This window comes from Misgurnus anguillicaudatus, chromosome 2 (assembly GCF_027580225.2).
Source record: "Misgurnus anguillicaudatus chromosome 2, ASM2758022v2, whole genome shotgun sequence".
In the NCBI taxonomy this organism is placed as follows: Eukaryota; Metazoa; Chordata; class Actinopteri; order Cypriniformes; family Cobitidae; genus Misgurnus; species Misgurnus anguillicaudatus.
Genome location: NC_073338.2, coordinates 22,017,646 through 22,305,743, shown reverse-complemented (window position 1 = coordinate 22,305,743; position 288,098 = coordinate 22,017,646). Strand labels below are relative to the sequence as shown.

General features: G+C 36.8%; 20 protein-coding genes and 3 long non-coding RNA genes across 47 annotated transcripts; 11 read left to right on the top strand and 12 right to left on the bottom strand.

Annotated features, from left to right (window-relative positions):
* Positions 1-2,452: 2,452 nt before the first annotated feature.
* LOC129443482 (macrophage mannose receptor 1-like) lies at positions 2,453-5,315 on the bottom strand. Its single transcript, XM_073871234.1, has 5 exons — positions 4,935-5,315; positions 3,987-4,163; positions 3,678-3,830; positions 3,443-3,523; positions 2,453-3,017 (listed from the first exon to the last, which is right to left on the bottom strand). The coding sequence occupies exons 1-5, from the start codon at positions 5,122-5,124 to the stop codon at positions 2,788-2,790; spliced, it is 831 nt and encodes a 276-aa protein (XP_073727335.1). The 5' UTR covers positions 5,125-5,315; the 3' UTR covers positions 2,453-2,787.
* Positions 5,316-13,437: 8,122 nt separating this feature from the next.
* Positions 13,438-30,329, bottom strand: mrc1b (mannose receptor, C type 1b). Of its 2 annotated transcripts, none has more exons than XM_073874748.1 (31): positions 29,992-30,329; positions 29,204-29,584; positions 26,895-27,065; positions 26,591-26,743; positions 26,147-26,260; positions 25,237-25,374; positions 24,964-25,143; positions 24,719-24,876; positions 24,458-24,574; positions 24,172-24,287; positions 23,892-24,040; positions 23,582-23,781; positions 22,362-22,483; positions 22,193-22,265; positions 21,819-21,972; positions 21,679-21,714; positions 21,400-21,566; positions 21,249-21,310; positions 20,546-20,646; positions 20,183-20,325; positions 19,108-19,210; positions 18,556-18,698; positions 18,398-18,442; positions 18,217-18,316; positions 17,879-18,108; positions 16,464-16,629; positions 16,180-16,335; positions 15,944-16,057; positions 15,647-15,844; positions 15,223-15,255; positions 13,438-14,252 (listed from the first exon to the last, which is right to left on the bottom strand). In XM_073874748.1, the coding sequence occupies exons 1-31, from the start codon at positions 30,053-30,055 to the stop codon at positions 14,035-14,037; spliced, it is 4,305 nt and encodes a 1,434-aa protein (XP_073730849.1). In that variant the 5' UTR covers positions 30,056-30,329; the 3' UTR covers positions 13,438-14,034. The 2 variants fall into 2 exon arrangements, with proteins under 2 accessions (XP_073730849.1, XP_055057928.2); XM_055201953.2 differs by having other exon boundaries at positions 29,204-29,587; positions 29,992-30,322.
* Positions 30,330-37,141: 6,812 nt separating this feature from the next.
* Positions 37,142-40,713, top strand: LOC141369189 (MAM and LDL-receptor class A domain-containing protein 1-like). Of its 2 annotated transcripts, none has more exons than XM_073874741.1 (6): positions 37,142-37,346; positions 38,544-38,636; positions 38,768-38,896; positions 39,017-39,145; positions 39,228-39,327; positions 40,512-40,713. In XM_073874741.1, the coding sequence occupies exons 1-6, from the start codon at positions 37,343-37,345 to the stop codon at positions 40,696-40,698; spliced, it is 642 nt and encodes a 213-aa protein (XP_073730842.1). In that variant the 5' UTR covers positions 37,142-37,342; the 3' UTR covers positions 40,699-40,713. The 2 variants fall into 2 exon arrangements, with proteins under 2 accessions (XP_073730842.1, XP_073730840.1); XM_073874739.1 differs by having other exon boundaries at positions 38,765-38,896.
* Positions 40,714-40,810: 97 nt separating this feature from the next.
* On the top strand, positions 40,811-52,368 carry LOC141369185 (apical endosomal glycoprotein-like). Its single transcript, XM_073874734.1, has 7 exons — positions 40,811-41,072; positions 43,085-43,207; positions 50,301-50,428; positions 50,503-50,737; positions 51,279-51,547; positions 52,001-52,091; positions 52,190-52,368. The coding sequence occupies exons 1-7, from the start codon at positions 40,877-40,879 to the stop codon at positions 52,351-52,353; spliced, it is 1,206 nt and encodes a 401-aa protein (XP_073730835.1). The 5' UTR covers positions 40,811-40,876; the 3' UTR covers positions 52,354-52,368.
* Positions 44,683-46,750, bottom strand: LOC141366099 (uncharacterized). The gene is made up of 3 exons (XR_012371103.1): positions 46,486-46,750; positions 46,341-46,417; positions 44,683-46,266 (listed from the first exon to the last, which is right to left on the bottom strand). It is a non-coding gene; the product is annotated as an uncharacterized lncRNA (long non-coding RNA).
* A 1,100-nt stretch (positions 52,369-53,468) lies between the features above and the next one.
* On the top strand, positions 53,469-82,224 carry LOC129442096 (apical endosomal glycoprotein). The gene is made up of 39 exons (XM_073858200.1): positions 53,469-53,532; positions 53,640-53,767; positions 58,146-58,314; positions 58,438-58,557; positions 58,632-58,786; positions 59,454-59,549; positions 59,622-59,712; positions 59,793-59,906; positions 59,999-60,101; positions 61,375-61,525; positions 62,365-62,590; positions 63,039-63,165; positions 63,468-63,597; positions 64,188-64,266; positions 64,442-64,606; positions 64,757-64,882; positions 66,220-66,435; positions 67,156-67,279; positions 67,504-67,652; positions 68,927-69,020; positions 69,129-69,294; positions 69,801-70,010; positions 70,124-70,232; positions 70,315-70,437; positions 70,513-70,609; positions 72,810-72,966; positions 73,092-73,191; positions 73,355-73,498; positions 73,588-73,775; positions 73,877-74,039; positions 74,608-74,842; positions 74,980-75,154; positions 79,297-79,525; positions 79,883-80,042; positions 80,132-80,246; positions 80,359-80,470; positions 81,552-81,648; positions 81,727-81,784; positions 81,875-82,224. Exons 1-39 carry the CDS (start codon positions 53,469-53,471, stop codon positions 81,935-81,937), a joined length of 5,328 nt encoding a protein of 1,775 aa, XP_073714301.1. The 3' UTR covers positions 81,938-82,224.
* A 4,530-nt stretch (positions 82,225-86,754) lies between these two features.
* plxdc2a (plexin domain containing 2a) lies at positions 86,755-92,944 on the top strand. Of its 2 annotated transcripts, XM_073874731.1 has the most exons (12): positions 86,755-86,887; positions 86,976-87,116; positions 87,226-87,295; positions 87,670-87,792; positions 88,183-88,301; positions 88,385-88,484; positions 88,589-88,684; positions 89,781-89,862; positions 90,035-90,095; positions 90,171-90,393; positions 90,901-91,061; positions 91,837-92,944. In XM_073874731.1, the coding sequence occupies exons 2-12, from the start codon at positions 86,982-86,984 to the stop codon at positions 92,032-92,034; spliced, it is 1,368 nt and encodes a 455-aa protein (XP_073730832.1). In that variant the 5' UTR covers positions 86,755-86,887; positions 86,976-86,981; the 3' UTR covers positions 92,035-92,944. The 2 variants fall into 2 exon arrangements, with proteins under 2 accessions (XP_073730832.1, XP_073730830.1); XM_073874729.1 differs by having other exon boundaries at positions 90,035-90,393.
* A 1,225-nt stretch (positions 92,945-94,169) lies between these two features.
* On the bottom strand, positions 94,170-127,083 carry myripa (myosin VIIA and Rab interacting protein a). Of its 5 annotated transcripts, none has more exons than XM_073874715.1 (17): positions 126,835-127,081; positions 125,962-126,118; positions 115,236-115,457; positions 111,381-111,517; positions 106,211-106,294; positions 105,051-105,148; positions 104,194-104,274; positions 102,534-102,626; positions 101,712-101,877; positions 100,837-101,375; positions 99,030-100,589; positions 98,874-98,933; positions 98,015-98,191; positions 96,357-96,518; positions 95,229-95,327; positions 94,883-94,943; positions 94,170-94,704 (listed from the first exon to the last, which is right to left on the bottom strand). In XM_073874715.1, the coding sequence occupies exons 2-17, from the start codon at positions 126,069-126,071 to the stop codon at positions 94,691-94,693; spliced, it is 3,663 nt and encodes a 1,220-aa protein (XP_073730816.1). In that variant the 5' UTR covers positions 126,072-126,118; positions 126,835-127,081; the 3' UTR covers positions 94,170-94,690. The 5 variants fall into 5 exon arrangements, 4 of the variants coding, with proteins under 4 accessions (XP_073730816.1, XP_055057924.2, XP_073730819.1 ...); XM_055201949.2 differs by having other exon boundaries at positions 95,250-95,327; XM_073874718.1 differs by having other exon boundaries at positions 125,962-126,114.
* Positions 116,502-119,374, bottom strand: LOC141369138 (uncharacterized). Of its 8 annotated transcripts, XR_012372711.1 has the most exons (8): positions 119,161-119,374; positions 119,033-119,079; positions 118,868-118,951; positions 118,122-118,361; positions 117,846-117,894; positions 117,691-117,758; positions 116,941-117,045; positions 116,502-116,841 (listed from the first exon to the last, which is right to left on the bottom strand). It is a non-coding gene; the product is annotated as an uncharacterized lncRNA (long non-coding RNA). The 8 variants fall into 8 exon arrangements; XR_012372721.1 differs by having other exon boundaries at positions 117,846-118,001; positions 118,122-118,172; positions 118,271-118,361; positions 118,868-119,374; XR_012372709.1 differs by having other exon boundaries at positions 118,122-118,172; positions 118,271-118,361; positions 118,868-119,374.
* A 1,072-nt stretch (positions 127,084-128,155) lies between the features above and the next one.
* On the top strand, positions 128,156-134,377 carry LOC129442092 (uncharacterized). Of its 4 annotated transcripts, none has more exons than XM_073874701.1 (5): positions 128,156-128,337; positions 128,542-128,601; positions 133,643-133,684; positions 133,855-133,968; positions 134,062-134,377. In XM_073874701.1, exons 1-5 carry the CDS (start codon positions 128,203-128,205, stop codon positions 134,086-134,088), a joined length of 378 nt encoding a protein of 125 aa, XP_073730802.1. In that variant the 5' UTR covers positions 128,156-128,202; the 3' UTR covers positions 134,089-134,377. The 4 variants fall into 4 exon arrangements, with proteins under 4 accessions (XP_073730802.1, XP_073730797.1, XP_055057921.2 ...); XM_073874696.1 differs by having other exon boundaries at positions 128,177-128,337; positions 133,643-133,732; XM_055201946.2 differs by lacking the exons at positions 128,156-128,337; positions 128,542-128,601 and adding exons at positions 132,565-132,737; positions 132,943-133,002.
* A 1,240-nt stretch (positions 134,378-135,617) lies between these two features.
* Positions 135,618-137,914, top strand: ackr4a (atypical chemokine receptor 4a). Its single transcript, XM_055201944.2, has 2 exons — positions 135,618-135,736; positions 136,468-137,914. The coding sequence occupies exon 2, from the start codon at positions 136,490-136,492 to the stop codon at positions 137,576-137,578; it is 1,089 nt and encodes a 362-aa protein (XP_055057919.2). The 5' UTR covers positions 135,618-135,736; positions 136,468-136,489; the 3' UTR covers positions 137,579-137,914.
* Positions 137,915-141,631: 3,717 nt separating this feature from the next.
* e2f5 (E2F transcription factor 5) lies at positions 141,632-146,581 on the bottom strand. Its single transcript, XM_055201943.2, has 8 exons — positions 146,263-146,581; positions 145,412-145,521; positions 145,037-145,198; positions 144,488-144,596; positions 144,062-144,347; positions 143,446-143,589; positions 143,299-143,337; positions 141,632-142,835 (listed from the first exon to the last, which is right to left on the bottom strand). Exons 1-8 carry the CDS (start codon positions 146,401-146,403, stop codon positions 142,726-142,728), a joined length of 1,101 nt encoding a protein of 366 aa, XP_055057918.1. The 5' UTR covers positions 146,404-146,581; the 3' UTR covers positions 141,632-142,725.
* A 397-nt stretch (positions 146,582-146,978) lies between these two features.
* lrrcc1 (leucine rich repeat and coiled-coil centrosomal protein 1) lies at positions 146,979-158,533 on the bottom strand. 2 transcript variants are annotated; one of them, XM_055201935.2, is made up of 20 exons: positions 158,249-158,533; positions 157,550-157,657; positions 157,232-157,437; positions 156,712-156,777; positions 156,385-156,552; positions 156,059-156,228; positions 155,787-155,936; positions 155,513-155,709; positions 154,379-154,553; positions 154,122-154,270; positions 151,808-152,012; positions 151,464-151,603; positions 151,116-151,317; positions 149,433-149,618; positions 149,099-149,273; positions 148,642-148,805; positions 148,308-148,516; positions 148,065-148,202; positions 147,676-147,811; positions 146,980-147,485 (listed from the first exon to the last, which is right to left on the bottom strand). In XM_055201935.2, exons 2-20 carry the CDS (start codon positions 157,591-157,593, stop codon positions 147,375-147,377), a joined length of 2,991 nt encoding a protein of 996 aa, XP_055057910.2. In that variant the 5' UTR covers positions 157,594-157,657; positions 158,249-158,533; the 3' UTR covers positions 146,980-147,374. The 2 variants fall into 2 exon arrangements, with proteins under 2 accessions (XP_055057912.2, XP_055057910.2); XM_055201937.2 differs by lacking the exons at positions 155,513-155,709; positions 155,787-155,936; positions 156,059-156,228; ... (3 more) ...; positions 157,550-157,657; positions 158,249-158,533 and adding an exon at positions 154,652-154,905 and having other exon boundaries at positions 146,979-147,485.
* A 146-nt stretch (positions 158,534-158,679) lies between these two features.
* Positions 158,680-177,457, bottom strand: ralyl (RALY RNA binding protein like). 4 transcript variants are annotated; one of them, XM_073874676.1, is made up of 9 exons: positions 177,063-177,314; positions 168,959-169,231; positions 162,624-162,696; positions 162,467-162,514; positions 161,594-161,751; positions 159,771-159,884; positions 159,311-159,468; positions 159,176-159,212; positions 158,680-158,807 (listed from the first exon to the last, which is right to left on the bottom strand). In XM_073874676.1, exons 2-8 carry the CDS (start codon positions 169,212-169,214, stop codon positions 159,180-159,182), a joined length of 840 nt encoding a protein of 279 aa, XP_073730777.1. In that variant the 5' UTR covers positions 169,215-169,231; positions 177,063-177,314; the 3' UTR covers positions 158,680-158,807; positions 159,176-159,179. The 4 variants fall into 4 exon arrangements, with proteins under 4 accessions (XP_073730777.1, XP_073730784.1, XP_073730780.1 ...); XM_073874683.1 differs by lacking the exon at positions 159,771-159,884 and having other exon boundaries at positions 177,063-177,457; XM_073874679.1 differs by lacking the exons at positions 168,959-169,231; positions 177,063-177,314 and adding an exon at positions 166,185-166,359.
* A 1,806-nt stretch (positions 177,458-179,263) lies between these two features.
* Positions 179,264-186,439, top strand: LOC129416203 (uncharacterized). The gene is made up of 2 exons (XR_012372664.1): positions 179,264-181,091; positions 185,558-186,439. It is a non-coding gene; the product is annotated as an uncharacterized lncRNA (long non-coding RNA).
* A 13,770-nt stretch (positions 186,440-200,209) lies between these two features.
* Positions 200,210-205,810, bottom strand: and2 (actinodin2). 2 transcript variants are annotated; one of them, XM_055201920.2, is made up of 5 exons: positions 205,439-205,810; positions 204,693-204,776; positions 203,390-203,434; positions 202,053-202,201; positions 200,210-201,728 (listed from the first exon to the last, which is right to left on the bottom strand). In XM_055201920.2, the coding sequence occupies exons 2-5, from the start codon at positions 204,754-204,756 to the stop codon at positions 200,610-200,612; spliced, it is 1,377 nt and encodes a 458-aa protein (XP_055057895.1). In that variant the 5' UTR covers positions 204,757-204,776; positions 205,439-205,810; the 3' UTR covers positions 200,210-200,609. The 2 variants fall into 2 exon arrangements, with proteins under 2 accessions (XP_055057895.1, XP_055057896.1); XM_055201921.2 differs by lacking the exon at positions 205,439-205,810 and having other exon boundaries at positions 204,693-204,802.
* Positions 205,811-211,444: 5,634 nt separating this feature from the next.
* On the bottom strand, positions 211,445-226,181 carry retreg1 (reticulophagy regulator 1). Its single transcript, XM_073874643.1, has 9 exons — positions 225,868-226,181; positions 224,895-225,001; positions 224,612-224,642; positions 215,730-215,856; positions 215,546-215,630; positions 215,069-215,191; positions 213,071-213,141; positions 212,859-212,982; positions 211,445-212,640 (listed from the first exon to the last, which is right to left on the bottom strand). Exons 1-9 carry the CDS (start codon positions 226,098-226,100, stop codon positions 212,192-212,194), a joined length of 1,350 nt encoding a protein of 449 aa, XP_073730744.1. The 5' UTR covers positions 226,101-226,181; the 3' UTR covers positions 211,445-212,191.
* A 3,440-nt stretch (positions 226,182-229,621) lies between these two features.
* rnf182 (ring finger protein 182) lies at positions 229,622-230,919 on the top strand. The gene has a single exon (XM_055201927.2). The coding sequence runs from the start codon at positions 229,804-229,806 to the stop codon at positions 230,548-230,550; it is 747 nt and encodes a 248-aa protein (XP_055057902.1). The 5' UTR covers positions 229,622-229,803; the 3' UTR covers positions 230,551-230,919.
* Positions 230,920-231,654: 735 nt separating this feature from the next.
* Positions 231,655-246,041, top strand: ranbp9 (RAN binding protein 9). Its single transcript, XM_073874636.1, has 14 exons — positions 231,655-232,287; positions 233,403-233,514; positions 234,146-234,198; positions 235,390-235,557; positions 237,348-237,370; positions 238,233-238,417; positions 238,578-238,690; positions 240,991-241,099; positions 241,191-241,345; positions 241,457-241,598; positions 243,212-243,333; positions 243,533-243,684; positions 244,703-244,814; positions 244,901-246,041. Exons 1-14 carry the CDS (start codon positions 232,071-232,073, stop codon positions 245,029-245,031), a joined length of 1,794 nt encoding a protein of 597 aa, XP_073730737.1. The 5' UTR covers positions 231,655-232,070; the 3' UTR covers positions 245,032-246,041.
* A 622-nt stretch (positions 246,042-246,663) lies between these two features.
* On the bottom strand, positions 246,664-248,567 carry nol7 (nucleolar protein 7). Of its 2 annotated transcripts, none has more exons than XM_073874641.1 (8): positions 248,339-248,567; positions 248,015-248,075; positions 247,791-247,846; positions 247,682-247,710; positions 247,506-247,557; positions 247,300-247,421; positions 247,140-247,217; positions 246,664-247,064 (listed from the first exon to the last, which is right to left on the bottom strand). In XM_073874641.1, exons 1-8 carry the CDS (start codon positions 248,461-248,463, stop codon positions 246,991-246,993), a joined length of 597 nt encoding a protein of 198 aa, XP_073730742.1. In that variant the 5' UTR covers positions 248,464-248,567; the 3' UTR covers positions 246,664-246,990. The 2 variants fall into 2 exon arrangements, with proteins under 2 accessions (XP_073730742.1, XP_055057908.2); XM_055201933.2 differs by having other exon boundaries at positions 247,506-247,552; positions 247,683-247,710; positions 248,339-248,566.
* A 669-nt stretch (positions 248,568-249,236) lies between these two features.
* epdr1 (ependymin related 1) lies at positions 249,237-250,818 on the top strand. The gene is made up of 3 exons (XM_055201929.2): positions 249,237-249,607; positions 249,867-250,075; positions 250,165-250,818. The coding sequence occupies exons 1-3, from the start codon at positions 249,378-249,380 to the stop codon at positions 250,353-250,355; spliced, it is 630 nt and encodes a 209-aa protein (XP_055057904.1). The 5' UTR covers positions 249,237-249,377; the 3' UTR covers positions 250,356-250,818.
* Positions 250,819-252,543: 1,725 nt separating this feature from the next.
* On the top strand, positions 252,544-262,383 carry stard3nl (STARD3 N-terminal like). Of its 2 annotated transcripts, XM_073874635.1 has the most exons (10): positions 252,594-252,703; positions 253,633-253,662; positions 253,808-254,087; positions 254,219-254,296; positions 257,439-257,520; positions 257,706-257,755; positions 257,840-257,957; positions 258,096-258,188; positions 261,821-261,876; positions 261,970-262,383. In XM_073874635.1, exons 3-9 carry the CDS (start codon positions 253,884-253,886, stop codon positions 261,871-261,873), a joined length of 678 nt encoding a protein of 225 aa, XP_073730736.1. In that variant the 5' UTR covers positions 252,594-252,703; positions 253,633-253,662; positions 253,808-253,883; the 3' UTR covers positions 261,874-261,876; positions 261,970-262,383. The 2 variants fall into 2 exon arrangements, with proteins under 2 accessions (XP_073730729.1, XP_073730736.1); XM_073874628.1 differs by lacking the exon at positions 253,633-253,662 and having other exon boundaries at positions 252,544-252,703.
* Positions 262,384-264,953: 2,570 nt separating this feature from the next.
* Positions 264,954-278,234, bottom strand: LOC129442079 (uncharacterized). Its single transcript, XM_073858184.1, has 8 exons — positions 278,082-278,234; positions 277,652-277,975; positions 273,713-273,874; positions 272,682-272,790; positions 271,257-271,294; positions 265,878-266,216; positions 265,483-265,569; positions 264,954-265,319 (listed from the first exon to the last, which is right to left on the bottom strand). Exons 1-8 carry the CDS (start codon positions 278,122-278,124, stop codon positions 265,180-265,182), a joined length of 1,242 nt encoding a protein of 413 aa, XP_073714285.1. The 5' UTR covers positions 278,125-278,234; the 3' UTR covers positions 264,954-265,179.
* Positions 278,235-288,098: the final 9,864 nt, after the last annotated feature.

The window sequence follows — 288,098 nt, the reverse complement described above, 5'->3', positions numbered from 1 at the left end:
TCATTTCCTGACAGTTTCACTTGTTAGTGAGGATAGTAATGGCTAACAAGATGACGCCGAATTACATACAACATAATTACCTAACTAAATCTGAGAGAATGCAAACACATTACAATATTTTTTTCTCCGCCCGACGGCCAAGGCGCATCATTTTTTTTTAGCCCGACAGGAATTCGCCACAGCCCGTAATGGACGTCGGGCAAGCGATTTTGCGAGGTTTGTTTTGTAGAAAGACTTTCTTTAAAGTGAATTTCGTTTTGTATAAATTGTATCTTAATATTAATCAGTGTTTGATCAAACAATTGCCTCGATTTAATAAATAAGAAGCAAACCAAGAACGTCTGTGGTGTGGATTGAAGTGAACCCACTATATTTCCGCAGCCTACACGTCTTTCTGCTTTTAATGCATTTCTTAAATTAATGTCTCAATTACACAGTAGGCTTATAGGTTGTTATGATAGGCTATTTGTTGCTTAAAAGCAATAGGCTATATTGTATAAAGTGTAGCAATAAACGTGGCGTGACTTATAGTGCTGCTATATCGCTATATCAAACAACATCACTGTGATCAGATGTTTTCTTTCTATTTTTTACCCCGCTGTCATATTTGTTGTGTGTTTATGTTATTGAGAGGAAAGCGCGCAGCACATATTTATAACGTGTTGTTATTCAAAATACGTTTTCTACTTGCTTGCAAAAAAAGTTCTCAAAGTGATCATGGCTGAAAGCTGCTTTGGAATATTTCATTATAACGCAACATTCAACTGCTTTAATAGTTTTTAAATAGTTATCAGGCTTACTTATAATTTTACTGTTTTTAACATAACATGCAATAGATAAATTACACCACATAAAGTAGTATACATGTCTAACTATACAGAGTAGTATTTTTACATTTCTGATTGGGCGGGCCAGCTGTCAATCTGGGCGGGCCCAGGCCCGCCCATAGCTCCGCGCCTGAGCTGAATGCATTAAATTTGGATAACAAAATGCAGTGCTTTAAGTAGCCCAAAAGAGGTGCCGGTACTCTTTTTTTTTTTTGCTGACTCGACTCCTATTGAAGGGGTTTTATATTCAGCAGTCAACAGACGACCTTGTAAAAAATATTAAAAATTTAAGTTTGTGGATTTGCTCGATATAGAAATAGATAATGAACATAAATAAAATGTGCAAAAGGATTTGGAAAAAATACCATTAGAAAGAGCTACTGTAGAAAGAGCTTTTGAACATAAATAAAATGTGCAAAAGGTAGATACGTGAGTAAAATTTTCAGCATGGTTAAATGCTAAAACTAGTTGTTCAGATAGAAAGAGCTTGAAAAAAAACTTTAAAATGAAACCAAGACCATGTCTATGGGTTCAAGAATAACAAAATACTGGCCATTTGAAACTCGAAAGTCATTTATTTTGTCCCATTGTTTTCCATTTTGCGGGTGGTAAAACTACTGTGCACGTCGTTCAAATTCATTGAAATTTCGTTCACTTGTAGTTTAGCAATTAAACTAAAAGTATATTACAATTTCAAGAATGTTTTCTACACATCGCCTGAGGAAATCCGAAGTTGCGTCGAGGGGAACCAAACTGACAGCCGCGACAGCTGAGATTATCACGTACCTACAAAAGGGTATTGAATAAGGCTTGCGTCTGACCTGCAGCTATCATTCTGGCTTGGTGGGATGTCAGCCAACATGTCCTCTGATTCTAACCACTCAGAGTCTAAAACAAGGAGGGCAAATTAAATGTTCATTGTATTTTCATTTTAACCGAGCAGCTATGGTTGCGCGTTTCACACACAAACACACACCTCTCCAGAGCACGTTGACACTGACTGACCGACGCATGTGCTTTTAACTTGTAAATGCAAGGGTGTATGGGTAATGTAGTCTCTGCTCTCTGTGGGACGAATTAGGAAGCATACATTAAGGACGCTCAGAAAAGCAGCAGCGCAGCCAAAAGATTAAATTAAACCTCTGATTTTTAAACAGATGTGCAAATGAGCGTTCCGGTACGCTAAAAGCACGTTCTGGGAGCATGGAGAGGTGGTGGTACGCTCAAGAGCTATTTTTGGAAGTGGCGGTACTGAGTACCGAGGGGCATTCCGGCCTACTTAAAGCACTGACAAAATGTAACAAATGAAGTAATATTTAAGTAATTAGTAGATATTTATCAAGACCTCGTGTATGTAGTGTTGGTTTTTGTTCTTAAGCTTACACTCCAGACTTACATTATATTATATTAAATAGCCTACCCTTCACTTGCAGAAGTGGTCTTTCTTCACGGGCTGGCACAAAACAAAAGATATAGACCCGCTGTGATATAGCTCACATTCTTTTTTCTTTTCCACACTTAAAATGTATGTAGCGGCTTAAGCGGCAAACCACGCCCCCATTGCCAATCGATCTGTCGGAAACACAACCAGGGCTGCATTTCCCAAAAGCATTGTTAGCTAACGATATGGTCATTGTTACCGTTGTGAAGTTTCTCTGTGAGTGCCTGGTCTATAGTTTACATGCATTAAAGTCCGTCATAGCACAACATGCTGGGATGCATTCCCATAGCATCAGCTACTGACACAATGCGAAGTGTGGGTGTTTCCGATCAACTTGGGTATTACAATGTAACTTGCAATGTATTACAATTAACTTGCAACGTTTATTTCCATTATCTCAAAAAACTTGTTTTCTGTCCCTTATGTTAATGAAAAAAAAAGGTCTTCATTGAAGAACTATTGTAGTTTTAATAAGAATAAGTGTATATATCATTTATAAAGTGGCATTACTGTACATTATTACATTTCTTTGAATTTGGATTCATTTATCAACAAGGAGATACAAACAACACATGTAGCAACCAAAACCAACCCCCCAAAAATGTAAAGTTTACCAGGTGGATCAGTGGGGACAGAGCGGCCTCTTTGGCAGATGTATCCATGCTTTTCTGAACAAGGTTCATTTATTATTTCTAAAGCTGAAGATGATATGGCACTACAAATGTCATCTGGTTTTGTTCCTGGGTTTCCTTTGACAAATAGAGAAACATTTTAGCTATTCAATAGGACAAGACACAAATGTCTATGATTTGATCAATCAAAGCATGCACTGTCAAAAGTTCTGTCCCTTTGAGTTGCTACATTTTCATTAAATCTAGATTACATAACAATGCGTTCAAGGTGTAAAACACACAAACGTTTACCTTTGTGTTGTTTTGTGCTTTTGGGGTAAAAGGTAAATTTTTTAAATCTAGCAATATAATATAAGACACAATAATGTGATCATTACTTTTGCTTTTTCAGATAGACAAGTCTGAAATCTACAGTTTTGTAGCTTGATTGAACTGATGTACTGTTTCATTTCTATTGTCTCTGATGAATCCCTTGATTTCAGCGCTGCTAAGTCTCAGACCAGTTAAGCTACAATTCAGTTAGTCTGAAAGGTAAATCTTACCATTTCTCCTCTGCGATTTACTGAACCCATCTGATTTTATCAGTCCTGCCCACAGAATACCTTGTCTCTCCCACATCATTCCTGGTTAACATTTTACAGTCAGAAATGTGCTGTCTTTTGAATACCTTTAATGTTCTGTTTCTTTGTGAGTATTGATAGCTTCGTATATCATCTGCTTATATCTTACTGTATAAAAACTTGCATGTAACATCTGAATAACAATAAAGCTCTGTACCTAATACAAAGATGTATTCATAAAGCTCAGAAACACTCAGAAGCTCTGCACCCTGCTGCTGGCAGCTCTTGTTTGCTTGATGCCATGTCAGAGCCGACTTATCATTCACTGTGTAATAGACATTTGTTAGAGGATTTTTCATCCACATGTCACCTGTGAAAATATAATCCATAAATATGTAGAAGCAAATGTTCTCAAATTAAAATTGATAGTCATAATGTTTGTCGTGATAAAATTGACTACCGATAAGTGAAAATGTCCTGTTTATCATGTAGATAACAATTAGGCTGGAGTGAAAGGAAAACTTACTGTTACTGTCATGTGTTGGGCAGTAGCCCCACAACGGTTTAACATCGTAGTCAGACTCAACTGCACACCATAGACTATTGGAATCAATATTGGTACAATCATCATACCATATATTGTTATATCGGAAAGGAAAGTGGCATGGACGCCCAGCTGCATTGCCATCAATTGTGTATAATTCTATAAAACAAAAATCAACATTTAATAAGAATTTTAAAGAATATTTTATCATTTAGCTATTGAAGCAATGATTGCAATACACACTTAAAATCGGAAATTACTTTAAAAAACGTAAAAATATTGAATGAACTTGAAACAATAAATGTCATATTATATAATATATAATGTATTGATAGTTTAGACAGATTAATTAGCATGAGTAGGCTACAGTAAAAAAGATCATGTTAAAACATGTTTAATGGTAAAAATGGGTTGCTTTTTAAATTAAGTTATGTCAGACTTACTATTGCACTTTCTAAAAAACTTAAATCATGTTTTTCTTTTCACATGCAATGAACGTTATGATCTGCAGTGCAGGACAAACTCCCTAACTGAAGAACACAAATGTATACATTTTGCAGGAACCTTATTTCAAACGGACATACAGTGCATTCAAGTTTTATCCATTTGTGACAAATTCAAGCATTGTAACTCCATGCTAATGCTGCGTTCCAGGCAACCTGTAACCCGTAAATCACGACTTCAAAACCACGGCTCACGACTCTGAACTGGGAGTACATCGATCTAGTACCAGTTCACGGGTGGGAAGTCACGGGTTTGACTGCCATTCCAGTGCACTTTCATAGGTAGAAGGTTGTAAAAACACGGGTTACAGGCTCCCTGGAACGCATAGAGTCGTAAGTCGTGGTTTTGAAGTCGTAATTCACGGGTTCAAAAACCTGACTGGAACGCAGCATTAGTTCAGCTGATAGTGTACTTTAATGCACCTACCTTCATAAGGCCGAGAGCAAATGTTGTTCTGTGTACCCTGAATTGTCCATTGACTCTTTGTTTCAGTGTCTTTAGAGATGAGTGGCACACCATTATCATTTACAGAAATATACAGAGATTCATTCTTTAGTTGAAGCAATAAATCGCTTTGGCATTCCCACATCTGCAAAACCTTGTCGTCTTCACACATCAACCACTGCAGCTTTTCACCCACAGATTTACTACCAACTCCAAGGCATTTCTTTGTGTAAATATTCAAAATGCGATCCTTTGAAATCCAGCGAAACTGTTGTGAGTCAGCGTGTGGGTCACAGACAGAAAGTTGCTCCAGGTTGTTTGTTATGCATTGGTTATAATGCACACTATATATCAGAAACTTTCCTTCTGCACAAAAAAATAACATGGATGAGATACAGTACATTAAAAAAGCAAATAATTGGATGGTCATGAATTGTTCATTTTAGGTCAATTAAACTATTATACATTCAGAAACAAATGTTTTTTTTTGGTAACACTTTCTATGAAGACCATGCTTATAATTAATCACAACCCCCTTTAATAATAAATAATAAAAAATATATTTATAAAGACACAACAACACTACCCCATTATAAAAACCGTATAGTTACATTTATAATATTTTTACTTATAAGTGATGCATTTGCATTTCAATGCACATGCTCATAATCCATTATACACTGATTTATAAGTAATAACTACTCAGTCATATACTTCCAAGAGGGTTTTAAAGGTGCGGCCTGCATTGCTATAATGTCATTATATTATAGTTACGACTGTACTAATCATGCAGATTTAGATCTATTTCAAATAACTGATTTGATTTATATTGTTATAACTATGTTATAAGTTAGATTTTTTGAGAGCAGTTATTAACCTCTATAAATGCCTTTTTGATGGCTTTTTAACATCTTATGATTTTCTAACATTTAGATTAACTAATTCCTGTCAGGGAAACCACCCCTTCATGTCAGAAAGAAATGCATATTAAAATGTCTTGGTTAAAACCTTTTAATTGTACTTATTCTCAAATAAATTTTGAAAAATATTTTTTGCTTAAGTAACTGCTGTGAAAGTTTTGGATTGAATCAGTGTACTGTATTTGGTGTATTAAGTTTGACTTAGGCAAAAACACTTGGGTTTAATACTATAAAGATACATTTGATATTAATGAAATTGTAATAAAGGTATTTTTGTTTTTAAAGAAATTTACATTACTTCAATGTAATAAGCCAAGTTTCTTTGAAAACAGTCACATTAGTTTAATGTCATTGTTGATAATTCCAGCATAAAGAGTTTAATTGCATCCAACAAACATAAAATACAACTATACTAATGTAATTTTTTATGTGGAAATTTGCCACATAATTAATTTACATTAATGTAATATGAAATTTGATTTTAATAAAAATACATTAGATTAATGTAATAAAGTCATATTTAGAAAATCACATTGCTTTAAAGCAACACTATGTAGTTTTTTTACCTTTAAATAATGTCTCTAAAATTATTTCAGTGATAGAACAACTTTTAACTGGACAAATTGTACTGTTACTGCAACCTAAGCATCCTTCTAGCTGCTACAAGCACACTCTGAAAGTGGCGGTGGAGGGTAGGAAACACAGCCCCGCCCCTCCCCCTGCCTGCAGAAGAGTGTCGGATACCAGGCACTGTTGCACTTTTCAACCACATGGGGGAGCTGTAAGTCATTTTTACATGGAAACTACATAGTGTTGCTTTAATCTAATAATGTTACGTTGAAATGTGCCATGTAATTGAATTACATTAATCTGATGCTGTTATATAAAAAATACATTAAGTCAATGTATTAGTCATATTTAAAAAATCACAATGGTTCAGTGTAATAATTTTGTGGAAATGTACCACGCAATTAAAATACGTTCAACTGATGAGGTTTTTTTTAGTGTAGTTTTCAGCTATTTACTCTCCATTAACCATTCATTCCTGTTCCAGTTTGAATAAAGGGAAAAATAGAGAAGCTACCTGACTTTGCAAAGCAGTTTGATAGATCTAATAAAAGTAGAAAAACAACAGAAATGATTTTCATCTTGATGATCCAGTGACAGTCTGAGCTTCTTAACTCGCATTCTTCATGCTGGCCCGCTCTTAAAACAGATTCAGTTGTGCCAATCAGAATGATATCCTGTCACATGCCTCCTTTTTTTAAAGATAAATGCCAGGTGCTAGCCAATAGTGAGGCTGAAATAAAATCAACACAGAAACTTTTGATCTTTAATTCTTGCAAGAAGATCATCCAAAACAGAAAAGCTTCTGCAGGAGGAAGACCTAACTCAAACACCATTTATGGACATTATCACAGGTGTGAGAGGTTTCGGTCAGATATAGAAAAACAGGAAATCTCTAGAGAGAATGATAAGGTTACTCGTGTAACCCTCGTTTCCTGCGATAACGGGAACAAGAATTGGGTCAGAAGCTGCCACTATAAGAAAACTCATGTTTCTACGATACTGAAGCCTAGTGGTTAATGTCTGTGAAAATTACAGTGGCGTTTGAGCAATTTGTGCAAGCGGTCTCGGCGTGGGCCCGTCCCAGGCTGATGATGCGCTCAGAGTGGATATCTTAGAAGGGCAGAGGGGCTTGGTATGAGCTGCAGTGCCCCGCCCGAATTGACGGGCTCCATTTGGTCTGTGATTTTTACAGACATTAACCAATAGGGTTCAGTATCAGAGAAATAGGAGTTTCCCCATAGCGTCAACTACTGACGCAATGCAGAGTGAACCGTATAGATACGAAACAGACAGTTTTGTATTAATTCTTAGAAGTCATTTTAGAATAGAAATGGCAACAGATTACAAGCAGTTAACCTAGAACTGACTTTATCTTTAATCTCTTCTTATAAGATAAGCATGTAAGAAGAGACTGATCTTAGTACTGGCATTAGCATTGTAAGTAGGGGTTATTTGGGATTTTTTATTTGGGGGGGTCTGTGTTTGTGTGTGTGGGGGGAGTTGAGGGGTTTAAAAAGCCCATATGTTCTGATTCACGATTTTACACATCCTTCGGTGTGTGTGTGTGTGTGTGTGTAAGTACATGTTAACGATATGCAAAAGTACAAATCCTAAAAAACCAATGACGCGAGTTATCGTCTCTTTCCTTAGACTACAACAAACACACGGATTGTAGGCAACAATTTACGTCATTGACATGTTGACTTAGACCCAATGGTTATTATCATAATTCCACCCGCTTCTGACTTGGAGCCTGTAAGTAGACTGTGTTTTATATTTAAAAAATGTACAACTGACTGTTTAAAGGGATAGTTCATTTTAAAATGAAAATTCTGTCATCATTTACTCATCCTCATGTTGTTCGAAATCTGTATGAATTTCTTTTTTCTGATGAACACAAAATAAGATATTTTGAAAAATGATGGTAAACACACAGTAGATAGTGTCCATTCACTTCCATAGTAGGAATAAAAACATATAATGGAATTTAATCGGTACTGTTAACTGTGTGCTTACCATCATTTATCAAAATATTTTCTTCATCATTTATCACAATACTTCCAAAACATTTTTTACCTACTATGGAAGTCAATGGTCACTATCTGCTGTGTGTTTGTAGTTTAACTTTTGACAAGAAAACCACTCTGTTTTAAATACATTTTAAAAACTTATACCTGTCGAAAAACATCTATTTTTTAATGTTTAGTTTGATGAACTCCTAAATATGAGACGCAGAGCACCTAGCCCGTTCGTCTAAATTGCATGCGCAAGCATGGCCAGCACGCAATAGCGCAACATCAATACAACGAAAAGCAATCCAAAATGTACAGACTTAAATTAGATCAGAATTTACGTTTATAATAAATATATATTTTTTTAATAAAATAAGGTCAGAAGTAACAAGGTGCAGAACAAATATGTGCAGTATGCCTGAAGTGCACGGAAACAAAACACAAACCAAATAGATAAATCAGATTACCCAGAGTGATTTATAAATAAAATAAAATAAAGAAATTATTAAAAGAACGAAAGTATATCCAGAATTGCCAGCGTTGTCTTTTAAATGTAGAAACAAAGAGGCAATGGTTTATAGGAACCTCTTATGGACGTGTAGCCCGGTCACAGGGGTTGTTGGATTTATTAACGCATTTTAAAAATATTTATTCAAAGCTGCTACTTCACATATTATTTGCAGCATTATCATAATATGTATATTAATATATTGGGAGAAAACTGTTATATGTGAAATCAGATAATGTGTTCACCCATATATGGCCAAAATTGAAGGATCCTCATTTCATAACACATCTGCGACGATTTGACTATGAGATTGGTCGTCGAATCAGGCTTGTCCTATCGATGCATCGAATCTTCGACTATTCGGGGTCACCCCTAGTGTTTACCATCATTTCTCAAAATATCTTCTTTTGTGTTTAGCAGAAAAAAGAAATTCATACAAGCTGTCACAACTCCACACAAAACATAAACACATGAACTTAACATGGATCCAGTCTGATTAGATCAAGATCCTGACAGCTTACATGATCTCTCAAGTTATTTTGGCAACAATGACATGTAACCAAATTCAAGTGTATTTTGGTTAGATGTGTGTTACGAATAACCGGAACTCTGTTCTAATGTATAGATTAAATACCAATTGCCTACGAGCTTGATCGGGCAACTATATGTTCCTATCTTGACACAATTTATTTCAAGTTTTGATATATAGTTCACCAAGAAAGCAAGCAAGCAGTTCCTCATTGCGGTTAGCTGGGTTATTATGCAGTTCTGTGTCTGTGTCTGTAAAACATATGTTATGTCCTTTCTATGCTCCCATAGTGCGGTTAGCAGCCACATCCTCTTCCCCTATCCGACTTTCAACTTAGTCTGGTTTTGGTGCAGTCTCTCTCCCCATGCAAGGTTTGAGGCAGTCATCCTTTCATTGACACTTTATTCCACAGCTAAAACACACATCTGGATCAATTCCATTATGTTAAACCATATTCATGGCCTCTTTCTTTCTTAATTATACACGCCATTCCAGCATCTAAGGCTATATACATGGCAAGAACCGGTTAATCCATACTCAAATTGATCCACACAAGTTCCATACACATGTTTGGCAAGGGAAAATTTGGTATCTCCAATTCACTTAACTTGCATGTTTTTGGCATGTTTGTGTCCATTGATGTGGACACAGGGAGAACATGCAAATCTGACCTAGCCAGGGCTTTCACAACATATCTCACTATATGCTTTGAAATGCTTGGAATGAAAGTCCATAGCTATTGGAAAGCTTGAAAGAATGAATTGAAATGAATAGTCCAATTAACATCTTAAGATCTGCTTGTTTACAACAACAAAAGATTATAATATATTTTAATTTAAGTATGCCTCATGAAGCAGTGTTTAGCTACACCAAGCATTCAGAGTGCTTATATAAAATGGTATATCACACCTACAAAAATGTAATGATATTGATAGAAAAATACTACTATTTTGCAACCCATTCTCACTCCCCAAGGTGTCAAAATCTGAAGCATGTTCAAACGCCTTCAGCGTCAGTATGAAGACGCGAAGGGTGCCCCTATGCTTCACTATATCAACGAAATGGGAACTCCGTTGCTTTCATGCTAATCCCTCAGCGTCAGACACAGACGAAAGGGAATCCCGGAAGGCGACGCCGTCACGCCACGCGACGATCGGCAGGATCATGCCGCCCCTGGACGGCAACCACTCAATTCCCTTTCCAAATTTTTTACCATTGTCGCTTGGGGTTAGAACGACTTTCTGTTACATAAAATTACATCCTAACCCAAACCCAACTCTAACCCTAACCCCAAGCGACAATGCGGACTTTATTTTCCGTGGCATTCTCACGGATTGGTTACTCAACTGTTTTGTCCTATTTTCTTACCATTGTCGCTTCGGTTTAGGGTTAGATTTACATAAAATGACATCCTTACCCAAACCCAACTCTAACCCCAATGCCAGGTGACAATTGATTAAAGTTTAGAAAATATAAAAGAATACATCAGAAAAAATTGTATAAACCAATACTTACAGTGACAAAGTAACGCAAGCACCAAATCTAACCCTAAACCGAAGCGACAATGGTTTGAAAATAGGAAAAAGCAGTTGAGTAACCAATCCGTGAGAATGCCACGGAAAAATGAGCAAAAAATTCCGTGACTATCCCACGGAACTTTGTGAGATCATGTTGATCAGAAGACAAAAAGTATAAACCAATACAGACATCCTAACCCAAACCCGAACTCTAACCCCAAGCAACAGTGGCTTAAAAATCAGAAGACAAAAAGTATAAACAAACTGACATCCAAACCCCAAGTCTAACCCCAACCCCAAGCGACAATGTTTTAAAAATTGGAAAAAAATTGAGTAGTTACCGCCCAGAAGTGGCATGATCCTGCCGATCGTTGCATAACGTGACGGCATCACCTTCCGGGATTCCCTTTCGTCTATATCCGACGCTGAGGGATTAGCATGAAAGCAACGGAGTTCCCATTTCGTCGATATAGTGACGCATAGGGGCACCCTTCGCGTCTTCATACTGACGCTGAAGGCGTTTGAACATGCTTCAGATTTTGACGCCTTGCGAAGTGAGAATGTGTTGCATTTTTTGCTAAGCAATGTTCTTCAGAATTGTAGTGGGTCATAAGCAACACAGATATTACAAGCTGCATTTTGATTTAAAGGCTGGATCATTCACGTATTTCAAGGACAGTCTGTGTCCTTGAAATACGTGAATGATCCAGCCTTTAAATCAAAATGCAGCTTGTGATAGGTGAGGACTTGATCTTTAAAGTATGCAGCTTCCAAAGTCCATAAAGTGATCAGATTGTAGTTTTCCAGACAATGTCTCCCCCTGTTAAATATTAATAGATTTAATATATGAGGTCTGTCTTACTTTTAAGTCTGGAAACAAAAGCTTTAGAGAGCTCATATTTTCCCTTTTCATGATTTTACATTTCTTTTGGTGTGTAAGTGTGTGTTAGTACATGTTAATAAACTGCAAAGTTACAAATTCCAAATATATGATTGCGCAATTATCGTCTCCAACTTAGATCTCTTTTCTTGGACTACAATGAACGCAAGGATTGTAGGTACTGTAACAGTTTACTTCCGCAGCCCATTGATGTGGACATGATGCGCATTATCATAATTCCACCTGTTTCTGACTCACAGCCTGTGATTTGTCTAGCTGTGTCCCAATTCAAGGGCTGTGACCTTCTAAGGACGCGACCTCAGAAGGCGAGCACTCAGTCTTTAAAGGTGGCAGACTTTGAAGTCCGAGAAGAGAACTGAAATGAGACATCACAACACAAAAGCTGCGTTCTAATATAAAGGCTGGATTATTCATATTCTTCAAGACACAGACTTGGAAGGTGATGAATTGATCTTTAAAGAATGCAGCCTCCAAAGTCCATAAAGTGATCTGAAGTGAGATATCGTCCTATACACCATTCACCACAACAGAGGAATTTCTGACTCAGGTGGCTCTGACTTTGTTTTATTATAGAGAATATGATGCGTTGTTTGTAAAAACAATGTATTTAGCACTAAATTTGCTCTTTTTGTGAAGAGTTAAAAATGTTGATTTTGCTATCACAGCAAGATTAAGTGTGGGAGGTCCCACGACTGGTAACATTTGCATTATATCCAGCACCCTAATGTATAGAGGGGACTGGAGAACACAGTATTTTTGGAGGTGGTCCGGCTTTTCCTCCTCAAACTACACGCTTCAGGTGTCTTTCAGAGTAGCAGGGGTCAAGCATCAATCTGGGACGGGGACCTTGGCGCCGTGCCATGCATAGCGCACAACCCGCATCTTTAATGTCTGTGAGGTTGAGCCAAAGGTGTCGCACTAAACACAAGACTGGCCCACTGCTTGTGTGGTGCTCTTGGTTACGTCTAAGCTTGAATTCTGCGGCAGGGCTTTTTGACAGCATGGAAACAGGTTTCATCTTTGGAGCAGCGAGATGATCGCACTGAAGGAAAGAAGGTACTAAATGGCATTCGGCCTGGACTTACATATGCAAAGGCTTTACCCAAACTGGCAGGCTCGAACGCCATTAAGCTGTGATTTTCACAGACGTTAACAAATAGGTCTCAGTATCGGAGAAAACAGGAGTTTTCCATAGCGTCAGCTACTGACCGTGTAAAGTGAACCTTATCGAAAGGGAACAACACTCTTTTGACTTGAGAAATGAGTTTCCAGTTTGGTTAAAACAGGAAAGGTTAGACACTATGATCTGTTATCCATACATCTGCATGACATTTATTTACATCTTCTGATACTATAAGGTTTTCTGATACTTTATGCATTAGTTTGTGAAAACACTATAGTTTAAAAATGGTTTCTATGCATTTGTATACACCTCATAAATGCCTTTGTAGACATGGACTGATAAAACTGAGAAGAGTTCCTGCTGCACTGAAATATTTCTATATTCAATCAATCTGACTGTAAATGGTCTTTTTACAATTTTCTGTACCGCTGCAGACTTCACATTTATTCATTTCTGTTGTGTTTATTGATTCACAGATGTAGTTCTCATTTTTTATTCACTCAGAAGCAGTCAAGAAATAATGCTCTGAAGCATTTAACACTACATTTTCTTATAAATACATTACATTCAGTATATGACATCTGCATAAAATAAGAATTTAAAAAAGAAAACGCTTTATGATGAAAAGTTTTAATTGAATTGGCATAATATCTAAAACTTCAGATGCTGGATGGCATCTTATCCTTTGAATGTGGATCCATATGACACTCAGTCCACTCACGAATCAAAATTTGGCCTATAAAGTTTACGTGTACCTGTTTATTTTATGAAGAGTGACGGCCACAGTCTTTTAAGTTTTTTACATATAATAATTATCATCTCAATCTGTATTTTCATGTATGTAGTTATGTTGTACTGTAAGTAGCTATGTAATAAGCAGAATAATCTATTAGATAGTCATCATTGTGAATATTCACCAAATGCTTTGGCAATGAGCAGCACTCAGACCGTATAAACATATAAACGTATATAAACAGGTTTCATGCGGCATGAAAGGCAGATCTATTCTGTGATCTCAATGTTGTCAATCAACGCTCTGGAGTCTTTACTTCTAGAATAAGCTCCCTCTGTGTTATTATACAAGGGATTTTCAAATGTAGGCAAAGAAAGTCTTTTTGGACCTTTGTAGATGTAAATGTAAGCAAGGAGTCCTAATACACTCAACCCTGCAATAGACAAGAACACTGCCAATCCAGTATAAACCCTATGAGGTTCAGGACCTGTGAAAATCAGTAAACAGCATTAGTGTTTTTTTGTTGTGTAGCTGGCATACAATACCAGCCCAGTCTCACGAAATTTTGTTGTATAGTCCCGCAATTGTTTTATTCTGTTTTTGTGATATTATCACGAATTTCCGTGTTTTTTCGTAATCCTATAACGAATTCCTGTTTTTGTGTGATTATCACGTGTTGGTTAGCCTACTCAACTATTTTGTTCTATTTTCTTACCATTGTCGCTTCGGTTTAGGGTTAGATTTACATAAAATTACATCCCTACCCAAAACCAACTCTAACGCAGGCAACACATATAAAAAAATGTATCCGAAATAATAGTATAAACCAATACATAAAGTGACATTCTAATGCAAGCACCAAATCTAACCCTAAACCGAAGTGACAATGGTTTGAAAATAGGGAAAAGCAGTTGAGTAACCAATACGTTATAATCACACGAAAACAGGAATTCGTTATACGATCATGAAAAAACGCGGAAATTCGTGATAATATCACGAAAAAATAATAAAAATTATGTGATTATATTACGAAACCTTGTGAGACTGGGTAGACACATCAAACTACAGTGCAATTTATCTTCTAAATGGAGACAAATATATGCAACTGTGAAATCCAGGCTTAAGTCTCATGATCTAATAATAAGAATTTATTTTACTCTTTGATATCACATTGACTTTTATCTTTATCTTAGTCATTAATAATGATATCAAGGTTATATTGCTACAGAATGTCTTTACATTTTGTAGGATGATTTTATTTAGAAAAAAGATCACAAAAATGTCGATAACACTTTACAATAAGATTGTATTAGTAAACATAAGTAAATGCATTAACTTACACAAAGCAACAATAAACAATATGTTTTTTAACATGTATTAATTCTTGTCATCGTAAGTGACAATTTTCTTAAAAAACTGTAAGTAATAGAAAAGCATTAGGAATTAAGTGACTATACCTTTATCTGGAGCCTTAAGGGTTGGAGGTATTACTGCAGGAAAAAGACAGATATTATTACTGTCAGATATTTAAAGATAATATACAGTATGAATGAATAAACTTGCTTTAGAATGAGGGTAGATGAAATGATCATTTTAAACTTGATCACTTTTGCCATAAACGTTCAGATGATCCTCATCATTAAAAAATCTTTTATAATGTAGTTTAATGATAGACGGGAGATCAGGGCAGCATTTCCCTACTTCTCAATGTATGCTACAGTAAATTATTTTGTCTACCCAAAAGTTTATTCTGTGTAGGCTATCAAACATTTTCACCTATTTTTTTGCAAAAAGCAAGATATATTGCTTTTGATAGCTGACTCTGCCCTGTAATGTTAAAAATAAAGAAGTGTTTGTGAATTCTGCTTAAACAATCCTTACCTTTGGCTGTTTTGCATATATATGGTAGGTAGGCGTAATCGCAATGCTTTTTTCGCCATCTTTTAGTGGCGCCAAAGATAAATGTACAAGAGGGATTGCCAAAAAATTGTTCAAAATGTTCTTCTTCATCAACATAATTTTCTTTAGGTTCCCAATTAGTGTAATCTACCACATTGCCATCTGTCCATAACCAGTGTCCTGCACAGATTGAACGACCCAAAGTTAGTTCATAAATAACCGACATTGCTGAGTCTGTTTTTGAAGACGATAAATTGATAAAACAGAATGAAGTTTTACCTTTAAAGGTCTGGAAAAGACCTATCCAAAAATCTGTGTGACTCTCCAGCAATGCGATGTTGTTTTGTAAAAACGTATCCTCTGCTTCATCCATAACACTGACTAGTGATGCTCCTGATAGAAAAAAAATGATCATGCAAACATTTTTATTCACATTCAGCAAATTCATAATACTAATAGTGATACAACAATAAAAAACATTCTTACAACATGATAAAACATTTACATTTACTCACCCCATGTCAGACAGATTCGAGAGGCTCTGCCCCATGGCTCGGGGTCTCTAATAAAAGAATAGCAGCTGTCTCTGAACGGGATCCACCTCAGTGGGCTATCTTCTGTTGATTCGGGACACTGTCCGGGATACTGTGCCGGAGGAGTGGGGGCAATCTCTATGGGAAATATTTGTTGTAGGTCTTCAATGTAGGTGTAGTTGTGTTTATAGTACAGTTTAGAGTTACATGAACAGTTTCAAGAAGCCAAGAAGGTGAGTAATGTAGAGTACAGTAGTCGGTCTCACCTGTTGACTCCTCACAGATACTGTGAAAGGTTTTATTGCAGAAGGCTGTTCTCCATTGTCCATTTAAATCCATGTAAACACAAGGGCGGTTTGGCTTTGGCTCACCAAAAGCCCATCTCTCCATATTCATGGGCCAGTTATTTATCCATAAGAAGTAACCATTTGTCTGAAAGTGAATGAAAGTGTGGTTATGTGTGGAAAAAATGTACACTACAGGCTATTATTTCAATGTTCAATGTTATTGTACGTAATGCTTAAGTGATTAATATGACTACATGTTACTGTACATTTTTGTATCTTTTGTATATCCACTTTCATTGTACACTGTCAAAAGAAATGGTCCCAAGCTGTCACAGGGGTGGTACAATACCCTTTCAAAAAGTACACATTTGCACCTAAAGAATTAAAGGCGGAGTCCATGATGTTTGAAAGCCAATGTTGATATTTGAAATCACCTAAACAAACACGCCCCTACCCCAATAGAATCTGAACCTTCTGTTGATAGACCCGCCCCACACATACGCAACCCGGCATTTGATTTGATTTGATTGGCTATAAGTGTGTTTTGGTAGTCGGCCCGTCTCCTTTTCCAAACCGTTTTTCAAACATCGTGGACTCCGCCTTTAATATTAGTACCAAAAAGATACATATTGGTTCCATAGAGGGCATATTAGTATCTTTAAAGGTGCAATGTGTAAATTTTAGCAAAGTCTAGTGGTATGGTTGCGTATTGCAACCAACGGCTCAGTCCATTGCTCACTCCTTGCTTTTAAAACCCATAGAGAAGCTACGGTAGCGGCACCAGAAAAACATTTCATCGTCGGAGACAACTTAGTAAAAAAGTTTGTCCGTTAAGGGCTTCTGTAGAAACGTGGCGGCACAAAATGGCGACATCCACGTAAGGGGACCCTCTGTGTTTGTAGATAAAACGCCTCATTCTAAGGTAATAAAAACATAACCGTTCATTATAAAAAGGTCTTTATACACCACTGATAATATAGTTTTGTATATTATTTTGCATTTCTGTCAAGAGATCATTCTAAAAATTACACACTGCACCTTTAAGGTACATACGGTTAACAAATGTGTATATAAATATGTGTGTGTGTGTGTGCCTGGTAATTATCACATTGTGGGGACCAATTGTCCCCACAAAGAGGAATACCAGTATTTTGTGGGGACATTTTGGGGTCGCCATGAGAAAACAAGCTTATAAATCAAACAGAATGATGTTTCTTGAAAATTTAAGGTAGCAGAACGTTTTCTGTGATGGTTAGGGTTTAGGGAATAAAAGATACAGTTTGTACATATATAAAAGCCTAAACTTTCATCAGGGTGAATTATGATAACAGAATTTTCATTTCAGGGCAAATACTTTATTTAAAGAGCAACACTAATATTAACTAATAATCTACCTTTACACTGTTTAGACCGATCCAAATGGGCTGCTTGGTTCTGAAGACCTGTAACTGGGCATAAGCTTGTGTAATTGAGCTCCGAATGTTGACCAGATGAGTGCCATGCGACTCACACCGGCGTTTTGCCTCATCCCATGTTTGGTTCTCTTTAATCACTTTAAGCGATGAATTTCCCATCTTGACAAAAGTGTCAGGAAGTTCAAACGGCACTGAGGTCAATGCAGGATCTGAAAGTATAAAGAATGTAAACATTTTATGTATTTATTTATTTTATTGCCTTAAGAGCATGAAATGTCAAAGTCTACAAGATGTCTAGAAGATTTAGCTAGGCTCACCAATATCACGGGCGCAGATGAAACCATGTGTTGCATTACAGTCGGTTGCCACCCATTTTCCAAAATCAAAACTCGAACCGTGTCCAATAACGGCACATTCCTGTTAAACGAGAAATGTGTCATTGTAGCCCTTTATTTTATTTTCATTAATGTCCTGTATAACAACACATTTTCACATTACCTCATCGTCTGAATGCTGATATTTAGTCCAATGATACCCATACCACTGTAAGTGCAACAACAACTATTTAAATGAAAATAATTTGCACGGGTCATGCAGATAACATTAATTAGACACCGGGTTTTAACAATTTAAATGTATTAAGATATGCCGTTTACAGGATATGCGTGTGGTTCTCCTCTGGCCCAATGTGTGAATTCCACAGTACTTCCATCTGTCCACTTGAACCTTCCATTTGCCAGATTGCTAAGTCCAATCCAAAGGTCTGTAGTTTTATCAGGTAGCATTGTTGTAAAATAGGCTGCAAAAGTCCAACATGATGTATTAAGGATAAAAACAATGTCCTAATCAGCAACGAATCAAATCTAGCAGCATAGCATTTGTAGTTTTTTAAAAAATATTATCAAAATTATTTTTTATAATAACAATTTAACATGCATATTAAATATAAACATTTGGAAAAAGAAGACAAAAGCAAAAAAAATTCTATTGTCACCAGATGTGCTAATGTTTTGCTGTACTTCCCAGTCCTTGATTCTGATTGGTCAATAGCTGTTTTTTTATTTACAGTATGATAAAAACAGCTATGACTCCGTGACTTATTTCATAATACAGCATACCCTCTCTCATACCTTATTGCCTGCACACTGGCAATGTGACGGATAAATATTACAATTAATCTAGAGTTGTGAGCAATGATAAAATTGTACCTTGTTGTACTTCATTCATAACAGATACCAGATCTCCACCTAGATCTCGGCAGTATTCTCGCGCTTCTTTCCATGTTTTTGTGTCTTCTCTCATCATGTAGCACTAGGTTTATGGAAATGGACAAAAGTATATGGCAAATGATGTATTATTTATAATAAATGTATTCTAAAATATTAAACAATTAAATTGTCATTACCAATTTTCATTGCAAATAGCTACACAATTTAGCTAAAGCAGTGCTTCTCAATTATTTTCTGTCATGCCCCACCCTAGGAAGAAGTAAACATTTCGCGCCCCCCCCCCCAACTCTTCGCCGCGACTGTAAATAGTATAATTTATCTATAAAATGACACATCTGCAAAACATTGTATCCTTATTAACATTAAAGAAAACACAAAAAAAGAAATATTGATCAACTTACAGCAAAGAATAACTTTATTAACATTCTTTTTTAGTCTGTAACAGAAAAGATTTAAAATGCATCAATTTGCCTGAAAAAAATCAATCCTTATCAGCATGATTGGGGTGTAATGTCTTTAAGTGACAGTGCAAAAAAATCTCTTCCTGAAATAGTATTTTTCCCCAGGGTCTCGCGCGCCCCCCCCTGGTGTCGCTTCGAGCCCCCCCTGGGGGTCCCGCCCCACTATTTGAGAAGCACTGAGCTAAAGCATCAATGTATCTTGTGAAAACAATTTATGCAGTATAACACTGTTACAGTATGCTGCGTTTACACCAACCGCGCTTCAGGTGTCAAAATCGCGTCTACCGTGCCTAGTTTGCCCCTTGAACAGTTTGAATGCATTCACGCGTCTATAATGAAGTAGGGAAGAGCAAGCTTTTGACAAAATGCACCTTCCGCGTCAGGCGCTCAATTCTAGACGCGCGAATGAGGCGGAATCGCGTGTTCCCCTCCGCGCCAAACGCCTCATCCGCGTTGCGAGACCTCCAGATGCGCATCATCGCGTCTTCACATTGACTTAACATTGAAATCACTCGCGCTTCACCCCTCTATCGCGGCTGGTGTAAACGCAGCATTAGTATTATGTGACGAAGTTTGAAGGTTTCATTATTCACCTTTGTCTGAAATTGTTTCCACTCTCGAGTACATCCTCCTTTTGGTTCTTTTGTAGGGGCCACTGTGGCATTGACCGGAGGAGCTTCACTTCGCTTACAAACATATGCCGACTCATCACCACAGTTGACAGCTTCCCAGAGTCCTGGAAAAGTTCAAATGCAATAGATTTATTTTGAATGGGTTTTAATGTATCACATACAGTAGGTCAACTATTAACACAAAAGAAGTTCATGGGGAAATCTGCAGTCATTTCCTGTGTTGATATTTGTACAAAAGTTTGCAGAATGCTTCGAATCTATCAATGGTCAATAACACATTTCATATCTGAAGTTACGTATGTTAAGGACGATCGGCAGATGTACCTTGAGATGTGGTCATCTTTACACATCTTTCCTCACTGTTCACGAGCGCCGGCTGATTTGTTTCCCAAGCTTCAAACACTACAGGGGAGCCATCTATCCACCTGGATGAAAAGCAGCCATTGGTTTCTTACATTTTTTTTAGCAATAAACGTACGAGAAGCTGAAATGCAAAAGCCGCTAGACGCCACCTCCTTTAAAAATGAAATAATCATAATAGCTGAATGCTTTTGTACATTACTCAAATACTTAAAACCGCTTAATCCTTGCCTTGAGCCATTCAGAAATACCGGTTTGTTAGCAAAAACTGTTAAATGCCACTTCAATTTTTCATCAAAGTCCTCTCAGTGCAAATTGGACAAACCATGGAGAACAACCCGAATGTAGCAGTCATATATGGATTACAGTGCCCCCTAATGTGTGGTTCAATTTTTACATTCTGACTTTCATGCTTTGCATTGTTTCTGGTTAGTGATTTTGCAACTCTTTACTACAGTAGGTCTTGTCAAAAAGCTCACATGCACAGATGGTTCACAGCAAAAGACAGAAAAATTTGTTATATACCAATGTAAAGTGACATTTGTGAAAATAAGGCAGTTTAATTACTGACTTATAACCTTTTCTTTACCATTAAAGTGACATTACTAAACGCAAACATAAAAGCCTGATAAAAATTATATCCTCGTGTTCTTCACATTCAACTTACTGGTAAGACCCATCCAAATCAACAGCCAAACCAATAATAACATCACTGAGCATCTCTTTAGCCTGTGACAGACAGAATAACATATCATGTATTGGGAATCAGTGAATGCAATATACAGGAATATTTGATAAATCTGTACGGCGTGTCATACCTGATGCCAGATGAACAAACGCTCTTCCTCATCATTGATAACCGCAAGATCACCATGTCCTTGCTTGCAAATTTTCCTTGCCTCATTCGCAGAGACAGATGAGTATGAAGACACATAATATTGATTCCCTTTAAATTCAATCCAGCCGTCCTCGGTCGTATTATACACTGAAATTAAAAGTAAGACATTACACATTTTTTGGCTCTTCTTTGGTCGTCAATCAGTATGAAAGAGAGATGTCACATGTTGTGACCAGTGTTTAATAAGTAGACGACTGACCTATTTCTGTAATATTTAGTTGCTTTGGGGTCTTTCCTATAAAGAGAGGATAAAATGTCATACATTATTAAAATAGTATTTATAATCTAATAATATTAGAATTCAATGAAACTCTTATTAGATTGGAAAAAGTGTTGTACCTTTTTGGATTTGACAATACCAGTCTTTCTTGTCTTGACAAGTCACATCATTCCACACATTATTACGTTCCCACCATGCTTGTTTAACTTCTACGCAATTTTCAATGTTGTTTAAATTGTTTGGTTCATCACTGGCCCAGTTTTGATAAGATGACTAAAGGAGAATACATTTTGAAAAAACATCAAATGAAATTCTCACATTAACACTTAACCCAAGTAAAACTTTTTTCAGACTTTTCCATATTTTTGAAAAATCAAAGTTTTAAATATTGGATTATGTACCTGCTTGCCTGTTTTACTAAAAATAATTATTTATACCAGTTGACTGTAAGTGATCAATAAATCAACAAAGTATGGTGTATTGATGTACTCACCGCAGAACCATCACTCCACACATAACCCACAGCAGGATCCTGAATACTATAACCAACCCATGCAGAGTACATACTACAAGCAAATCCATATGATTTGTCAAACATTGATGTCATTATTAGTTGGACATTTAACAACCATTGTTAATAAAAACGGCAAGATAAATATTACCTTCCTTGTGACCAAGGAATATCAGACTCCTGATGGATGCTCAGAAGATCTCCACCTAACTCTCTGCAGAAATCAAGAGCTTCATTCCAAGTCTTCCTTTGGGTGGAGTCTACATCAAATAACTTCAAAAAGAGAAATTTGTAAATAAAATACCAATTTCCTTATTCTGTAATAGAGAGTCTAAATGTTCTTTAAAGGATTAGTACATTTTCTTAAAAAAAATCCAGATAATTTACTCACTACCATGTCATCCAAAATGTTGATGTCTTTCTTTGTTCAGAAGAGAAGAAATTATGTTTTTTGGGGAAAGCATTCCAGGATTTTTCTCATTTTGATGGACCCCAATGCTTAACAGTTTTGATGCAGTTTAAAATTGCAGTTTCGAGGGACTCTAAATGATCCCAGAGAGGCGTGGGGGTCTTGTCTAGCGAAACGATTGTCATTTTTGACAAGAAAAATAAAAAATATGCACTTTTAAACCACAACTTCTCGTCCATCTCCTGTCCTTTGATGCGCCAGCGTGACCTCACATAATGGCATAATGCCTTGGAAAGGTCACGTGTTACATATATGAAATGCCATTTGCGGACCATTTTAAACAATAAACTGACACAAAGACATTAATTACTATCATTCGACATACAACAACGTGGGAATGGTCCTCTTTCTACACACTTGTAAATACTGGGGCATAGTTTCGCAAACGTCATCCGTGACCTCTTGACGTGACACAGGACCGGAGAAGTTGTGGTTTAAAAGTGCATATTTTTTCATTTTCTTGTCAAAAAGGACAATTGTTTTGCTAGGTAAGACCCTTATGCCTCGTTTGGGATCATTTAGAGTCTTTTGAAACTGCATTTTTAAACTGCATTAAAACTGTTAAGTGTTGGGGTCCATTAAAGTCCATTAAAATGAGAAAAATCCTGGAATGTTTTCCTCAAAAATATAAATATAAAATATAAAGACATAATGTCTTCTCGACTGAACAAAGAAAGACATCAACATTTTGGATGACATGGTGGTGAGTATATTATCTGGATTTTTTAAAGAAAATTGACTAATCCTTTAATCTGGCTTTCACTTATTTAAATATCAAAAATTCAACATATGGTAATAGCTACTAAACACCATTTGATGCTGACACAATTCATATACATACATAATTAATCTCAGATATTGGCAGAATTACACCAAAATGATTGTCATTACTGTCATTTTACCTTGACACAAAGGTTTCTAGATCCAACTGGTACCCATTCTTCACTACATTTCAGAGGAGCGGAGGTCGGTGGCGCTTGAGTTGTAACCACTCCCTCAGCTGCTTGCTTGCAAATGTATTTCTCTTTATTCGAGCAACTCAGCACATCCCAAAGTCCGGCAAGCATTCCAGTTGTCATGGCAACACAGCCTTGCCTTCTTCCTGTTTATTTAAATACAAAAGAAGGCCACAACATGAGTCAACCATGATGGTGCAAGCATAAGTAAACACTATAATTTCTCTATAACTTTCTGTTTAGCGTAATACCGTACCTGGCATTCCAGTGTTGAAATGAGTATATGGAACTTTCTTAGTGTTTGTCCATTCAAAAGTGTGTCGATCTCTTTGATTGGACAGCCCTGTCCAGAAATACTTCTCGGGTCGTGCTCCAACAAAACTAATCAAGAAGGCATTTTCTATCCTAATGGGAACAAAAACATGATTATTTATCAGATGACTGAAGAAGAACTTCAAATATTGACATTGAAACATCCTCAAAATTTGAAATGTACTATAAACAAAAATATAAGTAATTGACAACAGTTTAATGACCTGGATGTGATATCAACCAGTTGAGCACCATCTTTAACACACATCTGTTTTGCCTCTTCAAAGGTCTTTGTCTCGGATGCTGCCATGTAACAGTAGTACCCATACCTGGTCCAACCCTTTTCAAAGATATTAAACGGTTGTCGTTAATTTGGATAGATATTGTAACTTGGTCACTGATGTTAAGTAGATTTCAGAATCAACACTTAAATCATCTGTTAATGAAATGGGTAGAATACATCTTAAAATCACATTTTTGGCAATATTTTCCCCAACTATAAACACTTACAGGTTTACAGCCTGGACTTGTAATAATCGTGTCGTTTTTTGAGGCTGTGGAGCTGGTCTTCTTCTTACAGATGAAACCATGCTTGTGCTCACAGATTTCATCTGCCCACTTTCCCTCCTAAAGAAGAAACAGTTATTGTGCAAAAGGTCTGTCCATAAAACTATTATATTGAAGAAAAAACAACACAGCTAAAGATCATATTAGGTATAGAATACGTTTGATTTCTGAAAAAAAAAATTAATCATATTGCTGTCATTTTACCTCCCCTCTCATTAAAACACAGTCTTCCTTATGGAAAGCGTTGTGACTTGGCTCTCCCACTTCCCATGGGACAAACGACATGCTGGACTGATCACTCCACTCAAACAGCATTTGAGTTTTACGATCATTAAAACCGATCCACAGCTCATCCGTCTTTCCTGAAAACATCAATAGTGATCACAGCAGAACCTCTTTAGCTTATAGTTCAGTGCGTTCCATTTAAAAGTGAATCTATTGAAACTCACGGTATCCGAGTTGCGTGATGACAAAGCTTTGCTCTTCTGTGTTCAGGATGCTCAGCAGGTCTCCTCTTTCCTGTTGACAGGCATCTCGAGCCTCCAGCCAAGTTTTCTTGTTGCGATAGAGGAGATAACAGTGGCCTGAATATGGAATCCATGGGCTTTGGCAGTAGCCGGTGTGCACCACTAAATCCAGATACAAACAACACTTTTCTAACAACCATAAACATATATGTTTTAAATATTTTATGAATCAAAAAATGGAAATGGAAAACCTACCAGGTGGAACGGTGGAAACAGAGTGGCCTCTTTGGCAGACGTATCCATACTTTCCTGAACAAAGTTCATTTGTCCATTCAGAACCATGAGGTGCATTCAGGGCACCACAGCTCTGGCCCGGTTGTGTTGTTGGGTATCCTTTGACAAATAAACAAAGTACTTACTTACTGAATAGTGTGGACATAAAAAATCTAGGATGTGATAAATCAAGTGGCATCCAGTGACTTCTTTTTCGAGGGCACACGATGCGACACTCGTCACACCATGTATTTAGCCCATCATGTGTGTGGCTCATCACGCCAAAATATGTGTCCGCAGCGCCATGTGAACCATGTGCAACCCTCGTCTTGTCAAAATAAGTGCCTACTGCACACACGTCTAAAGGGTTTATGATAAAACAGACGCTCAGGTTTGCCAGATACTCGCATAAACTCATGCGTAATCAGAGTTTACTTTTAAGTTAGTGTTTCGCGAGTATTTTGTGAACGTGAGCATCTTGAGTTCTGAATACGTTTGTGTTCATACGCAGTTTTGGTTATTTATGAGAGAGATTTATCAATCTGTACATTTTTGGGGCTTACAACTGTGTTTTCAGCAAGGCACTGCCCTGCCATGTTAAGGGGACTGCAGTGGACAACTTGTTAGCTGTCGTGTGTCATTCACTTGTGCATAAAGTTGACAGCAAAGCGCGTCACGTAATGCTTTTTAATGTCTCCTGTGATTATTCAGACTCTAATGGAGAGCTATCGTAATTTTAAATAGCTATCTTCTGCTCTTTAAATATGGAACCTGCATAGTTTTGATTCGTTTTTATCAATCATTTGCATATTAAACTGCATATTACCTACACAGCTAAGTCTCAGATCCGTTGAGCTACAGGGATTCGGTCAGACTAAAAGATGAGTCTTACCACTGAGCCACTTAAGATAACGTAAAGGCTGCCCATTGGTCCACTGCCATCCACTGGACCCATCTAATTTGTTCAGTCCTGTCCATAGTGAAATTTGTGCATTTCGAATCATTCCTGATCAAAAAAAGAGAGATTTCTTTTACTGTAAATCAGTGGTCTCCACCAGGCTGCCTGCATGAAGTCTGTGAGGTGCCCGCCAAAGCGCATTCTATTAATAGCCTCATTTTTTATATTTATTTATTACATTTTTTATATTAGCTTGGCTTCTTTTAAGCATGTTAACATTTTAAACAATAATAAAACAGATCAACAAATAAAAAAAAAGTTTTGAGTACAATACATATAGTGGTAACCCTTGCTAACAAAAAGGTATACAGTATATACATCGGACGTTCTGTTTTTATGAGTTTTGGAGGGCCCAATGTCTTTCTGATGGCTCTGTACCTGTAACAAAGGTGTGTTCATGAGGCTCAGAAACACTCAGGAGCTCTCCACCCTGCTGCTGGCAGCTCTTTCTTGCTTGATGCCATGTCAGAGCCGACTTATCGTTTAGTTGGTAATAGACATTTGTCAGTGGATTTTTGGACCAGAGCGTATCTGCAAAACATAACCAATATCCGTAAATATGCGGAAGCAAACGTTTTACTGCTTAAACTGACATATTATTATTGTCATTTATGATAATGGACCACTGATAATTAAAAATGTAATGTTTATCATGCAGGTAATACATGAACAGGTGACTTACTGTCAGGTGATGGGCAGTAGCCCCACAGCTGGTTAACACTGTAATCAGACTCAATTGCACACCAAGGACTTTTGGCATGCTCTGTGGTACAATCGGCATACCATTTATTCTCATATCGAAAAGGAAAATGGCATGGACGGCCAAATGCATTTCCATCAATTGTGTATAATTCTGGAAAACAAAAATAAGAATTGACTTTAAAAAATAGACCCTGCCAGTGAAAATCCAGATAAATATTTATTTCGTGTGATTTACTGTTTTCTACATAAAAAGTACATTCTGTGAATATATAACCTTGATATATTTAATATTAACTGAGTAAGGCAATGTGAGTAAGGTATGTCAAAGATTAAAATAAATGTGAAATCAATAAGTGAAATCAAACTTTGATGCCCCATTCTCATAATTAGATTATGAGACTTTAACCTGGATTTCACAAACAGGGCCACATTTACTGTAGCTGATGAAACACAAATAATGATATGATTATATGATTGATTATATATAATTATATAGAGTACTGTGCAAAAGTCTTAGGCCACTTTTGGATTAGATTTGTTGTTTTTGCAATGTTATAGTGATCATGTAAAATCGTTTCTCCATCTCTTTAACAGAAAACATCCAGAAAATACAGGAAATGTGTATGTAGCGTTAAAAACTGTGTAAAAATGTAAACTGATGTGTCAAGTTTTTTCCACTTGAACAATAGCAGGAAACTGCAGGATCTCTTAAACCTAAATAAAATTAAATCCTATTTTAAAGAAATTAGTCTTTTTAATTCATTCTGCTCAAAAACGCTCAAGATGTGTTTAGTGCCAAGAGAGGTCAGATGATGCCTAAAGAAGACATTTAGTCCTGAAAATTTTATTTTGTATGTTTTGTACACATTTCCTGTATTTTCTGTTAATAAAATAGATTGAAAAATAAATATGGATGGACATTAAAACTTCTAAAACAACAAATCTGGTAGTGATGATGGCCTAAGACTTTTGCACAGTATGTATATTTAGTTTCTGTGATTTTATTTTTCCCGTAAAGCTGATTTGATACCTTGTAAAACCAAGCGTGCCGCACAAGCCCTGAAAAGTGAAGCCAAAACGTCTCGATCGCCCCCCAGTGACTGGTCCCAGTATAGGTCATAAACCCCGCCTCCCCATGTTATGGGACTTGAGACCAACAAAAAAAATAATTACATTTCAATTATCTTTTTTCCGAAGCTGGTTTCTGTCATTCACTGTAGTTTTTATCACGCTGATGTACATTCAAATGTTTGTTTTTAAAATAGGTTTGTGTTTAGTTAGTTATTTAATGATTTAAAAACAGTGGTGTCACGTCATGATTGACAGCTGTGATATTGTGTGATATGCGCATTCTACGAGAGCGAGGGCGGGGTTTTAATTTCGCGGCTACACTTCCTGCTCACTACTGCGCATGACTGGTCCCGAAATCGCTACTGCGCAGACTCAAGACCCAAGATGTCAGCGCCATATCAGGACACTGGCGGCTTCACTTTTCATCAATGGAAGAGAGCGATCAGGCGTCGTCCATCTTTTTTTACAGTCTATGTGTAAAACAGTGCTACATAAATAAATTTAATTTAACGAATAGGCCCAATAAACTTAACATAAAACAATAAAATACTAAATAAACCTAAAATTATAATATATTATATTGTAATATATTTTATAATCATTTATCGTCAATGCACAGGTTAAAAAGCATCAGTAGAATATAAGGATCTTGGTAAAACATACAGTATTAACAGTAAAATTTTATTTTTTTGTTTATAATTAAAAAAGTAATGTCATGTCAGATTTACTATTGCACTTTTTAATTATTAATAGCAATTCTGAAATATTCCCATGTATGTAATGTATGTTACTGCTTTGCAAAACAGACTCCCTACACTGAAAAAAATGTATTCACTCAATTTTTTCAAGGTAAGTGGTCGCAATCAATTTATTAAGTTACATTTAAACAAAAGTTTTTTGTTTTATTTTTCACATTTTTTTTGTTTAAATGTAAATTTAAATAAATTGATTGCGACCACTTACCTTAAAAAAATGGAGTAAATTGAATGAATTATTTTTTTCAGTGGAACTGAACACACATCAAATCCAAATTCACTTGCAGTGCATTCAGTCTTATTCGTTTTTGTGCTCTGTGGGAATCTGACGAACTGGTAGCACCATACTCTATCAACTAAGTTACCAGAACGCAAGAGCAATATACGAAAACAAACACAAGCATTTTAACTTCATGCCAGTACTACGCCAAGTTCAGCTGATAATGTACTTTAGGGCACGTACCTTCATAAGGCCGAGAGCAAATGTTGTTCTCTGTTCCATGAATTGTCCATTGACTCTTTGCCCCAGTGTCTTTAGAGATGACTGGCACACCATTATCATTTACAGCAAGATAAAGAGATTCATTCTTTAGTCGAAGCAACGAATCACTATGGCATTCCCACTTCTGCAAAACATTGTCATCTTCACACATCAACCACTGCAGCTTTTTACCCACAGATTTACTACCAACACCAAGGCATTTCTTTGTGTAAATGTTCAAAATGCGATCCTTTGAAATCCAGCGAAACTGTTGAAAGCCAGTGAGTGGGTCGCAGTTATAAAGCCTGTCCACGTAGTTTGCCATGCATTTGTTAGAATCCACATTATATATCAAAAAGTTTCCTTCTGCACAAAAATAAGATAGATGAGACACAGTAGTCACAACAAAAATCAAAACAGCAACTAATAGTATTTTTACAATAAATGGTACCACAACGACATATCAATGCTAATTCGTTTATTATTACTATTCCATTCCAGTTTTAGTTTAACCTCCTAAGACCTGGTGTGTTCACATACGTGGACATCACTTTTTTTTTTGCACCATAATACTTAATTCTGTGTAACTGGAACCTGTTGTAAACAAATGTGGACAATTACACTGCTTCCTGTTCAATTAAAATATATGGTTATTATATTTATTGGTTCTTCCTAACCCCAAAATAGCTGGAAGAAATCTGAAAAGAAAAACAAACCAAAACTTGGGTCTTAGAAGGTTAAATAAAGAGAAAAAGAGAGAAGCTACAAACCTGACTGTGCAACGCAGTTTGATAGATTTAATAAAAGCAGAAAAACAACACAAATGATTTTCATCTTGATGATCCAGTGACAGTCTGAGCATCTCAACTATCGCATTCTTCATGCTGGCCCGCTCTTAAAACAGGTTTAGTTGTGCAAATCACAATGATATCCTGTCACATGCCTCCTTTTTCTTTTCTTTTTTTTAGAAATGTTGTAACACTAATGTGACCACAAGATCTTTCTGGAAATGAAAAAGGTTTCTTCACGGTAATCGAAAAATCTTAGTCACCTAATTCTTAGTCTCTCTGTCTGTCTGGAACATACAAAACAGAAACATTATTGTCTGTAGTATACTGACAGACTCAAAACTGTACATTGAAATTCTTACTAATTAAACAGTAATCATTTTTGTATTATACAGTTGATTCACTTGAGAATATACAGAAATAAAACTATAATAATTTTACCTTTGAAACAATTGATCATACTGCACATGTCACAGTAATTCTGCCATGTCAGCATGCAGAACAATAACAGTACAAAAAAATAAAATTCCTCTCAAAATTTATGATCGGGAAGCTTCTTTCCTGTTATGCTTTACACTAATATCCCTGCACATCCTGTCTTTAAACTAGTGGTGATGCAGCATTTTACTGTATTAAAAAAATTTTTTTTGCTTGTAAGCACAGTTTAAAAGAAGGCAAGAGTGCCATGCCAGAACTAATATTAAAGAACATTTTTAAGATTTGTTTGCAAGTTGTTTCGATAAAATGCTGCCGAATACCATAGACAGTGCTGGGTTATTTAGGAAACAATCTGATGTAGCTGTTCAATAAGTGGTGGCTTTGGTCCTGTAAATCACTAATTGTGATTTATACCAAGGTGAGTGAGCATTTTCAATTCAATTCTGTGAAAGTCAATACCACGCTCTCAAGGCAAATTGTGCAATAGACAGAACACTGGAGAAAGCATTAACAGCGAGGGAAACACCAGGTGCCTGCCAACTGCAATGAGTTTAGAGAAAGCCTACTGTATGTCTTATCCATTCCTGCAGGATTTACTGTGTTTAAATATTTAGTGTACCGACTTCTCAGAGTGACAACGCTCCTCCTTATCCTAGTCCCAGACTAAAATGCACGTTTGAGCTGCCTTAAGTTAAAAACACCTTGTACTGACATATCAGTGCCATTGTTTTGTCTCAAGATGCAGACCAGTATTGTTTTTTGTAAGACATGTATGTAAAAACGACTCAAATGTCCTAATATAACTAAGGTCTAGTCCTGGATTAATCTAAACTCTGTCCTGGAAACCGCACCATGAACAAATGTCTGAAGTTGTCAGTGGAGTACTGGCCTTCTCGACTAAGCCTGGTTTCTCACAAGGTTTCTTCTCCATTTATAAATCAATAAAGTTTTGTTTTTTTGCTACTGTCGCCCTGTTTTTTAAATCCACTTTTATTAGTATGTAATGCTTAGGTCCATTCTTCTTATATAATCTTCTTATATAATCTCATCTATCACCTATCACATTATTTGACTAGATGTCCTATAGTAAAATATATATTCTATTGCGCAAGTGTGTGATATTGACTGAATTACTGTATTGTACATTAATCAAATTCTTCACTTCAAATTTCCATTAAATGGCACAACACTTGTTCAGCAGTCTTCTAAGTGGAAAAAAGAATGAATAAAGGCACACATCTTTTTTAATCTGGTAAAGGAGGTTTATCGAATATATTAGGATATTGACTAAATGATTGATCTTTTTACCTGTACTCAGAAAGGACAAAGAGTGACTGAAAACTTTTTTGAAGTGGAGATGTACTTAAAGGAATTTTGCAGTAAAAGTTTGTTAAAGGGGACATTCCACAAGACGTATTTAAATCTTTGATGTCCCCAGAGTAAATATGTGAAGTTTTAGCTCAAAATACCCTATAGGTAATTTATTGTGGCATGTTAAAGGAATAGTCTACTCATTTTCAATATTAAAATATTAAAAGAGGAACTATATTTTATGGCGTAATAGCACTTTTGGGAGTACTTCGACTCGCCTGAAAAGTCCGGTCCCCTTCTCCCTCTCATAATGGGAGAGGGAGGGTGTTCCTGCGCCGAGTCGAAGTACTCCCAAAAGTGCTATTACGCCATAAAATATAGTTCCTCTTTTAAATCCGCTTAGAAAAGCGCTACGTTTTATTTTGTACCACCAAACTTGCTTGTATAAGTACTCGTCTTAAATAGGAAAAACGTTAATGTGTTTGGTCACTTTTAACTTTATCTCTAAATGGTACCATTGAATGAATGGGGCTAAGCTAAATGCTATCGAAGCGTCGCAGCGCGCTCCATCGCCTAAGTGCACGCACACAGATGATAGAGGGATGTATCAACAATTCTTAGTTAAGGTAATAACATATTTTAATATTGAAAATGAGTAGACTATTCCTTTAAAATAGGCACTTTATGGGTCTGAGCAAAAATGCACAGTTTTTGTGTGTATCCCTTTAAATCCAAATGAGCTGCTCAGGTGGGCGGAGTCTCAAGCGCTTGCGCTGTAGAGAAGACATCGAGGAAGATTCTCTCACGAAAGAAGTTAGTAAGCGATGTTAAGCATTATATATTTGAACAAGTTTAAAAAGTCAATCATCTGTTTTATGCATACTAAATACATGTTTATCAGCAGATGGGGAACATTGTGGAATAAAAATAAAGACTTTTAGGTCTCATCATGCTGCCAGTGTTTTAAACAGGCACAATGATTTTCAGCATGTTACAATAAATTACACGTCCACAAACACTCAGAAGTTTACTTTTTGACCAAACCACACAAGCACATTTAAACGATCTGTAATAAAACAACACGTTTAATGCTTAAACTTTAGAGAAAAAGATCAAATGACATGTTTAAATGTATTGTGATTGAACACATTCGCGTTTCAGTCAGTCTCTCACTCTCTGTCTTGTAACTCCTCGTCAGGGCCGCCTTAACCTAATGTGAGGCCCCGGGGCTAAGAGGTTTTGTAGGCCCCCCTTCCCCTCGATTTATAGTCTCTTTTTTAAGTGTAATATCTAGGTAATCTACATCACAAAATGCATTAGTTTCTTTCGAGACATACAACAGTGAGTTTTCCCTCTTTGAGCCAGAAAACACCATAATATTGTTATTAACATATCACTGAGCCCACTTGAGCATAAACACAAGACACTTTATTTAACAACCACACACAGCAACTTGTGGTGATAATAAAACCAAAATGTGTGAAAGTTTATATGTTTATAAGCTTTATGTTTATATAGTTTTTGGAATATAATTTGCAGAAAATTGCCACTCACTACCTAAATGCTCACCACAGTTTTAAAAATATAATAAGTTAAAGTTAGTTTTAAAGTGAAAATGCATTAATGATAACAAAAGATAAGTCTTTATAGACAGAATCTTGTTTTTTTAATCAATTTATTTTGTAGGCTACTGAATTTATTTATGCATACATAAGCATGTAAAACGTCCAAGTATGAATATGCACAAGACAGACAGGGAACATACCTGTATATAACATCTTTAGATAGTGAGATTATAATGGTGCTATCAGGGGATGATCATTTGAGATGGTTTTGTCGCTCTTTACTTTAGACTTGCACCTTTACCGCTGCGTCTCTTTCTCGTCTTTCTACCAACAGATGTGTGTACTGTGAGCTAACGTCGCGTCAAACTACATCGCCCCAGCTGCGCACGCGTCACTGATATAAACGCGAGAAACTTAAACTTTATAACAACTAACAGCATTATGTGCCGGAACTCCTTTCTTAATTTAGCGGCACAGTTTCTTGTGCACGTTTGGAGAGACTTCTGCATGCCAGAGACTCAGCTGAATGAGCACAGAGAGCGAACAAGCGAGCGTGCGCACGAAAGAGAGAGAGACCTGCACCTCACTAGTGCTTATTATGAAATTTCAGAAATTACTCTTTCATTTGTTGGTGGATTATTTCCCGTTTCTCTGTCACACTCAGTCTAACGTGCAGGAATGTCAAGTTGACAACGCGCACTTAATAACATTACGCGGAATAAAAAATATGTTACGTCTGACATTTTAATTCACGTTAAGTTACAACGGACCAATCAGCAGTCATGTAACGTGCAATTAGAGTGATTGACAGAAAACCCAACAAGTTACAAAACAATATGACATTTTCAGCTCGTCATGAACGCAAACTTGGGAGGCCCTTGAACTTGGGAGGCCCCTGGGCTTCAGCCCAGGTAAGCCCGTGCATTAAGGGGCCTTGCTCCTCGTATTCATTTGAAACTTGAGAGAAACATTAAACAACATATTTATGATATGATAGTGAATAGGCGTTGTTCTCTCACTCTGTCTCGTGCAGTGCATTAATCCTTGTGTTCATTCATATAAACTTCAGAGAAACATACTAAACAACATACTTGAAAGCGAACCGTCGTGTTGCTCTCTCTCTCTCTCTCTCGTTCGTTTGTTCGCTCACTCTCTCTCTCTCTCTTGCACTAAGATAACGTTAATCCTTTAAAACGTTAATTCAATCTTTAGAAAGATTATTAAAACTACAAGTTATAAGATTGTAGGCTCCTGTTTGTGTTTGAGGGAATACAAATGCGTCATGCTGTCAGTCATACTTTCTCTCTGTCGCTCGCACTCGAGGCAGCGTCATGGTTGGATAGCGTAGATGAAGGGGCGGTATCTTTATAATAAGATCCCTTACCTACGTCATGAGGGGAGCGAAATCTGAATGACCTATATATTCACATGCTTGCAGAGAGAGCCTTACCAAAACAAAGTTACAGGGTTGCTATTTTTCATGTTTTCTGGGTTGGTAGAAGCACTGGGGACCCGATTATAGCACTTAAACATGGAAAAAGTCGGATTTTCATGGAATGTCCCCTTTAAAAAAATTTTAAATACCAATGAAAGTGACTAAGATGACATTTATGAAAACAAACATATCATGTCTGACTAATGACCGTTTCATTGCCATTAAAGTGAAATTACCAAACCTAAGCCCATACCTGTCAAGTATCCCGTTTTGGCCGGGAAAGTCCCGTATTTTACCCTTCTTTCCCGCCGTCCTCCCGTATTAGTATTTTCCCGTAAATCTCCCGTATTTAACCTGCGTTATTACAAAAATAATAATGCCCGGGCGGAGTAATAAAAAAACATTCCCAATCCCAGATCGCTAAAGGTCCACTGATTCCGCTAATCCACTTCGTGTTTTCCCACCCGCTCCGCAGCATCTCTGTGTGCACTCTCTGCCTGAGAGCGAAGACGACAGTTTCTGTCTGAAGTTTGTTGCAGTACAGGTAGATTTATTACATTATATCAGTTGTTAAACCGCAGAATTACTAATTTGGAAGTTTGTTTATGTATTTCTTCGGTTAATGATTTGCTTTCGGTGTTCTAAAAGTGCTTACAAGTTAGCAAGCAAACAGCAACAAAATATCCACATTATCGTTACAATGCTTGTCTAATGAATTAAATGTTCCCGGTCAGATCTAAGTTAACATAAACACTAAATTTGCTGTTGTTGGCACACTTTGTAGACAAAAAAACCAAAACACCAATGCCTTCACAAAATAAAGACAGAGAACGGAAAGGGAGGCTGGTAAAGGCAGTTCAACATTGCAAACATTGATTCAAAGCTCCATCAAGCCAGCAGGTAAATCATATTGAATATCTATGTCACACTTAAATTCTTGTTATTATATTTTCCCATTATAATCACTTGTCTAAGTTGATGCTAGTAATATAGTAACACATCATTTATTGTAGTGCCCTTTTTGGTTTGGGCCACTGCCCCATCTATCATTTTCATTTTCTAAATGACTGTTCTCATTACAAAGAAAAGTGAATTGTTTATAAATAATTTTGGCATTAAGGTATAATGCAAAAGAAGTTAAAATAAGGCTTTTCAAACTAAGGCCATTGGGTTTTGTACAGATGCAAATTTGTGTGTATAGTATGTAGGCTACAGTATGAGTGTGACTTATGAAATGTAGTTTTCACAGAGCTGTGTGTTTCACTAGTTTCTTGCTAATGAATTAGTTTATTTAGTTAATTTTAACACAATTATCAGCTAAAGGTTTAAAAAATATTATCCGGCCCTCACCAGTCTTAAAATGTAAGGAATACTGGAGCTTGTTTGGGTTGGTGGTGGGACTGTTCGCGGTGGGCGCCGGAAAATTTCCCTTATTTTCAAATCCAAAACTTGACAGGTATGCCTAAGCCATATATGTCATAGTTTGGGGGAGAGTCCTCGAGGGAGCTTCGCCGCAAACGTGGAGTGGCTGCTTGTGTCGTGTGGATCTCCACTGACTGTGGTTGACGACGCAAGTCCCACTCCCACACCCGAGACCAGCCAGTCATCCCCCATTGTCATAGTTTGGTTTTTAGTTTCACCCTCATCATCACATGTTCATTTTATTAATTATTGTCTTCACCTGTCCCTTGTTAGTCATCCTCGTGTATTTAAACTGTGTTCTTTCTATAGCCGTTTCTCAATATGCGTTCTTGTCTGTACTTGCGTTCTTGTGGACTTGTGAAACGTCATCAGTCGCGGCCCAAGTACTGTTCCAATTCAAAGTTCGCATCAAGCCCAAGTTCACATAAAATCCCCGGATGTGTTCTTGATCCGCCCATTTTATCGAGGATGCATCAGAGGAGACTTGTGTGGACTTATGACAGCGAAGTTTCCCAGAATGCATTTCGCGTCAGGAGTTTGTTTTTCCGAGTCTGAACTTGCAAGTTCGAACTACGAAGGACACAAGTCCGAGTTTGGCGTACTTGGTATTGAGAAACGGCTTTTGTCTCTGTCTGATCTCGTCTTGTGAATGTCATCGATGTTACTCTGCTCATCAGTTAAGTTTATTGTGTTATTCTAATAAAAAATACATATTGCTCTTCTCCTGTTTGTGTGTAACCATGACAGCATAAGAGTTTGATAAAAAATGCTCATAAAAACATGTCTGTGTACAGAGTGTGTTAGTTTAGATATTTCTAATTTGCACAAATGTTTTTAATCATTCAAACATGTAATCCTTTTATTTTAATCTTTTATGCAAAAACCACAACCACAGTCATTTGTTGTTCACTTTTATTTGAACTTGTGCTGCTGATGTAAGTGTAAGAAATTTCATAAGGTTGATGGAAGAAAGCAAGTTTCACTTCCCTTCTGGCTGACCTCACAAAATGATTCATTTCCCTTTTTTTTGCGTCCTGTAGTGATTCCAAGCAAATCTGTTGTGTACGTCTTTTATGCTGAGTTTGCAGGATAAGGATGGTCAGAGGTCTGGGAATAGCAGTCACTGGAAGACATGCATTGACTGGCATTAAAGCTCAGCGTTATGAGTAAGATGAATCCCACACATTTGCGCAATGTCATTTGACAAAATCTCATGATCACAGTCATGTCCCAATTTTGTAAACTGCATCCCCCATTCAATTATATTATAGGAGGTATAAAGACGTTGTGCATAAAGTTTAAGATTTGCATTATCTCTTGTAAATCTTTAGTACTGTATATGTTGCTCAATAACCTCAATCAGTCAAAGAATCATAAAGCAAAGCTCAACAAAGGTTAATGTAAATACAGTAGGTTCCTTTTTCTTCACATGTTTTGCCATTTACCTCTTTAAATGGAAATGTAAAAGATGTAGAAGATGAAGATAATACATTAATACATAAATCCATTTCTACACTGTAAAAAAAATCCGTAGAAATTGCAGCTGAGTTGCCGGTAATTTACCGTAGATTTAAATTTATGTTATTTACTGGCTACATTTTCTTCAAAGTTAAATGAACATTTAACATTTACAAGTCTTTGTCTTTACAGAGTAAAACTAAAAAACAGCATCAAGCAAAACATTCTGGGAAACAAAATCTGAAGCAAAAAACAGAAAAAGGTTGATGATGATTTCTGGTTCCCAGAATGCTTTGCATGAGGCTGTTATTGTATAGTTTTATTCTGTAAAGATAAAGACTTGTTAATATTTAAAATTTATTTAACTTTGAACAAACTCTTGCCAGTAAATAAAATAAATGTAAATCTACGGTAAATTACCGGCAACCCAGCTGCAATAACATTGAAATATTTACGGACTTTTTTTACAGTGTAGGAACCAGCGCCTGTTACTGAATACTCCTCCATATAAACACTATTGCCTAATGTAGGTGATACAGTACTTCCAGTAACCAGTACACTGGACTATATACTCATTGTAGTCTGCACTATACTGTTCTGATGGACTTTGCAAATAAAACTAACAAATCTAACATTTGCACACATTTAGAGGTATTTAGAGCTTGCTGTCAAACTATTGTTTGTCTTGTAACCAACAACTGCTGGAATACCACTGAGACTAAAGATAATTTTGTAATCTTGCTTCAGGAAGCAATTAAAACCATAAAATCAGGTGTCTGAAAAGTAACAGTGGAGGTTGTTGAGTACACAGTGAACTTTGACCCAGATCACTGATAAACATCCCTCATTCATTACAAATGATTGAGATAAAGACTGATCTCTTGTCACTGTGACATGTCCCATAGGTTTCATTCACAGAGAAGTTCGAGGAACAAAGCAGTTCAATGAAGAAACTCTGATCCTCTTCAGAATGAGAGGACTACTGTTACTGCTACTCTGTAAGGCCAAATGTCTTCTTGTTACATTTGCATTATAAAATATATGCTCTCTCAAAAATGTTGGTATTGGCTCTTTATACAGTTGCTAGCTTTGTTTTCTCACTGCTATGTATTTTGCATTTTGTAAGCAGTTTCAATGGGCTTGGCCACCTGTCCTGATGGACAGTTCAAGTGCATTCAGTCAGAGGAATGTGTTTCTATGGAGCAAGTCTGTGACTTTCTCATCAACTGTGAAGATGGATCAGATGAAGAGTTTTGTGGTAGTTACTTCATTACTGTCACAGTGCATGTTTAATTCAAATTCTCATCAGACTGATATTATGTTTTCCTTTATGTACTTTGTAATAACATCTAGTGGAAAATGTATTTTCTTCATATAGGCTCTTGTGACTTTGATGAACATACATGTGGATGGATTGACATCAGTACTGATAACTTTAAATGGAGACTAGAAATGGCAAACATCTCTGCTATTCCTGGAGTGGACCATACTACAGGATCACCTTGGGGTAGGCCTTTACAGCCAGAGTGAGCATTTGCTATCATGTATGTGGGAATTGTAAGATTATATTGTATATTTTATATATAAAGGTGGAGTTATGCATGTAGAAGGTGACAATCCAGGATTATCCTCAAAAGCAGTTTTGGAGCACACACTTCTCCGGTCCCCCCAACTCGGATGCAAGATAAGGTACAGAAGCATCTAATTTAATACCATTCTTTTGACACTTAAAGGAATAGTTTACCCAAAAATAAAAATCCTGTCATCATTAAGTCACCTTAATGTTGTTTAAACCTGTAATGCGTTTTTTATTCTGTCGAATACAAAATAGGATAATTTAATAAATAATGGTAACCACATAGTTGATGGTATTCATTGACTTCCACAGTAGAAAAAACAATTACTATGGAAGTCAATAGGTATAGTCAATTGTGTGCTTAACATAATTTATCAGAATATCTTCTTTTGTGTTCAACAGAATAAAGAAACTCACTGTAAAAAGATTCTGTAAATTACAGTATCCAGCTGCCAGTAACTTACTGTAAATTTAAATTTATGTTATTCACTGACAACAGTTTGTTCAAAGTTAAATGAACCTTAAACATTATCAAGTCTTTGTCTTTACAGAATAAAACTATAAAATAGCAACCTTATGCGAAGCATTCTGGGAACTAAAAATCCTCATCAACCTTTTTCTGTTTTTTCCTTCAGATTTTGTTTCCCAGAATGCTTTGCTTGAGGCTGTTATTTTAGTTTTATTCTATAAAGATAAAGACTTACTAATGTTTAATTTTCATTTAACTTTGAACAAACTGTTGCAGGTAATTAACTAAAATTTAAATCTGCAGTAAGTTACTGGCAACCAGCTGCCAGTAATACTGTAATTTCTATGGAATCTTTTTACAGGTTCAGAACAGCATGAGGGTGAGGAAATAATTTTTAGGTGAACTACCCCTTTAATTAAAGGATAATGTATAAGCAGCTGGTTATTATCGCAGAAATAAGCCCCGACAGTATGATCTGCTCCCGGGCAGGGGCTAATTTTGCAATAACAACCTGTACATTATGCCGTCTATTACACGGCTAAAAAAGGGTAAGGAACATTAAATACTGATTTATAAAATATTTTATTTGCTCATTGTTAACGAATACCTTCTGCAAAAAAAAAAAAAAAAAATTTACTTTCGTTTTAAGATAAGACAAGACATTCAAATGTCCCAAACACGCTATTTTCTTTAATCATTTGTAAATATAATGTCATATATGTTAATAAAATAGATATTTATATTTAATTTTTGTGTAATATTAAACTGTACCTCTCAAAATGATCTGCAGCATCTGCAGTGTTCTAGTTTTATGATTTTATTTTTTAGCTTCTGGTACCATCTCTACAACTCAAGTATTTCTTCCACTTTTGGACTGAGTTTGATCGCAAACACATCCACTGTAAAGCTGTGGTCGATTAAGAGGCACACTAACGGTTGGGAAAATGCTACTGTGTTAATTGGTAATCGTCTACAAGGAGTGAAGGTAATCCAATGGTCTACTAAATTACTTTAATTTGGATGTGAATTAGTTTGGGATTTTTGAACACTAACATTGGCAAAGTTTCACTGACTTTTGCATCTACTGCCCTTCGTAGCCCCATTATTCTTTGTATATTAACAAATTCTCATTCCACCTCAAAAAACAGATTGCATTTTATGTAGACCCTGCCTATATTGGAAATCAGGATATCATGCTGGATGACATCACACTGACAGACTGTGCAGAGGCAGATGTTCCTGCAGGTTCAGATGAGCTCAGCTGTGATTTTGAGAAAGACACCTGTGCATGGTACGATGACCTTTCAGCCAAACTCACATGGCAGAGGGCAGATGGTAAAAAGCCTTCAGCTGATCAGGGACCTGGACATGATCACACCACGGGATCTGGTAGACTGACGCAGCGCTTAGTCAAATAATGTTGAAACATTACAGAATGATTGAATATCTTTAAATCCATAGATTATGAATATAGCATTGCATGCTTTATCCTTCTCTGTTATATTATTAAACATTATATATGCACAGGTGTTGGTCATATATAATCAAGAAGTTGATTTATTTCACTAATTCCATTCAAAAAGTGAAACTTGTATATTATATTCATTCATTACACACAGACTGATATATTTCAAATGTTTCTTTCTTTTAATTTTGATAACTATAACTGACAACTAAGTAAAATCCCAAATTCAGTATCTCAGAAAATTCGAATATTACTTAAGACCAATACAAAGAAAGAATTTTTAGAAATCTTGGCCAACTGAAAAGTATGAACATGAAAAGTATGAGCATGTACAGCACTCAATACATAGTTGGGGCTCCTTTTGCCTGAATTACTGCAGCAATGTGCCGTGGCATAGATTCAATCGGTCTGTGGCACTGCTCAGGTGTTATGAGAGCCCAGGATGCTCTGATAGTGGCCTTCAACTCTTCTGCATTGTTGGGTCTGGCATATCGCATCTTCCTCTTTACAATACCCCATAGATTTTTTTATGGGGTTAAGGTCAGGCGAGTTTGCTGGCCAATTAAGAACAGAGATACCATGATCCTTAAACCAGGTACTGGTAGCTTTTGCACTGTGTTCAGGTTCTAAGTCCTGTTGGAAAATGAAATCTGCATCTTCATAAAGTTGGTCAGCAGCAGGAAGCATGAAGTGCTTCAAAAGTTCCTGGTTCATGAGTGCGTTGACCTTGGACCTCAGAAAACACAGTGGACCAACACCAGCAGATGACATGGCACCCCAAACCATGATTGACTGTGAAAACTTTACACTGGACCTCAAGCAATGTGGATTGTGTGCCTCTCTTCCTCCAGACTCTGAGACCCTGATTTCCAAAGGAAATGCAAAATGTACTTTCATCAGAGAACATAACTTTGGACCACTCAGCAGCAACCCAGAAGTGAGACGCTTCTGATGCTGTCTGTTGTTTAAGAGTGGCTTGACACAAGGAATGCGACAGCTGAAATCCATGTCTTGCATATGTCTGTGTCTAGTGGTTCTTGGAGCACTGACTCCAGCTGCAGTCCACTCTTTCTGAATCTCCCCCCATTTTTTTAAATGTTTTTTTTCACAATCCTCTCCAGTGTGTGGTTATCCCTATTGATTGTACACCTTTTCTACCACATCTTTTCCTTCCCTTCGCCTCTCTATTAATGTGCTTGGAGACAGAGCTCTGTAAACAGCCAGCCTCTTTTGCAATGACCTTTTGTATCTTGCCCTCCTTGTGGAAGGTGTCAATGGTCGTCTTTTGGACAACTGTCAAGTCAGCAATGTTCCCCATGATTGTGTAGTACACAGAACTAGACTGAGAGGCCATTTGAATGCCTTTGCAGGTGTTTTGAGTTAATTAGCTGATTACAGTGTGTCCCCAGGTGTCTTCAATATTGAACCTTTCCACAATATTGAAATTTTCTGATATACTGGATTTGGGATTTTCCTTAGTTGTCAGTTATAGTTATCAAAATGAAAAGAAATAAACACTTTTTGATTGGAATTAGTGAAATAAATAAACTTTTTGATGATATTCAAATTATGTGACCATTACCTGTGTGTGTGTGTGTGTGTGTGTGTGTGTGTGTGTGTGTGTGTGTGTATGAAAATTGTGTGTGTGTGTGTGTGTGTGTGTGTGTGTGTGTGTGTGTGTGTGTGTGTGTGTGTGTGTGTGTGTGTGTGTGTGTGTGTGTGTGTGTGTGTGTATATATATGTATATATATATGTATATATATATGTATATTAAATATGGGTCTCATTCTATAAGCATATGTACATACATATAATAATGTGCAAATGTAAATTTTCACAAACAAATTATGATTCAAAATATTTCACACTAAAATATCTTCTAAATGTACACAAAATAACAACTTAATACTTTTAATAATAATTTTGTCTCTGACAGGCTATTATATGTTTATAACACCAACATGGAACTCTAAACCACCTGAGACGGCCAGACTGGTCAGCTTTCCACAGAAGTCCAAGTGTGTCAGCTTCTGGTATCTAATGTATGGTGCAAACATTGGTAAGCATGGAACATAAGAGACTTAAAGCAGTTTGTAGCATGTAATAGTAATAGTTTTGTATGATGCAATTAGTAGAGAGTAAACTAGATCTTCTGCTATGTTCTGCTCTCCATGAAATGTGGCCTTGGCACATAAGACTAGCCAGAGTGTCATAAAATTATTTTATTGAAATAAATAAATAAATAAATATAAATGCAATAAAAAGTTAAATAAAGAAACTTTCCATTGATGTATGCTTTGTTAGGACAATATTTGGCCAAATACAACTATTTGAAAATCTGGGATCTATGAGTGCAAAAAATCTAAATACTGAAAAAAATTACCTTTAGAATTGAGTTCTTTGCAACACATATTAACAATGATAAATAAATCTTTGACACATTTATGGTAGGAGATGTACAATAATCTTCATGGAACATGATCTTTACTTAATATCCTAAAAATGTATAATTTTAACACAATTTTTGGCTAATGCTATAAATATACCCATGCTACTTACTGGTTTTGTGGTCCAGGGCCACAATGGTTGGCATTTGTTAGTTTGGATGGATTTTGATCAGTTTTCGGTATTTTCTTCATTCTTGTCTGCACAACCTATAGGCAGGCGATTCATTATTTTGAACAAGCTACCATTTTGTTGCTCTTCTGTGTTGTGGTAACATTAATTAAAGATTTAAATGCTCAAAATAGTTTGAAATAGGCTGGACACAGGGCCGCATTAATGCACAGGCTTCCCGGGCTGGGGGCAGTGATGCCAGAAAAAAAATACCAGCTGCATTTTTTAATAAGTTGATAGTCCCTTTAAAATAACGCGTTATTGCTTTGCTTTGAATGTCTGTGCATGAATGCAATTCCTGCGCAAGAAAATCTCTAAATTACTGAACACTGCAATCATTAGTGAGCTTTATTTTAAATATCTGTCTGAAATCCAATAAAAACTATTCATTATTGCTTAACATTTCTGAAGGCAGCACACAAAAAACAACTTTCTGATAAAGTGACCACAAGTGCCTTTCAAGTGACGAATGAAGACAAAACTGACGATGCATTTTTATCTTTTATTTTAGGTTAAAATGAAAGGCAATGCATATAAACATTTGTTAAATGATTTGTAACATTTTAAAGCCACGACGTACAGAACATCACACGAAAAACATTTTGATAGCTACACTCTAAAAACAAACGGTGCTATATAGCACCAAAAGTGGTTCTTTGCTCGTAATCATAGAAGAACCATTTTTAGTGCCATATAGCACCGGTGAAGCACCAGTGTAGAACCATATAGTGCTATGTAGAACCAAATGTGGTGCTATAGTGATGCTATATGGCCCACATATGGTTCTACACAGGTGCTTCACCGGTGCTTCACCGGTGCTATATGGCACCAAAAACGGTTCTTCTATGGTTACAATTCAAATCAACAGTTTTTGTGCTATATAGCACCGTTGTGTTTTTTTAGAAACCTAAATGTAGCGGAGCGGTGCGCTTCTCAACACAATGTAAACACTCCACTGCGGCCGGCCTAAACCCAAAAAGGGTAATAGAGCGGTCGAGTGGGCAGCGAACACGTCTATCAAAAAGGTTAAGGATGTAAATAACCAGACCCGGAAGGGCCAAATTACGACTACGCCACCCCTGACTGTCAGGGGAACAATCCAAAGGACACAGGTTCGTTACCGGGAGGGGAGCAAGGAACGAAGGCATCAGAATAATAGGAAAATATATACTTTTATTTATATTTAAAATAAACCTTAAGCACAACACATAATAAAAGGTCACTCTTAAAGTAACACACAACATTAAACACACTCACTGGAGATGGATCACTGCTTAAATAGAACGGGAGATAACCCCTCGCTGCACACACATATACTTTGTAATCCCAAATTTATGCACACGGCACACAGGTGAAAATCATCAGGTAAGCACAGCACACAGTGTCAGAAACCCACACAAAGAAAAGAATAAGAAGATACCTCCCTCCAAAAGGATGATGACCCACCCCACACAAATAACCCAAAACAAAAATACAATAACACAGAAAACACTCAACCTCTAACGAAAATTACAATCTGAATTGACAAACATCAAATAAATGAAAACGAAAACAACAAAATAACACTTTAAGCAAAAGAACTCAAAAGAAGTCCCGTTACCACAGGGATGAACCCAAATGCTCAAATCGGAAGTACATGTATTTGTGTTCTCGTAAAGAGACAAAACACTCACTACTGCTCATGGACACAATACCCCATTAATAAAGGTCTTACGAGGCCAACACCCTGCCTCCGTACACTCGCAGCAGTGTTAATTGGTAGCAAAAATAACTACGCAGAAATGTGTTTACATAGTTGGTCAGCCCACCATCATATACAGATGTACACTGGTGGTTCACAATAGACGAGAACTATACGAGATACGGTTCAGATCGTAAGTACACTCAGAATGAGGCACACATTTGGAGTAAAGGTGGCTATACAAAAGTACGGTTCAAACAGTAGGTAGGATGACCTAATAGGCTACTGATCGCATAACACTCACCAGTAGTAAGGGAATAAAATCAAAAGGTAAAAAACAAATCAAAAACAGACATAAAACAAACACAAAATTACATAACACACCTAAAACACAACATCACAAGACTCAGTGTAAAACAAAATCAGGAAGACTTCAAGTAAACAGCATTACCCTGGCCGATATAAACACCGGCAAATAACATGACGCCCAATACCTCTAGCCGAAGTCACAGTGGTCCAAAGGGCTTTCTCCTAAGGCGGGTAACAGTAACTTTGTCCGTGAAGGAACAACGCGTAAAGTCTTCATTAATAAAAGCAAACACTGACAGGAGTTGTACACAGCAGCTAACCTGCCGTAGGCAAAGCGGCAATTAAATTGCCCTTGGCAATACGGTAAACAGCTTGCCGTCGACGACCGAACTAGCAAGTGGTGGTGAGCAAAACTCGTAAAATTTCCCCACAGGCAAAACAGCAGCGCCGTCACACACTCGGGCCAAATACCCTCTCTGTTCCTGGACGGTAATCAGAAAGGCCAGATCAACCTGTCGAGCACATAGCAGCGTATTAATAAAATAAATAAGAAACTGGCGCTTGACGCAACCAAAACAATACGTACCGAAAACTTGCGGGAATGACCCCTAACAAGGATGTCCTCGCAGTGGCTCGTTCAGTTCAAACGAACGCCAAACCACACTGAAATGGTGCAGCACGTGAATTTTAGTACACCAGCTCATATAAAATAACAAATGAAACTCACATACCTGAGGTAGCCAACAGCCCACGCCAACAACCAGTTAGCCAAATGGTCCTATTGTCGAACAGAGTAACATGAGCAAGCGCATCCATAAAGTTACCAAAAAGATCAACACACCATGCGAACGCACATACCTTGGCAGAAACAATGGATCGGGTCCCACGAGAGGGCGGAGTCAAAGGTGACGCATCACCAGGTAGCCCCAAAGCTTGCCTTTTATATAATTCCCATCACATCACGTGACCTAAACCAATGCCCTTCCTGGCTCTGCTACATATAAAAAACAAATGTGATCCTGCCATGGAAGCCCCGGCTAAGTTAAGTAATATTTAATTTTGAGTGAATCAAAGTTGTTGACAAATGACATATAACTTGTACTTGTTACTATTGACAAAAAACTAAGCTTTATATACAATTCCTTAAATGTTAATTAATAACAAGAAAAATACTGAAATGAAAGGGATAGTTCACCCAAAAATGAAATTTTTTTCATAATTTACTTACTCTCATGTTGTTACAAACCTACATTTCTTTGTTCTGATGAATACAAAGGAAGATATTTTGAGAAATGTTTGTAACAAACCCCATTTACTTCCATAGTAGAGAGAAGGATACTATGAAAGTAAATGGGGTCCATGAACGGTTTGGTTATAAACATTTCTTAAAATATCTTCCTTTTTGTTTATCAGAACAAAGAAATTTATGCGGGTTTGTAAAAACATGAGAGTGAGTAAATGATGACAGAATTTTCATTTTTGGGTGAACTGTCCCTTTCAGGATTTTACAGACTACGTTTTAATATTTTGAACAGAAATACCTGCTTGATTACTTTGTCTTTTATCATCTCTGTATTCACATGTACAGAAACACATGATTCTTATATCATTTGTTTCAGGGATCTCTTTTCTATAATTTAAAAGTAAACACCGAGCATAATATTAAATCATAAAAGAGAAAAATCGTGTCAGGCTTAATTAAATGCAGATATTTTTTGTGTCATAACCTAAATTTCAGGAACAGCTTACCTGTTTTGTAACTCAACCTTTGACAAGATAACAACCCTATATTAAATACATTTCAAAACTTAAACTTGTTGAAAAAAACTTTTTTTTTTGTTTAGTTTGATGAACACCTAAATATGATCTTAAGTATGACATGCAAAGCACCTAGCGCATTTGGTTAAATTGCATGTGCCAGCGCACGCAACAGCGCAACATTGATACAATGAAAAGCAATCAAAAATTTACTGACTTAAATTAGATCATAATTTACCATTAAAATAAAAAAAAATTAAGTCAGAATCAAGTAAGATTAGTAAACTATAAATTAAATAAAAACAAAGAAATTATTAAAATATAGCCAGAATTGCCAACTTTGTCTTTTTATCTGCAAAAACAACAAGACCATTGCTTCACAATGGTTTATTAAACTGGAAACAGCATCCCATATGGACGTGTGGCCCTGTCACGGGGATGTAAGAAGTTACTTTTCACATATTATTTGCATAGCATTATCATAATAGGCTGTATATTATGTATTGGGAGAAAGCTGTTATATGTGGAATCAAATAATGTCACCCTTATACAGCCATCATTGAATAATCCTTATAAGATTTTGACCACTTATGGTTTCAATATTTTGTTATTGCATTTAGTCCAGCAAAATAAAAGCCTGACAACTTGCACTTTGTAATTATTATGATTGTGTGAATGTAGGCTGTAAATCTTGTGAATGAAGAGCCCCATAAGAGGTAAAGCCCATGGGCCCCTTGCAGTGTTAATGCGGTCCTGTCTGGACAGATGCATTTTTGAAATTCAGAATAGATATGTGTAAGGTCCCTTTTCCGGGTCCGCCCACAGGTCCAACGACGGTAGCCAATGGCGCGGCAGAAGTATATTTGCGCGTTGCTGTCTTTCCTTTTCGCAACATAACAGAATTGGTTTAAAGATATTTGTTTACAAACAAATATAAATTAATATACATTACCTCGTTAATTCATCTGAATCCATAATGAAACATTTACGAATTTGGTGGTAATTGTTAAACTTAGATAAAATGATGGAATTTGGATAAACGTTTGATCATTCTATTCACTCATGTTTACATTGAACTCATTCATTCGATTATCAATGTCATATCAGTCCACACCGGCCGTTGTGTGGGTACTGAACGCAAACTCGACCATACAACTAATCAAGAGTTAAGAAGTTCGTCAGACCTTATAATTAATGGCAGTCAATACGTCGATGCTTAACCCTGTAGTTAAAATTAAGTGGTTCGTCAAACCAAAATAATATAACGAAAAGGCAGACGATACGCCAGACTTATCCTATTAAGAGTAAGTGGTTCGTCAGACCAAAATAGTAAAAGGCAGACGATACGCCAAACTTACCCTATTAAGAGTAAGTGGTTCGTCAGACCAAAATAATAAAAGGCAGACGATACGCCAAACTTACCCTATTAAAAGTAAGTGGTTCGTCAGACCAAAATAATAAAAGGCAGACGATACGCCGAACTTACCCTATTAAGAGTAAGTGGTTCGTCAGACCAAAATAGTAAAAGGCAGACGATACGCCAAACTTACCCTATTAAGAGTAAGTGGTTCGTCAGACCAAAATAGTAAAAGGCAGACGATACGCCAAACTTAACCCTATTAAGAGTAAGTGGTTCGTCAGACCAAAATAGTAAAAGGCAGACGATACGCCAAACTTAACCTTATTAAAAGTAAGTGGTTCGTCAGACCAAAATAGTAAAAGGCAGACGATACGCCAAACTTAACCCTATTAAGAGTAAGTGGTTCGTCAGACCAAAGTAGTAAAAGGCAGACGATACGCCAAACTTAACCTTATTAAAAGTAAGTGGTTCGTCAGACCAAATAACCAAAACACAAAATGGCAGACAATACGCCTACTTAATCTTGGCCGTAGATTTGCGGTAACAAAGGATACATCAATTTACTTGTAGTCAATAATTCAGAGTAAGGCAGAATGAATGCAAAACGTAACAATTTATTAACCAGGTAACAGTACAATAATTCAAAAGCCAATTCAACCAATATAGTATATTAATCAATCATAAGAAATATCAATAGTATGAAATAGTTCAAAACGATGTAATACATTGACCAATCATATAAAACCCCTAATGGTACGAAAATGAGAATGTGTGAAATGTAACCTGGAGATGAAAACTACACACAGCGTTTGTGTGGGAAATCTGTCTACAGACTCCCTGAAATGTTTGTCAGCTCTCCTTAAATACCCAGACGGAATAAACATTATGTATACATTATTTACAAATGGGAGTTTGCAGTGATTGGTTCTTACAGACCTGTGGGAGGCACCTCATCCTGGATACATTTGTAGTGGGTGTAAGCTATTAAACCTTTGTTTTATTGACATGGGAATGAAACCTGTGTACCAGTCGCGATGAAACCTTTTTAATGCAATCAAACATGAATAACAATGAAAGGAGGGGTAGAGGGATCAGACATCTGTCTGCAGATCTACCATTTGTATGGAGATGTGATGTTTGACAATACAAAGTTCTGATTCTCGGGAGAGGTGTTTTGGGGGTCTTGGTCTCCTGCCGTGAGTCCTGTAGGAAACTTGTTGTGTTGCAAAAGGTTCTCTTTTGATGTTCTGCTGTCTCGGGCACCTACAGGGCACACACACTGCACTCTCGGGCATCCATGCTGTTTTCTCAGGGAGGGCTGACCTTTTGGTCAGGATCAATCAAAATTCTTACATATGTGATCTTATTCCAAAAGTTAAAGGTCTGTGCTGAGACATTGAACAAACACAACTGCGATTGTCATTGTAGGCTCTCTCAGATTCATTACTAAGCAATCTGATGGAACGCAGTCTCTTATATGGATGAGAACTGGGACTCAAGGCAACAAATGGCGTTTTGTGGACCTTAGCTTTGCAGATATTAAAGAACCAATTCAGGTAGTGAATGGCATTTTAATAGCTAGATGAATTTGTGTACGCAAATGTATGTTCTTACGCATTGCATCTTATAGTTTATGTTTGAGGGGACCCTGGAAGGCACCGATGGCTACATTGCAATAGATGACGTGCAAGTGTCAAGCAGTGTAAATGGGTCCTGTCCAGCTGAACGGGAGTGCACTTTTCAGGGATCTCTCTGCGGCTTTCAGCCTGATCCCACAACAGATTTTACCTGGAGCAGAACCAAAGGAGAATTGGTCACTGACACCCCCAGCCCTTCAGTGGACCACACTCTGGGAACTGACAAAGGTCAGAATACTGCAACAGTGACCATCCTCTTTCTTTATTAATCTTCAAGGTAAATCACAGCATTGCAAACTTTAAAATTATGCAAAGAGTGTTAAAAGAGATAAATACAAAAGTGCAAGGTATGTAATATCTTTTATGAGCCTATTCATCCTTATCACATAATTACACAGAAACACTAGTACTATAGGACAATAGGGCGCTTTCTCGCACAGGGACCACAGGACTGGGCCTTATACAGGTATTAGGAAATTTAAGTCGCTTTTACAAACAAACTTTACAAAAAACAATACTGGTGTGCATCTTGTGCAACAAAAATATATGTTAAGATATGTGAGTATAAAGTAAGGCAGCTCATACGTTCTAGTCTGTGACTATGAAAAGCCCTGTCTGGGAAACCGCCCCAATATATTTTAATTTTAATGTGAACTTGGATTAGTGTGATTTCCAATATTTAATAAGAGTGGTTCGCTAACGTAAAAATACATGCCAAACACGATGGTGCAAGTAACAATCTGAAGGTTTATACTGAGTTTACCCATAGGCTTCTACATGAGTGCACAGCTGTGGCAGCACCCCAGTGACAGCAGAGGCAGCATGGTGACCAACATCCATCAGCCGACCCTTGGGCATGGGGAATGCTGGATGTTCTGGTACCACATGGATGGAAGAAACGTAGGTTCTCTAAACATCTACGTCCAGGATCTGAACAGTACCAGACCTCAGGTGCCTTTGTGGAGTATGAGTGGAGATCAGGGAGAACAGTGGAGACATGGCAGAGTATCTGTCATTAGCCCTCACAGCCCATACAAGGTGATAATTGCACAAAAAATGAATTTTATGTATCTGACAGTTACCATGCTCAAGCATATGCTTACATAGTCTTTGAGTTGTCTCTCAACATTTCTGTGTGAAAAGGGCTTTAGTAGGATTGCAAAGACAATCAAGCTTAAGCTGCAGGGTTCCCTGCCTCTCTATGCATGTGATTTTTAACATAACATTTATTATTTTAGTAATATTAGAAATCATACTAATAATACAAATTTAAGTTTACATTTATGCATTTGGCAGATGCATGCATTTATGCAAAGTGACTTATTAGTATGTATGTTCACTGGGAATTACATAATAACATTATGACCTTTGCATTGCTAATGCAGTGCTGTTCCAGTTGAGTTACAGGTACAACAGGGAACAGAGCCTATGGGTAATCCTCCAATAAAATGTGCTGTAACATAACAGTTTCTGATACTTCTTTTGAAACAGGTTATTTTTGAAGCAGTGGCTGGCAGTGAGGAGCGAAAAGATATTGCTATTGATGACCTAACGGTTCTCAATGACCCTTGTCCACCAGATGGTTAGTCCTTGGCCTTTATGCTGCTTACAGTAGATGTTTATACTGTACATGCAACTCTTATACCATCTGAATGAAACAGTACACATTATGCTTTGCAGGGTTTTGTGATTTTGAAATAGACATGTGTGGATGGGTGAATGCTTATGTCAATACCTCCAGTATTGAATGGAGCTGGACTTCTGGAATTAGTGCTGTTTCATTTGATCCTGAGGTGGACCACACCACAAACACTGCTATGGGTGAGTATATGTGCAGTACATAATGCTATGTTAAGGCAAGCAGGAAATATACATGTTGACTATAAAACTTTACAAACTGTACTCCAGACATAAACAGTAAGGGGTGTGCACACCAAAACATTTAAACGCGGCTGAAAACCCCCGGAGGAGCTGAATGACAGCTGTTTTTTCAGCCGAGCGCTTTGTTAGCTTTGATAATTGAACTGTGAGCCGGTTGGTTGTTGTGATATTTGTCCTTCCGCAAAACCCATACTAGACATGTTTTCACAAGACTTTTCTAAACAGAATCTAGTAGTCTAGAGTTTTTTCTTTAAAATTATGTGAAAATCATTCTGCCTACTCATTTGGACCCCTGGGGGTTAAATGCGGAGTTACTTGTTGGTTGGGTTAGTCTGCCGGCCAACTTCAAGTTGACTTGAGTTGATTTGAGAGCAGGTTGAGCGGTAAAAGAAGTTATTAGGCTGAGTCATTAACTCCACCCACTAACCACTGACCGATGAAGCCTTAAGGTTTGTTGGACTTCATGTGGCGCCGAAAGAATCCACAGTCGGATGACGTCAAAGTACTGCGAGAGCGATTCGCGAAATCATAGGGAGGAGTTTGCTTTTAAATCGTTCTCGCGGAACCTTTCACGCAGTGCATTCTGGTTAATTGAGTCCATCAAAGACCGTTACGAAAATTCCGCTTCAACACCCTAATAATCTAATAATCTAAATCGTGCAAATTTCTTTTTTTCTCATGTAAAATGCAAAATGGACATAAATTACCCGTGATAACAGGCTAAAATGTCTAGGGTTCAATTCCGCTTTAAAGAAAATATCACCTGGCAGTGAACTTTATGCCTTATAATTTTGCAGGTATTATTTATGCTCTAACAGCAACATTACACAGTAACTAAAGTTTGAAAAATGGGATCAGGAGATATAGTAGCCCATTTAGTAGCCCATTGCCTAAATATAATTTGAAAAGATCTCTGTTTTTAAATAATTAGAATTATGTTACTTTCTTACATCAAGACCTCATATCGTACCTCAACCTTTTTAAGTGGCAGGGATCTTTTTTCTCTTTGCCAGGACACTACGTGGCCTTTTCTCCAATAAGCTGGCTAAAACAGTTTGCTCATATTCAAAGTGAGTTAATGCAGCCTAGCTCTCAAGGATGTTTAGAGTTCTGGTACTACATGAACATGTGGGCACATGTTGGTGAGTATCATTGAACATACAGTAATAATAACAAGCCCTAAACACACTTTTTAACTCTGTTTCCTACTAATAAAGGCAAATCACCATATTTTTATTACATTTTGCAGACAAGCTCAAACTTACAGTTTATGTGAATGAATCCGGCTCACTGCGCTCTCTGTGGACTCAAACCGGAGATCAAGGGAAGGTGTGGCATCAAGCCACTGTAGACTACACATCATCTGAACAACACCAGGTGAGACTGGAAATATGTCACCATTCTGTTATCTTTTCAATGTTCATGTCTTTTATGTAGTTCTGTTTCATGTTCCTGTCTTTTATTTTGAAAGTCTTTATTGTGATGGTTGTCTCTAGTTTCCCCATTCCCTGATGTATCATGTTCTGATTGGTTCCCTGTCCCTATAGACTGTTTCAGCAGTAACAACATAACTAAGTGGCTTTCGTGGTCCTTTTAAAGTAGTTTATTTATATAGCAAGCAAAATAAACAACACGTGGATTGCATAGGAACCCAAAACATTTGTTATTTTTTGACAAGGTATTTGTTTAAGAGTTCAGTTTCAGCAACTAGTCAGACCATTGAACAAACAGAAACCAGAAGTAAAGTTCAAACCAGACGCTTATCGCGTCACCGCACGTGCGCCCGATGAAATGGTCTATATATAGCCTCATGTTCCCTGCATTGTCCTTTGTTAAGCTTTGTTCTAATGTGATGTTTTTACTAGAGGTTTATGTCATGCATTATCTTCATCTCATAGCTTTTCTCTCGGTTGCACTGCTTCTAGTAGTGATATTTATGATAGAGCATTTATCCAATCATATTTCAGTCAGCGGCTGACCATCATGTGTTATCATGGGCAAAGAAATCTGCCTAGGCCTCAGTGGCGGAGCCAGAGGGGTGTCCAGGGTGGCACTGGACACCCTTGACATGTCACTGGCCACCCCGTGTGCCACCCCAAATTTAATGCGCTACTTTCACTTAATCGCTATGTTTATTTTCGACGTGCAGCAGCGCAGCACATTGTTAAAAACAAACACTATGAATATTAATTCCCTGCGGTCGCGGCGCAAACTCTTTATTTTTCGATCACTGCGCAAAGAGACTTGGATTACTTTGCTGATTTTGGACATGCAGATATGATTTATACATCATTTAAATTTTGTATGATTGTTAATTTGACTGGATTGCCACATTGAACTTGAAAGCGCGACGCATCCGATAATGCGCGTGCACAGCCAGAGCTTAAACGACTTCATGTTCGCGTCTTTTTTCCTTAAACGGACAAATGCTCATATGTCAAAATAGCTGTTTTGGTGATTTTCATACTAAACATTTGGTTACTGTACGTCTTAAACGAATAAACATTTTATTGCATTCGGTCTTATCCTAACGTGTTGAAATCTGCATTAAAGTTAATTAAATATCAAAAGAAAAAAGAAAACTTTTGCATCTTCTGTATCTTCGTAAATAAAGATTAATCCAAGCATCCTTTGTGTTGAGCACTGCTATTTGAAGTAAGTTTAAGGTTTATCATGGAGTTTAGATTTCCTGATCTTTTCTTTCATTAAAGGAATAGTTCACAAAATGAAAATTCTGTCATCATTTTTACATCCTTATGTTGTTCTAAACCTGTATAAATTTCTTTTTTCTGATGAACACAAAAGAAGATATTTTGATGGTATGCACACAGCTGTTAACCATTGACTTCCATAGTAGGAATAAAAACAACATGATGGGATTCAGTGGATTGTGTGCTTACCATCATTTATCAGAGTGTCTTCTTTTGTGTTTATTAAAATAAAATACAGGTTACGACCAACGTGGGGGTGGGTGAATGATGACAGAATTTTAATTTTTGGGTGAATCCCTTTAACAGACAGTAAATCAGATGTAAGAAATACAGTAGAAAAATTTAAAATTTACCCTTATTATGTTTACATATAATGCGATAAAAAGATTCATTTATGCTTTCTTGATACATGATTACACGTCATTTTCTTTTATGGACTATGAACCCCCTAAAGTACCTTTGGCCACCCCCTGGCCACCCCATTAAAACAATTCTAGTTCCGCCACTGCTAGGCCTTCAGGATTTTTAGTCCTGGCATCTTCAACTTAAGATCAATGGCAATTAATGCATTGCATTAACCAATCACATTTCAATTTGGCATCGCTGGAGCCAGCTCACTGGCCTACAATGATATCAGCGTTTTTGCATCATTTGATTGGATTGACACCCAGCAGTTTCAAACATACCGGAAAAGGTTCCCGCAAGCGTTCTCCAGCTTAACGCAGAGTCACTGAAGATATATAAAATTATACAACAGTTCTTTCTGGTTCTCGAATCTGATTGGCTAAGAGGCGTGCAATATTCTACTGATAACGGCACAGTAACCGCTTCACCTTTCGTATCATTCCGCCACCTAGTGAATGGAGGTCCTCTAAACAGGCTCATCTCTGAATGGAAAACTGCAGGCACACACGGACACACACAACTGCGCTGTTTTGAATCACTTTCCGTGTGTCTATGGGAGTTAATGGGAGTAATGTCTTGGTAAATCGTGTGGACGATTAACACTTGGAAAGAGGAATGTAAACACTCATTTTTTTCTGGAGATATATCTCTTATCAGAACGCGAAAACACAGTGGAACTGCAGGTAAGCACAGCAGCTTTTAAATGTGGACATTGATCATTTATTTAAACGCGACGTGACTATTAAAACATGTTATGAGATATCGCCACTGATATATTTATAAGCAGCATGCAAAACCATATCTCTGACACTTATAAAAAACAGTTTTATATAATAACCGAGTACTCGTATCGCGTTAAGATGAAATGGTAAACCAATAGTAACATTATAGAAGTATAGTTTTATTAACTTTTACCTCGCGCCAAAACAATAACAACACAAAAGACACTAAATATGAATAAGAAAACAAGTAATAGTTTCATCATGACACCAAATACTGCTGATTTGATCTAATTTTTAACCATCAGGCCAACATGAGAGCCAGGGTATCCCTGTCAGAGATGTAGCCCAGAGAGGGCGGTGGTCAGCGGGGCGAGTGAACACTGACGTCCGCTGACGTCTTTGGTTAAAGTCTCCATCCAAAATAATAAGCAAATTAGAATATTTAGATTTAAAATAGTCTATGTATGTTTCTATCGAATTAAACAGTTTCAAGTTATTTTTTTGCAGTATTAAATCCATAAATATAACGAAGGAAGAAGATATAATCATTTAAAGTAATTAATAGAAAAAGAAAGTGACCTTCAGGATCAGAGATTGTCTATATTATTTTTCACTTAAACTTGTGCTTTAAAGTTAAGACTCCTGCTGAAAGATTAGAACCATATGAAGAAAACAACTCATCACCCCATTGTGATTTCCAAAACTTAAAAATCACTTGAGTTTGCATAAGACTCTTTTATGAAACAAAAATCAGAGCTAAGAGATTTAGCATACAAAAAAATAGCCTTACGTGTGACATCATTACATAACCCTTGTGCGTTAATTGAGCAAACAAAAAGTTTAGGAAACATTACAACAATATAACACCATAACTGTAACAAGTCAGTCAGACCACAACATCCTGTAAATAAAAAATTACTTGAAAATAAACAAGTTTGGGATCAAATCGAGAGAGAGAAAACAATATTTTTTTAAATTATTCTTCCCTTTCATTTTTCTTTCTTTCCTTTTTTCCTTTCTAATAGACTATAAATCTTTCAATAAGCATTTTGAAAAATGAGAGCCGTAACTTTAGTCCGAAACCGTGATAAAAGCTGTAACCTATGTCAGAAACCTTGACAAAAAAAGGCAGAACAATACCACTAGCAACACGATCTAGGTCAAATTAATCAGCGACCTCCATGTCTTGCAAAAGAAGTTCTTTGCCATCAACATAAGCCTTTGGACCAACAAAGTAAGCATGGATCCCTTGCTGCCGGGCTCTCTCGACAAGTGGCCAAAGTTTGTTACGCAGCATGAGATCCTCGTGGGACAAGTCTTCTTACTCTTCCCAAACAGTGTACCACATCAAGTAGCTTGTGAGATTTACTAGCAAAAGCCGGAACAACAGCCTCGCATATATCCAGAACTTTCTGCCTGATGTTTTCTCCTGATTGTTCAGATAAACCGTGAAGGCGTAGATTCCATCTTCTTTTATATCTGGAGAGATCCTGTACTGTATTGTCCAATTCACAGATTCGTCTTTCAGCATTTGTCACCCGCTTATCAACTCGCTCCACATTCCTCTTTACATCTTTAATTTCTTCTGTCAGAAATTCGACTGAAACCTTTACCTCTTCGATACTGAGGATGTTGGCTCTTTCATTGATGGCAGACTTGAGTGATGTTATTATCATCATGGCTAATGGGGAATGCAGATCATAATCATAGTTTTTGCCTTTTTTGTGCACTGGTTCCTTTATCGGAGTTTCAGGCAGAGGAACAACTGAACCCGAGCACAAGTTTATTATTTGAAAATAATGCACATTTGCTTTGCAGGGTGCTGCATTACCACCCTGGGTGTGCATTATTTTCTAATAATACAACAGTCCGTCATCAATTATTCCTTACATAATTGACTTTCTTTACTGTTTGCAGATTGTGTTTGAAGTTTACCATCGAGCATCAGACACAGGATCTGTTGCTTTGGATGATATTTACATCAGGAAGGATACAAGCTGCTCTGCGCTCATCCCAACTACACCTGCACCCACAACCGAACCTACATCTCCTCCAGCCTCCTCCATGGACTGCAACTTTCAAGAGGGTAAGCACATCACATGAGTCTTTTTATGCTGCTGCAAATGACTTTATGTGAAATACTGTATTAACTTCTGCCATAATCTGATATTATAATGTGACTAAAATAATACAAGATGTCTGCTTGTAGGACTGTGTAACTGGGTTCAAGAGACAGAGGATGGTTTTGATTGGATCCGTCAGACGGGTGGACAGCTGAGTGATCCGTGGCTTGGACCTTTGTATGATCACACCTTAAAAAATGACAATGGTAAGACTCATTATTTTCTAGATAAGATCAATCACGATTTGGCATTTAGCACTTTTGTTTATTTCCTTTTGTAGGGTTTTATCTTATTGCAAATATGTCTGATAATAAAAGCGGTAAGGCTGCAGTTATTTCTGCTCCGCTGACGGTTTACAACGCTGATGACTGTGTGGGATTCTGGTACTACATGTTAGGACCAGCTGTTGGGGACTTAAATCTAATCTTTGAGAAGGTATATTCACAATGACACGTACCACATGAATAAAACATACAGTTTTTCTAAGAATACTTTCCAAGACTGTGGTATTTTAGATCAATTTGTTTGTATGTCTCCTGTAAAGAGCAAAGAGATTTCAAAGAGAATACATTTTTGTGTTTGCACTCTTTGAATGGGTGCATCTATGTGCGCTTTTGAGTGTGTGCGTCTGTGCTTATAGAAAACGGTCATTTTAGGACCTACTTGCACTTTGTTTAACATCATCAAAATGTTAACATGTGCAAGATTTACAAATGATAACCTTTTACAAATATACATTTTTTATACATTTGTGAATTAATTAATCCACAAATCATAAGCATCCCGAGCCGTGGAGTCTGGTCTGTACGAATCATGGATCAACTGCAATTCATTTAACCACTATATAACATACTGCATGTGACCCTGTCTGTGAAATTCAGTCTTATAATGTACATATGACATTAGGAGAATCAAAGTTGACATTGATTTCAATCTTTGATAAAACTTTACTCAGTCAATATTAAAGATATCAATGTTATATTTTCACAGAATAGACTTTACATTATGTAGGATGTAGAAACCAGTAAATCAAAAAAGGTTTTTACAGACCGGGTCAAATATGATTTCCCAGAAATAACAGCATTAGTTTTATCCATTTCAGGAAACAAGTGAAACTATTGCATGGACAAGACGAGGCACCCAGAACTCAGAGTGGTTGAATGCTCAAGTCTCCATAAGTGCTTCAGATATTCAGAGAGTAAGAGATGCCCCTTAAACATGTTTGAATAAATATTTATAGATCTACTGTACAAGTACTCATGTTTTACAGGTGAAGTTTTCAGTGAACAGTACCCTAGAAGGCAAAGGATTCATAGCTATTGATGACCTCAGAGTAACAACAGGGGCTTGTGAAGATCACAGTATGAAACACTCCTAGATGATGTCTTTTTTATGTTCAGATATTTTCAAAAGTTTTATAACTCTGATCTCTCTCTCAAAGACGCATGTGGGTTTGAATCTCCATCTCTATGTGGCTTTGAGTCTGATGGTTTTGGGTGGATTCATGTAGACGGCAGCAGTGGCCATACTGACCACACATACAGAACTGAACTTGGTGAGTCCTGAAAAGTTTTGCACCAAAAGCTTTTAGTGTTTACTATTTTGAATGTACCACAATATTTTACTGTTATTTATGCTATACTTCAGGCCATTCAATGGCTGTGCTTGGAGCTGAGCTTCAAAAACAAGAGGTCACAAAACTTTTGACACCAGAGTACAACCCATCTACAGAGTCTTGCTTGCAGTTCTGGTACGCTTTAATCTTTTGTATTTAATAAAATTCCAACTTTGCAGTAATTTTCTATTCCTGTATCATTAGGCAGAAATACACTCTAAAAAACGTAGGTTAAAATTAACTCAACTTGGGTTGTTTTGTAACCCAACATTGGGTTGTTTTGTAACCCAACATTGGGTTACTGTAAATATGTACCAACCCAACGCTGGGTTGATTTTTTTAACCCATCTGTTGGGTAGAAATAACTTTATGTTGGGTTGAAACAACCCAATGTTTAGTTAATGTGTTTAAAGCTGTACAAAATGTTTAAAAGTGCCCTGAAATTCAGCTGCAGTCAGCTCCTCTTTCTTTCTTTCTTTCTTTATGTCTGCATAGTAGCGGTTGAAAATTTTTTTTGCGTGTTGTGCCTTTATAGAGTACTGTAGGTAAATCCACACTGTTTGTGGAGTAAATGAAGACACTATATATTATAATAAGAGGTGCTCAAACTTTTCAATTTGGCACCCACCAAGACAGGTATAGCGTATAATCTATAAAAACTTTTTTTCTTGTCATGAATGTAGATTAATTGCAATACTTGTTATAATATGGATACGTAATACTTATGATCAAAATCATAATTGTTGATTATTTATGTTAACTCAATTTACTTCCAATTTTTTTAATGTTTTATAACTTTGAGGCAACTGCATGCCATATTCTTTATAAATATTCAAAAGAAACTGTTCCACTTGATTACTGCTTGTATAGTCTCCAAAGGTCAACACATTTTCCACATTAAAACTAATCAAAGCTAAAAAAAATCTAAAGTAATCATAACTGCTATATTTAAGGTAGACAATCAAGTACGGCTCCAGAAATGCGGCCATTAAGCAGTTTATGATTTATACGCACTGTAAATGTGCTGCTTGTACATCCAGTGTCCAAGCACAATAAACGCGTGGACTAATGAACAGCATTTTGTTTGTATATAATTTAAAGGCAAGTGAAGAAATACTGCGGATGAATTGGACCAGACTACAAGATAGTCCTAGTAAATTCCATTTTAACTATTTCTGAAGTGCTTCTTTAAAAAAAAAAACACACACACAGCTATTTCATATAACGCAGCAAAGTACCTCCTGCATAGAGTAAACAATTGATCGAGCAATCGATATAAAGCAACATTATCAAGGAACACGCCCTTTACATTATGTCGGAAAACAATAAATCTAAAAAATTACTTTAGCTGGATTTTCGAAGAATTGGTCACATATTTTCAGTATGACATTTTGAAGTTTGTTTTTAGGTACTGGCTGTCTGCAGGCTCAAGTGATTCACTTTCAGTACACATTCTTTTGAATGGGGAACTGGGACCAGAACTGTGGTATCTCTCTGGAGCACCATCTGATAGTTGGGAAATAGCTGAGGTCACCGTTTCATCTCCCTCTAAATTCAGGGTGGGTTTCCCTATTCTGCAATATTTTCTTTTAAGAGTCATAGAGGGATTTCATATTGATCATCTCCTTGTCTTTACAGTCACTATGTCACAATATTACAAAGAAAAGTTCTTCACCCAAAGTTCTGCTTTTTTATGTTCTCAATTGTGCAAGTTTATGATACAGTAACCACAATACACATTTTACTAAAAACTACTGTACAACTGCGGTCTCATAGACTGAAACGAAACTCGCTGGATACAGTACATCAGACAAAAAGATTCATGCCACATAAATTACATTTTAATCAAGAAATCTTTCCAGTTGTCCTTCTCAGACAGCCAAGCAGCTGTTGTATTTTGTCTTTGTAGGTCAATGGTAGCCGGTGAAAAAAGGCAGTCATTACCCACCAACAAAAAAATGGTCTACTACGTGTGACAACCAAAACAACCCCCCGCCGCACTTATGTCTTTCATTTTAAATGCAAGCAATAGTTTTATCATAGATCATGCAAAGAGGCGACAACTCAGCTTAAGTTCAGAAATCGAGAAATAGAGAGGTCATGCCACGCACACACACCTAATTCATATTTATACAGAGAGGGGATGCCATGCAAAAAAAAACTGATTAGAAAAGATATAATGCGCTTGTACATCAAACCCAACAGTAGAGGAGGCACGCTCACACCGACTTCAGGAAAGAGAGAGGACGCAGAAGCACTGATTACTCACTAGTTAATCCATGTGACAGCAAATACACTTGGGCCCATTAATATGGGCGATCTGCCCAAATGAAGTCAATGTGAGGGAAGAACTAAGCATGTTTTCATTTATTAACATATTTTTGCTTCACACATATAGGTGGCATTCAAAGCCGAGCTCAGTCCCAGGCTTGAGTCATTTGTTTTGTTGGATGATATCTCAGTTAAGTCTGGGGCTTGCTCTCCCACTGGATCCTGTGACTTTGAATCAGGGCAGTGTACATGGATGAATGTCGCTCGTGGAGTCTCAGATCAACATGACTGGATGCATGTAGATGGTCACTATGAAGGTCCTTTGGTCGATTACACAACTCATACTGCAGATGGTGAGAAGCACTAGACACAATAAATTAGACATATTTTTGCTACTTAACTATTTAAAACAAGTCCAATTAAAGGTATAGCGGAAGATTTTCTTTTACCAGGTGGATCCTCAAGACTGATTGGTCATCCCAGTTGTCAATCATTCTGATGATATGTTGACGTAAGGCCGTCGTACTCGTACGTGCTCGTCCCTAGGTTCGCTTTCTGCACATCCGCACTTTGAGGTGTATATGTGTGGTGGGCTACGGCTTCAGCCATTCATTGAAGCTCGCAGTCTCACCGTGTTTTTTTTAAATGTTACAAAAAGTGGAGGGGCGGTTCTTTTCAAAGATTCTGGAAAATCTTCCACTATACCTTTAAGTTGCAGCTAACAAGACACATGACAGTCAGACTCTACTTCAATAGGACAACATGTTATTGGTTGTGATGGTCTAATTGTTGTTCTCTCAGGAAAGTTTCTGTTGAGCTCATCTCAGAGGAACATGCATGGCCAAAACAGCCGATCCGTGATGATCTCAGAAAGGATCCTACAGAACACTGCCTCCTGTCTTGACTTCTGGTACCATATAAATGGAAGGTCAGAATCCCTAATTTTGTTTCTCCTAGCCTAGACCCTCTGTGTCATTACCCCCTTTCACACAGCTTAGTTTGGGTACTAATTTACCAAAAATGAGTACTCCAGAATAGTAGCTAGTTCAGCCACAGAAAATGATGGCCCCAATACTAAAATTGCAGTTCCTAAGGTGCGAACACGCTAAAAAGTGGAAGTCCCACAAATAGTTTGGGTACTATAAATAGGTTCCCATGGTGCGAAAGGCCAAATTGTTTGACTGTCAGATGAAAATAATGTAGTTTAATGGTAAACTTTTCTTTCGGCAGTGACCCTGGGACCTTAAGAGTGTTGTTAGATTCAGGTGCAACAGATCAGCAACAGCTATATGAAACACGGGTCACTGGGAACATTTGGAGAAATGCCTCTGTCAATGTGCCTGAGACCAAACATTTTCAGGTATGTCCACCAGTAGGGGTAACAATACATCGAAATGGATCAATAGAATACATTGATTTTATTTCTAACAATCCTTTATTTTCTCCTAAATTAACTTTATTTTGACACTCTCCACATCCTCATTCCTTGACGTAATGTCCATCTATGCATTTCCGCCAAAGCGGGCATTTTTTTCATCTGCTAGCGTCAGCAAGTGAATGCGATGAAGAAACAAAGACTTTGACTGTTGCCATCATAAGCTTGATTTTATGTGACATTTTGCCCCTTAAAAAAAGTGTATTTTAACTATTTTTGTTATAGTTTGTTCTTGTAAATGTTCCAATTGGGACAGAGATTGTAAAAATGTAACTGCTTAACTAGGCACGTAATATAAAAATATTGATGAATTAATCGGATCGAATCGTAATCGCAGTGAAGAAGTGTTTGCTGTATCGGCAAATATCGCATCACTTGCAGCGAAAATCGAGTTTGTATCGAATCGTAATGTACTGTCCGATTTACACCTCTATCTACCAGTATATTATAAAGTCATCATACCATTTTTGTATAGTGTTTACCAGATAATGTACATATTGTAAACCTTCATATAGATTCATATAGAGGCTCAAGCAGGCAAAGATGGATTTATTGCTGTTGATGACATAAGATTGACACAGGGGCCATGTAAAGGTAAAACATACCAACCATAGTGTGTATTTGTGTTACTCAAAATGCAGTGCTACAGTATTTCTACACATTTTCTGCATGAATGTTTTTGCTTAACTTAAAATTCTTTAGTTATTGATAATACAGTAAATGATGTTTGAAGGATGTGTACTATTACTGTACTCTGACATACATTCAGATATCACTGTGGAAAGTGGAGTGTTTGCTGGGTGCAATTTTGAGGCAGACACCTGTAATTGGACAGATATTAGTATTGGGCAGTTTGTTTGGACGCGGGACCAGAACGGTACAATTACGGCCAACACTGGCCCCTCGGTGGACCACACTACAGGCACAGAGCTGGGTAAAAACATATGGAGAACGTCTACAGTAATCCTTTTCATAGTTCTAGCATATCATGTAAAAACAGAATTTTACATTATGAGTCCTTAATGAGAGGATTTTGTGCTCTTCATCAATGCCATCCTAAAACTGGTTCTTCTACTACTGTTAGGATGGTACATGGCAGTAGAAGCCAGCCACGGTGACCACAACAGCTATGCTGCTCTACAAAGTCCTGTCATGAAAGAGGCCAGCAATGAGTGTTTGCTTGAGTTTTACTATCATATGTTTGGGGAGGGTAAGTCTTGGGCTATAGTATTTCTAGGCAAACTACCTTAAATCATTTCTACTACCAGTGTTTCCCATACATTTATTTGTAGTGGCTCGGCTTTAAATCAAAATTGACCACCATAAACAGGTTTTTGCACTGCACGTTTTTTACTACCTCTCTCTTACATGACACGTTCTTTATACATACCCATGGCATAAGTCATCACACTCCACTGTGACTCTGAAAAGCCTGTTTTCATGCGTCCGCCATGGGTGCTCGGCAAACATGACATCATGGCAGAGTGGGTGGTCGTACACCAAGGCATTTTTGCAGCTGGTGTATGTTTTTAGTTGTTTCCAGTGGAAGCGCTAGTCTGCCTCCGCCCTCCTACGTGCTTCCGCTTAATTTTAATTTCGCTTCAGTACTACGTCTAGGACTGCTGTGTAGAGTTTCGTTTTCTCCTGGAAAAATCTGCAGGTCCAATCAGCGAACAGAGGGGGGTGGTGTTGAGGTCGTGCGTCAGTTTGAGTTGTAGTTCAGTAATGGCAGCGGAGAAAGACGTGAGAAAAGCTATTCGGTCCATTGTTGCAAAACTGCCAAATATACAGCAGTTAAAGCCGGAGCAAGAACCAGGTTTGCCAAGTTTTGTTGGTCTGAGTATTCGGACTTGTTGTTTCCGGCCGGTTTCGGCACATGATATACGTCACGACCACACGTTAGCGATCGCATTTGGCAAATCCTGAGTGACTCTGGGCAGATCCAATAGTTTTAAACTTCAAAAGAGGACCCTCCTTAACAGAAGTAATGCTTTGCAATGGAGCGTGGCCAGACTCTCTGTACAAATTAAATTAATGTACGAGAGTCTGGTTGGACCAGGCTATGGAAGCGGTAAATTAAAAAAAAAAACGGCAGCACCTGGAAGGTTTTTCTGCATTCAGTGCTAATCGCCCAGAGTTAAATTTTTTTGGGTGAAACGCTCAACTCGTCAATGTCACTTTTTACGCAGCCATCCAATCACAGTGGAGGAGGGGCGGGACCAATACCATAACCAACTGGCGTATCGTACAACGACGATGATAAACAAAACAGAAGTGTCACAGCAACCACAAGGCCACAAAGTTTGCATGTGGCTTTGCATCTGAAAATTACAAACTTGACCGCATATTAGTTTCTATTATTCACACATCCTCCCTGATGTGTCAGTGGGAAACACTGCTACTGGAGTTTCTAACACACACACACACACACACACACACACACACACACACACACACACACACACACACACACACACACGTGTTACATTAATAATATATTTGAATATATAATAATAAATGTAAAATATAGATTTAATGTTTTGTCAGGCATTGGGGAACTGAAAGTGTTTCTCCAAGAGGGCTCGAGGAGAACGCCCTTGTGGTTTATGTCTGGTAACCAGAGAGATGAGTGGCATCGGGCAGAATTAGGTGTGGGTCGCACCCATCAAGTTTTTACTCTGCTTTTTGAGGCTACCAGGACCTACAGTGAGCTTGGGGATATTGCCATAGATGACATTGCTTTCTTGAACTGCAATCTGCCAGGTACAACTGTTACAAGCATACAGTATGTTACAAAATATACTAATTTATTTATTTCTCACGAAAAGGTATGAGAATTTTTCAGTTTCAGTGTCATTCAAAGTCATTCAGCAACTTATTCCTTAATTTTATAAAACCCCACACAAAACTCACTATAACAAACTACATATAAAAAGTGCCTGTCAGGTAAACAACATGGTCAATAACTATACAGTAACAGTTTATTTTATTTTAGGCTAAGTGAAAAGTCTAATGATTTACTGAAATGTCATGCTATCCAATAAAAAGTCTCTGCTTCTGGAACATTACTACACTGGTTACACGGTATGTTTTGCAGTGTAGATTCAATAGCAAAATACTTCACCAAAAAACACCAAAACATTACATTTATATTTTCTATGATGACACAATAAAAAGATGTCAGGGCAGCTTTCTCTAAAGTGGATGTGGTTTTAGCGCGACACGGCGCAGCATTTGAGAGTAGGGAATCCTGCCTAATTTTCCAAGATCTTGATAACTTATTTTACTTACTTGCCTATTTTGAATCATTCAAATTTGTCTGAGTGGTTAACACATTTTTCTTTGTTGTGAAAAACTGAGAATACATTAAATATCGTCTTTACTTTGGATATGGTATGTAGTGGGCCAAGGGATCTGCCTACCATTAATCTATTTCCCAAATATCTCCAAATATCTTATTAGTTGTTTTCTCTCATCTGCCAGGGCCGCAGGAATCTTGTAAAGATGACATGTTCTCGTGTTCTAACCGTGTGTGTGTGGAGTCAAACAAAGTGTGTGACTACAGTGATGACTGTGGTGATGGCACAGATGAAAAGCTTTGTGATGTGACTAGGTTTATATCATCAGCCAAGATAAAACATGATGCTTTAAACTATTCAATGGATGCTGCTGACCAGAGAACTTAAAGTATATTATGTGAACTATTAAAAACAGTGATCAGTTAGGGTTTGTAAATTTAAGGTTGATGCAATAGCATATGGCAAGAATGCACTGTGAACTCTAAAATCTATAGTTGTAGAAATATGTCTTGTGTTTTATGTGGCCAGATGTAAAGGGTTATAAGCAACGCTGCAGTTTTGAGCAGGGCATGTGCTCATGGGAAAACAGTGATTTGGGAGCTGGCTGGATTTTGCTAAATGGAGAACAGGCCTGGCCTAAGAATGGACCTCCAAGAGACCACACCCGCAACACTGCAGCAGGTACAGTAAGGCCAGTTACATACCACACACAAAAGCAGTAAGCTTTTAAGGCCTTAAATCAATAAGTAGTTTTAAGAAATTGAGAATTGTCACAAATTTAATGATCATTAAAAAAAAGAGCTCTTTGTTCTTTTATGTAGTTCAGTGTCTGTATGTACAGCACCATGGTCCTGGAGGAAACTTTGTCCCAATATTATGAGTACTGCGCTGCTATATATGATTAAAATGACAATAAAGTTTCTTAACTCTTGAGACAACATATACACCCAAATGGTATTAAATATAAAATGTCATTATTTAACTACTTTTTATCTGGACCTAGATGTAAGACCTATTAAACTACATTTTTATTTAAAGAGCCAATATTATGGCCATTTTTTACAAAATGTAATACAAGTTTTAGGTGGGTCTAGAATGTGTCTGTAAAGTTTCAGCATAAAATACCCCACAGATTTGTTATAGCATGTCAAAAATTCTCCTATTTGGGCGGGACCAAAAAGGTGCTGTTTTCATGTGTGTACCTTTTAAATGCAAATGAGCTACTGCTTTCGGTTAAAAAACAGATCTGATTCCTGTGAATACAGTCTGGGACAATGGTATCTTTAGCTGCATTTATGTTAAAACGTTCTAACAAACACATTTATAAAAGCTTTTGGGTAAAATTAACCAGTCAGTTAGTGGAAGTGGGCATGGCTTTGTTAGTGTGACATCACAAAAACAAGATAAACAAAACAGCTTGTCTAATGACCACTCTTGTTTAATAGGGATTAAAAAGGAAGAGTGGGTGGATTGTTTTTATTGTAGGGTGGTTGTGTTCACACACTGCCAACATACATTTATGCACCTTTTGCATTATATTTTGCAATATATCTGAAGGTCTTTTGAGGGTATTTTTTTACAAGTCCAATATATTTCTTTCTTCAAACTGCATTTTAACAGTTGGCTTCATTATTTTTTGATGCCTTATGCTTCATACTTGTCTATGCACAGCCTGATTTTGCAGAATAAATCATGTTCAACATTTATTGTTGGTCAGAACAATCCTGTCCAAACAAATCTAACCCAATCCGTAAAGCAACTTTTAAACAAAGAGAAATTATAAGCTGATAAGAAAGTGAATATTTACTAACCCTGCCTAGTCCTTACATCAACACTAAACCTAACTCTAAAATCTGATTGGCAGTCAGAAATGTTGCTCTATAACCACAAAACGTGTTGTGTAAAAACATAGATTTGTAAAATCAGGTTCACCATGTGATGAAAATTTGTTATAGGTCATTTTATTACACCTGCACATAAGCTGAGTGATGTTCAAACAGCAGAAATCATCTCCAGCACCCTGCTACCCAGCTCGGATTGCACCATGAGGTTTTACACATGAGATGCTCAGCCTCTATTATATGTACTGATGAACACTAAAAGAATGAAAACTACACTTTTATCATTTAAAAGTTGTGCTGTGTTTATGCAGATGAGGTTTTACCACTATTGTCAAGATAACAGCACCTCGGCCAAGCTAAATGTTAGACTAAGGACACTTCGCAATGGAGATGATGACATCATACTTTGGGAAAATGCAGTGACACAAAGCATCCGCTGGCACAGAGTCGAGGTCACCTTTACCTCCAGGGTTAAGAGTAAGGTTAGATTGACACATATCATATTTTACACCTATACATCTCTTATTGTAAAATGTAATGAGTGCAAAGTACACTGTGAAGCATAATAAATAAATCAATATTTACAATCTAAAGATGGCTAGGTTATTTTTGACCCATAATGGGTAAATATTGGACGGAACACACTGCTGGGTTGGAGTTGACCCAATTCTGGGTTGTTTTAAACCAAATGTTGGGTTATTATTACTCCATGGTTGCATAACATCATCCCAACATTGGGTCATTTTTTACCCAGCATGTGTTCTGTTCAATCATCATTGTACAGCAAGTAATTGAATATCGATATCTGCACATAAATGTTGTGCCGGTGTATCCCTAATATTTACAGTATCCTAAGTGCAAGAAAAAAATAATTCTCTGAAAAGTCTTAATATGTTTTGAATTTTTGCTTCTTTTTATGAGGATTTTTGTTGTCTTTACTAAAAAGCAATACACAATTACAGACCCAAATCACGTTTTTTTTTTTCAGATTGTATTCCAGTATGTAGGCAACGGTGAGACTCATTTAGGACAAACAGCAGTGGATGACATTTCCTTTTCTATGACATGTGCTCACGATCCTGACAACACTGAGCTCCCAGACACATCCGAACCAACCACAACACCTAAAACAACTACACCAACAACGTCAATAACCTCTGCAGCTCCTTCAACTTCCCCAACAGTCAACCCTTGTAAGGTAAGAACATTGAAATCTGTATAACACAACGGTAAAGTGTGCCTTATCAGTTTTTGACAGAAACATTGCAAAAGGCTTTTTGTTAAGCTATTGTTATTGTTTATCAAATTCAGGAGGATGAGTTTCACTGCTGGCGGTCAGATGGTATAAAATGCATCGCAGCCACTGCCCAATGTAACTATGTGTTAGACTGCCCTCTAGGGGAAGATGAAGACACCTGCGGTGAGTCATTTATCTTCTTGAAATCTACTTTGCGATGAATACACTTAGACGTATGTTTTAATTTTTTTTTTTTATTCTCTAGGTCCATGTAATTTTGAGAATGGACAGTGCCAATGGATTGATGTAAGTGTTGGTCCGAACAGATGGAACAGAGTAAAGGTCACTAACAACACAGACCCGAAAACTGACCACACCACTGGAAAAGGTAATGCTGTGCTACACCAAGACATAAACAACATAACATAAATTATGCACATTGTAACTCATTATGTCTTTTCAGGCCACTACACGCAGCCAAATTTCTTGGAGCAGTCTAACAATGAGGCTTTGTACCAAAGCCCATCCCTGCCCATTAGCTCTGCATACTGCCAGCTTCTGTGAGTTCATTCATAATTGTGTTATTACAGATTGGTAAGACAAGACAAACTGAAATGTCAACGGTTTCGTACTCCATTACCAATACCAGTGGCGGCCTGTGACTTCGTTTTTCGAGGGCGCTCGATGCGAAGTTCGTCAAAACATGTATGTAGCCCGTCATGTGTTTGGTTCCTTTTTTCAAAATAGTGTTCTGCGCATCAAGAGATCCTGTGTCTTTTCAAAATAAGTGCCTGCTGCAGATGTGTCTAAGGGGTTTATGATAAAAAAGACGCTCGCGTTTGCCAGATACTCGCATAATCTAATGTGTAATCAGAATTTAGTGTTAAGTTAATGTCTTGTGAGTATTTTGTAAACAAGAGCGACTCTTTTATCATAAACCTTTTCAATACGTGTGCAGCAGGCATGCATTTTGACATGATGCACATGGTTCACATGACGCAACGAACACATATTTGGAATTCACACCCCTCAGAAGAGAAGTCACTGGCCGGCACTGCACAGCCCACTACAGTATATCCACAAGACATTCAGTGGTACCTAAATATTTTACAAAATAAAAAATTGAGGAGTTCAGATGCAAAACCATCTAAGTGCGTCCGTTTTTATCAGGCTCTTATGTTTAAATTCACTAATTTCACTTTTATGGCAATGAAAGGTTATTATTCATTCACAAATGTCTCTTAAAGGAATATTCCATTTTCTTAAAAGAAAAATCCAGATAATTTACTCACCACCATGTCATCCAAAATGTTGATTTTTTTCTTTGTTCAGTCGAGAAGAAATTATGTTTTTTGAGGAAAACATTGCATTTTTCTCATTTTAATGGACTTTAATAGAGCCCAACATTTAATACTTAACTCAACACTTAACAGTTTTTTTCAACGGAGTTTCAACTGACTATAAACGATCCCAAACGAGGCATAAGGGTCTTATCTAGCCAAACGATTGTCATTTTTGACAAGAAAAATAAAAAATATCCACTTTAAAAAGCACAACTTCTCGTCTAAATCCGGTCGTGATGCGCCAGCGTGACCTTACGCAATACATCATGACGTCAAGAGGTCACAGAGGACGTACGCGAAGAGGACCGTTCCTATGTTGTTGTATGTCAACTGATTCTAATTAATGTCTTTGTGTCAGTTTATTGTTTACAATGGTCCGCAAATTTGCGTTTTATATATGTAACACGTGACCTCCCTACGTCACTACGCATTTACGTTAGGTCCCGCTGGACCGGACCTAGACGAAAAGTTGTGGTTTAAAAGAGCATATTTTTTATTTTTCTTGTCAAAAATGACAATCGTTTTGCTAGATAAGACCCTTATGCCTCTTTGGGATCGTTTATAGACCTTTGAAACTCCATTGAAAAAAATTGTTAAGTGTTGAGTTAAGTATTAAATGTTGGGCTCTATTAAAGTCCATTAAAATGAGAAAAATCCTGCAATGTTTTCCTCAAAAAGCATAATTTCTTCTCGACTGAACAAAGAAAGACATCAACATTTTGGATGACATGGTGGTGAGTAAATTATCTGGATTTTTCTTTTAAGAAAATGGAATATTCCTTTAAGTGAATTAATTGATAATTACCTAATTTGATCGTCTTTTGATGCAAAACCCTCTAAGTACATGCAAGCTTTTTTTGGCAAAAAACAGCACTTCTAAAAAAAATCAATTTCTTTAGACAAGACATAGTAAACAGTTGCAAAATCACTGAAGATGCAACTAGAAACATTGCAAATAATTAAGGTCAGAATGTAAAAATGAAGAATCAACGCAGTGTTTAGCGGATTCTGCCAACAAAGCAGCAGTATTTCTGAATGACCTGATGTCGGGTTTAAGCGGATTTGAAACAGAGGTATTTAATGAACACATGCTAGAGAGAGCATCTGGTTAATAAAATAATATTTTTTTTATCTGAGGTGTTATTTATTGGCTTTTGCATCTGAGCTTATATCTCAAATTATTATTTTGTATCCCAACTTAGAAGCAAGTAGCCACGGTATATAATCTCCTAACTGCATCTAATCATTTGCTCTTATTTTGCCTTATTTATTCAGGAAGTTGGAAAAACAATGGTGGCATGATTTCTGATTTCGCAAGCAAAATATAGCTCTTGTGAAACACAGACTTACTATTACTCAACCGTTTCATGTGCCTTACACCTAATTATCCTCCCTTGTTTGCTCTCTTGTGCAATAGCTTTCACTTCTACATGGGTGGACAAGGTTCAGGCAATCTCAGCGTGCTTTTTCAGACTGAAGATGACAAGAAGCTGCTCTGGACAAAATCGAGGAGCAGTTTAACTAAGTGGGTCCCAGAGCTCTTACCATTGGGTAAACACAATCAGCCTTACAGGGTATGTCAGCACAGATGCATATAAGAAACAAAGCATTTACTGTGTGTGCGCACAAACTGCATTTAATTTGAATAGGATGCTGCAGATTTATTCAAACAATACATTTTCCCTGTGTTTCATATCAGATCATCTTTAGTAGCCAGACCTCATCTCTACCTTATACCCAGACGTTTGCATTAGATGACATCTCCTTCCAAAACTGTGAAAAGGACTACCAAGCACCAGGTAGAAAAGATGCTGGAAAAGTCGGCCACAAAAATCTGTTTCCCTAACTATGAGTTATGATAGTGAAGTGGAATATAGTGACTTTCTTCATATATTTTTGGAAAACTTTGTTAAAAGCCTGGAATAAATTAAGAGATATTTTCTCATGTCTTCTGTTCTCTAGACTTTATCTTGGCCACGTGTTCCTTTGAAAAGGACTTATGTGGTTGGATTCAGGGAGCCGCAGATGAGATAGACTGGGAGAGATGGAGCGGATCTACAGAGTCCTCAAAAACAGGTCCCTTGGGAGACCACACCAGTGGAAATGGTGAATGAATAATAATTTTCAGTACCAATGTCAGCTCAATCATAACATGCGTCTTTATTTTATGTCTGTCATGGTGTATGTTGTTACAGGGTATTATCTGTACATCACAAGCTCAATTCACAACAGAACAGGGGACACAGCTCAGTTGAAGTCTCCTCTTTCTCCCCCAAGTGGACCTGATGGGTACTGCTTCACATTCTGGTATCACATGTTTGGAGTGCATGCGGGCTCACTTAAAGTGTCAACATATGACATTTCATCCAACCACAAAACGCTGGTAAGACAAATCATTTAATCTTTGGTTTCATACCATATATACGGTACATCATCATGTTTTTACTGCCTTTAAACATGTTTTAACCGTGTCTAAACTTGTAGATTTGGCAGAGGCAGGGGTCTCAGGGGAATGAATGGCATATGGCCCAGAGTCACGTGAAACTACAGGAAGTTTATCAGCTATTCATTGAAGCTTCAGTTGGATTTTCTGGGCACATTGCTATAGATGATTTATTAGTTACTAAAGGTGCCTGTGCTTCCACAGGTAATCAATTACACAGCTTAATATATATAGTCTATTGTTCGTAACTAACTAATAATGGGAATATTAATTTTAAACTTTATAATATAAAACTCTGCATTTTGTGACATTAAATAAATGTATGATAAATGTTGGTTTCAAAATGTATTTAAAAAATGATAGCTTTGTAAATTAGTGTATATAAATGAAATGCATGTTGCATGACATATAATATGTGATGCTAGTCACTTCCTGTACTGTAGCTCAGAGAGTAACCCAACAAAACCAGTGTTATGTTTTTGGCATTACATTTAATTTAAGCATTTATGCAATGTCAACATATTTACAGTGAGGAAAATAAGTATTTGACACATCAGCATTTTTATCAGTAAGAGGATTTCTAAGTGTTATTCCCTGTGTCATTTCACTTTATTTATTATGACTCAACTTGTATACTTAAATGTTCTGATATCTTTGTATGAATTCAATATTTGGCTCGATGGCTACATCTGGTGGAAATTTTGTGTCAGTAGCCCACTTAGAAATCCCCTTACTGATAAAAATGCTGATGTGTCATGATCATATTTTTCAGAGGGTTTTTGTGACTTTGAAGAGGGGGATTGTGGCTGGATACAACAGACTGATGAAGACCTAGACTGGATTAGAGTGTCAGATCAAAGTCGAAAATCCAACTTCTTAAAGTCTAGACCTGTCTTTGACCATACGACCAACACGGCTACTGGACATTACTTTTATATGGATTCCAAACCTCCCCATGTGCAAGGACAAAAAGCAATGATGACATCACCTCAGTTTAATGCAGATGAGAAAGAATCTTTCTTTATTAAAAATAAAATATATGTAAACTATTACGTTTTGATTCAGATATTACATTAAGGAAATGTTTTGGCAAAAAATACTTCTCATACATATAGTGTTGGTTTTTTATACCACTTGCAGATGACACCAAGTGTCTCCAACTGTGGTATTACATGGAGGGAAGTGGCACTGGGACCCTAAATGTGTATCAACAGTCCTCAAACAAAGACCGGTTCCTGTTACTGACCCAGTCTGGAGAACAGGGAGGATTGTGGAGGTTTGCTCAGACTCCACTAACCCTCTCAGGGTCAAACTACAGGGTAAGTCCAAGATCGTATCAGCGTATGACATCAGGGTATCCTGAGAACAGATCATAATTTGATCGGTCTGTGCAGGGCCGTGGGAGTCAAACTCTTACCTGAGCAGGTATTGGTTTTCTTTAAAAAAAAACTTTCCTTAAACTTTTTTTATTAACTCTCTATTCTTATTAGGGGTGTAACAATACATTGATATGGATCGATACATCGATTTTATTTCTAGCGATCCGATGCATCGATGCCACGCTTAAAAAAATTATTTGAGGAACCTTTATTTTGACACACTCCACGTCCTCATTCCTTGAAGTAACATCCATCTACACATTTCCGCCAAAGCACACATTTCTGTTTATTTTCATCTGCTAGCGTCAACAAGTGAATGTAATGCAGCGACAAAGTGGTTGTAGCAGGAAAACACAGTGAAAGAGACACAAGATGACTGTGTGTTTAGCACTGCAGGTGATTTTTGTCCATGCAAAACGCAGTGTCCTCTTGTCTGACAGGTTGATCGGTTTATTTATTTTTTTAAAGAAAATCTCTCTAGAGACCACTGCAGTACTTGTTTGACTGTTAGATCTGAAGTTGTGACAGATCAAATGCTTAAGTTTAACAGCTTTATTTTATTATATTAATTTATTTTTCAATTTACAACTACCAGTTTGGCACACAATACTGAAAGACTTTGACTGTTGCCATCATAAGCTTGATTTTGTGTGACATTTTGCCCCTCATTGTTCATTTATCTTTATTAAAAAAAGTGTATTTTTGTTCGTTTGTTGTTGTAAATGTTCCAATTGGGTCAGAGATTGTGCCATTTTCAAAGAGTTTAATATCATGTTATATATTTTGGTTGCATTTGTAAGTAAAAATGTAGCTGCTTACCTAGGCACATAATTTAAAATATCAATAATTAATGGAATCGGATCGAATCTTACTGCACCAAAGTGCTTGATGTATCTGTAAAAATCACATCGCTGGCGGAGAAAATCGATTTTGTATCGAAACGTAATGAACTGTCCGATTTACACCCCTAAAGCCTTCTTTCCACTGCACACGACAAACGACGGCCGATAAGCCAGAAATCATTCATTTCCTATGGAGAGTCGCAAAGGGGCTGCGTGAGGTGCAGACCATCAGCAGATGTGTAAATATCGGATCCGTTTTGAGAGTTGGATCCGTTAAAAAATTTGAACTTGTGGGACTAAACCGCATGCGATATGCTGACCGAAAGCGATGTATTTCATTGTATTCCAATCATAAAATGTGTGTGAGGTGAAAATTATTCATCCTTTTTGTTTAACTTTATTAGTAACACTTGAATCTTCAAAAAAAACTTTTGACTACTGATAATAAATACATTATTAATTTAATTTGTGTACGTTATTATTTTAATCTTGTCTTTATATGTTCTCTCCAAAAAATATAGGCAATCTTTGTCATATATGCATAGCTGTTTATTGTTTTATTCATTTGCATTCATTTATTTATTCCACCATGGTAAACATAGAATGAAGCCAATTGCGCTGAAATGAGCTTCTCTCCCATATATGATTAAACTGAAACTTCATTAAGACTGCCACCGGGGGGCGAGCTCCGGTTGTCGTTTCCATTTGTCGTGTGCAGTGGAAAAGCGGCTTAATTCTTATAACCTCGTAATGTTACGCCACCAAAACGGAAATGATGCACAAAAAAAGTTACACATGGCACCTTTAACTAATGTAGTTAATTAATGTTCAGACACAATATCTGGTAACACTTTACAATAAGGGTGCACTAATAATCATGAATTCATGCTTAACTAATGCACAAATAATACTGAATTAATGTATTACTAATGATTATCTAAGCTATTCATTAGCTATTTATTAATGATTGCCTCATTAGTAACTAATGAAGAGTCTGTCTGATTAATATATTAGTTCATATATGAATTGTTATTAATTAAATATGTAATTGTGGATTAATTCCATCATCACTTCTTTTATGAACTAAGAGTGTTAATTAATTTGTTAATTACCACAATGAATTTCCAGATAATACAGGTAAACTAATATGCATTAATATATTATTAATTACAGCATTATTAGTGTGTTAATTAATACAATTACTAAATAATGAGTTAATAATGATGTGCCTCAACATGTAAAGTCACAACATAATGATATATTTGCAAACCATTAGCTAATGATTTATTAATAATGAAAGACCATCACTAGAGTTTATAAAAGCTATTTATTAAATACTGGTTTCCAAAAACATTGCCAAAAGCACATTTCCATAACACACTACATTTAAACACAACATTCAAACATTTTAAAATATAATATAAAATGAAATATAAAAATAATACAAAAAGACTGATCAAAATTAGACAACACATGCAGATACCTCACAGTTACCCGTATTAATCTGGCACCCGTGCTAATACATAACACAAATTTACATTTTTAGGTCCAACCGTTTCAGTCTGTTAGTGGTACAAGTGAATCAAACTCTGATAGACAAAAAAACATGCACAGACAAATCCAAATTAAACCCTGCAGCTCGTGACGACACATCGATGTCCCAAGAAACGCTCGGTTTGTTTGAAAAACCAAACAGTGTTTATTTTTTACCTCTATCCATTTTTTACACTATCCAGAGCAACACGTGCATTTACTTCATCGTTTTATTCATCTAATGTTTAATGGCGGGTTGCGAAACAACTTCATACATGCATACCGCCCCCTAGTGTATTGGGTGCACGGCATGAGGGCGCTTATAAACTATACGGGGCTCCCGATGCGGTGGGTGGCGGTATGCACCTATAAAGTTGTTTCATAACCCGCCATTAAACGTTAGATGAATAAGACGGTGATGTGAAAAATAAATAAAACTGAGATGTGAAGGCACGTGGTGCTCTGGGGATATTGTTGTATTAGAGGTAAACACAATTTATATAAATACTGTTCGGTTTTTCACACAAACCGATCGTTTCTTAGGACATTGATGTGTCGCCACGAGCCGCAGGGTTTAATTTGGATTTGTCTCAATCAGAGTTTGATTCACTTGCACGACTCACAGACTGAAACGGTTGGACTTAAAAATGTACATTTGTGTTATGTATTAACACGGGTGCCTGATTAATACGGATAACTGTGAGGTATCTGAACGTGTTGTCTAATTTTGATCAATGTTCTTTTTGTATTATTTTTATATTATTTCATTTTATATTATTTTTTTTAAATGTTTTAATGTTGTGTTTTAAATGTAGTGTGTTATGGAAATGTGCTTTTGGCAACGTTTTAGGAAACCAGTGATTAATAAATAGCTTTTATAAACTCTAGTGATGGTCTTTCATTATTAATTAATCATTAGCTAATGGTTTGCAAATATATCATTATGTTGTGACTTTACTTGTTGAGGCACATCATTATTAACTCATTATTTAGTAATAGTATTAATTAACACACTACTAATGCTGTAATTAATAATATATTAATGCATATTAGTTTACCTGTATTATCTGGAAGTTCATTGTGGTAATTAACAAATTAATTAACATTCTTAGTTCATAAAAGAAGTGATGATGGAATTAATCCTCAATTACATATTTAATTAATAACAATTCATATATGAACTAATATATTAATCAGACAGACTCTTCATTAGTTGCTAATGAGGCAATCATTAATGAATAGCTAATGAATAGCTTAGATAATCATTAGTAATACATTAATTCAGTATTATTTGTGCATTAGTTAAGCATGAATTCATGATTATTAGTGCACCCTTATTGTAAAGTGTTACCCAATATCTTATTGTGTAGTGTTACTTGTTTACTGCAGATGGTGGCAAAAAGTTGTTTTTCTGTCCTGAATGCGTGCAGTGGATGCATTGCGTTATATCACTGTATCACCATACACTTAAATTATTGTAATTTAAACCAGATTTTGATGTAATACTACTAATATCCATCCTATTACAATCACACATTATTGCAAAAAAGACAACCTCAAAACCCTGCCTCATAATCATACATATTCATAGACAAAATCTGTCACTTGCAGTCATGAATCAACAGTCTGCATGAATCTGCTCTCTAAACTACAATTAGCACCCTTAAATTTAATGGAGTGTCCTTACTAACACAACTGTCATTTCAGATTATGGTGGAGGGGATTACAGGTCAAAGTGAACAGGGAACCATAGCGTTCGATGATGTGCAGGTTACTAACTACCCGTGCACTCCTTCAGGACAATGTGATTTTGAGGCAAACTTTTGCAGCTGGATCAATCTGTTAGAGGTGAATGACGCAGACTGGCTGAGAGTCCAAGCAAGCACTGTAAAGCACACAGGACCCAGTGTGGACCACACCAGCAACTCCTCCACAGGTGAGCTGCAAGAGCTTCATTTACAGTATGCTGTTGTACTGAATGTCTGAATATTACTTTTGTCATTAATTATACATGAAGTGATACAAATCTCTGTACAGCTATACTAAATATTAGCAGTCTGGAAGTGTGTGGCTGATCAAATGATTTAACAATCACTATAAATGATGAGCTCAGATGCAAAAGACGCTAAATGAAACCTCTGTCAGAAATGAGATAATAATATACCAGCCTCAGGCCATTCACAAATACAGCATTGTTGGCAGAATCCATTAATAGTCAATATTTCTGATATTCTGTTGATATATACAGGTAATAAAGAAGAATATGCATGAATTTATATGCTTGTGTGTTTAGGTTATTACCTTTATATGGACAGCTCTGTGGGTCAGTGGGGAGACACTGCAATGATTCTTAGTGAGATATTCACCCCTGACAGCAGGGGGCACTGTTTCACATTCTGGTATCATCTGTATGGAAACAACGTTGGGACACTTAATTTGTACATGAATAACAGGTACAGGACAATGATGAAAAGCACCTTTATGCATACTGTACGTGTATGTGTATATGCGGACCACATTTCATTGAGGCTTTTTGTCACAGGACCATTCATAACAGTGGAAATACGTTAGGTGAGGAAGTATGGACGGAGTCGGGAGATCAAGGAGATGTTTGGAGGACAAGCAACGTATATGTGAAACACAAAGAGCCTTTCTGGGTACCAAAGTCTGAATAGTAGCATATGTGGGATTCACAAGATCAAAGTGTAGATCATATGAAAATTCACTCAGAACCATTAAATGTGTGTTTAACACTGACTCTTTCCACAGTTTATATTTCAGTTCATGAGGGGAGCAGGTCCGAACGGAAGTGTAGCTATTGATGATGTTCACATTATCCCCGGTCCTTGTGATCCCACTGCACCTTCACACCATACTGATGGTAAGTATTACTTTCATTGATGTCAAGAACTCGTCTTTTGGTAAATAAATCAAAATATTGCAGTAGGCGGTATATTGGCCGATATTTGAATTTGTATTATGATAATTATAATAATAATATCCGCATCGGACAATAAATAATATAGTGGCAAGAAAAAGTATGTGAACCCCTAGGAATAAACTGTTTTTTTACTGTGATTTGCCATAAAATGTTATCTGATCCTCATCTAGGTCACAACAATAACACGATAAAACACGATGTGCATAAGCTCACAAGACATAAATAATTCCAGTTTCTTGTGTCTTTTTTGGAAACACCCAATAAACATTCATAGTGCTTATTACTGTATATAATAAATAAATAAATAAATAAATAAATATTATTATTACTATTATTATTATTATTATTAATGTTATCCGCATCGGACAATACATTTTTTTTAATGAGACGATACATTTTTCAGTTTCTTACATTTTATAAGCTTATTCCTAATGAAAAGACAATCAGATGTTTTGTCAATGTTGGACAGACAGTAAATTGATCACTTTTCATGTGACGGTAGTAGTGTTACACACAACAACACGCTGGCGTGAAGCAAAATCTTATTTAAACAGTACAGTAAGGAGTCAGATCTGCATATGTCTTGTTAATATTTTTCAAGTACTTAAAGGCGGAGTCCACGATGTTTGAAAAACGGTTTGGAAAAGGAGACGGGCAGACTAAAACACACTTATAGCCAATCAAATCAAATCAAATGGCGGGTTGCGTATGTGTGGGGCGGGTCTATCAACAGAAGGTCCAGATTCTATTGGGGTAGGGGCGTGTTTGTTTAGGTGATTTGAAATATCAACATTGGCTTTCAAACATCATGGACCCCGCCTTTAAAGGAGTATATTTGTAAATATTACACATAATAAATGTTTATTTAGTTTCACCAATTTTCTGTTATATCGGCCAAAATAGACCACACTGCACTTTTAATATCAATTTTAGCCATAAAAAAACCCATATCTGTAGACCACTAGTAAAATTTGTTGCAACCAGATGCATCTTATGTAAAAGCATTTGTTGGTTTGTTTAGCTGTAGGTATTGGTGTAGGAGTTGCAGTGACGCTGTTGGTGATTTTTATTGTGGGTGCAGCTCTTTATATGTTGAATAAAACACAGAGAGCTAACAGGTATGTACTGCTGCTTATTATGTGCTAACTAAAATGACATATGTAATGAGAAAGACAACAAAACTTTTTTCTTTACAGGGGTTTTATACTTGAAAATGATGATCTTGATAGGAACTATAGACTCGATAACAGCACAGTAAGTATTTCTTGTTGCCTTTCAAAAATACACTAAAAATACAATTCTTCCTTTAATGTATTTAATGGTTTATACTGTTATTTTTGCCAGGTCTCCGGTGGCTTACATAACATTACACTTTCATTGGATGCAAATGACACATCAACCATATAAACTGGTCAATCAACAAACATTGTTAATTTAAAAAGCCCCTATCATCTGAATTTCTGTCACCTCTGTCCCTCGCTCTTACACTGGAAAACAATCTGCATTTCAGCACAGTTACACAAAGTGACTTGTGGTTAACCTGCATAAAAGTTTAAACTCAATTGTCCCCCTTGTGGTGAAAATTAAGTTTTAATTGTTGTTTACATGTCTATCCATGTTGTGTTTTTAATATGATTTAACAATGTGCAAATTCATAACTCAAAGGCATTGCTGAGTATTTTCTCCATAATTTTTTTTTTAAACGCTGTTTGAAAACACTACAGTTTCCAACGTCATAAACATGCAACCAAGCACATCATCACAGTTGAACGAGTGGCTCAGTAGTTCGAGTCATAGATATGTATGGATGCCGCATAGACTCGGTGCTGAAACGATTGCAGCACTGCTGCTTCAGCTCTTCTTACGTGACACAAGCACACTCTGCTCTCATGTGCAGTGTGAATGCTCTAACCTGGTAACATCAGCACTAAACCATTTGTGCTGCAAATGCGCAGCTCACGTATGAATTGTAAAGCCAGACTTAGCAGCTATGTGTCTGAAATTGCCGAATTTAGCATCTATGTACATATATATCTATGGTCCGAGCTGGTGCGATTGAGTTGAAGCGGGGACTAATTCGCATAGTCATAGATACGCATAATTCACAGGAAAAACTTTTACATAGGCTATTGCGATGATCAAGGATGAGTTTTAAAATTCTCGATACAAAGGGGGACTTTTAAATGTGTCTTCTTCACATTTCAATTTTCATAGTAGTCTACCTTTAAATATCTAGCGGACTGAGAGTTATTCTCAAACAATAAAACTTCTGGGCAAATGTTTGTCACAAGTACTATACTGAGTACTATACTATACTATACTATATAAGAGCTCATAAAAATAAAGTCACAATGAAATGGAAGAAGCGATTATCTTATTTTCTCTGTTGTGAGTGACGTATCCGAGTGAAACGGCTTCTGAAATTAAACAAAAGGTGGGGCTGGACTTGAATTCAACCATTGAGAATTGATTGCATCGTCGGAAGTTGCTATTTGCTAATGGCTGTGATCTTTCCTGGGCCCCACCCTCCCGCCATACTCCGAAGTAAAGAGAGATAGTTTTGTGGAGGTGAATGATATTTGCATTTTTGATTTACGATTATGGGGGCACATGAATTTTTTTATAATGAAGCTCACAGATACCACAATATTTCAAAATTTCAATAGTTTTTAATTTCCTTGTGACTTTAAATAAAACGATGTTGATGTCATCAGTTTAAAGGTGCAGTGTGTAAATTTTAGCGACATCTAGTGGTGAGGTTGCGAATTGCAACCAATGGCTCAGTCCACTGCTCACCTCTTGCTTTTGAAACACATAGAGAAGCTACGGTAGTCATCGTTGGAGACAACTTAGTAAAAAAGTTTGTCCATTAAGGGCTTCTGTAGAAACATGGCTGCACAAAATGGCGGCTTCCATGTAAGGGGACCCTCGGTGTATGTAGATAAAACTTCTCATTCTAAGGCAATAAACACATAACGGTTCATTGTGAAAGGTCTTTATAAACCCCTGATAATTTAGTTTTGTGTATCATTTTGCATTTCTGTTAAAAGATCCTTCTAAAAATTACACACTGCACCTTTAATCTTGTATAAATTACAACAACAGCTCCAGATGTATCAAAGGTTTCATATCTTTGCATCTTTTTAGAAATTCTGTTGTTCTGTTTGTCTGGGATCTTCTGTTTACTTGAAATGCATACTGGGAACCAATTCTTATATGAATGATTTGATCTTATGATGGCTCATTTTATGATAAAAACTTTATGCCGCTGTATATATTAAATATTATAATTTATACTGTCTAAAATCAGTATTTTATGATACCACCTCTTATAGAAAACGAATGCATTGACATATAAACATGCTGTTTTGAAACAATATGGATTTTGAAATCACTATACAAATAAATGCAAAATGAAGTGTGATCCTGTGTGTAAATAGATTTTGACCTAGGAAGACATATTCGCAGCTTCACCTTAACTTCACTTTTTTGCAGCTTTGGCATTTATCTAAGTTTTTTGCTAAATGATGTACTTACATTTGTAACATAAATAAATAGCTTTGCATGAATCTCGCCCTGGTTGCTCTCATTAGACAGGTGTTGTTTAAACTGCCTGAATCCAAATAAGAGTTTACGTTTGGTGGGGGTGTCTAACTTCTCCAAACTCAAAATCCAGAGAAACCTCTCAAGGTTGTGAGACATATCACACTCCCGTAATCCAGTCATTTTTCACAGGAACAAGTTTCCTCACGGTCAGGTCAGCCAACACTCTCTTCCTCCCTCTCAAAACCAAACACTTCCACATTATTGCAAGTAAGTTACAGATAATAACGTACGATTTCAGTGCTCAGATTATTTCAGTATTAAAAATGTTATCACAATATCTCGTGCAGTTCAAGTTCATGCCTGTTTACGCTGTACACGGTGGTGTACGAAACATTTAGGTAAACAAATTTGTTTGTTTAATATTGGGAACAATGCGACTTACTTTTAGTGAGGTAGACAGGCCTGCGTTTGCACAAAAAGTCCGCCAAAACTGTTACTGGACGTCTTTCCTTTCATGGCCTGCAGCGTACCAGCTCGTGCCACTTTCCGTGGTGTCAGAGTTGACGTCACATATAAAAGTGCGCGCTTAAAATTGTTGTATTGCGAATTTTAATGGCAGTAAATGCTGACATATACATTTAAAATCACAGATACGTTTCAACCAGAGTAATCTCTTAAATGCCCACCACAGTGCCCCAGTATAGTGTAGTAGTAGAATGGAAATACTGGTGTGTGTGTGTGTGTGTGTGTGTGTGTGTGTGTGAGGGGGCATGCGTGAGTGGGTGCGTGTCCAGAAAGATGAATGCGCGTCACACTTGTGAAGTATCTTACTTGGCGCCTCTCTTTCTCTCTCTATTGAAATGTACAAAGACGCTTTAAACATCGCTGGGCATGGCACTGAGATCTAGACCACACGTTTTCTTTGGGATTTTTGCATTTATTCAGACTACATTCACCATTCAGGAATGGCCATCATCAAGCGGTAAGTTAATGTTAATTGTTTTTAATTGTACAGTAAGTTGACAGGAATAGAATAGGCCTATGCAATTAGTTATTTTTTATCTCTAAATTTAGACGTTGTCCTCATATTCATGTAAGAAAAATAACTTGACACTTATTCTTGTGTATTAGGAATTATTCTCGGGAAACTATTTAATAAATGTTCATAATATATGACAGAGAAAATATTTGACAGAATTGACACCCTGCTTATAAAACCCAAGTCATTTTATTTTGGTGATTCATCTTAGATAATGTAAAGAACATTCTGTGAAAAAATAATACTGACTAAGATCATGTCAAAGATTTAAATCAATTTGAAAAGTGACATCAAACTTTGATCTTCAAACATCAAGCTCTTGGTTTTATAATTAAGTTATGAGACTTTAGTCTGAAGTTGACAGAGAGTCACATTTAAGTAATGCTCATTACAATGGAGCACTCTAAAAAAATGATGTGTTAATTTTTTACACATTGTGTGTGTCATGCCATTTAAGGCGTTATATCAGGTTAAAATAATGAAAGGGACAACACAAGTTGTGTTAAAAACAGTGATGGGAGTAACGCGTTACAATGAATTCTGTTACTGAATTCCACTATACTTTTAGCGGTAATAAACATGTAACGAAGTAACGCAGTTACAATTAGTGAAATTTAAATGAGTTGGTTACTCACGTTACTCTATTTTGTGATAAATGAACACTTGCAGACAAGACATTTCTGATTTAACATCGCGTGACCATGAAAAAAAATACTTTGTTGCATGTTTATTACCTATTAGTAGGTACAGTAACATTTTAATTACATTACATTTATGCATTTTGCAGATGCTTTAATCCAAAATAACTTGCAGTGCATTACAAATTATACTGTACTTTTGAACAGTATCTCTGTAGTTCTCTAGGAATCAAACTCATGACCTTTTGCATTGCTAACACAATGCTCTTGAGCTACAGAAACCCAGTTACTTAAATTAGGAGGTCAGTGGAAGGAACTAATCTGGTTTGGATACCTTATGACTGGGAACACACAAATTCTGTCACCCCAGTCAAAACATTGCCCTGCCCTTATATTCCCCCCACATAGCACCATGAGGAATTCTGAGCATGTTTCACCCTCTCTTGTGAAAAAAGGACTTTGTCATTGACAGGATGTGAAAAACGGTGTTTATTTGCTTTATGGCCTGTTTGCATCCAAAAACTCTCACAGCTGCTAAACACATGTTATTATTGTTCATATTCCATTATTAAATAGCTCAAGCATCTGAAAGATCTTTTCCTTAAATAAAATTAAGGAGATCCAGATTGGTAATTTCAAGAAAGCAATTCACAAGTAGATTGTCATGTTATATCTTTTATTTACAGAAACCCAGCATATAAAATGGTTTGATTAATCATCATATTTTGGGGGGATGACATACTTTGCCTTTCAAGTTTATTTGTTAAGTGTACTGTCAGTGACAGTATTGTACATTGAAATTCTTAATGTGAGGCATAAGCTTATTAATAAAAGGAAAATGTAAGATTATCCTTAAATCTATTATGTACAGTATATGGGAATGTGGTTTGCGAGCAAGTACAGTAAAGTGTATGTAAAACTCAAGAAGGAAATGTTGTCTTAGATATAGGAAGGCCAGAGAGGGACTCCAATCAAGAGAGGTCTGTTGTCAGATGGAGAAGATGGCTGTTTTCATCCAAACCAAAGGATGAGGTCATTCAGAACGTGGAACACTATGAAGGTCACGGCAGATTAAATACGGACCGCTTTCCGGACGTTCTGGCAAGTGACACTCATGATAACTTATCTATTAAGGTAAAGAATTAGAAAACAGACCCCATCTTAATTAAACACAGTACATCATTGATTTTACACCAACATGAATGTTCTTGCTTCCGATTAGAGAGATATGGATCATATTTACTACACATCCAAATTCTATGGCCCCACAGACAGTGCAAGCAAAGATTTGTGGGTAAATATTGAGCAAATGGACGTGAGGATGGTTCACAGGATTCTGTCCAATACACATCGACAAACTTCGGTACGGCGTTACAGTCACATACAAGTTTACAAACTCTAGAGCAAAAAAGTTTATATAAGAAGGACACTTGTTGATAAGAGTTAGACTAATGGATATTGTTGTCTTACAGAGAGTAAACCTGTCCTTTGATTTCCCTTTCTATGGGCATATCTTAAAGGAAATACATGTAGCTACAGGGGGTGAGTGATATATAGAATAGGGTGACCATACGTTCCATTCTTCCCAGACGTGTCCTGTCCAGGATTTCGTTGCGTCTTCTGGAAGTCGTATTTGTTGACCGCATACGCCATTCAGTTAAAAACATAAGACAATCGTAGTTTCATTCTTACCTTAAAATGTAACGGTTGCTTTTCTGTAATAATAATAATAATAATCCTCTACGACGTATGCGGTCGACAAGTGCGACTTCCGGAGGACGCACCGAGGTCCTGGGCGGGACGCGTCTGGGAGGAGTGGCACGTATAGTCACCCTAATATAGAATAATGTATTTTTTCTTTACGTTTAACTTTGAGGTTAAGGTGTAGTTTCTGTCTTTATGCATTTTCTATTCAGGTTTCATATACACAGGATATTATATTCACAAAATGCTGACAGCAACTCAGTACATTGCGCCTCTCATGGCTAATTTTGACCTCAGCATCTCACAAAACTCAGCAGTGGTTTACTCTGATAATGGTAAGTTAAAGAGATCACCCAAAAATTTTATTACAAACCTGTATAAATTTATTTGTTCGGCTAAACACAAAGGAAGATATTTGTAATAAACCAGGAAAAAAGCACCAATGACTTACATTGTAGGAAAAAAACTACTATAGAAGTCAATGGTGCTCAAAACCGATTTGGTTACAAACTCAAAATATCTTACTTTGTGTTTAGCCGAACAAAGACATTTTTACAGGTTTGTATGATGGTGCAAATGATGACAGAATTTTAATTTTGCGGTTAAAACATTTTATTTTCTTTAAAACAAAATAAACAGTTCTTCAAAAATGTGTCCTGAATAATTTAAATGGCCAATATTTCTATTTCGCTAGACTGTTTTACTAAACAAATCCCTTGTTTTAGGCATATCTCTTGTGGTACAGTGGGATCGTGTGTATCTCCAGGAAGCTTCTCATTTGGGTGGTTTTACCTTCCAGGCAATTTTACACAATGATGGCAGAATCACCTTTGCATATAAAGAGGTTGTTTTATTTTTAGATCACATACATCACATTATTGTTGTAGATAATGAAAGCTCTGACTGTGCTCTCTTACCTGCTTTTAGATTCCCATTGACATTAGTATGATTAGCTCTGTCAATCATCCTGTGAAAGTCGGCCTCTCTGATGCATTCGAGGTTCTTCATAAGATTGAACAGCTTCCTGGTGAGGAACTAAACTTAATTAGTTCTTCTGCCCACTATATATACAGGATAACTGTCCTTTTGTGTATCATTTATTTCAAGCTCTTATTGGTTTTCCTGTGACAGATGTTAGACGGCGAACAATATATGAATACCATCGGGTAGAGCTCCAAAAATCCAAGATCACCAACTCCACTGCTGTTGAAATGCTTCCACTACCAAGTGAGTCTTAATTGCTGAGATCAGTTGAGATGAGAAACATAATAATGTTGCATTGAAATTCTAGTTAAATGTTTAGTTAATATGCTTTAAGACAAATCATGTGCAAATTCATCATTCAACACTATTATTGTGTATTTTCTACATAACATTTTTATCTGAGTGTGTTTGTAGTTTTCAAAAAAAAATCTTCACAAATATGCAACCAATAATGTCAACACAGTTAAAGGCGGAGTCCACGATGTTTGAAAAACGCTTTGGAAAAGGAGACGGGCCGACTACCAAAACACACTTATAGCCAATCAGCAGTAAGGAGCGTGTCTACTAACCGACATCCTTGCCGGGTTGCGTATGTGTGGGGCGGGTCTTTCAAAAGAAGGTCCAGATTCTATTGGGGTGGGGGCGTGTTTGTTTAGGTGATTTCAAATAACAACATTGGCTTTCAAACATCGTGGACTCCGCCTTTAAAGTCGCCATGAAACGGAAGTAGCGATTGCCTTATTTTCTACATGGTGACGTGTATCCGAGTGAAACTGGCTTTTGAAATGAAATAAGGATGATTGGATAATTTGAAGTTGGGTTGTGTTGCTAATTGCTAATCGCAGCAATCTTCTCCCTGACCCCGCCCACCTGCCATACCATATGACCGGAAGTAAAGAGATTTAGTTTTGAGGAGGGGGGAGATTTTCATTCATTATTAAAGATTATGAGGGCACATGAATTAAAAAAAAGAAAGCTCACAGGTAAGTCATTTGTAAAAAACACAAGATTCCAAAACAAATTAGTTTTTCCATTTTATTTTCATGGCGACTTAAAACGAGTGGATCAGGCACTCCAAGCCATAGATATGTGGAACTGCCAAATATGGTGTCTATGCACATAGATATCTATGGTCAGAGTAATTTGCATATTCATAAGCTGTATGTCGACTACAGGGGAACTTAAGTTCACATAAAAAAAAGCTTCTGCAACTATTTTCTAGACTAGATTTCAGGATATTTCATCGCCATTTGTATGCAAACTGAAAGTACTCACGTCTTTATTGTGTCTTTGTTAATATGTGTCATCACCTGTTGTTCTTCCTGCTACTGTATGTAAGCTTGCCTCAAGTTCTCCAGCTGTGAGATGTGTGTTACAGCTCAGATTGGCTTCAACTGTAGCTGGTGTAGTCGCCTACAAAGGTATACACTTGTATTTTTTACACTAAAGTATTGTATTATTGTCAATATAATCAAAGAGGTCAAATTGTAGTCTTCCTCTAGACGTTACAGTCAAAGAGACACTCAGATTTGCTTTTTAACTATTTCCAGTGGCTGTTTAATATATATACAGTATATACATTTCGTCCTATAGGTGTTCCAGTGGATTTGACCAATATCGTCAGGACTGGGTTGACAGAGGATGTCTACATGAGGTGAGATCTATCCCGCTTTTTTTACTTGTCCATTTTATAATCACCCATTGTTATTTACTTTGGATGTGTTTGAAGATAAAGAACCAGAACTGTGGTCAACTGTTGGATAGAAAACCCATCATGAGAACCAGCGCTCCAGCACTGCACACAGGGGTATCAACAGTATCCACGCAGAGACTTACAACGTCCACTACAACACCAACATCAATCACATCGATTTTAAGCTCATCCTCTTCCACCAAAATAACCAGCACATCCTCGTCTTTCAAAAATCTTCCTCCTGTCATCCTCACTCATGGTATGTTTTATGGTCTTAATGACTAGATTTAAAGGAACAGTATGTAAGAAATTTATATCAATTAATCATAAAATGGCCCTGATATGTCACTAGACATTAAGAAATAATTTTCATTTCAAATACTTAATCACTGACAACAGCAGTCCGGCCAGGATATTGTCATTCAAAAAGTGGAGTTGCAGCCCTCAACTGATGTTTATGTTGTCATGTTGTGTATTGGCCACAAGTTATGTTATTGCAATACCAGTTTTGGCCACAATCCTACATACTGTTCCTTTAATATAACCAGTTATGGTGATAATGCAGTTAAGTGGCAACAATCTCTTAAAATTCTGGCCAGGAAGCAGGTGGTAAAAATATAAAAGTGACACCCAATGCCACTGACACCAACCAAAATACCTTAGTGACCACACAGCAATGTGCTAAAATCACCAGATAAATGGTAACCACCTAGAAAAAGCCTAAGATCTTTGAATTTTAAGGTTCTTCTTTCCGCGTATTGTTTAGATTCTCAGATGGACATTACAGAGAAACAGAGAGAGGAGCAGATGCAGACTGGTTTGCTCACGGGCATCCTGGTCACTATGGTCCTCATGGTGGCTGCTGTGTTGTCAACTATATACATGTACTACCATCCCACCTCCAGCGCCAGCCTGTTCTTCATAGAGGTGAGCTTAAAGCAACTAAAGCTGCAGGTATACTAGGGACGTCCGTCTATGCACGCCATCTGCATGACGTCATTTTCGTCATCAGGAGGGTCTGTGTGCACTGTCCGCGAGCTGTCCAAATTTTGAGACCGCATGAACAGTGTGCGAACAGTCCGCGTACAACAGCGCATGCGCTGAATATATTAAGACAGGACACTCCATTACAAACAATTATACAAAGGAAATAGACAGCATTTGCACTAGGGCTGTGCAAAAATATCGATACAGCTAACTATCGATACAGCTCTATTTTTTTTATTTTTGATAAAAAAAGTATTGCAATGTATCGCAACATGTAACGCACTGTATTGTATCGTGATACATATAGTATCGGGAGGCCTTTGCCAATACCCAGCCCTAATTTGCACACACACTATCGTTTTTTTCTTCTTTAATTTTTACTTCTGCCAAGAACAGAATCTCTAGAGCATTTTCGTCACCATAATGTTTGATTCTTGTTCTTTGTTTTCTTTGTGTTTGCAATGGTGGGTCGGCTACTTTTCTTCACCTATTCTAAATGTTTTAATGTACTGTAAATGTCACCAAATCAGTGCTGCCCTGACGGCCTGGTAGAGTAATAATTTTAATAAGAAATCATTTGTATTGCGCACATGTAGAACACGGCCATCTGCGCGTAGCCGCAATGAGTATACTTTGAAAGCTGCCGTACGCTTTCTAATAAATACTTTTGACTTGTTGATAGAAATATTTAGCTCTGAAATATTTTTTCTTACAGAGAAGACCAACACGATGGCCTGCAATGAAATTCCGTCGAGGTTCAGGACATCCGTCATATGTGGATGTAGAGACCATGGAACAAGACCAAGAGGGATTTATTGTGATGGACCCTAGAGGCAGTTTCCTTGTAGACAGGAGAGAAAGCCTATTTCTTACTGACCAAAGAGAACGCTTTCTCATTATGGACCGCTGCTAGCATGACTCTTAAACTCCACAGCTTCAATATATTCCTCTGTTATTTAGAGGAATTGGCCCCGAGATGGGTGCATCATCAGACCAAAGTGCCATATAAGCAATGCAGACAAATTAAATAGTTTTATTAATGACACCAACAAACAGGGTTGCTAGGTTTTTACAGCAAAACCTGCCCAATCATGTTTTGAGGGGGTAAAATCTGTAATTTTGGCAAGGTTTATCTAAATATCACATTATTGGGGTCACTTCAACCCGCGGACATGAAATACAGCCTCCAACCACAGTATTAAAGTACTTGGCAACCCTGTCAACGTATTTGGAGGGCACAGTAGTAAACCTTCCTATTTGTCATTGATGGGTTTCTTTATGTTTTAGGAAATAGGTCAATATTCTTGTTAGTTAAAGGCGCTCTAAGCGAATCTGTGTGACGTTACTTTTTGTTGATGTTTGAACTGTTTTCAAACAAACGGGGAGCGTAGCTAACTCCTCCCCCTCCCTTCCGTGCTTTCATGAATGTGCCCAACCCCCACCCCCAAATCCTTCTTGTCGTTTATTGGCTGGAACACTTTGTTTTGTTTCGTGGTGCTAGGTTTGGCCACTGTGTTTTTATTGCAGTTTGTAGAGCCTGGGCTGTCTACAGAGATCGCGTTTTTTTACAGTTTGATCAGCGGACAGGCAGCAAGCAGATAGTGAGGAGATGTTTGCTGTATGTAACAAAAAATGTTTTATTGTCTAAAACGCGTGAATTCGCTTAGAGCACCTTTAACCATATTGGTCCCCCAAGGGACATTCCACTTTTTTGAAAAAAATGTGATCATTTTCCAGCTCCTGTGGAGTTGAACATTTCATTCTTGTTGTTTTGGAGTCCATTCGGCTGATCTCGGGTCTGGCGCTGGTCCTTTGGCATAGCTTGGCACGGTCCATTGATTCCGATTGGACCATTACCATTGTGCTAAAAAATAACCAAAGAGTTTCAATATTTTTCTTATTTGGGGCTTGACTCTTCTGTGGTTGCATTGTGTAATAGGACCGTTAGAGGATTGGAGGTTGTGATTTTCTGGGCAGATATGGCTGGGAACTGTGCTCTCATTCTTGCGTAAGTGGTCGGGGACTTTGCTGATGTAGCATGGCTGCCGCAGGCGTAGTGATATTACGCACTGCCCGAAAATAGTCCCCTGCCATTGAAAGTAGCCAAGAGGACTATTTTGGGGCATTGCGTGGTGTTACTGCGCCAGCTGCGGCCATGTTGCATCAGCAAAGTCCTTGATTATTGCGCCATATTGAAAGTATAGTTCCTAGCTATGTCGGCCTAGAAAATCGCAGCTTTTAATTTTCTGTTGGTCATGGTGCACAGTGTAACTGCAGAAGAGTCAAGTTTTAAATAGGAAAAATATTGGTTATTTTTTAGCGCAATGCCAACGGTCCAATCGGACTCAACGGATTGTGCCAAGCCCTGCCAAAAGTGCTAACACCAGACCCGGAGATCAGCCGAAAGGACTCCAAAACGCCAAGAATCAAATGTTCAACTCTAGGGGAGCTGGGAAATTTGCATATTTAAAAAAAGTGGAGTGTCCCTTTAAAACTGTGTATATTGTAAAGACCTCATAGTATTTCCTGTTTGAAACAACGAAACAGAAAAAGTGTATTTTTGCAACATAAGTAATACCTTATGAACTGTTGTGTAACTGTATGCAATAAATAATAATAAATCTAGGGCACAATACCATACAGCGTGCTTGTTGTTTGAGGTGTTAGTGAGGAACAGCTGTAAAGAAGTCTTATTGTGGTTGTTTTGAATGTTCTTCATTAAAATGTTTTGGCACCGTGTAAGAGACATGAATAAGTTGATCACACTTGCCGAACACACACACACATGCAAGTTACGCAACACAGCATTCCTCAATAAATATCCAAACTTTAAAGTACTTTAAATAGATGTATGTCTCTGATGTTGTCATAGTATCTGTGTGCTTTGACGATTATGTCTATTGATTTGTGTATTTCATTGTAGGTAGGATACATTTCAACGAGATACAGGGAACAACTGTTTATGTCATTAATTTACTGTACAGCAATAAGGTATAACTGAAATATAATCAAACTCTAAATATGAACATATTATATAATTTAGAGAGTTTATATAATTCTGTCAGCGAATATAAAATAGTATAATAGATATATCATTGAGGAAAATAACATTACTTCAATAATTAAATATTATAGTTATATATTTTGTACTGTACAGTTTTTTGTCTAAAGTAAGAGCCTACTCTCTGTTACAGGTATTTCTTGGATTCACAGTTACGGCCACCACATTACATTAGATCACATACCATATGATTGTAATTATACATAAATAAATATGATAACTACTTGTAAAGAATGACAGTAGTACAGGCCATAAAGAGGTAATACGTTTGAAGTTGTGATACTGATTGTTATCTTTGTGCTCTTACCACATGGTCAGTGTCAAAGACATCACCGCATACGCCAAACATCAGTCCGTTTTTACATATCCAACCAGAGCTTAATTTTATAGCACATACAGTACTGTATAGCCATAGCCATAGCATCAAGGCACAGGTGATCAGAGGCTTTGTTGGATTATTTGTCATTTAACTCTGAAGTGATGCTTCCTGATTCTCCAAAAATCCTTTTTAAGGTTCCTTATCTAAAAGTAACGGATGAAATTAGACATTTAAATACGTATCAGACGTCTGTTTTGAACATTATTGATATTTACAGTTTCCTTAAAATTTACAGTACATTTTAAAGGAGTGTGATTTCTGCACCAAGAGCATCATCACAGTAAATCGAGTTTGTACCAACGAATCCCTATTAGCTTTTACCTTGCATTGGAGGTGCTGGCAGTCGCCTCCTTAGTTTTCGGGATGAGCCGATGGTTTGTGTCTACAACAACATTATGAGAATTATAACAACCATATGAGTGTTTGGAAAGCCCTTGTGAATGATACACACTGAGATAAAAGGTACAAGTTGTCACTGGAGCCGTACCATTTCAAAAAGTACTCTTTTGTATCCAAAAAAGGTGCACATTGGTACCTTAGAGTTATCTGGACCTGAAAAGTACATATAGTATCTGTACCAAAATGGTACCTTTTTAAAAAGGTATCATCCCACTGACAACGTTTGTACCTTTTTTTAGAGAGTGTACCTAACATATGAGGACAGCACCTTAGTTATTTTAGTCCTGACCTTGGAAAGTTGAGTCTGTGGGGCTACATTAAGGCCTGCATGTTTCAGGGCAGCAATTCTAGCTGCAATGTCTAAAATCTAAGAAAGAAACAGAGATCAGACAGGTCAGGCAAAAATTTATGAAAAAAAAACGAATCATTTAGTTTAACTATGTCTCGCTTTGATGAACTGTATAGGACTACACAGAATGTACGGCGCAACATGATCTCACAAAGTTCCATGGGATAGTCACGGAATTTTCTTGCTTTTCTGTGGCACTCTTACGGATCTTCGCATTTTTCCGTGGCCCTATCACAGACCCTCCCTTCCGTTGCATTCTCACGAATTGGTTACTCAACTTTTTTTTTCTATTCTCAAACCATTTTGGCTTCGGTTTAGGGTTAGATTTGGTGTTTGCGTTAGTATGTCACTTTAAAGCAACACTATGTAGTTTCCATGTAAAAATGACTTACAGCTCCCCCATGTGGTTGAAAAGCGCAACAGTGCCTGGTAGCAGACACTCTTCTGCGGGGGGGGGGCTGTGTGCTCTACCCTCCACCGCCACTTTCAGAGTGCGTTTGTAGCAGCTAGGAGGCTGCTCAGGTTGCAGCAACAGTACAATTTGTCCAGTTAAAAGTTGAAATAATTTTAGAGACATTATTTAAAGGTAAAAAACTACATAGTGTTGCTTTAAGTATTGGTTTATACTATTTTTTTTATTCTTCTATATTTTCTAAACTTTAAACAATTGTCGCCTGGCGTTAGGGTTAGAGTTGGGTTTGGGTAAGGATATCATTAAATGTAAATCTAACCCTAAACCGAAGCGACAGTGGTTAGAAAACAGGACAAAACATCTGAGTAACCAATCCATGAGAATGCCACGGAAAAGAAAGTCCATGGTAGGGCCACGGAAAAATCAGTGAGAATGCCACGGAAAAATTAGCAAAACATTTCGTGACTATCCCACAGAATTTTGAGAGATCAGGTTGGTACAGCGTTATAAGAAAGTTTTGGAAATTGACATTTTAGAGTAAATATTCAGTAAATGTGCCAAAAACCAAAACTTTAAAGAAAGTTTAAAGAAACTAAAGCCGTCTAATTCAAGTGCAGCATCCACACACAACACACCTGTAATTCAGACTGTTGCACCTGAGCTGCTGCCGAGGCCACTTGATCCTCCAGGTGAGCGAGCTCTCCATCACAGGTGGAACCACTGATGCTGCGTGCACATTCCTCCAGATCCCCCAGTTCAGCCTCTAGCCCAAACACCGTACCTGCAGCCACATACACCTGCAAACAGTAAAACACTTCACTTATACGTTCATATGCAAGAGAATCTACAAATAATGAGTCTTCTTGGGGGTTTAAAGGGATAGTTCACCCAAAAATTCTGTTATCATCATGTTGTTCTAAGCCTGTACATAAAACAAAATATGTTGATTAATGATGGTAAGCAAGTTGACGGTACCCATTGAATTCCATTGTATTTGTTTATCCTACAATGAAAGTCAATGGTAATCAGCTGTGTGCTTACCATTATTTATGAAAGTAAAATGTATCTTATTTTATAGGTAGGTTTTTATTTAGGTTTAGAACAACATGAGGATGAGACAATGATGACAGAATTTTCATTATTGGGTGTACTATCCCTTTAAGTTTACCCCAAACGTATAATTTGCTTTTCATTTATTCACCCTCAGCCATCCAGGGGTTTCAATGGAGCAGTAACTTTTAGCTAAAACCAAGGTGTTTGGTGGTTCATAAAATGCCACGTGTATAATTTCTTCAGGGTCAATATAGCAGATACAGGCAACATAAAATAAATGAATCCCTGTGGCTAGCAATGACATTTTGAGGCCGTACGAAGCGAAACAATGGGAAGCAAACATTATTTATGATAACATTATTACTGATAATAATCCATAGCCTCGGCCAACAATGTGTCATTAATGCTGGATTTTTACCCTTTTGCAAAAGTCACTTTAAAAGGGGACGCCACATAAAGGGTCGTGACGTGTTATATAAAGAGATGTAAAATAGTTTTTATTACTCCCTTCAGCAAAAATATGCCTATATTATGAGGTATTATCTGCAATATTCCTCCAGATTTCCCATTTCAGGGGCTCTACCCTTGTACATTTGTAGGCCACATGATTGGAATTCACCCAACATTTCAGATTAAGGGCCATTTGGATGATGCAGATTACCAGCAATAATGTTGTAAGTATAAAATATAGTCTTTTACTCAGACTAATCGATTCACTAAGGAGGCACAGATATTAATTTTGTGTTGCCAAAATCAACCAGAGGATTGGGACCCAGGGGGGCCTTAGCAGATTTCCAAGGGGGCCTCAAGATGAATTTAAATTATAAAACATTGGACAAAATATGCATTAAAATAAGCAAAAATCAAGCTGTTCATTTTTTGCCATTTTAGTAGGGAATATACAGCTGTCTAGGCATTCCAATTTTTATATAATTTTATGTGGAAAAAAATTGAGTGAGTGAGGGGCCTTCAAATATTGTTGTGGGCAACTAGGGGGCCTTGAAATGAAAAAGATGGGAACCACTTCTGGGTATTTATGTATCACCAAAGACCACAGTTCTTCAGTTAAAAATCTTACTGAAAAAAATACATCTCATATGATCTGAGGGTGAGTAAATAAACAGCATTTTTACTACTTTAATTCTGTTCAATTTCTTAACATAATTAGCTTATAGGCAGGTGTGAACAAAATGAATGACTAAAGTTGCTAATGTAATGCAGAAATGTAACTCCTCTGTACATTCTCCTCTAATCGACTGAGGTGTTCGTCTAGTCTTTTGGCCTCTGCTGGAGGAATGCTTGTGAGGTCACCCTGGCTTCGTCCATCTCCCATCGATCCGTGAATCAGATCCTCTGTAGCGTTCAGCACTTTCAGCACCTCTGTGGTGATGCTGCGCAGTGATGCAGCTGAATACTTCTGCTCAAAATAGTAAATGTAGAAAGGCATTATAAACAGTACTTATAGTATACTTCCCTAACAAATACCAACACAATGATTAAGCAAGCAGCAGACAGCAGATGAATAAAGACATTGAGGAAAGGAAAAGTGTCTTTTGGTCTAAATTAACTCTTTTGCCGCCAGCGTTTTTAAAAAAAAGTTGCCTGCCAGCGCCAGCATTTTTCATGATTTTCACAAAAGTTTAATGCCTTCCAGAAAATGTTTTTCTTTAAATACTGTATATACACATACAATATATCAAATTAAAGAACAGACCCTCTGCTTTCAAACAAAAAACCCCGTTTCATCCTACCTTCATGAGTATCACCTCTCAAATATCTCAAATATGCTTAGGTTTCTTCAAAAACACCAAATTTTGAGCAAAAAGCTGAGATAATTCAATTTTTTGAAGGACTTTTGTTCGAGGTAAGATTCAGAGCAATCCTCAAAACATACACGGACATACAGCTGTTTTCCCTAGGGTGATACTTCCGGGTTTTATACAGTAAGTTGCGGAAGAGAGCCTGGTGGAAAATACCGGTATTGCAGAAAGCCGAAAATACTTGTCATTGGCAGGGAAACATTTTCTCTTAATTGATAATTGAAAAAATAACTCGGTGAAAGAGTTAAAGCATCCTGTCCATGAGGATACAAGTATCACCTGCTGTAGTTTACTGGTGACAAAATTTATGTTTGTCTCCATGTCCAGTATGTGTGAACCCTAATATAAAACAAAAAGGTGGAAGACAACAAAGTGAAAAGAAATAAGAAAAGAATAAGCAGATGGATGCGTATTAGTAGGTTGAGTATTTTTTACCCTGTAGATCTCCTCTGGTGAAAGATACTGTTCCTGACCAGATGGGGCGCTATGCTGAACAGAGATCTGGGTTACGAGGTCCCTCTGCTGCTCACTTTTCTCATCCAAGTCCTCTTGACTGTCAATAACCTTATTTAGGAGCCTCTCTTCTGATTTGACAATATTTAGGCATTCATTGTCTTCTGTCACCTTAGCATCTTCTCTCACACCGTCATTGATCTTGCCATACTTATTTCTTTCTTTCTCCTGGACCTCCTTCGGTGATTCAGCAACAAAGGATCGCTCGCATTCCATGTTGTCTTGATGGATCACACCCTTGTTTACCTTCATCTCTTCATCCTCAATCATCTCTAGTTTCTCCTCCTCACTTTCCTTTCTGCCCTCACTAAAGAAACTACTATCAATGATCTTATCAAATTCCTCCTCTGGACCCTTAGTAATAAATAAGGTCTCTCTTTGCTCCTCATTTGGATCGACTGTCTGTGTATCCTCAGCTCCGCACTGCTCACCTTCAGCCAAGCTCTGGCCTTCCTTCAGTCTCTGGCTATTTGTCTTTGCAATCGTCTTTCTTGTTATCTCATTTTGTGCATCTGTCACTAAAAGACTTTGTTTTTGCATGTCATTGTTAATGTCACCTGACATCTCAGTCTGGTTCTCGATAATGTTTCTCTTTGCTTCTGCTTTTTCAGCCATCCTCTCTACATGACTTTGGGTTTTTTTGTTATTAGATTGTATCAATTTGTCTTGATTATGTGTCTTATTATCATCTGATTCCAGGATCTCAGTTCTGATTGGTTGATTTGTGGCTTTAAATTGAATTTGATGCTCAGACTTGTCCAATTCATCTTCAGTGGAGGAAAGTTGTGTCTCGCTGACTTGTCTGGTTAACTCTTTGAGTTTAGAGGTCAGAATGTCTTTCTCCATCCTCTCATTTGCAGCTTCAGTTTCACCTGATCTTTCTTTTGCATCCACTTCAAAATCAAACGTAGGATCTCCCATAAGGTCATCTTCTTTGGTGTTATTTTCTGGATCTCTAATTTGATAATCAAACCGGTCCAATTCATCTTCAGTGGAGGAAAATTGTGTCTCAGTGACTTCTCTGCTTAGCTCTCTAAATTTGGAGGTCAGCTTATCTTCCTCCATCCACTCAGTTCTTATTTGTTGATATGCGGCTTCGGTTTCATCTAATCTTTCTTTTGCATTAAATGTAGCATCTCCCATAACTTCACCAAACTTGTTTTCTTTTGTGTTATTTTCTGGATCTCGGATTTGATGGTCCAACCTGTCCAACTCATCCTCTGTAGAGGAAAGTTGTGTCTCACTGATTTGACTGGTTAGCGCTTTTAGTTTGGAAGTCAGCTCCTGATCTAAAGATTCAACCACAGCTTGGGCTCTGTGATCATTGGGCTCCCATGGTTCAGGGGTTATTGCTCCAGAGCTCAAGATGTCAGGGGTAGCAGTATCTGAAGAATCAGCTTCTAGATCTTGATCACATAAGACTGGGTCGTGTTTCACATTCGGTCTCTTCACCAGAGCATCTGACAGTTGTCCACTGCCATCCTGAAAAAAATCACACAATTATTACCAATAGATTACCAACGAATATTACTTATAAACCAATAAGACCGGTATGAACTAAAAATAAATAATTTTTTCACCAATTGAATATTACTTCTGGCATTTCTTTTTTTATCTTTTATAAGATTAAAAAACCTTTTGAGAAACCCTAAGATTATGGAAAGTAGTTATGTTCTTGCACAAATATAATAATTCAAAGCCAAAACGTGTTTCATATTGTCATCCTTACCGACACTGACTGTCCTTTCCACTCAGCATCTTCTTTCTTATTTTTCCTCCTCCTACGTGACCTCTTGACCCTGTTGTCCTCTAGGCCATCCTCACTGCTCTCCGCACCACCTGGATTGAAATCAACAGTGTTGCATGGGCGACGAGTGGATGAGGGTCGCCTCTGGTCCAGTGGCACCTTCCTTTTCAGGAAGGGCATCAGAGATTTGTGAGACTTATGCAAAGGTCCATCTTGGTCAAGGAAGGTCTCGCTATAAGCAGTTAATTGCTGGGTTTTTGAATCCAAAGGCAAGGTTGATTGACGGCTGTAAGACTCAGGATAACTCAACTGCTTGTTTGCAGACATCTTAAGACGAAGTTCCTGCAGAGCTGAGCCCCAGACCCCATCAGCTTCAGTCTCTGATTCTGTGTCTATGTCATCATAAGCAGATTCCCCTACCAGGACGCTGGAGACCAGACTCTTGTGTTTGGTTGAAATGCTTGGACGTGACGATGGTGTGCTTTGATAAGTGATCCAGTTCCCGTCAAGGCTCTGTAACACTGAACATACACAAAAACACAATAAGACATTTTACACAAACAGTTTAAAGTTAAAATGAGTTTAATCTTCTCTGAACATTTAATTATAGTAATTGTCATTAAAGATCACATAGGGGTGGTTTCCCAGACATGGATTAGTTTAAGAAACATGCCTTACTAAAAACATTACTTGAGTGCATTTTGAGGCTAAACAAAGGGTACTGATGTATTTTAAGATATGTCAGTGCAAGCTGTTTTCAATTTGGACAGCTCTTGCATTTATTTTAGTCTAGGACTAGTTTAATCCCTTTCCGGGAAACCGTCCCATTATCATATTATGTCTGGAAAGGCCTTAACTGGAATTGTCCAGTCGGTCAAGACTCCTCCAGCTAAGCATGGCCTGATCAGTTTCTTCTTTCTTTATTTCATTTTCATGAACGGATAAGGCTGATAGCCTAGACCCAATGTTGTCATTCTGCTCCACTGTCTCATCAGGCAAAAGGCAAAGAGCTGAGTGAGATCTCTAAGGGAAAATTAGATGTTTTATTAGGCATTTAAACAACAGAGCAAATAAAAGTATTACAGAACACACATATGCAATCTTTTATGAGTGCCTGAAATCACAGACTGAAGATGCGGCCACACTAAACTTTGAGCATGCTAAATCTTCGAACACCAACAAGTACATGATATGATATCATTATAATTGTTTTTAATTAAATAACTTTTGAAGTTCAAATTCAAAATTTTTACCTTACCTTGTGCATTCACGTGCATGAATGAAACTCAATAGAGCGTAAAATTATAGTGTGACCATCCCTTAATTAAAGGTGCAATGTGGGACTTTTAGAAGGATCTCTTGACAGAAATGCAATATACTATCATTATCAGTAGTGTATAAAGACCTTACATAATGGACTGCATTGATTTTATTACCCCAGAAGGTTTTTATCTACATACACTGCGGGTCTCCTTACATGGAAGTTGCCATCATGCTTCTACAGTAGCTCTACAGAGCCCGTTTCTTCCCTACAGTACGTTGTCCTGGACGACAAAATGTATGTCCTGTGCCAGCTACCATACCTTCTTATTGCATTTCAAAAATAAGGTTGGTTGCAATTCTCAATCTCACCACAAAAAAAATCTAATGACAAAGACAGAGAAAGGAGGCCAGTGTACCCAGAGAGATGCATCAACAGCACTGTTAGTTTGATCAGGGGGGACTCTATCACCCGATTGCATTGCAGAAAGATCCCTCCTCCGTTGGACAATCTGAGGATGTAATATTGCAAAATATTAATAGTAATTTAATAATTCATTGTCTTTTTGATCAAGAGTCTTGATACATTATATGGTCAAAACTATGTTGACATTTAAACACTTTGCTTTAAAACCATTGATTTAAAAATCATTAATACATTGCTGGTCATCAGGGCCTGAAGTTAACTTTTTGACCACCAGCCACTGTGGCAGGTGGATTTAGAAATCATGTCACCATTGCATTCTCATCCCATCTCACCAACAGTTTAATACTTACTCTCACATCCATACGTAGTCAGAGAAGTGCCTCATCTTCTTTCCAATCGCATGAACGTTGCAAAACATCAGTTGCATCCTCTCAATTAATCACTCAATTCGCATAAGTGATGCGCGGGTTGATAAGAAATGAGCGGGTGCCTGCGGTCACCCGACATTACGAGTCATCCAAAAATATTTTTGTCCTGTATGTTTCATCCTGTAGCAGCTTTTATTATTGACAGTTTTACCCGCCAATTGCAAAATCCACTCGCATTTGACTGAGGATTGTCAGGAACTGCCCACCTGGTCGCTCTATCACGACCAAGCGAGACAGTGGGGAATGAACCCAAACGCAGACGAGGTTGGGGAACATGAAACAAGACTTTAATAAATGACAAACACAAAGCAAAAACCCACGATGGGGAAAACAGTACTAGAAATAATATAAACTAGACAGGACTGACTTCTAACAAACAAGACTGGACTCAACCCAAACACGGACTGGACACAAACCGATCAACGCAATCCGGGGAGACCTAACAGACAACAATCTCAACGACATGACATGATATACATTTAAATACACAACGCACGAGCACAGGATGTTAGACAACAGGGCATTATATAAGGGAACAAATCAAGAGGGAACAGTGGAAACTAATTAAACATTGATGGGAGAGCTAACGAGGAGACGAGGGGGTGGGAACACAAACGAGACACAGCAGCACACAGACCAAACAAAGGCCATGTGCTACAACACAAAACATGGATACTGCCACGATCCTGCCACATGACTAAACAACTATGAATAACTATGACAGGAGGGCAGGATCATAACAGAGGATAAGGTACCTCTTTCGCAACCTGCCGGCCATGTGACCTAAACCCAAGTGGTGACCTTTGGGTTACAAGCCCGACTCTCTAATCATTACGCCAAAACTACAATTTACAATTAATTTAAACTTTCTTGAGAAGTTGCGATAAATGATAAACATAAAGTTGAAATAACTTCACTAATTCAACTATATTTGTATAATTTTTAGCAACTCCTCACCAAGTGCAACAAGGATTTTTTTTACAGTATAGGAACTGATTTCAAAACAAAGGGTATATAAACCATTATACAGTATTGTGCTCAAGTTATTCGTAGTGAATATTGCTAATGTTATGAAGACTCCATTTTGTATTGTTTGTGAATTTTTCTAATTAATACGCATCAGACTTGGTGTGCAAGGTACAATTGGTAGGATGGCGAATCATGGGGGAAAATGCATATGAAAATTTTGGACTTCAGTTTTCAAGGATCTTAAATGTTACTCACTTTCTGTACTATAGTTGTAGCCAATTCTTCTATCAGCTCTTCTCTGTGCTCTCGCAGATAATGAGCCTCGTTCTGCTTTTCCTACAAAGAAAATGTCAAATAGCTGAAACCCAGCAAGCAATTTTGTGTTTAAAAGATGTCTAATGGCAGTGCAAACACAGCTCATATTTTTTAGACTAAAACAAGGCAAAATCTGGGCAGTGAAAATTTTATCAACGTCTACCCCAAAAATAAATTAAATTAAATTAATAAAACCAAACACCTTGTAATCAATGTTGACTTTCCTTGCAAGATGAAATATCATACACATCAAAAGTTATTTTGGCAACAAAAAAATTCAATAGAAGTAACCCACCACCAGCTTTGTTGTTTTAGCAAAGTTTTAATGTCCTTCCATATTTATTTTTCACTCTTTTTATTAAGATACAAACAGAAAATACAGGAAATATGTACACACAATTAAAAACAAAACAATTTTTAGAACTAAATGTCATCTTTAGGCATCAGTCAGTAAGTCCTGAAGTTATTCGATTAAAATTAGGATTTAATTTCATTTAGGTTTAAAAGATCCTACAGTTGCTTGCTATTGCTTAAGTATAAGGGGAGTTTACCCTAAATACATGACACTTCAGCTTATACTTTTATACAGTTTTTAATACTACATACACATTTTTACTGTATTATCTGGTTGTATTCTAATAAAGAGACTGAGAAATAATTATATATGATCACTATAACATTGCAAAAACAACAAATCTAATGGTAGCATGGTGGCCTAAGACTTTTACAAAGTACTGTATATATAAGCCTTATCCTGCCAAGGTCTACTCGGTACTGTGCATATAAACAAGTCTTACCTGACTGTCAGTCTGTCTCTCAGCTTTAGCAATGGCCTCATCTATGGCCTCATCTGCTACCCGCAGTGCCACACTGATAGTTTCAGCCATGCTGCGCTCTGCAGAGACACATAATGAAATATTAGTCAGTACTACTAAAGTAATTTGTCTTATAAAATATGATGTCACACAGTGAGCAATAAACAAATAACCAATAAAATAATAGTAATAATTAAAGATGCGCCGATACATCGGCCAATAATCGGATGGTAGAGCAATTTTACGCTATTGGCCGATACTTTAAGCCAATAGTCATGGCCGATATATCCTGTCAATCAAAAGACAACAGGAAAATGCAATGAATTTGAGCTCTGTTTATAGAAAATGTAAAGAAACATCACTAGTTTAATGTTCAATGTAAATGGAATTTACACAATGGAACATTCAGTTAAATTAATTTTAAAAATTTAGTTAATATTAGTTAATATAAACACCAAACTATTGGCAGATATCAGTCTGAATAATCGGCTATCGGTGAATTTTTTTTATATCGGTGCATCTCTAGTAATAATAGTAGTTATGCATAATAAAAAATAATGCATAATACAGTTTGTGGTCGTTTTTGCTTAATTGGTTCATCATTAACAGGCAGTGTTGGGGGTAACGCATTACAAGTAACTTGAGTTACGTAATAATATTACTTTTCTGAAGTAAAGAGTAAAGTAACGCATTACTTTTTAAATGTACACATTAATATTTGAGTTACTTTTTCAAAAAAGTAACTCAAGTTACTTTTTTATATTAATTAATTTGATTAAAAAATATGTACTGAATTAAACTAAACATATGCACTCTCTGTGCCTGTGTGGAAACAGTTTGAGTCAGAAACTGAGATGGCAGGCCAGAGCTAAACATTTTTGTGATGAAATATGCAATTTCTGAAGGCAGAACTTTTCAGTCATAAAAACACCTGCAAGGCCTGAAAGAGATCAAGCTTTAGCCAAGAAAAAGTAACGCAAAAGTAACTAAAAGTAACGTAAGCATTACTTTCCATGAAAAGTAACTAAGTAATGCAATTAGTTACTTTTTTGGGGAGTAACTTAATATTGTAATGCAAGTAACTTTCCCCAACACTGTTAACAGGCATGGCAAAAATGTAATTATGAACCTTGATCACAAACCTTCACTTTGCCTGTAAAACGTTGAGTCGCTCTCATACACGCTGCTTTCATTGTAGATGCCCTCCTCTTCATAGGTGCTGCCCTCTGTTGGTGTACAAATTATAACAGTAAATTGGAATGAAAAAAGTTTGTCTGTTTTCACTTAAAGTTGTCTAAGTGTGATACGTGCCACACAAAATGTGTAAAGCGACAATGGTTATGATGACTGAAATTGCATCTACATAACAAAAATTAATACACTTGGGTGTATTGAACTTTTTAAATCCAGCTTTAAATAGTCTTTCTACCTTTTATATTCCACTGGGCACACTAATGTGTTCAGTGCAATGGTCTTAAAAATAATATCCTGGCTTTATAAACCCATGCAAGTGTGGAAGAAAGAGCTTGGCTCAATCTAAAATAAGGAAGTTAAATGCAACCCTATGACATCAAACATTTTTGTTTTGAGAATCTGAGAAATTCAACATTTCCAGCTCTGACAGATGATTTAGCACTAATGGCAAGTTTCACTTAGTGACAGATATTCACAGAGAGTTGTCAAATGACTAACCATTTGATGGATAACTACTGACATGTCCATATGACCTCCGCTCTTCACAGAGCTTTTAAAGAGCTCTCGTACTAGTGGAGGTCTTTACTTCTTTATGCCTACTCTCTGCTGAAAAAGCAAATCAAAGTGATGTCATAAATCTGGCTTTTTCTATAACATAAAGCCAAAACTAATGTCGATATGTTCCTATTGAGATGCAGCTTAGAACTTATCAACAATAATGCTTTAAGCTGATTGGTCCATTCTTACTTTTCTGATGTTAAACCATTAACAGATTATCCTGTCTAGAATTTGGGGCGGTCATTTTGAGGCGCATTGCAGTCAAAGCTCTTTATTGTGTACCTTCACTGTAATACTTTCTTTATCCTCCATAGTAAAGTATTTTTACAGAGCTGAGCAGAGATGACAAACATTCAGTCATGTTAATGTGTCAATAGGCATGCTTTTTTCATTAGGCATTTGTTTATGGAAAATACTTTCTCATTCACAAACCACAGCTCAACTGTATCTAAGGCTTGGCTTGGCACAACTCTCACTATACTGAGTGTTGTACACACACACACAGGCAAAGTATCTTTAAGCTGATCAGTGCACGAGGAAAATATCCTCCGACAGCTCTAAGGTGCTTTGGTATTTTCAAAATCAGAACAGTTATGTAAAAGGGTATGCTCATTGTTTTGTAATCTGCAGTGTATTACTTTAATATCTAATATTCCAGAATGGTATTAAATATAAATAATACTGTAACATATAAACGTATCAGGTGAAAATGGGTTGCAAAATCGTTTATTAAAATTAAAAAAAAAAATTTAGACCATCAAACTCCACTATCCACATTTATGCTTGAATTTAGGAAAAAATGAAAGTATTTATCTGTTTAAAGTGAATCGTGTAACTTTTAAAAGGGATCTCTTGACAGACATGCAATATAATACATATATTATCAGTGGTGTATAAAGAACTTTCATAATATACTGAACTAACTAGACTTTTTTCCATAAACATGATTATTTGTTTTGCATTTCAGATTTTGCTCATTCGGATACAGGCAGCAACTCTGTGGGCTCTATCTTACACCCGGCGCAATGCAGCGCAATTCGCGACGCAAGTGTCTTTTGCTAGTTTCCACCCTGCGCAATTATAATTTTCACGTTTAGCGCCGCGTTGTTTAAATAGCAAATGCATTTGTGCCCGCTTTTGCACCCATGGGCATTCTGGTCTGAAAACAAGGTGTGTTCAGGCGCATTGTTGGCGCTTTGCTATTTTGAGGCAACTTAAATAGACTACACCATTGACCACAAAAAACCTGGTCTAAAGTCTAAAGTCAATGGGGCAATATGTTTTTTTGTTATTTAAAGAGCGCATTAGTAATATGCGCCTATAAGCGGGACGACAACGTGGGTTTGCTTATCACATACATGAATGCGCAGCAGCACAAAAACGCTTTTAAATATGAAAGATTAAAGGATTAAATGAAAAAGATTATTATTGAGTCTCTTGGACATAAATGAGGACTAATTATGAGACGTCAGAAGGCGTAAAGAGCTGCTACACCTGTAGCCTAGTAAGTAAATAAATGCTTTGCTTTAAACAAATGCATCTGTTTTTAAATGTGTTTTTTTTTTAAAGCGGATTTATTGTATATGATGACTCTGTACCTGTGGATATGGTGAGATGAGAAACATTTTTAAGTAATGCTTAAAAAAAACGAACGCTGTCCAAGTGCTGAACCTTGCGAAGGGCCATTTGTAAATTCTTTATCTCCTGTTTGTACAAATAAAGTATTTTTACAGTACAAACCTTTTCTTACATACTTGTAAATTATTTTTTGATGATATTGGATAGCCATACATTTAAAGCAACTAAAAGCCTGCTTTTTTACTTCCATGACTAAATGAAAACGGGATTTAAAGGTTTTAATGAAACAAATAACAATTTCAATACAAGTGAAAAACAACACAATTATTTAACATTAATCTTAAATTGGGCGTCTTCTTCCTCCGCTTAGTTTTTCAGTTTACAAAGTCCGTCATCTATATAGGGATTAGACATAGCGCCAGCGCAACAGGCTTTTAAAGAGGATGAGATCTGAGACTCTCATTGGTTTATTGCACGTTACGCCCAAAATACTCCCATTAATCATTAAAAAAATAAGACCAACCCTTTTCGACCATGCGCTCTGCGCACAAACCATTTTTCCCGTCGTTAAATTAGCAAAAGTGGATTCAGACACGCCCATTTAGACGTTCCGCTGTGCGCTTTAGACAATACGCTTAGATCGTTAAAATAGGGCCCTGTGTCTTTCTTTAAGCCTACACTGTAAAATATTCCTAGTTGCACTTCAATTTTTAAGTTTAATCAACTTGAATTTATAATTTATTTAACTTTCCTAAAAAGTGAGGAGTTGCCAGTATGAATTGTAAAAAATAAAGCCCCCCTAACCTAAAAAAATGACCTTATAAATGTGTTTCTATCAGAAAATGAGTCGCCAGTGTGTGCAGAAACATTTTGTTATTATACAAATCCATCTATTCTTCTTTGCGTAATTTCCTTTAAACCGCAACAGTCACACAAAATATGCTGATGGGTATTCCCTATCAATGTGATGTCACACTGATTACGCCCCAACCATAACCGCTCACAGACTCTGACTTAGGCGCGTAGTTCAATCTTCTGCCAGAGACACATGTTTTGATGTATGTAGTCCAAAGCACATGTGTAAGCGCACCCTACTTTGCATAAGAGGAGCGTAACAGAAGCTTTCTTTGCATTTAAACAGACACACACAAAAACAGCGCATTTCATTTGCAGCCACAAATGGCCATGTTCAACATCGTTTAATGAAATATCGGTGGTGTATTTTGAGCTGAAACTTTACAGACACATTCTGGGGATACCAGAGAGTATTTTAATATTGCTGAAAACACATAGGTTAGGGGCCCTTTAAGTTATTTCCACTTTATTTTTATAATTTATAGCAACTCCTCACTAGTCAAAAAAGTTGAAATCAATTGTAATTTCAAGTTGATCAAATTAATTAAAATTAATAAATTAATTTTTACTATGTTCTTACCTAAACTTAGACAAATTAATACATATCTATCTTTTTTCAATGCATGCACTTTAAATCTTTGTACAGTGCCTTGGGAATGGGTTAGCATTAAGCCTAGCCCCATTTACTCCTATTGCTAGGAATTTAAAAGCCACCAAACACTTCCATGTTTTCCCTATTTAAACACAGTTACATGAGTAGTTACACGAGTAAGTATGGTGGCACAAAATAAAACTTTTGTTTGGAGCCATAGGAATGAATGGGGCTAGGCTAAATGCTAACACATTCAAGAAGCGCTGTACAAAGATTAAAAGTGCACACATTGAAAAAAGATATATGTATTAATTCATCTTAGTTGAGGTAAGAACAAGTAAAATATTAAAGGGGGGGTTTAATGGTATTTCAAGCATTCTGACTTATTAACACAGTTATAGAGTTGTTTCCTCATGCTAAACGTAGGCAAAGTGTCAAAAATGCAGTTGGGCGTGTTTCAGAGTATTTCTGTGCCGAATGCACTTCGCCAGGGTTTGTACAAGTTTCGGCTAATTTTTTCCGATTACGGTTCTAACTGACGTTTCAGGGGTTTTCGATACGTATCACTTCTTTATATGGGCTTCCGGCGGAAAACTTCCCCCGGAAAACCCCGCCCAGCCGTCAGTCAGCGGGAGACGCTAGAGCTTGCTAACAGCTTATCACGCCACTCAGCCTTGTTTAATTTCAAAAGTCAACAATGGCACAACAAGAAGTGTGTTTTTGGATGTAAGGAGAAGACATCCAGCCTTATGGAAACAATGGATATAGTTTATTATCCGGATTAGCAGCGGAGTTTTGCGTGTGTGTTTGATGCAGTGGATTTTCAGAACCGGGTCATGACGAGTTACACGTGGTAAGTAAGACTTCTGTCTTATGTTGGAAATAGGCGCGTGTATATTATATAAATGACACGAACATGTAGTGAATCATAAGTTAAAACAGTGTTGTATAGTGTTGTATGACTCGTACTCGCTCCTCCCGTGTTATAACTCCTCCTTCTTCATTTTTTCGTACGTTATCGGAAAGATTCGGTAAAGCTAATCTTTCTTTTATAAATCTGATTAAACTAAAGACTCTTCAGAGATATAAAGGATGTCATACTACTCCATAGGTACTCCAGATTAATATCAGAAATGCAGAAACAGCGTGTGTTACGTGAGCTTTAAAAAACGGTGGTGTTTTCCTTTAAACTCCATTAACTTGTTTTGTGAAATGAAACTGATGCCTCCATGCTCCATAATCTTATTTTCCTGGCACTTAGAAAAGTGGGCCTTAGGACATCTGACCACAGAGGCCAGTAAAATCATGACTGGTCCAAAACAAAACTCAAGCTCTTAAGGAAAATTCAATACAGAAACAAAACACCCACCGGGTGTGTGACATTTGAAATGAAAGAGACCCCCTTACAAACAAGCTACATACGCTAAATAACTCCACACTCACAATATAGCAAAACACATTACAAAATGTCAGAGTGTGGAATGTCAGGTGTTTTATTTAAGGAAAGGTCATACATTACTCCAGATGGAGAGTACCTGTAAGCTCTGCTAGCACTCCGCGCTCTGCTGCGTGTCTCCTGTAGAGATTCTTTAATACTTTGGCACTGCCAAATCTTTTAAAACGCCTTCTCACATTATTGTAAAACCACTCCAGTGACTGGATCTTTAGCAGCCTAAAAAAAAAATAAAGAATGACACATCATGAAAATATGTCAGAAAATGTATAAATGACAATTAAGTCATTAAATAATTTCTGTGATAGATATCTAAACATGACCAATGCGCCAATAATAAAATAAGGCTTTGTTTTGCTTGTAGACTTGTGCCCACACTATTATCCTGTCTGTGAAAGCAATGAAGCAAGAAAGATCACAGACAAACAGCTTAATGTTCTTGTGTCACTGCACTGACAGCATGACTCCAACTAGTCTGCAATCAAAGTATTGTTACAGGAACCGCCTGCTTGGAAAGTGTATTATTGTCTAGTTTATAAGAAATACTGTCCACAGTTTGTGGAGCCTGCTATCTACAGAGATTGCGTTTTTTTACAGTTTGATCAGCTGACAGGCAGCAAGCAGATAGTGAGGAGATGTTTGCAGATACAGGCTTTAACAATTCAAGTACCGAGAACCTATCATGATCTGCAGCTACTCAGGACTGAATATTTAGGATAAGTGACATAAAGTATCAGGAAATTACAGTTTTTATTCTAAGGAGGTGTTTATTTAGTCTCTTCTTGAAGGCCTGAAGGTGAGGTGATTTCACCTACTACAGTACAGGGGAGGCAGTTCCAAGTTGTTACAGCCGAATGAAGAAAGCTCCTCCCCAGGCATTTGGTGTTGGACTTGAGGAGTTTTAGGGCGTGACTTGGTCGTGCTCTTCGAGTGGTTCGGCAAAGGAGATCAGGAGGAGGTAGCAAAGCTTTGAGATCCTCTGGGCAGTTTTTTGTGTGCATTTTCTGGATGTTGTCAAGCTGCCCAAGGGTGGTTTGTGATGCGTTCATCCAGGCAAGGCATGAGTACTCCATGGTACTCCTGACTTGTGCCTTGTAGACATTGGCCCTACCTTTGACATCAAAGTTATTGACCAACCTGCGCAGAGCTCCAAGACGCTGTCCAGCATGCTTGCAGATGTTTGACAGGTAATTAGTCCAAAGCAACTTCTTATCGATACATAGTCCCAGAATATTCAACTGCTCAACAAGGTCTATTCTGGTTGCCCCAAAGAAAAGGTCCGGGCAGGATGGAGGCCTCTTTCTCGACAAAACCATAGCCTTGCATTTGCTGGGCTCGAACCTGACTTTCCAGGTATCAGCCCACCTCCGAATGTTCTCCAAGTCTTTATTTAGAGATGCTGCCACATTGGGACCATTAGGTGTCGTTACTGGGGCGTAGATGGTGGGATCATCCGCATAAAGAAAAATGCTATTGTCGTACTGTTCTACAACATCATCTATGGAGAATAATAGCGGGCCGAGAATAGATCCCTGGGGCACTGATTTGTTGAGGTGATGAGGACTGACCAGAGAACATGACCTGGATGGATCTTCCTTCCAGGTAATTCTGTAGCCATGTAATGGCCCAGTTATGCCTTTAGCATAAAGCTTATCCAGAAGGCCGTGGTGCCAAACCTGGTCGAACGCTCTTTTAATGTCTAGTACAACAATGTACACCTCCCCTCGTTTGTCTAAGATTTTGTTCCACGTTCCAAGAGGTAGCCCTGGAGCTGTGAACTGAAGACCCCATCACTTTGCTAAGGACTGAGAGGAGGGATATGGGATGATAATTTGTTGGATCTGATTTAGAGTCTCTTTTATGTATTGGGATCACTCTGGCGTTTTTCCATTGTTTGGGGAACATACCATGTGAGAAGAGACTCACTACTTACCAGAGCCACAATTTAGTACCAATACCAAACCACTGCATAGATATGCCATATTCATTCATATATTCATATTTTTTATATTCATATAGGAAACATTTTTCAATTTTATTTTCTAATGACCTTACAGTAAACATTGAGTGTGCGTGTGTGTGTGTGTGTGTGTGTGTGTGTGTGTGTGCGCGTGCGTGCGTGCGTGCGTGCGTGTGTGTGTGTGTGTTATTAAAATATATGTATAGCTTTTGAGTTTGACTTGGATTTAACACTGGTGTTCTGTATGCATGCAAGCAAGCAAGGGGAGGAAGAGTCTTGTCTGTCAAGACTCACTAGTAATATGACCTACAGCATTCGGTAACTTAATTATGACCTTGCAAAGGCTTTTTAGTGCAGTATTATCCAACCATATATCACGAAATTATGTACCTATAGGCACGTATGGACCAACTTTTCTGTTTGTGTCACTATCACGTATTGGTTACTCAACTTTTTTGTCCTATTTTCAAACCATTGTCACTTCGGTTTAGGGTTAGATTTGGTGCTTGCGTTAGTATGTCACTTTAAATATTGGTTTATAAAAAAAAAGATACAAGACTTATTCTTTTATATTTTCTAAACTTTAACCAAATGTCGCCTGACGTTGGGGTTAGAGTTGGGTTGGAGTAGGGATGTCATTTTATGTAAATCTAACCCTGAACCAAAGCAACAATGTTAAGAAATTAGGACAAAAAAGTTGAGTAACCAATACGTGACAGTGACACAAAAAAAGCGTGACACGTGGCGAAACGTGACATAGTCACGTTGGTCCATACGTGCCTATAGGTACATATTTTCGTGATATTGGGTTGTATTATCAGGTATATGTCCTCACCCCATGTCGTCAATATTTGACGACACTTGACCATTCGTCAATATGTGACGGGGAGGGTATACCTTTCGGTATCTAACCCTAAACCGACGCGAAAATGGTAAGAAAATAGGAAAGAGAATGCAACGGACGTAATAGTATTGAAGTCCCCAGTTCGTCAAAAAATGACGCGAAAGGTATACCCTCCCCGTCACATTTTGACGAATGGTCAAGTGTCGTCAAATATTGACGACATGGGGTGAGGATGTGTTGATATGTGCATTGTACATCATTATTTTGATTTCTTGAAAAGGGTCATCTAAATTAGTGTGGTGTTTTAGGTTCTTTCACAATGCCCACAAACACAAAGACAGCCACACACACAGAGACACTTGCTCATTAATGTTCAAATGTTCAAGCCAGAGTGCATTGCTGTTCACCTGAGCCACCACTTATTACAAGAAAAATGCATGTACATTTTCACAAACCAAGATTTATTTAAAGCCTGCTTTGAACATTTTACCCTTGTCTGACAGCAATTAATCTGTCTCTCCTGTAATTTTAAGAATTTCAGCTAAAATAGATAGAGCATATCGATTCAGATGTAAGTAATGCAAAATTATTGTGTACTACCAGATGCAAAAACAAATCATTTTTTAAGAGACATTTTTTTAAACTAAATTTTTTTAAGAAATTTTGTTTGTTTTATGTGTAATTTAACATTTAGTATATTGCACAATATTTTATTATAGCCATGTGGCTTTATGAGTTATAAGTTTATACACAATATTGACCTTTTCAATGAACGATTCAAGTAAAGTATTTGAAAATAATGGATGAAAAATAATATAAATAATGTCTCTGAAAATCAATTCCAGAAAGTGAATTTCATCTCTTAATAAACAAAGTTAATTAACAATACATCAAACAATATAACAAATGTATTGTACAGTATTTGTGTCAAAACACCCTTCTTTGAATCAAACAATGCCAACATTTTACAATTTTAAACTTCTTGTGTTTTCAATTACCCCTAGCAAGTGCATCATCTGCCTCACGTCTTGTGTTTTCCACTAAAACCCCCTATCTAAGGTGTCTGTTACTAAAGCACACCAGTTATATCATCTAGCTCTTATTAGCACTGCCCCTCTTTAAGCGATACTGACCTGCTCCTCTTGCAGGCGGAGCACAGCCAGCCTCTGTCCTTCCTATGGTAGGTACAGCAGCTCTTGCAGACGTTGTAGCGACAGTCCAGGCAGGAACGCTTGGGCTTGAGTAGGAAGGTGAAGGGCGAACAGCAACGAATGCAGCAACGTTCATTGAACCTGTGCTGCCGTGACAGCAGAAGACTTCGACTGCCCTCCTCAACCAGCGCCTCCTTCATCTCACTGGAGAGAGAGATAGAGAGCGATAAAGAGAGAGAGACAAGGGGGGTACAGAAATTATAGTGGGAACCCAATGTGATACAAAGTATTTGATTATGTAATATGCTATTAACAACCTAATATGAATATACAGTATAGTAGGACGATGGGGCGGGTCGACACGCGACACGTGTCGCCCCGCCCACCTCGACGGTTATTGGTTTATGATTAAGATGAGCTTATTGGTGTAGAGATGTGCGACGCTTTTACAGCTAATTGGTGTAGAGAATTATGACGCTTTGAGCAGGCTTGGAATGCGGAAGTAGCCATTCAGACGAATCATGAGACGAATACACTTTTAATATATATTAAAAAGCGAATATAAATTGTGTTTTTGCGTTTATCGTTTCAATTCCACAACATTTCATGAAAACAGATATACAAAGAATTGAGGATTACGACGAACAGAATAGAAATAAATGGTTTAATTTACTCCCTCAACAGCTGACACCCTCAGACCCTAAGGTTACCTCGACATTACTCGCTGGTTTTTGTAAGTGACACGACAATATAATGCGAAGCATGGTTATGTAGATGCACCTTGATTAATATATTCAAACACACACATTATATGTTTAAAATGTGTTTGTGTAACACATGGTAATCCATATGCCAACAAAGACTTTTACAACTGTAAAACCTTACTTTTTAAAATGGTCAATCTTACAAATAAAAATTACTTTTCGCAAGGAAGTAACTACGTCGTATTTGATTTCTGAACTGCATTACTGAAAACCTTATAAATCCTAAATGTAGTCTCCCATTTCTATGTAAAAAACTTAAAAAAACCCACATTTAAAACTTAAAACAAAAAATACATTTAATAACCCCTTTAAACACTTTCTTTCTAAAATCATTGGTAATTGAAATATTACAAAAAATTGTCACAGCTAAATTAAGAATGTATTAATTAGATGGACTTCATGCCTGCTTAATACATAGCAAATTATGTTTACATGGAATATGAGAAACCCTAAAGAACAATAGACTGATGTAAATGACTGAAACTTTGTTTTCATGCACGTGTTTGCCATAGCTTTTTTATTAGAACACTATACACTGCAAAGTTTAACTTTTAATTATTAATTCATACATCAAAACCAGTTGATCTCAGTTCATTCTCGCTTAACACACCAATGAATTTCCTGCCGCAAAAAAAAAACAGTCCTGGAAGCAAAATCCAGTGCAAACATTTCACAAGTTCACCACGTCGGCCTCTTCCCCTAAACCCTGGTGGGTATGACTTGAAAAGGGCTCTGCACTGCAAGCATTCCCTGACGCTGTACACAATCTAAACTCTGTCTAGTAGACAGGACTGAAATTCTTCCAGATGGCCACACCTTAAAGTCTAAAGACAAAATACAGGAAAGATAAATAAAAAGTTTAACTGCCTCATACTACAAAATTCAATTGAAGAATGTGCATTGAACAGGGGGGTGAATCTTACCGTCTGGCCATGCAAAGTGTTGCACTGCTTTCTGAAAAACTTCTTGAGTGACCACATCCATAAACCATCTGTATCCCAGAGAAAGTGTCAAATACGCAGAGTCACCTGTTGAAACAAAAACAAACATATGTTTATTTAGACTATAAAAGTCATTAAACATTATATAAACACAGACTACAGACAACCTTAGTTTAGACAAACCTGAAAGATTGTTGTCATAACTTCATACTAAATAAAGATTAATATTATTTTATAATACTAGAAATAAAATATTAATATACAGTACTGTGCAGAAGTCTTAGGCATGTTTTTTTTACACAGAAATATAAATGTTTTAAGCCAGTTATTTATATCTTTTGCTGTAGTGTGTCAGTAGGAAATTTCAGTTTACATTTCCAAACGTTCATTTTGCGTTTAATTGTAATAATCCAGCTTGGTATTTACAAGGAGTCTGACGACCGGCAGTATGACCCACATGGGGATCTTTTGTGTTGAATATAAATATTTGTCTTATATGGTGAACAGAATCCACATTGGATAGCAAACAGAAATTGAGTTAAGCTGAAATGTTATTAAATGTCTTAAGTGTTAACTGATAATATTAAATGATCTGCAGTGCTGACCGATATAGTACTTGTACTTAATCCCTTCAATTTCATATCTGAACAACTATGTAGTTGTAACAACTAAGAAAAAAATACCTCTGCATGCACACACATATGTTATTATTAGTTCTTAATGAAAAATAACCTGCTTCACTGGACTCTGCCTGAAGACATTGCCTTTGAATAGTGAAGACCCCCCTCAGTGGTTGAGTGCTAAAAGAACAAATGACAAGAGGTAGGTATATTGGTAGATATGGTACAAATAATGTTTAATGTAGGAACATTCTAATAGCTACATACATTGTCCAGAAGAACAGAACACCACCACCTACTAATCAGAGGCATCATTCTGGAAAAAAACAACAACAACAACAACAACAATAATATTATATACATACACACACAATCATCATGTATGTCTGTTTAAATAACTTAAGAAATTTAATGACATGACCTCTGTAAAATCAAATTCCAGACCCAAAGCCATGAACAGAGTGTAAAATCCACAAAGAACAAGAAAATTAGCAGGTTATATAACTTACAATTTTTAACAATAACTCTTCAGATTTTACCTACCATTAGTATGATAATCCCAAAGTCGTTCCAACCCCTCTGCTTCGGAATTCCCTGTGAGGTTTGGATGAAAACAAGCACATCGTTTTACCTTTACAGATTACCATCACATCAATTATTGTAAGTGTTATAATTTATGTAATGAAATAGACTTTTGTTAGCATGTATATAAAATGTTTCACTTCAAATGTATTGGCAGTTTTCTCTGTCCAATTTCTGCTGTCGATGAGTTTTGCAATGTTTCTGTAAAGAAAAATGACACCCAATATTTTAGGGATGTACTCCTTCATGTCAATTAACACATCTATATTTCATTTTCAAGTGTCATATATGTGGTTTGTTGATACATAACTGGTCATGCACTGAAATTTTTAATAAACAAAAAATATATGATTACAGTTTAAAACAGAACCACTATAATCTCTGAACACATTCTGATAACATTTCTATAACCTGAATGTGTCAATATACGGTCCAAATCCTGCTTGTTGCATATGGGTTAAGAAAATAAATTTCTCGTGTCTTTGGTTTGTCTGTATCTGTATAACCCACATGCTCTACACAAACATCTCTGTAATGGTTTAGCATTGTCCAACTTAACAAAATTCAACAGCACATTGTTTAGTATTGGACATTGCTAAACTGACATCAGGCTAAAATATGTAGAACCAAATCAGAGCCTAGGAAATATGTTGTTTATATTCAGTGATAGTACAATCATTCATAAGATACAACATTCCAGAACTTACCAAAAAAGACAACCCAGAAAAACAAGAATGTAGTGAAAGCCAGGTCACTATCACTTAGGAATTAGCAACACACACATTGACATCCTGTAACAAACAAACAAATATCAGATACGTAGGCTAATCTATATCTCGTTATCAATAAAACAATTTAGACTGTTACTTTACCATGCAGAAAGCGATGTGCTTTATGATTCTTAGGCAACAGTTCAAATCTATCATTTTAAATAAAACAAATAAAATTCGTTCATTTGACATTTTTCCATCTCATTTTACTAATAAAAAATGTATTTTACCGTTGCTTCCACTTTTTCTGAACACTTCTACCAAAGAACTGTTTGCTTTCACCTCAGGCAATCAACTTGGTTATTATTACTCTGCTGCCGCAGTCGCCACCGTTTCAACGCTAACTGCCCCCTGCTGGGTCGGAGGAAAATGCCAAAGGCGGGGGGAACAAATATGGGCGAGACGACACGTGTCGCTCCGCCAAGAAGTGTCGCCCCGCCCCATCGTCCATGTGTATTTGTATTAATATTAAGAGGTTTCATTAATCTCTATGTAAGGTTGGCTGTAGTGCCTTATAAGTGGATCATGTTCACATGACATCTCTGTGTTGACATATGTGCTGCATCTGCCCTTCAAAATTTAATACCCGTCTGTATTTCTAGTTGTACAGTGGCCTCCAGGGATGAAAGAGCAACGCTGCATCAAAATTGCTCTGACCTTTAGTGGTGAAAAGACATACACAATTTATGGCTAGGGTTGCATGTGGCGCACACATTTTGTTTGGATAAGGTCCATTAGATTCATTCTACTCAATTAAACTGATGTGCATTTAGAATATAAAATCTGCTTTATGATAACCAAGAATTATAAACTCAAAGTATACAGATAGCAAAGCTCTATCTGATTCAAAAAATAGTGATTAATAACAAATAACACAGAACTCAAAAAACATAAACATTTGTTGAAGACGTACACTCACCTAAAGGATTATTAGGAACACATGTTCAATTTCTCATTAATGCATTAATCTAATCAACCAATAACATGGTAGTTGCTTCAATGCATTTAGGGGTGTGGTCCTGGTCAAGACAATCTCCTGAACTCCAAACTGAACGTCAGAATGGGAAAGAAATGTGATTTAAGCAATTTTGAGAGTGGCATGTTTGTTGGTGTCAGACGGGCCGGTCTGAGTATTTCACAATCTGCTCAGTTACTAGGATTTTCACGCACAACCATTTCTATGGTTTACAAAGAATGGTGTGTTAAAGGAAAAACATCCAGTATGCGGCAGTCCTGTGGGTGAAAATGCCTTGTTGATGCTAGAGGTCAGAGGAGAATTGGCCGACTGATTCAAGCTGATAGAAGAGCAAATTTGACTGAAATAACCACTCGTTACAATCGAGGTATGCAGCAAAGCATTTGTGAAGCCACAACACGCACAACCTTGAGGCGGATGGGCTACAACAGCAGAAGACCCCACCGGATACCACTCATCTCCACTACAAATAGGAAAAAGAGACTACAATTTGCACGAGCTCACCAAAATTGGACAGTTGAAGACTGGAAAATATTGCCTGGTCTGATGAGTCTCGATTTCTTATAAGACATTCAGATGGTAGAGTCAGAATTTGGCGTAAACGGAATTAGAACATGGATCCATCATGCCTTCTTACCACTGTGCAGGCTGGTGGTGGTGGTGTAATGGTGTGGGGATGTTTTCTTGGCACACTTTAGGCCCCTTAGTGCAAATTGGGCGTCGTTTAAATGCCACAGCCTACCTGAGCATTGTTTCTGACCATGTCCATCCCTTTATGACCACCATGTACTCATCCTCTGATGGCTACTTCCAGCAGGATAATGCACCATGTCACAAAGCTTGAATCATTTCAAATTGGTTTCTTGAACATGACAATGAGTTCACTGTACTAAAATGGCCCCCACAGTCACCAGATCTCAACCCAATAGAGCATCTTTGGGATGTGGTGGAATGGGTGCTTCGTGCCCTGAATGTGCATCCCGCAAATCTCCATCAACTGCAAGATGCTATCCTATCAATATGGGTCAACATTTCTAAAGAATGCTTTCAGCACTTTGTTGAATCAATGCCACATAGAATTAAGGCAGTTCTGAAGGCGAAAGGGGGTCAAACACAGTATTAGTATGGTGTTCCTATTAAACCTTTAGGTGAGTGTATATACGTATGTTCCCTAGATTTTGATAACATTTAATATACTTAGATAGAGACCACTCGTTTTGGTTGAGGTGGTTTGCCTTCCATAACACTACCAAGAGGAAATCTTTACTAATGAATAGAAACAGCAGCTTGGTCTGATCAGCTTCAGTGAATACTGTGAAAAAAGATCTGAGGATAATCACAGCAGATTAAAAACAGGCAAGCGGGAAAGCAAAAAGGGAAAAGAAGAAAACAAATGTTGTGTAATGACACGTTATGTATGCGAGAGTAGATGCTGCTTTTTACAGTGATGCTGGTCTTGAGACTGTAAGCATTTTAATAACGTATTTGCATGTGTGTCTATGTGTGTGTGTGCAGTTTTTACAACATTTGTAAGTATAAAAACAATAAGTCCCCAACATAACAACCACAAAGATGTGTACTTATTTATGCAAGTTTATGAGTGTCTAAATGGATGCACTTTTAAAAACCTCAAGATTACAAACAGCCTTGCACCCGCGTGTGCCTTAACAGAGTCAGTGGCAAGGTACATTTTTAATACACTCAAGCATGCTGGAGCTACGAATGAAGCCTGAAAATCAGCCACTGTGATATTCCATCAGGGTTCTCTCATATGAACTCATAATTGGATACTCAGCAGGCCATTTTCACCGCTTTCTCGGAAACATGGTCTGTTGTTTACAAAGCAAGGCATTGGCAAAGAAGGGTAGAGGTGTCCTGTGCCAGTACTGTAGATGGGGATCCAATGGAAGGTCTACGGAGTGACTAATGCCAGATAGCCAGACTGGACACAGGTGCAAAGAACAGGAGGGAACCCGAAGCCAATTACACTCACAGACCAATAGTGTTGTCAGAAAAAGCACCCATATCTACAGTATGCCTCCAAGCAACTGTATATACATTTTTAAAGCATTTGTTATATTTGTAATGCACTGCTAAATTGTAATAATCTTAATCTATTGTATTTTATTCTATTCTATTCTATTCTGAATCTGAAAAATCGAAATATTGAGAAAATCGCCTTAAAGGTGCAGTGTGTAAATTTTAGCGGCATCTAAGGGTAAGGTTGTGAATTGCAACCAAAGGCTCAGTCCACTGCTCACCCCTCGATTTAGAAACACAGAGAAGCTACTGTAGCCACCACCAGACAAACAGGTCATCGTGGAGACAACTTAGTAAAAAAGTTTGTCCGTTAAGGGTTTCTGTAGAAACATGGTGGCGACTTTCATGTGAGGGGACCCTCTGTGTATGTAGATAAAAACATATCATTCTAAGGTAATAAACACATAACCGTTCATTATGTAAGGTATTTATACACCCTTGATAATATAGTTTTGTATATAATTTTGCATTTCTGTCAAGAGATCCTTCTAAAAATTACACACTGCACCTTTAAAAGTTGTCCAAATGAAGTCCTTAGCATTACATATTATTAGTGATCAATACAGTTTTTTTACATATTTACAGTAAAAAAGTTCCAAATATCTTCATGGAACATGATCTTTACTTAAGATTTTTGGCATAATTTTGCCCCATACAATGTATTGTAGGCTATTGCTACAAATATACCCATGCGATTTATTACTGGTTTTGTGGTCAAGGGTTACATACTTTATGGTTTAGCAATGGTTTACAAATATTCTGTATGCATACAGGAGCCATCAGTCTTAAAGAGCCTTAACTACTGTTGTGTAATTACAGTCTTTACCAATGTACACTGAATTAATTTAAACAAAATGCAGATCAAATCAAACATCTTCATATTGCAGGAATCCAATGCTGCTATGAACAAATTTTGAGATTATAGTATAATCTCTGTATAATGCTATAGCATTAGCATTATACTTAACCTCCTTAAGCATGCATGAGATCTCCATGTGATATACTGTACTATAGGCCCGAGATGTTGTTCCGCAGTCAGAGACAGTGACTTTTCACAAACCCTTATTTAATTTAAAAAACAGCATTTTTTGTGACCCTTTGTTCTCCCAAGTGTATTCTGTCTGCATGCATCCGAATTTCCAATATCCTGCACTGACACCTGGGGAGCATCTCAGCATTTCAAACAGGGCTAGTATCAGAAGCTGGATGATCTTAAAAACAACGTTTTAAGAAAAGATTGACCAAATGACAAACTGGGGCATAAAAAGATTTTGTGGAAAAAGGTTGTTTTTCTCAGAATATCTTTTTTGTAGAAACCAGAAAGCGAAATATATAGAAATACTTTACTGTCAAAGTAACATTTTTCGCTCCTGTTGATTTAACGTACAAAGGAAACAAAGAAAAAATATCTTACAAAGAAAATCTTGCTTTTTGGGCTTAGCTTAGAGTCTGTGTGGGGAAGTCCTTGTAAATATTGCAAATCCTGCATCACATGAAGTTTATATAAGTATATAAATATTTTGGTGTGGCTTATGGGTTTAGCTAAATCTGGATTTTAAATCTGATGGTTTTAAAAACCATGAATCATGTTTTGCATGTTGATTGACTGAGTTTCTTAGTTCTATCGATGATGGATCTCAGTAGCATTTGACAGATTGGTTGTGATTTATTAAAGCAGGATTAGCACAGCGCACCAGATTTTGTTTTATGTTATTGCATAGATCTCTGTTAACAAGTCATTCCAGGAATAATGTGTGTAATTGCTACACTCTAAAAAAAGTTGATGCTAAATAGCACTAAAAGCTCGTAATCATAGGGGAACCATTTTTAGTGCTATAGAGCACCTATGAAGAACCATCTGGGGGTGATACGGTACATACACTAAAAACATGAAATTAACCACTTTGAGGCCAAAACAACACTGCTGTATTGTTATTATCTTCCCGTTCCATTACACTGCATTAAGAATTTCTAAAAATAAGAGCGAGCAATAGAGAGAGAGAGAGAGAGAGAGAGCAGCCAGAGTGCTTGTTTATCATTAGAGATAAAATCTTGGTGCCAAAAAAGTCATTAACCACAATGTGTTTTTTATTACCTAAAAGTACAAATGTGAGTAATGTGCTTTTTGTGGCAGTGTGCAAAATGTAAAAAAAAAGAAATACAACAAAAGGAGGAAAGAGGAGAAGACATCAAACAAGATTACACTTTGTAAATCCATTAAAAGCATTACATAAAAGGATGGGTGAGTGAATTAGTCTTATCCACAAACACTTTTATATAGCACTAAACAATAATGCTAAAATATGTGTTAGGTAAGAGCATTAAGTATGCAGACTATTTCCTATTATGTGCTGGGAAAATCGGCAAGGAGAAAACAGTTCTATATTTCTGGACAGAAAGGTTCTTACACTTATATGTGTAGACATGTCTTGTGTGTACTCACAGCTACACAATAAAGCACAAATATTTGTCAAAGAACAACATGATTCTGCGTTTCTTGATTTATGAAACCTCTGTATATGGGTCAGTGACAAAAACGATTTGGCAAGATGAGAAATAATTTTTTATTGTTTTAAAAGCACACATCAGGTTTATTTCGATGCACAGTGTATGTTCATTTTATGCAATTAAAAATTACATATATGCACCATTTTTATGTAAGTTAAAGGAACAGTATGTAGGATTGTGGCCAAAACTGGTATTGCAATAACAAAACGTGTGGCTCAAACTGGTACTGCAATCACACAACTGGTGGCCAACACACAAAATGACAACATAAACATCAGTTGAGGGCTGCAACTCCACTTTTTAAATGACAATATCCTGACCAGACCACTGTTGTGAGTGATATAAGTATTTGAAAAGAAAATGATTTCTTAATGTCTAGTGACATATCAGGGCCATTTTATGATTAATTGATATAAATTTATTACATACTGTTCCTTTAAGACTGAATGGACCTGGAAATGTCAAATGGAGAAACCGCCAATTGTGCCAAAGAATGAGAAATATTAAATATTTTATCCACCTTGATGGCATGTAAGCGTAATCATTAAAAAAAATCATTTTAAAATATTGTTTTATTAGTTATTTCTAAATGTAAATTTGAATGCGTTTTTGTAATATATGTCTTGACATATGCTGAAAACAGCTCTGTTTCTAAATAATCTTTGATAAATAATGTAAAAATGTATGTAAACAAATCATATAACTAGAGCATTATATTTTATTCCACATTTTTTATGAATATATTTATATTTTCATTTGAAAAAATACTAGTTACACCAATTGACACAGACCGGTTACACCACATTGACATCTTTGCAATTATCCCCCAAATATTCTTTTAAAATGAAATACAACCAGAATTTTTTTAGAAACCAAAAATATTTTAGACTTGGTCCTGAAAAAAGAGGATGTATGCAAGTAATCTGCAAATTTATTTTGAAATAATTAACGTCACGTCATTGACCCATATCTCGAGCTTATAGTGTCAAAATAGTATTAGATTCCTTTAAAGCTGAAATCACATGGTGGGCTCAGGGATGTGAGTCACAGCCAAAGAGGAAAGGGAGAGCCCTTCCTGTCATTTTATGTTAAATCAGGCCAAAAAATGATGGGAACTTCCTCAAGCTCTCTACAGTAGCAATGTTTGGAATGCCATTATGCTGCCATCACATTGGGTGCTTTACATAGTACAGCATGCATGCAACACTAAGCTCATTGGTTCAATTCTCAGCCATTCTAATGCATGTACTGAATACTGTAAATACTATGCGATGGAATAGAAATGTCCTTTAAATGCATACATGTAATGAGACAATAAAATATATTTTTACATGAAATGCTAAATTCTTTGTGTAATATAATAACAGTACATTTAATAATAACAGGTACATTTCTGTCATTTTAAATAGTAATGTTACAGTGTATAATTGTCCATGCAACCAATTTTCTTTGACCAAAAGCCTAGCAAGGTAATGCTACATACACAGAGCAACAGGAGTGGACAAACCTGAGTCGTGTCTCCTCTGTCTTACGCAGCTGCATGTCCCGTTGCACCACCTGTAGCACATGCTCTGCCTCATCATCCGTCAGACCGGACAAATCCAGTTTACGGCCCATTCCTCACCTCTACAGATAACAAATTACCTGTCCCGTCAGACTTCTGGCTATAAAAACAGTGGAAGGAAATTGTTTAATAACAGCAAAGGTTTGGCACTTGAGGTTTAATACTGTGTTTGATGTAGTTCAGCAAAGCTCATTTTGTTATTTGGTTAATTAGTTTATATGTTTATACTATAATTGCATATTTGCAGAAATGTTACTCTTTGTACTAAATTAGACTTTAAGTTACTCTTTAAGTGCTGTAGAATGGCTGAGATTCATATCAAGCCTTTCAATGTACAAATCGTCATTGACATCTTTTGCATGGGAAATAACTTGAAACTTAAACTTGTAATGCTATGAAACCTTCAGTATAAACATTGTTGCTGCAAACATATTTGTAAGTGTACCCTAAAAATATAAGCACTTTCCATGTCCAACTTTTAAAAAATCAAAGCTTTAGTTTTTATCACACTGTACAAATAACAGAACCATTTAGTGATATCAAAACTCTTTTTTGAGGGTTTATAAAACAAACGTTTTGCCAATGAGGTATAACTGCTATTTAGCTTTCAGACTGAGGACAGATGGAGATGAGGAATTATATCTCGAGAATTAATGCTAGTTAACATCATTTTAAGGTAAGCAGCCGTATTCAAACATAAGAACAAGGATATATAATCTACTATTCGACATGAGAAAAAATAAACCTAACTGTAGGCAAGTTAAGCATTTACATTTAGAAGAAGTTTGTATATGATGCACAGGACGCTGCACTTACCGTTGTGTCTTCACCACAGTCCCTTACGTCAGGTCTGCTTAACTAGCCAGCAGTCAAACTATCAACGTTTTAAAACAAAACTCATTTAAACCTACTGAAAGCTAAACATAAACGCGTCGCATTGCAGTGTCTTGAATGATTTTTTTAATCCTTAGAACAAGTTTGTCAAAAACTGTAGTAGCTACATTTGAAGAGAGTGCGCGCAGTAACGGGACCTGTAGGCAGTGTAGCCGGTGCGCGTGCGCCTACTTTGATCTCCTGCCATTTCGGGCACGAGGCTTCAGATAACAACACTGTTATAATGAACGCTTCAACTGTGTTTCAAACGTTTTGAATGCGTTTTTAACGTTTTGATAATATTAAAAATGAAGAAATACGATTTATGAGGTGATGTCACTTTCAAACTAACTATAAAATATCCTTACAAAAATTAACCATGTTTTTTGTGGTAAAAGGGTAGCTACCATGTTTTTTTTAGTATATTGACATGGTTTTACTACAGTAATTATGGTTTTTGAGGTTGTCAAAACCATGGTTATTTGTGGCAACCATGGTTTTACATTAACCATTATTTTTTGGATTTATCCCAGCTGAAAAAAACTAGCATCAAGCCAGCATGGGAATTATGCTGGTCTATGCTGGTTTGATGCTGGTTTAGCTGGTGTTCACTAGCATACCAGCACCAAAACACAACATATGCTGGTCTTGCTGGTTTGGTGCTGGTTTAGCTGGTGCTAATGCTGGTGCTGATGCTGGTTTGATGCTGGTTTAGCTGGTGTTCACTAGCAAACCAGCACCAAAACACAACATATGCTGGTCTTGCTGGTTTAGCTGGTGCTAATGCTGGTGCTGGTTTGATGCTGGTTTAGCTGGTGTTCACTAGCAAACCACCAAAACACAACATATTCTGGTCTTACTGGTATGCTGTTTTTTTCAGCAAGGTAAAGTCCACATCGATCTGCTAATTCAGTTTGTAAGGCATTTAAATATTCTAGAATGTTAAGCTTGGTCACATGTAGCCTAATTACTGTTAGTCCACCAAGATCATTCCCCTAACGGTCCCATCTGGTATATTTGGTTATTTTTTAGGAATCAAAACTTGTTAGCAACAAAAAGGTCAAAGTACCCCATGTTTCTCTCTCAGTCCTCTGTATGTCCCACAGTCAGAGCAAATAATTTATACGATATCTCAACTTTTTTAAAGTGAATGAAAATCATAATTGAGCAGGGTTGTTGTTCTTTTTAACCTGAAGAAAATGTGTTTTTGTCAAAAAACATGTGTTACCGCTCCTCCTCTGGACATCTGTTTGTGATTAAATGCATGGGTATAAAGCAGAGAAGTGCACTTGGACAGCAGAAAGCAGCAGGATGAGGGCCTGTGTGCAGATAGGGCTGTTGTTTCTCAGCGTGCTCATTTCAAGTATTTATGGAGAAGAAACTGATCAAGAAACAAGCATGGAAGGACCAGTTTTTTTTGATATGGAGGATCTTTCTCAGTTTCAGGTGAAGTACAAACATTTCTTGCAACGTTTCTGGTAGATTTTCTTTGGCAGTTAACTTTCCTTAAAACTATTTCAGGACTTTTGGAACTGCAATAATATGCAAGTAAAATGTACAAATATCGTAGGCATGTATCATTAATAAGCTAAAAATGTATAATAGCATCTTATGAAAAACATACTTCAGCTTGTTTTATCTCGTCATCAGGTTGCTGAAAATGAACAGGAACGAAATCTTCTGTCTCATGATTCTGACATCTTCCCAGTGGTATAAAATCTCAAGATATTACTGAACTTAATGCATTCTGCATGTTAGAAGATTATTAATTACTAACAATGTTAACATAAATAGGTATTTATAACCCCTTTTGTTATAAAGGTTTCTTAATGGTTTTGCAAAAAAAAGGTCACAAACTTGGTCCCTAACTGTCACTGAGGCAGTACCCTTTCAAAAAGTAAAGAGCTTAAAAACACCTTCATATTAGTTCATATTAGTACCTCAAAGATACATATTGGTACCAAATGTACTGCCCCAGTAACAGCTAGTGACTACTTTACTGACAGTGTATTTTCTAAAACATCCAAAGAGAAATCTAACTTTAAACATAAATCCAATTGATAGAATAGTTAAAATTTGTGTTACATACAAGATGGAGCCAGGTTTTTGAAGGGGAGAGGATGAAATTATGGAGGGATTGGTGATGCATTATCTAAAAAAGGAAGTTGCAAGTTATTACTACACTTACTTTATTTTTTAAATAACACACCAAAAAATATATTATCCAAACCAGTTTAGTGTAACCTGATTTTCTTTTTTTAATGCATATATTGGTTTAAACCCGAACTCATCAATAAAACTCATGTTCAGAACCTCCGTGTGAAGAGGCAGGACAACGGCAAGAGACGCAAGGGAAAGAAGACACGTCCAGGAACGTTGTCTATGTTAGGAGGACCAGCTCCCAAGGTAACATTTGACAGGGTTACATAATCTGAATTGTTTTACTAATAAGTCTTTGATTTACAGATGTTATTATATTTCACCATGTGTCCTTTTACAGATTCCGGTATCATCAGCAACTGCATAGAGATATGACACTATCATTCTTAATGAGTGTTTCAGGCTCAGGTTTTGCTTGGAAAAAAATAATTTCCACTATTATCTCTTATTCTTTTTTTCCACTGCTTTCTTTTCAAAACATATTTTGTAATATCTATGGAAAATAATATTCCATGTATTCCAAGAGGCACCACTAAGAAGCAGTATTTACCCAGAAAGATGGTTGCTCAAGCAAGCAAACTTTTATATAAATCAAATGTTTCATTTGATCTGCTTGTCTTTATCTCTAAACAATAAAGCATGAGTGTAACCATTTCATTGGTGTCTTTGTGTAAAGGCAGTGCAAAAAAAGTTTTTAAATCATAACAGTTCGAAATGTGTTTCTGTAAAGATTTGTCTATTATCAGGTGTGTGTAGACCTTCAAGAGTAAATGGTCAAAATGGTTTCCTGGCTGTAACTAGAGCAGTACCCTTTAAAAAAGTCCTAATATGTACCATTTAGACATGTATACACTGGTACCAGTATAAACCTTTGGATAATATGCACATTTGAGGTACTAAATAGCACTTATAGACCCTTTAACAGCTCACGTGTTATTCCCCAGTGGTTCTAATGTGTTTGCAACTCAGAAAGTTTATTTAAACGGTTTCCCAGCATCAAAATGTCTGGTTGTTGCATTTGGTTGCACGAATATAATATATTAATATACGCATATATGTATCTGGCAACTTTATTTTTGGTCATCTGCTAACGTCTTCTATTCACTCCACTATAGTACACGGATCTGTTAGCCAGGGCCGTGCAGAGACCATTGGAGGGGCAGGTGCTCAAAGATTAAAAAGGGCACTTTGCTCGCTGACACGCAAGCACACAACTGAAACAAATAATAAAGTAATATAGAATAGAAAGACGATTTTAAATCTAACGTTTTTCTTTATTTTCCTTGCAAATAGAGTGAGACAGAAAAATCTATATAGACAGAGTTTTATATCTATATATTTATGCATTTGGCAGCCGCTTTTATCCAAAGCGACTTACAGTGCATTACATTTTGTGTTTATGTGTGTCAACAGTATATGCAGTTTTGAAATTATATGATATTATATATTGCATTGTGACATTAAGATATTATTACGTTTACAGGCTTGTGTTTTTGTTGTCATATTTAAAATGTTCGAAATTTGTATACAAAGTGAGTAGCCTACATATTTTAGCTTTTGAATGGTGTTTGTGTTGTGTTTTTGGACACTTTGCTGCCTTGATGACAGGGCAATAATAATGACATTCATCTCTCCTCTCCTTCATTTCATGAAGCCTCTAGTACTTACTTTATTTTCAGGTAAACTACCCTTACAAAAATGAACCATGGTTTTACTACAGTTAAGACCAAACAACCATGGTTACTGTAGTAAAACCATGGTTACCACAAAATAACCATGGTTTTGACAAACATGGTTTTCAAGAACCATAGTTAAACCTGGTTAGTGTAGTAAAACCATGGTTTTGCTCATAGTAATCAATTGACCAAAAAAACATGGTTACTACACTTTTACCACAATAAAACCATGGTTAATTTTTGTAAGGGTAAAACTGGTTGCAAAGCTGGAGAGTTTTTGACTGAGTTAATAATTAGCACGAGTATGGCTATATTACCCAACATCAGCTCCCATTGTCTTTTATCAAAGGCGAGTCCAGGAATCGTAAATTCAATATGATACAAAAATTAAGAGGTTTTTTTTACCGTATTCATCGGATCTTGCTCTTCCAACAAACTCTGCGTGACAGGTGGGTGACATTAGAACAGCGCGAGAGTGATTTGAAATCAAACTCCTCCGTATGATTTCCCGAATATGTCTCGCGGTACTTTGATGTCATGTGCGTTTCGGTTCTTGCATTGCTGCGTGAAGTTGAGCACAACTAAAAACTCGAGACAGATACCTGTATGAACTCCCGGCAGAGAACGTCCCTGCCTTTGCTTCATCCATTGTTTTTATATGGGAAGAATGTTTTATTTTCAGCGTGAGAAATAAAAGATGTGGCGTGTAAACTGGCTGAAATGCGTGTGTCTCCCGCCGAATGCGTGAGACTTGAGAGCCCTGTTTGCATCTAACGTTCTAGAGATGTTAATACACACAGACAGCAATAAACAAAAGCTGTGCAGGCTCTCCTTACGTTGTTCTTGTAAAATAATAATAATAAGTAAGGTTAACAAGCATACCGCTTTGGTTCAATGCTGGCTCGAGGGGGATCCTCGCTGTACTGCGCACAGTGTCGTGAATGTGTGGGCGCGCCGCTAGCACTGTGAGCTAGTAGTGATCGTCCCCTAAAGAGATTGTCCAATGAAAGGTCAATACGTCATCATGTGACTAATTTTATTTACGGCTAAATTATTTTTTTAATTAATTTTACTAATAGTAAGATTGGGCAGGCCTTCACAAAATGGCATTTAATTACAAAAAATGCCTTGACAAAAAGGGCACTTTGGTCATCCAGGGGTAAAGGGGCAGGTGCTTGGGCACCCGCCACCCCCCACCCCCCACCCCCCCCCCCTCTGCACGTGCCTGCTGGTAGCTGTGTTGAAAATGTTGATAAAGTCAACTTTTTAAAATAACTTTCTCTGTCTGTGTCTGTGTTCACTGTTGATTCTTGCCATACTTCCATTGCCTAAATGCGTGCGTATTCGCTGCCAAGTCATCATTGTTTACAAACAGTAAAAGGGTATATATACACACACGATAATAAGTTTTATAAAATGCGTTTAACTATTTCATTTTTCTAGTTCTGTCCACATCATTGATCTGCTAATTCAGTTTGTAAGGCATTTAAGTATTCTAGGATTTTAAGCTTGGTCACATGTAGCCTAATTCCTGTTAATCCAGCAAACAGATCATTCCCCTAACGTTCCCATCTGGTATATTTGGTTATTTTTTAGGAACCAAAACTTGTAAGCAACAAAAAGGTCAAAGTACCCCAATTTTTCTCTCACTCCTCTGTATGTCCCACAGTCAGAGCAAATCATTTACGATATCTCAACTTTGTGAAAGTGAATGAAAATCATAACATATTTGAGCAGGGTTGTTGTTCATTTTAACCTGAAGAAAATGTGTTTTTGTCCAAAAACATGTTACCGCTCCTCCTCTGGACATCTGTTTGTGATTAAATGCATGAGTATAAAGCAGAGAAGTGCACTTGGACAGCAGAAAGCAGCAGGATGAGGGCCTGTGTGCAGCTAGGGCTGTTGTTTCTCAGCGTGCTCATTTCCAGTATTTATGGAAAAGAAACTGATCAAGAATCAAGCAAGGAAATACCAATTAATTTTGATATGGAGGATCTTTCTCAGTTTCAGGTAAAGTACAAACTTTTCTTGCAACGTTTCTGGTAAGGTAGATTTTTTTTGGCAGTTAACTTTCCTAAAACTATTTCAGGACTTTTGGAACTGCAATAATATGCAAGTAAAATGTACAAATATCGTAGGCATGTATCATTAATAAGCTAAAAATGTATAATAGCATCTTATGAAAAACATACCTCAGCTTGTTTTATCTCATCAGGTTGCTGAAAATGAACAGGAACGAAATCTTCTGTCTCATGATTCTGACATCTTCCCAGTGCTATGAAATCTCAAGACATTACTGAACTTAATGCATTCTGCATGTTAGAAGATTATAATGTTAACATAAATAGGTATTTATAACCAATTTTGTTATAAAGGTTTCTTACCTCATTTGTTAATGGTTTTGCAAAAAAAAAGGTCACAAACTTGGTCCCTAACTGTCACTGGGGCAGTACCCTTTAAAAAGAAAAGCGCTGATAACAACTTCATATTAGTTTATATTAGTACCTCAAAGATGCATAGCCTATTGGTACCAAATGTACTGCCCCAGTAACAGCTAGTGATGAATTTTCTTGACAGTGTGTATTTCCCAAAACATTAAAAGAGAAATCAAATTTTTATCCATAAATCCAATTGATAGGATAGTTAAAAATTGTGTTAAACAAAAGATGGAGCCAGGTTTTTGAAGGGGAGAAGATGAAATTTTGGAGGAATTGGTGATACGGTATATATCTTCTAAAAAAGGAAGTTGTCAAAAAAAATTGCATGTTATTACACGTAATTTTTTAATTATGAAGACTGTTAAATAGCACACCAAAAAATCTGTTATCCGAACCTTTATCAACATATCCAAGTAACAAGATTTTCCTTCTTTAAAATGCATATATTGGCTTCATCAATAAAACTATCATGACCAGAACCTCCGCGTCAAGAGGAATGACAAAGGCAAGAAACGCAAAGTAAAGAAGCCACGTCCAGGAACTTTCAGCACTTTAGCATTCAGTCTGGTATTAACTTTTCTCTAATCAGCCCACCCTACAGGTCATTTAACACATAAATGATAGATATACATGATGTATGTGAAGACAAGACGGTATATTTACTGTATATATCTTTTAATCCCACTTAGCCTACTACTCGTGTTACGAGGCAGACTGACAATACAAAGCAAAAACAGCCAGTCAACAATCGCAGAAAGCCCAGACCAGGAATGTTTGGTTTGTTAGGACGAGCAGGAACCCAGGTAACATTTGACACGGTTACATAATCTGATTGTTTTACTAATAAGTCTTTGCTTTACAGATGTTATTATATTTCACTATGTGTCTTTTTACAGAGTTCAGTATCATCAGCAACTGCATAGAGATATGACACTATCTTTCTTAAAGAGTGTTTCAGGCTCAGATTTTGCTTGGAAAAATTAATTTCCACTATTATCTCTTATTCTTTTTTCCACTGCTTTGTTTTCAAAACATATTTTGTAACATCTATGGAAAATAAGATTCCATGTATCCCAAGAGGCACCACTAAGAGGCAGTATTTACCCAGAAAGATGGTTGCTCAAGCAAGCAATCTTTTATATATATATCAGATGTTTAATTTGTATCGCTTGTCTTTATCTTTAAACAATAAAGCATGAGTGTTTCATATAACCATTTCATTGGTGTCTTTGTGTAGAGGCTGTGCATAAAAAAAGGAACATGACATTTTTAAATCATAACAGTTCGAAATGTCTTTCTGTAAAGATTTGGCTATTCTCAGATGTTAGTAGACCTTTAAAAGATAATGGTCAAAAATGGTTCCCTGTCACTGGAGCAGTACCCTTTAAAAAAAGTCCTAATATGTGCCATTTAGACAGACAACGTATGTATACAATAGTACCAGTATGAACCTTTGGATAATATGCAAATTTGAGGTACTAAATAGCACTTAAAGGTACCAGTATGTACCTCTTAATTACTAATATGCACTCTTTAGGTGCAAATGTGTACTTTTTGAAAGGGTACCGCCCCAGTGCAGCTAGGAAAAAAAATCTAATAGTGGATGAATCATTAATGTTGTTCATTTGAGTTGTTCTGCTAGTTTAATGTGCCAGACCTGTTGCCAGCTTGAGAGAACTTACAAAACAATAAGACTCTTGCCAAAAATTTGTCAAAACGAATCAGTTAATAGGAAAACAAACATCTGCCTTTACCTGCAAAATCCTTCAAAACAACATAAAATTGTTTCAGTTTGCTACAATACAAATGCAACTTTACTACTGACATATGGTGCCAAAAAAGTTTGAACAAAATCACACTTGTGCAGTAGCAATACCTTGACACCATTGCCCAACCACAAAAAACACGCAAAAGCAGATTTGCACTTGCACAGTATACACACCAGTGCAGATGTTAGACTAAAACAGTCAAGCATTTGGGCTTTTTTCTTTTCCACAACAAAAATATGGTGTTCCTGTAGCTCAGTTTGCAGATTATTGCATTAGCAGCAGAGAAGATTGTGAGTTCGACACACATAATGAGACACACATAATGACTTATAGGATAATGCATAGCTGAAATGCATTGTAAGTCTCTTTAAATTTAAGTGTTTGCCAAATGCATAAATGTAAAAAATATGATGCTTAACCAATTTAAAAGTAAGTTTTACATATTAGTTTCACATACAACCTGATCTATATAGTTACAAAACACTACAGACGAATCAAAAAAAGTAAAAATGAATGAAAACAAAAAACAACTTGATTTCTTTGAGCTTTCACTTATTGTGTCATTTTGATTAAGATCATACATAAAGTATGAAAGGTGTTTGTAGACAGTTGCTGACAAGGTGTCACATGCAAAAAAAAAATGTAAGAGCACATAAGACGATATCCACACACATGCAGAGTATAGTGAAGACTTGGAGCAAATTCAAAAGCATGCATGAGTCACAGTAAACAGACTCATTGCTTACAGGAAGAACAGACAGAAGCAGTCTGCTCTGCCCTTAAGCAAAGACCCGAATCTAAGGTAAGCAAATGCATGGAAACTTTAGTTTAAAAGATTTTTAAAGAGAAAGATTTCATTTAAGATCGCAGATGTTTACCAGAATACCTGAAAGTTAATTTTCCAGTTGCTGTACTCGCACACCATTGGAAAGAAACGCCTTAAACAGAAAGTATGTGACTGCAAAAGTTCAGATTACTTATCATCTATTTGTTCTGTTTTTAAGAGTTTTTATATATTTATCACATTTGTTCAGCTCTATAACACTGTAAATAATGTATCGTATGGCACAGATTCATTATTGATTAAAAATAATTCCTAAGTACAATATATAGTTATAATGCATACATTTTCAACTGTGTTCCATTTCATATCAATGAATATATTTGTGAAAAAAAATTTACTGTGAGAAATGAGAATTTATGGAAAAAGCTTTCTGATATTATCAATGAAAAAACATTGCATTTCTAAAATAGGAAGAAATGTTCCCTAAACACAGTTTTAAGTTATAAGTGTCTTGTTTTTAACAAATGAGAGATTACATAGAAAAGATGGAATGAATTTATTAAGTATGACTAATAAGATCTCTAGTTTCAGTTTTATCTGAGATTTTGGCATGCATACAAAAGTGTCCTGGATAGGAATGTTTGGAATGAAATGAGCTGTCGCAATATAATATCCTGCCATATGGTTTCTGCTGTTTTGTGAAAAAGATGATCAACTTTATACTATAAAGCGACTGTTTTCATTTTCAGCAATCTCAACTTCAGAGGAAGAATGGAAAGCTCAGATGAGAACTATGACTATGATGAATATAACAGCTCAAACTTCAGCTACGATGATTATCAGACCATGTGTGAGAAGAGCGACGTGCGCTCCTTTGCCAGGATTTTCCTCCCGGTCGTTTTTGGGATGTGTCTGGTGATAGGCCTAGCGGGGAATGCCCTGGTTGTGGCGGTGTACGCTTACTGCAAGCAGCTGAAGACAATGACTGATGTGTTTATAGTGCATCTGGCCATAGCCGATCTGTTGCTGCTCCTGACGTTGCCCTTCTGGGCCGCAGATGCGGTCCACGGCTGGCAGCTCGGAGTTCCTCTCTGTAAACTTGTCTCTTCCTTGTACACCATCAACTTCACCTGCAGTATGTTGCTTCTGGCCCATATCAGCCTGGATCAGTACCTGGCTTTGATGGCGGGAGGCAGAAACAGAGGCCTTGCGCGAGTCTTTCGAAAGAACCACTCTGGAAAGCTTTGTTTTGGGATCTGGACCGTTGCTTGTTTTCTAGGAGTCCCTGATTTAGTGTTTGCGACCGTCAAGGAACTGCACCACCAAAAGAATTGTCTGTCAACATATCCGTCGGATATGGCACACAGAGCCAAAGCCACTTTGGAGGTGTTGGAGGTCATTATAGGCTTCTTGCTTCCTCTGTTGGTGATGCTTTACTGTTATATCTGTGTAGGCCGAGCCCTGGTGATGCTGCCGGTGGAGAGGAGGTGGAGGAAGTGGAGGTCTATCCGTGTGCTCCTGGCTATGGTGGGAGTCTTCGTGATCACACAGTTACCCTACAATGTGATCAAGTTCTGCCGGGCTATGGACATCGTGTATGCGTTTGTGACTCACTGTGGTGTCAGTAAACAGCTGGACAGGGCTACGCACATCACAGAGAGCCTCGCATTGACCCACTGTTGTTTGAACCCCATGCTTTACACCTTCATTGGTTCAACTTTCAGACAGCACGTAATGAAATGTGCCAAAGGATTCGGAGACAGAGGGAGAAGATTAGCGCGCGTTAGACAGCAACAAGAAGTGAACATCTCCTTAAATTCCCATTCACAATCCCAAGAGACCAGCACCTTTTCTATTTAAACATATCGAATTGTTTGCCAGCCTGTGTGGACTATGCACTATTTACAGTACAAACTGTTGAAAGAGTACAATTATATTGCTCTGCAATGCTGTCACAATATGAAATAGATGATGTATGTATCAACAACAAAAACAATATTTCCAGAGGCGCATTATGGTGCCACAAAGCCTCTGGGCATGTCTTTTGATTACTATTGTGTAAATATGTGTGCCACGCGATTGAATGTGCATTTTTTTAGTTAACACCAGTGGCGGTTCGTGACTGCTCTTCCGAGTGGCGCAAATTCAAAATATGTGTTCGAAGTGTCATGTGTGTTGCTCGTATTTTCAAAATATGTGTTTATCATAAAAGAGACGCTCACGTTCACAAAATACACGCATGACACTCCCTTAACTGTAAACTCTGATTACGCATGAGTATCTGGCAAACGCTAGCGTCTCTTTTATCATAAACCCTTTAGATGTGTCTGCAGCATGCATTTATTTTTGACAAGACACATGATGCACACAGGTTCACTCGACGCGCCAAACATATATTTTGAAATGACAAACCACACACATGATGGGCTACATACATGTTGTGACGAACTTCGCATTGTGCGCCCTCAAAAAAAGAAGTCAACGGCCGCCACTTGTCAACACACCAAGTTGTATTTTTCAAATGAAAACCAATAAAGACAACTATGCTACCTTCCCCTGTTTCTGTTTTCTATGTAAGACCTTCACTTTAAAGAGATAGTTAACCTAATGAAAATTCTGTTATTATTTACTCTGGGGCACCATTCACTTATATAGAGGAAAAAATAATACTATGGATGTCAGTGGGGCCCCAGATCTGTTTAATTACGAATTTTAATTTTCAAAATATCTTAATTTGTGTTTAGTAAAACAGAGAAATGTATGTTTTAAAACAACATAAGGGTGTACCAATGCCAACATTTTTATATTTGGGTGAACTATCCCTTTAAGATTGCAGTGTAGAGGCATTGAGGGCCTTCAGTTCATAGTGTGAAGGAATCAAACGCTTAAAGGGATAGTTCACTTTAAAATGAAAATTCTGTCATCATTTACTCGTCCTCAAGTTGTTCTAAATCTGTATGAATTTCTTTTTTCTGATGAACACAAAAGAAGATATTTTGAGAAATGAGGGTAAACTCACAGCAGTAAGTGACCATAGTAGGAATAAAAAAATATGATGGAATTTAATGGGTACCGTCACCTGTGTGCTTACCATCATTTATCAAAACATTTTTTTAGTCATTTATCACAATACTTCCAAAAGATTTTTTTCCTACTATGGAAGTCAATGCTCACTTACGGCTGTGTGTTTACCATCATTTCTCAAAATATCTTATTTTGTGTTCATCAGAGAAAATAAATTCATACAGGTTGAGAACAACACGAGGATGAGTAAATGATGACAAAATTTTCATTTTAAAGTGAACTATACCTTTAAATTCTTCACTTTATTTTTATTATAGTACATAATACAGAATGTAAATAATCTAAGAATAAACATCTGAAAGTGCAAGTATATCATTAAAAAACATTATATTCACTATCGTTATCTTTCAACAATCTATAAGGGGTGGTTTATCCTAGTCCCAGACTAAAATACATGTTTGAGCTGCTTTAATAAAAAAAAAAATAACTTGTACTGACATAACTTAAGATATATCAATGTCAAAATGCACACCAGTATTGATTTTTATATAGTTTGTTTGTAAATATGACCTAAATGTTCTAATATAACTAAAGCCTACTCCTGGATAAATCTAAACCCTGTCCGGGAAACTGTCCCGAAGAGTTAACTGTGGGCCACAGAGCATTTTTGTTATGCACAATTCTGTTTATTTCCAGTTTAAACAACTTGAATACTTTTTCCTTTCTGCAAAAACAGAATGCTCGCAGCACACCAGAAGAACTACAGAAGCAATCTTGAGCAATTTCAGACAGTCGTTAGGGGTCATGGGGTGGTACGGCATCTGTATTATTTCCAGCTGCACGATTAAACAAACGTCTGTATACTTGAAATGAAATACACTGGAAAGATAAGATCTTAAGATCAAACGCATATAAACTGTTTTCCTTTTCAGTAAACAATGGAGTTTTTCTTAGAATCAAAGCATGAACCAGCTTAGCTAATGGAAACACAACTCTTTTACTTTTAAGCCTGCTAAATTCTTACAGTGTGTGGGTTGTATTACACTGATATTACCCTTTAAATTAGTCAAAAATAAATTGTGTTTATGAGTTACAATTAATCATATTAATAGGCACAGTAACATAACAGTAGTTGGGTGGAACCAGGAACCACTATTCCCCAGACTTGGCCTAGCCTGAGAAAATGTACAAAAGTTGTCGCTGGAGCAGAACCTCTTTTAAAATGTTTGTACTTAAAGGTACGTATCTCACTGTATCGAAATGGTACATATTAGAAACTTTTTAAAAGGTACCATCCCTGTAACAACTTTTGTACCTTTTATCTGAGTGTGTGGGGCAAATAAAGCTGCTTCACAATGCCAAAGAACTTTCTGCATCTAAATTGGTACAGATGTGTCTAAATTACCAACTGAAGACCTTTCTGTTTCCCAAAAGGTTCTTCAAATTATAAAAGGGTCCTTTTTTAACCCTAATATGTCCCTTGGGGTCAATCTTACCTCCAAGCCACATTTCTTTAGTTAAAAAACATGGTTTCCTTCATCTCAGTGGAATAAGACTGTCACTTTTCTAGACGATCTGTCAATATTCATATAAAAAACTTTGGCTTGATTCAGTCGTGCTAAAGATGTTATCGTTTTAAAATTACCAAGCCTTTTAGGGGTAAAAATGACCCCAATTGAAAATGAATGGGAAATGCAAAAAAAGAAGTTTTTTTTCTTTTTATTTGTCAAAAAAAATCAATGCATCTAGAATAAATAAAACAGAAAAGTAGGCCTGATACTAAAGCACAAATGCAATATAGAAAAGACATGCTCAATCACACACACACACGCGCGCACACACATTCAGTCAAATTTTGGTGGCATTTTGTAAAAACAGACATTCCAAAATGCATCAAAAACTACAAAAAAAATTTACTATTTGAAAAAATATTTATTTTGAATGTCCTTTCTAATGTTTATATAAACATAAATTCACAAAATGTATCACTAAAGTGGTGATTTGAGCAGTTGGCCACATCCAGTAAAATGAATGCGTCTCTATGGGCATCTGCTGGTCAAAATGATTTATTTCCTAAACTGTAATTCTTTTATGTTTTTTTCTAAACACTGATGACCAAATTTAACACACATCTAGATCAATATCTAAAAACAATTTAAATCAAATTTAGATAATCATTATGTGAAATTTTCATAAAAAAATGATATATTACAGTCAAGCTAATAATGGTGTGGAATTTAGTGGTAAACAGGTCCAAAAGTACTTCATATCTCCCAAAACACAGCATTAATGTACAGATGGGAAGTAAACAAAAAAATGATATATTATTTGTATAATTAAAAATTTATATTTTTTTGTAATCACTCATTTAAATTCTGGGGTCATTTATACCCCCAAGGAAAAAATAGGGGCTTAAGAAGGTTAAAGAACCTTTGACTAAATGGTTGAGGAACCAAAAAAGGTTCTATGACATCACTGTGAAGAACCCTTAAAGCACCCTTATTTTGTTTTAGAGTTTAAAAAGATACTAAAATGTACCATGAAGGTACAGTATTGACCTCTGATGACTGAGGTACTAAAATTAACAAAAAAATTAATCTTTATTCATTCTTTTTGTTTAAAGGGTGCCCACCCAGTGACAGCTAGACAGTGTAAAATATGAGGAATATTTTTATTTTAGTATAGATGTAAAAAATGTATACTGGATTTGTGAAAAATAAGAACCGATAAACAGATTGGATGCTACATCAAAAGCTGTAACCAAGACCTTAAAATGGCCTGCTGTGTTAAAAAGACAAATTTGGACACAACCCATATTTATGCTTCATGTGGCTTATATTATAGTGATAAAAAATAGTTTCCTAAATTAAAGAAAAATAAACACAAAACTTCAGCAATGTCGATTGTTTATATAAAACTTTGGTAAAGTAAAAAAAAAGTGCAACAGAACATAGCATTGCTCCTTTGATTGGAAAATTAAGAAGAAAGGCACAATTTTGTAATATTTTTACACATATGAGGCAGTCTAACAGCTTCCTGTCCTCCATTTCAGGAGCACTATAAATTATAGTAATTTCTCTTTAAATTTTGCAAGATAATTGCCTTTAAACAAACAACAAAAATAACTTTAATTGCCTATCTGGAACAAAATTTACAATATAGTGATGCTCCAACATGACAGTGAGTGAGTTCCAAATAAGAACAATACAATTATGTCTGGTGGAGCTTTATAGTGACTACAAAACAAAATTAACCAAACTAACAATCTTCATACAAGTAATTAGTGTAATAATGAAATAATTAGACACATATAATCATGCTACTCAATTGAAATCTTGCAAAAAAATATTTTGCGTGTACTTTTAAATTATATTACACATCTTCATGGCACACTGTAGTGCTCCTGCCTATAATATGCAATGACAACAAGTTAGAACTGTTTATAAATATCCTAAAAAATAAGTCAGGGTGGCACAGTAAGGACAAGCAGAACAAACAGGGTGTTAAGGCACATGTTCCAACAAGCGTACAGTAAAAACCTACAGTATGTGTATCAAGTTTGGGTGGTTTTGATTCATCAAACTACATTCAAGCAGCTTTAAATTCACCTTTACGAAAGCCATCACTCATCAGGAACAATAAGGGAAACCACAAAACTGAAACAAAAAATGGTTGGGACAAACAAAATGGCAATGGACACGCAAGGTGCATGTTCTCAAAGTCGAGCGTTTTGGCCAGGGGGCTAATTTTTCCTTCTCTTCCCGCCGGAGAGACCGGCAGATTGGTAAACACTGTTAAAGACTTGCAAACCCAAGGGAAAGATGAAATCCAAAGATAAAACGTGAACTAATGTGAAACTGAGTGCAAGGTTCAGGGAGCAAGCACTGAGGCAGGAATGCAGCCGTTGGCAGTTGGTGAAGACTTATTAGCACCGCTTTTGTCCTATGAAAGCAAGTGTGGGCCAGTGTGGCATGTATCATGCCTTAATAATTAAGAATCTGCACATCAAAAAGGTCACAGACTCCCTCGTTGTCATCAAGGTTGAAGTTGTAATCCACACCATGGTTGGGTGAAAGTTTTAACAGGGGGAAAACTATAGTGATTAAACAAAAAACACAAAACAAGTTACCACAAACAGCAAACACTGGTTTATTCAGTAAACAAGTACTGTAGTTCTTATGCTAGAAATTTAGTCAGATAACATTTTATTTCTATATTAATCCAGCACTCAAAATATAGCTATTTAAGCAGCGTAACAGTGCTCAGTGCGATTAAAACAATGAGCCAAGGGCACGAGGTGCTAAAACAAACTGGCAAGCACAGGAGAAAGAAACCTTGAAAGGAGCCATCACTCAACCGCCATGAAAACCTATTCTCCTCCTAAGATTTATCTACACTGTAACCTATATAAATTATTTATTAGGACAGCAGTAAATTGCTTGAAGTCAGAACTAATATAACACAAAAATCTATGCAACATAACCACAAGGGGGCGGTGATAGTCAATACTGACACAAACGCAATAAACTAGCTAAATAATGGCTTGGGAGTCTTACCGTCTGATGACATTAATTCATCTATGAGGTCAGAAACACCTGGAGGAAATAAAAAGATGAGTTTAAGTGAAATCCACTTTGAAAACTACTGTGCTGAAAACTTCTCTCTTATCAGTATAGCCAAACAATCGATTGAATCCACTTTACCCTCTCTCTCCTCCCTCATTTCGTCCAGCATGGACTGTAGATCCTGACCCCCCATTTCCCGTTGATGTTGTTCAACAGCTTCAGCATCACCTAAAGACTCCTGCATCAACAAACACTGACTAGCAGGGGTCTCTGGGTTGCAATCTAAAAGAATAAGTAGAAAAAAATCTAGTCAAATTCTAGATATGCATGTGTGCTAACAAACATCTAAGTTTAAACTTACATTTATTTAAAAAATAATAATAATAAACTGATGCATGCATTTGTTTCTATGTTAAAATTGTCCAGTTTAATATACATGAACAACCAAGTCACACGCAGTTTGATTCTCTCAAAAAGCTTAAAGGACATTCCACTTTTTTTTAAATTTTCTTACAGTTTTGGAATCCATTCAGCTGATCTCCGGGTCTGGCGCTACTACTTTTAGCATAGCTTAGCAAAATCCATTTAATCTGATTAGACCATTAGAATTGCGCTAAAAAAATAACCAAGAATCAAATGTTTAACTCTAGGGGAGCTGGAAAATTAGCATATTTTCAAAAAAAGTTACAACATAAATTAAAACATTTATTATAACACATTTGGGTGAGGGATGGGGCTGGTATGAACAACGTACCCATATGCACATCAGGCGGCGTGGAGGACGGTGTGAGCTGGTGCTCCCCTGCAGGGCTTTTGAGCTGACTGCGCTTTAGATCACAGAGCTCTGCTGAGGAGATTGGGAACCTCTGCAAACCCGCTGGAGTACTAGGAGGAGTTGGCATGGCAGAGATGTCATCTAAAGGAGGAACAGAGACGACCACGGGCTTGGAGCAGCTCGACTCTCTGTTTATCAGCATCACCTGGATGGGAGCCAAGTGACTTCTCAAGTTCACCTGGTATTTCTTCTGACCATTGTGGCCCTGCGTCAGAAGAAAAGGCAACCATAAATGCGTTAAAAAACCTCCTTGATAGTTTCCTTCATGTTTCACCTTTAGTTGTTTTTCGAATCACCTTACAAAATAAATAAATAGTGCAAAATTTTAAGGTTGGTATAACGTACCATCTCAGGTACCGGGACCTCCAGCTGTGTCCCTGATGGTGCCATAACAGCTAAAAGAGTGTCTCCACTGAACGCATCACATATGTCCTCATGTGTCACATAGCTGTATGTATGCAGTGCTAAGGAACGTTCACAAAAGGCTAATGCAACTCTTTTGTTTATCTTCAGTCTTTTCCTTCAAAATGTTGAAATAAAAGGCTGAGTTGTGCTTAAAGCTCTTTCAAGTTTAATCCGCAGAGGAATAACTGGTGGGGTGAGGGTTATGAAACTCTAGCACGAGGTGGAACAGACAACATACTAGAAAAACTGGACTAGGGCCACTCGAATACCCAACAATAACAACACACAGGCCAAAATGACTGGTATAGTATTCACTATGTAATTAGCTGCACTCCTTTGACAATGGTGTGAGAAAAGCTTGATTTGGGGGGTTGTTAACTATTTAAAAAAACACCCAAAAATGGAAGAATGTCAAAAAAGAAAAAAAATCATACTGAAACTTCTGAAATACATATACATATATATATACATTGATTGAAATAAGGATATCTGCAACTCGAGGGGTCTTCATTCAGATGTTTAATGCTCTGTTGCAGACACGCTTTCTGCATGTCCAGCTCTCTCTCTTGAACTTCCAGTTCAGCAATATTTGCCTTGAGAAGTTCCACTTGCTCCAGAACTTCCTGAGGCTGGCATCCTGAACTCTCTCCCCTAATTAAAATACAGGAAGAGAAATGCTTCACAAAATGTCTTTAGTACAGCAGTGAGCACTTATGATCCAAACAAGAAAATGGTAAACAAAGCATACAAGATGTAAATTATATTGCAGGTGTTTTGCACAGAAACACACATCATGTGATGTTTGTGTATAGCATTGCTGTGGAACGACATTCATTATGAAGTTATCATTATTATTGTACTTACTTCCACTGAATGGTGTTTTTTGTCTTTTTTTCAATGAGCCCAACTCCTTCCAGAACATTGGTAATATCATAGATCCTTCTTTTCTGTTTGACTGCCAAACTGTCTGCAGCCTATAAATATAAATGTGTCATTTAAAAAAAATGTAGATTAGAAGTTTCTAAATGTATTAAGGCACTAATTATAGGAAGGATATTTACGATGGCTCAAATAATTAGGTAGCTTAGTTATTATCAGGAGTGTTCTTGCTTCTTGCAGCGCTGCGCAGACCAATCGGGTTATGACATCAAAGTACCGCGAGAACGATTCGAAAGCACAGATTTTGAATAGCTCTCGCGGTATTTGGCGTCATAGACCAAACGGTCTGTGCTGCATCAAAGTCGAACGTACTTAATGTACTGGAATTCTCAGAGCGTATTTTTTTTATTTGTTCTGAATGTTTACAGAATTGTCAATTGAAGTAAAACATAATTAAGCCATTCTGAAGGAACTGCAAATCATATTTAACTCCATAAAGCTTTATGAAATCTGTGCGATACATTCGCTTCACTGAAGCGTCAGGTAACAAACACCTGCCGCGCGAGACAATCTGAGGCTGATTTTCTTTCCAAACAATCTCTCAGTTACTACAAAAGTATTCAGTTTTCATTTAATTTCTGACACTTTTAAGTCATCATTAGCCAAACGCGTTGTGTTTACGCATACACCAAGTCTCACAGGACATCGAGTGTCCACTAAATCCAGTCAGGTAAAAATTATTTCTTTGTGTGACTCCTATCGAAACAGCCTGGCAACTTTCATTCATTCATTCGCATCGCTTATTCATTCATTCCGCCGCTCGCGTTTGGACCCACCACTTTTAGGTCGAGCACCCCGTCTTTGGCCTCCTGAAGCAGAGTGACGAACTTGACTGTGAGGAGACCCAAACTCTTCTCGTGGCGACTGGACCCGTTCTGGGTCGCGTGAGAGAAACTCGCGCTGTTCGACTCCGCCATCCCAACCAAACCCCCTTCGGCTTCAGGGGCGTCTTCCGAAAGTTCCTTTTGTCTCGTTTAGGAGTGTAAAGGTTCGTGAGGGGGACCAAGAATCATCTCTTTCACTTATTTACCTCAGGGCAACTCTAATACTGATGCCTCGAGGGTTTTTAAACGAGAGGAAGTGACGTTGGATTACAGTTACTATGGAAACGTCTCTACTCGATCGCTTGTGTTAATGCTCGACCAGAGATTGCTCCACACATTTTTGAGATAACACATTTGGATATTTAGTTTAAGTTATAAAATAAGAAACAAACACGTTGTGATTTATTTAAAATAATTTAATTATAAAATATTAACAACAGCAAAAACACAAGACAATGTTACATAAAAGTGCATATATATATAATATATATATATAATTATGGTAATTTTTTTCAGTTAGGAAGGTTTTGTATTTTATTAGGGACGCATAACGATTAAGCGCGTTTAATCTAATCTATAGCAGAATAAAAGTTTTTTGTTTACATCATAAATGTGTGTAAAACTGTGTATAATAATTAGGTATATATAAATATGCACATATGCATGTATTATTTTAAGAAAAATATATTTATATATTAAGTATTTATATTTATATATGTTATAAATTATACATAAATATACAAATGCAAAAACACATGTAAACATTTCTTAAATAAATGCAAACACATGCATGTATATATCTATACAAAGTTATTATACACAGTTGACACATATATATGATGTAAACAAAACCTTTTATTCTGCTATAGATCAATCGCGATTAATCGTTGTGCATCCCCAATTTGTATGTATTGTAATTTGTCTTTAAAAACAGTTCAACATCACGATCATGTTGGCAACCAAAATAAGAACCAGACAGTAGTATAGGTAACAAAATCCTGTGATTTTAAAATAAAGGCATCTCTCAAGTATTTTTGTCTCGTGGCATCGTAATGTATCAGATGTTAAAAGTCTTTTAGCACTTGTGTGAGGCGTCTCATTTTCTCCTCCATTACTCTTTTATTACTCTCAGTTTCCTCAAGCAGCTGGCGCATTTCCTCCTCCACCTGGAGCACCTGTGATAAAAAAAGACAAAGATGCAGTCTGCTCATGTTTTGAGAGTGATGATCAGGCATCAGTTGCCCTTGTCAATCCCCTTATTCATCGAAAGAGCAATGTAAAAACAACTCAATCAATCTGCATGTGAGACTTTAAGTGTAAAAAATTGTGTGAGAAAACAATGGCCTCTATAACTCTTAGTAATACCTTTTGATTGGCTTGCTCTATCTGTTTCTGTTTGTCATTGGCAAGACGAAGTAGCTCAGCCTGATGGGATGCCTGCAAAGATTCCAGTTGTCTACGAAAAGCATCGTCCACACAGTGAAGCTTCTCCACTGCCGCTCTAAAAATAAAATAAAACATTTGAATTAATTAAAATCTATAATATAGGCTGAGAAATCCCAGCCAAAGTTATTTTTTTATTAAATATAACTCTGAAATCTGGAATATTGACTGGGTAAAGTCATGTCAAAGATTAAAATGTGAAGTCAATGATTGGAATCCAACTTTGATGCTACTAATATCATTATTAGATTATGACACTAAATTTTATAGTCACTGGCCAAAATAATGGTTACCAGGTGCCCATCACATACCTGTGTGCTTGTGAAGCTTTGTCTCTTTCCTCCACCAAAGCTCTCTCTTTGGAATCAAAACCCTCCTTCATTCGTTTCACCTGGCTCTCAAGCTTGTTCAACAGTTCTGCCTTTTCCTGCCATTTCCTACTTGAAGCCCTAAAAGCAGATAGCCTTTTTACCAACAATGCAGTGTAATATAATGTAATCTAACGTTCAAGACAAATTGTTAATAAACGTGTCTTAGCTGTGTTATCCCCCTACCTGTAGGTCTCTTTGACCTCATCAAGCTCTGCCTCCTTATCAAGGAGCTGTTGTTTTAGCTCCTCCTTCCTGAGACTAAGCTGCTCCAGGTTGTCTCTGAGCTCCGCTGCAGATGCCATGTCCTCCTCCAGCTGCTGTTTTAACTTTCGCTGCTCCTGCACACTCTCATCACGCAGTTTACGGATCTGCTCATCTCGCTCAAGCAGTGCCTAGAGCAACACAAACAAAATGAATCAGGCTGTGAAAACTGATCCTAATACATGTAGGATTTTGCTATCTGACCATATGCTTCATTAATTTATAATATTAATTGTGTGAGCCAACTGGAATTTACCTCCTTTAATTTACGAATAGTCTCTGTCTGGTCATCAACAATCTTGGCTTTAATCCTGAGCGCATCATTGTCTTTCTCATTCTGTTTTTTCTGCGATTCCAGTTCGCTTAACAAAATCTCAATTCTGGCCTCTAGTCGACCACGATCCTGTGCTAAGGATGCACCTAAAAAGAAACATACACACAAAGCTTAGCAGGTTAAAAAAGAAACTCTTTTAACACCGTCTTACTGGAAATGCATATTGTGTACAGGCATATGGAGTAAGATTTTAAAGCAATGACATTTAACAGTATCTCAGGCAATCAACATGATAACAGATCAACAAAATATCCTGTCGCTTTTGGCAATTGAAGCCGATCAGGACAAAAACTCAGATTCACATGAAATACATAGCTTTCATCATGACACGCCTGGTTAAGAAGTGTCAGAGACAGTTTCTGTGAAGTTATTGTAGTACCTTGCTGTGCAAGTTCCTGGCCCCAAAGCTTTCTCTCTGCCCGTAGGCCATCTATGACAGACTCTTGAGCTGTAAGCTGGGAAAGCAGCTTGGACTTGTCCTTCTTCAGTAGCTCCACCTGTAGACTGAGACGTTTATCGTCTTCTAACCTGGATTCCAATGACTGCACACGGTCCTGGCATGCAAAAGCAGAGCATACTGTGATGTCTGAAGCACTGCATAATGAAGATTTGAAATCACAATCGTTCGATAACTTAAAAGAATTGTGGCTACATTTCTAGTTGTGTGCTAAAAATGGCAATAATATCAAGAGTCTATATATTCAAACTCTTGCCTTAAACTCAGTTGCAGCTTCTCGTTTGGCTTTGACAAGCTCGGCTATTCTTGTTTTTTGCTCCTTCACCATAGTTGTGAGCTCTTGCACCAGATAGGCTGATTGTTTCTCTTTTCGCCGTGACTGGCTGAGGCTTGATTTCACTTCTGACAGCTCAGAAGACATCTGATCAAACGCCTCCTTTACCTACAAACATATACAGGCAGGGTCTGAAATAGAGCAGTGCGATATGCCGAAGATATTGCAAACGTGCATATTCTTATATGCATATATAGCAACGGTTGGCTATAAATAAGCAATTTCATTTTAATACTTCAAAAAGATATGTATGGTCAAAGTTTTAATGTGGATGCGGATAATATAGTGTCTGGCATGCAGATGTGAGTTGGGTTATTGTCAACTGTGCACAATAGCGGTGATATTTATTTAATTTATTTTTGTTTGTTTGTTTACATTGTTAAAATGTCTGATTTGTTTTATGCATGACTTCACTTTCGGAAGTAAGAAATAAGAAACATGTGTGTTAATTTTTTTCATTTCCTTTAATATAGCACAGCCCTAGTCTGCAAAGAAACCTTAATAAAACAAAAATAAATTTTGGAATTAATTTTATTTAAAGGATTAGTCAATTTTCTTAAAAAATCTAGATAATTTACTCACCACCATGTCATCCAAAAATGTTGATGTCTTTTTTTGTTCAGTCGAGAAGAAATTATGTTTTTGGAGGAAAACATTCCAGGATTTTTCTCATTTTAATGGACTTCAAAGGACCCCAACACTTAAAAGTTTTAATGCAGTTTAAAATTGCAGTTTCAAAGGACTCTAAATAATCCCGAACGAGGCATAAGGGTCTTATCTAGCGAACCGATTGTCATTTTTGGAAAGGAAAATAAAAAATACGCACTTCTAAACCACAACTTCTCTTCTTCCTCCGGCTGTGTGATGAGCCAGCACAATCTTATATAATTGCCGTGGAAAGGTCACATGTTACATAAATGAAACGCACATTTGCGGACCATTTTAAACAATAAACTGACACAAAGACATTAATTAGTATCATTCGACATACAACAACGTCGGAACGGTCGTCTTTCTCCACACTTGTAAACACTGTGGCGTAGTTTCGCATATGTCCTCCGTGACCTCTTGACGTGATGACGTATTACGTGAGGTCGCGCTGGCGCGTCACATGACCATAGGAAGACGCAAAGTTGTGTTTTAAAAGTGCATATTGTTTATTTTTCTTGCCAAAAATGACAATCGTTTTGCTAGATAAGACTTATACCTCGTTTGGGATCGCTTACTGGTAAGTGTTGGGGTCCATTAAAGTCCATTAAAATGAGAAAAATCCTGGAATGTTTTCCTCAAAAACATAATTTCTTCTCGTCTGAACAAAGAAAGACATCAACATTTTGGAGGACATGGTGGTGAGTAAATTATCTGGATTTTTTTAAAGAAACTTGACTATTCCTTTAAATCCTTTTAAGGACTGCACTGACACATTTAGCTCATAACATACTTCTTTGATATATTTACTTACTAGCATTAACCAAATAATAATTATATTCTCCTCCTCAGTGGGTTTGACTTTCTAAATTAGAGTCGATCCAAACCTTGATAAAATATAATGTCAAAAGATCACAGTTTTCTTTTCATTTCCATTTGCAACATGTAAGTATATACCTCTGAGAAACGCTTTGCTTCAATGGTAAGAGCCATGCGAAATTCATCCTCCAGGGCGGCGTACTGCTTTTGCGAATCTGCAATCTTTTGCTCCATCTCAGCCTGTTTCTGCGCAAATCTTTTCTCTGTAGCCTCTACCTCTTTGGCTACAGCGTCCTTGAACTCAGTCCCACCAGGAAGCAGCCGCGATGCAAGCTCCTTCCTGTACCACAAAGTTAAGCAGTCAAACAGGTGCAAAGTGCAAGCAGTTAGAGGAACAGCTTCCTGGAAAAGTCCTGTTTGTAAACCGAATCCTTTTCAGGCAGTTACTCAACACCGTTAGGTAAATGATTCTGTGTGATTGTGTACCTGTGCATCTCCTCTCTAGAGGCCAAGAGTTCATGCAACTGCTGTAGCTTCTCTTTGTGATGTCGTGCTGATGCTCGGAGTATTTCAACTTCCCTTTTAAAAGCAGACACCTTGTTCTCCAGCTCCTGAGTCCTCTTGATCTAAGAAAATAATGTGGGTCAGTTTTAATGTTGTTTGCTAAGAAATCGTCCATTTTGAAGTAGATAAATGTTATATTTAGGGTTCCCCATCTAAGCCAATTGTCAAATTCCTTGACCTTAAAAGGAACACGCCGACTTTTTGGGACTTTAGCTTTTTCACCATACTTCTTTTTTTAGAAGTAACTTCATAAATCACTCTGTTACCTCTTCTGCACGCTGCTGTACCCTGACAGCCTCTGCTTGGCTCATGCTGTCCTCCAGACTGCACAGCGCCCTCTTGTGTTGGTCTTCTCGGTTGCGCGTCTGCTCCATTTGCTCTACCGTTGACCTGTATCTTTCCTCCAGCTCCTGCAAGCGGGTTTGCAGTCCTGTCCTATCTGAACGCTCTTTTAACAGCATCTCCTTCAACCTAGAGAAAGACAGATCTAATTTCTCACAATATTTCTAAATCCTCATCACTTCCATGCGTACCCCATGCATTCATGTTATGCTTGAATCAAGTTTGAAGGACATCACAGCATTACGCAATTCTTTTCCTGTCAATTTTTCCCTTATTTTTGACATGATGTTACAGACATGACAGAAAAGGGGGGAAATAGATTATTAAGATTTTAGGATCCGAACCTATGTTGATGACATGAGCACTATGGATTCTTAGAGCATATACAATTACCATTTTTTGTGACCCTGTTTGTGAAAACTCACCGAAAGTCCTACATGATGTAATAAACATTGTCAAAATATAACCTTTATATGTGGATCATGTACTATACGTGTTGTATGTGCAGACACAAACAAACACCCTCTGATGTTATTTGCAAGAAAAATGAGAGTAACAGATACTGGACTGTGGAAGAGTCATTAGCAGCCAAGTGCTGCAGGGGAGGCAATTAGAATTGACTGATGATGTTCAGGAGACATGTGCCTGTCACCTCGACTTTTATCTCCATTATAATTACGATTTATCACCAGGGGGAGCGTGTGGGCTATAATTTTAGAGCGCAACATCAGGGCCATCATCACACCACAGCAACTGATGCGCAGGTGGGTAGACAGAGTTTCATGCATCAGGGCGAAGCAGTGGGGACACCAGGAAACTTCTAATAAAATTTAATTATACCCAAGTGTGCCCTGATCTAACATTTCAGCAGGAGCCGACACCAATTAGGTGCAAAGTGTCAAGCCAAATATCCTCTATGAAAATTTGGATGGGACTGGAAATTGTTAAGGTGTCCTTTGTTAGTAGAAAACATTTGAATGAATGAAATAATAAAAGATTTTCAACTAATTTTGTTTGTTTTTGAGGTTTTTATACATTTTAATGATTACGCTCAACAGTATAACTCTTAATTGGGCAGCTCATTTGGGATTGATTTAATTTCATGTCACGTTTTTTGAACAAATAATTTTTTTTATTAATAAGAGTATTCTCATAGCCTTGTTCAGCTGCTTTGTATGTGCCATTCTTCCCGGACGCGTCCTGGCCAGGATTTCAGTGCGACTTCCGGAAGTCGTATTTGTGGTCACCCTTATATAGGAGTAAACCATTTGTAATAGGGATGGGCGATATAAACAATATGCGATATAAACGATGCAGAATTGGCATACGATAGAGATTTTAAATCTATTGTGTTGATGACGCAATCTACCCGTGAACTTTAGAGCCATGAGCTGCAGCCGGCTGCAACGCATCATCATATTCGTCATTTGGAATAAACATGGATGAAAGCGTCAGCGAAACAGAGGAGCTTGTGAAAAAGACCGGTGCAACATCTATTATTTGGACAAGCAGCAGGAAAATATACTCTGTAAAACAGGGGTGTCCAATACGTCGGCAATGCAGGTAGATCGCACATAAGTTTACTGCTGCTTCATGCGCGAAATTGGCATTATGGTCTTACTGTAGGTTTACACCAAACGCGAAGCGTGCAATCGCATCGCGTTGCTTGCTCTAGATTACTCGCGGGATTTAACTTTGTGTCATGAGATTTTTTCGCTCGAGTTGAATATTTCCAACTTGGGCGAAGATGCGTTTGAGGCAAAAAGCGCCTGTTTTGACGGCAAACGCGCCGCCCATATCGCGTCATTCGCATCGCCCCACGCGAGGACCCGTCTGAGTCCGTCTTTGCATTGACTTTGTATGTAATCTACTCGCGCAAATCGTTGAACTCGCATCTGATTCAAACCTCAATTCCGTCATTTTCAAAAGCTACTCATTATAGGAAGAGCCCGCGATGGATTGAAATTACCAGGGCCATAACGGTTTACTTGTGTAAAAAAAATACAATTAGCAGTTTGGCTTTTCTAAGGGTCTATATAACCTGTTCTGAAATTAGTCTATTCAAATTATTATATCGCAATACATATCGCTATCGCAAGAGGCTGCAATGTATAACGCAATATGGATTTTAGGCCATATCGCCCATCCCTAATTTGTAATTAAATGTAGACTTTTTAGTATGCAATGAATTTGAATATATTTTCTATGGCTTTGCCAGTATCGTACCAATGTCCTTACCTGTCCGTGGTGTGCAGGGCTAAACTCTGTAGGTCCTTTTCCTCACTGGCTTGAGTCTGCAGGTTCTTGACTTGTTCTGTGAGCCTTTTCACAGCCTGCTCTGCCTTCCACCGACGCTCGCGCTCTTGGTCTCGCTCTTCCACTATTGCCTAAATAAATTAAAAAAAACATTTACAAGTGCATTATTCTATACTGTACATATTTACATATAGCTTAATTAAGAGCAATGTTGGATCTAAGTAGTTTAGTTTGCATACCCTATAGGTTTCCTGCTGGGATTGACCTGAGCTTTTGTTAGGACTTGCTGTGATTGTTTTGGGGCCTTTTGTTATAGACTCAACTGTTTCCACAGATCCAGAGCTATGGATGGACGTCTTCCTACAGGTGCCAGCAGCCTGTTTTAAGGGTCTTTGCTTCTGTGTGTCTGTTACACTGCAATAGAAACAAAAGTGGGAAAAAATTACATAAAATTTAGACTGATTCAACAGCAAAGCAAAACAAATTTGCACATTTAAAGGTGCAGTGTGTACCTTTTAGTGGCATCTAACGGTAAGGTTTCGAATTGCAACAAAAGGTACATTTTCCCCTCCTTTTTGAAGCACATAGAGAAGTTACGGTGGCCAACACAGTACAAAGATGTCATCGTCTAAAACAACATAGTGACAAAACACTTTCTGTAGAACAGTTTGTCCATTTAGGGCTACTGTTAAAACATGGCGGTGAAAATGGCGACTTTTTATATAAGTGGTCCTGTGGTGTATGTAGATAGGTCTTTTACACCACCAAAAACATAGTTATGTGTATTATATTGAATTTCTGTCAATAGATCTTACTAAAATTCACACACTGCACCTTTAAAGGTACGTCAGTATTTGAAATTCAGTACTACTAAAATCACTCTCAGGTAAAAATATTAAGTATATTAAAAAGCAATTTAAAAGCTTATTAGGCACTTGATTTACATATAATTATATAAATTTAATGATACTCATATAAAATTAATCTATCGCTGTGACTCCTCAATAGACTGCAGTATCAACACTGATATAGAGTGAGAGTCATTACATTACGCTGAAGCCAAATTAACTGTAAATGAACTTTGTGACAGCGTAAACACTCATGTATACAATCAATTTTAGGTGGGAGGAGTACTATGGACAATTAATGAACTACCTCATTACTGGGCTACAGAAGGTTTTTATGACTTTGAACCTTACCAAGTTAGATGCACCATCCACTTTATTACAATCAGAAGTGAATATACTGTATTGTGTAATAGTGCATAAAGAAAATACATGGAGCAGCCTCTCATGATACAATTCAACCCTTACTCTAGAACATGACATTGTGAATGTAATCATAAACAACTGTAAAGTGATAAGTTTCACCACCATGCAGATTTGGGTCTGATGTCCTTGGTGATTTTTTTCGCTGCAGAGCCTTTCGGACGAGCTGGGATTCTGGAATGCCGCTGGTTCTCTTTTGTGCTGTCACATTCACTCTCTGATGTCTGATCAGTATCTTTTTTAGCCTTACGTACTGCAGAAGGTAAAGCATGGCTCGTTTTTAAGCCATCCCCTGCTGGTACCTATGCGTAAATAAAAATATATACTTAAGTAAAATAACTAATAATGAAAACATAACTATCAATTGGCTTTAATTTACCTTCTGAATGAGATGGGAAACCTGCTGCTCTAGTTTTTTAATACGTAGCTCATTTTCCTGATTTTCTGCGGCTGGTTTTTCACCTCGCTGATGAAATTGGGTAAGGACCTCATCAATCCGTGGAGTATTGAGAAGAGTGTCTGACTTTGCCTACAGAAAACAAACAAAAATTCACATATGCTGCAAGTTGATGCAAGTGTCGTTTTCTCAGGAATGTGGAAAAAATATAATAAAAAGCATATTTTCAGGTATATACTTAAAAAGGAGTTTACCGGATCTCCAGTAACGCTAGCGTCTGATGACATGAGAAACTCTAGAAAATCCTCAAGGCCAGGAACATCCATGGGACTGTCCTCTGCTGAAGGAGAAATGTTTCCCAGGCGATCTACTCCATCCAGTGTAGTGATTCGAGACAGAGACTGAAGAACCATATCTCTATAGCCTACAAACACAGCGGAAACATGCATTTTTATTGTGTGAAACTTTTAAATCATCATTCATGCATTAATACAGATGCTTTAATCCAAAACAATTATGTTAATAGCTTACGTGTTTGAAGAAAAATACCTCAGGTTTCTTTGAGGCTTTTTATACAAACCTGGCAGTGAGCAGACTGGATTCTGTGAGCCATCCTTGCTGAGAGTAACATCTTTCAGATTTTGCAGTCCCACCATGCACTGCAGCAGATGGTTCATACTATCCAGACGATTGCTGTGGAGCTGCAGGTGTTTTAGTTTGTACTCAGCTCCATGAAGATATAAGAGGCCTGAAAGCAAATGCAAAACATGTTTTAATATTGATTTCTTAAATAAACATTAAAAAAAGTCAAAGGATCAAATAAACTAGGTGTTGGAGGAATACATAAGAATTCTACTATAATGAACATATTTGCTGGATGCACTAATAATGCAATACTCCAACTTACCAGTTAGGTCATTTATTTGATTGTAGGCTAAATTTAGACTTGTAAGGTTTGTTAGTCCATTGAGCCCTGAACAAAACACACACATTAAGAGATTACATAGTAAAAAAATCAACCTAGTAGTAACATATTTAAGGAAGAACCCTTTTATGGTCATTAAATGTTTCTATTCCCATTCTTTTACAATCCTTACAAACTTATAAATCCTTAAAAATCTTTAACTTTCTTTAAAAAGCCTTCCTTTTATGATGTTCACTATTCTGCTATTCCTACTTGTAAACATAGCGTTGTTTACTGTGTTTATTGTTAGTTCCTAACCCCAAGTGTTGAATGGTCTCTCATTTGTAAGTAACTTTGTAAGTGTCTGCTAAATGAATAAATGTAAAATATAAATGCAATTTAATTTGTACTAAAATGGGAACAAATTATTAGGGTGAAACTTAATAACAAACATTTAATAATAAAGATGATTAAACTTAATGGTCCCACTTTTAATTGTATCCTACCAAATGTTTTGCCTTACCTTCCACCCTAGTTATTAAATTACAAGACAAGTTTAAGGTGCGTAGTGAGGACAGAGAAACTAATCCCTCAATACGACAGATGCGATTGGATGACAGGTCCAGATGTCGAATATGCCATGCTGTCGCCAAGCCTTCAATCTTACAGAGGCGATTACAGTGAAGATTCAGAGATGAGATGCTGGGATTAAGTGGTATCTCTAGCAGACTAAAAACAAAGATGTCCAGTTAAATCAACATATTAAGTTAGTTACTGTACCTAAAATTCAGCCAGCAAGCCTGTTAAAGGGCTAAACTGGGCTATAATCTGTTAAATTTACCTTGAAATGTCCTTATCAATCAAACAGAGCTCTCCAACAGCCATGACCCGCTACAGACACATTGACAGTGGCTTGACAATAAACTCCTGTCTTTATTAACCTGTCAAACTGAAGGATGGTTTAAATAAGCAATAACCCCCAGTGCAGACCCTGTTACATGGTCAAATAACTCACAACAAAAACAACAACAACAGAGTTTAACAAATGTTTTACTCTTTCACATAGCCGCATATTAATCTAGTCACTGCTAAAAATGCAAAGCAGGTTGGAGCAAATGTTTGCCGTCATTAAAACAATATTAATAGTTTCCGTTAGACAATGGATTTAAGATTAAGCTGAAATGAGAAAGTTTTAGACACTGACTGAACGTCTGTCAAGTCGGCACCTGACAACACAACACCATGTAAAGTAAACAAAGCAAAGACGATAAATCCTAATAACTCGGCTAACAATGTGACTACCTCTTTTATTAACTAATAATATTCAGGACATTCAGTGTAAACAACAGTAAGCCACGAATATAACAGAAAATGTAAAGTTAAATGCAAAATAAAGTGATAACGTTTGCACTTTTAATTAACGATAGTTTTGTTGCTAACTTAGCCTGCGTTTACTTTACTTTCGCAGTAACCTACTGACACTCGTCACGAATGTAGCGTAACTAATGTGTTAAAAATGTTACATACTGTTATTACCCACCCGAGTTGTGATAAACTTCAACTGCCTGTTTTCATGTTTTTGCCGCTGTAGAAAATTAAAAGTCCCGCGTATCCAGCACTTCCGGTCAAATAGTCACTTCCTGTAAACGACTGCTCTTGTTGCGTTAACGATATTTAAAAATATAAAATAAATAATAAGAAAATTAAGACTTAAGTACAAAGAAATTCAAGGGGGAAAAATAAATAAATAATATATTTAAGCAATCGTTATTAGTTTACTTCTACATGAAGGTGCATTAAATAAGCATTATTCAAATGTATTATATTTATTCAGTGTTCACATCTAAATCTTTTGCATACAGTGTATATACATTTTATTTACAAACATGACAATGACATTTACTGTAAGTGTATGACTAATTTTTCTAGATAAAACAAATTAATTTTATAAATTATCGTTAGTTGCTGGAATTGTTTGGTCAATTTTCTTTATTCATAAACAAAAAAAACATTCAAACTAAAATGTTTAACACAGAAAAGCTGACAGTTTCCAAATAGACATCTTCAAAAATAAAACTTGATAGATGCTGGTCTCAGTCCTAAAGAAGTAAGACAAAGAAAACACCAAACCTTTTAAAAAAGTCAATATTTTTATAAATATATTTATACAGATATATTTCAAAAAGTGTTTATTTGGCTAAAAACTTGAATTGTTGATATTAAGCAAAATATAACTTGTTTGTGTGAAACAGAAGATCAAATGATGATCTGAGATAATAATTCACAAATAGCTTTGTTAAACATTTAAGCATTGCACGTAAAAACAATAAACAGCACATTCATATGGAAAGCAGTGGATCTTTAGTACACAAAATACTTGAAGGACAGACACAGTCTTTATAATAAAATAAAATAGAGAGAGATAAGGATTTTATATGAAACATGAGACATGAATGTGAGTACAAACCTGTTCAGTTGTCTACATCTGATATGTGGTTTTCAATCTAGGGTTTATAAAACACATACAATGCATTGTAATAAGTGGATCTTATATAACAATATACATATTTATCACGTTCAGATGAGTATAATGACTGCTCACCAGTTCATTGGTAACACTGTCAGCATAGCCATCATCACCTTCATCAATCACTTTCCAAGACCTTCCTTCCTGATGCTCCCGATCCATATCTTCTCCAGAATCCTCTGCTGTCTCACTATAGAGGGATTGATGGGCCTTTTCATGCCTCCTGTGGCCCTCTTCACAACAATGAATTTCCAGACAGAGATGTGGGTCCAGATAAAGGTGAATGAGATGAGAGACAGAGATTAAAGGGTGGCCGATAGCAACACTGAATATTGAAACGATTAAACTTTCAAAAAGTTATGAGTTTCCCGATGTGCCCTCTACAAACCTAATGTTTTTGTTTGTTTTTTCTGAGTGAAGACTGAATGCTGCTTTTTTCGATTACCTGCACTGACACTGAAAGTGATGAAGACAAGTGTTTTTAATCTAACTCTCGCCAACGTGGCCTCTACACTGACAGCAATGTACCTCTTACCTGCCTCTGCAAACTGCTTGCGTTCAATCTTCTCTAACCTTCCCAGTAAGGAGTCAATCTTCAGCTTGATCTGAGACAGTTCTTGTTTGATTGTCAGGAGCTGATCAGATTTTACTTAGATTACAAATACACAAAAACAACGAGGATGGATATTTATTATAGTGAAGTGCACTGTATAGTATTAGTAGACAATGACATAGTATTCTTAGTAGACAAAAGTGTCATGGCCATTCATACATATTCCCTTACATGTGATTTTGATGCATCTTTGATAATTATATTGCACACTGGTCTGTCACACAATCACTCATCTTTTTTCAAAATTTGTTGTCATAAAATAAAGCAATAAGCCCAAAGAAGCAGTGGGTTACCAGTGCATTTTATAACAGCTAAGGGGTGTTGTTAGGCACAACGCGAAGTGGAGTGCCTAAAACCCCCTTAGCTGTTATAAAATGCACTGTAACCCCACTGCTTTGCGTGGCTTATTGCATTTATAAAACGGTTACTTCATATGCATAACAGGATTTCATAAAATAAAACACAAATAAGTTGTAATTATATTAGTACACATATTACTCTTCTGCCAAACAAAGAAGTTCCTCAGAATCAAGTGTGACTGAAACAGAGCGTGGTTCCCAACCAACACAGATGCCGCAAAGACACAATGAAAATATTATTAAAGACTGTGGTGTTTATTTTCATAAATCAACATTCATCTAATTTATACATTAACATTTATATCGTGCAACTGTTGATGTGATGATCAAATTGAAAGCATGCTTAACTTTAACTCTTTCCCCATCAGGGTAATTTTTTTTAAGTTGCCACCCAGTTTTAGTTTAAAGGCTTCTAGAAAATGATCTTCTTAAATAAACATAAAAGAAAAATTACAACTTATTTGTGTTTTATTTTATGAAATCCTGCTAACGTTATGCATATGAAGCAACAATTCCATAAAAGGAATAAGCCCTGGAAAGCATCGTGCCTAACAACGCCCCTTAGCTGTTATAAAATGCACTGGTAACCCACTGCTTCTTGGGGCTTATTGCTTTAATGAAGTTCAGTGGCAGTTTTGAAAGCTTTGGTTGTTTATGCACATTAAATACAAAAAGCATGTTGGTGAAGTCTTGCTGGAACTAATTCAAGGATTAGTCCATTTTCTTACAAAAATCCAGACAATTTACTCACCACCATGTCATCCAAAATGTTGATGTCTTTCTTTGTTCAGGCGAGAAGAAATTATGGTTTTTGAGGAAAACATACCAGGATTTTTCTTAATTTAATGGACTTTAATGGACCCCAACACTTAACAGTTTTAATGCAGTTTAAAATTGTAGTTTCAAAGGACTCTAAATGACCCCAAACGACGCATAAGGGTCTTATCTAGCAAAACGATTGTCATTTTTGTCAAGAAAAATAAAAAATATGCACTTTTAAACCACAACTTCTCGTCTTCCTCCGGTCCTGTGACGTCCCAGTCCATTAAAATGAGAAAAATCCTGGAATGTTTTCCTCAAAAAACACAACTTCCTATCGACTGAACAAAGAAAGACATGTTCGACTGAACATTTTGCATGACATGGTGGTGAAAATTATCTGGATTTTTTTTTAAAGAAAATGGACTAATCCTTTAAACTTGCAAACAATGCATGACACACCTTATGTGAATTATATTATGCATGGACATTGCATGGATTTTTTCAAAACCAGGGTATTAAGGTATATGCATTGCACAGAACGAAACCATTCAGAAACATAAAGACAGAACAACGTTATATAGTTGAAAACTGTTTAAAAGGATAAAGGCATAGAGCAAAAGCAACCTGATGATAGTGATGTAAGATAAGAAGTGCAGCTGGACATCTTTGGCTGGAAAGAGTTTTTCGTCCTACGTGTTGTTGAGAGAGCGACCACACGTGAATGCTTGATAGGTAAAATAGCTCGAGGGGAAGGTGCAAATCGCCCATGAATGTCAAAAATCCTAAAGAGAAAAATAGATATGCATAATATATTTTAAGTGTGTTATGTATTTTCTGTATATACAGTATATAATCAATATCTCTTGCATTACGTTTTGTACTAACATGGAAATATGCGTTACTGTATGTATACAATGTACTGCATTAGGTGTAAGATTTTATTATGCAACAGTGCAAATAATTTCTAAACACAATTGCTGTGTGCAAAAAAAAATCAGTCAATAAATAAATTATTACAGGTTTCTGGATTTTCTAAATAATTGCACTAAAGGGATTTTTGTTAGCAGTTCTATTTTCCATAGAGATAAAACCCGGCTCTGTCAAATGAGCAATGAAAGCAAACACATTAAAATGTCAGAGGAAAGATGGCCGGTGTGTCTCTGTTGCTCGAGTAATGACCCGGCAGCTTTCTGACATTCAGTAAATGTCTCACTGGAGATGAGTGTTCATCATTAGCCCGAGCAAAAGATCGAAGTTAAACCAATAAAATGACATTAATTATGGTTATCTCTTCCTCTACTTTTAGTTTTTCATTTTCAACACAGAAAAGGTCATACTGTAATAAGTGTCTTAGTGGATATTAACAAAATTTTTATGAACAAAAAGCTATTAAAAAGCTCCTGTTGTGAATATCACACCAGCATGATCCCAGAAAAGCTAATGTATTGCTCTGATCTGTGTATTTGTTATTTTTGCAAGTGAATGTCGTGTACATACCTGTTATAAAAATCATCCCTGTAGAAATCATAATCAAATTCATAGCCACTGTAAAAACATGTGTACATGATGTTATGCAAATCCACTTCCATTGTTTACAATGAAAAGATGTTTTAATTTGATGGCTAAAAAATGGGGTGGGGCTGAATTCGCTCACCTGTATAAGGAAAAGGGACGTTTTGATCCCACTTTTGGCCTATAAGGACGAGGCTCTCCGGCCATGTTAATGTCTGTAGAAAGATCAAAAATGATTGTAGAACATTTCCCTTTCAAATCATAGTCTCTTTCAAATAAATGTCAAGCACTGTCTGGTGATCACAATAGACTCAGAGAAGTGCTCGTAAGTGCATAACCACAATGTCACAGAATGAATGAATGATGACTCTCATCTGCTATCACAGCATCTCTTTCTCAACGCACGCAGATGCAGAATCATTCACGAGTATGTTTCAAGGTTACCCCGAACGTTATCCTGAAGGACGGCCTGACTACATCACAATTCAGGCCTTTAAGACATTTACAAGCAATTTCAGCCTTCACTGTGATGAAGCACAAAACAAAACACTAAATCTGCAAGGAAAAGTATAGTGCACTTTCAAAGTTTAGATTAGGCTCCGCTTGACTGAGCCAAATTCATTATGGAGACATACAGACATTTCAGGTGGATCCATTCACACTTGGAATGTATTTATAAGATTGAAGACATTCAGGAAATGAGAGGGTCAGTATGAGTTTAATTAGACTGGCACCAGATATATTGGCAAACAAACGTGCTCTCTGTATACCAGCTGAAGAGGAAGATCAGGTTTGTGTCAATTATTACAGTTTTGTGCAATGAGAAAGTATGTTTTCTATAGAAACATTACTGATAACACAAATAATCTAAAAGGTTACAATGACTTAGAGCTAAGGTTCAAAGACAATTTTCATCAAAGGATTATAACACAAAAGTAAACTGCAGTCACTTACTTTGCTGTCCTCCTTACATATCTTAAGTGTAAAATATTGTATTTAAGAAAAGCCAATACAAGATAAATGGCCAATTTGAAGTCTTTTAGTTTATAAGTTTTTTGTTTTGTTTTGTTTTTTTATGTTCGAATGTAATTTTAAGTATAAACCGTCTGCATTTTTTTAAAGAGCACCTATTTCATTGCTAAAAAACGTAATTTTGTGTATTTGGTATAATACAATGTGTTCTTGTGGTTTATGGTTAAAAAAACACATTATTTTCCACATACCATATATTTTTGTAGCTCCTTTCTTGAAACGAATGGATTTGAAAAGTGCTGTGTCCCTGATTGGCCAGCTAATCTGTATGTTGTGATTGGACTGAATACCTCTGACGTCAGCGGAAATGTGACGCTCCTTACCATGTTTGAAAGATTCGCTCCAATTCAGTGCTAACAAGAGTTAACTTACAGGCTATGAGTCAGAAGCGGGAGGAATTATGATAATGTCGGTCTTGTCTACATCACCAATCCCAGAAGTAAACTGTTGCCTACAATCTGTCTGTTTGTTGTAGTCCAAGAAAAGAGATTTACATTGGAGACGATATAACTCACGTCATCGTTTACTTTGGGGTTTGTACCTTTTGTATATTGTTAACATGTACTAATACATATAGAAGTAAAACAGTGCCATTGGATTTTGAATTCTAATTCTTAGCACTGAATTTTTTTACATCAAATTTTTAACACTGAATTTTATTTTGCATCTAAATCAGACTTTGAATTTTAAAAGCCATCGAATTTCTAGCACTGTTTTTTGCCTATGACATTTTTTCAAATTTAAAAAAAAAATTGTGTAAAAAAAATTCAATGTCTAAAAAAATTCAGAGTCAACATCCGGGGAAGCAAGGAGAAGCAATCGATCCCTGTATCAAATCTTTCAACATCCAGCCAATCACATGCTCCATTGGTCATGTGACACCAAAACGGGAAGTCGGTGAAGTTCAGGCAAAGGGTTTATTTGCATTAACATATTTACTTCCATAAATACACACTTACACAAAAAAAGGTGAATTGGACAATAGGTGCTCTTTAATAGATGTCAACTTTTTTTAGGAAAAAAAAATAAAATGAACTAAGCTTGTGGAACAACACAATTTGTGTTTTATTTTAACACAAAATCTAAATGACACATTATATGTTAAAAGCATAGCACAAAAAAAATAACACGTCCTTTCTTGGAGTGTATTGTTCATCTCTGATGGGATGGGGAGAAAAGTGATTTGTCCATTTAAAATTTTTACAGTACACTGTAAAAAAGTACATCTTTGCGTCTAAAGAGTTCATATTAGTCCATCAGAGTTACATTTTGGTACAAAATATGTATATTAAGAGGGCCTTTTTAAAGGATACTGCCCCAGTGACAGCATGGGACAATCTTTTGACCATTTTCCTTGGGATGTTTAAAATTATTATTATTTAATTTTTTTGGAAGATGAAATGAATCCAAACAGGATGCATTATCCTGTTGTTCCAATTAACAATGGATGCATTGACACACCATATATTCACTTAATATGCCGACCATCTTACCAGTATGCATAGAGCCATATCAATATATTAATCACTGTGAACCAATGGTCCTCCAATGGTTAACCAGTATGCTTTCCTCTCTGTCAGTGGTCTGTCAGGTTATATACGACCAGAGTGAAGATTGGCATTTCTCTTAGTAATGTCCTCTGCCTGTCAGCTAAAGGAGCTGGAAGAGGCAGAGTTGAGTATTTACAGTGATTCATTTGACAAGACATAACTGGCTTTGACAAGTCACCATCCCTGGGATAAAACTTGTGCTTAAAAGCTAAACCCACGTGAAATATCCTCTCTGATAAATCTCTGTAAGCACAGTAGGAGAAACACCTGACTGAAAAAGTTTGAACTTTAAGGAATTGTGTTCACAAATAAACAAATTAAATTATACTTCCATAGCTTATCATTGTGCTGTATCTTCTATATAATGGCTTTCATAGATGACCTACTTCACCAATTTTTGTCTTGTTTTATTTATTCCTTTGTTATGATGTAATTCGGTGACTGATGTGCGCAATTGTCTGGAACTGTTTGTACTCTTGAGGACAAGTATCATATCCATTCGTAGCGCAGCTCATTATCTCCTTTTATTTCACCTTTAAAACCACAGTAATCATAATGAAGAAATACACATGCTGACATCAAATCTTTCAAGGGTGAAGGTTATTCTCTACAGGTATAAGCAAGTTAAACCAGACAAATATGTGGTAAAATAGTATCATTCAATTGAGAGAACAGATATTTAGTTATCTTATTGAATTATAAACATGTTGTCACATCAACAGGAGTAACTACATTTTGTTAAGTCATTTAAAAGCTTTCAGAAGGAGTAAACAAAACATTTCAGCATGGTAGAAATATATTGTCTGGTAAACTAAAACATGCTTCATGTTGTACAGTAAAATCTAAGTTAACTGGTTTTATTCTTTTAAAAACAGAAAAATATATGTGACTAAACCTAGAGAATTTAATTTATCATGTCGAAATAACCCTTTTAAGTTACAACTGAATTCTAATATTACTGAATGTAGAATTGAATCATAACACATGGTTCATTTTACAATGACTTAAATAATGTAAAAAAAATAAAATAAAATAAAAAATAATATTTTTGCATATTTTAACATGGTATTAAAAATATTTTCTTACATATATGTATTATAATTTCTCAGTAAAGTACTCACATCTCTGACTGTGACGTCTGCCTTTATGCACTGTTCTTCTGTACATGTCCATCAGGTTGTGCACACTATATTTTGAGAAACAAGTGATTGCTTTCCCTTGAACCCACATCAACGCAGTGTCACAGTGAGACTGACTGAACTGAGTGAAGAACTTAGACATGGACCATTCCAGACTCTACCACTTACACAGTATGGGGATGTAACAATTGATTTAAAATATTTTTAAATATTTATTCAATGGCATTCAGACCCCCCCCCCCAAAAAAAAAAACAGGTTAAAATGTAACTATTTTGCATGGGTAAAAATAAGCATCACTCTAGAAATCACTTTTTATACTTATCTATCATATATATAAATAACATTTATTTCATTTGAAATGCATAGCTGAGCCCCCCACAGTTGATGTCATTCATTTGAAAAAAATCTTAATTGATTATAGTTAGTGGCATTAAAGGGGACATATTATGAAAATCTGACTTTTTCCATGTTTAAGTGCAATAATTGGGTCACCAGTGCTTCTATCAACTTAGAAAATAAAAAAGAACCACCCAGTAACGTAGTTTTGGTAAACCATTCTCTGCATGCATGTGAAAAATAGGTAATTGAAATTTGGCTCCCCTTGTGATGTCAGAAGGGGATAATACCGCCCCTTAATATGCACTATCCAACCACAGCACTGCCATTTAATGCAGAGATCAGCTCATTTGCATTTAAAAGGACACACCCAAAAACGGCACATTTTTGCTCACGCCTACAAAGTGGCAATTTTAACATGCTATAATAAATTATCTATATGTTTTTTTTAGCTTAAACTTTACATATGCATTCTGGGACACCATAGATTTATTTGAAATCTTAAAAATTTTTGTGAAACGTCCCCTTTAAAGCTTTTCCATTTGAATTAAAGACACACTTTGAAACTGAAGACATTAAGATATCTTTACCATTGTCAGAGAGATTTCAGCCTGCTGAAAAACAGGAAAGCTAATTATAGTGACATGGATACACATACATATTCACTTTTGTGCTGTTGACACTGATATTCTTATAAGAGCTTTGTAAGTTAGACACACTAAAAGAAATATGATTTTGACAAATTTTAAGTACTATTTATAATACATTTAAACATAAATATAAACATTAAGTATAAGTGCATTATTATTATTATTATTAGGCCTATTATTAATATTATGGATGGCTGACGTATTTTTATCGCCATCTAGTGGTTGAAATAACGTTCTGGTTTTTTTTTGACGTTCAGTATTATGTCAGTCAGTTTAAAATGCTCTTAAAAATTACAGCATAATGCACATTGTGTCTTATCCAGTCAAACATGCACTACTACTGCTCAAAAGATTAATAACTATACCTCATTCTTTATTTAACTTTCTACATTTAACATAGTAAACTCATCAAAATGCAATGACATATAATGTAGTCTAACTATGAGAATGTGTTATGGATTATGTTGTGACTAAGTATCAAAGCAGCTTCTTGTGCTCTCTTCCTGAGATGCCATTAATGTTTTCTTATTAGCTGTTTTTTTTTCATTTATTGGTCCATTTAAAAGATTCAATTTTGGTTTTCTATTAAATTAACTAAACAATGAAATGAACAAATGAAATAAATATGTTGACACAAGTACATTTCAGGTTGATAACATGTAATTTAAAAGATTTTAAGATAATGAAAAACATACAGTGTTTGAACGACAGTGCATGTAGATTTGTTTTCATTGTACGCTGTATTTTGGTGACCTTTACTTCCTCTTGCTACCAGAAGGGGGCAATAAAACACAACATTACCTAAAAGTGCACAGGATTCTTTGAACTATAAACCATGTTTAAGAGCGAAATTTATCGTGTTATGCTTATTTTGTTTGTAGGAAAATTAAATATTTTACAATTTAAAAGAATGCATACTACATTATTGAAAAAGAAAATCATAACTATGCGTGTTATACACTACACTATATAAGTATATATAATTTTGCTCATCATCTCCTCAAATACAGTTGGTCAGTGCAGGTCTGTAGTTTTATGTCTTCACCTCAGCTGATGAAACCCCATCAAATTCAAAGTTTGCAAAGTAAAATATCACTAATAATCATAACCACAAAACAAGTCAAGAGGCTCAATAGGATCAGATAATGGCTTTACTCTAGTTTATTAAGCTGTGAAACCTCCTACTGAAGACTGACCTGTGAAACAAAACAGTTTGGACAAAACAGAGCTACATTGCTGCTCCAGAATAAATTAAAAACATTCATGCATTAAAAAAACATATAGGCGTTCTCATCTCAGTCTTTGTTGTAGCCTAATCTAAGCAACTATCTGCTAAAACATAAATATGTTGATGCTTTACTGTGTAAGTTATTTGCATTTGTTTCCCCAAGATGTTAAAGTCTACAAATGTTGTCAAATTTGTAGCCTGCAATATTTTCACAAGTATATAAAACACAGCAAATAATAGTAACCTTATACAAAACTAAGTACAGCAAAATTGTATCACTGGTGTTCAGTTCAAGCCACATTCACAACACTGCCGACCAGCTTTTTATTTTTAATAAATGATGGGGGGTATTTAGTAGGTTACCATGGGAACTGCTATGACCTAAGATTAGCTGTTTTTTGCCAGAAAAAACTATTTTTTTCTTTTTTCTCCTTTATTTCTCCTGATCTTTTCACCCTCACCCACCTCCGTGTCATTAAACGCACAGACTCATCTGTTTTAGTGTCATTTATAAGTAAAAACAGACAAAATGGTCACATACCCAAGGTTTGTCCAGCAAGTACCCTGGCATTCTCTCCGGCCACCGCCGAGCGAGCGTTCCTCTCGCTGGCATACTGAACGAAAGCAAAGCCCTTATGCACAGAGCAGCCAGCGATCTTTCCATACTTGGCGAAAATGAGCTCAATGTCGGTCTTCTTCACCACAGTGGTGTTGAGGTTACCAATAAACACCCTGGAATTGAGAGAGCGAGGATCCGTCTTGTTTGTAATGTTGCTGGTTTGAGTTTTTCCAGTCATCCTTCCTACAGGATGTCCTAAATCACACATATAAGAAGAAGAAATATTAAAGGAAAAGTTCGTCCAAAGTGGAAAGTCTTTCAATGTGAAGAACAGACAAAAAAATTCTTATTCACTGAACATTCTGCATCACATAACAGTAAACAAGAGAAAAGAATAAACAGTTCAGTGTGTTTTACTTATCTTAAAAAGTTTATGGGATGATTTCCCAGACAGGAATTAGACTAGTCCCTAAAATAAATATAAGAGCTGTCCAAACTGAAAACAACTTAATATCTTAAAATACATCAGTGCCCTTTGTTTTGCTTCAAAATGCACACAAGTAATGTTTTAGTAAGGCATGTTTGTTAAAACTAGTTTTTTCCTAATTAAACTAAGGCCTAGTGCTGTTTTTTGTTATGTTGTTTAAACAGTTTAAAGGCCCAGTGTGGAGATTTTAGCGAAATCTAGTGGTGAGACTGTGAATTGCAACCAACATCTATATCCACATCTCACCCCTCCCTTTCGAACACATAGAGAAGCTACGGTAGCTGCCACAGGACAAATATATTTTCATCTGAGACAACATAGTGACAAAATGAGCTCTATAGAGAAGTTTGTCAATTTAGGGCTACTGTAGAAACATGCTGGCATGAAATGGCAACTTCCATGTAAGGGGACCTGGGATGTATGTAGATAAAAACGGCTCATTCTAAGGTAATAAAAACCATACAGTTTATTTTGTAAGGTCTTTATACACAACAGATAACATAGTTATGTATATTATGTTGCTTTTTTATCAAGACATCCTTCTAAAAGTTACACAATGCACCTTTAACAGTATACAATGTTTACAGGAAATATGTGGAAGAACAATCAATATTACTACATCATACAGACTAAAAACATCATTTATACTCTAAATATAGGCTGACAGATTCTAGATTAAAGAATCGGATGAAATAATAATTTATTTCATGAGGTTTACAGCAGGCACATTTGTTATATTTCTATTATCTGACTTTTCACCATGGTAACAGACACAATGAACATAAAAGTGTGTTACCATGAAAGATTGAAAGTTATTTTCAGATACCTGCTCCACATATTCACACCGTTTCTTAAACACGGCCACACACACCTTAATGCATGCGCAGGTAAGCAACCACATATACATCACCCTGTATATATATTTTCACATCTTCCTCCATATGCTATTATCCAGCTACTAAAAATGTGCTGAGCTCTATTTTGCATCTTTAAAAACAACACTTCTTACTTCTGTCATATACAGACCACACATTAAGCCGATAAAGCAATGAGATTAACACCATGAGCGAGAGGAGAGCAGTCAGGAGGAGCTGTGAGGAGAACCGCAGTGTGAGATCTCTGACAGCTGTGAAGATGTTCACGCTCACAAAAAGTTCAAAATATAAGATTTCTCTCATTCTCAAACTGTTTCATCAGGATTCCTACTTTTTTTGGCTTGATTTATAATGTATAACCAAGAGCATGAGAAAATCCATAAAGCTTGGCTAATATACAGTATAAGTTTCAATGAGGATCCATATTTATTTTCCCTCCCTTTACAGAAAATATATACACAAAATTATTAGGCTAAACCAACAAAGTGGCTTCTTCTGGAAAAAGTTGTTACTTAGCATGACCTGTCTCGACACTAAACACATCTTGACTTTTTTTTGAGGAGACTGAAATCCTGAAGTCATTACATTTTTTGGCTTTTACTTAATTTTCAAGAGATCCTGCTGGTTCGTGATATTGTTCAAGTGTAAGAGGAGCTCACACTAAATACTTCACACTTTAGCTTATATCATTTTATTCAGTTTTTTAAACTTCATACACACTTTCTGTATTTTCTGGTTGTATTTTAATAAAGAGACTGAAAATAATTATATATATGGTAGCCATTATACCATTGCAAAAACAACAACTCTAATGATGGTATGGTGACATAAGGCTTTTGTACAGTATAGTGTATGTGGCGTTGAAAGCATGTTTAATCATAGAGTTGAAAAAAAGAATATTTGTATTAATGTCAGGCAAATATATAAAACTTATTCTCGATAAGCTCTAAGGTTGGCTACAGTGGGACTACTCAAATGTGGAGCAATGTCTCACATTCACACATAATTAAATGCTAGAGAAAACAATTACTTCTTATAAAATCAGCACAGTAATGTGCAAGCAAAGCATTTTTAGTATATCTGTTAAAATAACACATTTTGTGTCTAGTTAAAGAAAACACATCTAATGTGTGTCACAAAATGACACATAATGGGCTCTATTATTCACCCGGCGCAATGTGGCGCAATGCGCGACGCAAGTGTCTTTTTCTAGTTTCAACCCGACGCAATGATCATAAGTGATATAAGTGTAAAACTCGTGCAATACATACGCCAAAATCCACTTTGGCGTGCATATGATACGCAAGTCCTTCCCATTTACTTAAACGGGGCATCTTTTTTTGTCGTTTTGTTTATTGGTTTCTCAATTTTTTTGCTTTTTTTACCATTTTCGCTTGGGTTTAGGGTTAGAACAAATTTTTGTTATATAAAAATGACATCCTAACCCAAACCCAAACTCTAACCCCAACTCCAAGCAACCATGGCTTAAATATGGACAAAAACATGGAGAAACCTGTATATTAAATAACCTCATTAAGCAAATCTAAAATCTAACCCTAAACCCAAACGAAAATGGTTTAAAAAACAGAAAAAAATTGAGAAACCAATAAATAAAACGACAAATAAGATGCACCGTTTAAGTGAATGGGAAGGACTTGCGTATCATATGCACGCCAAAGTGGAATTTGGCATATGTATTGCACAAGTTTTACACTTCGTGCTATTTATACTCATCCTCAGGAGACTGGGTAGCGAGATAAGGTTTATTGCACATTACGTCCAAAACACACCCATTACTCATTAGAAAAATATGAACAACCCTTTTTGACCAAACCATTTTTCCCGTCATTAGCAAAAGTGGCATCTGACCGTTTAGACCGTGCGCCATGCGCTTTAGCAATGCGCTTTGATCGTTAAAATAGGGCCCAAAACAACACATTAAATAAGATAAAACAAAACTATGTGTAAAAATGAACACATCCTTTCTTAGAGTGTAAGAACACAGATTGTGTTTTTCATCTAACAAACTAGACACTCTTGACAACCAAACCAAAAAACTTTGAATTGGAGATGATCAGCCAGACACAAAATCCATTTCATCTGCGAGACAGTCAGTCAATCTCTCGGATCCTCAGTCAAACCAACATCCTGCTCTCAATGCACACCTTCATTTCTTCAAAAGCACTGACGCATGAAAACTTTTCACTTCCTTCTGTTAACAATAACCTCTTCTCATTTTCTCAGACAGACAGGCATGGCAGAGCTCTGGTATTGTGACTGGACACAACATTTCTGTTTCATTTCAAACTAGGGATGTTAACAATTAATCGATCTTCGATTAATTGTCGATAAGAATTTACTCGATAAAACTTAACGATTGTTGAAAAACAAGATCATGCACGTGTGTGCGGCGCCTGCGCAAAACAGATACAGTCGGAGAAAAAAAATTAAGCGATCGCGCAAAAGTTAAACTACTAGCTATGATCACAACAATGCTCGATGCCAAGCACACACATGTGCTTTTTAACGTCATGCGAGACGAGGCTGGCTGGCTGCCAACACAACGAAATTACATCCGCAGTGGATCTGACAGGGTCCGACGCAGAAAATGCAAATACGTTTAGGATACTGAAAGCAAAGACCCTCTTCGGGGAAGCCTGCAAGATTAGCATAGCAACGCTGCTATATAGAGAGAAGGAGACCAGCAGCCGTTTTTAATGAACAGATTAAAATGTAATTTTAAATGATGGCAAGAAACTGTCAAATGTAAACTGTAACTGACTGTCGTTACACCCTGAATGCCCGCAACATATATCACTGATCATCATTATTGACTGGCTGAGGCGCTGCGTGTTTTCTAATGGAAGGTTGGCATCTCCGTAATATAAGCATCTTTGCTGAAAGTACGTCTAAGCTGGGGTGACGACGAGAAAAGTGCCCTTCGTGTGCTTCTTGGATATAATTACAAACAGTGTATCAACGACTCGGAAAGCGAGGTAAACAACTTGATAAATAACACTTGATGATAATAAAACTGTTATTTTGACATGGACTTTCATGCGTCTGTTGCAGAGTGCCCATGTGAGGCGGAGTTATACACTCCCAGATAGCAAAATTGCTGTGGCCCAGATCTGGTTCACATCTGACACCTTCATCTGGCCCACCTTTGGCATGGAATGATGGCACTTGGGCGGTCCACCTCTTTTTTTCCAGATCTTTACCACAAGCAAACCATAGAAACGCCACATGTCAGCCAAACACAAAGCAAATAATGCAGATCTGGCCCAAACCTGAGTAATAGTTAACTTAAATTTTGGCCCAGATTCAGCCCAGACCCAACACCATTCACTGGCCCACACCTGGCATGGATTGATGGCACTTGTGTGATCCACTCCTGTTTGAAACGTCTCGGCCACGAGCAAGCCAGAGTGATGCCACAAACAGAGTATGAATCTCAACCATGGTGACAATTAAATGACAAACTTCATGCTGCAATGCATGCTGGGTATTAACAAATTACAAATCTCATCCAGGACTCCCAGCATGCACTGCAACATGGCTAAATAATGAACTTTTTACAATTTTCTTTGTCACCATGGTTGAGATTCATAGTGTGATTCTTGATGTTTGTACGCCCGAAGTGTACAGCGGTTATTTTTTGCCAAATTTTCTAAAACTCCTTGATAACAAACTGCTGTGAAAGTGCTGGATCTCATATACAACATTGACAGAAAAATAAACTTTTGATGATTAAATCCTTTAATTAGATCATGATTTTTACCATTATATACCAACCACCACAGAATTGCACTATTAACTGTACATTACCATAACAAATGTGTTTTATACACACAAAGTAAGGCAACCAAGAAAAATTGGTAAAGAAGTCAAGGGTCCAACTAAAACAAACACTAATCACAATAATGGTGACTTAAAATTAAACAAAGCATCAACATCTAAACCTAACAAGTGAATTGTGTTTTCTACAGCAATATTTTTACTGAACATTCAGAAATGTTTTCTAAAATAATAAAATGCAATGTTTCTCTATCATTTACATAACAATCAAACAAGTTAATATAATAAACAGTTGTTGTTTTAAACATTGTGTGAACATTAAAACAGGACATTGTCATAACGTTTAAAAATGGTAAAATGTAACATTCCTCTAACGTTCAGACAACACAGAAACGTTCTTAGAACTTCAAGAAAACTGGACACTTTTTATATTGGCAGAAAGTTTTTGGGAATGTTGGGAACTTTCAGGGAACGTTCTTAGAACTTTTCTCTGTTAGATGGATCACTTCAGACTCACACACACATGAGCCGTTGCTTACTGTGCCATATGTTTGCCAAAACCGGGCCGGATATGTTTTAAAAGAACTGGGCCACATTTGCTGCAACATATGTGGGCCACTTTAGACACAAACCCACATGAGCCGGTGCTTACCGTGCCATATCTTTGCCAAAACTGGCCCTGATGCATCTTTATACAGCTGGGCCACATTTACAGCATCATATATGGGCCACTTCAGACTCACACCCACATGAGCCGGTTCTTACCGTGCCATATCTTTGCCAAAACTGGCCCAGACACGTTTGTAAAGAGCTGGGCCACATTTGCTGCAACATGTGAGGGCCACATTTGGTTTATTCCAAGATTAGGCCGTGTCTGTTGTGCAGCATTTTTGCCAAAGGTGGCCCATATTTGTTGTTTGATATTTGGGCAATATTCACTATTTGTCAGATGGGCCACTTTTGGTTCATATTCAGATGACATGTTGCCGTGGGCACCGCATCTTTGCCTTAAAAGGCCCACATGTGATTTGATATATGTGGCCCATTTTTGCTATTTTACATGTGAGCCACTTTAGGTTCACATCCCTTTTATTCGGGCCATAAGAAGACCAGCAGTGCCGCATCTTTGCCTGAAGTGGCCCACATGTGCTTGCTATCTGGGCTGTGTCTATTAGTCATTATATTTCATTACGAGATAAGTTTAAATTGATGATTTTATCAAAACAACAACTACATTGTTTTTTTTTTACAATCCCACTAGCATGTTATTTAGACAAAATAAAATCTTTTAATTCGCGTGAGGAAGCTGTCGTTTTTATGCACACTTTTATGTCATTGGCTATATGCCACTGCAGTGAAGGCTTATTGCACTATTACTGTTAACGATTATTCGATTGATTGATCGTTAATTTAAATGATCATCGAATATGGGAAATTGCATAAATTGACATCCCTATTTCAAACCCCATCACTTCAGCTGTTACACAGAGCCGATGTACAGTCTGTTATGACTTACCAATTCAAACCCAACAATACTCTGACTCATACTGTATGTTCCGTATGTACAAGAACACAGTTACAATTTTAACGAATCACGTATGATTCTTCATCTATACATCTCTATACATACACAAAAATTCCTTCAAAAAGGGACAAATCCAGCCTGTTGCCGTTGGGTTGTAATTTGAGATATTTTAACACATTGTTGGGTCAAATATAAGCATTTTCTGGATTCATTTAACTCAACGCCAGGATTGCCCCTTTTTGACCCAATGATGGGTTGAAAATAACCCAGCATATTTTAGAGTGCACTGTATAAGAAGAAGATTCATATGTGATTCAAGAAATCTAAATCTGAGAACAGAGATGTCCTGCATGGCAATGTAAAGTATTTCTAGCTATCTTGAGTTACAGTTTTTGATTTGGTGCTATTTATTAGACATATGAGAAGTATGTACTTAAAAAAAGTAGCTTGTATGCGTGCTCAGAAATTATGTTTGAGCTCTGAAGAAGATTCGGATATTCTGTCCAGGTATGGCATTTGTAGATACTCTGGTCCCTCCTAGAATTCCCAATGAGAGATAAGCTTTACTTGGGAAAAGGATATTTCATGGCTGGCTTCCCCCACCTGCCTCTTGACTGACACGGTCTGAATAGTAAATCTTTTTTTTTTAAGAAAAACATAGATCTACCTCACTATCATCCTCAAACCTAAATGAATTTTGAAGAAAGAATAGCATATTGAAGACACAAACTGATTTGTATACTTTTCATAGTTATACTAAAGGATAAAGGATGCTTGTCAAGAAAAATCGCAGCTGGAGAAATAAAATGAAAAAGTTTATATAACATAGAAAAAAAATCATTTACAAATGACAATGGGTCATATTTTCAATAAAACAAAGCTGTCTGCCTCAGTGTATCATAGACAGACAATCATATCAAACCTCGCCATCGTGTGTAAAAACAGTGCAATAGACTGACACAGTCATGAAATACATAACTTCTTTAAATAATGAAAGATACCAGCGTGGGTATACATACATTTGAAAAAGTAATTTTTAAAGCTAAAATAAACTTCCCAGAGCAAGACATTGTTCATTATCCTGAAAAAATAATTGCTGTATATCAAATATTTAATTTATAATAAAATGACATTAGCCAGAAATAAATAGCAAGATGCAGTACTCCAAACTTTTAAAGCAACTCAAGATTTACTAATCATGCATGCAATGTAAATTAACATTTGTATAAAAATTCACAGCTTCAACGTAATCAAACTTTTTTTATTTTAGGCTACAAAGAAGGTGGCAAGCAAATAATTTTTTTAACAAATACTATAATCTGTATTTACATACAGTACTGATTTTGATTCAATGTATAGGAGTGAAAAGGATTTAAAAGATGAAACACAAGAGCTACTCACCAATCAAAGAGCCTGAACATGAAACAAGATGATGAGTAAGTGCAGAATGAACTGAACTGAGTCTCCCGATCGCTCACATCTCAGCCCTTCACCGCATCATGTGACTGCACACTGCTGCCCTCCTTATCATCCACATGCACATGCTGAAACTCCGACTGTATTCATTCATACCTAACTGTAGGGAAAAATAATTAATAACAAAACACTTTGTGCTTGTATTCTATTTATTTTAAAACAAAAACATTCTGGAAAAACTACCAATTATAAATTATTGATGTTTTATTGCAACAGCAAAATGTATTAAACTCAACACAAACCCTGAAATACATGATAAATCTAAGACAGTTGCAGATTATTAGAAGTCGTCGACAAAGTAACCAAAACCTGAAATGTAATAGTTTGAAATGTATACATATACATATAATATACACTCTAAAAATATCAGTAAAAAACGGACAAAGTACTGTGTAAATATAAATGAATTTTCCGTATTTATGTTTTACAGGTGTTTTTTCTGTTTTTTTTTTAATACACGTTGCATTATGGGTGCAATAACCCCTGCTGCAATCTTTCACTTTTGTCTCTCTATCACTATCTCTGTTTGAAACCTAAAATTACAACTTGCTTGAGTTATTTTCTAAACATGGATGATGTTTAACTTCTAAACAAATGCTGTCAGAACAAAATACAAGTGTTCAACTATTCCAGCATCCACACATGTGACTTAGTAGACAAATCTTGTTTCTGATGTGACGTGTAAGTCAAATGGAAATTTACCACAAAATTTATCACATTAAATCTCCACTTTGCGTTTGTTTTAGATTCATTTGAAGTCACCATTATTGTGATTAGTGTTTCTTTTAGTTAGGATTTTGTCCCTTGACCTTCACTGAAATACAACTACAACAGTGTTTTTTGCTTTTAGCAATTGCAACTTGTTTATTGCCTGAAGGAGTAGAAAAATCTATCATGTCATATAAGCTTGATTTTTTTATGTTATGCTGCCTAACATTTAAATATGAAATGATGAAATAAGAATAAAGAACTGAAATGTATAAGAGTGACACTCTATGCTGATCTAAAAACACACTGTATTGAACAAGATTGCTGCAAATTTGTCAGTTGTGGTTTTTGCTTCAGAGAGACATCAACACTTTGGATACAAATCTCAACAATGGTGAGAGTAAATGGTAAGAAAGAGTTTTCTACAATCCTGGTACCCATCATGCATTGCAGCATTTTGTTGTTGATTGTCACCATTGTTGCATTTCATAGGCAGATTGAAGTGTACCTAAAGGCTAGGTTCTGTAAATTTACGGACAACGTTCTTTAAATCTACAAAATTTTCAGTTTATAATAAACGGAATAAACGGAAATGTCTTATAATAAACGGAAATGTCTGTTAACATAACGGAGAAAGTACCTGTAATTTTCTGCCAGGAAATTATCCGTTTTTTTACAGATTATTTTTTTAGAGTGTACATATAATAAAGCCTGCTCTGCAATTTATAAATGGCAGGTGGATATGTTCTCAATGTTGCTGATATAATGGTTTCACAGTCTTAAAAATGTGCTACATCTCCTGCTACATGATGCCAGAGAAGAATCATTTTTGGCTTTATGGTTTCAATCTAAAGAACCTTTCTGTTTCACAAAGTTCAACTTTTTTAAAGTGCAGATATTTGTTTAAAGGTGAGAATGGTTACTGAAAGATTTATTAAAGAACCAAATTGCTGTAAGGAACTGTTTTCTGTAGCACCTTTATTTATTTAATTATTTGTGATATTTTTCCTGTTTTTTTTATTTACAGAGTAAAAATGCCTTAAATCAATTTTCATTAAGGAAAAAGCTTTAGTAAGAAATGGGATTTAGGAATTCACAAAATCAGAATTTCATTTTTCCTATATAAACACCCGTCTTTGATTTAATAATAAAACAGCGTGTACTGAACTGATTCAGACTTTCAAACTTTTTTATCAATTCTATACAGAAAAAGGACTATGGCCTTATCTTAAATTGAATCTTTGAGAATAACCTGAAGTGTACCAGACAGCTTCTCCTGAAGTAACAGTTCAGTATGTTCCTCATGGATCGTCAGGCTTGCCCTTTTAAATCTCGATTGTTGCACATCACTGTACCATCGCATGCTTCAGCACCTGCGTGAGGGTGCTGCCAGAATCTTTGTAGTGGAGGACTTTTATTATGCTTTTATTTTCATATTATTATGTTTTATTTTTCATCCTATTTTTCTTTTTTTAATTACAATCATAAGCTCATAAATTGTGATTCATATGGAGATCATGTTTTTCTGCTTACGTACAGAATTATGCTCTTTCTGTCTTCTGAGCAAAGTACAATGTCCAAGGACTTAAACATCATGTACTGAGAACAAGACATACGTTTTATGATTTCACTAGATTTGTGTTTAACTGTTTCTGTTCTTAATCACTGACAAATTGAAGCTTATCTTCTAAATGACGTAGAAACTGATGACTACACATGTTTCAGCATCTTACTATAAATGTGTGTTCAACCTTATAATCGGGGCTCTTAGGTTTTTAAACTTCTAGCACCATGGGGGTGAGAGCCTATTCTGCAGAATATATAAAATTCAGACAAAGAAAATTCTGTCGACAGTGTGTCTGTGTGATCCTTGACTTTGACTCTTAGTGAGTATTATTTGATGCGGCTAAAATTCCACGACAATAATGGCGACGAGGATGCGGATTCCACAGCTGAAGACTCCAGAAGGTTTGGGAGAGACTGACTGATCACCCCTGAGACGAGAGGTCTCGGGCTCCGTACCCCAGGCCTAAGGGAAGGGAGAGTCTCAACCATTTCTGAAGTCAAAGCTGACGGAATCTGGAAAAGAACCGTTGTGGTGGCATCTGAATAGATAATACGGTAAGCGTTATTTCGTTCGTGACCATGGGTCAGGGTAATTCGAAAGGGAGTACAAAGTCAATGGATCTGGAAAATGGCGTGTATGCTCGAGTGATCAAATCAAAGGGCACGGGGGCGTTGGAAAGCGTAAAATCTGGGAGAAAAGGTATGATTTTCCTCCTAAAGGAAAACTAAGTGAGAAAGCACTCACTTTATTAAGGGAAAAAATCATTGCGGATGGCAGAGAAATGAGAGCACCGAGTAAGATAAAGACCAAGGACGAACTGACTCAGACTAAGTCAGAGCTAAACATTAAGCATAATGTTTTCCTACATCAGGAAACTTATCATTACATGATGAACCTAACTTTCTGTTTTTTTCCTCCTCCATATGCACCTGCACGTACCCCACCTGGGGTACATTTCTCTTATACAAAGGTACCTCTTCTAGACGATGATCTCCAACCCCCTCCAAGAAGACTCCCACAACCACCCGCACAAGAAGCATTACCAAGAATACAAACTGCACCCCCGCCAGCACAAGAACTACCACCTGAGCTAAACTCACCAATCCTCCTCGACAGCACTTTGGAAGAGGAGGAAGTCCAGATAAAAACATCAACACAGGAGAGGTAACATCCTGGGAATCCTACCTAAAGCAAATGTTCCTCGGGGGACTTCAGCCTGAAATTCCAACGAAGGTGAAGCAAACCTGCATCGGATGGGAATCAGGAAAGCTGAGTGAGGTCATTACACATTCTCTACATGCTGAATGCCTGCATGACGAAGAAAAACGAAAGAAGCAGAGAAAGGCCGATCAACAACTATTTTCAGCTTTTGTCAAGATAGGCGAATGGGGCCAGCAACGGCGTTATCAGCACAGTTTCCTTTCACAAGGACAACATTTTCCAGGAGAACTGGCAGCAGAAAGAACGAGAGAAGAGGAGAGCAAAGCAGTGGCCGGAAAATCCAAAAGAAAAAGTTTGCTGGTATTGCGGAAAGAAAGGACACTTGAAAAACCAATGTTTCAAATTCCTGAAATCTCAAGAGACACCGGAATCCCAAGCGGGCGCGGGAAACTTTGCGGGGTGTAAAGAAAAAGGGGACTGAAGCCAGGAGGGGGAAAGAGAGAATCAGACGGAAGGGGGTAAGTCCAATCTTGTTTTTTCTGCGGTTCGAATGCCATATTATCTGCTTGCTAATTCTGTTTTTTCTGATGTGTGTGATAGGGAAAGGAATGCTTTATGCAATGAAGAACTTGCTTTGCTTGATGTTTGATCGAGAGGCATACTCTAAATTGCCTCTCGAAGAAATAATGGTTGAGGGACAGGCGTTGTTGTTTTATGGTAGACTCTGGATGCAACTCACTATGTCATACGCAAAGATGAATTCCCATTTGTCACCTTGAGTGGGCAGTTTAACTCATCTATGAGTGCTACGGGGCATATAGTGAGGGAAGAATTTACTGCTCCACTCTGTTTTATGCATGACGGTAACGAGTTTATGCATATGTTCCTTTTATCTGACGCGTGTCCGGTAAACCTCATGGGGAGGGATTTGATGTGTAAAATTAATGCTAGCATCTTATGTAACAACCAAGGCCTGAATATTTCTTGCTGGGATCCCAGAATGTCATCTATATGTGTGTCTCTGTTGTATGTGTGTATGAATGGGCCTTTTCAGAGTGAAGAGTTGCATGCTGAAGGGAAGATAAGATTGCCACAAGCCAGCGAGGTCATTCCAGCTGATAACATGCATTGCACAGCTCATAGAAATGGTTCTCTGTAAAAACAGAAGGTTTGACTATAACCCATATATGCTGGAATGACTCATGGTGTGTGGCACTCGTTCAAATTGACAGAAAAGCAAGAACAAATTTTTGATGCCGAAAATTCAGTACCCCATGTTTCCATTGCAAAAAAATACCAGTCAGCCATGGGAAAAAGCAGGTGAATTTGCAAAGGCCTGTAGCGAGGCTGTTGATTGGGAAATGTTGTCAGAAAACGTGCAGTTCTCAGAGCAGATAACAGCACAAAGGAGAAGTTGTGTTTCTTTTTTTCATTGCTGAGAGAGAGAGAGTTATAATACAGAAAGCTGTTTCTGCAGATTCAAATTTACAAAACATTTTGCCAGCACACATGACGTGTGCTAGCATTGATTTACCGCAAGAGGTTCTTGACAAAGTACCTGACTACCTGTGGGCTAAAAAAATATGATGTGGGTTTGATTGAAGGGTGTGAACCAGTAGTTATCACCCCAAAGAGTGATTACAGACCATGCAAACCTCAATACCCTCTGAAAAGGGAGGCGCTTGAGGGAATAAGGCCAGTATTTGAGGCCTTATTGGAGAAAGGGATAATTGTTCCCTGCCCAAACTCACCTGTGAGAACACCCATTTTTCCTGTACAAAAGGTCAGAGATGCAGGTCAGCCCACAGAGTGGAGGTTTGTTCAAGACCTCCAAGCAGTAAATGCTGCGGTGCAGGTAAGGGCACCAAACGTGCCGAACCCTTACACAATTCTCTCACAGATACCAGCTGACGGCCAGTGGTTTTCTGTAGTGGATATTTCAAATGCATCTTTCAGTTTCCTGTCCATCCTGATAGCCAGTTTTGGTTTACTTTTACATTTGAGGGGTACAGCGAGAGCCCCACGATTTACAACTCTGCATTGCATTGTTCATTACAGAAACTTGTGTTGGATGATGATGTTGCTTTATTGCAGTACGTGGATGACCTCTTGATCTCCAGAGGAAACGCACGCCCAGATGTGCAAAACCAGCATCGCTCAAGACCACTAACACAAACTTTTCTCTTACACAGATCTCCCAAGGAAATGAAGCTGAGACAGCACAGGAGTAATTAATAAGAATGCAAACTTTTTCTCTTTCAACAGAAATAGCCCTATGGAAATCGTGTGGAGCTACCAAAACTTCTGAAGGGACTTGGATGGGTCCAAATCAAAAACCTTGCTTACCTAAACACTTTTATTCCCATTTTGCTAGGTTGACACATGGCTTAGACTACGTGTCCAAAGGAGGAATGCTGACAGCCATGGCACAAAATTGGTTTACAAAGGGTTTTTCTCCTGTAGCGCAGAGACATTGTGAAAACTGTCATATATGTCTGGGTAATAATGTTGCAAGAGGGGTAAAAACCGCACCTGTGGGGCATCCCATTTCCTGAGGGACCATTCTCTCACAGATACCAGCTGACGGCCAGTGGTTTTCTGTAGTGGATATTTCAAATGCATCTTTCAGTTTCCTGTCCATCCTGATAGCCAGTTTTGGTTTACTTTTACATTTGAGGGGTACAGCGAGAGCCCCACGATTTACAACTCTGCATTGCATTGTTCATTACAGAAACTTGTGTTGGATGATGATGTTGCTTTATTGCAGTACGTGGATGACCTCTTGGTGGCGGCACCGACTCACCAGTCGTGCACAGACAACACCATACGGTTGCTCACTCATCTAGCTGAGGAGGGCCACAAGGTCAACCCCAAGAAGGTACAGTGCTCTGTCCAGAAAGTAACCTTTCTAGGACACGAAATTACACCAATGGGTAAGTCTCTCTCTCCAAAGAGAATAGAGGCGATAGCTAACATACCAAAACCCATTACAAAGAAACAAGTAATGTCATTTTTGGGTATGACATCTTATTGCAGGACTTTTATTGCTAATTATTCTGAGATGCAACAACCATTGCATGACATGATTTATGAGAAACCTTTGGCACCATCAGAGAAGGTAAAGTGGACAGAGAAGGCTTAAAGGGCATTTGTGGAACTAAAACAGACATTACAGCAGGCACCCACTTTGGGGCTGCCAGATCCAAAAAAATCCTTTTATTCAAACTGTGGATGAAAGAAATGGCTGTATGACATCTGTTTTGTTGCAAGAACACAGTGACAAGTTGAGACCAGTGGCATATTTTTCAGGTCGTCTTGATACGGTGGCCAGAGGCCTACCAGGATGTCTCAGGGCAGTGTGGCAGCTGCGGAAAAAGCTGTACAATCCAGCAGTGAGTTTGTGGGATACGCACAGCTGCGTCTGTTGGTTTCCTCATTCTGTGTCTCACATACTGCTTGAACAGCGCACATCTCACTTGTCTGCAGCAAGGTGGCTGCGTTATTCCTGTGCATTGTTACAAATGTCTAATGTCACAGTTGAAAGATGTACAGTTCTGAACCCGGCGACATTGTTACCTACACCTGATGAAGGTACACCACACTGTTGTTTGTCTGCCCCACGGGAAGTATGTACACCAAGGCCTGACCTTGCTGACACACCCATACCTGATTGCACCCCCACATATTATGTGGATGGTTCCTCTTCCAGAGATGAAAGAGGCATAAATAGGATGGGGTGGACAGTTGTGTCTGACTTTGAAGTAGTGAAATCCGGATGCTTACAACCTCACAAATCTGCACAGGTGGCTGAATTGCATGCACTAACACAAGCTTGTAAAATTGCTACTAATCAATCTATAACCATTTACATTGACTGCTTGTTTCTCTTTAAGAGGAAATTTTACTCCTTTCTCAAATAGCTGTGTGTAAATGCAAAGCACACACCAACGGACAGGACGTGATCTCCAGAGGAAACGCACGCCCGGATGTGCAAAACCAGCATCGCTCATGACTAATAACACAAACTTTTCTCTTACACAGATCTCCCAAGGAAATGAAGCTGAAACAGCACAGGAGTAATTAATAAGCATGCAAACATTTTCTCTCCCAACAGAAATAGCTCTATGGAAATCGTGTGGAGCTACCAAAACTCCTGAAGGGATTTGGATGGGTCCAAATCAAAAACCTTGCTTACCTAAACACTTTTATTCCCATTTTGCTAGGTTGACACATGACTTAGACCACGTGTCCAAAGGAGGAATGCTGACAGCCATGGCACAAAATTGTTTCACAAAGGGTTTTTCTCCTGTAGCGCAGAGACATTGTGAAAACTGTCATATATGTCTGGGTAATAATGTTGCAAGAGGGGTAAAAACCGCACCTGTGGGGCATCCCATTTCCTGAGGGACCATTCACACATGTAATGATGGATTACATTGAATTGACACCAGCAGAAGGTAAACGTTACTGTTTGGTGATGACAGACATGTTTTCGAAGTGGACTGAAGCCACGCCCACCAAACATGCAGACAGTGCTGGGGTGACAAAAATGTTGTTGAAAGACATTATTCCCAGATGGGGAATCCCAAACAAAATTTCCAGTGATAATGGAGCACACTTCACTGCTCAGGTGGTGAAAGATGTGGGTAAATTTTTGCAAATCAATTTGACCAATCACTGCGCCTACCACCCACAAAGTGGAGGTGCAGTGGAAAAAGAGAATGGCACCATCAAGGCAAAACTAAGCAAAATGTGTGAAGAAACAAAATTGAATTGGGTTCAGTGCTTACCACTGGTACTCATGTACATGAGAATGAGGGTCAGAGACCGAACAAAATTGTCCCCATTTGAAATACTTTTTGGTAGACCCCCACATATGGGGTGGGAACCACACAGGGCGACAGGTGATACCCTTCGAAATGAAAATGACATGTTGCAGTATTGTATTCCTATGTCTTCTATCCTTCAAAATATCTCAAAACAGGTTAAAGCAGCACTACCACGCCCCGCAGAGGGACCTTTGCACAACATCAAACCAGGAGATTTCGTGTTGGTGAAAAACCTGAGTAGGAAATCCTGGAAGGCGAGACGGTGGGAGGGGCCATTTCAGGTTCTGCTGACGACTCACACCGCCGTGAAGGTCGCGGAGCGTGCCACCTGGGTGCACGTTGCCCATTGCCGGAGGGTTGGTCCTGGACTAAAAGGTGTAAACCAAAGGGAGGACGGCTAGTCGACTGCTACGGACCACTTTTTCGTATTGGTGGGAACCACAGATACCTGTATACTGCAAGTTTATACGAAGAACGACACGAGAGAACTGCAACAGCTCACAAGGTATTGGAGGACGACTCCAGTATTCTGGGTTTGGTTTGGACACACGCACACGACATCTTTAATGTGGGTAATCGACACGACGCTTGCAGCTTAATAACTGTAATTACAACACCAGCTTTGAGACCCCACATTAATTTAGACACTAAGATAATTTCATTAGAACAAGAAAGCAGGATAGCTTGGCACGACTGCACCGTGTGGTCCTACCAAACCCGAACCTACAAAGGAAATTAATCAACAAGGGCTCACGACCCCAACTCTAACTGTGCTCAGGGCTCACGACCCCAACTCTAACTGTGCTCAATCCGGAATCATCAAGGGCTCACGACCCCAACTCTAACTGTGCTCAATTTCTTCAAGAAAACAAACTATTTTTCTTCTTTCAAAAATGAGGTTCATGATCATACTATGTGTGTGTGCATTTTTGCTTTTGCAACTGCACAGAACTATATGTACACTATGGTTAAGGGTAATAACCAGAGCTACGTAACGATGACAGTAAATGAAGTTATGAATAAATCATAAAAAGGGAGGAGTGTAGTGGAGGACTTTTATTATGCTTTTATTTTCATATTATTATGTTTTATTTTTCATCCTATTTTTCATTTTTTAATTACAATCATAAGCTCATAAATTGTGATTCATATGGAGATCATGTTTTTCTGCTAACTTACAGAAATATGCTCTTTCTGTCTTTTGAGCAAAGTACAATGTCCAAGGACTTAAACATCATGTACTGAGAACAAGACATACGTTTTATGATTTTACTAGATTTGTGTTTAACTGTTTATGTTCTTAATCACTGACAAATTGAAGGTTATCTTCTAAATGACGTAGAAACTGATGACTACACATGTTTCAGCATCTTACTATAAATGTGTGTTCAACCTTGTAATCGGGGCTCTTAGGTTTTTAAACTTCTAGCACCATGGGGGTGAGAGCCTATTCTGTAGAATATATAAAATTCAGACAAAGAAAATTCTGTCGACAGTGTGTCTGTGTGATCCTTGACTTTGACTCTTAGTGAGTATTATTTGATGCGGCTAAAATTCCACGACAGTATTTTATTTGAATTATCAAACAAAATACTGTAGGTAATAACATTTAATTTGAATGATTTCTAAAAAGTATGTGTCTGTCATCATTTTACACAGCTCAAGCTCCTAAAAATTTTAAACCATACACATCCAAAACAGATTACTTTAGACCAGATGTTCCTTTATGAAACCAGTAAAACAGCTGAAACAGTAAAAACAATAAATGGTGAAACAATAGACCTTTTACTGTTTGTACATAATGATGACGTGGCAGCGTATGCGCACGCATTTAGGCAACGGAAGTATGGTAAGGATCAAGAGTGAAGCAACACAAACAGAGAAAGTTATTTTAAAAAGTTAACTTTATCAACTTTTTTAACACAGCTACCGGATCCGTGTACTATAGCGGAGTGGATTGAAGACGTTAGCAGATGGCCAAAAATAAAATTGGTACATATATACGTATATTAGTATATTATATTAGTGCAACCAAATGGAACGACGAGACATTATGATGCTGGGAAACCATTTTAATAAACTTTCTGAGTTGCTAACACGTTAGAACCAATGGGGAATAACACCACTTCTGTTGCCTAAATGCGCACGCAGGCTATTTGATCATGTGAGCTGTAAAAGGGTCTATACCGTACATAAATAACAGTGTATGGTAGTACTTAAAGACAAACTATTTCTTTATATAATCTTTATGTATCAGGATGAGCACTTTGTCAATTGTGATATGCCTTCAGATGCTGATTGTGGATAAATTTACCAGAGATAAACATTGTTGTTCTATAGTTGATAGGGAAAAACAATTGATAGGGTGCTGGGTATTGTCAAGTTAACATGCAGATTGAAAATTATGTGATGTATGTCTTCTTTACTCACCATGTGAGAACTGCACCCTTCTTGAGTTGCTTCGCCCTTTTGAGTGAGTATAGCATATGATGATCATTTAAATTATAATGAGAGATCAATGTCTGATTTGTAAGAAAAGGTTTGATTTAGATATTTTTATCTATCTAATCTAATCTCCTGCCCAGCTTTGAAATGAAAATCTATTAATTTAGTATTTTGTAGTAGTATATACACTACATGGACAAAAGTATTAGGACATCCCCTTCTAATGATCAGGTTTGATTACTTGAGTCACTTCTATATGCACAACTCTTAATGCTATAATCATATATTAGAGAATTTGGACAGCAGTTTGGACAGGGCCCTTTTTACATGACAATGCCCCTATGTATGACAATGCTAATTGATTCAGTCTAGTCTAGTCTAGTCTAGTGTATGTAAAGTATGTGACTGGTCTGCATGAAGCCCAGACCTGAAGCCAGCAGAACACCTTTGATATGACTTGCAGGCTTTGAGCCAAACACTCATCATCCAAACCCTTCGATGACACAGGGATACAGTTTTTCTGAACAGAAAAAGCCCTAAAAAGTAACTGTTGCAACAAAGATGAAAACAAAATTCTTTAAAATACTGGTCTAGCATTATTATTTATTTTGATTAGAATTACTGAAGTAGATGAACATGTTTATTTATTTATTTATGAACACCATTCCAGCATTTATATTCATGGTTACAGAACTGGTTAATCTATACACAAGTTTATCTGTTCACAGACTGAGGGAAGGGCAATTTGACATCTCTAACCTGCATGTTTTTGGACTGTGGGAGGAAACTGGAGTACCCGGAGTAAAGCCACACTGACACAGGGAGAACATGCAAACTCCACACAGAAAGACTTCCTGGCCCAGCTGGGGTTTAAACCGAAGACCTTCTTGCTGTGAGTCAATACTGTTACCCACTGAGTCACTGTGCCACCGAACAAGTTCGATTGAATTTAATGCTCCAGTAATGCAATCTGTAACTTTATCCTTTCTATCATCTCTGTTTGAAACCTACACAGTAAGAAAAAGTGTTGAATTAACACCGCTAGGGGTTTATGTGTTAAAGTAACACTGAAGCAGTGTTAAAGTTAAGATAATGAGATAATGAAGTGATGAATTAGTCAATAATGGTGAACACCTGCTGGATCATTCCATGTCATCAACTTCATTTTAGAATTGTTCCTGTAAATTTGTCTTTTTCTGGAGAAATTTAAGTTATACTAATTGTTGAAGAAAGTCAAAATATTAAATTCAATAGATATATAAAAACTATTGTGGGTAGAGGGTATGCATTGATGTCACTTTTCCACGTGGACACGCCGGAGCACGCCCTTATGAGTTGCAAACGTTCAACAAAATGGCTGGTTTTCATAGCGGCTGCTGCGAAAATGTCAGTAAAACTGACTATTATCAGCTTACATTGAATTTAGTTGGACTTGATAGCCGACTTGGACGATACTAGGGCTGAAACGTTTCATCGAGTTACTTGATTAACTCGATTAAAAAAATTCCTCGAGGCAAAAATTCTGCCTCGAAGCCTTGTTAAATTCCTATGACGTGCACTACACGGACCATTGTTCAATGTTCAGGAAGCACATCATAGCGCGTGGTACATTTTGAATTTAGTTGGCGCGATGGCGGAGAGCGAATATGTCCATAAACGCAAGAGAGAGAACGTCTAAAGTTTGGGATCATTACATTATCATTACATTCAGCATCTGAACCGAAAACATCCACTGCTGTTTCACCAAGCGTCGATAAAACAAGGTAACGTAGCTTCCGCTGATTTTAATCCCATACAGTATTTGTAGCGATGTCGTTATGCGGTTTGACTAGATATGATGTTTAGCTTTGATGTTTTCGTATTCACGTTCAATTGCAGGAGAGTATAGCTTAAAAAAGAACCCCTTCACACACACGCATGCACTTTACAGGTGTGTGTACCAAAAAACGGCACCACAGTGCAATCATGTATGGGCAACTTGTAATCTGACATATTTTGTTCAATAATAACAATCTCTGTTTTATTGGAGTTTAGCATAAGGAAGTTATTCTCTCTCACGCGAGTCAGACCGATCGCGCAATGCATCACATATGCTTAAACTTTTATGTAGCCACGCAACAATAATTTCAGCTGCATGCATTCACTGTATACAGCGGGACGTGATGTTGTGATTTTTCGAACGGATTCTTAACCTAAAATGCACCGCAATGCAAGTGATGCAAACCAGATGCAGCGTTCTATTGAAAAGGAATGTATGTATTTCTGCCGTACCAAAATGCAATGAAGCAGCTGAACGTCTGACTGGGGTGTCACTCTTCCTCACGCACAGAATGCGTGCACACAAACACAAGTGCACGTGCGCGCACACACACAGGTTGTTACCATAGCAAATAGGCTCACCCCAGAAATTAAATATTATTTGTTAGTAGCCTAATGGTAAATGCTGCAGGTGTAGAAATGTACATAAACCAGATATTTACTTTGATGTCAGGGGTAGATTACAGCATGAAGCCTGTTGTGCATATTAAAGCAACACTATGTAGTTTTTTACCTTTAAATAATGTCTCTAAAATTATTTCAGTTATAGAACAACTTTTAACTGGACAAATTGTACTGTTGCTGCAACCTGAGCAGCCTCCAAGCTGCTACAAGCACACTCTGAAAGTGGCAGTGGAGGGTAGAGCACACAGCCCCGCCCCTCCCCCTGCCTGCAGAAGAGTGTCTGATACCAGGCACTGTTGCGCTTTTCAACCACATGGCGGAGCTGTAAGTCATTTTTACATGGAAACTACATAGTGTTGCTTTAATAAATTAAAGTGCTTAATTGTTGGTACTGGCACTTATTAACACTAAATGGGTAAAAATAAATAGGCTTATTTTTTGGAGCCAAATACCTCTGTTTTTTTCTAGGAATAAAAGCCAAATGCTTGAACATTTTACAGCCACGTCATTTTCGTTATGCATTATTTGTTTTGGTTGTTTAAAAACACACACAAAATTTTTATCCGATTACTCGATTAATCGATCAATTCAGTGCTAGATTAATCGATTACAAAAAGAATCGATAGCTGAAGCCCTAGACGACACTTAGTTACATTAGTTACATTTTCCAAGCATCTGGGCCTGGTTGCATAAAGCACCTTAAGTGTAATTTTCCCTTAAGTTCACCCTTATGTTTCCCTTAAACTCAAGTGTGTTGCAGAAAAAACCCTTACGTTTTTTCTGTTGCATCTCCATGGCAACAGTAGTACTTATAACAACAAACCTAGGTTGCTGTCATGAAACACTTAACGATTACCTTTACCTAAGAAAACCGTTTAAGGAATTATATGCAACATCCTTAATTTATCATCTTACCATAGTTAAGGGGAATTTACCCCTTAAGTGTCATACTTAATGGAAAAACTTAAGGTGCTTTATGCAACCGGGCCCTGTGCCTTATTGGGGTGCTTGTATTGGGAAAATGTTTACTTCACTACATTCTAAAGCATAGAATCATACAGGTTTATTGATAATGTGGTAAACAAACACAACAAAAATGTGTTTAGCTTTTGCATGACAGTTAAATTAAAACTACTAGCTTTGATTGCAAAAATATTTTTTTCAGTTTACACATTTTAAAAATATTAAATTAAAAACATGCACAAAAAAGTGCTACTGGCTACATGCCTACTGAAAAGAATACAAATTAGTCTGAATTACTAAATCTGGCATGTTTACATGTAAATCATTTACATGAATATTAATGTACACCCTTTATTTTAAAGAATACAAAATTTAAGTTAACAAATATATCAGACTGTTGGAGTGACAGAGAGAAAAACAGGTCAAAAATAGAATACCTTATTGCAAAAAAAAAAAAAACTATGTAACCAACAGACAAACACAAAATCATAATGAGTGTATGAACCATTTGTGTTGCTTATATACAATAGGTTTTGAAGGAGAAACAATATGTAAATGTAAGTGATTACAGTCAGAAATGAGTCACTGTGTCAGGCTGCATTAATCCCAAGTAACATGAAGATGTGCTCTCTTCAGAGGACAACAAAACCATTTATTTTATCTGATTTGCCTGTGGTCAGCTTTATTGAACATGCAACACTAAGTATGTGGTACAATTTTCCGACTCTGTGCATGAAGTACATTAATGTCTTCCCGGGTGAAAAAAGTGCACTAAAATAGACTTTATTTAAGTACACTTAGATGTACTTTATTATGCTTTAATTTTGTTCTTAAAGTCTTTAGTGCTTAAAGGGATAGTTCACCCAAAATTAAAAATTAGTTGTTTATTTACAATTTTTTTTTCATTAGAAGAACAATAAAGAAGATATTTTGCAAAAAGCCCAGTGCTCTGTGATTCATATAGCTAATACAAGTGAATGGATCCACCACTTTGAGAGTTCAAAATGCAGATATTTACCTAACAACCATACAAATGTAATTGATTTTTCAGTAGGGATTTTGAAAAAATACTGTGAGAACGCGAGTTTCAATAAATGGCTGAAACCGTAGCCCACCACACATATACACCTAAAAGTGCACATGCGCAGAAAGTGAACCTAGGGACGAGCACGTACGACGGCCTTACGTAAACATATCATCAGAATGATTGACAATGGGGGTGACCAATAGTATTGATGATCCACCCGGAAAAAGAAAATCTTTCGCTATACCTAATTTATATTTTGTTTTAAAAACAAACTCTGACAGTGACTGCATTACAATGAAAGACACTCCAGAACTGCTGAATACAGCACATTAAACCATACCACTAATTTCTGTTTGCTTATGCAGAGGATATGTTTACCTTCATTACCATTCAGGAGCTCTTTCACATCCTACTTAATGACATTCAGATGGTCCCTCAGGTATGAAGGCCAGAAGTGCAGTCAGCATAAACCAGTCTCATGCTGACTGAGGCATTAAACCCCAAGTCTTATAGACTTTACCAAATACCTTTTTTAAGACAATACAGGGCCAATTAAAATGTAAGACATGGGCCACAATCTCTTTTCTTCAGCTGAACACAAATGAATAGTTTAAAATAAAATGCTGTCATGTTATCTTCTTATATGGGGTTCAACATGGCTAACCTTCAAAAAGAAAACATCCATTATTAAAGGGCACCCATTACGACCTTTTTACAAGATGTAATATAAGTCTCAGGTGCGCCCAGAATGTGTCTGTGAAGTTTCAGCTCAAAATACCCAACAGATTATTTATTATAGCATGTCCAAAATGCCCCTATTTGATTAATTCAGTCTGAGGCAATAGTATCTAGTGGACAGAGTACAACTCGCTAAAGGGTGGAAACTATGGTAATGCAGGGCTGTACGGGGCAGGGCTTTATCAATGTGACTTCACATTGATAAGAGAATCAGTCTCTAATGAGACTGCTTTGGTTCAATGGGAATAAAAACAAGGAGTGGGTGGATTTTTTTTTATCATAGGGCCATCACACATTATTTCCAAACACCTTGTAAAAGTGGATTTTGCATAATAGGTGCCCTTTAAAGTAATCCAAATGACTCCAGTGGGTTAATATATCTCTTCTAAAGTGAAACAGTACATTTGTAAGAGAAAATAATTAATATCTTGAGCATATTTAGCGATCAGTACAATAGGCATTTATGACGACATGCAGATCAGGGGTGTGTTTCCCCTACAACAACGCACATCTCTGCTTAACTACCATAGTACCAAGAGGCAACCCTCTGATCTGTATCGTGAAGCCAACATGAAAGTGACTTAAACTGCATTTCATCGACTGGCCACTAGAGGCTGGCTCCAAAAGAGAGTTAATCCCATAGACCCCCATGTTAAAATGCAGAACTTTACAGCAGACATAAATATGTTTACAGCCTGGTACAAAAAGTGTTTTTGGTCTATATACTATAGCTAATTTTGCCCTTCATGACAACTGTGAGGGAGGGAAAATTTTGTAACTCCACAACATGACTCTGATACAACATGACAACATAAACATCAGTTAAGGGCTGCAACTCTGGGATCACTGTTGTCAGTGATATAAGTATTTGAAATTAAAATTATTTCTTAATGTCTAGTGACATATCAGGGCCATTTTATGATTAATTGGTATAAATTTCTTACATACTGTTCCTTTAAAGTTCTGCAAAATTAAAGGTGTGGCCACTTGAGTGACAGGTGAACTGCAACTGCTATTTCAGCAACCAGCCACCTCAACGTTACCAACGTCAGGGATGGGCAACTTCGGTCCTGGAGGGCCGGTGTCCTGCAGAGTTTAGTTTCAACCATAATTGAACACACCTGAAGCAGCCAATTAAGATCTTACAAGGCATACTAGAAACCTTTAGGACCAAAGTAGCCCATCCCTGACCCACGTCCTGCCTCTTTACCCATTTTTGGTTATCTGTGCATGATTTGTGATGACCCGCTGCCAAGCAGACGACAGCAGGCTCTGCCAACTTTTGGCTTCAAAAAAGCTCTTCACAAACTTATGGGTGACGTCACGACACTATGACCACATTTTGTACAGTCTATGAATACAACACACTGTTGAAGAAACTAACTAGCTAGTCACGATTAATTCCCAAAAACATATCAACTTTGTTGCACATGTGTTGTTGTTGGCAACGCCGACAAGCAGTTATTTCAGTCATACAAGACTAAAGTCCTTTCTAGTTGAATGGGGAAAGGCAGATATCTCTAAAAACTAGTGATGCACCGATGTATCGGCCGCCGATATTTATCGGCCGATTTTTGATGAATTTGAAACCATCAGCATATCGGCAATAGCACGAGAAAGGCCGATACAGATTGTTTATTAATTAACTGCATAAAGAAATCCATTATATGTAAAAAATTTGTTAATGTTGTTTATCAAATAAATGCTGAATAGCAAAAACCACCTTTGAAGGTTGTCATGCTGTCTTATTATATTTGTTTTAGCTTAATTTGTGCCTCTCTTATTATGTTGGTCAGTTGAATGTTAATTAGATCCAATCCATGTTCAGGAAAAGTAATTTGATGCAGAAATAAACTAGCTAATAGACCAACTGTATAGTATTGTATACAAGTGTTTAATATCGGTATCGGCCAGAAGTTGTCTGTTTAAATCGGCATCGGTATCGGCCCAAACAAATCCTATCGGTGCATCCCTACTAAAAACAGGTGCTAAAATAAAAATTAAACACCACATTTTGTGCATGCACACAGTTTAGCCCCTACCTCAGCAAACGTCAGTCTTTATCGATTAATGATTGGTTCTTTTAACCGGAATGCCGGACTTCCATCAAGTGCTGCAGGATTGATGTCTTTTTGTAGATCAACCCCGTAAGTATAGTAGGGCTGTCAAAATGGCTGAATAAGTACATTCGAAATTCGTCCTTGAAAAATAATAAAATTCGAATTATATTCGAATTATAGAGACCTACTTTATCTTGGAGAAAATACTCCTAAAAGCCCACAAGAGGGCGCAGCACAAAGCCCCAATAATATAAACAAATCATGCACAGCATATTTTTGGTTAAAACGAATGTTATAAACACTAATAAATTAAAGATAATTTCTTAAATTCATATGCAAAGGAACAAAAGTGCACATAGATATCTGGAAGTGCAAAATGCCTCAACAGCCAGCGTGTGTAGGCTATTAACACAAACATTGTCAAGAAACTATCCATGTATACATTAACAAATTATTTTATTTACCATACATTAATTAATTTTTTTTTTATTACAGAGCCTCAGTTAATACAGAACACAACGCGTTGTCTTAATTAAATCAAAATTAACCAGTATATTTGTGCCCCTGTAAATGTACAAAACGAATGCCATACATAGACAATGCATATTAATATAGGGCATTTTATATAATATATAAGTAGATAAATGTACGTGTTTCTAATAAAGTATGAAAACGAATGAATCTTTATTTAAGCCAAAATAAGTGGGAAAGATCATTAGTCATTTAAATTTTGTCAAGCTTAAACGCTATTCACAACAACTTATATTATATTTTGAGTGTTCCTTGGTTGAAAATATGTAGAAATATATGCGAGTAATAAAGTACAGAACAGAAATGTTTAACTTACGCGCAGAGCGAAGCCGTTAATAAAGCAGACTCTCCGTAATTACCGTAACATAGAAGACGTGCTGAAACAGTCGAGTTGTTAGATGATCATCATGTTCAGGCCAGCTGACAGTCTTGCCTGGGCCCGGGACAAGATAATCTTAGAGGGCCCCCCACCCCTTACTTTTTACTGGTAACAAGACATTTGGCATTATCAGATTCAGGACCCACGAATATTGCATATTATACATTGTATAAAACATTTAGTTAAAGGTGCAGTGTGTAATTTTTAGAAGGATCTCTTGACAGAAATGCAAAACAATATACAAAACTATATTATCAGGGGTGTATAAAGACCTTTTTATAATGAACCGTTATGTTTTTATTACATTAGAATGAGAAGTTTTTATATACATACACAGAGGGTCCCCTTACGTGGAGGTCGCCATTTTGTGTCGCCATGTTTCTACAGAAACCTTTAACGGACAAACTTTTTTTACTAAGTTGTCTCTGACGATGACATGTTTTACCGGTGGTGGCTACTGTAGCTTCTCTATGCGTTTCAAAAGCGAGGGGTGAGTGGATTGAGCCGTTGGTTGCAATTTGCAACCTCACCACTAGATGCTTCTAAAATTTACACACTGCACCTTTAAATGTAGTACACTGAAAAAAAATATTCATTGAATTTAATCAATTTTTTAAGATAAGCGGTTGCAATCAATTTATTTAAGCTACATTTAAACAAAAAAGATAAGTAAAGTAAAATAAAATATAAAACTTTTGTTTAAATGTAGCTTAAATAAATTGATTGCAACCACCTTAAAAAACTTATTAAATTCAATGAATATTTTTTTCAGTGTACTGACACTGTATACTGACACAAAATATCATAATCACGTATGAATTATGAACAGACTATTGGAAATATCAGTAAAACAACTTCAGCTAATATTATGCCGTGTTTGGACTAAAAATTTAATAAATATTACTCCTCTCTTTAGAAATTTGAAGTAAACATATAAACTCAATCAAAATTTCTCCAAACATGCACGCCTTTGAACCAAAAGCCCAGACGGATATTATTTTGTAAAGAGCTTTCATGATGAGCATGCATTGCATTTTTCTCAATGAATGCGGCTGAGGGTAGAGCCCTGCATTTCAGCCCAAGCCCGACCCGACCTTTTTACACCCCTCAGGTCGGGTTTCGGCCAATTTTAACCTCACAGCTGATACGCGGGCGGACCTCGGGCTTATTTAGGCTTCTCCGTCTTTTTATATTTTTCAATTTAATTAAAATAACATTTTGACAGACGATGATTGCAAAACAAACGTTGTAAGACTTTTAACCTATAGCACGAGTCCGCTATAAGCACAGCCAGCCACACATTTACAATGCAGCTGTTGCGTATTTAACAGCAGTACCGCAGCGCACCGGGAAAAAATATTAATGTAGGACTAAAACCTTGGATACTGCGCATAATCTATGCAAACAGCATCCAATACATAATCTATATATGCATAGCGAAGTTGTAAGCAGGTTGCATGTTTATTCTGTTTCATGTTTATTTCGTTTCGTTTTAGCCCTTTTCATTTTTATATTTCTGCCCCCGTTGCAGCTGCGAGCAGCAGAGCTACCTGCCTCCGCTTTTAAAAAATAGTGTGTGTAGATAATAAACGTTTAAACTAACACTGTGATATGCTGAAAATATATATTTTATGTAGTTGTTATTATAAACAAGTGAAGTGTTGATTTGAGAGTTCAATTCATCAAACATGTCGTCAACTTGCTGTCGGCTGCTAACCGCTTGTTGGAACAAACAAAAATACTCTAAAATGTAAATAAAAAAAAAGAAATATAACTATTTTGCCATTTAAAACAAATCTGAACTGCTTTAATTGCTGCAAGAGTAGTACAGCTGTATAAGGAATCTGTGCAAGGAGTTATTTTTTGCTATTTCTGCGGATTTCTTTTGCAAAATCTATGCGGAATTTTGCAGAATAATTAAACATGTTTTAAGCACATTAAGCACATTTGAGAGAATGTGCGCTGTGAATATTACAAAACAATAAAATATTTTATAATTACATTTTATTAAAGGATTACCCTGAATTAAACTGGACCAACATGAACCAACAGATAATGAACAATGTGCTGTCACGACCATAGAGTTTTATATCAAATACATATATTACTGTCTACAGTGTAACAGTAAAAAGAAAAGGCTTCTCATTATGAATGTAGCCTATATCAAGATAATTTCATCTGTTTAACAATTTATATTTATCTTGTAAACGGATTTGAAATAATAAATAATTGTCGCGTCACTTAGCAATAGAGATCTCATCTCATTATCTTCTCCGTGGTAAGTTTTATTTCAAATTCAAGTTTTACACATTAAATATTAAATAGTTTGTGCTTTCTCTCATAAAAACCTCACAGCAAACAGCACATACTTCTAAACACACGCGATGCAGTGACTATATCTGCGGTCACAGATTAGGAATTCTATTTTCCTCTATTTTCCTCTATAAGGCCTATATTTTCTTCTTTTCTTTTATTTTCTGAGCACCGGACTTGTGCTGAGTCTGACCGGACATTTTGAGCGTACTGAACTTCAAATCAAATGAATCAAATATTTTCTTTATTTTTAACAATTATTCCATAAGTTCCAGTTCTGGGCCCCCCTCTGGGCCCACCCCCACCCTGGGCCCGGGACAACAGACCCTTTAGTCCCCCCCTGTCGGCGGGCGTGATCATGTTTATATTTCCCGCAGATAATGTTGATGAAAAACTTGCATATCAAATGTCCAGGTGAAAGTCAAGTTTCCAATCAGTCATAAAAATAAAGCCACCGCGGCGCTACATTGCAACTCTCTCATATGCGTTGTGGACTCTGTAGATGCACATATGGTTTTAATGTTGCTAAACAAGCAGCTGTATTATGGCACTTTCGTGTTGATCAGTTATTTTAAACTTTAAAACTGCATTTAGAAGCAGACGACACTAATTCTGTCATCTCAGCTAGTTTCACTTTGCGGTTGAATTCCAGTTGATGCTCCAAAAACCAAAGCAGCATCACACAGCCATTTTAATATGTTTTCTGTCCGACTCGTAATCCCCACTGTCTTTTCTTGCTATTTTCAAATGAATAACGCTGGCTTGCTCCGCATAGTTGACTGAGCCGTTAACGCTCTGTATAACAATCCGCGTCAGTTACGTCATCATCACGTTGCGTGAGCTTCCTGACACAGGTAAAATTCGAATGCAAAGTTTTACATTCGAATATGCATCTTTTTTTTACATTCGACGAATATTCGAAATTCGAATTAAAATTTGACAGCCCTAAAGTATAGCGGGACACTGGTTCCTTTGCTAAAAAGCCTATTAATTTTTTCCCCATAGACTTTTAGATTATCACAAAACATTAGCTCTGTGTTTAAAGGATTAGTCAATTTTCTTTAAAAATTGATGTTGATGTCTTTCTTTGTTCAGTCGAGAAGAAATTATGTTTTTTGAGGAAAACATTCCAGGATTTTTCTTATTTTAATGGACTTTAATGAACCCCAACACTTAACAGTTTTAATGCAGTTTAAAATGCAGTTTCAAAGGACTCAAATAAAAAATATGCACTTTTAAACCACAACTTCTCATCTATCTCCGGTCATGTGACGCGCCAGCGCAACCTCACGTAATACGTCATCATGTCGTATGCGAAACTACGTCCCAGTGTTTACAAGTGTGGAGAAAGAGGACCGTTCCAACGTTGTTGTATGTGGAATGACACTAATTAATGTCTTTGTGTCAGTTTATTGTTTAAAATGGTCCTCAAATGTGCGTTTCATATATGTAACACGTGACCTTTCCTCGGCATTACGTGAGGTCGCGCTGGCCTGGCACGTCACAGGACAGGAGATAGACGAGAAGTTGTGGTTTAAAAGTGCATATTTTTGGGATCGTTTAGTGTCCTTTGAAACTCCGTTGAAACTGCAATTTTAAACTGCATTAAAACTGTTACGTGTTGGGGTCCATTAAAATGAAAAAAATCCTGGAATGTTTTTCTCAAAAAACATAATTTTTTCTTGACTGAACAAAAAAAGACATCAACATTTTGGATGACATGGTGGTGAGTAAATTATCTGGATTTTTTTAAGAAAACGGACTAATGCTTTAACAAAAGTTTATGACACTACCAACACAGATGAACACAACTTTTATGAATTTTGTAGTCTTAATTAGTTTTTTGTTTATTTCTAGTAAACGCATCTAGTAAATGCAAAAGAAAACATGGAGGGGAGAGATATTTTTTAATAGTGATAGAAACTACATTAAATACACTTAATGATCATATCTAAGGTAAAAAGTGAAACCCAACAAAACAACAGTTTACATAAAAATAGTATCAGTTTATGTCATTCAAGCACCCTGACCCTACTATATATTATACATAAATACACAGATAGCTTCACATTACCATCGCAAGAGCCCCGAAGTCTATACCACAAGTTTCCCAGCACGACACATGACGAACAAAATTAAGTATATCTCTAAATTTATTAAAACTCAACAATACAGAAATGATTGTTAAGATATTTCTTCTCATGCACAGATCTAAACTTCCGTTCAGAAATCATAACCCAATGGTTCACTTGTCAACTTCAAGTGTTCATACATGTTTGACTTTGTACGGTTTCTAAACATCTTGTTTCTCATTTCTTGTAGCCACCCATATATCCTCTCAGGAAGTCCTCAAATCGTGGAACTGAATCCTCTGCAGCTACTTGATCCTGCTTCTGCTGGCCTGCATCATCTTTTTGCTCCTCACCTGTGGTTTCTGCTCTGCGCAGACGGCAGTTGAAATCGATTTCAGGGTCGCAGTCAGGGTGGGGTTCAACGATGCCATCTTTGGCCATCTTTGCTGCTTCTATTCCAGCAGGTTTCTGAGCTGCAAACTTACCACAGGTGGGGTCATACGGGTGGCATTCGGGTACAGAAGCGGACCTTAAGTCCTGATTCTCCACTGGGGTGCAGTCTTTATCATAATACACATAACAGTCATAACCTTCTTTGGTCTTGCCACGAATACCAAGTTGGTGGCGGGTTTGAAACTGGGGGAGGATTGGAGGGGGTCTCAAAAGTGCGGCAGTTCCACCCATCAAACAGTAAGGATCGTAGCGGGGGTCACAGGCCAGATTGAATGGTGATTGTTCTTTTGGAGCAGCTACATTGGCAGGATACAGGTGATACAAACCTGAGGGTGCCCTGGCTACCAGCTTGGGTTGGCAGTAGGGGTCTTTGGTAGGATCGCAACCAAGGTTAGCATAAGAGGGCAGGGCGCCAAAAGTGGGCGTGTAGCCGTAAGCAGCACGCAGGTGGTATTGCAAACACTCGGTGTCTGATGGGTTGCAGATGCGCAGGAGCTCATCCCTCTGCTCAGCTGACAGAAAAGGTGCCAGGGCCGGACCATAGTAGTATTGACCTGGATGAGTTTTCAATGCTAGGGGGAGAAGGGGGCTCAGGATTGGCGCTGGGATCTTTGCTGGGGCTGAAGATTCTTCCTCTGCAACTTTTGGTCTAGCAGCATACATGCAGTAGGGGTCGAGGTACGGGTTGCACACCGTCACAGCAGCTTGCTTTATGGGGAAAGGCATGACTAACTTAGCTTTGGGTTTGCTGGTAAGCTCTGCAATGCAGTCGGGGTCATCGGAGTTGGCACAGGTTTTGTAAATTTCGCTCAGGTGAGTGAGGTAATGGTTGTAGTTACGGCCCTCTTCTACTCTGTGCTTATTCTGCAGGTAGGCGACGTACATGCGGTCCATGCCCTCGACCTGTGGAGACGATCACAGCGATAAACAAGACACATTTGTGTGAGACTGTAAATTTTTTCTTCTAAAACACCATACCTTTTTTTTTCATTTGGCAACATTCATTTATTAGCCCCAAATATTGTTTATTTATTAAGAAAAATAATACAGTTTAATATAATTTATTCAAATAGGTTACACTAACAAAGGTCATTTCTTAATGACAACAATTAGGTTGCCACTTTTTATAGCATTAAACTACATTACGCAACATCAAATCAAATTTGCCAGTCACATATCGGTCTTCTTTATCCGATCTCTGTTTCTGCTATTAGTGATGCAACTTACTCCCTCCTGGTTGTTGGTGTCCATATAGTATCTATACCAGCCCCAATAATCAGGTTGACTTCTGTAGTAGGCAATGTTCCTCCTGTTGCGGGACAGCCTCTTCAACGGGGATACGCTGTTTGTCGTCTCCTCAGCAGCAGCCTCCATAACTGCACAAGTACAAAAGCAAGACTTCAAAATTTGATACAATCTCTATTAAAATATCTGACTCTTTTATATATGATGCAGCCTTTAACTCTTACCCCGCCATTGACGAGTTATCTCGTCGATTAAGAAAAAACATTTGCATTAAAAAGTGCTCCTGATGAATTTTTATGTTAATCTGCAATACCACGATTATCCACTAGATGGCTAGATGGATTACTTAATTTATAAAAAACTGAAGCCAAAAAAAGATATTTACTAATTTTAAACTCTGTATATGTTTTGATAATCATTCTGTCGGAACCACAGGCGGTCAGTAAAAAAATTTAATCTCAAGTGTTTTTTTTTAATGCAAATGTACACATAAATCTTTAACTCCTCCCACCGTACGCTTCCAAGTGTTCGGCCTTTTTTGGAAAAAACGGAATGGCTGTTCTGTCTTTTATAAGTCTGACAACACGAAAGACTCTTTGGACATATGAAAGTTGAAACACTCCTCTACAGGCACTCAAGATTAACTCTTTCCCCGCCATTGAGATATCTCGTCAATCAAGAGAAAACGCTTCCCCGCCAATGACGAGTATTTCCGTCTTTCCGCAATATCCACTAGGTGGCGCCCTTCCGCAACTTTTTAAAACCGGAAGTATTGCCCTATGGCAAGCTGCTGCATGTCCGCTCTGAATGGGATCTCTATGAAAAGTCCGTCACAAAAATGGAATTATCTCTGCTTTTTGCTCAAAATGTGGTGTTTTTGCAGAAACCTACCCATATTCAAAAGCTGATTACAAAAGAACTACTGAAGGTAGCATGAAACGTTTTTTTTTTTTTTTTTTGAAAGCAGAGGGTCTGTTCTTTCATTTGGTATATTGTAAGTTTATATAATTGAAGAAGAACATTTTCAGGAAGGCATTAAACTTTTGTGAAAATCATGAAAAACGCTGGCACTGGCTGGCAACTTTTTTAAAAAACGCTGGCGGTGAAAGAGTTAACATGAGATTGGCAGAAATTGTGTGTGTTATATGATCTTTAAATTACATCTGCTGTGTAAATTTCCCTACGTTTTGATTAGATTTAATTCTTATGAGGAGCTTTACTATTTTTTTATTTTACTGAACTTTTAACTTTTTATTAAATGACATTCATAAGATTTTGGTGACTCTGATAATATAATTACATCAAAAAGTCAAACTTACCGTTCTTTTCTTCATGATGCCCTACCGGCCCAGCACTCAGGAATTCTGTGTTAGACAATAATAATAAAACAATGTCACAAAATTGTTATCAATCAAAAGCCAAACCTGGCTTAAATTGAAGTGAATGCCAAGCAGCTCCAGTAACATGTCTCTGTGAGTGCACAGCAGGCGTTTTTCCTGTCAAAGGAGATGCTTCATTCTGCACATTACAGTCTCTTCTCTTTTGAGAGCGCTAATGCTTTAAAATGGGGCTTAAATTTCCGGGACCCCCTGCAAGTATACAGGGACCTGTTAAACTACAAAGAGATCCGGTAAGTAGCCTATAGCTGCGTTACTATAATCATCACCATGGGGTAAAAGAAATGGATGTTAAATGTTCTGCACGTGCAAGATTATTTGTGACACACATCTGCGCCTGCAATGGGTCTCTTTAAATGTTTATAGATCTATGAAAATGTCCAGTCTGTAAGGTTAGCCCCTCTTGTTTTTTCATGAAAAAGGCTTCACTGACTTACATATCACTTCACAAACAGGTTCATAAAAACGTTTTTTTTTTTTAAAGAACAATGACCTTTATATAAAGAACCCAACTCATGTACTTGACAAGCAGCAAATTGTACTGGAAATATTTGCCAATATTTTTTGTCTAGTTGTTTTTTTTCTTTGATATACACTGTCAGAAGGTACAAAAGCTGTCACTGGGATTGTACCCTTTAAAAAGGTCCTTACATGTACCATTTGGGTACAGATAGAGTATGTACCTTTTAGGTAATAAAATGCACCAGTTATGTACAAAGGTGTACTTTTTGAACCCAAACAAGGTTGCTGAATCTTGCCTGAAACAAAAAAGTGCAAGCAGACTGTGCCACCACTTTTTGATAGTTACATTTCTGCTATTAACCTTTCATTATTAAAATGGTACAGCTTTGCATCCAGTTACTTAAAGTTATGCAAATGTTTTAAGCATAAAAGAAGATGCATCATCTACACATATACACTGAAAAAATGATTCATTCAATTTACTCAATTTTTAAGGTAAGCGGTCGCAATCAATTTATTTAAGCTAAAAGAAAAACAAAAAACTTTTGTTTAAATGTAGCTTAAATAAATTGATTGCAACCACTTACCTTAAAAAATTGAGTAAATTGAATGAAATTTTTTTTTCAGTGTAGAGCTAAAATTATACACAAAACTTTTTAAGCAATATTATTATATACAGAATACAGTTTGAAAGAACTTTTAAAAATAACATTTTGTTGTTGTTTTTATTGTAACGTTCTTAGTTTTTTGTATTGATGCCTACCTGGCATTAGGACTGCTGTGAAAGCAATTCCACAGATCATAATGGAGAATGAAAGCCTTGCCATTGTTGTTCTGTTATTGTCTCCTGAAAACAAAAATATTCATTAAATCTATAGAGTCACAAGAGATCAGGACAATAAAGATTCAGATAACCAAATATAAAGTGGTTGCATATTTTGGGTTTTCATTTAAGCAAACACTTCCAAAACAAATCCAAAGCATTTGCATTCATGGTATACAATTTATCATTATGTATTTCCATGTGAATTAAACCCATGATCTTTGAACTGCTTCTACTAATCCAATGCTTGACCAAGTGAGCTAATGTTTAGGATCACCAATTGATATTTCTTATATTATTGTATTACTAATTTAAGGTTGTAGGTAATCTAAACTTATAGCTGTGTATGTTGCCAGTTCTTCACCATTTTGTAACATTTCATATTTGTTGTAACATATAGACCTACTGTTTTCTTATATTGTAACATTATGCAAAAGTGAAATAAATAAGTATGTCTTCATTTGGCAAGATTAATTCATTTACAAATACATTATAAAAAGTATGACAGGTTGCATATATGACAGTTCACCTGAGAAATAAAACGTTGAGTAAACGTCCAGTAAAATATAATTTTACAATTTAGTAGTTCTGATGAAGTCATGAATTTAATCCTCAACTTGACAATAATATTCAAAGTATAAATTTGAGGCAACTTGATAAAAGAGAATCATGTCATGAGCTCTTACCTGTTTCAGGAGAAAGTTTTGAAGATGGTAATAAATTGCCACCAGGCTCTGTTGGGGTGTACTCAACTCTCTACCCTTCCTCTGCACTCCCCTTCAAACCCTTTGAGGTGCTGCTGAGGAGTGCGACAGTTTTAAGGACCTCCATAATCATTAGGAACTTAAAGACGTGCCATGTGTCAGGGGTTTGCTGTTACCCTTATTGGGATTGGCTCTCACTAAAATCAGCTCATCGGCCAATGAGAGTCCTGTAATTAGGAAGAAAACAGCAAGATCCAACTTGGTAGAAGGAGCCGGAGGGATGGCAAAAAATATTGAGGAAATACCCCTTTTTACGGTTTGATAAATGGGGTGCCACGTCCACCACAAGCATGTCATAAATCTGAGCTCTTTATAAATAATACTGTGCTGAGATCACAATTAAGATTTTATTACCAGTTTATTCTTTTTATCCTGAATATTACAGGTGCACTTTGCACATTATGCAGATTTAGACATAAAGCATCTACCAAATGCAAAGATATAAATAAATAGTCAATTTAAAAATAGCAAACCATTGCTTTTAATAAATTCACAAGCACTGAACACTCATTTTTTGGTATGCCACAGCAAAATTAAACCTATTGCAAATAGTTCAAAACATACATATATTTACATTTAAGCATTTAGCTGAAGCTTTTACCCAAAGATTAGTCAACAATTAAGTGATACAACAATCGCTTATACTAAGTTACAAGTTTTCATTACTCCAAGATGTTCCTGTTGAGAGAGAGTTTGTCATTTTTTAAGATAGAGGATGTGTGTCTGCAGTCAATATCAAATTATATTTGGATGAAATGAGTTTTTAGTTGATTTTTGAAGGTTGCAAGAGATGTGGCTGACTGGACTCCTATAGGAAGATCATTCTATATACTAGCATACTACATACTAGCACAAAAGCACAGTATAAAAATGAAAGATAAGATCCTGCTGTAAAAATAACCAACAAGCAGAATCCTGTCAGCCGCTTTTGTAAGGTGCAGTTTCTGCACCCTCCAAAGATTTCTCAAGAAAGCAGAAATACTGTCTGCCATGTTGCAAACTGACATCAACTGATGGCCAGAGGCTAACAGGACATTATAAAACATCAGGGTTGGGTCAACAATCTGACATTACTTCTTTTATTGCCCTAACGTGATGGTTATGATGGCTTGTCATATATCATTCTTACGGCACAAATACTTGATTGCAAGCTGAATCCTTATATTAGCAGTGCCTATTTCTCAGATGTGACATACATTCATTCATCTCATGTTTAATGTATAGATTTAAAGGTATTTTATGTTTTATATATACACTGATATTCATTCATCTGTCATGATGATGGGGTGGTTGGATCGGCACATCCACTCTTACATATATAATTAAACATCTGACTGACTGCAAACAGGTGTTTCACAAAGCACATAAACCTACAATCCAACCTGGAAGCAGCTGAAAACACGAACACGATATGGCCTCATAATTTTAGAGGAATGTCAGTTTCCCTTAGAATTTTGGTACACCTGGCGCCAAAAAAAGGCTTTAAAAATTACTTTAGAAATAAACAAACCAATGCATTGAATGCATGGTCACAGCTTGAGACATATCTTGTTTATGTCATTCATATCTCAAACTTTTCTCCATTTATTATTTGGTGTCAGTAAAAAACCTGATCCCATATGGCAAAAAAAAACATGTGGTTTGAATATATGTTAAATACATTTTGTAGAAAATAAAATTTTATTTAATTAATTTTTCAATTGGAAAATATATTCAGTTTGAACCTTTTTAAACGTATGTTTACAGCTTTGTAACATAAACAAAGTTTTTCTTCCAATGTGACATGAATATATTTACTTGGATTGAAATACATGGAGGGCCAATGGCCAAAAAATACACTAGTCAACATTTGAAGTGGATCAAAAAAAGTTAATCAAAGTTGTCCTAAGACAAGAATGGGTATTTTTCAAAAAAAATTTGATCCACTTCAAATGTTGACTAAACATTTTGATGAAAAATACATTTTTGTAAACATTTATTTTTAGCATATATATATATATTTTTGGAACATTTTAAAGAGATCATCTTATTTAATGTTGTTTTCTACTATACTTTCTACATTTTACAGTTTAAATGTTGCTGTATTTCACAAACTTTACAAGTGTTTTTGTTGTAAAGTCTGTGGCAGGAAGGTCAAGGTGATAAAACTCACAGGAGTTCAATCTGCTTGCATGTCTAGTTTGCAAGACTAACATTTTATTACTTACCCATCTACAAATGCATTGCTTATTTCAGAAAAGCATTGCAAATGACTATATTTCTGCATTGTGTCTCTCAAACCAACAACACAACAGCTTGTAAACAACAGCACCAATAGAAAACTAAAGGGCTCTTTAAAAAAATGTATATGCCTTCTAAAAGCTGCTTGTAATGTGGTTACAAACAAATACAAAGTGCATGCCATGACATCATGAAACTGATAATGCTGTATGCTAGAAGGGACAAGGAACTGATACTTTTATTATATTGTATAATTAATCGTTTCCAAAAAATTTGACATTTTATTTTCTATGAAGTTCTTCTATCTAGTGTTTCTGTAGTTCAACTGGTAGAGAATTGTGTATAGCGTGTCAATGGAACATAAAATGTATACCTTAAGTTGCTTTGGATAAATGTGTCTGCCAAATGCATAAAATGCAATGAATTGCATTATTTGCATACATTAATAAAGGCTCATATTTTATCGAGTCATAAAACGCCAATGTATTCATGTGCACACAGACTGTCATGACAATGAGTTTGATGTTCCCTGAACACATTGTATCAAGTTATCTTTAATTTTAAAATATTCTGAAGCTGTCTGTCTGATTAAGTACCTGTGTTTATATAAAAAAAAAATTTACCTGCAGTGCAATAAACTTTTTGTCTTATACTGTAATATCCAAGAGACATTAAGGACTTTTTGGCTTCTTTGATTTTATTTTGGCCCAAAGACATATGTCCCATCACATTAAAGATCTTAAAGAACTCATAAAGAAATGCTACTGTAGTAAAAACACCTCCTGCTGGAACTAAACTTCTACAGGACCACCAGAATTAGTTTATAATTGCTTCAGTATGTTTTACCTTTAAAGTGACATTATTTTTATTTCTTTAATGATAAAAATAGCATTACAAAAAAGGGTGCCAAAACACTGTAATAATTAATAATAATTATTATTATTATTCACAAATGAATTTTAATGTGATACATTTATGTTCAGTTAGCTTGTGAGGTTAGATGTGTATAAACCCCGCTTTAAATTTCACATTGTGCATGAGTTACGTTTTGTAAAAAAGTCCTGCAATCTCATAAAAGGTAAAATAAGGTACAAAAGCTGTCAGTGGGATGGTGCCTTTACCTAAAAGGTGCATCCCTTACAAAAATTAACCATGGTTTTACTACATTTAAAAAAAAACATGGTTACCACAAAATAACCATGGTTTTCAAAAACCATAGTTACACCATGGTAACTGTAGTAAAACCATCGTTTTGTTGATAGTAATCAATACACCAAAAAAACATGATTACTACACTTTTACTACAAAAAAAAAAACATGGTTAATTTTTGTTAGAGATATTATGGTACCTTAGAGGTACATACCGAGGTCAAAGTGCTGCAAACTAAGTGCTCTTCAACCATAAAATATAGTTCTCATTTTTTATCCGCTTAAAAAAATCACCTCATTTTATTTTGTGCCACCATACTTACTTGTGTAACTACTCATGTAACAGTCTTTAAATAGGAAAAACATGGAAGTGTTTGGTGGCTTCTAAATTCATCCCTGTTTGGATCCTAAGGAATGAATGGGGCTAGGCTAAATGCTAACACATTCACGACACGCTGTACAATGATTAAGTGCACGCATTGATAAAAGATAGGTATGTATTAATTGGCCTAACTTGAAGTAAGAACATAGTAAAATATTGAAAAGCTGTGGTGTTAAACTTTAAAATGTATAATCAAGTGTAATCAACTTGATTTCTGGAATAGTGATGAGTACCTTAAAATTAAAGTTGAATTAGCAAAGATTTTTCCTAAAAATAAAATGGGTAAACAATAAATCACCTGGTGTAAATCACCAGAAGCCAATGTTTAAAATTGTCAGATTTAGCAATGTTCCCGTACAAACAGCGAAAGTCTTTTATATTTAACTGGAATATTGATAAAATAATACTCAAAACAGTCATGCATTGAGTAATAATTGTTAGTGAACATATTTTTATTAGTCACCTAATACGGTCTTTTACTACAAATCTCATTTAGGAAAGAGACATAAGACACGAATGTTGAATCATACGATTTTTAATCACATTCTTGAGATTGTTTATTATCTAAATACAACCATATTTTGCTAATTCTCTTCCGTTTAGACAAACAATTTGTTCAGGCATATGATATGTGCGTGGCAGCAATCCATTAGAAGACATATATAGGAATAAATAATATTTAAATAAAAAAATGATCAAATTGATAAAATCGTTTTTATAGCATTTTGTAGCAAAAAATAATAATAAAAAAACAATAAAATTTCAGATTTGTGAAATCTATTTTCAGTCATTGTGTAATAAAGGTCAAGCTGCTGATAGATCTAAAAACAAAATTCATATTTTATAATACATCATTAGTTTGTTAGACAGTGGCGGCTGGTCAATGGGGGCGCTGGGGCACCGCCCCCTTAAAGTTGGCCAGAGAATTTGCTTTAGTTATGTCAACTTTATTTTATAAGTTACAGCAACTCTAGTCAATACAGTTAAATGACTTGTAAATCCAAGTTGATTAAAGGATTAGTCCATTTTCTTAAACAAAAAATCCAGGTAATTTACTCACCACCATGTCATCCAAAATGCCGATGTCCCTCCCCGTTCAGTCGAGAAGAAACCACGTTCTCCGAGGAAAACATTCCAGGATTTTTCCCATTCCAATGGACTCCAATAGAGCCCAACATCCAATACCCAACTCAACACCCAACGTTTTTTTTTTCAAAGGAGTTTCAAAGGACCACAAACGATCCCAAACGAGGCACAAGGGTCCCATCCAGCAAAACAACCGTCATTTTTGACAAGAAAAACAAAAAATTTGCACCCTTAAACCACAACCTCTCGTCCAGGTCCCGTCGTGACGCGCCAGCGTGACCCCACGCAATACGTCATGACGTCAAGAGGTCAGAGAGGACGAACGCGAAACTCCGCCCCAGTGTTTACAAGTGTTGAGAAAGAGGATCGTTCCTACGTTGTTGTATGTGGAATGATACTAATTAATGTCTTTGTGTCAGTTTATTGTTTAAAATGGTCCGCAAATGTGCATTTCATATATGTAACACGTGACCTTTCTACGTCACTACGCATTTACGTTAGGTCACGCTGGCGCATCACAGGATCGGACCCAGACGAGAAGCTGTGGTTCAAAAGTGCACATCCTTTTCCTTTTCCTGCCAAAAATGACAATCGCTTCGCTACATAAGACCCTTATGCCTCGTTTGGGATTGTTTATAGTCCCTTGAAACTCCGTTGAAGAAAACTGTTAAGTGTTGAGTTAAGTATCAAATGTTGGGCTCCACCAAAGTACATCAAAATGAGAAAAATCCTGCAATGTTTTCCTCCAAAAACACAATTTCTTCTCGACTGAACAAAGAAAGACATCAACATCCTGGATGACATGGTGGTGAGCAAACCACCTGGATCCTTCCTTCAAGAAAATTGACTATTCCTTTAAACTTAAAAAATTAAGTGCAAAGATTTTTTTACAGTGATGCTAAATTTAGATCTCACTGTGAACAGAAACATGGTCTTGGATATATGTTCCTCTTTACCTTGACATTTGAAAGAGCCAATTGTGAATAAAAGTTAAATTGAGGGTCTTTCTCAAAAAGATTAATTAAGAGCTCATGGGGATTTCATCTAATTAATTATCAATTATTACATTTAATTAAAATAAACCCTTAAGGTCAGGTTTATTATAACTCTTTATTATATATAAACTGTGCTTAAAGGGTATATTATATATAAATGTTCAACTTAAGTGCCTGTTTTCTCTAGTGCCCTAGTTGCATCACTCTGAAGAAAAGTGCAAATACAAACAATACAAGTCTGAAAATAAAACACAGAACTATACATGCAAAGGATTACACTTACTCGCTTTTCAAAAAATCTTCATGAAAAAATACAAATAAAACAAACAAACTAGAAAACAAATCAAAACACATCTTTACATGTATCCTACAGTACATATGGTGTTTTGTTTTTGTTGTACGTGCTACCACTGTGAAAGTACTGCTGATTGTCTATTAGTAGGAGTCTCTGTCTCAGCCATTAAGCTTTTTTAAAGGAGAAAATGACAAAAAGTTGAATAGACAAATGCATCCTGCATCCACCTCTCCTGCGTCCTACCTGTTTTAACAGCTAAACTAGTGACATTTCTCTGGTCCATAACCCTCTGGTCATTGTCAGGTTGATATCTTATACAGTAGGTTGATTTGAATGTGATATACAATTACAATGACCCACTCATATAAAGCGGTGCCAAAACCAGCCACTACCAATTAGCCACAGATGGATTTATTTGTATAGCTAAAGAACCGAATCACACCATTAAAGTTAAAACAATGGGATACCTACACAACCCTGGACCTTTCCCTGTAAACCATCCCACCCACATCCCATCACAGAGGGAGGCGGAATCCCTCAAAATAACATCAGGGTCGTCCCAGCAGTTGCGAGAGAAAGCCCGGTTTGCTAGGTTTAGATGGATCTGTGCGGTTCGCTCTGTCCAGGCTCAGCTCTCCCTCCAGCTGTTCCAGCTCTGATTGGTCCAACAGCTCAAAGTCCTCCGCCTCACTGTCTGATTCCTCAGCGAGTGCCTGGACCAGCGCCGGCGGTACCATGGCCTCCAGGCGTTCCTGCATGGCCGCGGTGACTGCTGCTGTTATCACGTCCCCAGCTAACCTCTGCACAACGTCCAGGGCCTGGACTGTAGGTTCTTCTTCTGATTGTGTGGACCCAAACCTGCTGGGATGGGCAGGTGTGGTGGGCATTCCAATGCTATCTTCATCATCCTCCCCATTTGTTCCCAAGACATTGTCTAGGGAAGGAAACTTTGGTAGACCACCGGTGAAGACCTCTTCATCGCTTCTCCGGTCTGAGTCTGAATTGGAAAATATTTAAAATGATATTAAACATTCACATTCAAAAAGAATAAGACCTTCACTTTACATTGGTTTTGGCTTTGTGCAAAAGATTTTGGAAGATGGAAGATTTTACACAACTGTTTGTAATAAGTGAAGTTGAAATAGCCAACTATTATAGAAGGGAACGTCCACAAACTTTCGACAATGTATGTTTCTAAAACATGAGGGAGCTTACCCTCTGAGTTTTCTGTTTGAGGTGTGTTCCCCTCTGAAAGATTAAAGGTACCGTTGTCTGTCCATGTCACTTCAGAGACCTCTGTGTCTGATATCGACAGCTCCCTGCACACGGTGGAGTCCACCTGTAGTAGATCTTCCAATATCAGTATACATTCACAAAAAACTGGTAATACAATTTTCATTGGCTACTCCAAGGCTATTAAGACTGACCTTGGGGAAAAGTGATGACAGATCAGCTTCAATGCTCTCTCTCTCGGCTTGTGACTGAAGTATCCTTTTCTCTAAGAAAGTGGAAATTGCAAATGAGATTAAATTTGTAATCAAGTTTATCTTGATTCTGGTTTATGTTAGTTTAGCAGGTGGACCTGTGTAGTTAAAGGAATACCCTACTCATTTTCAATATTAAAATATGTTATTACCTTAACTAAGAATTGTAGATACATCCCTCTGTCGTCTGTGTGCGTGCGCGTGGGCGCTGGAGCGCGCTGTGGCGCTTGGATGGCATTTGGCTTGGCCCCATTCATTCGGTGGTGCCATTTGGGGATAGGGTTGGAGGTGACCAAGCACATCGGCGTTTTTCCTGTTTGGGACGAGTAGTTGTACGGGCAAGTTTGGTGGTACAAAATAAAACGTAGCGCTTTTCTAAGGGCTCAGTCACACCAAAAGCGCTTTAAACGCTTGCAAACGCAAGGCGCGACGCACTGCCTTTTTTAAAAAAGAGCAGTGCAGCGCGGCTTTTCATATTGCTAAGCAACCACCGAGTCAGCTGTCTTGTCAATCAAATATTGAAGCGTGAGCGCTCTTTTGCTGTTAACTGTCATATTAGCAGAAACTTTAAAAAGAGGGCGCTTGCTCTGACCTTGTTTGAGTGTGAGAGGAGCACAAACACGCAGGAGAGAGTGAGCGAGTGGAGTCCGGTTCTTCAAAGCAACTGTAAACTTCTCTCGCCACAACGTAAGGCCCGCCTCTCCCCTCATTCGATTGGACAATGGAAGACGCGAATGACGTCAGGCGCTCCTCCGCTCTCAGCGCTCCTTCAAAAACGCGTGCGCGGCAGGCGGCAGAAAACCGCAAGGCGCTCGGCGCGCATAAACAGCGCGCAAACGCGCCCTGCCCATAGAATATCATTCAAAAAAGGCGCCTGCAACTGCCATAAACGCTTTTGGTGTGACTGAGCCCTAAGCGGATTTAAAAGAGGAACTATATTTTATGGCGTAATAGCACTTTTGGGAGTACTTCGACTCGGCGCAGTAACACCCTCCCTCTCCCATTATGAGAGTGAGAAGGGGAGCGGACTTTTCAGGCGGGTCGAAGTACTCCCAAAAGTGCTATTACGCCATAAAATATAGTTCCTCTTTTAAATCCGCTTAGAAAAGCGCTACGTTTTATTTTGTACCACCAAACTTGCTCGTATAACTACTCGTCTTAAATAGGAAAAACGTTGATGTGTTCACTTCTAACTTTATCTCTAAATGGTACCATTGAATGAATGGGGCTAAGCTAAATTTTAATATTGAAAATGAGTAGACTATTCCTTTAACCATTGCGAGTTAGATGGTGAAGGGACATTCCCAACCATTGGGTTAAACTAATCCAGAAAATGCATATAACGTTTTTGACCCAACAATGGGTTAAAAACTAAACATTTTATCAAATGTTGTGTTAAAGGTGCAGTGTGTAATTTTTAAAAGGATCTCTTGACAGAAATGCAAAATAATATACAAAACTATATGATCAGGGGTGTATAAAGACCTTTTTATAATGAACCGTTATGTTTTTATTACCTTAAAATTAGACGTTTTTATCTACATACACCGAGGGTCCCCCTACGTGGAAGTCGCCATTTTGTGCCACCATGTTTCTGCAGAAGACCTTAACGGAAGTTTTTTACTAAGTTGTCTCCGTCGATGACATTTTTTTAGGGGGTGGCTACTGTACCTTCTCTTTGCGTTTCAAAAGCGAGGGAAGAGCAGTGAACTGAGCCATTGGTTGCAATTCGCAACCTCACCACTACATGCCACTAAAATTTACACACTGCACCTTTAAATTGAAAACAACCCAGCATTTTTAAAGTGTAATGAAGCTGGTGGGCCCTATTAAGATGCTTGATGTGGACCCAAGCACAACTCATACTGGCTTTGATGGTCTCATGATAATTTTGATTTCTAAATGCTTTTGACCTTTAACCTCTGTGTATCTGAGACGTACCATGGTTCTCCTTGATTTTCTGAAGAAAGTCGCCCACTCCGAAGTCCAGTTTCTGCAGAACTGGTTTCATCCACAATCCAAACTCATGTGATGACACCAAGGGCCAGAGAAAAATTCCTAGTACTGTAGATAAGCAGATGGACAAACTATTAATGTGAGTGTCACGCTTGCCAGCGTGTTTATGAACCAGCTGACGGCAGGAAACCAAAGAAGCCAGAGACTGAGTGAGATTGGCGTCATGGTTCAATTACTAGGAATCCACGATCACATGTCAATCGTACTGTTAGGTGTTCTAGTGCGATCTTGAGGTAAACCCAGAAAAGGGTGTTCGCATTGCCAAAAGTAACATTAATCTTTAAACTTAAATGAAGATCTAAAGAGTCCAAATCTCATACATACAGTGGTGTAAGTCTGTCAGTAAAAACATTTACATTTCAATTACAGATGATCCTCTTTTTGACTAAATGTGCTACTTACCTAAGATGTATGAAATAACAACCCCTGGAATGTAACGCCCGAGTAAGGCCAGAAAGGAACACATACTGCATACCAGCAGACAGAACTGCGATGAGAGACAAATACAGTCTTTAACATTCCAGTCCTGCCTCTTTTACTGTTTGTATTACACAAATATCTCAGTCTGCTGCAAATCCATTCATACCTTGCCTGGATTCTGCTGTTTAAAAGAGGAAGTCTCTTCAATGAACAGCTTGAAGCTTGTCCAGGGGTCTGTGAATGGAGATCCTGATCCAGACTTGTCCTCCTGGGCAGAGTCTATGACCTCCCAACTAGAAATTAAAAACACAGATTACATATTAGTAAGCATTAGTGCTGAACCACAAGTGTGATAGGATAACCTTTCTGAAAGAGCACACCTTATAATTCATTCATATTTATGAATAATTTATATTCTTTGCACTTCTTTATTTAGCACTGGATACGTGCTGAAATATGTGTTGATGTGTTGAACTTTTTTTTTGCAGTCTTCGCAACACTTTTCTGGGATCTAAGAGTCTCAGGACTTTTATAAGAGTCTGTGACGAAAAGATATACTGCAATGTGCATTGCAGTATATCTTCTTCACAGAAATGAAACATATGATAAAGACAGTCACGTTTCTACACTCAAAAAAATGCTGGGCTATTTTTCAACCCAGCGTTGGGTCAAAAAGTAACAAACCCAGCCGTAAAAACAAGATCACAAAATGCATACAAAATAGCCACTTCGTGCAATATTTGATATTTGTATGATGTATACAACTTGAGTGTTGCACACTGTAAAAATGTTGGGTTATTTTCATAAAGGGACAAACCCCACCAGTTGGGTGGTAATTTAACCAATGCTGGGTTGTTTCAACCCAAAATGCTTGGTTATTTGAACTCATTGTTGGGTCAAACACAAACAATTCTAGGTCAATTCAACCCAAAGGCTGGGTTTATCCTTTTTTTTTGACCCAATGCCAAGTCTAGAAATATCCAGCATAAAAATATAAAAAATATTTTTGGGGTGTATGTATGTAATGTTAGGACGTTTATGGATGATGTTAATACATTTTTCCGTGGCATTCTCACGGATCTGCGCATATTTTCTGTGGCATTCTCACGGATTGGTTACTCAACTGTTCTGTCCTATTTTCTTACCATTGTCGCTTCGGTTTAGGGCCAGGTTTACATAAAATGACATCCCTGCTCAAACCCAACTCTAACCCCAATGCCAGGCAACAATTGATTAAAGTTTAGAAAATATAAAATACATCAGAAAAAATAGTATAAACAAATATTTAAAGTGACATACTAACACAAACACCAAATCTAACCCTAAACCGAAGCGACAATGGTTTGAAAATAGGAAAAAGCAGCCGAGCAACCAATCCGTGAGAACGCCACGGAAAAGAAAGTCCGGAGATCCGTGAGAATGCCACGGAACTTTGTGAGATCATGTTGCAACTAAGCTACACATTTTACAAACACTAATTGGAACGCAAAATCAGAATGAAATTAATTAAATGGATTCATTGAATATAACAATAGTACACTCTAAAAATGTCTGGGTTAATTTTGACCCATAATGGGCAAACATCGGACAGAACACATGCTGGGTCAAAATGACCCAATGCTGGGCTGTTGTTATGCAACCATGGGGTATAATAGCCCAGCAGTTGGGTCAATTCCAACCCAGCGATGTGTCCTATCCAATATTTACCCATTATGGGTAAAAAATAACCCAGACATTTTTAGAGTGCATCACAATGTGTATGCCTTTAAAGACCGATTCTAGCACAGAGTACATGTGAGATAGTTCACAGTCCCAGTGGTGATCCAATTACAGCAATACAGAATACAAGAGGATTGTTTTTACTTAGCACTAGTGATGGGGACGAGACCGCCTATGCCGAGTCTGAGTCAAGACCAAGTCTTTGAAGGGTCAAGACCGAGTCGAGACTGAGTCTGTTGGTTTTCAAATACAGTCGAGTCCGAGTCAAGACCGAGTCTTTGAGGAAGCAAGTCTGAGTGGAGGCCGAGTCCTTTAGGATTAGAGACCGAGTCGAGCCCAAGACCATAAAAACATGTCAGTATTCATGATTTAATTATCACCCCAGTTAATAATCCACATTTAGGCCTACAGACTAAGCTAGATTGGGAATTGTTTTGAGAAGCAGTCTTAACGTCCTAATATGGACTATGCTTTTACTATCATTAAAAAAATCCCTATCACATGCATCATCTTCTGCATATTTTTTTAGAGATAAATAAATGGCTCTCATGGCAGTATCTTTGCATTGCACCATGGGATGTCATTTTCAAATAATGCCCATCAACATTGCATTTTATTATTATTGTTATGTGTTGTGTGGTTTTTTTATATGAACATAAAAAAATGCGTTGGTCTCGAGGACCGAGTCTTTGAAGGAACAAGTCCGAGACGAGTCCGAGAAAGCAGAAATCGGTCTCGAGACCGGACTCGAGTACTACATCACTAGTTAGCACTACAATAGGTTCACAAGATAACTGAAATGGAGTCGACCTGGGTATACCTGATTTATAAATGGGGTGGAGGTTCCATACTGAAATATTTGGCTTGGCTAATTTAAGGGCTCACCTTCTTTTTTTTTTAAGATGTAAGATTGCCATCTAGGGATTCAAATTTTAAAATATCAATTGTAAAGAACCTTATTGATAGCTGAAGTTTAAACATTTCACTTTAATAGATCACTATTCTAATAATAGATCTCTAAGCCTGCCAAACTCAAAATTAGACTCTTTGACGAGTTAACATTACATCTGACGTAACGTGAGGTGTTTAAATATACAGGTTTTGTTTTGGTAAAACATGGGTGGGTAAAAATATCATATAAAAAGTAAAGCAATATTTTCCTTGATCTTTTGGCTTTCAATGAATTAGCATGACTTTAGAAAGTGGCATTTGAGAATTCCTTGGCACAGGATACGCATCTATTAACAGGCTGCCTGTTAATGCCCTTTATCTTCTTTTATGCAGCCCTACCCCTGCCCCCTCACAGCTGTTGACCTGCATTTGCCAAAACATAACAAACAACGCCCCCTAGAGTACCAAAACGTGTCAAAAATATACAAATAAAGAGCTTGACATACAAACAAATCAGCCCCAAAGCATGCCTCAAACAATGATGCCCTCTCTAACAGATCACTTCTGTGTTTCCTCCAAAAGGCCATAAAGCAGTCACCACGACATTGCTGAAACATGTTTCCCTTACCGGAGGTTTCCTATTAAAGGGGGCGTCGTGTGACTATGAGGCAACAGAGCTCACATTAGCATGTGGCTGATACAGTTCAAGATTAGGAGAAGCCAGGAAAAGTGAGATCAGGCTTGCCCAACCCGGGCCAGAGCTGATGACTGGAGATCACTGAGGTGTGATAACCACATGATGCAGATGGGCTTGTAAAAATGTGGGGAGAATTAGTCACATTACATCTTTCATTACAGGGTAGGTGGTTGTTTGGGAAACCTGGCTGTTGACTGGTGCCATGTGGTGGATGATGGTCACTCAACGCTATTTTATATCTAACTGCTTATATTTTTGCTGCTGGTAGCTGCTTAAATGAAATAAAATGCAGTAGCATTCAAAGGTATAGAAACACTTATTCTTTATTTATATTTTTTTCACATTTTAAAATAATAGTCAACTCATCAGACATAATTGTTGTTGTTAACTAGCTGTCACTCGAGTAGTACCCTTTAAAAGGTCCAAACATGTAACATTAGGTACAGATACATTTGGTACCAATATATGAGATACTAATGTACCTATGAGGTACTAATTTAAACTCTTGTGGGCGGTTTCCCGGACCGGGATTAGACTAATCCTAGACTAAAATAAATGTAAGAGCTGTCCAAACTGAAAACAGCTTGCACTGACATATCTTATAATACATCAGTGCCCTTTGTTCTACCTCAAAATGCACACAAGTATTGTCTTTAGTAAGGCATGTTTGTTAAAACTTGTTATATTTCCTAATTAAACTAATGTCTAGTCCTGGCTTAAGCTAATCCCTGGCTGGGAAACCACCCCTTGAGGTGCAAAGCTGTATACTAGGGCTGTCAATAGATTAATCGCAAAAAACAAAACAAAATAAAAGTTTGTTTTTGCATAATATATGTGTGTGCACTGTGTGTAATTATTTTGCATATAAATACACAAACACATGCATATATGCATTTAAGAAACATTTACATGTATGCATATATTTATTTAGATTTTTATATATTTTATATTATATATAAACAAAAAAATATATACATAACTACAATTTTTTATTTTATTTTTACATGTATGTGTGTATTTACATATACATAATAATTACACACAATACACACAAATATAGTACGCAAACACATTGCAAACTTTTATTTTGAAAGTGATTAATTGCCATTAATCTTTTTACAGCCCTACTGTATACTTTTTGAAAAGGTACAGTCCAGGTGACAGCTGAGGTACATATTTTGAATTTATTTAGTGTATATTTGAGCATTTTTAGTAGTTTCAGGGTAGCCCAGAGTTTGTCTGTTTGTTTTTCTTTATTATTAATACTAAGTAATCCGTTAAAATACATTTTGTATACATTTATTTAAAGAAATTAATATGTTAATACGAATATTAATACAAAAACATTTCAAACATTTAAGCATACACCTTCAGATTAAAAGATATTTATCATCATTAGAAGCATTTCAGTCAAGTGTTTCTATTATGTTTTGAATGTACATTCCAATAACAGGTGACTCTTTTTTCTATAAAGCAAGCAACTCTTTAGTAGACTTCCATGATAATCTTTAAAACAACACAGAAAGCTACTTGTCATATCCTTAAACAAGCCTAGTGACAGTACACTGAAATAGCCCTAAACAAACAGCTGAGGAATGACAGCAAAAATCCACCTCCGTCAGAAACACTAGCTCTGCCAAATGAAGTCCTTTAACAGTGTTTAACTCCTGTTTAAGGTTCTGCTGAGAGAAAGCCAATCACTGACAGCCATAAAGTGCTTGTGACAATCAACACAAAATTTCACCAAGCAAATGTTCCACAACAAGACCCTATCACACTTGTTGTGACCGCGTGACCACTGAACATGTGATACATGACTGACAATAATTCAGAACATCCTCACATCTGAAACGTGACACATTTAAAGGCCGTGTAATTGCAGTAGATATTAAATGTGCTATGATTAAACAGAATTAGATAAAGCAATAAAAGACAAATGATTTATTCACTTTAAAAAAACTACAAGACACAAAATATACATGCATGCCCCGTAAACGTGTAATTTAACATTTATTATTATTATATTATAATTATACAATTATTAAACAGTATTACATTTCTTTCACATGTATTAAAATAGTGAAATTCTATGAAAGCAAACGATGCTAAATGCACTAAAAGTGGTTCACTGGCTCGTAATCATGGAACCATTTTAAGTGCCATATAGCACTGTGTAGTGTAGAACCATATTGTGCTATAGACGGTTTCAGCAGTAACAACATAAACAAGCGGCTTTCGTGGCCATCACGTAACTTCCGGTAAACTCCGCGAAGAATAAATAACAACAAAGTCCTTTTAAAGTCGTTTATTTATATAACAAGCAAAATAAACAACGCGTAGATTACATAGGAACCTAAACGATTTTCTATTTTCGACGAGGTATTTGTTTAAGAGTTCAGTTTAAGCAACTAGTCAGACCATTAAACAAATAGTAACCGGAAGTAAAGTTCGGACCAGACGCTTGTCGCGTCACCGCACGTGCGCCAGATGAAACGGTCTATATAGAACTATATCTAGTGCTATAGTGTTGCTATATCACCCCCGGATGGTTCTTCTGAGGTGCTTAGGTGCTAAATAGCACTAAAAGTGGTTCACTGGCTTGTTATCATAGGGGAACCATTATAAGTGCCAAATGGCACTGTAGAACAATATTGTGCTATATAGAACCATATCTGGTGCTATGGTGTTGCTATATAACCCCTGGATGGTTCTTCATAGGTGCTAAATAGCACTAAAAGTGGTTCACTGGCTTGTAATCATAGGGGAACCATATAAGTGCCAAATAGCATTGTAGAACCATATTGTGCTATATACCATCTGGTGCTATATCACCCCAATGGTTCTTCATAGGTGCTTTACAGGTGCTATATAGCACTAAAAATGGTTCTCTATATGATTACAAACTTGTTGTGCTATTTAGCACACAAAAAATTCAGTTTTTCAGAAATTCACAGTTTTTTAAACAGATTTAAACATTTTGTTTTAAATAAAGTTAATTATGATGACTTTTATCTGCGAAAATGTAATGTTTACCCAACATGTTCTTACTTTTTTTTCCAGAAATAGGGGGAAATGGTTAATTTGCACATAAAAACACATAATATAATAAAACTGCTTAGTTTAAATTCACTCTTGCTATCTAACTAAAAAAGAGATTAAATATAATGTGAAAACAATAAACATGTTTAACTTTAACTTTAAATTATTTACCGTTTTTTATTTACATGATCATTTATATGTTTATATAGGGGTATAAAATGCCATGCTGCCATTTGTTTTGTGTGTGTGTGTTTTGCAAAAAACGTATTTTAGGGTCTAATTCAGATATTCCGAATACCAACACAATTAACAACTATTATTGTTACCAATATATAATCAAAATAATCGTTCATTTATTACCTTAATGTTGATCCGTGGTCTTCTGCGATCATCTCAAAACCTCTAGGCTTCAACATGAGAAGCGTTTAGTTGTGTCAGAAGGTGAGTGTGTCAGTGATAAGGTCCAGAGTTCAGATAGAATCACAAATGAAGTGTTGCATGAAGCCACACCAGCTAGTGTTTATGTTGAACGAGGCCTGAGCTTTACTATTTCAACCGGTCAGGTCTAAAAATACCATAGTCACACAGCATTCCTCAAGCAGACATCACAGTGCTGGACAGGGTGGTGGGGGCATGAATACACACACGTACAAACACTCAATATAACACCCCTTTAATACCCCCTTTTCATAGAAAGAGACCCTCTGGGAACAGTATTTTCTTACTGAAAAATGATCTACACAAAGGTACATACATAGCTAACATTTTTAACTAGAAAATGGTCCCCAAACCTCATCAACTTTTTCACTCTTTTCTCATAATGATCATCTCGTAGTGACAACAATTTACTAAATAGTCAAGAAGACAGTTTATTTATTAAAAAAATTACGTACTTGCTACAGTGGCACATGAACAACCCAAAAGATGCACTGAAGTTCCTAGGTACCATGCCATCACAATTTGCCCTAAATTGGCAGCTTTTCTCATTCTGAAACCAAAAACTATATCGACCAAAAGGCTGGTTCTTGGCTGGTATATACTGAACTGTACCAGTGCCATCGTTTAGTTGCCAGGTGTACTCATTGCTCTAAATATATACACACACAGAGCTCAGAAATGATTTATTCAAAACTCTTTAAAAGGCATCCCAGGATGAGACGCTGCTTGATAAAATGCTACATTTTTGTAAATTTCCAGGTAAAGGGTGGCTACACTGAAGATGCTAAAATATAACATTTTACTTCAAATAAAGTTTTGTTTATTTTTAATACTTTCCTATCATGATTCCAATATTACCATTGTATTATTATGACATATATTTTATGAGTTTACAATAATATTGTAAACTCAACAAAAATATTAAGAATGAGTAAATGTAGATATAATAGGTTTATTTATAGCCTACTATAGGCTTTTAATTATTTGGTCATTTGACTATGACGAAAGGGCAGTGACTTGTCAAACTACTAATACCAGTCATCTAACCCTCACCTAGACTCCTCCAATGAGCTGTTGAGTTTCTAGACACACCTTTTGTTTCTTAGTATCCGGGTATGTGATTGGCCAGTTGGATGAGACACTACAAAAACCCCCCCAATAAGAGGGGTGGAGAAATTTAAGGAAGGATTACGATGAGTTCTGGGCACACAAATAACTGAGTCATGCTAAAGACTGAAACATGCCACACACGGACAAACAACAGTCTGAAACATAAACAAAAGTTTCACAACACTGAATTCAACACATGCAACCCCAGGAGGAACAACCCATGTTGGGTCACATATCGCATCGTACTGATAAACAAACATTCATTACTCAATGACAAATATTGTACATTTATTATTAGACTGAATATAATTTACATTATTTTTTTGAAGAATTTTCAAACATTAAACTGCTATTGTATTATATTGTTATTTCTTAAGCTTTTGTGTTTTTTTATTATTATTTAGTAAATATTAGTTATAATTATTATATTATACCTCCATAAATATTATATTTACTTTTATTATATTTTACTGTAATTATATTGGCTTTAAATTGTCTTTACATTTTATTATTCCCATTTAAATCCTCAATAACATACTCAAATACAAAAAGTGTTTGTAAATATAGGAGGAGGGGGGTCAGAGGGGTCCACGGACAGATCAGGGGGGAAACAACTGTTTAAACACGCCTCGCTTCAACAGCAGCCGACAGAAACGAACAAGTTGAGGCAATCCAGCAGCTGTTCGTCAAGCACTCGAGGTTTAATGAGGGCTGCCTCACATAAACACCACACTGAGGATTACTGAACTGGCATCTCACCCCTGGCGCACAATGCTGACATTACATTTGTTTTAACCGTAAGTACATAAACAATGACAGGGCAGCTCTGGTCAGAGTACTGTGCAGCAACTGAATTAAAATAATGGAAGGCCGAAGGCCACTGATATGCAGTTTTGGATGAACTTATTAAACATCAAATCAATACTTTTATTCAGAAAGACTGGCTTTGGAATAATTTGATATGCAAAGGTTTAGGTGTGTTTGATTGGGATTGGATCTGTACGAAATCTCCAGGAACAGGGTTGGTGACCACTGCTCTATGCCAACTAAAAGAAATACACCACCCTCTAGTGGTTACAGGTCGAACTGCAATTCATATTTCAGTTTTTTTTAATGCATGGTTTATGGTACAGGTGTGCATGCTCTTAACCTACCTGCTTGTCATACTCCTCCATAAAGAAGCTCCTGTAAACAGGAAAATAAACATGAGTGGGATCTGCAAGTTATATTACTATATTATTATCAGCAATAAGGACAGCAGCAATGCCATGCTATCAAAAAAGCATGTATATGTGACAGACAATTGCTGAGCTATGTAAAAGATCATATAGACTCATGTGGGACTGGTGGCCAATATATCAACACTTGCTTTCATTCTGTGAGTCGCATGGTATACCCAAAGATGCTGTAATATTACAGGATGACACAAATCCATACCTTTTGATCTAGAAAGAGCCACATCTCGCATTATCTGTATCACCAATATGACAGCCAGACACAAGGAGATGATGCTGAATACTCTACATGGACTGAGGGACACCAGCCTGTATAAAACAAAAACAACAGACATAAAAGCACATTTAATGCATATTTTATAATCTTTTAACTTTTTTCATAATTCAATACTGCTATAGTTTTACCAGCGTTGAACAAACAGCTGGCATGTGTTTTAAATTTGTAGCACTGTTGCCTTACAGCAACTAGTTCCTCGGTTCAGGCCCGGCAACGTCAGGTCGAGTTTGCATGTTCTCCCTGTGTCAGAATAAACTCAGGCTAGGTAAAAAACATGCAGGTTAGGTGAATTAGAGATGCCAAATTGCCCTTTCCTCAATGTGTGTATGAATCAACTTGTGTGGATTAACACGTGTATTAATTAGTTCCATCAATATAGCCATAGATGCTGGAATGGCGTTAAGAATAACAAGACATGTCTAATCTTTGGTTTTTAAATCCAGCCTATTGTTTTGAGAGTGAAACTAAAACTGTTGAGCATTTACCTAATTCCAGTAGGGAACACCAAGTTACTCAATACATAGTCCTATTAACCTTAATACTGTGATTACCCACATATCACCCAGCTTTTAATTTTTGGCTAATATAGCTTGTAGGACATGCATCAGAACATTTTGCACATGCAAGATGCATAAATTATAAATAAAGTTAAAATATGAAAAATATATTTGTCATGCAAATAAAACATTGCCCTAATATAAGCCTAGTCTATAAGGCTTTAGCATTACCTTTAACATTACATTACAATACAATCAATTATGATCCATATTTTTTAATGCAACATTTTATTTAAAGTCAGAAATAATGATTTTTCTGATATGTCTGCTATATCTGCATTTTATGTGATCTCATAGAAATAAGTGCACGAGGAAAAAAAGCGCTGCGTCATGTGTCTCACCAGAAGACAATATTTGTAATAGCGAAGAAAGCGGAAGTCCATAATGGTCTTTTCCAGTTGATCAGCTTTGATACATTATAGAATGGATGAAATGTCCCTGCAGGGCGTGGGACGCTGATGGTGGTCTGCTCTTTTTCCGTCTCTGCCATCTCTTCACCTGAGTTCAGCTCTGCGCTTTTAACCGGCTCCACCTCTGACACATCCGCGCTGTTGTATCCACCCCGATGAGCCATAGCAGACAATCGGGAGCCCGGTCCCCGCTCCTCACGCGCACTGCCGCCAGCTGCTGTCTGTGTTGTTGTTGTTTGGTCGCTGACGTCATTCAGAGGCAGCCCCGCGTTGCTGTTGGGAACTCTGACGTCACCGCTCAGTCAGCTGTCTGACCTGTTCTTACCTATATGCTTGCAATCCTGATCTAGAAGTTAAAGCCAAATGAACTTGTTGTGCGTTCTTTTATTTATTTAATTGCATTGTCTTAAAAAATATATAGGCCTATTTTGAAATGTCCCTTATGTTTTTTTTGTTTTTTTTTTATAGCCCGGTCTGGACCGGTCGACGCAATTCAAGTCCTTATTCCGTTACAAAATAAGAAAGTATGTGATGATCTATAAAATAATATATAATAATAACTATTATACTATAATAACTATGTTATAGGGAACAAATGTGTACATGTCTGTCAATAAGAAAGCTATTACAACTATTAAACTTTGTGACATAGTTAATATTCTACTTTAAGGCTTGTAATCTTATTTAATGCCCCCTCCTTATTTTTTTGCCTTTCACTTCTTTTTTCATTTTTTTTCTTATGATCTTTATGTGATCTCCATTTAAATCTCATGTGCTTTATATGATGGTTTCTTATGTATCATATATCTAAATTATTGAACCACACTTTTTTGTTACTTGGAAGATATATCGTTTTGGGGGTGGATTATGCATTTATTATTTCCACAAATATATATTCTGTCTTGTTATTGATTATGCATTTAATACTGATTATGAATATATTCTTTCTTATTATTTAGCCATTGTATCTCAACTTTAGTTATTGTTTCCACAAATATACACTCACCTAAAGGGTTATTAGGAACTCCATACTAATACTGTGTTTGACCCCCTTTCGCCTTCAGAACTGCCTTAATTCTACGTGGCATTGATTCAATAAGGTGCTGAAAGGATTCTTTAGAAATGTTGGCCCATATTGATAGGATAGCATCTGCAGTTGATGGAGATTTGTGGGATGCACATCCAGGGCACGAAGCTCCCGTCCCACCACATCCCAAAGATGCTCTATTGGGTTGAGATCTGGTGACTGTGGGGGCTATTTTAGTACAGTGAACTCATTTTCATGTTCAAGAAACCAATTTGAAATGATTCGAGCTTTGTGACATGGTGCATTATCCTGCTGGAAGTAGCCATCAGAGAATGGGTACATGGTGGTCATAAAGGGATGGACATGGTCAGAAACAATGCTCAGGTAGGCTGTGGCATTTAAACGATGCCCAATTGGCACTAAGCGGCCTACAGTGTGCCAAGAAAACATCTCCCACACCATTACACCACCACCAGCAGCCTGCACAGTGGTAACAAGGCATGATGGATCCATGTTCTCATTCTGTTTACGCCAAATTCTGACTCTCCCATCTGAATGTCTCAACAGAAATCGAGACTCATCAGACCAGGCAACATTTTTCCAGTCTTCAACTGTCCAATTTTGGTGAGCTCTTGCAAATTATAGCCTCTTTTTCCTATTTGTAGTGGAGATGAGTGGTACCCGGTGGGGCCTTCTGCTGTTGTAGCCCATCCGCCTCAAGGTTGTGCATGTTGTGGCTTCACAAATGCTTTGCTGCATACCTCGGTTGTAACGAGTGGTTATTTCAGTCAAAGTTGCTCTTCTATCAGCTTGAATCAGTCGGCCCATTCTCGTCTGACCTCTAGCATCAACAAGGCATTTTTGCCCACAGGACTGCCGCATACTGGATGTTTTTCCCATTTCACACCATTCTTTGTAAAACCACAAATGGTTGTGCATGAAATCCCAGTAACTGAGCAGATTGTGAAATACTCAGACTGGCCCGTCTGGCACCAACAACCATTCCACGCTCAAAATTGCTTAAGTTCAGGAGATTGTCTTGACGAGGACCACACCCCTAAATCCATTGAAGCAACTGCTATGTGATTGGTTGATTAGATAATTGCATTAATGAGAAATTGAACAGGTGTTCCTAATAATCCTTTAGGTGAGTGTATTATGTCTCACAAAAGCACCAGGTAGGCCAAGGCCAATTAAAGTAACAAACAGAGTACCTCATTTTAGATTTGAGAAGGAGTTCAGCTGTACTTTGCTACACCAAACAATACGTTAGTTGTGGTAGGTACGCCAAGGTCAAGAGAACCAATAACCACGTACATCATTTTAGATTTGAGAAAGAGTCCAGCTACACTTTGCTACACCAAACAATAAGTTAATTGTGGCAGGCCGAGACCAATGAGAAGAGTGTATGTCATCTCAAATAAGAAGTATTTGATATTACTGTATAAAAATGGAGTCAAACTTTGGGAGGACAGGATCTTTGAGCACCTTTTTGAGGGGTGTTAATTGTCTCATTTTATTGGCTCGAGCAAATAAGGTAATTTTTGTTTGGCCCGTGGAACCTGCTTCTGTGTTTTTCTTTCAAGCTAAGATTTTTTGCCATTACAAAGATTGTTGTATCCTATATTTGTTATTATTGGAACAAAAATCAGCAGGTGTAACTTCTTTAACCACTAGGGGCAGTGTGCATTACTGTATATTATGAAGTAAAACAAGGGTCACACAATGTAAAATTAGTATAGGGTGAATTCAGGTACGGTTTTTGACTGTCATCTCAATGTCAAAATGTCATCTCCAGTCAACCTTAATTCACCCTTTTTGTGTGTAGTGATTTTAGTTTAGTACACTACTTTGTTTTATGAAATCAGAAGAAAGCAAGTACAGAGAGTGCTTAAAACCAGTATTAGAACTATTCCCAAGTCTGAAATTTAATCTAGGACTAAATGATTTCCAATGAGGGACACTTAATTTCCTCAGACACAAGTCAATGTAATTACACATGCAGTACTCAACAAAACTAAGCCTTTTTAGACAATGACAGCTGCCTTGTTTAATGAATTATGTTTCATTCAGAAACAGAATTGATTTCTTAAGTGTGCAGATTTTTTGTATCAATCTTATTTTGATATTTGTTGAATTTAAACTTGGTGAAAAGTTAATGTAGATCAGTCTTTGCCCCACTAACTTTTGTGTTATGCATAAGAAATCTAAATGTTAAAAAATCAACTCGATGTCAGTGTATTCTTATATCACAAAATCTCATTAATAGCCATCTCTAAAAGACAAACACAGAGAGTGAACAGCAATGACCTAATTTCTGATGTTGCACAGCAAACTGCGTTGCTGTATTGGCTGCTTTACAATTGGACATGTAACTATAGACAACTATAATTAAATTAGGCATGTTTATTATAGTTTAGATTTGTTTGAATTCAAAATGATTTGTCTTGTTTGAGAACATTTTTATGTACTCTTGAATTGTGAAAGCAAAATAAACTTTGTACCAGAAAGTGTGGTGCCACTAATTGGACTGAATTTCAGTGGTAACAAAAGCTAGAAAATTCCAGCCCTGGTTTTACAGGGACTGCTTTGTTGCTGCGGCGTTTGTTCTCTACTGCTGTGTTAACAGTTATCTTTTCGGTGGTGGCCTCTCCCCACCTTTCCACAGAGTGCATGAAGTTCCTCAGCACAAACCCATCCAGAGCCTTTTGGCACAGTACAGGCAATGCTTCACAGTCTGCACAGGACACCATCCGGACACAAAAAGTGGCATCGCCACCATGTTCCCGAACTGCTTTGACTACAACTTGCCCATGAGAAAACGCTGAGAGGAAGAAAACATGATGGGACAATTCCCAGAGGATGTGGTGAGTGGCTTCACCACCACAGAAGAACTGGAATGCAAGATCTGCTACTGCGCTTACAGCTTGTCAAGTCGACGTCCAAAAGTACTGAAGTGCTGTCATTATCTGTGTGCCAAGTGCCTTGCAAAAATCCTGGATTTGGGTGAATCATCTCCAGGTTCAGTGGTCTGCCCGTTTTGCCGCTACATCACAGACCTTCCCGGAGAGGCCGTGGACAATCTACCAGATGAGTACAACCTGGTGACGGCATTGTCCATCCAGACACGGAAACATCAAAACCTGCTTAATAGGCAAGATGAGCTTCTCCTCAGTCCCAGACACCTCAATTCCCTGGTGGGTCACACTGCCTCAGCTTCCCCTACTTCCATTCGTTCCAATTATGTGGTTATCACCATTATGGAGCCTCAGCAGGAGGCTGTAATTCCAGCTCCAGGTAGGGATTACCATTCTTCCAGCCTGGACTCCATGGCTTCTGTTATGCAGAGATGGACAGTGTGGAATTGTACGGCTCTCTTATGCCAGACCACAGCACGAGCACTGGTCTGGTTGCTGGGGCTGCTTTACTTTGGCTCATTGCCTTTGGGTATCTACCTGCTAATAATGCAGATTACAAATCTTGGGTTACTGCTGGTCAGTGTGGTACCTGCCAGTATTTTAATTCTCATGGTGTACTGCCTTTGCCAGTGTCTGTGCAGTGAGCTTTTGGAATGTGTAGCACCATAACAACCAAATTTAAAGTATATGTATAACTGTTATGAGTGTGAGATTGAGAATTGATGTGTCAGTGGTCCTGTATGTTTGTGGGACAACTCATAAATGCATAGCAAGAAATTATTTTCCAGTTTGTTACAAGTTCATGTTTGTAAAATGCAAACAATAAATGTCATGTTATGTAGCAATGCTAACCTTTAGAATAAAAACTAAATGTTATCCACTTTTACAAAATGGCCCACTATATATTTTTCTATACCATATGTACTGTATATAATTGTTTAGTGTGCCTTTTCCTAAGTGAAATAAACAATTTGGTAACCAAGACCACTGTGAATTTACTAATATAAACTGTTTCTGTCTAAAAATAATAAAGATGATCATTTGGTAAGATATGACAGATGCATTGGGTGTTGGATATGTAATGGTGTTTAATATTTAGTGTTCTTATAGCATTGTATTAGCAGGACAGAATGTTCCCTAGAAACACACATAGTAAATAAATTGTAGACCTTGCAATGCACTGTAAGTCCCATTGGATAAAAGTGTCTGCCAAATGCATATACATATCAAATATACTGCATTGTGGGTGGGTTGTATGCACCTGTCAGAACATTTTTACTCATAAAAACAAACTAACTATAACCATTTATGTAACACACAAGAATGTACCATAGTAAAATGCCCTTATTGAGTCACAGTTTACAGAAATATTTATCAGACAAAGTTTAAGATACGAGACGTTATATGGTATATTTTGGTCTATAAAAATAACACCAATACACAAAAAAATAAAAAAAATTATTTGTGTTTTATAAAATACTATGCTACTATGCTTGTGTTAATAAATACAGACTTTGTCATTTGTTTAAAGCTGTGTGTTGGTAGGCCTGTCTGAGTTGTGAAAAGATATTTGTTTATAACCAGCACCACACTGCATGGTCCCCTCGTATGTAAATTACAGACAAAGTAAAACAAATGAATCGTTAAAATATGCAGTTGTCACAAGCATCTTGTCTATAGATAACAACAACCTAAAGAATGTAGACATTATTAGTAGCTTGTGTCTAGTCATGTACCAAGTCCTCGAGGAAGTGTTACTGGACCTTGAGAGAGCCAATCAGATCGCAGCATTTCACACTAACAACAAACAAAAGATCGGGCTTCCTTCTGCTGCTGTCTTTGCATTTCTTTAACCAGGATTAGTCTGTCCGATCGGCTGCATGTCGTCTTAAATAGCATGGATCAACTTTCTGGCTGTCTGTTCTGTCTTTATTAGTTGTCGTGTGGTTGTATTGAAATGATTAATTCTATCTAGCGTCTTGCTAACTCTATCGGAGAGCTGTTTTTGGCTAATCGCAGTTAGCCGACTGGCTATCAGATCCGATCCGAATAAAACCATCCAAAATCTCAGCGTCTCTTCTCTCGCGGTGTCTGACAGTGGTCGCTTTTGCCACTGGACACTGTTAGAAGGCTGTCCAGCTAAAGATAGCTGGCAAGCTGTTGGTATTGAGGACAAGAATCGGATCGCGATGTCAGGACCGTCATCGGGCTGTGGGTTTCTGATGTCGGTTGTCGTTCACGGAGACTTGGCTCTCAACGAGCAGGAAAAAGAGCTCAACCAGCGGCTTAGACGCCTTTATCCGGCCGTCAACGAGCAAGAGACCCCCTTACCCAGATCATGGAGCCCCAAAGACAAATTCAGCTACATCGGCCTGTCTCAAAACAACCTCCGGGTGCATTACAAAGGTAACGAAGCTAACAGCAACTTGACACAAACATAGCAAGTTGTTTACAAGCTAAACGTTCGGGTCGTTAGCCAGGTTAGCTCGTGTCGTGTTACACATTTAATTTATTATAAATGTAAGACAACGTTTGTCTGTGACAAATCAAACTCATTTGCTTCCTTTTTGATCATACAGAATGCTTGAAACGTAATGAAATGGAGATGATCTTGATTGATCACATCTCTCTTGCCAAATCTAACCAAACCATATTAACTAAAAACTCGCTATTGACAATAAGTTAACAAGTTAATCCGTGTTTTGCTTCAAAATGTCCTCCATTTAGAATTATTTACCGTCATTCCTATGCAGTGAGCATTTAGCAAAGGCTAAAAGTTTAAAAATAAACTGATTATTCGTAGATGTGTAATGTTGTTGTTTAATATATGACATCAAGCAATATGAGGTGAACAACACGACGGTTTTGGTTTAAAAGTAATAAAATATAAAGTTTGTTCACTGTATCAGGGATATGATCTTGAGTTTTAGCGAGATGCTTCAGTCATTTCCGGAAGCACTGCAGCTGACATTCATTGTCACGATCTGTGTACAAAGGCCGTGTCTTCATAGGCATTACTAATGTACCCTAACGAGTCACTGAGCAAGCCCGGCGGAAAATATTTGGCCTGGCCTGTATTTGGTGTCTGCACAAGCAGATATCCTCCCATCGCGATTGTGCAAGGGTTTAATAAGAGATATAACCAGATAAAGAAGATCTCCAACTCATTTGTTTAGTATATGTAGTTGTTTTACAAGCTTATGTGGTCTAATGATTGTCTTGATGGCATTCAATGAAATGTCTGCCATTTCCCTTAGCTGAGTCATAAAGGTAGGCCACAGAATTAATGAGAGCATTTGGTAGTGACTTCAGGTAGAATTTAAATATGATATTTTAAATAAGAAAGTCAGTGCGCCACCAAAACTGCTTTACCAAGCAAAATATCTTTAACCCATTATATTGATTATACATTGACTGTATTGTGTTTTGGTGATGATACACCATTGCAAACCTTCCACATGTTCCTCGTGAATAACAGCCAACAATAAACAGTTTTGAAAACAGTTGTTTATGTCATCCAGGTCATGGAAAGACTCCGAAAGATGCGGCATCTGTTCGTGCAACACACCCCATTCCCGCCGCCTGTGGGGTTTATTACTTTGAGGTGAAAATCATCAGTAAAGGTCGAGATGGGTAAGTAAAGGATTCTGTGTTATAATTCATTGTTTACTTTATGTTTGGTCAAATGTGTAAATGATTTCAAATTTTACTCACCTCAGTGTTGTTCCAAACCAATAGATACTACAAACTTTCATTACATTGAAAATATGTGGTGGATTTATATAATTGCAGGTCCACACACATACATGACTCTAACCAAGGTAGAGTAACAGTGTTGACAGAGTTTGACAGTAACAGAATTGACACAGACTAATTCAGACAATAGGAAATCATCATCTACATAAGACACTTTTAACATAAAATGTCATATAGCCTGTAATATCTTGAAATCTATGACAATTAGTATCAAATTGTTAAAATAATAAAAAAAATAACCATTTGTAAATGCAGAAAAAAATGACATTGGACACCAAATCTACCTGCAATTATATGTGCTTAAAGTTGAGAATGGAGCGTCATTTTATATTTAATGGGCTAAATTACATGAAATTGACTCACTTTTTTATTTTAGGGTGAACTGTACCTTTAATGATAAGGAACCTTTAAAATGTAAATGAGCTCAGTCTAATTGCACAGCAGTGGTGTAATTTTACCAGCCTTGTGCAGGCATTTCCTTCAAATGCATTTTGTGTCTTGTGATTAGGTACATGGGGATCGGCCTATCAGCTCAAGGTGTCAACATGAACAGACTCCCAGGTAAAACAGCTTTCAGACATTAAGGAGTCATTTATTGTTGACTATGCATAGCATAAGCTCACCATAACATTATGTATATCATGAGGTCAATGTTAAATTTGATCACTACCTCGATGACATTGGGTGTCTCCTCTGCGGGGCTGCAGCCGGAGAGATAAGAGTTGAAAGAGAGCCTACTGCTCACTTTTAAGAGTGGGTGGTCTAACCAAAATGTCATATTACGTAACTCTGTAACGCAATGGTATTTATTATAATACGGTTATTTTTGGTGATGCATGTTTCTATACATATTCAGAGTGAACATTTGGCAGATGTTTTTATCCATTGTGAGTTACAATGCATTCAAGTTATACATTTTATCAGTGTGTGTGTGATACCTGGGCTCGAACCCATGATTTTTGTGTTGCTAGCACTAGGACTGCACTATTTTTGAAAAGCTAATTGGGATTACAAATACGAGTGAAACAATTACATAATCGGCAAAAGCCTTAATTACAGCTGTCCATTTGTGCTCATTTCTGTGCGTTTGGGCACCCAAAAACAGTGGCGAATCATAGATTTTATAATTGATAAGTTGATGTGTCCTTTAGCCATTAGTTTTGGATTTTTTACTAACAACATAAATCCCATAATTACTTGTTATTTGCATTATATTATTTGGCATGTTTAGAATTTACCATGTAGCTGCTTCACAGAAAATTATAAAACATTTAAAAACTTAAATGTAAAGCCTAGTAATCAACAATTACAATATCAAGGTGAATTATCGATAGTTAATTACTTTGTCACAATGTTCAACCAATAAGACTAATAACATAAAATGGATTGAACTCTAAATTTGATGGGATGAGCCATATGTAAAGGTTGGGTATAATAGCAGACACGCACACATGTGGAGGTTATATGCTTCAAGATGCAATGTTGAATTTAACAACACCCTTCATAACAAGCGATTCATTATCCCAATTGTTGGTGACACATTCTGCTCTATATTTTCACATTTTTCTATGATTCATCTCTGACACATGTAAATAACAACAAGTAGATGGTTGCAGGTTGCAGTTTTGTCATTTGCTCATTTCTACCATTGCATGTTATATATATATACTGTCATACCACCCTGCCCTATTCTCTCTTTAGTGTTCATTGTTTTTAGAATGCAATAGTATGTGCAAAATGTTATGTCCTTAGGTTGGGATAAACACTCATATGGCTACCACGGGGATGACGGGCATTCCTTCTGCTCTTCTGGCACTGGGCAGCCCTATGGTCCCACATTTACAACGGGCGATGTGATTGGCTGCTGTGTGAACCTCATCAACAATACCTGCTTCTACACAAAAAATGGCCACAGTCTAGGTAGTAAACATACATGAGATAATTTGATGAATTTTCTGTTGAGTACATTTAAAACAATGACATTATTATTATTATTTACTTTAAAGGTGCAGTATGTAATTTTTGAAGGATCTCTTGACAAAAATTCAAAATCATGAACAAAACTATATTATCAGGGGTGTATAATTACCCTTCATAATTAACCGTTATGTGTTTATTACCTTAGAATGACACATTTTTATCTACATACACTGAGGGTCCCCTTACATGGAAGTCGCCATTTTGTGCCGCCATGTTTCTACAAAAGCCCTTAGTGGACTAAAGGGCTCGTTATAGTCGTGCGTAGGTTCCGCGTCGGTTTTCATTTATACTTTTGCGTTGTCCTCTGCGTCGATGTGCAAACACACGCGCAAACCGCTGGTAGGCAGTATCCACGCGTGTAACCACAGTAGCAGCGCGACCATCAGAGAAGAAGAAGCTTGGCGAGTTAACCCACAAACGAAGAAGAAACAGCAACTTGTTGTGTATGATTTGAGAAGACCAGCAATGACAGTGACTTTAATAAATAAACAGTGACTTTAGTTGTAGTTTGAGTTAAATCACTCCTCAACTTGGCTCATCTTTGTTTTCACTGTCGCAAACGGAAATACCTATGACGCAGTTTTTTTACCTGACGGGAGGGGTTCTGGTGGACCAATCACAGCGCTTGCGGTCCGCATAGAACTGACGCGCTGTTAAAATTTTTGCGAGGTGCATGTCAGGCTACGCAGAGCTACGCACAGGCTACGGATAGCCTACGGCGTAAAACTTACGCACGACTATAAATCAGGCTTAAGTGTTTTTACTTAGTTGTTTCCGATGATGGCATGTTTGTCCGGTGACGTGAACCATATTCTCTATATGTATTTCAAAAGCGAGGGGTGAAGAGTGGACTTAGCCGTTGGTTGCAATTCGCAACCTCACCACTAGATTCCGCTCAAATTTACACGCTGCACCTTTAATCCTTGATACCACTCAGGCATGTCAACAAAAATGTATGTGGTTAAATAATAATTTTCAGCATAGTCTAATCGACATTTGTGGGGTTAAACAGTTACCTTGTATTTAAGCAATTTTATTAAAATAAAATTTGGAAACTGTAAACTGTGTGTGTGTATACGCTACCTGTCAAAAGTTTTGAAACACTTGACTAAATGCTTAAAATAATTGTTGTAAACAAAAATATAACTGTGCCAAACAGATTAATTTCTGTTATTAGAAAACTACAATTTTAAAATATTATTTTTGAAATGAATGACTTAAGACTGGATATTGACGGAAAAGCAGCCAATAAGAGCCCAGACCAAATGTGAAACTTCAAGAAGCTTCTTGATAAAATGACTAAGAGTATGGTTTTGGAATTCCAAGGTAAAGGGTGACCGCACTTCAGATGATAAAATATAACATTGATTTATTTGAATGTTAGGTACCAACATAATTGCCAGTGTTACAATTGTGTTATACCTTATTTTTGGTGGAAAATGTATAAATAAAAAACAACTGAGTGTTTCAAAACTTTAAATAATGTATGTATAAACACACATAAGCATGAATGTATGTATATGCAGTATGTACATTTTTATGTTCCCTTTATTTCTGTTGTTTAAATAATTGCTCACTGTGTTATTTAGGTTGTTCAGTTTTAAAATGATGTCCACAGATTATATAAAATAAATGTTACCAGTTTTGTCCTCTTACAAGTCTTGCATTTCCACAAATACATTGATTTAAGTTGACTTTGATAATAATGAAGTTGTCTGTTATGTTTTCAGGAATAGCTTTTACAGATTTACCGGTAAGTCTTTCTTTTATCTTGAATATTACATAAAATATGCCCATTGTCTGTCTTAAGGTCATAGGGTCACTGATTATTTGTTTTACTTTCACATCTCTAATACTTCTTCATTTTTTGAAATATTGTAGAGAAATCCTCTTCTATTGTTGTGTGTTTTCCTTCCTTACTTCATTTTTCAAGATGTTGGACTGACATCCCGTAAACATTTCTCTCCCTGAATGAACAGAGGCCTGTTTGGGGCTAAAAACAATAATCCATTGAGCAGAAAACACAGTTGGCTGGTGACCAGCATTCATGTTACTCTGAGTCTTTCTGTGAAGTATGTCAGTTTAGCAGCCCTGACCTTTCTCTCTATTGGAGCGTGAATGCAGACCCTCTCAGAATTATTTTCCTTATGTATTAATGTGTGCTTGCCCCCTAAGCTGACCACTAAATCTGCATTTTAATAAGATGGTTATAACCAGCACTATTTTACTATTTGTCAAAGTCTGCAATACTATGTGAAGTGTCCTAATACGCTCATCTACCCACATATAACTGTCAGCTCTGTCTGGCCACAAGTCAGATGTTTTGGACACTTTATATGCATGAATGCTTAAAATGCCACACTGCTCATATGTGTTGAGTCCAGTGCAGAGACAAAAATGTGTATAGGAATGTATCGTGGTGCTGATGTTTACAACAGATGTAGATATACAAAATGGCAGTGCAGATAGTGAGTCTGAAAGATCAGATTTAAAAACCAAACTGGATATGTGAACCGTGTCAAGACTTTGTACAAGAAGGTATCTAATTAGAATATGTTTATAATATGAATAAATTATGTAAAAAAAATGAATCCATTTATGTGTTTCCCTTCCAGCCCAACCTGTACCCCACAGTGGGTCTACAGACCCCAGGAGAGGTTGTGGATGCCAACTTTGGCCAGCACCCATTTGTCTTTGATATTGAGGATTATATGCGTGAATGGAGAACCAAGATTCAAGCTCAGATTGACCGCTTCCCTATTGGGGAGAGAGAGGGAGAATGGCAGGCCATGATTCAGAAGTGAGTACTTTCAGTTGGGATTTAATGGTTAACTCATTGATAGTTACCTTATCTCTGGTCTAAAAAAACCCTAACAAAAAAAAAATGTATGAATGTAGGAGGGACAACATCATGTCTCTTTGTGCTTTGTTCACTCTATACTGTCGTCTTCTCTGTTTAGGATGGTGGCCTCATATTTGGTTCACCACAGCTACTGTGCCACCGCTGAAGCCTTTGCTAAATCAACTGATCAGGCCGTACACGAGGAACTTGCTTCTATCAAAAACAGACAGAGTGAGTATCATGTCTGTCAACAAATTTTTCCATCCCAGTGCCAAACCATTCTTTTTGTGAAACCTAGGGCTGTGACGGTTGTCATAACCACTGCACCACAGCGGTGGTAAAGTGCGACCTGCGGTGGTGTGCATGTCACAAACTATGAAAAATATAAAGGACAATCTCTTGGTCACTCAAAGTTGCTAAAAAATATCAATCTGCGCTACCAGACACCATCAGACCGTGTTTTCAGCTTGGCTGGAAACATCATAACCCCAAAAAGGTTCCTCACTTGTTTCACAGATTGAAGTGCTATAATAAACACGCACATAGGCGCCGATCCTGTGCTTGGCTCGAGCACCTACTGAAATGGCCAAGTGCATATAATCAGTTGCTTTACTTTTACTTCAGATTTTGTGTCTAAAATCACGCAGAAACCGTGACTGTGCCACTTTCCTCCTCTTCAAAGCGCTCCAGAGCGTCGTTGCTAAGTGACCTAAGCATTGTTTGACGTTGTGAGGAACAATAAATTGACGCCTATGAACATGCATGTTTGTTAAGAAATGTATATCCTATCCTTGTTTTTTATATTTTATAATATATGTATGCATTAATCTATAACCACTGCGGTGCATTAGTGCAGTGTATGCGATATAAATAGCAAGGGCGTTATGGTGGATGATCATTTATTTATTGTTTTTAGGCCTACTTTTCCCCCAATCTGTGTTTAATCTGCTAAAATACTGCACCAGCTGTAGAGTGTATCCAGGTCCAGACAGTTTGGCCTGATAGTGGTCAAGACTATTTGGTGACAACCAAACACAAATGTTAAATGGCCTATATTATGCTAAATCCACTTTGGTGTTTGGACATAAAATGTGTATTCCCATGAAACCAAAGCAGTCTCATTAGACATGCTGTTTTGTTATCTTGTTAATGTGACTTCATATTGATAAAGTCACTGTTTGTTGGTATACCCCATGTAGCATACCCCATGCTGCCCGCGCACCCGATAGTCATTCAATGTTTACTGTTCATACCATTTAGGCTTTCTAGTTTAATCTTACAGGGCTGAAAAATGATGACTTACCTGAAATGAAGTGAGCACTACAAACACAAGCCTCTTTGATCTTTGCATTGTCCATGTCTGCACATTTAATTGCTTGCAGCCACAGATGTTGTATATTTTGTTTTTGAGATTCTGCAGGAATCCCGAAAAACTTAACGACAGACCTGGTGTAATTTTAAAGCCCACAACGCAAGTAGGCATTTTTGACGATACCGAATAATACGCAATAAAACTCAATCTGCTGTAATGACTTTTCTGACCCCGACATGCGCAGTGGGAACCGCCTGTGACGTGAACTGTGAAGGGGTCTATTCGATTAGTTTTAAATATGTGTTATGTGTATTAATATTTTGTGCAAGATAAACCTAGCAAAATATTTAATTTAAATAAACACAACAATTTGCGAAAATTATTTATAAACAAAAAATGTATGAGAATTACATGTCAAAGCAACAAAACAAGCAATTAATCGTCACAATTTATTAAACAATTAACCGTCAGCCAAATTTTATAACCGTGACAGCCCTAGTTTATACTCATATCCAAATGAGCTGAAACTTCACAAACACATTCTAGGCACACCTGAGACTTATATTATCATCTAGCAAAAATTGGTATAATATATCACCTTTAATAGTACACTTCCAATAGTAAACTTCTTGGAGTTACTGTATTTTTAAATGAACATTTATGCATTTTATTCAAAGCGACTTGCATTCAGTGTATACATTTTTTTACATTGGTGGTGGTTGAGGAGATTCCCCCATTCATATGTAAAGCGCTTTGAGCACTGAGAAAAGCGCTATATAAATGTAACAAATTATAATAATTATTATTATTATTACATCATTATGCGTGTTCCCTGGGAATCAAACTTACAATCTTAGCATTGCTAACACAATACTCTACCAGCTGAGCTACAGAAACAAATATTGTGATTTATACCACCGGCCTGTTGAATGCTTTATTTTGATTGGCTGAGAAATGTTCCACGAGTGTTGATTATTTTTCTGTAAACCACACACCTAACCTTTTAAATGTCTTAAAAATAGGCACCAGAATAATTGACTCCAGTCCTTTAAATTATTTGAAAATAATCCACACTCCGCTTCACGTCGTGCCGCATACCACCTTAGGTGTGCATTATTTTCGAATAATTCAATGCTCCGTCGTCAACTATTCATTACATACAGTAAGTGAAAAGCATCTCATTATAGGCCTTTAGTAATTTCACATTTACGATTGCAGAAGATCCAGAAGCTGGTCCTGTCTGGCAGAATGGGAGAGGCTATAGAGACCACTCAACAACTTTACCCCAACCTGATCGAAAGAAACCCAGACCTCCTATTCATGTTAAAGTAAGTGTGATGGCTGACAGTCTTCATAAACAAGCTCTGCTTTGAGGATTATGCATTCACGAAAAGCCTGTATCTCAATATTCTTTTCCAGGGTCAGACAGTTCATTGAGATGGTGAATGGCACAGACAGTGAGGTCAGGTGTCTGGGTGGGAGGAGCCCTAAGTCACAGGATAGTTACCCAGGCTCCCCTCGACTCTTCAACAGCCCTGTTCACAAAGCCACCAGCTCCCAGGCCTACCAGACAGGTAGATAATATTTCAACATCAGTATCCAATTAGATCATTTACAAAATAAATATCAGAGTAACTATAATGGGGAAATGGTTCTTCATCGCTCATCTGTGCTTCTCCCTGTAGGTCTTGAGAGTAATTACTGTAATGGAGTTTCATCAAGTAAAGGTCACACCTCAGCTCATAGTCACAAGCCGTGTGTCCCTGCCGTGCCGAGCACTGATCTTAGTATCCTGAATGGCAGTCGGGGCCAGCAGACCAGTGTGAGGTATGTCGTCTTGCATAGTTCAGAATATCCACGTTTTATATACTTAAAAATCACAAAATTGGAAAAAAATAAATGGTCACCAGAGAATATATATAATTCTCATTTGGTGAACACAGCAGGAAAGTTATGTTCTTAAAAGAATGGTTAAAAGAAACATGAAACTTGTTTCATTATCCCAACTTGTATAAAGACTTGTGTTCACACAAAGCTACAACTTTACAGACTTGATGTATGGAGTTAAAATGTCAAATTTTTGGTTACATTTACATTGCATTTTACATTTCTACTTTATGCAGAAATGTATGCGTCTGAAACTGCATATTGTTCAGTAGGTACTGAATGAGATGAAGTACTTAACTACTGACTGTTAAAACAGTAGGTACTGTATAGTATGAATCATTGTAGTATGAATGCGATTCGGACGTACTACATCCGCCATGTTGATACATTTCATGACATATGTCGTCATCACGTCATGTCATACCAGTGCGAAAACAGCTGCATCGCTGCTTTCGCCTTTCTTCTTCGTTGCATAACTCCGCTCGTGGGGCATCATGGGATAGTGAAGTGTCCATCGTATGCACGCTTCGGAATCTAACCGTAACTAGTAGGTCATCCGGGAACTTTTTGCATACTGTTTTTGGAATACTACGTATTCGGACATACTACTCGCCTCGCCTACTGCTTTTCGCCTACTATATAGTATGGTAGTAGGCGGTTTCGGGCGCAGCACTAGTAATCAAACCTTTAAGGTATTTAGGGGTGGTTTCCCAGACAGGGTTTAGGCTAATCTAGGACTTGGCCTTATTTATATTAGGACATTTAAGTTTTAATTAAAAAACGCCTCCTAATGCCCTCATTGACAGGTGATACAGAGCGAGAAAGACACTGGTGTTCTGAACGGGGAATTCACACGGATCAGTAAAGACAACTAAATCCGCTGTATTAGGTATGCCAGGCCAGTAGATGGCGATGTTACTTGTAAAGAAACACTACAAGCCTGCGCACATACATATTCGTCTACAGAGAGATAAATACAATCAATCAAGACCGTGAAAGCATAGAGGTCCAAAATTTTGTAAAGCATTAATAAACACAGTAGAGGTCTTCTCGGGTCCCAAGAAATGTACCTGACCTGAAATGACCTGAATCACTTTATACCCGAACCCGACATGCATAAATAATTTTTTTTTAAAGAAAGCCCCGACCCGAGACAAACCCGAGAAAATTACACCCGTGTCACCGGCTCACGTGAAACTTTTTGACCCGAACCCGATCGGGTCTCGGGTCGGACCTTGATCTAAGTGAACTTGTGTAGACCTTTAAAACACAGTCCTATAAGCCACCATTGTTGTTGTTTTGGGTATACATGCCGCATGCCTATAAACCGAATGAATGTGCATGACGTCAGTGTTATCACAAATTCACGTTTACTTAGTTTACACAGAGACAACAAGGTGTCATTATCAAAAACCAATTTTCAAAAGTCTGCATTTTAAAGACCCCAAAACGCCACTGTCGTGTAAACGAACAGCCAAACCACATAAAAACATTCCCATATACATATGAAATTGTTATCGTGTTAACGCCCCCTAAATGTTGACTTCCCACAGCACTGAGGTGGAGATGGAGGTTGATCACTTCTCAAATGGAGTTTCTGAGTCCTCTTCAAATGGATTTCTGAATGGCAGCTCTACACACGGGGCAGAGCTGGAGGACTGTGATGCAGATATGGGTAAGGAAATGAATTGGACTCAACTATTAAGACATAAACTACTAACTCCCTATTGTCAAATTTGTAATAAATACCTGTGTATTTGCACACTTAGTTTATTTTCTATCCTCTTTTTTTCCACATGTGACTCAAGCATCTGTTATCTTATACAAATGAATCCAGTGCTTTAACTTAAATGAATGAAATGCTGTGTTCACAGAGGTGGATAGCGCTCAGTCTAAGAGGCAGTTGTGCGGGGGGAGCCAGGCAGCCATTGAGAGAATGATCCAGTTTGGCCGAGAGCTACAGAGCATGAGCGAACACTTGCGGCGTGAACGGGGCAAGAACTCGGCCAATAAGAAGATGCTCAAGGTACTGACATCATAATATACCATGTTGAGAAAGGTGCAGAATGTAGGTGCACTTCGGGCCTATGTTAAAGGAATAGTCCACTTTCTTAAAAGAAAAATCCAGATAATTTACTCACCACCATGTCATCCAAAATGTGGATGTCTTTCTTTGTTCAGTCGAGAAGAAATTATGTTTTTTGAGGAAAACATTGCAGGATTTTTCTCATTTTAGTGGACTTTAATGGACACCAACACGTAACACTTAACTCAACACGTAACAGTTTTCAACAGAGTTTCAAAGGACTATAAACAATCCCAAACAAGGCATAAGGGTCTTATCTAGCAAAACGATTGTAATTTTTGACAATAAAAACAACAAGTATACACTTTTAAACCACAATTTCTCGATAGGTCCGGTCCTGAAAGCGGCAGCAAGACCTCACGCAATACGTCAAGAGGTCCCAGAGGACGAACGCGAAACTCCGCCCCAGTGTTTACAAGTGTGTTGAAAGAGGACCGTTTCAACGTTGTTGTATATGGAATGATACTAATTAATGTATTTGTGTCAGTTTATTGTTTACAATCGTCTGCAAATGTGCGTTTTATATATGTAACACGTGACCTCGCTACGTCACTACGCATTTACGTTAGGTCACGCTGGACCGGACCTGGACGAAAGTTGTGGTTTAAAAGTGCATTTTTTTTTCTTGTCAAAAATGACAATCGTTTCGCTAGATAAGACCCTTATGCCTCGTTTGGGATCATTTATAGTCCTTTGAAACTCTGTTGAAAACTGTTACGTGTTGAGTTAAGTGTTAAGTGTTGGTGTCCATTTAAAGTCCATTAAAATGAGAAAAATCCTGCAATGTTTTCATCAAAAAACTGGATTTTTCTTTTAACAAAATGTACTATTCCTTTAAGTTATTAAAAGCAATCTCTTACATGAATACAGTTGTGATTTTTAAATGGCTTTTAGAAAAATCAAGTACAAAATGATGTTTGCTTAATTAATGCATTTTTTATTGTCTCCATTCTTGTAGGATGCATTCAGTTTGTTGGCATATTCAGATCCATGGAACAGCCCTGTTGGATACCAGTTAGACTCAATCCAGAGAGAGCCTGTCTGCTCTACCCTGAACAGTGCAATATTAGGTATCTTTCTTGGTTAAAGTCAGTGAAAAGGCTTTGTTTAGCTTATACTAAGTGTATCTTACATAGATCTTGTTTTCCTCACGCAGAGACTCATAACCTGCCAAAGCAACCTCCTTTGGCGCTTGCCGTCGGCCAGGCAGCCCAGTGTCTGTCCCTCATGGCTCGCACGGGCAGCGGATCCTGCGCCTTTGCATCAGTGGATGATTACCTTCACTAGCCTCAGGAGAATCATCCCTTAAAATCATCCCATGAAAGAGGCCCACATCAACCCAGACCATCCCAGAAAAACTGGGGCCAGCTTTGAAACCATGGCTTGATGAACTGAGCCTCAATGTTTGCCAGACCCATACTGGCTCTCTGACAAGACTGGATCTTCTTCACCCAGGCCCAAACCGGCCTAAAGACACATTAGGAGAAGAGGGATCCTTCGAAATCCCAAATCATTTTGGTCTTTATTTTCCTTTTGTCTGTTTTATTTTGGGGGAGGAGGTATTGGGTGGGGGGTGCAGGAGGCGCTGATTGTTTGTTTCCTAATTTACAAGGCATGAGGAAAATTATGACTAATGTTATTATCAGTAAACTTGCATATAAGATATATTTGTTCTTGGTTGAAAGCTGGCAGAGTGAGAGAGAGACCAAATAACTAAGGTCCCACTGCTATTTTCAGGTCTCAGCTTGTGTACTTTACCGTTAAAATAAAAAAGATGATATATTAACACGAGGAGTGGAACATTTAGTTAACTTAAAGTAAAAAATATTAAAAACCCAGAAAACCTAACACTGCTGGGAGTCATCCTTAGTGGTGATACTTAGTATAGAGCGTTAGTGTGAGCTGTATGAGTTACGCCCTTATTTGTGCAAGCGCACCCTCCCTCTGCCAACTGCACAGCAGGATTGTTTGGACACTTTGATTTGTTATTGTATTGATGTCTATGGTCTTTTCATCCACCTGATCCCATACCTTCATCTTTTAAAAGTCCCTATTCAGTCGTTCTTTCATCATCATCATTGCCTGCACTGTGTTTTTTGTGCAGTTCGGTCAGGAACGTGGTCAAATAAGGTCATATATAGTCCCGGAGACGCAAGCCTGCTCCATTGTTTTTTCTCCTCCTGTTTACCAGTGAAGCCCTGAGATCATCAGTACTTTTAAAACAAGAAGAATGGTACAGTATTGTCATCAACACTGTCTTATCATTTTCAGTAATAAAACGTAAATACCCAGTCGAACGAGATATCAGGTTTGTGTTTCAAGGCAATCCAATAAGTAATTGGCTGTTGTGCTGCATTAGTGATGGTGAGTTCCTATGTACTGTAGTAACACCACAAGTACATAGAAGCTAAAAATATAAAAATAACCAAAATGAGTGGATGTGTCGCCATTTTTAATGAGTGTCAAAGGGGACATACAATGAAAATCTGATTTTTTTTTCCATGTTTAAGTGCTTAATTGGGCCCCAGTGCTTGGATCAATCTAGAAAATGTGAAAAAGAGCAACCCAGTAACTTAGTTTTGGTAAACATTCTCTGCAAGCATGTGGAAAAATAGGTAATTGAAATTTGGCTCCCCTTGAGATGTCAGAATGGGATAATACTGCCCCTTAATCTGCACTATCCAACCACAGCATTGCCATTTAGTGCAGAGATCAGCTCATTTGCATTTAAAATTTAAAAACATTTTTGCTCACACCTACAAGTGACAATTTTAACATGTTATAATAAATTATCTATATGGTATTTTGAGCTAAAACTTCACATACGTACTTTGGGGACACCAAATAGATTTATTTGACATCTTTAAAGTCTTGTGAAATATCCCCTAAAGAGTCAAACTAAAGAAAACTAACTACAAATGTCAGTCCTTACATTAGTTTACATTTATTGAAGTGTACAGTAAACATCCAGTTGACGCGTTCCAAAATAACACCCTTATTTTCTTTTGTGTGCCAGATACAAGATAATGGTTGCATCTTTTAAATGACCTACAAAGTCATCACTTGATCTGATGCTCTTCAGATAAGCATGGCTGATTCATCACATTACTCAAACATATATGAAGTACGGACATAAACCTTAGTTTAAAAAGGTTTTCATTCAAAATAAGACCCAGTTTTTTTTAGACACAACCCGTATGTGAACGAGTATAGAATCATAATCCATCAGCTCTTCTGTTGTAGGATTTAGGAAGGAACCAGTTTCTGTTTGTGTCTAAATCTTTTGTTGGACTTCTCAGCTTTAGCTTTACAGTCAGCACCTGTAGATAAACACAAGACAGTTCAGAGTATTGTTTTCCAAAACAAATGTATGTTAAAGAAGATGCAATACTCACTTATTTTTTTATTTATAAACTCTACAGCTGCACCTTGATTGGTGCCTTTCTTCCTGTTGAGAGACAGAAGCTCGGCACCTGAAGACATGACAACATAAATATTAGGACGTTTTGTAAGGAATAAATCTGGTATAAAATAAGTGGTTGTGTGTTATCTTACTGGTTGTTCTTCTGGTTCCTGGTCCATAGAGGCGAGACTGAATGAAGTCTGTGGCCCTTTGTTGCAGTGATATGGCGGAGGAGTTGTCCTTTAACCTCATTACACTGTAGCTGTCCTGTAAACTAAATCACATGCACACTTTCTCACCTTATGCTGCTTACAGCTGCACACTTTTAGTAAGATTACACTTAATAAGCTTCTCTTACGTTTTGGAGATGGTCTCTTCCTCATTTAGGGTCTCTTCATCATCATCATCATCTGCAAGACATTTAAAAATATTTGTGCCAAGGTTGTTTCACCTTTGAATGTATACTATAACAATCCAGCCGATAAAAGGGAAACATATTTAACGTAAAATGATTTAAGTAATTTAAATAGTTACCGCTGTTGTCGTCCGATGCCTTAGTCTGTCTAGAATGATAAAACACATTTTAAAATGTTTTCTTCAAAAAATTATTAAATAACCAACTATACTGAACTGCAATGCTTACCTTTGAGGCATTTCATCAAATTCCTCCAGGACATCTGCAGGAAGACACTTCTTTTTCTTAAAAAAAAAAACAACAACAGGTAACGTTATGGTGTAAATTATTGACCAGTACTAACGTTACAGGTATGTGAAACTTGATCAATGTTAAATATATTTTTTGTGGATTGTTATAGTTAATATTTTAAATGGAAAGCCATCCAGGGTATGCAGTTCACCAATGTGTACCTTTTGCTCCTGGAAAAGCTGCTGTCTTTTCTTTCGTTTCTCCTTCAATAGAGTTTTTTCTCTGAAAGCAAATAAATGCATTTTTTTAGGAAACGAATTTTAAAATAAAAGACAAAACTTTATTTACACTGACATGCTTATGCTTGGTTTGCCTAGGTTTCCAAAGCATCCATGTGTATAAATGACTTCTCTTAATATTGTCACATATAAGTTACACGTGTGACATTTTTATTTTAGAGTAAGAAATGTATACCCTGCATAACGTTCTTATGTGCTGAAATTTAACGTTAGTCTATGCTAAAAGCCTACGACTCACTAATGTACCTTTTAGCTGACTCCAGCGCATCTTTAACACTCTTCAACGCTACGCTTTTGGACTGATCGAAGGCGATCTCCTCGGGCAGCTCATCGTCACTGGAGTCAAACTGAGTCTCTGCTAATTTAGACATTCTGTCAAACTACTTAAACTGGTTAAAAACTTAACTTTAGAACCCACGTTGGATGAGATCCGCCATAATAAAAGCCAACAACATTAGACATACGTTAAAGAAAGACAAACTAAAGTCAGAAGTGTCTGCAGATACAACTGCTGCCATCTGGTGGCTTGGATGTCTCAATAATATATATTTTTATTTTATATATATAACAACAAGAGAGTTACAACAATGTATTGTACATGAATGTCGTCAGTGTACATATGTAAATGATGTACATAATAAAACTAAAAACAATAACAGAAAGATAGCCAGAGAAAACAAAGAAGCACCCCACGCAGTTGTTTTCGACTTCATGAGGCGTTGCGCAAACCATGACATCAAAGTACCGCGAGAGCGATTTGAACGCTTGCAAATCAGTCTAATATCTCGCAGTACTTCAATGTCACGAGCTTATAGGTCTGCGCTGCGCCGCATAAACCCAAACACACCCAACAACGCATTACACACAAAAAGATTGCATATAAAAATCAGCATGTAAATGAGAAGATCAGAGCATACATATAATTAAAAATACAACTATAGTTATTATTGATAGTTCAAAATATTAGACATTTATAACATAATGTGTCTGTTAAATTCTTATGGTTCTTTACAATTACATAAAAAATACAAAATAGCAACACAATTAATAATTAAAAAAATATAACAAGACACAAATGTTAGTAAAAGTGTCTATATTTTATATTTATTATGTCGGGTTTTTGACCAATCAGTGTTTTCGACGTATGTGACATGGATGCGGTGCGTTTGGTCACTTGACGCACAGTGCAAATTTGGACCGGATAAACAAAAACAACTCTATTTATAGCCTTCAAGCAGTTCAGTTATTTTAATCTTAATGTAATTATTATCTAGCTCCAAAAGATATGTTAGGTTTTGTTATGTTTATGCTGACATTCAGCTGCTCGGTGATGGGCTATCCTGCGTCAGAAGCGGCGCTGGTGCAGCCCTGTCTCTCGCCGTTACAGTGGGAAGGTCGGACTGTTGAATATGACCACAGTACGGGAATAAACACACGGGCTGCTGTCTCCTATGATGCACAAAATCAACAAATAAGGGTCCTGGAGCAGAAGACAGGACACACACCATGCAAGAAGTACGGAACAAATTTTGCAGAATATGATGCACTATATTGTCTGTGGCTGTGCTTCTCTGTGCACTTTTGTTAACTCAAATTTATATTTAGCTAAATAACAGTTTATTCCTATTTATTTAGATCCAATTTACTAACTTCAGGATCAGTCTCTGTGTTATGTATAGCATAATAAACATTGATTTTCATTTTCTGTTGGTGTAAATAACTGTTATAAAACGTATGTACTGCAAAACTAATTCTATTTGCAATTTTCTTTGAGGTTCTATGAATACATCTACCTGTACAAAAGTGGAGTGTTTTTCCAGATTGAACAAGTCACTAAAAAGTGTGCAAAAATCCCTCTTACTGAGGCCTGGGACCCTTATGACATCCCCCTGAACTCCACATATGAGGACCAGTACTTCATTGGTGGACCTGGAGACATGATTGAGGTTCAAGAATGGTCTGATCGTAAACAAGCTCGCAAAAGTATGCAAGGCATATCATTTTCATTTCTGTCAGAAACTAGGACCTCTAATGCAGATCTTCGTCAAATGTTTTCTATGTGTTCCTTACAGATGAAGCCTGGATAGGTGTGTACACTTTGAAGGACTGCTATCCTGTGCAGGAGACATACACCAAGAACAGTAGTGTGACAACTTCCACTCGCATATTTGACCTTCAGCTGGGCATTAGTGACCCCGGGGTGTTTATCCCACCCAGCACCTGCCAGTCAGCACTGTCTGAGAAGATGAAGCCTGATTGCTGAATACCTCATTTATAAACACCAGGGCTCGGCATTGCATATAGATATACAAGTTTGTCAATATGTCAGCTTGCAAGTCAAAATGACAGGGGTAATTAAACGTTAATAGTAAACAATCATAATTTAGTTCACTAAAATTATCCAAGAATGTCAATCTTATTTGATAGTTCTAGTTTCTAACTCTTAGCCCTTTTTGTTTTAAAATGTTACTCATACATTATTAAAAACATAATTGTATTTAAGCACAAATGTGATGTTTTGCTGAACCAATGTGAGCTAGTTCAGCATTTTATATGCGATTATTAATAATCAGTTCAGCTACTGTACCTAGTACAATTATTTCATTTTGCTTTAAAGCTTGTTTACAGTCTGAGTGCTTACACTTATTGAAATTGAATGTACAGAAAACTCAGATTTTGAATATAAATAAATAAAAACATAACAATAAAATTGTCTTTAACTACAACTGTTGTTGACTTATTTACTTTGCACCAAAATTACAATGACATAATTTGGGTACGTCAAATGTTATATTGTTTAGTGGATGTGTTGAGATGAAAATAATGACCTTTATTAAAAAGCACTCACCTAAAGGAATACAGGAAAAAACTCACCTAAAGGATTATTAGGAACACCATACTAATACTGTGTTTGACCCCCTTTCGCCTTCAGAACTGCCTTAATTCTATGTGGCATTAATTCAACAAGGTGCTGAAAGCATTCTTTAGAAATGTTGGCCCATATTGATAGGATAGCATCTAGCAGGTGAGATATTTGTGGGATGCACATCCAGGGCACGAAGCTCCCGTTCCACCACATCGTAAAAGATGCTCTATTGGGTTGAGATCTGGTGACTGTGGGGGCCATTTTAGTACAGTGAACTCGTCATGTTCAAGAAACCAATTTGAAATGATTCAAGCTTTGTGACATGGTGCATTATCCTGCTGGAAGTAGCCATCAGAGGATGCATACATGGTGGTCATAAAGGGATGGACATGGTCAGAAACAATGCTCAGGTAGGCTGTGGCATTTAAGCAATGCCTAATTGGCACTAAGGGGCCTAAAGTGTGCCAAGAAAGCATCCCCCACACAATTACACCACCACAACCAGCCTGCTAACAAGGCATGATGGATCCATGTTCTCATTCTGTTTAAGCCAAATTCTGACTCTACCATCTGAATGTCTCAGAAATCGAGACTCATCAGACCAGGTAACATTTTTCTGGTCTTCAACTGTCCAACTTTTGTGAGCTCATGCAAATTGTAGCCCTTTTTCCTATTTGTAGTGGAGATGAGTGGTACCCAGTGGGATCTTCTGCTGTTGTAGCCCAACAAGGCATTTTCGCTCACTGCCGCATACTGGATATTTTTCCCTTTTCACACCATTTTTTGTAAACCATAGAAATGGTTATGCGTGAAAATCCCAGTAACTGAGCAGATTGTGAAATACTGGCACCAACAACCATGCCATGCTCAAAATTGTTTAAATCACCTTTCTTTCCCATTCTGACATTCAGTTTGGAGTTCAGGAGATTGTCTTGACCAGAACCACACCCAAAAATGCATTGAAGCAACTGCCATGTGATTGGTTCTAAACCTGTATGCGTTTCCTTATTCTCTTGAACACAAATTTTGATAAAACATCCCTGCTGGAAAAACCATGTTGTGTTTTGGTGCTGGTTTGCTGGGGACCACCAGCATGGTCATCAGCATACCAGCATCCCATACTGGTCATACCAGCAAGACCAGCATATGTTGTGTTTTGGTGGTATGCTGGTGACCACTAGCTAAACCAGCACCAAACCAGCATGGGAATTATGCTGGTTTTCCCAGCAGGGATAGTAACCACACAGTTGATGGTATTGACTGCCAAGGTAGTATAAGAAACAAATACTTTGGAAATCAATGGGTACCACAACTGTTTGCTTCCCATAATTTATCAAAATATCTTCTTTGTCCCTACTAATAAAAACACCATAGACCAGCATAATTCCCATGCTTCGATTGGTGCTGGTTTAACTGGTGGACACAACATATGCTGTTCTCGCATTAAATTGATCTTGTGTGAATGAGCTGCTAATATTGTTACACAGAGATTTGATTTAAGGTTTTAAAACTTAAAAAAAAATATAGAATGTTTCTGGCGTTTGTGTCTGTCTGGCACAGTTCCGGGTTGTAGTGGTTGTACTACATATCCCATAATTCCGCTTCCAAAACAACATCACACTATTTCCTGTCAGACTGAAACGAAAGTCATCAGATGGTGCGGATTTTTGGTCAACACAGATAGATGATCCTTCAGAGATCAATAATACAGAGTTTTCTTTCATAGGATTAATTTACAGATTGAGGTGAGCGAATTCACGTTATATTTTAAAATCAAATGTGAGGTCCGTTTTAGGTGAACCGCGCTTATTAGCAATGTTAAAAACATTATAGCTAACGTTAATCATCGTTTATTTTACAGGATTGATCGTAAATTCAGCATGATTTTACATTTTTAAGCTTTAAATACAGTGATTTGTGGTGTGTTATTATGACACTGTGTCGCAATTGCTCTGCTGTTCCTGTTTTCTGTTGTACTGTCATGCTAGCATTTAACGTTAGTCTGCAAATTGGTTTAGCAACGCTCTGAAATAATCGCTACACAATAGATCATTAATGTACTTTAATTTGTCTGTCAAGTAAGAAACTAACTAGGACCGTTTTTTTTTAAATATAACAACTAAAGCCCAATGACAACACAACAAAGAAAATTTCCCATGTATGTTGTCAGCCTTGTATTCCAGAATAACATTCATGTATCCAAAGCGACTTAGAAATTAAGCATGGCAGCATTTAACATTTGATCATGATTCAACATTTAGCATCGTACACAAATCCACTAATATAATCCTAAATAAGTCAATTTAGTTCTCATGTGCCTTTATGGGGAAGCAAAAATCATGCCTAGTGCAGTTCAGGTCTATATTAGCTATTCAGTGCTGATATGAAAACAATGAGGTGTTAAAAATTCCAGTGCTGGATGTTTTTCAGTAAATGACAGCATTAGGAGGAACTTGGCCTACTAAACAAACAGCCAGTCACTGCTCTCTCTTCTGTGTTTTTTAATGCTTGCTGGAAACTCCTTATGATCTTCCTGATAAGACTTGCTGTACTGGTTTAACTAGGCCAAAAATTACATGTACAGTACCACAATTTGTTGATTTTAGCAAAGACTAGTATTATATTTCTCTTCAGATTAACATATACACTGTACTGTTGTTTATTCAATATTTGCATTAAACACCTGCTTTAAAGACATTTTTGGGTGAGCTATCCCTTTAAATATATCCACCTACTGACTACAGGATGTATGGTGTGTTTTGTTATCATAAAGAATGATAACGTGACACAAATAACTTTTAAACACGTCTTTCACTGTGTGAAATGTCACCGTCTCTATGTCCCTTCAGAGCTGGTCATGAATACAAAGCTGGACTGAAAACTTATTGTGAATGGAGTGACATGATTGGATGAGTCTGACAGGTCATGGCCAGCCAATGCAGCAGCAGTGTGGGTTCACAGGTCCCACCAGGAGCTTGGGGCTCCATCAACTCCACTTCACTTTCTGCTCGTGTTGAGTCATATGAAGCAGGAGAGAAGAAGAGCATCTCAGATATACGGAGAACCTTCTGCCTGTTTGTGACCTTTGACCTTTTGTTCGTCACCTTGCTGTGGATCATTGAGCTCAACGTACGTTTTAGCATGACATTCACATATGCAAATAGACTAGATGCAGTAATAAGCAGCAATGCACAGTATATTGTAATAGTACTGTATTCTGGCTAAATGATTTGAATGAGTTGCTTTCTGTCCTCCTGTAGGTCAATGGAGGTATACAAGAGCAGCTGAAGAGTGAGGTGTTGGACTATGACTACCACAAATCTTTTTTTGATATATTTGTAAGTACTATACAGTACCCTATATTGTACAAAAGCTTAAATTATGCACTATTCAGTATGGAAATCCCCAGCATCCAAACCATAAAGGTGTGATTTATGATAAAGCTGGTTGGTGAAAATGTTTGGGGATGTTCTTCCCACCCTTTCCAGTTGAAGAGTGAATTCTCGATTTTAACATGGATGAACTCATTTACACCCTTTTTAAAACACATGATCAAATATGTTTATTATTCTCAAACTACAGACTCTTTGGTCTGGTTTCAAAGACGAGGCTTAGCTAAAGCCAGTTCTAGGCCTTAGTTAAATTAAGATGTTTAAGCATCTTTTATAAACATGCCTTAGAAAAAGATGTTACTGGTGTGTATTTAGAGTCAATGGCACTGGAATATTTTCAGTTGAGACGGCTCAAAAATGTGTCTTAGTCTAGGACTAGCCTTGAAGGGACATTCCACGTTTTGGAATCTATTCAGCTGATCTCCAGATCTGGCAGTAACACTTTTAGCATAGCTTAGCACAATCCATTGAATCTGATTAGGCCATTAGCATCGCACTCAAAAATAACAGAGTTTCGATATTATGCCTATTTAAAACTTGACTCTTCTGTAGTTACATTGTGTACTAAGACGACCGAAAATAAAAAAAGTTGCATTTTTCTAGGCTAATATGGCTAGGACTATACTCTCATTTTGGCGTAATAATCAAGGACTTTGCTGCTGTAACATGGCTGCTGCAGGCATAGTGATATTATGCAGCGCCTGAAAGTAGTCCCCTTGGTTACTTTTTTCGCCGCCCATGTTAAGTTAAAGCATGCACACCGCACGTGTGAGCAGCGTGGCGCGTGGCAGAAACATCGCTGCAGCAGCAGTGCTGCGATCGTTTCTGCGTCGGCTCTATTTTTGCTGCGCTGCTCACGCTCAATTAAAGTGACAGTGCATTGTTTATGGTTTAAATCAAGGCTATTCAATTGCCGGCCGCAGGCCAAACCAGGCCCCCAAGGTAATTTGATCCGACCCTTTATGTAGTCTGTAAAAAAGACATCTCTAGAATAAATTTTGTTAGTTAGACAACGTCTGCACCTCCACCACTTTATGCGTATCATGCTGACAAACATACACCTGATTTCACTGCTCTTGCGAAATCTAAAAACATATTCTGTCTTATTAGAAGAAGGTAGCCTACTGTTTGCCAATTATTAAGATGGCTGTTGTAGTTTAAATAGGACTACTGTAATAATTATCTTTGACAAAAACAGCATAAAACAATTATGTTCCATATTATAATCTTTTTTGTTATGTGCACTGAAGTGAGTAAATGAGTTAAATTCTCAATGAGTGTGATATGGCTCTTATTTAACTCTTTAAATGTAGAATAAAGCTTACTTGGGCATCTTACAATGCACTTATGTTGTTATGCAATTTTAAAATACAACATGAACATGTCTGGATGTAGTAAAAGCCTACATTGACATCGCACAATGCACTAATGTTGTTGTATGCAGTTTCAAAATATATGTTTGTAGAAAAAGCCTATTGTACAATGCACTGATTTTGTTGTTATGCAGCTTCAAAATATAACATTAGTATGTTTAAATGTAGGAAAATGTAGTCATCATCACTGATATATCTCCGGCCCCTCATTTGAGATGCTTTTCATGAACTGTCCCCATGACAAACTAATTGAATAACTCTTGTTTAAATGGTCTTGGATTGACGCAAAAAAGTTTAGTTTTACAATAAAATCATGAATGTGACGCCAAGTGTGTTTCAAACAGTCATGACTTTGAGCTATTTAAAAACACACTGTAGCCAGAAGACTGCGCTGTCATTCACTCTCTGCCCAGCAAATGAGTCCTCATCTATTTTAATAATCTTCAGAGAAACAGATACATCTATAAATCTAAATCGTATGCTTAAACTGTTGAAGGGAAACACCATCGACTGCATCATGCTGTCAATCACTGAGTGATTTTTTTTATTTTATCGTAAAACTTCAGAGAAACAGATTTAATAATGTGCCATGGGCTTTTTATGTCTATAATTGTGTTTTGTGTCTATATCTGTCATTACACGGACCAGAACAGCACGAAAAGAATGTGGATTAAACAAATCATCACAGTTATATAAATTACACTGACTGTCAAAAAGCGTCTTGAAGAGGTTTTGCTCATTAATGCATGTAAAATAAAGTAATGTGAACTTGAGATTTTTATACTGTTATTAAACTGCACAGTATGCGCTGCAGACGCAGCCGGTGTGAAAGGACAATGGCCACGCGCAGCAAATGCTCTCCTCAAACGCTGCTCACACTTGCGCTGTGAAACCGGCGTAATATCATTGCGCCTCCTGCAGCCATGTTACAGCAGCAAAGTCCTTGATTATTACGCCAGTTTGAGAGTATAGTTCCTAGCCATATCTGCCTAGAAAATCGCAACATTTAATTTTCCGTCTGCCTTAGTACACCATGTAACTGCAAAAGAGTCGAGTTTCAAATAGAAAAAATATTGAAACTCTTTGGTTATTTTTAGAGCGATGCTAATGTTCTAATCAGATTCAATGGATTATGCTAAGCTATGCTAAAAGTGGTACCTCCAGACTCGGGGGTCAGCTGAATGGATTCCAAAACGGTAAAAATCAAATGTTTAACTCTAGGGGAGCTGGAAAATGAGCATATTTTCAAAACAAGTGGAGTGTCCCTTTAAGCCTTGCCTGTGAAACTAGGTCTTAGGTCACATGCGTATAAACTGGTTTTGTTTCCTTGTACAATTCCAGGTGTCTTATTTAGTAGTTTAGTGGATTTTTATGATATGTTGGCGTGTGTTTGTTACAAAGGAATATGTTTTTATGTGCGAGATTTAGGCTTTTGAGAGCGTTGTCTCGAGACTTGTAAGTTGCCAACAGCCTGTTTGGCCTAGATTTATATTAATAGCCAGTGATGCTAGAAATAAAGCATTTCGAAACTGCTGCCTGACAGCATTCTCTGAACTAAAGTGTTAATGCAACCATGAAATGTTGATAAACCAGTCATTCACACATGCAGATCATGGCTATGCATTCCCTATTAGCACATGCAAAGGATTTTATATTATGAGTATATCTGTTATGTTTTTATTGCATTTTATTTATTAACAATATGTGTTCCTCAGCTTTTGGCAGTGTTCCGCTTTGCAGCCTTGATTTTGGCGTATGCTGTCTGTAAGCTGCGTCACTGGTGGGCCATTGCGATAAGCAGACTTTTTCTTCACATCTCACCATCCTCCACTAGAGGACAGTGTTGCTTAACTTCTAAATGAGACGCACCATCTTCTTTTATCATTGAGCTGGTTAAGCTCTGACCTGCATTTAGATATAACGCTATGTTTTAATGGACACATTACTGTAATTCTTATATTTTGCATTTGTTTTACAGATAACCACAGCCATTACCACTGGTTTCTTAATTGTAAAAGTAATTGTGTCAAAGGTACAGTTTTCATCCTATCATTTTCTTTTCACACTTTACATTCTGTCTTGTTTGCATTGACCAAGTGTTCCTCTTGTTGTCCAGCTTCTGTCTCAAGGAGCATTTGGGTACCTTTTACCCATCATCTCCTTCATTCTGGCATGGATAGAGACGTGGCTCCTGGACTTCAAAGTCCTGCCACAAGAGGCTGGTGATGAAATCAGTAAGAGTTAACTACCAATTACAGTTATACGTGCTGTTGAATATACAGTAGATGAAATTGTAACTTCATTCATTAGTATGAATTTGCTGTTATGTGTAAGTATTGTGAAATTAAGCTGACACGTGTCCTGTGTGTTAGGACATCTTCCAGCGCTAAATCCAGAACCCCCCGTATACACAGGAGCAAATTCAGAAGTCCAGAAGTTCTACTCCCCTCCTGAATCTGTGGCAGGTACTGACTTGACCGTAATCTGGAAATACTGTATATAAGATATGAGATTTATATAAGTTGAATATTCTTTATGAATTTATATCTAGTCAGTGTTTTACTCCCTTTTTACATCTACACCAAATTTGACTCTGGACCACTTCACCAGTCTTTATTATACATCATATGAAAGCTGAATAAATAAGCTTTCCATTGATTTATGGTTAGTTAGGATAGGACAATTTTGGCCGACATACAGTCCTGTGCAAAAGTCTTAGGCCACCATGCTACCATTAGATTTATTGTTTTTGCAATTGTATAGTGATCACATATAATTATTTCTCAGTCTCTTTATTAGATTTCAACCAGAAAATACAGGAAATGTGTATGTGGTATTAAAACAGCATAAAAGTTTAAGCTGAAGTGTCAAGTATTTAGGGTAATTGAAGGATCTCTTAAACCTAAATAAAATTAAATCCTAATTTCTAATTCTAATCGAATGACTTCAGCACTTCAATATCCTTAAAAAAGCTCAAGATGTGTTTCGTGCTAAGAGAGGTCACACTAAATACCGACTGATGCCTGAAGAAGACATTTAGTTTAAAAAAAAATAGTTTTTAATTTTGTGTATATATTTCCTGTATTTTCTGTTTGTATCTTAAAAAAAGTAAAAAATAAATATGGATGGACATTAAAACTTTGCTAAAACGACAAAGATGGCCTAAGACTTTTGCACAGTACTGTACAACTATTAAAAAATCTGGAATCTGTAAGGGTAATAAAATCAAATATTGAGAAAATTGCCTTTAAAGTTGTCCAGATGAAGTCATTAGCATTGCATCCACTCACAAAAATAAAGTTTTGATATATTTATGGTAGGAAATTGACAAAATATCTTCATGGAAAATTATCTTTACATAATATACAAATTATTATTTTTTTGCATAAAAGAAAATCATTAATTTTTACCCATACAATGTATTTTTGGTTTTTGCTACAAATAAACCCGAGCTACTTTCTGGTCCGTGACGGTTTATATATCACCGTTTTATACACCACATCAAAGATTTTTAAATTAACGTTATAATGTTTATTTCTGTGTTTGCGTTTTTGACAATCCATTCAGTTACAGTTAATACAAGCAAGCTCATGTTCTCACCCTGTTCATGTAACAGTAACTGATATATTTCCAGGAAATGCCACTATCAGAGTTCAGGTGCACTGTGGTTAATGGTGAAGATATTAAAGGATATTACTGTGCACATCATTATTAAGCACAGCACAAAAAATCCTATTGTCTTGTTTAAATTTTTTAACATAATTTTTTTAAACATAATTTGATATTTTTAGAATATATTCTTAGTTTCAGAAATAAAAAACAGCTGTGTATTGTTCAAATAATATTTCGTGATTCGATATTTTCACATTTGGTCAAGGTCAAATCACTCACATTCACTTTGGGTCATTGTATTGCTGAAATATAAATTTAAGCTTTAGTTTTTAATAGACAGCAATTATTAATTTTGACTACAAAATTTTTGGTTAGAGCATTATTATTATTCAGACAACCAAATACAGACAAAAAGAGATTCTGTTTGACTATTGGCCTGTTTTGTGTTTGTCTCCAGTAGTGGAAAATTCTACAGTAATTTGGGTTATTTACCTACCCAGTCTCCTGAGGATGCGTATAAATAGCACGAAGTGTAAAACTCGTGCAATACATATGCCAAATTCCACTTTGGCGTGCATATGTTGCGCAGGTCCTTCCCATTCACTTGGACGGGGCCTCTTTTTTTGTCGTTTTATTTATTGGTTTGTCAAATTTTTTCTGTTTTTTAAACCATTTTCGCTTGGGTTTAGGGTTAGATTTTAGATTTGCTTAATGAGGTTATTTAATATACAGGTTTCTCTATGTTTTTTTCCATATTTAAGCCATGGTCGCTTGGAGTTGGGGTTAGAGTTGGGGTTTGGGTTAGGATGTCATTTTTATATTACAAAAAGTTGTTCTAGCCCTAAACCCAAGCAAAAATGGTAAAAAAATAGCAGAGAAATTGAGAGGCCAATGAATGGAGCGACGGAGAGGAGATGCACCGTTTGGGTGAATGGGAGGGACTGGCGTATCATATGCACGCCACACTTCATGCTGTTTATACGCATCTTCAGGAGACTGGGCTCAATTTACTCGTGCCGCATTACCTGCCTTTTCATCGATAGAAACATTCATCTTTATTGAAAGTGGGTCAAATTTGTAGTCGATTTGTAATAAAAATGTTACATTTGCTCATTTATTCTAGGCCATGCAAAGGATTTTAGGTAGCGAAATGACTGATCAGTGAATCAGTTATGTTCGCCAACAATCAGTTATGTTGCTTTGGAAACAGTTTGGGTTTTATATCGATACAGTTGATGTTAGCTTAACAATTTACAGAAAGACACCAATTGTGAAACAACAGTGTTCTTATTTGCTCCTAAATCACAATAACTAACAACATTTATATTTCTTTCATGTTATTGTGCATTTCAGTGCATGGAGATAAATAGTTTTTTTGTTTTAATTTAATAATACGAGAAAATTAGTCTAGATCAGTGGTTCTCAAACTTTTTCACATTAATGGCCCCCCTATAGACCCTTTTACAGCTCACGTGATCAAATAGCCTGCGCACGCATTTAGGCAACAGTTGGTGTTATTCCCCATTGGTTCTAACGTGTTAGCAACTCAGAAAGTTTATTAAAACGGTTTCCCTGCATCAAAATGTCTGGTTGTGCACTAATATAATATACTAATATATTTATCTGGTAACTTTTTCTTCTATCCACACCACTATAGTAAACGGATCTGGTAGCTGTGTTGAAAAAGTTGATAAAATCTATTTTTAAAATAACTTTCTCTGTCTGTGTTGCTTCACTGCTGATTCTTGCCATACTTCCGTTGCCTAAAAGCGCGCGCATACGCTGCCACGTCATCATTGTGTACAAAAAGTAAAAAGGTCTATTGCCCAAAACGATATTTGAAGGCCCCCAACTCACTCTCTTTCTACATAATAGAATAGAATATATATATATATATATATGTATATATATTTGTGTATGTATGTGTATATATGAAGAGTTTCATTGCAAAACGAGATAACTTCGTTTTTTTTATTTTTCAGAAGTCTAATTTTTTGGTTGTGCATTCCAATTAATATCAATTCCACTGCAGTTGGTTTGTTTTGATTTAAACCTTCATAACTTAAAAAATACAGCTAAGTAGCACCATAGAACAAAATAATAACATGATAACATAATAATAAACATGTTTTAACAAAAATGTTAAAAACGGAGTTATCTCAACTAAACTCTTCATATATATATATATTAGAGCCAAGAGAGGTCACACTAAACACTGACGATGCCTAAAGACATTAATCCTGAAGATTAATTTTTTTATTTTTTTGTACATATTTCCTGAATTTTCTGTTTGTATCTTAAGAAAATAGATTGAAAAATAAATATAAAACAAGAAGTCTGGTGATGGTGGCCTAAGACTTTTGCACAGTACTGTGTTATTCTGATGCATATCATCAGCTCAGTGGTATGTTTTTAGCCATGAACATGCCTGCCGTAAAGTAGTATATTTGCTCTTTTAACACTCTTTAAATATGATCTTCTGTAGATTCTGATGAAGATTTTTATGATAAACAAGATCTGGAGAAGCCCATCCTCTAGAAGGTGTTTCATTTTTATATTGGAGAATATTTGTTACAGCTTTATCTTTCCCCACGTATGTAAATCTAAATAATATATATTTCTATTTTTTATTAGGAGCTCCGGTGAGTTTTGGATTCGTGCAAGGCCTTACAGTGCTACTCCACCTGTCTTTGATTAAGTTTGTATACGTGGGTTACCAGCTCTAGACAGCTTTGCCTTACATCCTCCATTGCCACGATTAAAAGTTTGTTTCTTTGACTCAGTCAGTCTACCCATACAGTCAAAGCGTTTAGTGCAATTGATTTTTTTCTTTGTTTGTGTTTCTACATCAGATGAAGAACAAAAAACTGTTCTGTTAATTGTTTAGTATTGATTATAAAAAGATACATGAAGGATTTTAATGTGAACTATACAGTACAGTATGTTATGTGTATATTGAACCTTAAGCATCACTGGATAGAAACTCATATAGTAGTGAAAGCCTCAGGTCTGCACTGCAACTCATTATTGTGTAAAGATGCAGTTTTTTTTAAGTTTTTCTCTGATCACCTTCTTCTGTTTTAATGCCTTTGACCAGTCTGTAAGTGTGTGAAATGAACGTTGAGGGTACAGAGGCTTGCTTTAAAAATAATTTTGTTTATTTGCAAAATAAAGGACTTGCCTAATTTTGCATGAAATGCTCTTAAAGGAAGAATTTACAATGTATTATGATGCATGGATAGTAATCTGATTTTATGTTTGGGTTTTTCGTCCTCAGTAAGCATTCCTCAACATCTTATCCTCTTAAGTTTACTTGTGCCACACTTATGATAAGGGCTTATGTACCTGATGCAGGTCTGGGACCTTCAATTTGCTTTAAATAGTTTGTAAAGGATCGTTATTCATACAGTATGTACCATCACAAAGCCTTGAAGTATTTAGGACAATATCAGATTGTATTCTTACTTCAATCTGTATTAAAAATTACTGTTTTTCTTAAACGTGTGCCTTATGTTATGCATTATTAATTTTTTTATGCCATGTTGCCTATAGTAATGCATTGGTTTGTATCGAAGGTGAGAAAACAAGTGGAGCGGAAACTCTTGCTGTAGTCAGTTTGTGCACTCACGAATGATGCATCAAACCTCCTTGCCCACAAATAACAGCTTAGATTAGCAAGACAAACACCCTGCAGCCGCTAATAAATTATCAGCAGATCATGCTGTGGTTAAACTGCTGCATGTTTTCTTTCCAGTAAGCGCTTGGGTACCCAACCACATTTTCCTACCGCGCAGTTTCGATTGCCGTCGTAATGTTTTAAATTTATGTACGGGGTTTTTGATCTTAATTAAAAAATGATAGCAGAAACTGCTCATTTGTAGCTAATTAAGGTAATTCATTATCAAACCAAGAATGTAATGTGTACTTGAGATGTTTAGTAAGAGAGAAACTTTAGTTCAGGTCTTTGTTTTTTTATTATTATTTTATATACACATCTTTTTGTGTTAAGCTTTTAACACATTATGTGTCATTTTCTGTTAATTTTGTTTTAAAATAAAACACAAGTTGTGTTAAAAGTAACACAAAATGTGTTGTTTCAGTAATACCACAGAGAGGGGTGGATTCTAAAGTGTTGTTTTTAACACATCTGTGAGTGTATTATACATATTTGTACGTTTTTCATAGCATTTTTTTTAAATTGATAGAAATGTTTAATTCATACTGTATATGTACCTTAATAGAAATTTGACTAAAAGTAATTGTTTGTTGTACTTGATGTGAACTTGTTTAATGCATGGTGGCTATATAATAAATTAATACATTATTTCCAATATTAACTATATTTTCAGCACTGTAAAAAGTAATATCTAAAGCTAACTTATAAAAATTGAGGCAAGTGGCTGCATTTGATGTTTTAAGTTGAGTCAACTTGTAGCCTTTTTTAAGTATAATAAACACAATAATTTTACTTAATACAAACGCAACAAAATTAAGTTGAGTTAACTTTTAGTTCTAGTATTACTCGGTTTAATTTACTTTTCTTGGTACAGGTAACTTTTTTATGGTTTGTTCTTATCTAACTCAAAGATGAAACAAAAACTCTTCTAAATCTCGAAGATAAATGAACATTAAAGAGTTAAAAACACATAAAATAGCATTTAAATTTCACTGTCCAAATGCAGTCCCATCCAAAGCATGCTGGGAAATACGAGTCTACTGCCTAGTTAGCTATGTTTACTAAAATCTTTCATTTCCTTCTTACAAATGTAAGTGGATTATACATGATAAAATAAAGCTGAATTTACTCATTAAGGTGTTCATTTAGAATAACTCAAATTATTCATCTTTTTATGTTATTTTAACTCAAAGTTTGATTAAAAAAAACAAGAATTATTATTTTTTTTAATATAGTTTACTAGTTTTATCTTTGTTAAATCTAAGACACAGAAACACTTTTTACAGTGAAAGTGACTCTTAAAATTGCAATTATGAATAAATTAAAGATTATAATAATCTCCCAAACAATATCAACCAGTATCAGATTATAAAATATTGTAATAAAAACATTATTTAATGTATGTATCCAAAATAAGTACTGATTATGTGATTTGATCAGATTTTATTTTATTTTTATGATTAAGGTGATTTCAAAGAAAACAACAATAGAAAAGATAGATTGCAAAGGAAAAGCAAAAACACACAGATGCATGCTATATAATGTTGCATTGTTATTTTATAATATTGCATTGCTTAGTTTAAAGACAAAAAACAAAACATTCATTAATGTTATACAAGAAAATCTATATTATCCATTTATTAAAACCAAAATGTGATTGAACAAAAAATAATTGGAAACAATAAAACATACCAGTACACGTGTGAAAACATTTATTAGCTAAAGTTACTTTTCATACAAAATAAAAGTAATTTTTTGCATAACATATGAGTTTGTGCTGTGTGTAATTATTATGTATATATAAATACACACACACACATTCATGTATGTATTTAAGAAATATTTACATGTGTATATATATATTTATTTATATTTTTATATATTTTAAATATATATAAATTAAAAAACGATATTTAAATAAAACATTTCTTAAATGTATATGCATGTGTGTGTTTAAATATACATAATATTTACACACATCACAAACTCATATATTATGCAAAAAATTACTCTTATTTTGTATGAGATTAATCTATGCCCAGCCCTAAAAAGAACACTTTAAAAAATGACTGAAAATCGCTAAAGTAAAGATCACCAAATTTAAGTGCCGAAAATAATATTTTTGAATATTGTGGATGTTTTGAATGTTTAGGTCATGAATTTAGCCCCTAAGTGCTTTCATTTTTCTTTCCAAATCTTCTCTTGAAAAGATAAAGAGAGACAGCGACAAAATATAGTCCGTTCTTCATGAGCATTATACCATATGCATAGAGAAACAGATACAGACTGGGTGCTTCATCCGTGGTTTCTATAATAGAAAAAAGCACATTTAAATCTGTTACACATACTGTATATGTCTGTTTTTATTGTTCATGTAACAACAGTTTTGTTTTTGGTTATTTAATTTTGAGCCATTAAGGTACCATGTGATTCAAATGAATGCAAGTTAGACAATTTATGCATTTATTCACCTGATTTCTGCTTTTGCTCTGTGTTCTCCGTTGTTGGTGGACATGTTGCTTCGACAGGATCAACCCCACTCCCAGGTGAACTTGTACCTTCATTAAACATCAGAAAATTATTTTAATTATTTAATATGTAGGCTACACATGTACAGTATATATAGCCTAAAAAAATCTATGTTAAATTATTTTACAGTTTTGTTCATCAATCTTCATATAACACTATACTTATGTTCAGCAAATAAGTGAAACAAGTAAATAAAAAAATCTATAAAGACAATTTTAAGCAGTAGAAATGTATTTATTTAATTAAGATGAATTGTTTAAACTACAGTCCTTGGCATGTTACAGGAACTGTGTAAAGTTTTTGTTACCTTACACCTATTAGTGTTTTTTCAAATTACCTTCATCTATGTAGGCTGTTTTGGGATCTGTGGTTCCTTCATGTTTAACAGAACATTTGTATTTGTTGTTTTTGATTGTGTTTTCATCTACGGTAATCATACTTGTCACAAAAACCGTTGGAGGGTTATCTTTGCCAACTTCGTCCCTCTGTTCAATGACTTGTTCATCTGGCACGTTAGCCCAGTCTCCTCCTGTTGAGGTCTTTGTTTGCCATGTGAATTTCACCAGGTCAGGAAACATTTTACTGGCTTGACATACCATTGTTCTTTTATCACCTTGGATTTTTGATGGTTTGTATGCCTTCAGAGTTGGCACATTAACCTTGTCCTTTCCCACATCTTCAGAGAGAAACATGCACATTTTAGCAGATGCTTTTATTAAATATGACTTGCAAATAAGGTAAACATTTGTCTTAGGGACCAACAATAAACATCATTACATCGATAACCAACAGGCAAAACTAATTTGTGACCCCACCTGTAAAACCTCGACTAAAGTCGCATAATCTAATTGTAAGATTATGGGGTGGTTTCCAAGATAGAGATTATTTTAAAACAGGACTATCCTTTGTTTAATTAGGACATATAACTAGTTTTAACAACACTGAAAAAATGATTCATTCATCAAGGTAAGTGGTTGCAATCAATTTATTTAAGATACATTTAAACAAAAGTTTTTTTGTTTTGTTTTGCTTTTTTTGTTTAAATGTAGCTTAAATAAATTAATTGCAACCACTTACCTTAAAATGAGTAAATTGAATGAATCATTTTTTTCAGTGAAACATGCCTTACTAAAGACATTACTTGTGTGCATTTTGAGGCAAAAAAAGGCACTGATGTATTTTAAGATATGTCAGTGCAAGTTGTTTTCAGTTTGGACAGCTCTTACATTTATTTTACCCTAGGACTAGTCTGATCCCTATCTGGGAAAGGTCAAAGTTATAAAAATGATAAAATATGTCATTTGTGTCTATTAAGATAGTTAGAATAAACTAAGCCTTCAAGATTCAATACTTAAATTTTTAGTTGTAATGTGATAAATACTGAAACTGACAATGATTTTATTGGCACTATACATTTTATAAATATCTGCACTTGGTAAAACATTGATTTTGTTCATCTTTATTCACTTTACATGCACTATAAAAATGCAGCATTTTTGTCAAATCAACATATATTTTTATGTTACTTTGATTTAACAAATTATAACAAATTGAATAAAACAAAACAATTTCAACTTGTTTTTATAAGTTATGTCAACTTATCACAAGTCAAAGTTTAAAATAGAAGGTTGAATTGACTTGGCAAAACCAAGTTGTTTTAACGTCATGCGGCATATTTTTACAGTGATGATTATTGTATCATTCATTTCAGGAACCCCTTTTCTGTCATTAAAAACACTGACAGGCATAATGTTTGTACGTTAACAATAAAGTAATCATAACAAAATAATTAACATTTTGCTTTCTGGATCCATAAAATCTTAGTTTGTTTAACTTGTTTAAATCAATAAACTTCAAAATTCAAGTTAAATTAGCTTTAAATTATCAGTACAAAATGCTGGAATTCAGTACAGTACAAAATCCTTGCACCTGGAAATTGTGGATTATTTAATTTTGGTAAAAGAATAAAAGCTGATGAGTCATATAAACTGTTGTTAATAAAATATCTTAGAGTTTTAATCTCTTTGTAGTATTATTATGTTGTTCTGTTGTAAATGATAGTTTAAAGTAACCTTTCAGTTAATGTTTGCTTTGGCATTCAACTCGTATTTCGCTTCACTACAGTGACAATATATGAAGAGTTTTGTTGCAAAACGAGATAACCACCGTTTTTTAATTGTTCAGAAATCTCGTTTTTTGGTTGTGCATTCCAATTAATTTCAATGCAACTGCAGTTGGTTTGTTTTGATTTAAACCTTCATAACTTAAAAAATACAGCTAAGTAGCACCATAAAACAAAATAATAACATTATAAGATAATAATAAACATGTTTTGACAAAAATGTTAAAAAATGGATTTCTCTCGTTTTGAAACGAAACTCTTCTTATATATAAACAATCTAGTTTACTGTGTGCTCTTGTGGAGAATTAGTTTCATTTATTGATTATAATAGAGTCAGTCATGAATTCCTTCCTACTCCAAGTTTGGTGAACTTAACTATTTAAGTTCAGTCGATATGACCACAAAGTTAAGCAATCTTAAATTTAGTTTTGAGAGACCAATTACTCATTTGAATTGAGGGAACAAGTTTATTCAATCAACTCAGTTCAGTCAACTTAGGGTTTTCAGTGAAGTGAGAACAGTCCATAATACCAAATTGCACAAGCGACAATAAGGTAGTGCCGCAAGGCATGAACATTTTTTCATGTCATCACCGAAATTTCAGGATCAACTTATCAATTTTGTAGCTCAACTTCTGAAAAGATAATCATTTAAAGCTGCTCTTATGGAAAAAACTGGTGCCTGATGATCTCCAAATCTGAAATCTGAATATGACGCATGCAGCAAAGCGTAACTAACAGAAGATGATGTAGATAAACAGATGACACTCACAAAAATAAAGTTTTCATATATTAACGGTAGGACAATTTACTAAATATCTTCATGAAACATGATCTTTATATAATATCAGAATAATTTTTGGCATAAAAGAATAATCTATCATTTTGACCCAAACAGTGTATTTTTGGCTTTTGCTACAAATATACAAGTGCTACTTATGCATGGTTTTGTGGTCCAGAGTCATTATCATTATAAAATTTTTGACGAAAGTGGCATTTAGTGACTTTTGCATTTGAGCCTTTCATATATGTACAGTACTGTGCAAAAGTCTTAGGCCACCACTACCAGGCTTGTTGTTTTAGAAGTTTTAATGTCCATCCATAATTTTTTTCAATTTATTTATTAAGATACAAACAGAAAATACAGGAAATATGTACAAAAAAATAAAAATTTAATTTTCAGGACTAAATGTCTTTTTTAGGCATCGTCTGGGTTTAGTGTGACCTCTCTTGGCACGAAACACATCTTGAGATTTTTTGAGAGACTGAAGTCCTGAAGTCATTCGATTAGAACTACAAATTAGGATTTAATTTCATTTAAGTATAAGAGATCCTGCAGTTTCCTGCTATTGCTCAAGTGGAAGGGGAGTTTACCCTAAAAACTTCACACTTTAGCTTATACTTTTATACAGTTTTTAATACTACATACACATTTCCTGTATTTTCTGGTTGTATTCTATTAAAAAGACTGAGAAACAATTATATATGCAATCAATAAATACAAAAATGCAGTCTGCACACTGAAAAATACTGCTCCATACAAAAGTTTATTTAATTAATTAAAAGGCAACGTTTCGACCCTCAGGTCTTCATCAGGCACCTGAGGGTCGAAACGTTGCCTTTTACAGTGTATATATTACAAAATCTGCTCAATTTCTCAAAAACATGACAGAAATTCATCAAATCTTTGACATGGCCTTAGTCAATATTGGTGATAATTTCACCAACTGTTCTATATAGAATGATTTCATGTAAAAAATGTACAAAACATTACTTTAGGTTTTTGCAGGGGCTCATTTCTCTACATATCTGACTATGGGCCAGTTTCACGGACAGGGTTTAGATCCAGGACTAGGCATTAGTTATTTTAGGACATTTAAGATGTTTTTACAAACAAACCTTACAAAAAAAACTATACTGATGTGCATCTTGAGACAAAACAATGGCACTGATATGCTAAAATGCGTCAGTACAAGGTGTTTTGAAAGTAAAGCTCAAACATGCATTTTAGTCTGGGACTACGATAAGCCCTGTCCGGGAAACCACTCCATATGTTTAAAATTATAAAATGTTACATAATTTTGTAAAGAAGAATGCAGTATTGCATTGTTTCCCTACCTGTCACAATCAGTTTTGTTCCAGCTCCAAAGCGTTTAATCCAGTCGCCCACTCAGATTAAATCTATTACAAATACTACAGAATAATGCAACACTTGCTAACCATTAACTAGAATTAATAACTTTATTTTCTTATGTGAATAATCCAAACAGACTGTAATAAGGAACTACCTGGTTATATATCTTTTTAGGTTATTTTCTCTATTGTGAATAAATAATAAAAATTATCTAAATTTCAAGGGCATTTTATATATATCTTTATTGCAAAAATGTCATTTTAAACAAATAGTTTTAATGAATTGAGGTATTTTGGTACTGTATGTTAATTTCAATGTTTTATGCTTTTTGGACATGCGCATCATAATTAAAAAACCTGCTTTACAAAATGTTACGCATTTTCCCATAAATATATCACATATCACTTAAAAACATGAGAATTTCGTCTTTAACTTATTGAGACAGGATAATTATACAGAGGGTTCAATTGTGCTGCAGCTTTAAATATAAGCTTGCTTTAAAGTTGAAATTTCACAAAAACTTTTTTTGAGACCGAAATTCATAAAAATTTTACATGACCTTAGTCAATGTTACAGATATCAAGGAGATTTTTCACACAAGGTTCTTTACTTTATATTTATGATTTTATGTAAAAAATCAAAGAAGCAGTAAATGACCAAAACATGACTTTAGCTGATTTTCACAAGCAGGGTCACATTTTTGTATATGACTTACAAAATAGAACAAATAAAGAAGTAGTTCAACCAAAAATGAAAATTTTGTCATTTTTTACTCAATCTCATCTTGTTGCGAACCTGTTTAAATTTCTTTGTTTTGATGAACACGAAGGAAGATATTTTGAGGAATGTCTGCAACCAAACCCCCATTGGCCCCATTGATTTCCATAAAACAAAATTATGGAGGTCAATGGGGCTTCTGATCGGTCTGGTTACAAACATTACTCAAAATTTCTTCATTTGCGTTCATCAGAATTAAGACATTAAAACAGGTTTGTAACAACATGAGAGTGAGTAAATTATGAAAGAATTTACTTTTTTGGGTGAACTACCCCTTTAAACATGTTTGTGACGGTGGTTTAAATTTTATTATAAAATTTTACATAATTTTGTAAAGAAGAATGCAGTATTGCACCTTTACCTACCTGTCACAATTAGTTTTGTTCCAGATCCAAAGCGTTTGATCAAGTTGCCCACTCAGATTAAGTCTATTACAAATACTACAGAATAACACAAACCCTACTAACCTGCTAGAATAAATTGTAAACACTACTTCAATTTCATTTTTTATGTGAATAAACCCAAACTGATTGTAATTATTCAAGGAACTGCCTGGTTTTAAATCTCCTTAGGTTACTCTCTCTCTCTATTGTTAACTAAAGTATCGTCTAAAAAAAAACTCAAGGGCATTAAAAACGCTTAAAAACGGACAAGCAAACAATAATTATACAAAATTTTCCTTACCTGTCACATACAGTCTGGTGCCCGAACCAAAGACTTTCCTGTCTCCCACAGTCATTTGTTGTTGAACAAAAACTCTTGTGCAGAGCAGATTGTGTGGTAGCCTCTAGTACCCCCATGTACAGTTTCTCTGGAGGTTTGCAAACAATTTGCAAACAATAACTGACCCTTGAAGTGCTTTAACCTTTTTTTTATTAAACTCTGCAGAGAACAGATCCGGCAGCAGATGTTCTGTATACAAAATGTCTTATCACACTGTTGCCAGTAGGGGCTGTAATAGTTTGTTTATTAGACAAGGCAACTCATGATGTCAAAGCTATTTCCACACATACCTTATTCATCTCTGTGCGTGCTGTAACTCTGTCTGATGCAACCACCACTAGCTTAGCTTAGCACAAAGACTGGAAGTAAATGGTTCCAGCTAGCAAATTGCTCCCAATAACTGACAAAATAACGTGAACATTTTCCTATTGCTGTGTTGTGATTTGTATAGTCACAAATAACAAGGTCATATGAGAAACAGCCATCTTTTAACTGTATACATACTGGGAACTATATTCTCAAAAGGTGGAGTGATTTGCTCGCAGCACCCAAGAAACCCCTGGTGAGGAGCAGAGAGTTTGGTCAGAGTTGTGCAAATCACTCCGCCCAAGTAGTAGTGCTTCACCTTCTGAGAATATAGTTCCCAGTATATACTGTTAAAAGATGGCTGTGTCTCCTATCACCTTGTTATTTGTACACAGTGTGACTATACAAATCACAACACACAAATAGAAAAATGTTTGCGTTATTTTGTCACTTATTGGGAGCGGTATGCTAGCTGAAGCTATTCACTTTCAGTCTTTGTGCTAAGCTAAGCTAGCGGGGGCTGCGTCAGACAGAGTTACAGCACGCACAGAGATGAGAAAGGTATGTATGGACTTATCTTACTCTGGGGGATACGGTGAATAAGTTAAAGTCCCAAAATGTGGGCGTGTTCCTTTAAAATTGACCCAATTGTTTTAACCCAACTGCGGGGTCATTATAACCCATGGTTGCATAACAACAACCCAACATTGGGTCATTTTTAACTCAGCATGTGTTTTGTCCAATATTTATCCAACATGGGTTAAAATAATCCAGCATTTATAAGAGTATATTACTCCTATAAATAAATATTCCCTAATAAACCTCCATCAAATATGCAGACTTTTTGAACAAGGCTTCAGTATTTTTAATTTCTGTGTGGCACTGCCACCTGAGATCCAACAAGCGCAGTAATATATTGCAGAATCCTCTGTCTTTAGTCTGGATATTTTCAGAGCTATATTTGACCCTGACTTCTTTTGGATTTGAAATGAATCATCATTAACATCTTTGATAGCAGTTCCACCACTGATTGATGAATATAAAATTCGCTTTAATGTTTCTCCCTCTTTTTGTTGATACCAGTGAATGTAGCTCAGGCAGTTTGAAGGGAATTGGCAGTCTATAATAACTGTTTTATCCTTAGCTTTGACCTCCCACATTTTCTGTTCCAGCTTCTGATCTCCATCCACTATAAGCAAAAACACACATTAACCTAGAAAGCATGATAGAACCCAAGAAAATAACCAACATAAAGGACAAAATACTGAATCACTAAATGAATTACTCATTATTCAATTTTATTGTGTGTGTGTGTGTTAACAAAAATATTTATATGTACATACCTCTAAATATAAGATAAATGAGAAAGTAAAACTGCAGTAATAGAGTCATGGTTACAGAAAGTGTCTGAATAACGTCGGTCTTGGTTCTGGTTAGATTTAATTCCTGTGAGTAACAAATGGGTGGTTTATACTTTTGAGTTTCCGTCCTCCTGCTAGAGTTACATAACAAAATATTATCACACTGTTACCAGTAGGGGCGACACTGGTTTCTTTTCAATGCTTGTAATTCTCAGACAACTGTAAAACTTTTCTGTTATGTAAGTAGTTCACCTGCTTTGGTTATACACATGCACATTTGTGGTTTTTTTTACCCTTACTGTATTTCTATTCCAACAAGCACAGTTATGAATCAGTGCTGCTTCAAACCCAACCAGCACAATATTATATTATTAACAAAAATATCCATTCAGGTTTTTTTTATATTTTTAATTTTAAAATAAACCACTATTTCACTATTTTTATTTGTCTGAAATCACATGAATTGGTTTCTGTGTGTTATGTTTGCCTCACTTCATTGTTCTTGGCCCCTCTGATCCCAGAGATAACAGACAAAGAGACATACGTGTTGTGGTTTGGTGTTGAAGAATGAGTTTTTGTGCAAGTCTTCAGTATATTTACACGCTGTGCTGTCTGAGATCCAACAAGCACAATAATATGTTGCCGAATGTTGTTTGGTCAGATGATTGACTTTTAAAACAAAGCGATTTGATTTGTCCTTTTCTGATTTAAAGGATGAATCCCCAGATTCATTTTGTGTGACTTCGTCACTGATTCTTGAGTACAGAATTCTTTTAAGGGTTTCTCCTTCTTTTTTCTGATACCAGTGGATGTAATGTTCACACTCTTTCGGGAAATCACAGTTAATGATGGCAACTTTCTCCATTGATTTGGTCAGTGAGATTTGCTGATGCATCTCCACGACTCCATCCACTAAAAGAAACACAGACATAGCCTATTGTTAATGGTGGTTATCCTTCTTATAATGCTTTAATGATAACATATACAGCTATTCAAACTTCAAGTCTTACCTCTACATATCAGGTAAATAAGCAATAACAATGATAACTGCAGTTGAAGACTCATGATGTCTGAGAGAGTATGTAGATCTTCTGTCGTTTCTCGTAATGATGAGTGTATTTCTAGAGCAAACAAATTAAAGACCGCTTGAGTTTCCTGTTCTTGTTTATCTGAGTTTATCTCATGCAAGTCCACAGCAGGGTCAGAAATTAACCAGAGCTCAAATATTTGAAATTGATGTCAAACAAAGATATCCACAGTATGTATGGGGTCTCTGCAGACACTGTAATGACCTCTAGTTGTGAACTATATGTACTACTCTCAGGGGGTAGAGGTTTTTTGTATTATCACTCACACCCCTCAGCATGTTCACAACCAGTCCTATATGTATACAATCTATAATAAGCCTCTGTAAGTTGTCGATTTTGTATAGCTGTTCTTGTGCATAGAGAAAGACAATAACATAAAAGTAATTTATATATATATTAAATTGATGTAGATAACTATTGTTAATGCACAGTTGAATGCTTTATTCTGATTGGCTGAGAAATGTTGTTGATTATTTTTCTGTATTTTTAATGTCTTAAATAGGTACCAGAGCAATGTTTGTGGTAAACGTGGTATAAGAAGAATAATTGACTTCGGTCCTTTGAATTATTTGAAAATAATGCACACCTGTGGTGTAATGGCACTCTGCTATGCGTTGTGCCACATTACCACCATGGGTGTGCATTATTTTCAAATAATGGCCCGTCGTCAATTATTCCCTACTTATGTAATGCAGTCCAAAGCAATATGGACATCTCTAAACAAATGTGTGTTATAAATCTTAAATTAAATGGTAGTTTTCCTCTAAAACTGTTCCCTGACAAAGAAAAAAAGCTTTTTATTGTTTTTTCTCCTGCACTTTTATTATGATGCCATTTTTTCATTAGGCCATACAGATTTTATGAGACTAAGCTTTTATTTCTCCATGCTATATACTGTACATTCACATTCGGACAGTTATGAGCAGGACTGCATGTGCAGGACTCCCACTGACCTCTTCAAACAAATGTTTGAAATGTTTTGTTTAAAAATGGTACGATGTAGTGAAAAAATGTTTTATGAAAAGGTAAGAAAACATGCTTCTTTAAAGCAGAGGTTCTCAAATAGGGCTGCGAGATGGTGCCAGGGGCGCTTAAAGAACCTTTAAATGTATTATTTTGTTGAGGAGCTGAAAATGTTTCTTTTTATGGCATCGCTGTGAACAAAAAGATATACAGTTGCAACAGCAGTTTGAAGTATGTTTTTATAAAGTGTGAAGTAGAAATATCATTATTACAAAAATGTTGCTTGCTTTTATTACTTAAGTGACACTAAAATGCTGCTAGAAATGTGTCTTTATTACATTACCTTGGTTTTCCGGAAATGTCTTTATGAGGAAAATGCAATGACACACGAGTGTGTTTGTGATTCATTTCTACCATTCCTTCATTGTAAAAAATGATATCAAATCAACAAGTTACTTTAAGATAACAAATTAAGTTTATTTCAACTTGTTTTTCTAAGTTGTATCAACTTATCACAACTTAAACCTATAGTCAAAACTTAGAAAAATAGGTTGAATTGACTTATGCTGTATTTCTTTTACAGTGTTCTAGTTTTCTGAGAGTAAACAGTACCAGGATGAAACAGGTTGAAACTGTTTAGATATACAGCAAATAATCTAGAAAAATGATTTTGAGATTTTTTATTTATGTTTTTTTTTATTTCTACATCAGCCTTCACTTAAAGGAACAGTATGTAAGAAATGTATATCAATTAATCATAAAATGACCCTGATATGTCACTAGACATTAAGAAATCATTTTTATTTCAAATACTTATATCACTGACAACAGTGGCCCTCAACTGATGTTTATGTTGTCATTTTGTGTATTGGCCACTAGTTGTGTGATTGCAGTACCAGTTTTAGCCACAAGTTTTGTTATTGCAATACCAGTTTTGGCCACAATCCTACATACTGTTCCTTTAACTGCTATACACCAACCTGCTTGTGGTTGCATTATTACTCAGAGATGATCCGTCTTTACTGTAATAACAGTTTCATTCTGGTTTCCTGTTGTGAGTTTCTCTCAGGGTTTATGTATCAGATGTAATAGTTTTATCTCACTGTGGCTGCCATCCCAGGCTGCACAGTAATAAACACCGGCATGCTCCATCTTTATTACTCCAAGTTTTATGTTGTAGTTATTTCCAGCTTTCTGACCTTCAAATTCTTTTGCATCTTTTACGACGCTGCCGGTAGTAGCACTGATGTAAAGCAATCTTTTTAATGCCTCACCGTCTTTCTTTAGGTACCAGTGGACATAACTGTTACTGCCCAGGTCTGTTGCTTCACATTTTATATCTACAGTTTTTCCTTCTTGTTTTATCCAGGACGACTGGGGTTGTTTTAATTTCAACCCTTCAGCACCTGTGATTCAATAAATTGAAAATAAGTAATTTAACTTTTATTAAATTTTATTTAATGGTTGCTACATTCAGATTTGGTTGCTATGATGCTGAAGTGTACTCACCATAGATCATTAAGATGATAACTGTACACACATATATCAGCATCTTTCATTTAGTTATAATAAGAGACTGTAAAGTATGCTTTATGAGATTTCTTGTACCCCCTATGCTGTGTTGTAATAATTTCTGAAATTGTCTGTTTACACTTTGTTGATGTCATTTCCTGAGGCGGAGTTATAATTAATGTCTTTTCCATAAATGATATTATTTATAAATCAAGCAGGAAGTCAACAATAATAAAATGACTCAAATGCTTTAATAAAATGTATTCATCTTTACAACACCTGACAATCAGATGTTTATAATAGATACTGCAAGTAAATTTACTTCAATCTACATAGTTTTAATGTTCAAATCCTCTTTGACAGCTCAACAGCACCACACACTGCTGAAGATGATCTGTGTCAAATATACTTATACAAATATTGCACTTCATTCGCTTTAAATAAAATCTGCTACAAAATGTTTCTCAGTGCAGGAAAATAAACACATATTTCATTTTGTTTAAATCACAAGCTTACATTTACACCTTGAACAAGATTCAAATATATGTTTTCCTGACACTAAACCTAATAAACATGTGTTTAACACACACATACATTCATAAATATATGTAAAGTCTAGACAAAAGTGATGGGAATAGTATATAATACATATTTTCTTTTTGTAACCGATTAAATTAACACATAATGGTACAAAATGGATAGATGAAACTTAAGGTGTTTTTTCAACATTAATTTGCAAAAATGCCAAATAAAGCACTATGCATGTGTTGTGTGACTTTTTATTTTTATTTTTACTGTTTCATTTTAATCATCACATTTCTGAATTATGGCCACTGTTATTTCAAGTAATACATTCTTGAGTAACTGTTGATGCATCACCTTTACACAATGAATTGCGGGTTGCTCAATTAAATTGTCACTTGCTACTGTATTATTTATTTATTTATTTGTAAAAATGTTAATTAAAAAGATTTAGTTACGCTGTTAACTGATAATACGTACAGTAATTGACTAGGGTATGCCTATCTAAAATCTGATGGGGGTCTGTTAATGTCTCTATGAAATAATCCCCTAGGTGATGATGTTAAGCAGCAGGTTTTTGTAAAGATTTCCTCTCTTTATTAACACTGTGTGTTGTCTGAACCCCAGAGCGCACAGTAATACATCCCCGCATCCTCTGGCGCGAGGGCTGAGACAGTGAGGGTCACTTCATTTTGCTTTATCGCTCCAGTGAATCTGCGGCCGAAAGCTTCCTCGGTTTTGGCTGTTGTAGTTCCAGCCTCGAAATGCAGGATCCTCTGGAGAGCTCCACCTGACTGAGCTCTGTACAAGTGAAGAGCTGTGGACTTAAGAGTCGACTGATTCACCAGGCATTTGATTCGAACTGATCTACCTTTTGCTTTAAATGCCTGGCGTTCAGGATACGTGATCTCCTGATTCATACAGTTATCTAAAATCAATAACAGATTCAGTCAACGTGTGTTTATGAACAAGAAATGCAGCAGAATAAAAATTGCTACATAATGCAGCAGAATAAGAAAGGATTGCAATCTCACCTATTAACACAACTAACAGACAACATTTCATCATCCAAGACATTGTGACATTAAACCTGTCATCCAGAAACTTGATGAATTATAAAGGACATTGGACAATCTGACGCTGTCATGATCACGAGCTGTCCTGTGCGCGTATGACGTCATCACCACAACAACGCCTTCACACGAAACAAAACGAACAAGATGCAGGTTAGAGATTAAACGTTATAAACAATTCATATAATAGTGTAAGAGTTTTAAACAAAAAGAAAAATGATAAAGTCGAAGTAAGGCATAAGAAGTGATTTTGAAACCAACCTAAAATACTGCTAGAGAAAACCCACGTTTGAAAAAAACATGCTTACTACACTTGTACGACAAATATGCCTATAAACATTGTAATTTTTGTAGGGGACCTGTATCTTGCAAATGAATTTATCATCTGCCTTTCATTTAAACTGTATTAAACCTGCCCGAATTACATGTGAGCACATTTGTTTTTGAACATGATTTTGTGATCAATATCTGTATTTTAATTTGATTATGTGGAAGAATAAATGTGTAAATAAATAAATAATAAAAATATATGGAGCACACCAATAACATAAAAATATAAAAACTTCTAAAAAAGATCTCTTTGCAAGGTTTTGTCTAGGAATAAGTCTTTATATCAGCTTCTTTATAAAAACCTTAAAGTCATGCTTTTTTATACAAGCAGTTTATATTCTTTATGCTAATGCAATACTTTTTGCTGTGCAAGAGACAATGATTCTCAAACAAAAACTGTGAATAACCAACACACTGCTATTGTAGGTCTATTGCAGAAAGTGAAAGACAAATGTTGCCCCCTTGCGCAATCCAGGTGTCATTACAAATAAAGTCATATTCTTTATTTACTTTACAGACAAATTAGCACAGATACAGTATGTATAGCTACATCACAGAACTGCTCTACAATACAAACACAAGAGTGATGCTGTTTTTGTCTCAGAACCAACAATACGTTTGTATTAAAATGTCATCTGAAGAGATACAGATTCAAATGTTGACATTAAAACATATTGTGTAAATTTGTGTGTCAAAATGTAATATAGTATTGTCTCGAAATAACTAAAGGACACATATTCTGACAGAACAGAGTAGGTTTCCTCAGTTTGCTTTCATGGGCAAAGGATACAAATATTTCAGTGCGTCCTTTTCTAGCCATACACCCGGGACTGTTGGAAAAGATTTGTCAGGTAAGTCTACTGGCGGTAGCACCATTCTGGCCTACCAGAATCTGATTCTCTTCTAGACAGAGTTCATTGGGAACTAGCAGTACACGTAATACCTGCAACCTTTAAACCTGACCAGAGATTTTGGGAACTGAGATGTTGCCCTATGCAGGTCACCAGCTTAGGTGCTGCTCTCAGCTCAACTTATTGAGACAGCTCTCTCTACTAGAACTATGTATGCAAGTGAAGCCTCTTCTCTTTGGTGATGTAAGCTATTCTTTTGGCTCTTGCAAAGAGCAGGAGAGCAGTGCACAGCCCAGGCACACAACAGGGAGATGACAAGCCCAGGTAGGGCTGATGATAGTGGCAGGATTTCTAGGACCACCAGACTCAGGACCACTGGAACAGGCACCTCTGGGACCACCAAAACAGGTACATCTGCATGCCTTTGGAGTGCATGGGTGTCGTGAAATGCAATGTCGCAATGGCTGAGAAGATATGAGTGGAGTCCATGACGGCTGAAGATGTTGGAGTAGCATCGGTAATGGCTGGAGGTTCTGGTGTGGCAGCTATGTTGTGGAAGGGCTGTAGAGAGGAGGTTGCCATAAATACCGGGCTCACGATTCTCAGTTTTGGCCATGCTGGAGTTAGTGATTGGCCAAACTCAATATTCAAAATGTTTGGGGCGATCGTCCCCTACAGTGAGAAACCGGACAGATACAAGGCATAATTCAAAAATTCCATAAATTACCATCATGGATGAGACTTTATTTTGTAGTGATCATTGATCTGTAAATCAAGATGAAATCCAGAAAATCTGTGAAATTGGCAATGTCCAAAAGTTTCTACATGTGGTCCTTGAGGGTTCGAGTTTCCTGGCAAAAACGAATGACGACAACTGCTGGATCCATGGTCGTTCAGTCATTCTGTTATGAATGCTAAGGGATGCGGATCCAGATGTAGTTTAAGGTTTATTACAAATAATCAAGAAACCAGGTAATTCAACACATAAAAGGGGAAGGAACAACAGGAAATAAATATCTGAGTCTCTGTATGTTATGGTTCTAAAATTACTTCTGTTTAATAAACATGACAGCATTTTTAGAAGTTTTGTTAACCTGTAAGAAGTATTAATGGATTCACACATCTTACATACCATGACAATATTACTACTGTTTATTGCTGTGCTCACATAGCAGCTAATTGTATAAAAAGTAATTGTAGTTGATTTCTTGCAGGTTTGGAGGAAGAGTTGTGGTTTATGAAGTTTTTGTGAAGGGTTTGGTTTTTTATAGTCACTGTGCTGATATAGCTGGGCCAGCATGCACAATAATAAACTCCTGAATCTTCTTGTTTTAGCTTTGTGATTTTTAAAACAAAGTGATTTGATGTTTTCTTTTCTGATTTTATTGACTCAAAACCAGTATCATGCTTTGTTGATCCATCGCTGATATCTGAGTACAGCATTCTCTTAAAAGTTTCTCCATCTTTATGTTGATACCAGTGGATATAATACAAGCAGTCTGAAGGGAAATAACAGTCTATAATGGCTAACTTCTCTTCTGCTTTGGTTAGTGAGATTTTCTGTTGCAGCTCAATTGCCTCATTCCCTGCAAAACCAATATGTCAAGCTATTATTTCACAGAAACAATATAACATAAAACATTAGGTAAGATGAAATTGTGTAAGTTTAAAAAATATGTTTTGATTAATTGGATCAATATGATATGACCACATGAAAACACTTACCACTGATTATTAAATAAATAAAGAAAAAAACAAATAATTTCAGAAGAGCACTCATAGTGACAGAGAGAAAGCGTGTGTGTAGAGAGCTTTGTGTCTTTTCATGGGAGGAGTGAAATTCATTTCTACTGTATGTACATTAAACAGGAAGTTGTAATGCTGTCGAGTTCCCTGCCCACATGATAAACTACAGTTTGTATTGTGGTTCATGATACAGATGTTCTTCTAAAAATTTTTAGTAAAGTTCAACACGTTCAATGTTGATTGAACATTTCAGGCATATACAGTTAGATCCACCATAAAAGATTTTGTGCTCTTAAATTCCTTTGCATTTATTTATAGTATGAAATTATGCAGTTGTGTGAGAATAAAATCTGCTCTCAGTTCTCACTTTAATAGAAAAGTACCGAGGCTGATCAGACACCGGCCTGTGTCCAAGTGGCGTTCTATTGACCCCACTGCTCTCCCCTCTGTAACCAGAGCCATCTATGTCTCTTCTTCGATTAGCACCTGTTACGCCCATTGTGCCATATGCCTTGCTCAGGAAGTGACTGGCAAATCCCCTGCTGCCCATATCTACTGGCACCTACACCTGGTCCTCCATCCGTTCCTCCGACAATCCTCCACCAACTCTTGGTATTTCTCCCTCTTTCTCTCTTGAGGCTCCTCCTTCCTCTCCTTCCAGAGCACTGTCAGCTCTAACAAGATCAGTTGTTGATTGCCTCAGAGACTAAGATGATATCAGGTCTCAATTTGGATTGGGTAATGTGTGTTGGGATTTTCAGCCACCTTTCCAGGTCGACTGTCATTGCCCAGTCCCAGGCCATGGAGAGCAAACCTACAGAGCAGTTCTTCAATGCTTTCTGTGGCTTTTGTCCTTGCTTAATGTAGTGAATGGCTTTGGCTGTAGCTTGGATGTATCGGCAGTCCTTGACGTTCTTGCTGATTGCCTCAGCGATAGATTTGAGGACCTGGTTGTGCCTACATTGATACCAGCCCTCATCCAACGCCTTGGAGCAGCTGCTTAGGATGTGTTCTAATGTCCCTATTTTGGAGCACAGGGGGCATGCAGGTGTTTCTATTTTGCCCCATGTGCACAGGTTGGATGGGCTTGGGAGTACATCATAGACCCCCTGAATCAGGAACTTGATCAGGAACTTGGGGTTCCACTTCCAGATGTCCTTTCACGTGAAACTCTGCTCCATCGCCTGCTCACACTTCAGGTGCCCTGCTGCCACATGGCCACTGCTCTGTTTGTTCACTCTTCCTTGTCTTAAGCTCGCACCTCCTCCTGTACCAGTCTCTGCCTTTCCTTTCCGCTTGTCAAGTCATATCAGGTCACTGTTAGGCTCCCAAGTCCAGCTCTGTCTTGCGCCACTGTTCCAAGGATGGCCTTGTGATTCAGTCGAGTTTCTGCTTGCTGGACTGCTCCCTTACTGTCCATACAACTATCCCTGCACCGGACACTTTGGCATCTCTCCATCCAAAGTACTGCAGGTGTTCTCGTGCCTGTGAAATGAGGGACTCCTCCCTGTCTGAGCTAAAAGGGAGCCTGAGCTTGTTGGTATTCCAGTTTGCTTAGGCAAACTTTCTGAGGTCCCCTCAGAAAGTCTTACTCCAGACTTTCTGAGGGGACCTCTGCACTCTGATTTAGCTGCCTTGACCAGCATGTTCATTGCCAGTGCAAAGAAGGTTACTGAGATGGTACAGCCAGTGATTATCCCCACCTCAAGCTGGTGCCAATCAGATGCTAGTTGGCCAGTGGGAACTCTCAAGCTTAACTTGCTGTAATAGTCCAGGATGAGATCTATCACCTTCTGCGGTACATGGTGTTTCTCCAGTGCGACCTCCACCAACTTGTGGGGTATTTAGCCAGCGTTGGTGAGGTCCAGCCATAATACAGCCAGGTCCCATCTGCCTTCTCTTGCTACTGTGATGAGCTGGGTTACCAGACAAATGGGAACTCCTGGTATACCTCACTTTTGGACAGACAAATGTACAGTACAATAAAGCTTTACAATAGTAAACAGTGAAGAAGACAGGTGCAATATTATGGAATATATACAATGTATTGAAAGTGCAGATCCTTAAGTTGTACAGGAATTTGCTTGAGGTTTATTCAATGAGTGTAGGTAGTGTAAACACAAAAGTATTAAAAGTGACATGACCTAGTCTGTGACATATGTATTTTGTTTACTTTGCCATTGTAAAGAATGCTCCCATGTTGAATAATTGCATGTCTGATTTATGTAACCATAATTTCTATGGTTGCATTGCTCAGAGATGATTTGTCTTTACTGTAATAACAGTTTCATTCTGGTTTCCTGTTGTGAGTTTCTCTCAGGGTTTATGTATCAGATGTAATAGTTTTATCTCACTGTGGTTGCCCTCCCAGGCTGCACAGTAATAAACACCAGCATGCTCCTTCTTTATTTCTGCAAGTTTCAGCTCGTAAGAATTTTCAGTTTTCTGGCCTTCAAATTCATTTGCTTCTTTTGTGGTTATGCCAGTAGCAGCACTGATGTAAAGCAATCTTTTTAATGTCTCACCGTCCTTCTTTAGGTACCAGTGGACATAATTATTATTGCTTAGGCCTGATACTTCACATTTGAAAACTACAGTTTTTTTAGCTTGTTTTGTCCAGGATATCTGACTTTGTGTTAATGTCAATCCTTCAACACCTGTGATAAAATAAACGGAAAATAAGCAATTTCATTAAATTTTTCTTTAAAGTAATTTACTGAGTCGTTACATTCTGGTTTATTTACTCTAATACTGCAGTGTACTTACCATAGACCATTAAGATGATAACATTACACAGATATATCAGCATCTTTCATGTAGTTATGTAAAAGACTACAGAAAGCTTTATGATATTCCTTGTACTACAGTGTTGTAATATTTTCTGAAATGGTCCGTTTACACTTTGCTGATGTCATTTCCTGAGGCGGAGTTATAATCCAGCTTTTCAAAATTGCTAAAACACCTTTTTTTGAACTATTGCCCACTTAAATACAAAACATCATTCACAGAACCTCTCAAAATCATTTAATCAGTGCTCAAATCAAGCAATGCTTTCAGATGACACATACAATCAGTCAATATAAAACAGTACAAAGCATTTATTAGACACACACACACACACACACACACACACACACACACACACACACACACACACACACACACACACACACACAAAAGCTTTCCAACTACAAAATAAAAAAAAAGAAAAGAAAATCATCTTACAGTACCAAAAAATGTGCGACTGCAAAATTAAAGTCAATGAGAAATGAATTCTGTCTAAGCATCCCAGTGTCTTCATGCTGGTCTGACCACAAACCTTCATCCACATTAAAGACAAATTTATCCTACAATAAACCATCTTGACAAAACACCACCCCTCTCAAACTAGAGGTCAACTACATTTCCTTTGCGACCCTACTCTTCCTCATACTCTTCCTCTTCATCCACCACCTCTTCCTCATACCTCATAAGAAGTAAATTAGTTTTGGAAATAGTGTCTAACTACCTAAACTTGTTTAAGATTTTGATAGAAGAGAAAATTATTTGAAAAATGGGTTTAGGCCACTGAAAAATTGGTTTGGAGAATGGGGTTTAGTGTTTTAAGAATTCAGAAAAAAAGCCAGTGCCTTTTCAACATAAAAAAGACTTAAAGAATTTGTATTAAAATGGATTCCTCTTTACCACACCTGACTCTTATATCAGATGTTTAAATTGGCGTTTCTTGAAATTATTGTAAGTAGTTTACAAATTCATGAACACTTAAATATTGCTGTAATTTGAAATTGTCTTTAACAGCTCAACAGCACCACACCCTGCTGGAGATGATCTTTGTGTCAAACAAACAAACATTATACAAATACTACAATTATTGCACAACTGTTGTTACACTGTTTACCTTAAAGGTATTAAAGAGTGAGCAAACAAACAAACAAAAGTACTTTATTTAGTAAACAAACATAAAAATGCCCTGTTGTAATGTTGTTCAGGAAGTGTGAAAAACGTCAGGAATTTCATCCCGACTTGCTAAAGGATGAAACTGGGAATATAAGAAACTGGAGAAGGATCAAGTTTATATCCAAATGTGAAAATCGAATTCATACAATCTACAATTACAATATCTGTCAGTTAATGTATAGTGTGTGAGTTCATTTTGTCACTGTGGTTGCTCGTGTCCCAGTAAGCACAGTAGTAAACTGCAGCATGGTTCAGTTTTGTGTTGCTTAGTTTGAGATTATAAAGTTGTGTTTTATCTACAGTGAAATCATTTGCTTGTGGATTATTTGGATCATAGTTGACATTACCAGCTTCACTGATATACAGCAATCTTGACAGAGCTTCACCTTCTCTCTTTTGATACCAATGGATATAATTCCAGGATTGTAAATCCGTCACTTTGCATGGAAAATAGGACGTTTTTCCCACTGCCTTAACCAAAGCTTGTTGATCTTGTTTCAAAGTCACTCCCAGGACAGCTGCTTCATTTAAATAAAACCCAGATGTCAAGACAATTAAATCAATCTGTATCTCACTTTAGGTAAAAGTTGCAATGTTGAAAATGTTAAATGTACAGTACCTGGGATCTCTGAGAGCAGGGAAATATAAATGTACAGTAACATCATTGATCTGGTTCAAATGAGAAATGTACAGTTAACATATTCAGCCTTGTATTTAATGTTTGCTGATGTCATTTCCTGAAAGGTCCTCACCCACTCCAGACAACTTAAGTGAGTGTATTGTTTAACCACCTTAACAAAATGAATTGACGTAGCTCATTTATTTTGCCCCTTGCTATATCGTTTTATTCATTTATTTTTAAGCTAATCTTTAAACTATAATTTAAAGATTGACATATTTAAAATGAGATTTAAAGATTAAGATTAATTACTATTCGTGATTTTATATTTAAAAAGCTAACTATTATTATAGGTTACACTTTATTTTGATAGTCCACTTTAGACATTCCACTAACTATAAATAACTTTGCAACTACATGTCAACTATCTTTCAATAATTTGCAACTATACGTCAACTAACTGTCATTAGAGTATTAGTAGACGGTAAGAGTTAGGGAAGAGGTTTGGGTTAGTGGAATAAGTTGACATGCACCTGCAAAGATACTTATAGACAGTTGAAAGTCTGTTGAGATATCATTGCAATAAAGTGTTAGTAGATATTAAGCAGAAAGTTTACTAATTCTCTAAAGATTTTTAGTTGATAAGTAGTTGCAAAGTTGCTTGTGATTGGTGAAATGTCTAGAGTGGACTATCGAAATAAAGTGTTACCTTATTATACATCAATTATTTCATTTGCACAAGTCACTTGATATAGACCATTTCAAAAGATTTAAACAATTGCTGGTCCAGAAGCACTTCCTGTTTCAGTTTTTTAACACTAGATACATTTTGGGATAAAATGTTATTTTGGTTGTATAGAACTGAATCAAAAAGTTAAACAAAAATCTTAAAGATAATGATATATGCAAAATAAAATAAAAAACAGTCACAAATTGAAACAGGAAGTGTTTCAGTGTTGTTTACATCTTTTGAAATAGTCTATATATTTTATTGTTAACTGATAAAAAATTACAACTGTAGTCATTGCGCAAACAATGCCTAAGTCAGGAGACATATACACTTTGAAACAGTGTTTAAAGTAACACAATGTTTTTCATAAATGTAAATGTCTCTCATGAGGGACTGCTGATAAAATAAACCGGTATTTGGTGATGTCAGCAGGTTTTTGTATAGATTGCCTCTCTTTATTAACACTGTGTGTTGTTTGAACCCCAGCATGCGCAGTAATACATCCCCGCATCCTCTAACATAACGGTTGAGATAGAGAGGGTCACTTGATCACGAATCGATGAAGTGAATCTGCTTTGGAAAGCATTCTCGATTTTGGGTTTTGTGTCTCCAGCTTCGAAATGCAGGATCCTCTGGAGAGCTCCACCTGATTGAGCTCTGTACCAGTGGAGAGCTGTGGACTTAAGAGTCGACTGATCCACGATGCATTTGATAATAGCTGTTCTACCTTTTGCTCTAATACCAAAGGATTCAGGATACTTGATCTCTTGATTCATACATTTATCTAAAAACAATAACAGATTCAGTCAACATGTGTTTTTACGCAGCAAATAACCAGCAGAATAATAGTTATAAGGGGAAATCTCACCTATCAAAACAACTAACAGACAACATTTTATCATCCAAGACATTGTGACATAAACCCGGTCGTCTAGAAACATGATGAATAATGATTTATGAACGACATCGGGCAATCTGACGCGAAGCTGTCCTGTACCGTGCGCGTATGACGTTATCACCACAACAACGCCACCACACGCAACTAATCGCATGAAGAAAAATCAGTATTTACTAAACCTAAAACTCGTTTATGATAAAGATGCTGATTTTTATTTTTAAAAAAACTCGTTATATAAAATTATTTTCAAATTTTTATTTAATTGTAAATAATTGTAATAAGTTTCGATAACAAAATTCAAAGGCCTACTGATAGAGTACACATTTAGTTTTAGACAGTTTTTCGAGCAAATTCAGCTTTTGTCTTTAATACTAATTTTCTTCTTTGAACATTTTCTTATTTTATTGTCTGGAAAAACAGGAAATTACTTAGTTAATCTATAAATGAAGAAATAATATGCAACACTGAAGCTATGGGATAAGTTCATGCCAGTTAGTCTTCTGTACACATATTTGTGAAACAACAACAAAAACCACACACTGCTGGAACAATGAAAGAGGATCACAGAAAGTATAAGATAAATGTTGCCCCCTTGCTTTACCCTGCTGTAATTACAACTAAACCCTTATACAAACTGTTAACATTAATCATAAACAAGTCATGATTTGTGAAGCTATTGTATGTTCACCACATTTGTATTAATAAAAAAAAAAGTATCAAAAGTATTTTAGTATTAGCTGACTTGTGTGCTGCTGAGAGAATCCGACAATTTGTTACATGTTGATAATGTGCTATAAAGATGAACCTTTAAACTTACAGTATATGAACTCTTTATTCAGTTTACAGA

Bases quoted from the DNA above. Each gene is read 5' to 3' on its own strand.
- LOC129443482 (XM_073871234.1), bottom strand. From the start codon at position 5,124: ATGTGTGAAGACGACAAGGTTTTGCAGATGTGGGAATGCCAAAGCGAT. The intron at 3,831-3,986 runs GTAAGTTTTCCT...ATATTTTCACAG, and splicing joins CCCAACACATGACAGTAACA to GTGACATGTGGATGAAAAAT. The intron at 3,524-3,677 runs GTACAGAGCTTT...AATGTTAACCAG, and splicing joins TGAATACATCTTTGTATTAG to GAATGATGTGGGAGAGACAA.
- mrc1b (XM_055201953.2), bottom strand. From the start codon at position 30,055: ATGAAAATCATTTGTGTTGTTTTTCTGCTTTTATTAAATCTATCAAAC. The intron at 26,261-26,590 runs GTACAGAGCCAT...TTTTTTGATCAG, and splicing joins TGAACACACCTTTGTTACAG to GAATGATTCGAAATGCACAA. The intron at 16,336-16,463 runs GTGAGACCGACT...TATTTCCCATAG, and splicing joins TATCTGTGAGGAGTCAACAG to AGATTGCCCCCACTCCTCCG.
- LOC141369189 (XM_073874739.1), top strand. The intron at 38,637-38,764 runs GTAAGGCCAAAT...GCATTTTGTAAG, and splicing joins ACTACTGTTACTGCTACTCT to CAGTTTCAATGGGCTTGGCC. The intron at 39,328-40,511 runs GTACAGAAGCAT...TTTATTTTTTAG, and splicing joins CAACTCGGATGCAAGATAAG to CTTCTGGTACCATCTCTACA.
- LOC141369185 (XM_073874734.1), top strand. From the start codon at position 40,877: ATGCTGGATGACATCACACTGACAGACTGTGCAGAGGCAGATGTTCCT. The intron at 41,073-43,084 runs GTAGACTGACGC...TGTCTCTGACAG, and splicing joins TGATCACACCACGGGATCTG to GCTATTATATGTTTATAACA. The intron at 50,429-50,502 runs GTAGTGAATGGC...TGCATCTTATAG, and splicing joins ATATTAAAGAACCAATTCAG to TTTATGTTTGAGGGGACCCT.
- LOC129442096 (XM_073858200.1), top strand. From the start codon at position 53,469: ATGCAGCCTAGCTCTCAAGGATGTTTAGAGTTCTGGTACTACATGAAC. The intron at 63,598-64,187 runs GTATGTCCACCA...ACCTTCATATAG, and splicing joins CTGAGACCAAACATTTTCAG to ATTCATATAGAGGCTCAAGC. The intron at 70,610-72,809 runs GTGAGTTCATTC...CTTGTGCAATAG, and splicing joins TCTGCATACTGCCAGCTTCT to CTTTCACTTCTACATGGGTG.
- plxdc2a (XM_073874729.1), top strand. From the start codon at position 86,982: ATGGATCATATTTACTACACATCCAAATTCTATGGCCCCACAGACAGT. The intron at 87,117-87,225 runs GTACGGCGTTAC...GTTGTCTTACAG, and splicing joins ATACACATCGACAAACTTCG to AGAGTAAACCTGTCCTTTGA. The intron at 87,793-88,182 runs GTAAGTTAAAGA...CCCTTGTTTTAG, and splicing joins AGTGGTTTACTCTGATAATG to GCATATCTCTTGTGGTACAG.
- myripa (XM_073874715.1), bottom strand. From the start codon at position 126,071: ATGGGCCGTAAACTGGATTTGTCCGGTCTGACGGATGATGAGGCAGAG. The intron at 111,518-115,235 runs GTCAGTATCGCT...TTTTTTTTTTAG, and splicing joins TCCGCCTGCAAGAGGAGCAG to GCTGCTAAAGATCCAGTCAC. The intron at 94,944-95,228 runs GTGCTGTCCTCA...ATGTTGTTGTAG, and splicing joins TCAGGACTAAAATAACTAAG to ACACAAACCATCGGCTCATC.
- LOC129442092 (XM_073874696.1), top strand. From the start codon at position 128,203: ATGAGGGCCTGTGTGCAGATAGGGCTGTTGTTTCTCAGCGTGCTCATT. The intron at 133,733-133,854 runs GTATTAACTTTT...AATCCCACTTAG, and splicing joins GCACTTTAGCATTCAGTCTG to CCTACTACTCGTGTTACGAG. The intron at 133,969-134,061 runs GTAACATTTGAC...GTCTTTTTACAG, and splicing joins TAGGACGAGCAGGAACCCAG to AGTTCAGTATCATCAGCAAC.
- ackr4a (XM_055201944.2), top strand. From the start codon at position 136,490: ATGGAAAGCTCAGATGAGAACTATGACTATGATGAATATAACAGCTCA.
- e2f5 (XM_055201943.2), bottom strand. From the start codon at position 146,403: ATGGCGGAGTCGAACAGCGCGAGTTTCTCTCACGCGACCCAGAACGGG. The intron at 145,199-145,411 runs GTAAGTACAATA...TATTTTAATTAG, and splicing joins AAAAACACCATTCAGTGGAA to GGGAGAGAGTTCAGGATGCC. The intron at 143,338-143,445 runs GTAAAGTGGATT...TATTTCCTCCAG, and splicing joins AATGAGGGAGGAGAGAGAGG to GTGTTTCTGACCTCATAGAT.
- lrrcc1 (XM_055201935.2), bottom strand. From the start codon at position 157,593: ATGGCTGTTGGAGAGCTCTGTTTGATTGATAAGGACATTTCAAG. The intron at 156,553-156,711 runs GTAAGTTGGAGT...ATTTGCTTTCAG, and splicing joins TCAAATAAATGACCTAACTG to GCCTCTTATATCTTCATGGA. The intron at 147,812-148,064 runs GTATGTGATGGG...TTTTATTTTTAG, and splicing joins AAAGCTTCACAAGCACACAG to AGCGGCAGTGGAGAAGCTTC.
- ralyl (XM_073874676.1), bottom strand. From the start codon at position 169,214: ATGACTGGAAAAACTCAAACCAGCAACATTACAAACAAGACGGATCCT. The intron at 161,752-162,466 runs GTATGTACACGA...TTTTCTCTTTAG, and splicing joins AGGGATGATTTTTATAACAG to GATTTTTGACATTCATGGGC. The intron at 159,469-159,770 runs GTAAGAGGTACA...ATTGTTGTGAAG, and splicing joins CAAGCAGTTTGCAGAGGCAG to AGGGCCACAGGAGGCATGAA.
- and2 (XM_055201920.2), bottom strand. From the start codon at position 204,756: ATGGCAAGGCTTTCATTCTCCATTATGATCTGTGGAATTGCTTTCACA. The intron at 203,435-204,692 runs GTAGGCATCAAT...TGTCTAACACAG, and splicing joins CACAGCAGTCCTAATGCCAG to AATTCCTGAGTGCTGGGCCG. The intron at 202,202-203,389 runs GTAAGTTTGACT...GTACTTGTGCAG, and splicing joins GCATCATGAAGAAAAGAACG to TTATGGAGGCTGCTGCTGAG.
- retreg1 (XM_073874643.1), bottom strand. From the start codon at position 226,100: ATGGCTCATCGGGGTGGATACAACAGCGCGGATGTGTCAGAGGTGGAG. The intron at 215,857-224,611 runs GTAGGTTAAGAG...TTTAATTTCTAG, and splicing joins TGGAGGAGTATGACAAGCAG to TTGGGAGGTCATAGACTCTG. The intron at 213,142-215,068 runs GTACGTCTCAGA...CCACTTTCTTAG, and splicing joins GAAAATCAAGGAGAACCATG to AGAAAAGGATACTTCAGTCA.
- rnf182 (XM_055201927.2), top strand. From the start codon at position 229,804: ATGATGGGACAATTCCCAGAGGATGTGGTGAGTGGCTTCACCACCACA.
- ranbp9 (XM_073874636.1), top strand. From the start codon at position 232,071: ATGTCAGGACCGTCATCGGGCTGTGGGTTTCTGATGTCGGTTGTCGTT. The intron at 238,418-238,577 runs GTGAGTACTTTC...TTCTCTGTTTAG, and splicing joins TGGCAGGCCATGATTCAGAA to GATGGTGGCCTCATATTTGG. The intron at 241,599-243,211 runs GTATGTCGTCTT...GACTTCCCACAG, and splicing joins GGCCAGCAGACCAGTGTGAG to CACTGAGGTGGAGATGGAGG.
- nol7 (XM_073874641.1), bottom strand. From the start codon at position 248,463: ATGTCTAAATTAGCAGAGACTCAGTTTGACTCCAGTGACGATGAGCTG. The intron at 247,422-247,505 runs GTAAGAGAAGCT...CATGTGATTTAG, and splicing joins GAAGAGACCATCTCCAAAAC to TTTACAGGACAGCTACAGTG. The intron at 247,065-247,139 runs GTGAGTATTGCA...GTTTATCTACAG, and splicing joins GTTTATAAATAAAAAAATAA to GTGCTGACTGTAAAGCTAAA.
- epdr1 (XM_055201929.2), top strand. From the start codon at position 249,378: ATGTTAGGTTTTGTTATGTTTATGCTGACATTCAGCTGCTCGGTGATG. The intron at 249,608-249,866 runs GTACGGAACAAA...ATTTTCTTTGAG, and splicing joins GGACACACACCATGCAAGAA to GTTCTATGAATACATCTACC. The intron at 250,076-250,164 runs GTATGCAAGGCA...TGTTCCTTACAG, and splicing joins TCGTAAACAAGCTCGCAAAA to ATGAAGCCTGGATAGGTGTG.
- stard3nl (XM_073874628.1), top strand. From the start codon at position 253,884: ATGGCCAGCCAATGCAGCAGCAGTGTGGGTTCACAGGTCCCACCAGGA. The intron at 257,756-257,839 runs GTACAGTTTTCA...CTTGTTGTCCAG, and splicing joins TAAAAGTAATTGTGTCAAAG to CTTCTGTCTCAAGGAGCATT. The intron at 257,958-258,095 runs GTAAGAGTTAAC...CCTGTGTGTTAG, and splicing joins AGAGGCTGGTGATGAAATCA to GACATCTTCCAGCGCTAAAT.
- LOC129442079 (XM_073858184.1), bottom strand. From the start codon at position 278,124: ATGTCTTGGATGATGAAATGTTGTCTGTTAGTTGTGTTAATAG. The intron at 271,295-272,681 runs GTATCAACAAAA...TGTGGGAGACAG, and splicing joins TGCCTGAGCTACATTCACTG to GAAAGTCTTTGGTTCGGGCA. The intron at 265,570-265,877 runs GTAATTTGAAAA...TGTTTAATGAAG, and splicing joins AACAGCCTACATAGATGAAG to GTACAAGTTCACCTGGGAGT.